The 274,234-nt window shown below is 56.0% G+C and overlaps 16 protein-coding genes across 25 annotated transcripts; 5 read left to right on the forward strand and 11 right to left on the reverse strand.

The window, feature by feature from the left end:
• Positions 1–230: 230 nt before the first annotated feature.
• TFEB (transcription factor EB) lies at positions 231–18,839 on the reverse strand. 2 transcript variants are annotated; one of them, XM_082330487.1, is made up of 9 exons: positions 18,744–18,839; positions 5,693–5,937; positions 5,361–5,615; positions 5,191–5,271; positions 4,381–4,501; positions 4,130–4,186; positions 3,587–3,662; positions 3,270–3,417; positions 231–2,930 (listed from the first exon to the last, which is right to left on the reverse strand). In XM_082330487.1, exons 2-9 carry the CDS (start codon positions 5,885–5,887, stop codon positions 2,490–2,492), a joined length of 1,374 nt encoding a protein of 457 aa, XP_082186613.1. In that variant the 5' UTR covers positions 5,888–5,937; positions 18,744–18,839; the 3' UTR covers positions 231–2,489. The 2 variants fall into 2 exon arrangements, with proteins under 2 accessions (XP_082186613.1, XP_082186614.1); XM_082330488.1 differs by lacking the exon at positions 18,744–18,839 and adding an exon at positions 10,550–10,624.
• A 1,851-nt stretch (positions 18,840–20,690) lies between these two features.
• LOC309599182 (pepsin B-like) lies at positions 20,691–24,232 on the reverse strand (the record flags this gene model as incomplete). Its single annotated transcript, XM_082330428.1, has 9 exons — positions 20,691–20,843; positions 21,115–21,213; positions 21,542–21,686; positions 21,764–21,886; positions 22,049–22,248; positions 22,874–22,992; positions 23,256–23,373; positions 23,863–24,013; positions 24,153–24,232. 9 exons carry the CDS (start codon positions 24,230–24,232, stop codon positions 20,691–20,693), a joined length of 1,188 nt encoding a protein of 395 aa, XP_082186554.1.
• Positions 24,233–27,735: 3,503 nt separating this feature from the next.
• Positions 27,736–31,452, reverse strand: LOC309599183 (pepsin B-like; the record flags this gene model as incomplete). Its single annotated transcript, XM_082330429.1, has 9 exons — positions 27,736–27,888; positions 28,050–28,148; positions 28,403–28,547; positions 28,775–28,897; positions 29,051–29,250; positions 29,620–29,738; positions 30,385–30,502; positions 30,916–31,069; positions 31,397–31,452. 9 exons carry the CDS (start codon positions 31,450–31,452, stop codon positions 27,736–27,738), a joined length of 1,167 nt encoding a protein of 388 aa, XP_082186555.1.
• Positions 31,453–40,444: 8,992 nt separating this feature from the next.
• FRS3 (fibroblast growth factor receptor substrate 3) lies at positions 40,445–49,711 on the reverse strand. Of its 3 annotated transcripts, none has more exons than XM_082330046.1 (7): positions 49,624–49,711; positions 47,034–47,135; positions 46,739–46,827; positions 46,032–46,218; positions 43,860–44,021; positions 43,127–43,284; positions 40,445–42,318 (listed from the first exon to the last, which is right to left on the reverse strand). In XM_082330046.1, exons 3-7 carry the CDS (start codon positions 46,802–46,804, stop codon positions 41,392–41,394), a joined length of 1,500 nt encoding a protein of 499 aa, XP_082186172.1. In that variant the 5' UTR covers positions 46,805–46,827; positions 47,034–47,135; positions 49,624–49,711; the 3' UTR covers positions 40,445–41,391. The 3 variants fall into 3 exon arrangements, with proteins under 3 accessions (XP_082186172.1, XP_082186170.1, XP_082186171.1); XM_082330044.1 differs by lacking the exon at positions 49,624–49,711 and adding an exon at positions 48,556–48,632; XM_082330045.1 differs by lacking the exon at positions 49,624–49,711 and adding an exon at positions 48,556–48,601 and having other exon boundaries at positions 47,034–47,168.
• Positions 49,712–61,089: 11,378 nt separating this feature from the next.
• Positions 61,090–67,448, reverse strand: LOC309598891 (uncharacterized protein; the record flags this gene model as incomplete). The annotated part of the gene is made up of 14 exons (XM_082329918.1): positions 61,090–61,272; positions 61,346–61,453; positions 62,065–62,223; positions 62,381–62,593; positions 62,752–62,868; positions 63,149–63,274; positions 63,384–63,541; positions 63,677–63,813; positions 64,018–64,109; positions 64,330–64,491; positions 64,581–64,742; positions 64,957–65,070; positions 65,364–65,471; positions 67,434–67,448. 14 exons carry the CDS (start codon positions 67,446–67,448, stop codon positions 61,090–61,092), a joined length of 1,854 nt encoding a protein of 617 aa, XP_082186044.1.
• A 3,681-nt stretch (positions 67,449–71,129) lies between these two features.
• Positions 71,130–72,603, forward strand: TOMM6 (translocase of outer mitochondrial membrane 6; the record flags this gene model as incomplete). 2 transcript variants are annotated; one of them, XM_082330119.1, is made up of 3 exons in its annotated part: positions 71,130–71,251; positions 71,323–71,424; positions 72,206–72,603. In XM_082330119.1, the coding sequence occupies 2 exons, from the start codon at positions 71,130–71,132 to the stop codon at positions 71,417–71,419; spliced, it is 219 nt and encodes a 72-aa protein (XP_082186245.1). In that variant the 3' UTR covers positions 71,420–71,424; positions 72,206–72,603. The 2 variants fall into 2 exon arrangements, with proteins under 2 accessions (XP_082186245.1, XP_082186244.1); XM_082330118.1 differs by having other exon boundaries at positions 72,288–72,603.
• Positions 72,604–72,696: 93 nt separating this feature from the next.
• Positions 72,697–89,460, reverse strand: USP49 (ubiquitin specific peptidase 49). The gene is made up of 6 exons (XM_082330262.1): positions 89,373–89,460; positions 87,058–88,468; positions 85,040–85,244; positions 83,018–83,126; positions 82,046–82,251; positions 72,697–81,262 (listed from the first exon to the last, which is right to left on the reverse strand). The coding sequence occupies exons 2-6, from the start codon at positions 88,438–88,440 to the stop codon at positions 81,072–81,074; spliced, it is 2,094 nt and encodes a 697-aa protein (XP_082186388.1). The 5' UTR covers positions 88,441–88,468; positions 89,373–89,460; the 3' UTR covers positions 72,697–81,071.
• Positions 89,389–166,287, reverse strand: CCND3 (cyclin D3). Of its 3 annotated transcripts, none has more exons than XM_082330266.1 (5): positions 134,146–134,443; positions 132,176–132,391; positions 124,073–124,232; positions 123,318–123,460; positions 89,389–89,517 (listed from the first exon to the last, which is right to left on the reverse strand). In XM_082330266.1, exons 1-5 carry the CDS (start codon positions 134,341–134,343, stop codon positions 89,470–89,472), a joined length of 765 nt encoding a protein of 254 aa, XP_082186392.1. In that variant the 5' UTR covers positions 134,344–134,443; the 3' UTR covers positions 89,389–89,469. The 3 variants fall into 3 exon arrangements, with proteins under 3 accessions (XP_082186392.1, XP_082186393.1, XP_082186391.1); XM_082330267.1 differs by lacking the exons at positions 89,389–89,517; positions 134,146–134,443 and adding exons at positions 118,778–120,658; positions 166,117–166,287; XM_082330265.1 differs by lacking the exon at positions 89,389–89,517 and adding an exon at positions 118,778–120,658.
• On the reverse strand, positions 110,877–114,396 carry MED20 (mediator complex subunit 20). 3 transcript variants are annotated; one of them, XM_082330268.1, is made up of 4 exons: positions 114,312–114,396; positions 114,049–114,203; positions 112,195–112,448; positions 110,877–111,497 (listed from the first exon to the last, which is right to left on the reverse strand). In XM_082330268.1, the coding sequence occupies exons 1-4, from the start codon at positions 114,323–114,325 to the stop codon at positions 111,282–111,284; spliced, it is 639 nt and encodes a 212-aa protein (XP_082186394.1). In that variant the 5' UTR covers positions 114,326–114,396; the 3' UTR covers positions 110,877–111,281. The 3 variants fall into 3 exon arrangements, with proteins under 3 accessions (XP_082186394.1, XP_082186396.1, XP_082186395.1); XM_082330270.1 differs by lacking the exons at positions 114,049–114,203; positions 114,312–114,396 and adding an exon at positions 113,249–114,016; XM_082330269.1 differs by lacking the exons at positions 114,049–114,203; positions 114,312–114,396 and adding an exon at positions 112,765–114,016.
• BYSL (bystin like) lies at positions 114,429–117,472 on the forward strand. Its single transcript, XM_082330263.1, has 7 exons — positions 114,429–114,753; positions 114,836–115,013; positions 115,096–115,234; positions 115,576–115,709; positions 115,850–116,010; positions 116,539–116,641; positions 116,878–117,472. The coding sequence occupies exons 1-7, from the start codon at positions 114,477–114,479 to the stop codon at positions 117,224–117,226; spliced, it is 1,341 nt and encodes a 446-aa protein (XP_082186389.1). The 5' UTR covers positions 114,429–114,476; the 3' UTR covers positions 117,227–117,472.
• TAF8 (TATA-box binding protein associated factor 8) lies at positions 166,124–172,799 on the forward strand (the record flags this gene model as incomplete). Its single annotated transcript, XM_082330264.1, has 8 exons — positions 166,124–166,183; positions 167,369–167,525; positions 168,239–168,337; positions 168,640–168,702; positions 169,147–169,271; positions 169,592–169,739; positions 170,511–170,653; positions 171,119–172,799. 8 exons carry the CDS (start codon positions 166,124–166,126, stop codon positions 171,260–171,262), a joined length of 939 nt encoding a protein of 312 aa, XP_082186390.1. The 3' UTR covers positions 171,263–172,799.
• Positions 172,800–174,520: 1,721 nt separating this feature from the next.
• On the reverse strand, positions 174,521–177,044 carry CIMAP3 (ciliary microtubule associated protein 3; the record flags this gene model as incomplete). Its single annotated transcript, XM_082330055.1, has 6 exons — positions 174,521–174,589; positions 175,006–175,132; positions 175,410–175,543; positions 176,102–176,200; positions 176,534–176,676; positions 177,020–177,044. The coding sequence occupies 6 exons, from the start codon at positions 177,042–177,044 to the stop codon at positions 174,521–174,523; spliced, it is 597 nt and encodes a 198-aa protein (XP_082186181.1).
• Positions 177,045–178,574: 1,530 nt separating this feature from the next.
• On the reverse strand, positions 178,575–182,505 carry LOC309598955 (acidic mammalian chitinase-like; the record flags this gene model as incomplete). The annotated part of the gene is made up of 11 exons (XM_082329985.1): positions 178,575–178,834; positions 179,182–179,323; positions 179,423–179,542; positions 179,698–179,883; positions 180,008–180,131; positions 180,606–180,730; positions 180,840–181,005; positions 181,110–181,166; positions 181,566–181,767; positions 182,026–182,055; positions 182,481–182,505. 11 exons carry the CDS (start codon positions 182,503–182,505, stop codon positions 178,575–178,577), a joined length of 1,437 nt encoding a protein of 478 aa, XP_082186111.1.
• A 23,615-nt stretch (positions 182,506–206,120) lies between these two features.
• Positions 206,121–214,539, forward strand: BTG2 (BTG anti-proliferation factor 2; the record flags this gene model as incomplete). Of its 2 annotated transcripts, XR_014230184.1 has the most annotated exons (3): positions 206,121–206,421; positions 207,672–209,080; positions 214,332–214,539. XR_014230184.1 is itself a non-coding variant. In XM_082330225.1 (2 exons), the coding sequence occupies 2 exons, from the start codon at positions 206,121–206,123 to the stop codon at positions 208,010–208,012; spliced, it is 642 nt and encodes a 213-aa protein (XP_082186351.1). In that variant the 3' UTR covers positions 208,013–210,936. The 2 variants fall into 2 exon arrangements, 1 of the variants encoding a protein (XP_082186351.1); XM_082330225.1 differs by lacking the exon at positions 214,332–214,539 and having other exon boundaries at positions 207,672–210,936.
• Positions 214,540–221,423: 6,884 nt separating this feature from the next.
• FMOD (fibromodulin) lies at positions 221,424–228,211 on the reverse strand. The gene is made up of 3 exons (XM_082330135.1): positions 228,063–228,211; positions 224,700–225,710; positions 221,424–222,618 (listed from the first exon to the last, which is right to left on the reverse strand). The coding sequence occupies exons 2-3, from the start codon at positions 225,688–225,690 to the stop codon at positions 222,467–222,469; spliced, it is 1,143 nt and encodes a 380-aa protein (XP_082186261.1). The 5' UTR covers positions 225,691–225,710; positions 228,063–228,211; the 3' UTR covers positions 221,424–222,466.
• Positions 228,212–258,557: 30,346 nt separating this feature from the next.
• PRELP (proline and arginine rich end leucine rich repeat protein) lies at positions 258,558–270,345 on the forward strand. Its single transcript, XM_082330114.1, has 3 exons — positions 258,558–258,658; positions 265,228–266,179; positions 268,044–270,345. Exons 2-3 carry the CDS (start codon positions 265,243–265,245, stop codon positions 268,220–268,222), a joined length of 1,116 nt encoding a protein of 371 aa, XP_082186240.1. The 5' UTR covers positions 258,558–258,658; positions 265,228–265,242; the 3' UTR covers positions 268,223–270,345.
• The last annotated feature ends 3,889 nt before the right edge of the window (positions 270,346–274,234 follow it).

Here is a 274,234-nt window from a genome sequence, read left to right on the forward strand (position 1 = left end):
GTGCTTCCCCCCTCCGACCGAGCCAGGCTTTCCTGCAAAAGAACCCAAAAACCCAGTCCCCAAGCAGCCCCCGAATGCAGGGCAGCTCCCCGGCGAGACGGGGACGCTGCTGCAGCCCAACCTTCGTCACAGCCTTGGCATCGCCTCCGGGTGCTTCAAGCTCCAGGACCCTCCCTCCCCTGGGAAGAGAAGAAACGGCCCACGCTGCAACACTCCGGGTTGTTGTAAATAAATATATTTTAATGATTTTTCTTCCATTCCAGTTCATTCTTTTATACATTTATTTATAAAACAGTAGTAAAATTTTTTAATCAGAGCACAGTGCATTAAAAAAAGAAAAGAAAAATAAAACAAACAAAAAACCCCCAGAAGATTAAAAAAAAAATAATCCACAACAGTTTACTCATAGCCAGGGAAGACGCCACATCTTGCGCTGAGCAGGGGACGGTCCTCTGCCCGCCGGTGCCAGGAGCGGGCGCGGAGCGGGCACGCACCCCAGCCAGCCCCGCACGTGCCACGGACCACCAGCAAGAGCCCAGCAGAACCACCTTACAGCCACGATAACCCCAAGCGTCCAGGGGCTCCGTGTGCCTGCCCTGAGGCACCCACGCAGACCCCTGGATGCCCGCAGACCCGCAGATCCCCCACGCCTGTGGGTACTCGGCACGGCGTACGGGGTGCCGCCGCCCCGCCGGGGGGATTCTTCTCTTTCCAGGCACTAATGGCAGCGCACGAAGGATGCCAAGGCCTCCTGGGAACACGTGGGGTGAAGCAGCCCCAAACCCGCCAGCACACATCCCAGTGCCCGGTGTCCCCTCTGCTCCCCTCCCTGCAGCCCCGCAGGGCAGCAGCCAGCCCCTGCCCTGCCCAGCGCTCCAGGACACCCCCGACATGGCCTCCCGCCTCCTTTCCCCCTCTCCTCCCCACCTTCTGCACTTCCCCACACCCTCACGACAGGCACCTCTCCAGGGGGGCACCGGGGCCGTCCCCCACCTCGCAATCCCAAATCCAGCCACGATGGAGCAAACTTGTCCCTGCTTGGCTGCGCTTCCCCCTCGCGGTCCCAATCCCATGACATCCCCCATCCTTGGTCCAGGATGGGGTGCACCCAGTGACCCCCATCCCCGCATGGGCTCCCGTACATCCAGCCCCAGCTCCCACGGCCCGGGGGGTGACGCTGAGCTATAGTGTGGGATCACAGAGGGGTCTCCTCGCCCAAGCCTTCCCCGTGCTCCCCTTCGGGCTCTACAACAAATTCGTGCAGTATTTTCGCTGTGAAGAGCATCCCCCTCCCCTGCCCAGCTCCCTCCCCGCCACCAGCCAGGCTGAGAAGGCAGAAGATGATGCGGAGCCCAGAGCAGCTCCCCATCACCGAGCTGTCCTGGCTGGGGAACCAGCTGGCAACGCTGGGAAGAGAAATAAACCCCACAAGTCAAAGGCAGAGAGCGGCGTTTGGCAGAGGTTTGGCAATCGGTACAAACCATCCCCTGGTCCCCGGCCAGAGCCTGGGCCTCCACGCCCAGATGTGGGGCAGGACATCTGCTTTCAACAAGTATCCCCAAAAAAAAGTGTAAAAACCCTTCATCCTTCCAGCTGAAGGGCCACAGCTTGGCGTTACGGGGCAGAGGCACCTCTGCAGGGATGTCTCGAGGGAGGCTGAAGGTCGCCTGGCACCATGCAGCCCTTGTCCAGAGGCCAGCGAGGCTTTGGGGTGGTGGGTGCTGCCAGACCCCGAAGGGGGTCCCCCTGCAAGGTGGGGGTCACAGCGGAGGGTTGACCGAGCATCAAACACCCCATCCTGGCCTTTTGGGAAGCTCTCAATGTTGACCCAAATTGGTAGCCTCAGACCCAGCTCACTCGGACAACACCCGCTGCGCCCCGTGAATTAACTTGCTCCAATTAAGCACCTCTTCTCCCTCCAGCCCTGCGACCCGCAGAGGCAGCGGGTGCTCCGAGGAAGGAGGAACTGTGAAGGACGTGGCACCGGGAAGCATCTGCGGGGCTCGGAGGCCACTGCTAGGGAAGACTCGTTGGGGATGTGAGCTCCCAGAGCGGGGCGGCAAGGAGGCAGCAAGCCAGACAAAAAGCTCTGAGCATCGTCCCGCTCCTCTCCTCCCAGGGACTCGGTGGCTCCTGCCCGCCCTGGCTCTGGGCCAGCACCCTGGGGAAGGGGGACAGTCCGGGAGGGTTTCGCTGAAAGGCAAAGCAGCCGAGATCACGCTCCTGGGCTGGGGAATCTGCAGTCAGGCCAATGCCACGGCAAGCCAAGAAGGTCCGCTCCAGCTCCTGGCAAAAAAAAAAGCTTGCGAAAGACAGGGCGGTACCCGGCGAGCCTTGATCCGAGACCCCCATTGCATAGAGAAAAGGTACTCCTACGTAGACTCAAGTGCGTGGCAGGACGGGCTCCTCCTGCGAGAAGAGTGCCCTGTAACTTCACTAACCAAACTTGAAGGTCCAGTCTTCGCCCCCAGCGTCGGAGCAGCTCCTCGTCACAGCATGTCTGTATCCTCCATGCTGAAGCTGCTCCGGCGACTGCTGGCCTTGGAGGCCTCCGGGGACATGGCCGAGAACAAGGGGTCGGAGGCCAGAGGCAGCATGGTGTCCTGCATCAGCATCAAGTCCAGCTCCTTCTTGGATAGGGATGGGAAGGAAGCGCTGTGGCCAGGCTCCAGGCTGTCCGGGAAGCCCCGGGAGCCGTCGTCAAAGCTCAGGCTGTGGGTAAAGTCCAGCTGGTGGTAGGGAGACTGGGGTGGTGGAGGCAGCGCCGGCTGCGGCTGTGACTCGGGGTCTGGGGGTGGCAGCAGCGGCTCCAGCGTCCCCTCGTCCCCGCCGGCTTCTTGCTTGACCACCTGCTGAGCCAGCTCGGCCACGTTGACGCCCGAGGGCGAGGAGGTGGGCAGCCCGTGGACGCGTGCCTGCATCTCCAGCTCCTGCCAACAGAGCACAGGAGGCCTTTGGTGGGGACATCGCGCACGGAGACATGGCACAGGGGCATCCACGGAGGTGGCAGGGACAGAAGGACCGAGCTCATAGGGAAGGAGCCCGTGGAAGAGGTGAAGGGTGGAAAATGGTGACGAATGCAAAGCTCAACAACACTCGCTGTGGTGACCTGAGCCTCAGACGTCTGGTTTGTCTGAAGACTTTGTTCCTGGTGACTTGACAGCCCTAAGGGGGAGGAGAGCCCCTGCCCGTCCCCTCGGTGGGGCAGGAGTGAGCTGCTCGGGGGGCTGGAGCAGAGCGGAGGGAGGGAAGAGCACAGGGAAGCTCACCTGGATGCGGAGCAGCAGCTGCTTATTCGTCATCTCCAGACGCCGTGAGTGGTTCTCCAGGTCTCGTGACCTCTGCAAGTCCTTCTGCATCCTCTTGATGTAGTCCACAGACGCCTTCAGGATTGTCCCTTTGTTCCAGCGCACGTCTCTGCCGTGCAGGATGGAAAAAGAGATTGCCACCTGCGTGCCAGCAACGTGCCTCACCCCTGCTCCACCAAAAAGCCCCTCTGCAAGTATCGCCTGCCACGGGACCGAGCGTCGAGCAAGCCCACGAGACCCACAGTTATCCCAGCCCCGCAGAAACCACTGATACGTACAGGTCGTTGGCCTTGGGGATCAGCATCCCCAACTCTTTGATGCGGTCGTTGATGTTAAACCTTCGCCGTCTCTCGACTGCAGGGAGAGAAGAGAGGGAAGGCGGTGAGGAGGCAGCAAGAGCAGGAGAGGCTCAGTGTCCCGCAGACCCCACTGGCCATGCTGCTGCTCCCGGCTCGTGGGGCTGGGAGCCTCCGTCGTGCCCTGGCCAGGCCCTCCAGAGTCAGGGGGCTCAGGGTGAGAAACCTCTGGGGCCAACCCTTCGGCACCTTGCTCCTGTCCATCGCCCCGGCTGCTCTGACCTTCCCCCAGTGCTGACGAGAAGGACAACGGGGCGTCTCCTGCACCGGAGACATTTTGCAGAGCCAGCAGAAAGAGGGAGCCACGGCAGGGGGCTGTGGGGGTGCTTCCTGAGGGCCAGATGGGATGGGAAGGGGGACCCAGCTCGGAGAGAGGGGAACGAGGATGGAGAGCAGTGAGGAAAGGGCTGCAGGGGTGGGAGAGGGAAAGCTGTGCCACCCGCGGGCAGCCAGCGCCAAACTCACTCAGGTTGTGATTGTCTTTCTTCTGGCGCTCTTTTGCCAGGGCTCGGCTCTCAGCATCTGCAACGGAGACCCACGATGTCACCCGGAGGAGACGAGGCTGCATCTCGCCCCGCGAGCATCCCGGGCTGGCGGTGGAGCGCCCCAGCATCCCCCAGACCCTCCTCCCCACCCATGGGGACAGGGCACCCCGGCCGGCTTTGATGCTCGCCATCACCGCCGGCTCCCCGCCAGCTCTGGGGCCAGGGACGTACCTGTCAGCTCTCTCTTCTGGGTGAGGTCGGCGGGGCAGGAGCTGCTGGTGACACCTACGAGAGAGGCCGTCACCTGGGGGTCCCCGCTATAGACATTCATGTGACTGCTGGACATCGGCAGCTGAAAACCAGAGGGACAGGCGGGTTAGCTCCATCCAGGGCCATGGGACCGGGGTTCAAGCCCAGCTGCTTGGCCTCTGGGATGCGAGTGTGTAGCCCAGGAAGGTGTAATTGTAAATAACTATAATCAGAGTAGCAAAGAAAACAGGACTTCAAAGGGCACAGCTGATCCCCTCCCATGGCCGGCCTCTAAAATAGGGCAGATGAATCGCATCCGAGAAGGGCCCGGCAGGATGAATCCCACTGGGAGGCGCAAGCTGGCACACAGATCCAACCCAGGAGACGGGGCCACTCCGAGCAAGCTTCTGGCTGGGAAACCTCTCCCAGCACCAACGTCCCCCTGCGCTGCAGCGGCCGCTTGGTCCCTCCCCACACCCCTCTCCCGCCCTTCCAGCTTTGTATGGGGCTCCCAACCGTCTTTAAAGAGGAGAAGAAGCTGAAGAACTGGCTCTCGCAGTTGCAGAAGGGAGCTCTCGCTGCTTCCCTTCCCCCAGGTCCCCAGGGACACGGTCCCAGGGCTGAGGCTGGGTTGGGCTGGCACCTGGGCATCGCTGCAGGGATGTGGCAGAAGGACACGTCCCCTCTGTGCCACCTCCATCCCCAGCACGCATGGGGCTGCGGGACCCCCAGGCCACCCTCCCTCCCGCAGCCTGGGGTCTGATCTCTTCCTAACGTGCATCAGAGACTCACTGTGTTGGGCATGTGGACTTCAGGGTTGATGTAGCCCAAAACGTCATCCAGGCGCATGATGTCATCGATGACCTCATCGAACTGAAAGGGAAAGGTGTAAGGTGCCAATGGGCTTCTCTGCCCTTTCCAGCACCTTTGCCTTCCGCAGCAGCTCGGTGGCACCTCCTCACCTCCCGCTCGGGGTTGGAGCCGATGTTGAGCATGGCCATGGGGCTGTTGGGCGCACTGTTGCCCGCCGAGGAGGACATGACGTGGCTGGGTCGGATGCCAGGGGACGCGGCAGGGGGTGGCTTGGGAGAGTGGCTGACGGGGCTGACGTGGGCAGCAAACTTGTTCCCGTAGGTTTCGGAGAGATAAGCCTGAACCTTCTTGTCCCGCGACTTCTGCAGGTGGTACGTGGTGGGGTTCTCCAGGTAGGACTGGACCTGCAAGCAGACAAACCATCAGGGATCTCCCGCGCCCCCTCGGCCCCGGGGCAGGGGGGACACCCCCGGCACCGTACCTTGAGGACCTCTCCGGGCACGGGCGGTGGGGACTGGTAGGGGACGGGGGTGTTGATGGCCGGGGTGGAGGCCACCGGCATGCGCTGCTGCTGCATGTAGTTCATCATCATCTGCTGCTGCACGCGCTCCCTCTCGGCCTCCTGCTGCGCTTGCTGCTTCATCAGCTCCATCCGCAGGCCGATGCGGGACGCCATGGTGCTCCGAGGGGGTGGGACACGGGCGCCCACCGGGCACAGAGGTGACCCTGAGAGGAGGACACGGCACATCAGGAACAGCCTATTTCGCAGCAGGGAAACTGAGGCACGGGGAGGGAGCAGACATCCTGGAGCACCCGTACCAGCCGGTGACTAAGCCAGGACGATCGCCCCAGCGCCAGACGGATGGGTCTGCCCTCCTGCCACAGCTCCCCGCCGTGCCACCGCTCTCCCCGGGGACAGCCGGGACACCTTGGGGAGGACGGGGAGGGCAGGGAGCAGCCGGGACCCCGCGCCCAGCCAGCCTGGACTCACGTACCACCCGGTTCAGCTGGAGCGTGCTTTGAGCCACCAACTTCCAAAACACCGGAGCAAAGCCAGAAGGGCCGGGAAAAGCCAGAGGCCGGGAGCAGAGCGAAAGGGAAAGAGAAAGCAAGGGAAGAGCAGGAAGAAAATGCCAGCGGGTGCCAGGAGCTGGAGGCAGGGTTTAACCCTCAGCCCGGCTGCCCCGAAACCTCAGCTCCAGCGCGGGATGAACAACGCGGCTTCTGTGCGGGGCCGGCACGCGAGCACGGAGGCGGGGGGGAGGCGTGCGAGGCCCCCGCACCGCACAGACCAGCCCTTGTTCCCCCGTACAAAGGGGACGGCGGCCCGTGGAGGGGCGGGAGAGGCCGCCGGGGCGAGGGGAGCTGCCCTGGCCGGGCTCTCCGGGGCACGACGATGGCTCTCCACGGGGCTGGTTTCCCACGTGGGGCTGGGATGGGGATGCGGGAGATGCTGTGCGGGATGGGGGTCTGGACCACAGCATCCGCAGGGCAGGAGGTAAAGCAGAGCACAGAGCCCAAAGCAAACGCTGCCAGGGAACAGGCGGGAGCCAAACACCCGGGGTTTGCTCTGTGGCACCATAACCAGACAAATCTGGAGGGTTTTGCTATTTAAATATAATGCATAATTGCAGACAAAGGGGCCACAGTGGATACAACACACCGGGGTTTCGGCGAGGCATCTGATACACAGTGCCACGCGATATCCTAAGGGGGAAATTAAATCAAGCCAGCATGGACAGAAATACGATTACATGGATCAAGAGCCAGCTATTGAACAGCAAGAGGAAGGTAATTAATTAGACATGGTGGCCTGTCTAAAGGGGGATGGGAGAAGAGCAGCCTGGGACAGTTATCAATCGGAGCTTCGTTAAGACGGCTGCCGCAAACGGCCTTAGAGCAGGGAACAGGGGGATGTTTGAGACAAGCAACAGCAGAGCCCTGGGAAAGGACCCAGCGACGCCAGGGACTTATCCGTGCACAGTGGATAAAACAAGGCTGAAGGGGGATAAATCAGAGCCGAGGCACAGGAGGGATGTAATAGCCCCAAATATTGAGCTCAGGGTGAGAGGAAAAGCCTCCAAGAGCTGTGAGGAGATGGGATGAGCCATCGTGGCATGGAGGGACTGGCCGTGCTCTGCAAACCCCACTGGGGCCGCACAGCCGGGGCGCGGCCAGGGCGGGAAGGGGGAGAGGCGCTGGGGCCGCACGAGACAGACGTTTTCGGGGGGCTTCCAGCACCAGGGGAGAGTGGGAAGAGGATTTCAAGCCGCGCATGGGAAACTTTGCAGTCAGCCCCCGTGTTTGCAAGCAAGCAGCCACCCACGGCCCTACAGAGCACCGTGAGCAGGGCTGAGCGTGCCCCGTGGGTGGCTGCACGGGGACCCCGGCTCAACGGTGCGGGGTGGGGGGACAGGACGGGGAGGAGGAGGAGGAAACCGGGGTGGCCGGGATCTCCGGCACTGGGGAAACCCAGTTTCAAGGGTGAGGACGGAACTGCCTCGCTGCAGAGCCGGGGGGATCCGGGCTCTTCTCCGAAGGGCAGCCGGTACGTGGGGGCAGGACGGCGTCATGTGAGGCATGCCGAGGTGTAGCCACCCAAATCACGGCACCCACTCAGCCCCGCTGGCCCCGGTCCCACCACCCTGCCTGGCTGCAGGATCCCCCCAGCTGCCCCTTTATAAGAAACGGGGGTGGGGGAAGCCAAAAGCGCTGCCCTCTCCCCCTGGGAAACTCCCGAGAAGGGGAGCTGCCGAGGGTGAGGATGGGGAAGGGTGGCCAGAGCCGGGCCCGATAAGGGGAGGGGAGAAATCAGGTCAGGTTTAAAATAACCTGCTTGGTTCTGCTTGGCTTCCCCCCGCCCCCCGAAACACTGAGCAGCTTCTGCTTTCGCTCTGAGTCAGCCCCGGCGGGAGGGCGGTGGGCGGGAGGGCGGCAGCCGGCGGTGGGAAAGGATGGGGACCCGGCCCGTGCCACAGTGCAGGCACCCCACCCCCGGGACGCGTCCCGCCATCCCTTGGTCCAGGGGGCAGAAATAAAGCACATGGGACAGCGGCTCCATCTGGGATGCCTGGGAAGGTGAAAGATGTTAGCATCCCAGAAAAAGCACACCCAGCGGCTCGCCCGCTGAGCCGGAGCCGTCCCCATCCCAGGGGCAGCCCCAGCTTGGTCCCCGCCTGGAGGGGAGCCCAGCGAGGGTCCGTCCCAGTGCACGGGCAGCAGCTTGCCTGGCTCCAAGCAGGCAGCACGGCCGGCCAGGGCATGCCCGGGCATTGGGTTTCCTGGCGGGCGCTGCCAGGGCACCTGCTGGGGACATGTCCCCATCGGTCACGGAGAGGGAAGAGCAGAGGAGGGGAGGGAGGAAGGTGGTGGGAGGCCCAGGGTGGCTGATGGAGCAACTGGAAAGGGATGGAGAGGGAAAAGAGGGGCTGAAGGGCGGGAAGGTAGGAGGGAGCAGGGAAAGGGTGGACGGCCCCAGCAGCTCTCCACACCCCGACTCCACCTTTCCTGTCTGGAGAGCGGGGACTGGTGGCAGGGGGGACACAGGGTGGCTCTTCCATGCCTGGAGCAGCCGGTACCCAGGTGGGCCCTCGACCCCCTGCCCATACCACAGGGTGCACTGCCCAGCGCCGACCATCGGCAGGAGAAGCCGCAGAGCCGGGCTGATCCTGACCCCCGCCGCAGCCCCCAGCTCTGCGGGGCAGCCCAAAGCACCGGCCCGTCGAGCCAGGAAGACAGGGAAAAGGGAGTGATTTCCCAAAGGAAACTCTTCTTGTGCTCCAAAAACAGAGACCCTGCCCCTGCCTCCTTGGAGCGGGGGAAAAAGCTAATCCCACTTTGCTGCAGGATCGCATCCTAAGCCAGAGCCGCGGGCTCCATCAGCGCCTGGGGGCTGTCCAGGCACCAGCCGTGCTCCGCCGCTGCACACCAGACCCACCGCTGGGACAGCGCGCAGGGCCGGAGCCAGGGAATTAATCTCCCTTCAAAATATCTCTGCTGCTATTTAGCGACACGGTTATTTCTGGACCTTTCTTGCTTTTCTTCTGGGGGTGTTATTTCATCAAGAGCCCAACGCACTCCCCCCGCACCAGGGCGGCACTTGGGGGTGGCTCCAGCCGGAGAATCGCCAGTGGCACGAGAGCTGCCCTGACCCTTGCTTGTCCCCCGCAGGACTTTGCACGGCCCTGAGCTGTCCCCTGTCCCCACGGGAGCCCAGCGCCACTGCAACCCAGGCTGTGACAGCCGGCGGCGCGGGGCTGGCTGCTCAGCAACCGCCGGTACTTTCTGGAGTGACATCAGGTGCTGCTCCGCAACGCGCGGGGCCGGGCTGCTGCTGGACCCGCTGCAGAGCGCTGGCGTGGGGCACCCGGTGCCACCCCGAAGGGAGAAAACACCCGGAGCCGCAGCACCGTCCCCGCACCCACGCGGCACCCCACCGCCTCCTCCCCGAGCGCATCGCTGCGCCCAGGTGTGGGTTAGAAATAAAAGCTGCCCTGAAGAAATAAAAGCTGCCGTGAGGCAGTTTCCAGATTTAGCCCCTGCGAAATACAGGGGGATCGCGTTACCCTCCCTGGGCAGCCCGCAGGGAAGCAGCGCCCACGCTGCCCATCCTGCCTGCAACGTAGGAGCACACACACACACTCTGCAAATGCAACGCATCGCCTGCCCACCCCTCCGAAAGCTGGAGGGAGAAGAGGGGAGCGATGCCCCGCTCAGCCCCGGAGATGGAGCTGAGAAGCCCCCAACTCGTTGCACCAAGGAGCCGCCTGCCCAGCCCCGCTCCCTCGCCTGTGGTTATTTCCCGGTCGATCGTGGCCGTTTATGAGTGGAAAAATCAATCGGCAGCTTGAGCCAGGAGCGGGGACCCCTGGGGAAGGAGGGGAGCCAGGCAGGGGCCGTGCCGCCCACCCGCCCGCCGCTCTGGGCCGCTTCATTGATAACCGAGAGGGCAGCGAAAGGAAAGGGAGAAGAAAGAAGTGAAAACAGCTCCGCTTCTTGCTACTGGCAGCAAGCGTCCGCCGAGCCTTCCTTCCTCGTTTTTCATTTTCAAATACTGCGTGGGGGCAGAGCCGCAGGGGCGGCGAGCGAGGGAGCCCAGCGCACCCCAGCCCGGGCAGGGCGAAGCACCCGCTGCCGTTTCGGCGCAGGCAGCGGCTGGCTGGGTCCGGGCAGCTGGGAGCCCAGCGGTGTTTGCTCCGCACCGAGTTTTGCTCCAACAGCACTGAGCTGCCACCCCACCGGGCACCCGCAAAGCCACCCCATGGGTGCCCGCAGCCCAGGGACGGGCTCCGCTGCCACCTCGCTGCGTGGGGAAGGGGGACGACGGGGCAGGGGTTACCTGGGCGCGGGACGGCGGGGCCAGGGGGTTCTCCGGGCACCGGGGCCAGCAATTCGCAGCTCCTCCGTGCTCCTCGCTGGGGCCAGCCCGGCTCCTGCGCTGGCCCTGCGTTTCCTCATTTTCAGGACCCTGCTTTTAACGCAGCAGCAGCCACGCGGGGTGCAGGGGGGGGAAGTTGCAAAAAACCTCCAAACCTGCTTGTTTTTCTCACTGCAACACAGGAGTTAGCAATCGAGCTGAGAAAAGGCACAGCAAAAATAGATGCAGCCACTGCCGCCGGGCGATCCAGGGTGCCAGAGCCCAGGCTGGGTCTGCCCCACGGCGTCCCCTCGGGAGCTGCCGGCAGAGCGGCTGCAGTGCTGCCTCTGGTGACATCCCTGCCTGAAAATACACCGAGGGACAAAAGCTGTCCCTTGTCCCTCCAGGGGACGTGGCAGGCAGGGATCCCGCACCCTCTGCGTGCCTGGAGCGGGTGCAGAGCAAGCACCAGCATCACACATCCGGATCTGGCCCCGCAGGCTGCCAGGCAGCACGTGGGGTCCCTCCGGCACCCACAGCTGGTCCCCACCAGGTCGGCGATACCAGTGCCGGCCAGCACCAGCCAGCCTGGCGATGGCAAAGCCAGGGAACGACAAGGATGCCTGGGTGCCGCCCCATGCAGCTGGCACAGTGCCGGGGACCCCCCCATGCCCCCGTTGTGCAAAGCCGCTTTGCACCATCTCCCCTTTGCAGCCGTGCGGGGTGTGCCACCGTCCCACGAGGGCACCGCGGCACCTCCCCGTGCACCCTGAGCAGACCGAGCTCCCCTGCTCCCCCCTGGGGAAGCCCCCCTGGGCCGGGCCGGCGAGCCGCTGCCGTGCCACCCCGCCAGCAACGCGGCTGGCACCCATCCGCTCCCGCGCAGCTGGGACCAGCCCCGCAGCCTCTCCCTCAGGGCACTCGCCCTGACTTGGCAAGGCCACCACAGGGGTGATTTATGCCGTGCCAGCGTACCCGCGGTGTCAGGAGTCAGGTAACACCGGCAGCCAGTGGGAAGAAGGCCGGGGTCCTTCATCTTCATCGGCACGCAGAGGAGCGCAGTGCCGCAGCTGGCAGCCCCAGAAAGGGGTCCGACCAGGGCATTAGGAAGGGATTCCTCATCACAAGGGTGGCCAAACCCTGGCAGCGGAGCAACGTCCATCCTTGGAGACCCCGATCTAATGCCAACATTGGCCATGCTTGGGGCTGGACCAGAGGCTCCAGAGGTCCCGTCCAGCCTACGCCCCTCTGGGATGAGGATGGGGCGGCGGGAAAGGGAGGGGAGCAGCCCCGTTTCCAACCCCAGAGAGCAACAGTGCCCTCCCCATCACCCGCCCAGCAGGCAGGAGGTGGGTCAGGCAGGAGATGGGTCAGGCAGGTGGATGGCCAGAGCCACCCCAGCCCCGTCCAGAGGCGCCTTCCCCGCGCAGCGAGCACGCAGCCCTGAAAGGGAGAAGGAGAAGGCGGAGGGACTTGGCAAATAAAAGCCGGGGTCAGTTGACAACACCAGCGAGAGACTGAGTCACCAGGACTGTTTTTAGCCCCGGCATCTCAGAAACGTGGACCGTGGCGTTGTTAACAGGCGCTTGGGTCAGAGGCCAAATGTTTTCCCTTCCATGCATTAAATACCGCTCCTGGAAGCGGCCCAGGTATCCAGCACAGTAAAAACATTAACACAAGTCTTGTATGACAGCAGGACCCCAGCTAACGTGGTCCCCAAACTGCCCAGGTAAGCTCGCCTCGCGTCAGGGACCTGGTGGAGGGAAAAGCATCAGTGCCTGGGTACCAAGAGCCAGGGCTGAGTGTCCCTGGTCACGGTGTCACCCCTGGGGCAGAATAAATGGGGTCCCTAAAAAAGCCCCCTGGTTCTGGTGGTGCCAAGGGATAGCCGTGAGAGCCCACCTGTGCGTGGCAGCTGTTACGAGGCTAATAACACACAGCCCGGCTCCGACAGCTCTCCTTCACCCCAAAAAGCCCCTCTGCCCCGTGTGGCACAGCTGGGGGACGGCACGCACGCCGTCACACCGGCCAGGCACCGCGGGAGGAGGCTGGCACCCGCGGGCCAGATCCGGGTGCAGCTCCCGGCACAGGGCTGGGGGAGGCAGAAGGACCCCTGGGACCCCACCACACTGGGGCCAGACCCTGGCTCCGCGGTCGCTCCAAACTGGAGCAAAAGCCTTTCCTGCAGGCTGGCTGGTGCGGTGCAGGAGCCCTGATTGAAACATCACTGTCCAACCGACTGCCCAGGGAATTCACAGCCCGCCAGCGCAAACAGCCCGAGCCGACAAGTTCCTGCCCTCCCCTCCCGCCCCCTGCCCGACAGCGGCAATTAAAAATAAAAGTGTTAACAGGCAGAAGGACGTTCCTCGGGCGAGGACGAGCCAACGGCAGCACAGTGGCCGGGGACGCGCCGGGGCTGAGTGATTAATCAGCCCCGTATCGTGTCTGCCTTTCAGCGGGGAGGCGAGGAGAGGAGCGGGGTGACCTTGGAGGGGCCTTGGCCACGCCGGCGGGGAAGGACGCGCGGCCGCACCGCGTCCCGCTCACCTCGGCAAAGGTCGCGCGCTCCCAAGCGCACGGGAGAGGGCTGGGAGCGGGGCCCCGCGTGCAACCCCCGGCCAAAGAGCAAACCCCGTCCCGCTCCAACACGGGCTGTCTCCAAACAACTTGGGTGTTGGTGGTTTTTTTTAAATAACTGCATAAATGAGCAATAAGGGGAACCGGCAGAACAGCACCATCCCTGGCCCCCAGCCTGGTTCCAGCCGGGCAGATGCAACACACCTCAGTGCTGGGGTTTAGAGGCACCGCGTGCCCCAAAATCCTAGAAACTGCCCTGGAAAGTGGGGACACTCAGCAAAACCAGCCCTTGAGGTCCACGCGCCCCAAGTTCATGGTGCCACTTGCCACGAGCAGAAGGCGCGAGGTGACAGCGGCCGCCCCGTGTCCCCCCCCTCTGCCGGAGGCGCTCCCAGCGCCGCCCCCATCCCTCCTCCCTCCCTCCCGCCGCGGCCCCATGCTGCTGGAAGGAGGTAATATTTATAAATACGCCGCGTCCAGCCCCCAGCGCCCGGCCAGGAAGGTTCTCAGAAGGCGGATTTCATGTAACCGTACCGCGGCCAGCAGCCCCAGCGCCGTGGCCGCCCCATCCATGGGAGCCGCAGCTGTTCCCCGGCCCCAAGAATAAACAAGTTAGGGACAGCCTGTGACTTGTCCTCCCAAACAGCCCCAGGGCTCTCCCCGCCACCGTCCCGGCCCCGGCAGCACCTCTCGTGTCCAGGGGAGCACCCAGCCATCGCCGCTTACCCGCAGAGGGGAGGTTTCTCCTCTCCCCTCCTTTCCCCCAGGCTCCGTCCGGCGCTTTCCTGCTCCGTGAAGGTCAAACTCAGCTCTCGGGAGCCCCCGCTGCCAATCCAGCCCCTGCCCTGGCACCGTGCCGGTACAACCGGGTCAGGTCCTCGCTACGGGTGCTGCCGCCTCCCCGGCATGAGTTATGCCGGTTTGACCATGAAGGAGCCCAGAGGTTTTTCCCACCAGGCTGGGCTTTCTCCAGGCGAGATCTTTGCCTGCCCTGAGCCTGGAGCGGTCCCCGAGGAGCGGCGGCGGGGCCGAGAGCGGCACCCACCCTGCTGCAGATAAGGCGGGAGCTGCAGCCAGCGCCGAGCCCGCTGGCACCCAACCGCTGCTCCTCCCGTGGGGTTTGCAAGCCGGGAGCGGGGAAATGCTCCCTGTGTGCTGGGTGGCTGCAGACCCCGCTCCGCCGGCCCAACACCACTGCAGCCTCGTTTCCTCCTAAAAATTCCCCATCCCATGCAATTCCCCAAAAATCTGGGGGAAACAGCCCGGGTGAAAGCCAGATCTGCTGCCCTCGCTTGCCCCTGAGGCTCCAAAACCTTCCCTGCCCATCCCCAAGCTCAGCCACTGCCACCAAGATGTCCCAGCCCGGATCCTGCGCCGGGGAGCACCCGCAGCCCCTCCGCTGGCTCCCGATGCCGCGCGGCGGGGTCCGAAGGTGCCCAGGTCGGGTGCCCCCTCGGCCCTGCTGATTTTGGCACCTGGGCGCTACCGCAGCAGCTGCACAAACTGCGCTGGAGGTTCAGCCGCGCGCTGAAAGGAGAATTTACAACTGAAGCAGAGTCCCTGAATAACGCTGTGCCAGGCGGAGGGGAAGGGACTGAGCCGGGGCGGGGTGATGGGAAACCTTCGGCTTCGCAACTGTTTATACAAGTAAATCACTTTCATTAATAGCATGCATGTATGCGAAGGAAAAAGAGGGATGTAACCGGCAGGGAAGGATGTTGCCTGAGTGTTTCAGGTTTAGCCGGACCGAAAGTTGCACCAATTTAACTAAAGGAGGGGATTTAAGCAGATGGCAGGGTGTGGGGAGTTTGTTTGGAGTTGAATGCACTTGTAGGAAGGGTGACAAAACCCCGTAGCAATTCTTAGAAATCTTGTTAAAAATGAGATGGCACAGCCTCCTTGCAAAGACTGTAGGACCGCGGGGCCGGGGTGGGCCGTGTCACCGAAAGACTTTGAACCCTCCCCAAATGACCCCGTCCAGGAGAACCCACCCGCTGCAAATCCGCCAGGCTGCACCGCCGTGCTTGTCCCCATGCTCCCGCTCCCAGCCCCATAGCACCTACCTCCCCGAAACACCTCCTGAACTGCCCGCCGTGCCTCCGGGGACGGAGCATCCCCCCCTCCCCGGGGGGCTGCAGAGCTCTGCCTCTGTCCTACAGACCTACAGCACAACGCGAGCTGCCGGCGGCCAGGATCCGGCCCCATGCCATCCTCTGGTCCCCCCGCCGCCGCGGCACACCAGGCTGCTTCTGGCGAGGTCCTTCCAGGCAGGCACCCTGCAGCCCCGCTCGCCTCTGTCGCTCGGGGCTCAGTCCTCGTGTGCTCTTCCTCCGCCCGCAGGGAAATCGTGTGGTTTCTTTACTCTTTTTTTTGCAATTTAATATTTATAGCTTTGGTCCGCTGCCTGTTTGTTCAGCAGAAAGCAAGGGGGAAGACGTTTGGAGAAGGAGCGGCTTCTTTAAAGACGGCTGTCAGCATCAGCTGGAGAGGAGCAGGGCCGCATGGGTGCCGGGATCACGCCCGTCATTCCTGGTTTTCTCAGCAATGCGCTGCCTCCGCCTCCAGCCAAGGCGTGGGTCTCCCCTGAAGGCAAGGAGCAGGAACCGGAGCCCATCCTGGGCTCGGCCTCCTGCATCCCGGGGCTGACCATGTCGTGGGACCCTGCGTGCATGCAAATCCACACGGAAAACCCGCTCTGACCGAAACGCAAGTGCCAGGCACAAACCCTGCGGCGGCGCGCAACCTTGCAGTGAATCAGGGGGAACCATCAGCGCTCTTTCTGGACATACCCGGGGGGGGGGGGGGGGGAAGATGAGCAGATATTTCCTGTCTGCGTGTTCAAGAAGAGATCGTCCTTTTCGTCCCTCCAAGCGTTACACCACCAGCGCCTTCCCCGGCTTCAGCTGCGAGGGCGACAACGGCCGTGGCTCGCCCCGGGAATCACCGGCTGCGGGGGGGATGCACCCCGGCCATCTCCACACCGGCACCGCACGGCTCGGCAAAGCCCAAACTGCTGCATCCCCCGGGCTCGCGGTGGTGATGCTACCGCAGAAAGGCCACCATGGGACGCCCATAGCGCTGGAGTCGGGACGGCACAGCGCGGTGGCAGGCACGCGTCGCACCTCCGGGCAGCCTCTGCTCTTTTACGGGGCTGTAAAACACCCAGCACTGGCTCCTGCGGCCGCGAAGCGCCCTGCACATCTCCCACAGCAAAGCGAAGGTCGGGGAAGCCGTCACAAAACGGCTGCCACGGGTCAACGCCGGTGCGGGCTGTGGCCACGGGATGCCACGACGCTGCCCCGGGGACGTGCCAGCGACGCGGTGCCACTGCCAGGCTGCAGTGCCTGCGCCAATGACCCTGCTGCATCAAGTTGAGCCTGGCAAGTTGCTTCCCCCCGGCCCGGTTCCTCTTTGACCGGCACGCGGGACAACCCCACGCAGGGCAGTTACGAAATGGCTCCCTTGCAGTGGGTGCAGCTCGAGGTCCCCCCCCAAAAAACCAAACCACAAACTGCAGCTGTCCCCAGGGACGGCACCCGGAGGTGATGGGGACGTGCCATGCCCAGCGCCGGGAGAGCTCCGTCCCTCCCCGCCATCCACCCGCACGCCCCAGGAAAGGAGGGAGAAACGGCGATCCAGGGCTGAGAGCCCCCCGTGCCAACGCAACATCAGTACCCCCGCACCCCCCCAGCACCCCGCAGCACGGGGAGGGCCGCAGGGAGCCAGGAGGGCATTTCTCACCCCGGTACGTGTGCTTTTGGGAGGGGGCCCCCCCAGCATGGCCCCCCCAGCCCCATTCCCCTGCAGTGGCTGTTTCTCTCCCCGCAGGGCTGTGCTGCTCGGGCTCCGGGGCCACCCCACCCTCAGCACTGGAAATGTCCCCCTGCTCCGATGATTCATCACTTTGCCGCTGCGCACACAGGGCTCTTCCCTTTCCCCACAGCATCGCCGAACACCGGCAAACGGGGAAACCTCGTCACGGCAAAGGCGGTGGCAGGGCACGGGGGGGACCAGGAACACACGTGCCGTAAACTCGGCGCCGCGGAGCGTGGAAAAAGAAATAAAAGACCTGGCTGGGATCACAACCTCCATCCCAAACACCCGGATGCTGGAGTCGCCCTGTTGCCGCCAGCCCCACCCCAGAGCGGTTTCCTACTGATAAGGGCGGGAGGCAAAGCCAGCATCCCTCGGGAGGCAAGGCCAGCATCCCTCGGAAAACATGCCGGCTCCCCTCCACGCACTGCGGGGTCAGCACGTGCCGCTCGCAGCCGCCCGCCGCGGCCACCGGCGCCCACCCCTAGAGCCTAAATCTGGTGGTTTCTCATCCCCAGCAGCCCAATTCCCGAACACCCACCAGCCCCGGCACAGTTGCCCCGCCGGATCCCCCGGCAGCAGGTAAGCGCAGGCTCAGCCACCACCAGCACCCGCAGCAGGGAGAAACCAGCCCCGCTCCCTCCTCCGGCCGGAGGAGCAGCCGTGCATGAAGCCAAGCAAACATGGCAGGGGAAACTAAAGGGGGGGGGGGGGAATCCCCCAAACTCCGCACCTTCGCTGCCTACTCGACTCGCTGCTGTTACATAAAAAAAAAAAATCACAAACTTCCCCCATGCCCCAAGGGCCGGGAACGCGCAGAAGCACTGCGATTCCTGGAAACAGGCCCTGCTTGTCCCAGGGCTTGCACGGGCTTATTTATTTATCTTAGAAGAGCACAACAATAACCACCATATTTTCTCTCTTTTTCTTTTTTTTTTTTTTTAAGGAAATTTCCCCATCATCTGACTCACTGGGGCTTCAGAGGACACGGGCAGGAGGGCTGGTGTAATCCTTCCTGCTTCGCAATTAATTCATGAATATAATTAATCGGCGGCTGTAGGTTAAGTGCAGCCCCCTCCTACGCCCCTGCCGAACTCCTGCTGCCCCGCAGGAGCAAGCTGCAGGCTGGGGGGGGGGGGGCTCTTGGTGACCCCCTAAAAGCTGTGTGGGGTACCCCAACTCTTCCCCTGCCTTCTGCAGACCCCAAAAGCAGCAGGGCTGGGGGGCGGCCAGCTCGCCGGGGGGGACCCACTCTCCTGCCCCCCGGGCCGGGCGGGATTTGCACCCTGTCCCGGGGGGGGATGCACGGAAACCCCCGAGCAAAGCCAGCGCTCCGGCTGTCAGCACCGAGGGCTGGAGCATCCGTGCCTCAGTTTCCCCACGCGTGGGGTGAAGGGTGCGGGGGGGGTTACGCTGGCAAAGGCGACTCGAGCAAGTCCCCTCCGGCTGCCGGGGGGCTCGCAGCCCCGGGGACCCTCGGCCTCTCGGCGGAGACCCCCGGCCCGAGCCCGGGAGCAGCCGCAGCCCCGGCCCGGCTGGAGCCTCCTGCAAGCGGGGGCCGCTCCCGGCGGGGGGGGGGGGGGGGGGGGGGGGCGTTCTTATTTACAGCAAAAGAGAGGGGGGGGAAAAAAAAAAAAGCAACAACCCCGCGGCTGCGGGGTCAAAGCGGGATGGGGCAGCACCCCCCCACCCCCAAAGCGGGCTCCGAGCCGAGGGGACCCCGCTGCACCGCTGCCCCCCCCGGTACCCGCGGTACCCCCGGTGCCCCCCGCCCCGCTGCACTCACCCGGCGGCGGCGGGGCAGAGGGGAACGCCAAGGGGGAACGAAGCGGCGCGGCCCGGCTCGGCTCGGCTCGGCTCGGCTCGGCTCGGCTCGGCTCGGCCCGGCCCGGCTCGGCTCGGCCCGGCCCGGCTCGGCTCGGCCCGGCCCGGCCCCGCCGCTCCCGCGCCGAGGGAGGGCAGCACTGCCCGCCCTGCCCGGCCCGGCGCGGCACGGCCCGGCCCGCTCCGCCGCGCCGCACGCCGGGAGCTGTAGTCCGCAGCGGGCAGGGCTGCCCGCGCCTGCCGGGACTTGTAGTCCCCCGCCCCGGCCACGGCGGGCGTGCGGGTTAGGTGCTTTCCTCCCCAAAACCGGGGGTTGCCACACCCGGAGCGGGCCGAGAGGGCGGGTGCCGGGGGCGGGGGTGAAGGCAGGGCTGTGCCCGGGTCGTGTAGTCCCTTGCGGGGGCGGCGTGCAGCTCCTTGCACTGGGGTCATGCGGCTCCTTGCACCAGGATCATGCAGCTCCTTTCACTGGAGTTGTGCAGGTCCTTGCACCAGGATCATGCAGCTTCTTGCACTGGAGTCATGCAGGTCCTTGCACCGGCGCCGTACAGCTCCTTGCACCGGGATCATGCAGCTCCTTGCACCAGCGCCATGCGGCTCCTTGCACCAGGGTTTTACAGCTCCTTGCAGCGGGGTCGCACAGCTTGCTGCAGCCGTGGAGGGGGAGCGGTGACTGCAGACGTGCAGGGTGGCGGGGAGCAGCAGCAGCCTGTGCCCGCTCGAGGCCCGGGGGTGTCTGGGCCCCTCCAGATGGGACCCTCGGGGCCTGGCAGCTGCGGGGGGAACTGGCGGGGCGAGCGGAGCTTTCACTGCGAGGTGAACCCCCTGGGTACTGGGGGTGGCAGCGGGAGGGAGCGGGGGGGGCCCTGCCCTGCCGGAGGCAGCAAGCCCCGCTGCACCCCGAGTCCCCAGGGCACAGCATGACCCTGCCACCGGCCGCCCATGACCGCAGGACGGCATTTCCCTCTCCGTGGCTGGGAGCTCCCCGCTCCGCAGGACCCGCCGTGGCGGATTTGGCTGGAAACAGCAGATTTGATGGGTGGTCACATGCCCCGGTGGGGTGACCGTCATCTGACCGGGAGATGGGTGTCAGACAACGGGCGATGGGCCCTTCAGCGCTGCGGCCCCGTGCATCGCCCCGGGCTGGACCCCGAGGACCAGCACTGGCCCGATCCGTCCGATGCTGCATCCATCAGCTCCTCTTGGGGGGATCCAGGCACCCCAAGCCTTGGTCGCATCTGCGTCCCAGGCACGCCACCCCCTTCCTTCTCATCGCCCGTCCTTCGAGGCTGCAGCAATGAAGAGATTACCCCTCGAAAACAAAACCAGGGCGTTTTCCTCAGCCTGAGTGTCCTTGCATGACACTTTTTAATCCCTAATTTATTTGCAAATACGTGTGGGCAATTCCCCCAAACGTAATGAACTGAGAGCTGTTCACACACAGCTCCTTTCTCTGCGCATCCTGCTCTGAACTGGTTTCTGCAGCCTCCGGCTACCGCACCGGCTCAGCCCTGGGGTCCCTGAGCCGTGGCTGAGCACATGGTGCAGCCTGAATTTCTCCCAGTCATCCCAGTTTCCCAGCCAGCCGCAGCAGGGATCCGGGTCCCAATCAAAAAGGCGACCCCAAATTTGTCATCGCTGCAAATTCAAAGGCTCCGTGCACACCTGAAACTCTCAGCCCAGGCAACGACTGGAAACCTCGAGCATGAACTCAGACTTTGTTGTTTTATTAAGAAGAGCTGTGCCAGGTCCTGCTCAGCCGCAGCCGGATGAGACACGAGGCAGTTGTTAGATTTGCAGCCCTTTATTCACTACAGGGGATTTGGAGAGTACTCATCACCGTGCACGGGTCCAGGAGAGGATAAGGTGTTGCAGGAACAAATTATCCCGCGGGCGGTGCTCAGCATCCCTAGGCTGACAGGGCAAAGCCAACTCTGTTGTTGGCCATGTCGAAGATGGAGTAATACTGCCGGAGGAAGAGGTTGCCCAGGATCCAGAGCGGCTGGCCGCTGTCGGAGGGCACGTACGTGCTCTCGACCCCAACGGTGCAGATGCCATTGTTCTGTCGGGGGAAAAGGAGCAGATTTCAGTGCCAGTGAGGAGCACGGGGGGTTGTCCTGCCCATTCCTTCACGGCTGCTTTGGCTGGGAGCAGGATTAGACCCTCCCTACAGTCACGTACGGGCGTGCGAAAGCACCGTGAAATCGGCTGCTGGAAATATGGCACTCAGGCTGCTGGAAGCCTCTGTGTTTGAAAAGAAACTCTGACTTTCTCCTGGGCAAAACCGCCCTATGGTGGGAAACGCATGTTGGGCATGATAAAATCACACCTACGTTTAAGACATAGATGGAGGGAGGCAGCGGTAACTGGGTTCCACTGACGGCAAAGTAGAGGGTGGGCATGCTCGGGACGCTGCTGCAGTCGACGAGGAACTGCAAAAGAAGCAAAGAGGGGCAGAGGGGTCAGGACCCCGGGGCTGGGCACCGTCCCTCCTCCGGCCGTAACCCCGGCCGCGCTCCCTAAGGGCCAGCACAGCTCTGACTGTGGCAGGGCTGTGCTGACCCGGGTTTATCACGTTTGGAAGAATTGTTTTTGTTTTACGCCACTGCAAGGGGAGACAGACCACGGCAGCGTTGTTTCAGATGAGATGTGTTGCTCCAGAGACGCCAGGAGCCCTCCATGGCTCCGCGTTACCGCCCAGATGCATCCTCATCCCACGGCATCGGCCCCCCGTGTGTGCGGGGCATCCTTCCCACCTACCCCATAGTCATTCTCCTCCGCACCCAGCGCCTGCAGGAAGGCTGACATGAATTGTCCTGGGATGGTCAGCAGGAACGTCCCGGTGTCCATGATGCCGTGACAGCCTTGGCTGCACCAGCCGGTGGGTGACAGCCCGATGGAGAACCTGGGGAGAGCAGCAGAAAAGGCAGCAGAAAAGGCTCCCCCCCCCAGACCCACTCCGAGCCGCGGTGCAGCACTTACTCCTCAATACCGATCTTCCAGTACAATTCCTGGACCACGGGAGCCCATAAAACCTCCCCGGAGTACAGCTGGGGGTCAGCCCCTCCGAGGATGACTTCCCCGCCGTAACTATATGTCGGGTTGCTGGAAAGACAGAAAATTAAATCCCAAATCAGGCAGGCTGCTCAGCAGAAAGCGGTGTAGCATACGGGTGCTCGGGGAGAACGTGTGGATGGAGTGAATGAAGAAAAAGACGGATCCAGGCTGTGTTGATGCAAGAGAGAGACCCGCTGTCAGAGGTCCCACCGTGAGTAATAGAAGCTGAAGACGGGGTCGGTGAGCAGGCTCTGCTCCAGCATGTTCTGCACCAGCGTGTTGTAACCACCGATGCCAACGCCCGGGTAAGCCATGCCCAAAATCCCATCGAAGTCCAGGTAGTAAAAGGGTCTGCTGGGCTCCGCCAGGCTCAGGCCGAACTCCTGGCTCCTGATGACGATGTTCTGGATCTGGAGGGAGAGGAAAGATGCTGGGAGATGTCGGTGGCTCGGACATCCCCCGTGACAGCAACCTCCCAGGGAGCTTCTGGGGAGAGGCAGGGGTGGCCAGGAGGGTCAGGAAGGTAAATCTGCACTGAGAGGTGCTGAGCTCTTCCCCGTCACAGATGGGAGATGGAGTCGGAGCAGCCTGGCTTATAGTCTTTGTTCCATCACCCTTATTATTTCATAAAAATACCCACAAAAACAGTTTGCTTCAGTTAAATTAGTTTAAAATCACACTTTCACTGTGTGCAAGTCTCACAACAGAACATTTCTTATGTCCTGTAATGACAAAGCTCAGCCATCAGCGTAAAAAGCAAATACTTATGGCCAAAGGTATCCCTTAGCCCAAAGCAGTGATGAAGAGCCCAGAGGACTCAGACTGAGTTTGTTTGCAGATCCCAGTCTCCGAGTAAATTTATGCTGACACGCCATAAACTCTACACGGGAGATTCGGGCACTAATACCCAAAATAAGGGGTCACTTTAAGCTACCCCCTACATTTTTAACCAAATTGACCAGCTCACAACTGCAGTCGCTTCTTGCCCTGATTGCAGCAACGCATCGGAAGCGTGTGGCATCAGAGGTCACTTACTGTCACGGTGTCGTACCCTAACACCACCAGCAGGTCACCGAACCCGTAGCTCAGGGTGTAGTTCACTCCGATGCCCGAGAAGGTGGACGACAGGCTGGGGTTGAACCTGGCGTGATTTGCTGCACGGAGAGAAGGCCACAGCCGCCGGGTCACATCCTGCCCTCGGTTCAGCATCCCTGTCCCCACACGGGCAGAAATCCCCAGCCAGCGGCTTCACAGGGAAGGGGCCGTCCAAAACCAGCCCCGCCGGCGTCACCGAGCAGAGAGCAAACCCCATCGGCTCTCACTGATTTCCCTCTCGTAGCACCAGTGCGCAAGGGATGGCCGGGAGCGCCGATGGGGGGGATCCCCAGCACCGCTGGGTCTCCCGAGGGATGCTCACCGCAGGCTGGAGTCCGGCAGTAGGTGGAGGGCACCCACAGGTTGGCAGAGCCGGTGTCGAAGAGCACCAGGAAATTTTGCGGGGGGGTCCCGATGCTGATCTCCCCGAAGTAGAAGGACTGCGAACAAGAGCGCGGGCAGATTTCTGTTTCTGCCTGGTTTTTTGGAATGAGACTTTCCAGTTCTCTGCCCTCTGCTAGCTGTGAAACCCAAACCATTCAGGCGCTGTAGGAAGGGCTCGTAGTCCCTGCGTGCAGCCAGGGCAGCTAAAGCACAGAAAGGGGGAATGATTTGCCTACGATATAACGAAGTCAGCATCAAGGCCAGGAGTAGTAATCTGCCCTATAACCATCAAAATCTGCTTTTTCTGAGAAGGGAAATCAATTCAGGATGAGACGTGCTGCCTCCTGCCTTCGTCTCCCAACATCACCCAGCCCTGGGAGCCGGGCTACAAAGACAGCAGAACTCCTGCCCGTGCCCAGCCCAGCCCCTGGACTTGTGAGCAGGGAGGGAGCCGAGCCACCCGCTGCGGAGCTTCCAGCCAGAGGAGGGGGGCAGCCCCAAAAAGCGGAGCTGGGTGGCTCAGAAGGCAAAGCTTTAGTACTTACATCCAGGTAGTTCGTTAGTGGTTCGTAAGCCACCGCGTAACTGAGCTGGTATTTCCTACCGGGGTCCCCTCTGAGTTGCTTCAGGAACCCCTCCGGCACCCCCTTCTCTCTCATCACCTCCAGCACGGACCTGCCTTTCCTCAGGGGGATCCTGCGCGGGACGGAGGCGGCAGCGAGACGCTGCGTGGGCGGGTGGCCCCATCCACGTGTGCACCCCCATGTGCCGAGGGCGAGCCCCGCTCCGCGGCCGGACCCGACACCCTCGCACCCATCCCAGCCCCGGGGCTCACCTCACCATCCCCTCCCCGAGCCCGAGGCAGAGCAGGGCCAGCACCAGCCACCGCATGGCAGCCGGTCGTGGTGGCTCCATGGCGGCTCCTGCACCACCTCGGCCGGGGCAGGGTGTATATAGCCGGGAGCGGTGCCCAGCCCCTGCCTCTATCGCTGCACCCACCTAACGCCAACGCTTGCGGTGTGTTTATTGCTGCAGCCGCCCTGATTTTGCCTCCTTACCTGATCTTCGGGCGCTAACGCATTGGCCAGTACCTCTGATACCGAGACCAAATATGTAACATCTGATAAAAAGCAAAATTCTGTTGTTATCAAGAAGTTAAGGTATTTTCTCTTGCCTTTAGTACCGGCTTGATCTTTCCAGAGAACAAAGGCAAAACACACCCTTTACAGCAAATGGAAACTTATGATCCTGGTGTTCCTCTTTTCACCCATCCAGGCAGCCAAGGAAGTGCCCCAGGCCGGCAGTATTTCTTCCATCCAAGTCTACACACTGGGTTACGTCCAATTCCCTCAACACATCCAGCAGGAACAGCCGGGGTGGTTTTTCAGCCCATCTCCAAGCCTCCCGGGAACCAGCACGTACCCCCAAAATCTCTCTCTTTCCAGACATTTGTCCTTTTGTCATCCTGCCCCTTCTGCCCTCCAGCTCTGCTAGTGCCCCCGAAGAGGCTGAGATAGGGGCTAGAAACTGCTCGGTATAGCAGCCCTGAAAGACCTAACGGGCCTTTCCCTGCCCAGTTACAACCGCTCAGCCATCTCCAAAAGACGCTTTGATCTGCTGCTGTTTGCTCTCCGGGTCAGCGTTACGCCGAGGACGCTCGGGTCGCACGTCTGGTGCGTTAGAGGTGCTGTCCCCCGCAGGCTTTGAGTCCTGCTGGCCGTGCCCAGGCTGGAGAGGTGCAGGGCAGTGTGTGTTAGGCATTCGTTTGCAGGGGATTTTTAGTCCTGGGAGACCCTTTCCTCCCCCTGGGAGGGTGCTACCAGCCAGGCAGCCCTGCCAGTCCCTGCCCGGTCACTGAGGACCCATCCTGGCATCTGGTACCCTGAGGGTGCTGCTCAGCCTTGTAGTCCAAAGCCTGGGCACTCACCGCCTGCAGAACTTCTGCCATGTGCTGCCGGGGAAAGGCGATTGTCCCCACGTCCCCATCAGCCTGGCAGCCTCATCTGTGCTGGCCAGCGGCCTCATCTCCCGTGGAAAACCTGAGGAGACAGACATGGGGCTGTTCTTCTGTGCAAAGCCGGACCGAAAGCCCGAGGCTGCTCGGGCCCCTCAGCCTGGGGGACGCGGCGCTGGGCCACCCCACCGTAACCACGCGCTTTAAGGCGTATTGCTTCGAGCACCCGCCACACGCCGTGGTTCTGCTTCCATTTCCCCGGGACCAAAATCTTCGTCCGGATCTGAATTTGTCCCACGGGGGTCACCCGCAGAAGCACCCCAGGAGCGGGCAGAAGGGGGGTCAGCGCGGCTCTCCCCGGGTCGGGCAGGAGCAGCCCCGCTGCCCTTTGCTGTGGGGCACTTCCAGCTCCCCAGTCCCCGCTGACAGTGGGGATGGAGCCCAGCAGAGCCTTGCTGCTCCCATCCGAGCTGTCGGCGTTGGACCGGTGCTTCGAGCCTGTGGTGGCTCAGAAAACCCCCGGCACCCCCTCTTCCTCCTCCATCGCATCCTGATGGATCTCTCTTTGCTCCGATGGATTCTGCAGGGAGCAAAGGGAAGAGCAAAGACCAGCAGGGACGCGGTCAGCCATTGCCCGTCCCTTCCTGCCACCGCTGCTGCCAGAGCAGCTTCAGCTCTCAGAAACCTCCCCATTTTATAGGGGAGGAGAAATGCCCTTCCCTGCTACACGCACCTACGTAATCTCTGTCTCGCTGCGCTCAACCCATGCCAATATTTTGACACAAAGCACAGAGGAGTTTGTGTCCTTTCTCTGGTGGAATGACAGAGCTATCAATATATCTGATAATGAGCTCCCATGATAAAGAGCTTCTAAGAAACAAGTTTGGATCCCGGGAAAGAGCGGTGTTACACGAGCCTCCCCCAGCCAAGGTGCTCCCTGTCCCTTTTGGCCACAGACCGTGATTCCCCATACTCCAGCTGTGGTTTTACCTGACTGAATAGCCCCGCTTCAGGATTTAGGAGTCATTTGGATGTCATGGCTAACCTCATCTGGCCTCATATTCCCACTCTGACTTAACCACAGGACTTTGTTAAACCTTATCCAGCTGCAAGGAAGATTAGTGGCTTCCCGCGTGCACCTCTGACGAGGTTTCCCGACGCCCAGCAAGAGGGACGGAGGTGGGGACCGCCCCGCGCCACAGCTTTGTCCTGGGCTGGACGGAGCCATCGGTTCAGCCCTGCAAGTACCAGCAGCAGCGAGAGACAGGACAGCGTGTCCCGCAGCCGCTCCGAGGTCACCACAAACTGCAAGCGAAGCAATGTCCACCGCTGCCGGCTAACTCTGTATTTGCCTGAGTAGGTGCTGGTGAGCGTCCCCCTGAAGCGACTTCATGCAGCCCGGCAGCAAGCGGCGGCTGGAGGATGATGAAGCCGTCCCGCTCCGTTAGGGACTCGCACGGCGTTCCCAGACACGCCCAGCACCTGATGGCACAGAGCAGAACTGGTTTTTTGGGGAACCCCTTGGGGAACTCCTGTCCCTGGGGCTCTGGTTGGTGTTTAAGACCAAGCCCAGTGACCTTTTGCTGTCCCAGTCCCCTGCACCGCAGCCTGGTGCGTGGTGCTTCTCGCCTGCAAAGCAAAGCCCTTGCAGGACTCAGGGTCAGGACCCTTGTTCTGGGCTTGTCCCTCCCTGAGGGAAGGAGGACAAGCGGGGTGCAGGCAGGCCCAAAGGCAGTAGCTGGGATCTGGGGGACGGCAGCTGCCTGCTTTCCAACGCCCAAAGTCTGCAGCCCCCCGCTGAGTCGCACGAGCCTTGCAGAGGGGACGGGGCTGGGCTGGGGGACACCTTCACAGCAAGGGCTCGGAAGCCGGGCTGCACCGTCTGCAGGAGCTACCCCGGGCACCAGCGTGGGGAAGGACTGGTCGCTGCCGTCCCTGCACCCCTTGGGCTGTGAGCTGAGCTGCAGCTCGGAGGCTGCTGCATTCATCAGAGCCACCCCCAGCCCAATAATTCACTACAAAAGGCTGAGACTCAGTCCCACAGCCGTTAGGAGTCGACAGCATGCCATACCCCTTTGCAAGAAACATAAATACGTTGACTTTAGATTTGAAGCAGCCCAGGGACAGCTTCCCCACTGCTTTCCCCATGCTGACTCTGCGGAAATCTGCCTAGGAGTTTATCACGGCGCTTATCTTGCTGGAGAAAGAGCGGCTGAGACACACAACCCATCAGTCTGTGCTCAGTCACTCAACAAACTCAGAAGGTCAGAGATGATTTGCGATCTTGGGTTTTATTTGCAACAGGAGACTGTGAGAACACACCTCCACAGAAGTCTCGGAGGGACAGGGAGCCATGCAGGCAGTAAAGGAACATAAAGGTCCATAGGAAACCCATGGTGCTCCAGCAATGCCGGCTAAGGCGTGTTTGGCCAGGAGATGGGCTGGATTTTGCTGCTCCACTCCCCTACGCCGATGGGGCAAAGCCAATACGGTTGTTGGCCATGTCAAAGACGGTGTAATACTCCTTGAGGAAGACGTCACCCAAGATCCAGAGCGGCTGCCCGTTCTGGGAAGGCAGGTAGGTGACCTCAATCCCAAGGGTGCAGTAGCCGTTGTTCTGTAAGGGGGGGAATAACGGGAGTCAGAGCCTCAAACAAGCACCAGGACCCTGCCAGCTGGGCTGCAGGGAGGGAGAGCGTCGCTGCTTGTCAAGAAGCACCAGGTCCTTTCCTGGCCCTCAAGGACTCAGCGGGATGAAGCTGCTCAGCTAATACGTACGTTCGAGACGTAGGCAGAGGGGTAGAGTGGGAGCTGGGCTCCGTTGATGACAAAGGTGATGGGGGGCATGTTCTGGACCTGATTGCAGTCAACTGCATACTGCGGAGAGAGGGTGAAGAGGAGGTTATGGCTGGAACAGCACCGACTGTGAGAGGAGAGATACCCTGCTAAGTGGGGGTAACACACACTTTAGCCCCTGGCAGTGCCACGTCACTGCCCTGACATGCCTGCAGCACCATGTTTTCTAGATGCCACGTGAGTTTTGCAGGATCTGGTCAAGCCCATGGCTTCTGGCTGACTTGCAAGCCTCCCCGCAGCTCCACCTGCACCTCCAGAGCGTCCCCTGCACTTACACCGTAGCTGGTCTCCTGGGCACCCAGGGCCTGAAGGAAGCTGCTCAGGTACTGCTGGGGCACCGTCACCTGGAACGTCCCTGTGTCCACGATGGCCTGGCAGCCCTGGCTGCACCAGCCCGTCGCCGACTGCCCGATAGCAAACCTGAGAGGAGAATGGGGAGAAGGACGTCACTTTAAGCACCCACTGGCAACTAAACCTATCTCAGCTGGATCTATAAGGCTGGGATGCTCTGAAATGCAGTGCCTAGCCCCTGCCTGGAGCCCACGCCTGCTGCAATAGCTGCAGCTTCATCTGGAGAACAGCCGAAATGCCCTCATGCCGTGAGCTGCCCGGGAGGATCATGCCCATCAGGCACAAACGCAACTCACTCATTAAGCGTGACCTGCCAGTAAAGCTCCTGGGTCACCGGTGCCCATGCAATGTCTCCATAGAAGAACTGATTGTCAACTCCGCCGAGAATGAGCTCTCCCCCATAGTTGTAGGTGGGCTGACTGCAAAAACACAGAGTTACAGCAGCAGAAATTGGTAAATCGGTGCGAAATGCATGAGCTAGCGAGGGACAAATTCACAAGGAATCTGCATGGGGACAGGTAGAGGGACACCAGTGCACACTGGATGTGCAGAGGGCCCTGGCAGATTTTTACCGAGAGAAGTAGAAGCTGAAGACGGGCTGGGTGAGCTGGTTCTGCTGCAGCATGCCCTGCAGCACGGTGGGCGTCCCTCCCACCGCCAGCGAGGGGTAGGCCATTCCCAGGATCCCATCAAAATCAGCATAGTAGAAAGGCTGGGCTGGCTCGTTGCTGCTGAGCCCGAACTCCTGGTTTGTGACCACGATGCTCTGGATCTGGAGGGGAAGGGGACGCCAGGTCAGCCTGCGCGCTTAGGCAAACCCGAGCGGCCATCGGATGGGATGACTCCGAAAGCCCAAAGAGCACACTGCAAGGTCACAGCTGGTGAAAACGTCACCAGGCAGCTGGGAAAATTAGCAGGAATTGGGTTAAAACAAAGTAAAAACCCAGCTGGGTAACTGACAGCGGCAATAACCACTTTATATTGGTCCTGCCCGTCTCAGGCCCTGGTTTGCCCAAGTCCTGGCTACACGAGATGTGAGATCTGCCCTTAGGCTGTCCCCCAGGCTCCTTCCATCAGGGCCCCCAGCTGGTGCTGGGGACACAGCGCCCAGGCAGCCAAGGAGGGCGCAGGGGGCACTTACCGTCACCGTGTCGTAGCCCAGCACCACCGTGAGGGCCCCGCTGCCGTAGGAGATGGTGTAGGACTGGCCGTTGTAGACAAAGCTGGAGGAGTCGCTGGGATTGAACTTCGCGTGATTCACTGCGTGAGAGAGAAGAGGGCAACGCTCCTGGGCACGCGCTCGCCTGGCCCCGGTGGGATTTCACCACCGGTCGCTCTGCTGGGGTAACGCCTGGGAAAGCGGCTCCCCTGGCAGAGAGCGAGTCGCGAAGAGAGGAAGGGGCTGTTCCTCTTCCTCGCGGTTATCTCGAAGGCAGGGTTTGCATCCCAGTCTTGCCCGCATCCCTCTCACGGGAGCAGCTGTTGTGGTCACAGCCACACCAGCTACCCAGCCTGAGCAAAGCCAGCAGCAGTTAAATCCCCATCGCTCTCCCACCGGCAGCGAGTTACGTCGGGTGAGCTCTGCGGGGAGCAGGACAAGAGCTCCGCGATTCAGAGCTTTGCTCTTCCCTCCGCCTGGCCACGAAAGGTCAGGCACAGCCACTGAGATTTCTGTGCTCTGGGGACACCCACGGCAGCCGCAGTGACGTGGCCATCCTCGTTCGCCAGGCACGTAAGGGCAGAGGGCTCTGTATTTCCCAAGGAAGGCACCAGCTGGTACCGGGGAGCAGCTATCCCAGAGCAGCGTGCCGGGATCATTTTTGGTCTGGCACCGCGATTTCCCCGGCGCGATCGGACCACGCTGTGCTGCTGGGGGAGCCCCGTGCAACGCGGCCGCAGTACTCACTGCACGCCGACGTCTGGCAGTAGGTGGAGGGCACCCACAGGTTGGAGGAGCCGGTGTCGAAGAGCACCAAGAAGTTTTGCGGGGGGGTCCCGATGCTGATCTCCCCGAAGTAGGAGGACTGCAGGCGAGATGGGGTACCTCCGTTGGCCGCAGGGTCAGGGACAGACCAGGCTTTCGCCTCCCAGCCCCGCCCCGGCATCCCAGCACCTGGCAGGGTGCCGGGGAATGCCAGGCTCACTCTTGCAAATAACAAAGCAGGCAGGACCAGACCGAACTCTCACCCTGCTTTTTCTCCCCAAAGATGTAATATTAAATATTTATTTTGTTATGCCTTTTGTTACATACAGGAAAACATTGCTTTTCATTGCTGGGGGAAAGCTTTTCTAAAGTCTAAAACAGAAGCTTAAAAAAGAGTGGAAAATACCCAGTCTCCCGCTCCTGGAGGCTCGGGGGTCAAGGGATGGCTCCGGCAGAGGGGAAGGGCAGCGTGGTGCGCGGCCAGGCAGCGAGAGGGGAGCCCGGGGTACTCACATCCAGGTGGCTGGTTATCGGCTCGTTCACAACATAGTCCTCGCTGAAGCGGTATTTCTTAGCTGGGTCATATTTAATTTTCTTCAGGTAGTCCTCCAGCACTCCGGCCTCCCTCATTTTCTCCCGTATAGACTTGGTTTTCTTCAGTTTGATTCTGCACAGAGAAAAAAACAAAAAGAGAAACAGAATACAGCAGGAAATCAGGAAGATTTGGGCATTTTCAAACGATCGATTCTCCGGACTCCTTTGAGCCCTGCCACGCCGGGAGCCCTCCGCTCGCTGCCTTGCACATCCCAGGGGCTGCCCTGCCGGGAGGGATGCAGCCTGGGCCAGGACCGCGACGGTCCGTGGAGGGGCAGGAGCCACCCCGGTCCGACGCGGGCAGCATCCCCGGGGACGCGGCGCAGCCCGCGCAGTCACAGCCGCCGCCGGTCTCTTATCTGCCCTCCTCCTGCCGCAGCGGCTGCTGCAGGACACCCACCTCACCAGGCCCTCCGAGAGCTGCAGACACACCAGGGCGAGGACGAGCCACTTCATGGTTGCAGGAGTTGTCCACTGATCTGCACGCACCCTCTCGGAGACAGCAGCAGATGGGCTGAGCTGCCCGAACTCCCCGGTTTTATACTGGGAAGCAGTGACCCCCCCTTATCTGCTGACCTCCTTTTTCCATTACCACCACACACACCCCCAGCTTCAAGGGTTTCTTTGTATTTTGGGCCACAAGGATTTTGAGGAGTTTGTGTCCTTAGCGAGGCGCACAGGTGAGAATAGAGCAACACGCCTCTTCGATAGCAAGATCAAAGGGTTACCATCCGATAAGAGGGCAGCTCCTATCGCAGCAGAGACGAGTGACCCAAGCGCCCCGTGGTGGGGCGTTATCTCCGTTCGTTAAAACCTTTTCCAACCTTTTCCCAAAACAAAGGCGCTCGCAGCTCTTGGCGCAGGATGAAAACGCATCGGACTTTTGTCTGCCATTCTTCCGCCCAGCCGCCCGCCCGCGGGGACCTTCTGGCGCGGAGGAGGGATGGCTGCTGGCCTGGAAGCTTTGCCAGGGCATGGGCAAGGAGCTGGAGGCGGCTGCTCCGCTCCCCCGTCCCAGGGGCTCCCTGAGCCCACGAGGTTTCTTCTCCTGCGTCCTCGCAGGGGGTTTCCAGCGCTGCTCTGCCTTCTGCTCCGTCCTTCTCCACCTCTTCATCAGCCTCCCAGTCCTTCGCCATCCTCTCCTCCAGGTACGGCTGGTTTCCATATGTCGTACACCTCAATCCTGCTTCTGCTCTGATAGAATCTTGGACAGAAATCACATATTTTTCCTTTTTTTTTTTAATTTTGTGGAACGACTGATTCCCTTTCCATCCCGCGTTCGGGGGCGGGTGCTGTGCCTCCTGCATGGGGAGCCCTAACCCACCCGCGGAGGAAGCCCTCGGGGCCGGCCAAGCCGCAGCTCCTCACACCAGCCCAGAAAGCCGGGAAATTTCTTGTTTGCTTTTTTTTCTCTGAAAAATAGAGAACCACAAACACAGACCTCCCAAACTGCCAACAAACACCCAAACAGACCAAAATGTTTTCAGTTATAACCTAAATATTTTCTAGCAAAAGGATCAAGATGGTTTCGGTTATAACCTAAACATCTTCTAGCAAATGGACCAAAACGTTTTCAGTTAGACCCTAAATATTTTCTAGACCCCCTCTGGCCCCGCTTGCATCCCCGCTCCCAGCGGCCCGGCCCTTCCAGCGGAAACCGCGCTCTCCATCGCCCGCCGATAGCCCGGCGTCGCTATCGCCGCGCTTATCCTGTGTCAACGCTCGGCGCAGATTTCGTTCCCTCGGGAGCACCGGGGAGTGCGTGTCCTTTGCTGGATATTGAGACTATAATAAAGCAATTATCTTGTTTGCTAGCAGGATTGATAGAAAGATCAACTTATTAAGATTGGATAAAAAGCAAATTCTGGCTGAAAGCAAAGAGCAGTTATCAAAACGTCAATATACCGAGTGTTATCTGCAGGTCCCCACAGGGACTCAGCCTCGCCAAAAGACAAAGGAATAAGGTGCCCTCTACAGCACACAAAAAACGCATTCTACTTTTGGCGCTTCTTGACCCAAAGTTAGACAGCACTTGTTTGCCTCGGCATTTATTCTAATGGGAATCAAGGACTTACAGTGTCTCACATCAGAGATCCCGTCTCCCTGCGCGGAGCAGGGCTCGGCGGGCAGCACGCTCCCGTGCCGCTGCGAGGCAGGGCTTCTCCTCGGGGCCAGGCTCCGGGCATTTCTCCCCCTTCGCCTTCAGTTTCTTTTCTGCGGTGGTGCCGCGGCCCAGCCCAGGGAACCCCATCTTCTCCCAGACGAGTACGGATCCCCTTCGCATCCCACGGCCAGCTCCGCCACCTCTCCGGGGACACCGCGGCAGGGCAAAGCCAGCCCTGGCCGTCCAGAGGGCTTAAGCACTTCCAACGTGAGCCAACAAATCCTGTTAACCCCACAGCCGCTGCAGAGGTGGGCACCACCTCCCAAAAGCCGGTAGCTCTCGACGGAGCTTTTCGCAGGATTAGAAATGGGCTCTAAAGTGGGATCCAGCCTCCCCCACGACCCAGAGACCTCTCCTGCCCGCAGACCCCACTCCCAGAGCCGTCAGGGGACAGAAACCTTTTCAAAAACATTGCCAGCACCCTGAATTTCCCGGTCTGCTCGAGGCTCGGCTCTACCCGTGCCAAAAACACAGAGAAGTGACTGGTCCCAGCTCCAGGATAATTTACCACCCCGGTTCCTCCGCCTCTGCCCCAGACACAAGCTTTTGCTCTTTACCTCAACAAACGGTAGCACAGAACTTAATAAACATGAATATGGGACCGCCAGGAGCTGCCCCGGTCATTAAAGCCCGTCGCTGTCGCAAGCACCGTGTCAGCTAAAACCCTTCCTGAAGGTGCCGAATCCCATCCGAGTTAATGCCTTGATAATTTAAACAGTCTCGCTCCATGTCATTAATTTAAAATAGCTATATACACTTTGCCTGGAGCACAGTTGCTCTCTGCTTGGGTTCTCCAACCAAGGCAAGCTGTTGGTGGGGCACGGGGGTGCCCGAAGCAGCTGTGTTTATGCACGGCGCACAAGCACACGTATCCTTTACTCAGCGCTGCACGAGCTGGTTTCAGCGTTTTATTTCCAAAACAGAGATTATAGTACACAGATGAACAGCTTCCATCCAGGTTGATATAAACAGCCCTCCTTTCCTACGCAACCACGAGAACGGCTCCTGAAACAAACAGCTAGGCTGCAGGCCTAACAGTGAAATCCCCAAACCAGGGCAAGGATCAGCCACCTCGTGGTGATCTTCTCGGGCGGGCAGTTTCCGAGGAGACCTCGGTCGCCCTGCTCCGTCCCAGAGCCCAGGCTGATGCTGGAGCTCTGCATCCCCTCCTCATACACCCCAAAAGGGTCCCCACCTCCCTGCACCAGCGCCCACTCACGCACCTGAAGTTCAGAAATGCGCCCATCATGGGATTTTCCTACGATGCTACGGACTATCCTGAAAACTCCAAGTCAAATACCGGTGGCAAATGCCATGCTATTTTCAAGCTATATTCAACTTCTTTTTGATAGGGCTATCAAAGCCTCCCTAGAAAGGGAAATGAAAAATGTTTCATTGCGTTTTCCTGGGATGAGATGGAAATAACAGCATGGGTTTATCATCAGTTGTGTTATCATCTCCCCTGTTTCCTTTCCAGTTCTTACCTCCAGCATTTTAGAAAGTCAGGGAACGACCCTGAAGGAAAGAAACACACGGGTTTAGGTTGGAAAGACAGCGCACATGAAGGCACGGGTGGCCCTGTTGGCTGTTCTTAAGTCAATTCCTGCTGGGGAAGAGTTTTCAGGGGGAATTTTATAAGCCAAGGAATTAAACTGTGCACGCTACCGCACGATCAGCTCTCATTTGCTGTAGCGTTTGGAAAAACAAACAAACCAACTCCTTGCACAGAGCGATGGCAGAGAACCCGTGGGAAGGCCCGGTGCCTAGAGCAGCGCAGCACAGCCGGGAGGAGCGAAGCCACATCTCGTCCAACATTGGCAAAAGCGCCTCATTCCCACCAGACCCAAATTCCACCACTCCAGCCTATTAGCTTGAATTACCCATGGTGGAAACAGCACGTCTTAAAGGACGGGTACTCCAGAGACGACGAATATTCTTGCTGCGTCCGACCTGCATCCATAGCACATCAGTTTGCAGGGCAACTTCATGATTTCCTCCTGATGCTCAGCTCAATGGAAATCTGGTCTACACCCTCATGGCCAACTGTCGGCAACGGCTTTGCCCCAAAGAGTCACCATGAGAGAGTCGGTGGCTTCGGAGCCTCAGCTCCTGTATCACAGGGGCCAGAGAACCTCATCCAAACATTTGTGTGAGTTCAGCTTCCAGCTCAAACAAGCAGCACGCGGAATCGTCCTGCAGAGGCGTCCCCATGGGGCACCAGCCAACAGAGAGGGAAAGGCGTCTGTGTCTGCATACACGTTTCTTCATTTATTTTTAAGCCTATCGCAGTGGGACTAGCCAGCTGGAAGGCAACCATTGCTCCAGGTAGAACAGGTAAGGACACAGCCATTATTCCTTCAGGGGAGGGAGGCCTGGAAAACAAAGGTTGCAAGAAGTCCGGCTTGAATTGCGTGAGGACAACTGGTGATTGCTGGCCTGGCTTTCAATTTTAAATACAAAGTAAAGCTCACTTTGAAATGTGACAGTTGTCTCTTTGCACCAGACACAAAAGACAGGACCACCGGCTCATCATCATGTTCCATTTATTCTGTATACATTCGCAGTGCACGTTAACGTAAGACACGAGCACTCCTCGGGTCACGCAGCACTGCTGCCGTCCTTCACCTGCGAGGTTACCCCCGCAGAGGTCTAAAGCGGGACGGGATGGATATCCAGCGACGTGGCCTGAAGAAGCAATCACACAGCAAGATGCACCCCTCTGGGCAGAGCAACTGCATCCCCGGCGGCCAGAGCCCCCGAGGCACCTTTGGTTTTCTGCCACGTCAGAAGTGTTCAGTATCAAAGACACCAGAACCAGTAACAACAAGGAGAATCGCATGGGAGAGGAGCTTGAGATAACACAGATGCATCTGGGCCTTTCAACTGTAAAATCACAGTCACTTATGGAAGAAAACCAAATTAGATCCCTTCCTTACAATTAGCCTTTTCCATACCCTGGCCTGTAATTGCCAACTTCAAAGCTCTCAGGATCTCCACTAACGTATTCACCTTTGGTCCTGTTCGGTAACAGGAATCTAAACCTGTTCTGCTGCCTGCGCACGGCATTTCAAGACGAGCCAAGTTTGGGGGAAAGACAAACTTCCCAGAAGGACAGATGGCAGCCCTCCCAGAAGCTGAATTTAGGCAATGCGTTCATTAACGATCATTCCTTAATGATACTTCACAGTCAAGATGCCAGCCGGGAGGGCCGAGCAGCCTCACGTGGAGGGACAGAGGAAAGACTGGGAGAAAACGGCTGAGAGAACAGGCAGCTGTAATACCAAGCCCTGCTTTGGTTTTTGCCCCAGTGAACAGCACGGCTTAGGTAATAAAAATAACAACACTTCAGTAACAACTAACACATTCGAGTCTCTGTGCAGAAATATTGCTCCTGCAATCCTCACAATCCAGCCTCTCCTTTGCCGTCCTCTCCCTGTAAGGCAAGTACGGCTCACGGATACTCCAGCCTCCCTCCCGAGGGGGAAAAGCAGGCACGTGAAATGGGTCGCGAAGAAAAAACACATCAAAAAACCTTCCCACGCTGAAAGACAACGGAGCGCCCGGAGAAGCTATATTCCTACCAAGAGGTTCTTAGGAAAGGGAAGGGTAAAAGATCTATTTATGCATTCACCAGGGAAGAAATATCAGGGGAAGAAGTCTGATGGATTAACTCAAAACCCAAACAAGAACCACTTAAAAAGGTTAAGACAGCCAAGATCTCTCTGCCTGGCACATGGCTGCTTACCAAGTCATCCCTCGCACTTCAGTCTCACGAGCAGAGGAAGGAGACCGGCGGAGACGCGACACCGTCCCCCGCGGGGCCACGCAGACCTGCTCCGCGGCGAGGTACGGCACCGACAGCTAAGCTGGTGCTGCCGGGTCTTCGCCGTTACCCAGGATAGCTGCGCTTTGCTGCCTTTTCTTCAGAGCCAAAGAAAGTCTCAGCAAACGCAACAGCTGACTGAGCGCAGCTCCTTTGTCCAAGTTACCAACTCCCAGACAAAACATCGAGGCGAACCATCTGCCTCGCAGAAGCAAGCTTGGGGGAGCAAGGGATCTCACAGCTTCGACTCCGCTTCGGGGACCAACTCCAGCGCGGGTTTCGGATGTACACGCGCTCATTCCTTTCCTCCTGGTCAACCGCGCGGCATCGGTTGGACGCACAGAGCCCTGGGTGAATCCTTCTTAGCTCAAAACCAGATTTGTGGCTGCAGCCACAAAGGGTGAGGTATTCTGCTCCATGGAGGTGATCGCTGGGGGGGATATTCCCGGCTTGAAGGGATAGCAGGAATCGCTGGGTATCCCTAGTTTAGTTTCCCATCCAAGTAAGCATGCGCATGTGTATTAGTGTGCATCCACTGGGAAAGTCCAGCGAACTTGCACGTAAGGCTCAAAGCAAAATCTGCGAGACCCGTCTTTACAAGGTGCCGTAAAGATACAACATACCGCACAAAGATAACTTTCAGCCCAAAGAAAACCGTAACAAGGAAAGACGCCAGGGTTATCCGGAGGGATCCCTCCTGCCCGTCACCCAAAGCACAGAACTGAAGGAATGAGAAGATGCCAACCCCGATGTCCTCCTCGCCCTTCGACCCGATACTGGTTTCTCCTCCAAAACCGTTTCAGTCGTGGCCACTAGAGGAAGCTGCAACACTGGCGAGCGCCGCTCGCGCTGCAACAGGGAGAAATCCAAAATAGTGACATTGCTGCTCCCGTGCCCCAAGAGCCACCGCCTCGGCGGCCAACCACCACTCCGGTCTCTCCTCGCACTTTCACACCACCTGAAAAATTCAATATTAAGAGGTTTTGAAAGGGTCCTGGCTACTTAATGCGGACATTGCTCTTGCGGAGTTTTCCAGAAAAGCAAAAAAGCGAGAAAATCACTGGGACGTGAACCCAATGTGCACCCTGAAAGCCATAAAGGACAACCGTTTTCCTGGCTGCCTGCACGGCGTTTCCCATTTAATTGCTTAAACATTAAACAACCCACTGCAAACAATGAGCTGCGACCGGCTTTTCATTCCCGAAGCTTTCTGGGGAGCTCGCAATACCAGCCGAGCGGAGCCTGCTGAGCCAGCAGAGCTGCTCCCCGGCCCGCGGCCGCCAGCGGGGACACAACGGGACGTGAAGCAGAGGACGTGCAGGAAGGCACCCGCCGACCACTGCGCACTGAGCGCGGCAGACGCAGCCGGCATCAGCTCTACGTTTTCTCATCTTTAAGGCCAAGGAAATTCCTCTCCTCCTTCTTTGAATGGGTGCAGCATGCTCCGGTATAAACGGGACGAGGGATGCCGTTGGGGAACGGCGATAACCTATCTGCTGCGTGCGCACACACGCAGCTACGGCGCAGCGGCCTCCTTGTCACTGCCGCTTCCAGCGGCCTGGGGAGGGAGGGGAGCATCAGGTTCACCAAAGAGGTGAGGGAGGCACGAGCCGGACAACCCAGTTCGTCTGGAGGACGTGGAAGTCGGCAGTTCAAAGGCCAAAGCCAGCTTTCCCAAAGCGAAGCTAATCCAGAGCCACCTAAACGGGATTGCAGCCGGGGCTGGCTGGGAGCCCAGCCTTTCCGAGGAAGCCCCAGCAGCGGCGTGCTTTCCCCGATCCCCGGAGCTCGCGGTCTCTGCAGACCCTCGCCCCAGCCTCGTCCCACCCGTGGGGGACGCGGCCGGGCTGGCGGCCACAGGCAGCCCCCAAGCAGCAGCCCCAGGCCTCGGCTGCTTTCTCCTGCCACCCAACAGCATCTCCCCGTGCATTTAACCAACCTGCAAACCGCCCGCGCGGGTGGGAAAGGGCCCTCACCTCTTCCTCCGTGACTGTAAAACATTTCATCCTTTCTCCCCTGGCTGAGGGGAAGAGGGGAAGAAGCATTTTGCATTTCTCAGCTCAGGCAGTGGAAAGGCAGGTTCAGAGGGAGGCTCCCAGAGCACTGCCCGTGCTGCCACGTGGGAGTTACTAGTGCTGTCCCAGAGGGCGACACTTACAGCTTAGAAACTCTTTATTTAAATAGTTTATTTAAAGCTTAACGCAGTTAACTTTTATATGTGTGTGTGTGTATATATATATATATATATAAAAACAATTTCTTCTCTCACTTCCCTAAATGAAAGCTAGATTTAGGGGGCTACATTACTTGCCTTTTTTTTTTTTTCCTTCAAATAAAGTCATTTTGTATACATACAAAAATATATTACTTGAGTTTCCTTTCAGTTATAGAGCACACAAGGGTTGGGGTGGAGAAAAGAATGGAAGACAAGCACAAGGACTTCCAAAAAAAAGGAAAAAACAGTGATTTTAAGCATGTGATGCACTTTGAAATTCGAGTGCAACAGCAAGCCAAGAAATCCACGTTCTGCCGACACAAGCATGGCACTACTCACACTTTTATCACTTTTTCTGCACTGCATGGCAGATGTCCTTGCTCCCGAAAGGGTCACATTTCAATATGACATTACAGCACCAAAACCAAAAAGGCTGAAATTCAAAAATCTGGAAATGAAGTTTCTGGAGCTCCGAAGCAGGTTGCAGCTGGACGATCGGGTTCTCTCCTCTTTCACACCGGACGCTCAGCGACTTCGACATCGGAACACGTTAGGGACACGGAGAACACAGCAAGGCTCGGCAGCGTTGCTGCTGGCAGCGGGACGTGTCGCGGAGCGCTGGATCTCTCAACTCCTGTCCCAGGGAGGAAGGTGAAGGACACAGACAGCAGGAAGGTGGGACTCGAGTCACCCAGCGCTCACTGAAACAGCTTGCAACGGCAGAGAGGGAGCCAGGGAGAGATCGAGCTGCAGCGCATCACCATGCGGAGAGGGGTGGTGGAGCAGCCTGCAACGGGAGAGGAGCAGAGACCCCACACAGGACCTCACACACCGGCCTGACAGCTCAGCTTAGACTCAGCCCTGGTGTCAAGAGAAAAATCCACATCAAAGGCCACAAATTTACCCGAAAGCCGAAATTTAGCCCTTCCAAGTCCGTAGTCGTAGGAAACAAACTGCACATTCACTCAAAACACCGATCAAATATTTCTCATGGACCCAGCCAGGCCCGTGGGCGTAGGCAACGACTCCGATACAACTCCAGGCTCGGCTGCCTGGCAGCTCCGCTCATGCTCCCACGTCTCCCGTACCATTTCCCACCCACCCTGTGTCAGTCCCAGTTAAAAAACTTTTGATTCACAGCTGCTCTTTTCCCCAACCGCAGCTCAGCAAAGCCACCAGCCTCTTCCGAGATCCGTCCCCCAGACAGAAGCAGCGAGCCACAGCGAGTACGTGTATCATACTGGCACCGGTTTTGGCAATTACCGCTGGGATGCAAAAGAACATTTAATAAATAAATAAGTAAACAAATAAATAAATCAACACCACTTCTGAACAGCCACCAAAAAGAACCCTTAAAAATCAAAACAGGGTACAGTACAATTGAAGTTTTCTATACCAAACCTCAAATCTCTCTCACAGTTGCGGTCTTCCCCTCCTCTTTTAAAGCAGGGTCTCTTCAGGAAATCAGGTTTATGTGATCACAGTGTCTGTGCCCATAGCTGTCTGTCCTCCTCTATTAATTTCTAGAGTTGCCCAATTTAAATCAAATCTGAGAAAGGGACAGATGTATTAAAAGCTTCTATGAGCTTCAAGAAAATAGGAGAAAGGAGCGAGTTGAGGGGGAAAAGACCGCAGCATGAGTTCCCAAGTCATCGGGGATCAGTGAGACCCCAAGGCAAAACCTGACTTTGGAGTGGCCCGGCTGCAGAGCTCGCCTGGAGTCGCAAGGCGTGAAATCCATGGGACATGGCCTTGATTTGCAGTGGAGCTCCTAAAGCAACTCGCTTTTGGAGAGACGCCTCCACCACGCTACTGCCCTGCCCCTGCAGCCAGGCTGCTGGCACTGCTGACGGAGCTGCCAGGCAATCAGGAGAGCTAACCCCATCCGAGGCCGTATCCACGGTGCCGGTACTATTGCTGGCACCTCCTGCCCCTCTCGCCAGAAATTTAACCTTCAAACAGCACCGTCAAATATCCCACAAGGCTTTAAAAACGAACTACATGGGAGAGACGGAGAGGGGAAGACGGACAGACAGACTAGCCTTAACATCAGCTGTAGGAGCCATCCTGTAACACCAGGTAATGGGGTAAACAGGGAAGCAGAAGGCAATGGCGAATGGAAGTCACACCGGGCCATACACTGAAGGGCGGGTACCGAAGCCACGACACAGCGCTTGCGCTTGGCGTTCCCCCTTACAGAGGCAGGTCAGTGCTGTTATGTCGAGTTTTCCGCGAAGTCCCATCATCTCTCGGCAGGGCCCTTTGCAAACTGGACATGGCCGCTGTCTTTTTTAGGTCAATGACCGCGTAGGAGTCCGTCCGGCGGGCTTCGTGGCTGGCAGGAGGTGGGACACAGGGGACCGGTGGGTTCTGATGTCCCTTGCGCGGCTCAGCCTCCAGCTCCACCTGGATGTAGTTGAGTTGCCGCGGCTGCTCTGGACGGGGCCGGGGGAAGTCGAAGCTGAAGACGCTGGGCACGCAGCCGCGACGAGGCTTTGGCAGGAAGCCGCTGCGCCGCTGGCCGCTGCCCCCGTGCAGCGCGGTGTTCTCCGAGTTCATGTAGTTCTGCAGGGGATCTTCTTCACCAGCCTCGGAGTAGCCGTTGGGGGAAGGCGTCAGCACGTCCCCGGCACCCGCGTCCTCCTCGCCCCGCCGGAGGGGCTGGCACTCCCACACCGGGGGCAGCGACGGCAAGTTCTCATAGTGCAGCAACGCCGTTCTGCGATGGGAGCAGCCGGGTAAGCCCGCGTCCTCCCGGGTGAGTTTCAAGCGCCCGCCTCGACAGAGAGAGGAGGTGCTGGGGGGCAGCAAGCCGTTGACGTTCTCGTAGACGCACTGGGGTGAAGGGCACTCCTCCTCGCACTCGTTGTTGTTGTTGTTGGGGGGGCAGAAGGGCGTCCTGCACTCCCGGTGGTGCCGACAGACGCGTCTGTAGTTGGACGCGGGACCTAACACGAACTTAACCTCCCCTGGCTGCAGAAAGACCTGGGGATTGCGGTCTTCGAGGGAGCAGCTGTGGTTCCTATGGGGGAAAGGAGGGTGGACTTCAGGCAAGGAGTGCATACAATGTCGGCCCCTCAGCTCCTGATCACCATTGGCCGTGTTGACGTAGGTGTGGGACTGCAAGGAGAGAAGCAGAGGGACAGTGAAAGGAGAAGAGAAGAGAAGAGACAAGAGTAAAGCAGCTGTCAGCAGCCGAGAAACCAACAGGAATGGAAAATGCTTCAGGGCTAATGAAGCAGGGGGAAATGAAAGAATTTCAGGAGTTGAAAATACTTTGGGAAGCCAAACACAAAAGCCATTTCTGGATTTGTGGGCTGAAGGAGAGACAAAAAGGAGCCCAACTGCAGAAGATACACATCATCTGTTTCACGCCTGATGCATATGGCACAGAACAAAAAGCAAAGCGACGTGCAAAATATTTCCTTGAGTGGCTTACACTGGCAATACTGCAGCACTCACACCTACCTAGGCTTCTCCAATAACGGTTGAGACAAGCTGGATTTTGTAGGGAAAATTCTTAAATTCTAAAACTGAGAACAAAGAGCTGAACATCAAAAATAAAAATAAAAATAATCTGAACTTGGGTGTGCATCTGCACATCAGTTTAGGGGCTGCAGTAGGAGCTGACAGGTAGGGCGGTATGACTGGGACTCAGTGCTGCTGTTAAGTAATTGCCACGCAAATCCTAGTGGTTAAGGAAACCGACTCCGTCGGCTTGACAGAGTGCCTATTCTATTGACGTATCGGAGAGCAGAAGTCTCCAAGAGCAAAATGAAGCAAAAGAGGAAAAAAAAGGATGACGAGGTATGAGGATCCCCTGAGCTTTGCTAGAGTGACAGAAACCCAGAATTGCACAGGACTGCTAGCAAAGCAAGCTGCTCGTTCATTGCTTGCAAAGAGCAGAATTTAGGACCTCCAGGTTTACCTGCTCGTCAGGCCCAATAAGGGCATGAGTAGAGTCTTCACCCACAGATGAATGCCTCAGGCTGCCCACGGAGGGGTGGCGGGCTGCGGAGTATGATAGGGTTTCTCCAGGGAAGCTGTGAAATCCATTGGGAAATCCTGGGACAGTGTACCCCAGACCTGGGAGAGAATCAAGACAGACAAGCGCTAGAGCATCGGTTTGGTATAAAATAGAGTTGACTTCATTTTCGCAGTAAGCTGGCCTCTTAACTGTACCCTGTAAGTCAGAATCAGCCTGTCTGGGCAAGATCCCCACGATGAAGTACCTAGCATAAATACAAGGGCTAGGCCCTCTTGTTTAAATCGATTTAAGTCACTCCTAATGGAGACAGGAATTCAGCAAATCCAAATTCTTCCAGATGTGGTTTCCTCTAGGAACCACTTGATCCTTGTAGATGCTACTCAAAAAGGGCACTTGGCAGCGATCCAGATGAAAACCAACGGAAGGGTGACAACTCGGTTGACTATTTGAAGGGATTTTGTTGCTGTTTCCATGGAAACAAAATCCCACATCGCAGACAAGGGGGGGCCTAAAATAAACATGCTGCACGGGGCACACGTGGACATAAAGACACGGGTCAGCAGCGAGGCAGCGCATGGGAGAGACCCACAGGCAGTTTCACACAAGCGATTGCGGACATCGCCCACGTCTCTGCATTCCCCCCTCTTCTCTCTGAGCACTGAAGGAGCCTTACTGTTGGGTGCCTGGGGGGTCCGGGAGAGCTCCCGCTCCGTGGGGTGACTGTTCCTGGTGATGACAACAGGCTCTTCCACTACGTTGATACTGTTACACTGCATCAGGTCCTGAAGCAGATTAAAGATCTCCTCGGCTCTGGAACACTTGAAGGCAAAAATCCCTGCACAGTAACGAAGAGGAGGGTCAGAAAAGCGAGAACGCAATCCTGCTTTAACAAGAGTATATGTAATTCCCGGCTCCAAATGAACAGGCAATTTTGATTTCTTTTGCTGTGTTTAACACAATCAACCCCTGCAACCCACAGCCACAGGAGAACAACCAACAACTCGGTGAATTATTGCAGCAACAGAAACACAACGCCGTGACTGCCATCTGACCAAAGGGTGCGTTATTACAAGAAAAACAGCGAGCAACCCAGTTATCTTAAGACGATCAATCCCACGTGAGCAGAGGTGCGAAAGGGACAGGCTAACCGGTCTTGTTTCATCTCTAATCTTCTCTTTTAACTCACTTGGCACCCAGTCCGGTTCTCATTACCAGGGGAAAGTCCACCCAGTGACTACTGTAAGCTGAACTGGGCCCTGTGGAGTGTGCACGTGAGGGAGGGACAAGAACGTCATATTTAAAAAATGTATGGAATTAAACAGTGTCTCCCCAAACGAGCAGCCCAAACCAGAGCTGGTGCGTGCAGAGCCAACCAATCCCAAGCTGGCACGCACACACACGCACAAAAGCCATAGCAACGAGAACGGCATGGCAACAACGGCTGCTACCCCAAAGAGTACAGTTTTAAATGTTCTGGCCAAAAAAAATAGCTATATCTGCCTTATATAAGGTGGGGAGCAGCATCAGGAAGGAGTCCTCCAAATAAAATTAACTAAGCAGAAAGAAATCCTACAAGGAAGGGAGAAAACTCATCAAAACACAACGCCATCCCTCTCATTTCTGTCTGCTTTAAGACTGATGAGTAAGTATGTGTCTGCTAAAAATTTTGTAATATATGAAGAGCAAATGGCTCTGCTTTATCCCCGCTACCTGGACCTAAATAAAAAACCAAAACACACAGGGCACCCATCTAATCACTGCATCCTGCAAAAGGCAAAACAGAAACCGAAGACAAGCAGCTCCCATCGCTGGCAACTGATAAGCACATGACTCCAGGAGAGGAAAACCCCTCTTACATAAATATTAAAAAGGAGCATACGGCACTACAGATTTGCACAGTGCTTTGCACAGACACTGAACAGTCACGCGGAGTCCTTTTGGATACGAAGGAGTTTACAAACACATTAATAGAATGAGGAAACAAACTTTTTTTTCCCGGGGATGCAGATGCCAAGAAAATGTTCGGCTCTTTAAAAGCAAGAGAGACAGACTGGTAAGGAACCGACAGGCACCATTGTAAAACTGGAGTCTATTCCCAGCATTGCTGATGACTTGGCATGTACTCCCGGGTGACTCACTTCCCTTCTCTGTGCACAGCATCTCCATGCATAAAATCAGTAAAACGTAAAACTCCTTTCCCTCTACGTTACAAGGTGCTGCCAGACACAAAATGCAAGGCATTAAGTAGAACTAGCACTACCCAAGGCAGAGCGAATGCAGAGAAAATGAAACGTGCTCCAACAACTATTGCTACTGACGTGCATTCGGCAGCTCCGGGGAATAAGCAAACCCTAAAGAGGGACCTGCAAAAAGGTGCAGGCGATGCCCTTAAGCTTTATCCCTGGAGTTAAAAAATGCTTAATAAAGCTTCAGTCTTGCAAAAAGCACTTTCTAGCTCCTAAGGAAAGAAGTCCAGCAACCTCTCCTACCAGAGCTGTGCATCATTCGGTACCGAAGCTCAGAGCTGACAGTGTAACTAACATCCTCTCTGACATTAAATACGCCCCGTCCAATGCTCAAGCCTGCTTCACCAATTACCTCATGAGCGTCGCTGCACTAGCAAAATGAGACCATTAGATTTATGCCCAGGTCCTGAGCCACAACGTTGTTCTCATTAGTGTTTTAATCAGGAGTATTAACTGTATGTGCATGCACACTCCGGTATTCTGGGGGAAGAGAGGCTGCAAAAGATGTAGGAATTTGGGAGGACACAAGCATCGTCTCACTCCGGCTGCCAGGGAACAGAAACCTGAGCGTTCCTTCCTCCGGGAACCTCCACACTCACCCTGCCCCGTCTGGCAGCGACGACCGCTCTCGAAGGAGAAGAGGTTGGAGTCATAGCCGTAGCGGCGCAAGCAGAGGTAGGGCCACCTGACAGCATCTCGCTTGTGAGTGTGCAAGATGAGCTCCGTCTGTGTCAGCTCCATAATCCCAGATCCCAGCTCGTTACCTTCATCGTCCACGTTTGTTACCTGCAGAGGCCACAGAGCCCACATCAGGAAACTCAGTGCATTGGTACCAAAAAAACCCCACCCACGAAGATACTGTTATTCCCATGGATTCCCCTTTCATTTACTGAGATGCCTTTTCTCTGCTGAGAGCATGAATTCATTGCTGGCAGAAGGCGCCAAGCCGGCAGCCCTGGAGACTGTGTGCTTGGCAGTTCAGCTGATGTGTCTCAACACAGACACTGGAACACAGCCCTGAGCAATAAAAGGTTTCTCTCCAGTTCCCCATTTCCTTGCTCGGCTGAATCTCAGTGCAGAGGCAATTTCTACTGCAAATACAAACATATTTGCAGCAGAGTTGCTTATGGAAAGGAAAAAAAAAAAAAAAAACCAGCAAACCAAAACAGTAACATATTTGCAAATCTTATCAAGCAAGAGCAGAGGTTTTCTTCCCTTTCCTGCCTGGAGTCCAATCCATGCTGGGCTTTGCTAGTAGTTGGCGCTGTGACAGGCTCTCTGATGGGGATGAAGGTGCAATACTTACCTTAAATTTGGTGGGATGGCTGTCTGGGATGCTGTCTCTGCACAGACAACTGCAGCAGCTCCCCATGACGTCAGCGTAAGAGGTAATCCCTGGGGAGAGGGCACAAACCTGAGGACAATCATGTTTTCAGACCAACTCCTCCCACCCCCTCCAAACACGCAGCAGTTACAGCCCGCATCCTCCTCGATCCCCCTGCACGTGGCCCAGTGGGTTTGGATCGCAAACTCTTCAGTGTGTTCCTCGTTTACAGGACACCATACAATATAAGGCCAATTAAAAACAGCAGCTTTCTTACCATTAGGCAATTGTTGGATTTGTTCGGAGGAGTGAGAAGGAATTCCCACTACTGTCCCTCTATCTCCTTCGGGACTTCATGGTAAGCAGGTGTCAGAGGCACCTAAAACACAAGGGAAACTGTCCCATCTTCCGTCTGACAAGGAGAACATAATTAAACAAATTAAAAAAACAGAGAAGATTAAAAAGCGGGGGGGTTGTGACTGAAGTTCCCTTCAAATATCACAAGGAAGGCAGGTGCACTTTTTTTTTTAATTAACTACCTGCATTTATATGAATATAGAAAATAATTCTGCACAGACCACTCCTGCAATTTCTGAAAAAATATACAGTCTACAGCTAAAAAACCTAAAAATAAGAGATATTTTACTTCTCGGCTTTGGGATCCTACACAACAGTGGGGTTTATCAGAGCTACAGTAGTGCAAATAAAACACTTAACACTGAATGGCCAAGAGCAGTGAGGATATGAGGAATTACACGCATCGGCTGCTTAGGAATGTGAAGGCACCTTCACTCGATGGAAGGTCCTCAGGGGTCAGGGAACCAGCAGCCTTTAAAGCAAGTGAACACAACAGCTCTTCTACTTTGGGCTACGAAAAGTAACAAATACCAGAAAACATAAAGACTCGGCTATCTGACAACAGTCAGCAAGTGCAAGGAGTTGCAGGCACTAGTAGTGAGAAATCCTGCTGTCTTTGATGCGAACTTAAAGGACTCCACATCCACTCCAGGGCAGGGGATTCAGCAGCAGATAACACGAGAGGTTGCCATGTTTTCTTTGGCAAGAACAGCTAACAATCTCTCCATCTGAGGCGTGAGAGAATAAAGCCATATGGATAACCAGCCTGGCACTAGAGCAGTAAATAAAATGAAAAGGCTATTGGAAACCTCGCACTCTGCCATGCCAGTGTCTGCCTCACCGGTTGCTCCAAATTAAACAATGAATCAGAGTTGCATCTCTGTGCAAAACCACGTTGCAGAGCTGCCCTCAGGCTCCTCTGCAGCTCAGAGCGGTGCGGAGGGACGGAGAAGAGCCGGCAGTGAGCTGACCAAGGGGTCCCATTTCATTTTTTTACAGTAAAACAGAACCTAAATTACCTTCCACTGCAACCCCATGCCTTAGCTTTGGCCCCTGAAGAATCCCCTACCACTTCCTAACCCTGTGAAGTCCCCCAGAAGAGGAATGCCTCCTTTTGAGCAAGCTGGAGGAGCTCGGGCACAAACCAAGCCGGCTGCCGCCTGCCCTCTTGCCCATGCCCGTCACCCCTAACAGTAACAACACCACACGCTCCCTGTTCAACACCACAGCCTGCTCAAGCCATCCTATTTGTTCATCTAGACTCAGTATGGATTTACTCCCCACTGACCTTACAGGCTTTGATCAATAATTTAGCAACAGATCCCTCTCTGTTTCATCTGATCTGGTCACTAGGGGCCTTGTCCTCTACTGTCTCTGCTCTCCCACTCCCATCTCATCAATTCCCTCAGCAAAAAACAATCACCTTGTAGAAAACATGTTACCTTTGCTCCCTCTTTCTTCTTTATTCCTCTCTCCCTCTGGTGCTCCCTCCACCCGCGTCGGTCTAACCTGCGAGGGGGTTAGGCTGAAGTACCATTGCCTATCCTGAACAGTTATTATGGTCAGAACTGAACAAACAAGAAAAAAACCATTGTGAGATCCCTGAACACTCCCTCGGGGCTTCCCACTACTCCTCGCTGTTGAATATTTTAGTGGCATCCCTTTCACGCAGACACCGAGACTCCCAAGGCTCCCGTCTCTTGCTCGGCGCTTTCGACACGCACCTTTCCGAGGGTTGCCTGCCCGTTCATAGCTTTAACGAGCTGAACCACGCCAACAGTACGATACGCTTCCCCGTGAGCAAGAGCACGTGCCTCCTAAGGCCAGCGGCCCCATCCTCCCCTCCAGGCTCCCCACCTCCCAGGACCCAAGGCTAAATCCTCCTCGGCGCCTTCGCAGCCCTCCTCGGCCCGGTCCCCAGACCACAGCTCACCTCTCGCCGGGTCGCTCGCTCCCCTCCCAACCCCTCTGCTCCCACACAGGCTCCGTCCGTGCCCCCAGCCTGCAGCAGCCCCTTCACACTCCTCCAAGCCACTCTCCTAAACCCGGCACTGCAGACGAGGGTCCACCTCATCCCAACGGACCAGGGCACCCCGGCACCACCGGGACCCCCGCGAGGGCCCTGTGCAGGGGCACGCATGGCCCCGCACCGCCCCACCCGTGACAGGCAGCCCCGGGCCCACTGCCCCCGCCAGCGTGGGAGGGAGGAGAGGGGCTGCAGGGGGGCACCTCCAGGGCAAGTGGGGCCGCTGGCGAGGGGAAGGGGCCGGCGGGAGGAGGCAGGGGCCTGCACAGCCCGAGGGGCCGGGGGCCGTGAGGAGGGGGCGAGGCCCGGGGGTGACGGGGGGGCTGGGGAGTGCGGAGGGGGTGCGAGGGGACAGCGGGGGGCACGGCGGGGAGCGGGGAGAGGGGGCGGGAGGGAGGCGGGGGGCAACGCGGGCCGCGGGGGCAGAGGCCCGGGCCGAGGCGCGGTGCCGGTGCCGGGGGAAGGCCCGGGCGCGGGTCGGTACCTGAGGCGCTGCCCAGCTCCGCCGTCCGGGAGCTGAGGCCCGGGCCCCCGCTGCCGGCCGGCCCCCGTCCCGGCCCGTCCCCTGCCCGGCCCGCCGGGTCCGGGCTCGGGCTCGGGGACCGGGTGCGGGTCCGGCCCCGCCAGCGCCGCGTCCCCCAGCCCGGGCCGGGCCCGCCGGGAACAGCGAGTCCGCCGGCCGCCGCCTAGAGCGTCTCGGGCTGGGAGGACCCGGACAGGCAGGAGCGCGGCCGCCAGGGGGCGCGCTGGCTCCGCGCTGGCTCCGCGGGGGCGGGGCCAGGGAGGGGGCGTGGTGGCGGAGGGGGCGGGGCCAGGGCAGGGCGGGGGGGCGGGGGTCCCGGGGCAGGAGGGGGCTGGGGGGGGCAGAGGGACAGGAGGTTTTATGGGGGGGGTCAGTGGAGGGGGATTGGGGGGGTCTGGGGTGGGGGGATGCTGGGGGGGGTCAGTGAAAGGGGATTGGGGGGGTCTGGGGCAGGAGGGGGTGCTGGGGGGTCAGTGGAGGGGGATTGGGGGGTCTGGGGTGGGGGGATGCTCGGGGGGGGTCAGTGGAGGGGGATTGGGGGGGTCTGGGGTGGGGGGATGCTGGGGGGGGTCAGTGAAAGGGGATTGGGGGGGTCTGGGGCAGGAGGGGGTGCTGGGGGGTCAGTGGAGGGGGATTGGGGGGTCTGGGGTGGGGGGATGCTCGGGGGGGGTCAGTGGAGGGGGATTGGGGGGGTCTGGGGTGGGGGGATGCTGGGGGGGGTCAGTGAAAGGGGATTGGGGGGGTCTGGGGCAGGAGGGGGTGCTGGGGGGTCAGTGGAGGGGGATTGGGGGGTCTGGGGTGGGGGGATGCTCGGGGGGGGGTCAGTGGAGGGGGATTGGGGGGGTCTGGGGCAGGAGGGGGTGCTGGGGGGTCAGTGGAGGGGGATTGGGGGGTCTGGGGTGGGGGGATGCTCGGGGGGGGTCAGTGGAGGGGGATTGGGGGGGTCTGGGGCAGAAGGGGGTGCTGGGGGTGCGCTCTGCACCCAGCCGCCCCCATTCACAGCATCCCTGCGCACTGCCCGCCCCAGTTATACCAGTATCAGCGCACTAAACCAGCACGGTCGATGGCAGCTCGGTGCTGGGGTCCCGCAGGCGGCTGCACCCCCGGGCCACCTCGACGGGCGCCCGATTGCTCGCGGTTGGGCTGCGCGGGGTCCCGACGCAGCCCCGGCGCTCCTGGTGTCATGTGCTAAATAATAACGCCCGCAGCCGGCGTTTGGCCTCGGACGAGGCACGGCTTCCCGGCGGGAAGGCGGGGGGCTGCGGGAGGGCTCCGGGCCCGCGCGAGGGGCTGCCCTGCACGTGGGACGAGAGGGAGGGCACCAGGAGAGTTTGGCTGGGCTGCAGATGTTACAGTTGTCATTTTTACCCTCGCAATTTTTACAATTGCGATTTTTACAATTGCAATCTCTCTGCGATTACAATCCCGCCCGCGCTGTTACGGCGCGGAGCTGTCGGATGTCGCCCGTGGCTTCGGAGGGGCAGCGGGGGCTGCCGGCTCCTCGGCCGCAACACGTGAGCGCTCCCGGTCTGCTCCAGCGCCGAGTCGCGTGGCTGCAGCCCTGCCCGTTCCACGGGGACGCTGCCGGCCGCACGCCGGTCGCTCCGCGGTGTTTTGGCGGCAGGGAAGCCCGTCGGGCCAGCGTCCTGCCCGTCACACGTGCGGGCTCGCCTGCGCCCGTGGGGGACCTCGTGGCGTTTCCAGGGCGGTGGCTTCGGTGCAGCGGCGGCCGGTCCCACCTCAGAAAGCCCCGAGTGACCCATTTGTCGAGCCCGAGTCCCTGTGCCCGGCTGGTCTCCTAACGAGGACTTTGCCCATTAATCTTTCCGGCGTGCGGAGGGACGGCGTGCGTGGGGAGCGCAGGCAGCAGCCGCTCCGCAGCTGGGCTGGGAGCTGGCAGCGGGCAGGAGGGGGCCCACCACCGCCCGGTGGTACAAAGTCCATAGCAGCAAACCAGCCTCCCACCAAAGCCAAACAGCGGATTAACCTCCCTGGCGCAGATCCGAGACCTTAAAGGGTCCCTGGGGAATTGCAGCGCTGGCTCTGCAGCCGGCTGGGACCCCGCTGCGGGGAAGCGGAGACTCGCCTGCCCCTTCTCCTTTTCCTCCTGCTTTCCCTGCCTGGGTAATTTTGCAGAGATGTAAACCACCAGTGAGCAGTGTGACAACCCGTGCACCAACACGGCTCTGCACGGCCTCTCCCAGCAGTGCCACCGGCTTGCCGTGGAGGCCGGCCACCTCCTCTGACAAATTCCCATCACTGTACAGATTTAGACTGCGGTCCTGACCCTGGTCCCAGGGACCTACATAATGCACGAGCCGCCTGCGCCCCTTGGGGCTCCCAACGGAGCCCCCAAACAAGAGGCAGCTCCTGCGCAGCAAGGTGCTCGGACCACGCGGGGCTGCTCCAGCCCCTGCAGATGCGGGGTTTGGTGGATGCTGTGTCTGTGCCCATCCCCAGAGCCGCATCAGCAGGCAGGAAAATCTTATGGCATGCGAGAAATACACAGAAATACAACAAAGACGCTCTGCCTTGAGTCAGAGGCTCTGATAAATTTTACCCTGACTCTTGCCCGAGTGCTTGCCGAAGCCTCCAAATGGCTTTTAGGAGACTCGTCAGGTGTTCGGGACTTGGGAAAACTGGGACATCCTGACTTGCCTCTGGCTAACTCCTTTGTGAGAGCCCAGCCAAAGTTTCTCCACCTCTAAATTGGGGTGTAATGACACTTCCCCTCTTTCATGAAGCTTCGACTCTTTCTGATCTAGGTAGGAAAATAAATCACTGCGTGGATCATAAAAACCATCAAAACGGCAACCTGGGGTGAACTGAGCCGCAGATGGAGGGAAGGGCGCGGACGCTCGGAAAATGAGAGGCAGCGAGAAAAACAGATGTCATCTCCAGCTCTTTCCCCTGTAGGGTTAATATACACCCCCTCCGCCACCCTTTGCTCTTCCCCTCCCTGCCTGCCGCTGCGATTCCCTGCCATTGGCTGTCTCTGTAGGTTTAGGCTAAAAAGCCTGTAATTAGGACCCCGGCTGACACAGATCCAGTTTCCTGGGCAGGCAGATTAAAAAAAAAAAAGAGAGAGAGAGAGAGGAAAAAAAAAAAATTGTTTCCCTGACTGAGCTTGGATGTTTTCCTTTCGCTTTGCGAAGTTTTCCCTGCTCAGCCTCCACTCGCTCACCTCCCCCGGAGCCGGGCGGGACGGCGGCGGCCGGAGCGGGGCTGGAGCGGCCGGCGGAGCCCGGAGCGGCGGCCCCCGGGTGCCGGGCGGCGGGGAAGGGGCAGGTAGGTGAGGCTGGAAGGGTTTCCCGGGGCCGGTTCTCCGAGCTACGAGCTGAGCTGGAGCGGGGGGAGAAGGCGCTTGGGAGCCGGGGGGCACCGGGGAGCCCCCGTCCGGGAAGCGCTGCAAGGGGAAGGGGAGGCGAAGGACGGGAGAGGGAGGGTTTTTTGGCTGTTCTTCTCTGGGAGAAATACACGGGGGGAGCAGAATGGTATCGCTGCCCCCGCGGTCTTTGTTTTTGGGAAAACGTCCGCTGAGAGCAGGACACGGCGCCTGCTGCATCGCGCCAGGCTCTGCCACCCCGGCCACCGCCAGAGCGGGCAGGAGCCCGGGCACGGGGCCGGTGGGCTGCCCGGCTCCCGCGGCCAGCCGGGCTCTCCGGGAAGGGCTGTTGGCTCCGCCGTCCCTCCTGCGCCCAGGCTTTAGGCGGGAATGGGGTGTTTTGGGGTTGGCGATGGAGCTTTCCGCTGGAGGTGGCCGGACCCTGTCACACCCCGACGTGCCGGGATGAAATCCGGTGGCCGCAGGGGTGAGGTGGGGCGGTGGGTCTCGGTTCGTACCCGCGGATGTACGAATGGCTGCGTTACAGCAGGTTGATGGGTTACTGCTCCCCGCCGAGCCGGGGCAGCCGCCCGCGCCTGCACTCTCAGGGTGGGGGAAAACCCACTAAGAAATCCCTTTGCAGCACTGGCACATCCCCCTGTGAGCTACAGGCCACAGCATTGGCCACGGTCCCCTCCGGTGACACGGAGAACATGGTGCCATATGGCAGAGCAGGATGCTGAGACCCCCCCATCATCTGGGGGGCTGCGCTGACCCTGTCCCTCCACGCTGCGGGCCCATGGGACGGCTGTACCCAGCCAGCGGCACCCAAGCGTTGCTCCACCTCACGCCATCCCAGGTCCAAAAGCCACCGCGGGCTCCTTCACGAGACAGGCTCCAGCTCGGGCAGCACGGCAGGACTAGCTGCTCCGGCTCGCCCTGCCAGACCTCAGCTTATCTCGCCCCAGAAGAGATGCATCTTTGTTGCTCTGCATCTTTATTTCCACGTACCTTCATTGCAGCTGTGTTGACAGGAGCTCAAGCAAAAACAGGTTATCCTGTGGGTGAGGTGGCGAATACAGAGCTCTGCCTCTGAAAGCTGCCAGTGCTTTTGGGTGCTTGAAAGGGGATCTGGTCTTTTTGGTGACGGTGAGCTGCTGGGTTTCCTCGGAGTTGTGGAGCTGGGGAGCGTTTGGTGCTTCTGAAAAATAGGCTAGAGGGGTCCGAAAGTGGGTCTTCTGAGATGGAAAAGTGACTTTAGAAAACCAAAGGCTGTGGCAGAGATGCGGATCAGCCCCTGCCCATGCCAGGAACAGGGAGCCTGCGCTGAATGCGAATGGGCCGGGGTGGCTGCACTGCAAGTTAATGGGTGACCTTGGCGGGAGAGGGATGGGAGCCCGCACCCGCTCCCACAGCCAGCTGGAGACAGGGGCTGCTCCCGGGGAGCCAAAGAGGATTAATATTCCCATGAATTTTAGCCCCTTGCACCCAGGGAGCTGCGACTGCTTTGCAAAGGGCTGCAGCTACTGTGGGAAACGTGCTCGGAGCAGGAAGGGGAATCCTGCGGGGCCACTGCGCCAGGCAGTGCCAGCACCGGGACCGGAGCCTGGATGGCCGCTTGCAGCCTGGCAAACACCAAAAGGCTGTGAGCAGGCAGGGGACCATGGCAGGGAGATTGCCCATCCTTCGGGGAGCACAAGGGAGCTGAGCCATCGCAGTCTGGAGGAGCTCCCGCGGGCAGGACAAGAGGCTTTTAAAGCACAGGCAAATGACAGCCAGTGGCACGCAGCCTGCCCGACTGGTCCCTCGCACGTCCCTTCTGGGGCGACGCACCTCCAGCGCTCGGCTCTGCGCTGGCAGGGAGAGCGGCTCCCCAAAGTGCCCGCCTGCCATCTCCCCCGGTGCCTGGTCCGGGCTCTCCTGTCCCTGTTTTTGAGGGCAGGGGCAGGCAGGGAGCATCCCTGTATCCCTTTTGCAGGCCAGCAGGGAAGAGCAATAGCAGGACTGCCTGGAGGCGGCGAGGGAGGGCACGGCGAGGGAGGGCAGGAAGGAAGAGGGGACAGGGATGGGGAGCAGAGGAGCCGGACCTGTTGGGGCTGCCTGGCTCCTTAGCATGGGAGGCGCATACCACTGTCATTGTCTGGGGCTAATTACAGGGACTTGCCTACAGCCCAGACGGCTGCCAGCCGGCGTAATCACATCAAACCGGGCTGGGCTGGGCTCTCCAGCGCAGCCCCATGGATTCACAGCAGCCAGGAGCCCTGCCCTCTCCGCTTTCTCCCAGCATCACCCCACTGGGCTCCCTGCTGAGGGCCCTGGGACGAGGTGCCCTGTGCACCCTGCCGCAGTGCTGGGGCCGTGCGGGGACCACCGGCTCTGCTGAGTCCGCGGAGCATCGGAGGGGTCTAATTACAGCAAAGCCCCAACAGATTAGACAAATGCAGCTTGGAGGCTTAGTAAGCCAAGCACAGCCCGGGACCGCCATCTGCCTCCCACGGGGAGGGAAGAGCAGGGACACGTATTACCCAAACAAGGCAGCAGCAGCGCTGGGGCCGGTCACCAAGCCCACAGAGGTCCCCACTCAGCACCCCCAGGGACACGTGCGATCCTCCTGCACAGCTCTAGAGCCAAGGCTGGTTACTGGCCCAACACCAGTGGTGGGACGGTGGTCCTTCACCAAGTCAGCAAGGCCAGGGCTCTCTTTGGGCTGCAGATGATTTCACCCCTGTGCAGGTCCTAGAGCTGAGCACAGCTTTAAAAGCACCACGCAACCAGCCCTGCAGTCTTTCTGGGCTAACCCCCGGGCTGGCAGACCCCAAGCCCCAGGAAAGAGCAAGCAGCCCTTTTGTTTTCTCCCGCTGATTAGCCAAATTTGCGGTGTTAATCATTGACCCAGGTGCATGGCAGGGAAACCTGAGCTGCCTGGGCTGATCCCACCGGCTCCCAGCTGCAGAGGTGGCCACATTTGGGTGCAACATGCCGGCATCCCAAGGTGCCGCATAGGAAGGGGCTGGTGCGGTGCGGGGAGCACCCTGGGAGCAGGGGCTGAGCCGGGGGTGTGGAAGCGGTTCAGTGGGAGCAGTGGGGACGTGGCTGCTGGTGCTGGCCAGGACGGCCCTGGCAGCGTGGGCAGGGGGATAAACCAGATGTGCAGAAGTACCAGCCCAGTGCGGAGCAGTGAACTGGTCCTCATGGTGGCAGTGATGCAGGAGGACCAAGGTGCGTGGCTGGGGGGTTACCACCCCTCAACCCTCAGCCTGGGCCCGTGTCAAGCCGCTTGCTGTATAAAACACTTTCCAGAGCAGCTGATCAGTCCACGGTGGGCCAGGCACGGGGTGAATCCAGGGCTGTCCTGGGGTCGTTTGGTTGCAGCACCTGGACTTGCCCCCGGCGCAGTGGCTCAGCTCCATCCCACCCGCATCCCACCCTGGCTTCCCAAAGCGCGGGCAGAGGGCGTCGGGCTCTGGGCCGGCGTCCAGGGAGCCCCAGGAGCCACTGCATCGCCATCTCGCCTTTGTTTTGGAAAGCCAGGCCAGGAAGGAAGCGAGCGGTGAAAAGCGCCATGTGGGGAGGAGGGGACGGACCGGACGGGTTTCCACTGCGTAACCATTAGCCAGGCGAGGTGGTGGTGGCTGGGCGAGCCGGCCGCCCAGGCAGGAACAGCCGCTCAGGGCAGAACAATAGCAGCCCGAGGGGAATAAATTATTTTCCACTGAATTGGGCTAGACCTCAGTCTCCTCCCACTGCCCTGCTCAGGGACCGGCCACTAGACCGGGGATTAGCCGTGCCAGCAAAGGACTGGCGGCAGCCAGGGAAAATCTCCTGCTGTGGGTGAGTGAACGGCTGCTGCCATTTCCCAAAACCTGTTTCAGCTTGAGCACAGGCACCCGGGGTCTTCCCTGCCCAGCTTCAACCCATCACCATCCCGTCAGCGCCTACCGCTTGGAGGACAAAGCCCCAGCCCTGCCGAGCATCCGTGCCCTCAGCGTGGGTTTGCTTATAACCCCGCAGAGAAAGGGGCAGCCCCCAAAAGCCCTTGGACTTCTGCAGGGGTTCAGCCAAGGTCGAGGTCGTGGCGGTGCTGAGCATCATCCCGGCTGGACCTGCCCAGGGGTCCCTCCCCGGGACGAGGGGCTGCTCGTCCTGCCATGGCGCGGAGAAGGTCCACGCTGGGCTGGCGGGATGATACGTGTCCTGGGGCTGGGCCCCTGCTCCCTGCCTCGCCGAGGGTCTCACCAGCTCTGATCCTCTCTCCCCAGCTCATGTCCCTGCCGAGCCCTGCATGGCCCCAGCGAGAGGAGCCACCCCCCTGCGGCACCGCCACCGGCCTCCCGCCAGCCTCGTCCGACAGCGACTCCGGCTGTGCCCTGGAAGAGTACCCGGAGCCCCCCGCGGACCCCGCGCCCCCCGAGGTGGGCAGCACCCCGGCTCTCGCGGGGCTCCCTTTGCTCCCTGCTCCCCCCAGCCCTGCGGGTGCCAGCCACGGGCGGTACCCGCAGCCCAGCACACCCAGCCCTGGGATGAAATGCACATTTTAGCAACCTCAAGCAATGCAGCTTAATCCCCCTAAAAATCTGCTTGTGTTTCTCTCTCCCGCGCGCCATCCCAAGGTCCCGGCGTGCTTTGGCACCCGCTCGCCGCAGCCTGCCTCTCCCGCCGACAGGATCCGGCTCCGCACCAGAGCCCTCCTGCAGCAGCTGCCTCCTCAGGACTGCGATGTAAGACACGTATCTGTTGGGTGCTGCCCACCCTGGGCTTCACCCACTGCGCGTCCCCTCACCTCCGCCTCCCCATGCAGGAGCGGTACTGCCCCGACCTTGCGGAGGAGGAGAGGAGGCAGCTACGAGCGTTCAGCGCCCGACGGAGACGGGAGGCCCTGGGGCAGGGGCTGGCATGTCCCGTGCCAGGTCCCTGCCATGGCTGTCCCTGCAAGAAGGTGAGGTGTCCCCTCCCCTGGCACTAGGCAGCACCCATTCCCCAGGGGGGACCCGTCCCCAGAAGCCAGCCTGACCCCAAACCCCGCGTCCCTCTGCCTTGCAGTGTGGCAGGAGGCTGAACAAAGGGGACCCAGGGATTTCGGCATCTCGGCTGGGGGACCAGTTCTGGCACCCGTCCTGCTTCTCCTGCCACTTCTGCCACCAGCCCCTGGTGGACCTCATCTACTTCCAGCAGGACGGGAGGATCTACTGCGGCCGGCACCATGCCGAGCTCTTCCGACCCCGCTGTGCCTCCTGCGACCAGGTGGGTGCCGGGCAGGGGAGAGGCTTTTACCTCCCTTTTGCTGCTGTTAAAAGCTCCTGTGCTTGGCCGGGGGCTGCAAATGCAGCAAGAGCCACTGATGGGCAGGAGGAAAGGTTCCTTCCTGAGCCTTGCAGAGAGCCCCGTGCCCGTGCCAAGGCACAGGGACTCCTCCTTTCTCCTTGGCACAGCAAAGCATCCTCCAGGCTATGGGTTTTCTAGCTGGGTGCTTAGAGGATGGGTCGTTTTCCCTGCTCCAGCTGATCTTCATGGAGGAGTGCATCGAGGCGGAGGGCCGGCGCTGGCACCTGGAGCACTTCTGCTGCCTGGAGTGCAACGTGCCCCTGCGCGGGCAGCGCTACGTGATGAAGAGCGGCCGGCCCTGCTGCTGCGGCTGCTTCGAGAGCCTCTTCGCTGAGCCGTGCCAGGCCTGCGGGGACCCCATCGGTATGGCCCCCGTCTCCCCTTCCTTGGGGCAGGGCACAGCGGGGCTTCCCTGCCCGGGCAGGTGGGACGTGGGCTGGGAGGGCTGCGGAGCCAGAGCCCCGCGGCTCGCTGCGGAGGATGGGTTTTGGCACACGGCGGTGGGAAGAGCCTCCCCTTCATCCGCGGTTGCCCCTCAGGTGCCGACAGCGAGGAGGCCACCCACCAAGGGCTGCACTGGCATGCCCGAGCCGCCTGCTTCTGCTGCAGCCTCTGCCGAAAGCCGCTGCACGGGCAGCCCCTCACCTCCCGCCGCGGCCGGCTCTTCTGCTCCGAGACCTGCAGCCTGGGACGGGACGCATCCTCCACCGCCTCCGACTCCTCCGACTCAGCTTTCGCCTCGGCCCCGTCCCCCGACTCGACGCCCCTCTCCCGAGCCGGCCCCGCCGGCAGGACCGCGCCGGGGACGGGCAGCACCTCGGCACTCGGGGACTGCAGGCAGCGGGTGGAAGGGGCAGGTAGGGATCCTGCTGCTCCGCTTGCTACATGGCGGGAGGGGAGCGGGAGGAAAACCAGGCTCTGCTCAGCCCCTGGCTACTTTATGGGGAACATCGCACGGGTGCAGCCCAACCCAGGGCTGGAGCAGCGGCGACGAGCCCCCAGCCCACCTCCCGCAGGAGGGCGAGCGCTGGCAGCTGGGGTTTGGTACCACGACCAAGGCAGCCCTGGCTGCGTGAGGGGCTGTGGCAAGGCAGGCTCAGCTTTCCCCGTCCTCACTGATCCCTGCTTTCCTTCTTCCAGAGGCGTTTCTGGATCAGGCCTCCGTGCATCCAGCATTCAGGAGCCTGGAGGACTGCGGAGCAGCTGCTAAGGAGCGGAGCAGGGATGCTGCGCACGCAGGGATGCTGGGACCACCGGCCAGACACCCCTCTGGCAGCCAGCCCAGTGCAGGGGGTCCCAATGGGCCTGGAGGCCCCAACCACCCGGTTTTGGGGGGCCCTGACCCCCGAACACCCGCAGGCAATGGAAACCCACACTTTCGAGCGGGCACAGCCCCTGCCCGACACAGCGTGCAGCCGGAGGACATTGACCTGCAGGACATCACGGAGGAGGATGACTCCTGGTGTCCCACCTGCTCTTCATCTTCGGACTCGGACGAAGAGGGTTTCTTCTTCGGGAAGCCCATCCCCAAGCCGGGGATGAGTTCCCTGGGCAGGGAGCCCGTGGGGAGGGCTGGGGGCAGGACGGCGAAGCCACGGGGCAGCAGCAAGCACTGCAGCGTGTCCTAGCAGCGGGGACTGGGGGTCCTCGACCAGCACTGCTGTCCTGCCAGCCCCTGCCGGGTCCTGCCAGCCCCTGCCATGGTCTCAACACGCTCCAGGCACGTTTTGGATGCGGCCCAAGGCTGGTGGGGAGAAGCTGCTGGGATCCTTCCCCCCGGCAGCCGCTGGCAAAGCACAGCCTGCAATTCCTGCCAGCCTCTCCCACAATTAGGAACAGGTAAAGCAGGTAGGGAGCTGAGAGCCGGCAGCTCGCACCAGGGCTCCCATCTCCGACGAGGCGGCAGCGCTGGAGAGCGGCCGCGCACAGGGGAGGGCGGACGGGTGCTTAAGACAAGGGCAGCTGCCTGCATCGCCCCGCTGCGGGGCTGCTGCTGGGGACCCATGGGGACAGGAGGGGTGCTGGGCACCAGGGCTGGATCCTTCCCGGGGACACCTCCTTGAAGGATGACCGCCACTGCCAGATGCTCTCCATCCCTGGTGGCACCCTGTCCCCCTGCCACCATGGGGAGGGGACGAGGGGGGCAGCTCTGCTGCTGCCGCTGACGATGCTCCAATAAAGTTCAGCTGAAATCTGAACGCAGGAGAGCCACCACACATCTGCCCCATTCCTCCCCGCCCCAGGGTCACTGCGGCACTGACCATGCCACCAGAGCAGCGTGATCCCCAGGGGTGGCCCCTGCCCTCTGCCACAGCCGGGGGCCCCACGGTGGGTTCACTGCGGGACCCCTACCTCACCTGCCCCAGGAGAGCAGGGCCAGAGCGACGGCAGAGCAAGGGCTGCAAAGATCACAGCTGGTTTATTTTTAGATTTAAAACGAAGAACAACCCCTGGGGTTTTGGGGCACATCCCTGTGAAGCAGGAATGGAGCAAGGAGCTGGGGTGGAGGGGAGCTCCCCACAGCCACTCTCCCTCCCACCACCCTCCAGTAAAACCAGCTCCCCCTTTTACTGCACATACACGTCTGGGCAGGGCTAAAACTAAGCACCCCCCTCCTCCATCTCCAAGAGAGATGGTGGGATGGCGCCAACACATCCATACCACCTTGCCCCAAGGGCTCAGCACCATCACCAGCACCCCAATGCACTGGAACGGCCCCCCATCACTCCCCAGCCCCGGCTGGCAGTAGGGGGTGTCCAGCCGCTCCCCCCGCTCCCCCCTCAGCGGCTGAGGGTGGCCGAGTCGTAGCTGTTGATGAAGTCCTCCAGCTCCTGGAGGTGATGGATCCGGCCCTGGCGGAGGTTGGCCCTCAGCGCCAGCCCCAGCGCCGCCTCCATGGAGGGCTCCTTCTGCAGCAGCATCGTGGCCACCACCGCGATGGTCAGGCTGAACTGCTGGTACGACTGCAGGGGAGCAGCATGGGGTCAGCATGGGGCATCCCAAAACCTCCCTTGGCCAGGGGCCACCGGGACTCACCAGCTCGATCTCCTCCTTCCTGGCGAGGACGGCGGCGGAGCGGAGGTCCGTGCTGGGCGGGGAGGACATCGGGAGCATGGAGCAAAGCTGGCGCTGGCCGCCCACAGCCTGGGCAGTGGAAAAGGCGAGGAAGGGTCAGATGCTTCGAAGGGGAGAGGGACTGGGCAAGGCTGGGGCCAAACTGGGGCTGCTGGCACCAATTGCCAGCCAGGAACTGGTCACCCTCTGGGGGGACCCGCTGGGACCCTGGCTCCCCAGGGTGCTCGTTTGCCACCCTTCCCTCGGGTGCGGAAGCCCCTTGCCCCATCCCAACCCCAGCCCTGGCAGCATCGCTGCCGAGAGCCCCGCCAGCAGATTTCTCTTCCCCCTCAGGCAGTAATTAAGCCACTCTGCAACGCTCTCGTTTGCTTCGTTAAAGCTCGAGTCCCAGGGTCGTTCACGCTCCAGCACACTCTCAAGCCTCTAGTTATGTTTTTGGCCTTTCTCCCAGCTGTCCCCCGTTTATCGGCATCTCCGGTGCAGCCGGCACCGGGGCTGACACGGGCTCTGCCTCCAGACAAAGCAGCGCTTTAACCCCAGCCCGTAATCCTGCAAGCGGGGAGGCCGGAGGGATCCCACTGCTCCTGGGCTATGGCAGCATCCCGGAGCCCAGGGCACCCGCCCTGCGTGGGGACGCCTCAGGGTGAGCGCGGGGGAGCGGAGGCACCCTGACCCCGTACCGGCTCTGTCTCACCGGCCCCAGGAAGGTGCTGGGACCCTGGTGAGGTCTCTGGTGCGGTGCGGATATCGGAGCAAGCCTGGCTGGGCTGTGCGGCAGGCTCTGCGGCAGCTCCTGATGGGACCTGTGAGGTTTTGGATGGCTGAAGGACACCTAGAAGCTGTGGGAGAGAAAGTGGCTGGGGAAGGAAGGCAGCGGCCGTGCAGGAGCGGGGGAGCCAGCGCTGCCAGCACGCCCCTGCCCGCAGCAGCGGCCTCGGTGGGCTCGCCCCGGGGCGGGACGTGCCATGGAGCTGCCCACCACGCTCCTACACCCACCCCATCGCAGGCAGCTTCTGCCTCGGCTTCTCCAGCTCCACTTGGCTGATGCTGCCGTCCCTGGGAACACGGGCAGAGCTCAGCACCCACCTCTCCAGCGGAGCTGGCTGCCGTGCGGACCCTCTTGGCAGGCTCCGGAGGGGCTGCTGGACCGTGGGGACGTGACCTGCCACCTGTGCCAGCCTCAGGGACGCTTTGGCTGCACGGCTCTACCTGTGCAAAGCATTACAGATGCATTGCAGAGCCTATGGCGAGGGCTGGCAACGCCACGCGGGCAAGGGGAAAAACGAGGTTTGCAAAGAGGATTGCAAGCTCCCACCTCCCCCCGGGGACTGCTTTTAGGAGGGCAGAGGAGACGCATTAGCTCGTACCTCCAGGTGCTCCTCCGTCCTGGCAGAGCTCTCCGCCGGCGGCGCCGGCTCTGTTTCCAAAGCAGAGGGGCCCTGGCCGTGGCTGCCTGCAGGTTTCTGCCTGGCTCCTGGCTTGACCTGGGGACACGCAACGGCATGAAACCGGGCCACATCTGGCCCGGGGAGAAGAGCTGGGGGACAGGATAATGCTAAAACCCAAAGGAAACCACGGGGCTTTGCAGCCCCAGAGAAGAGTCAGGAAAATGCCTGTGCCTGGCAAAGAGGCAGCGAGGCGAAGAGCCAAAGGGCTGGATGAGAGAGAAGGGAGATGTTACACTGGCCGAAGAGACCCCCGAGCCGGGCACCCCCAGGGGTGCGAGCAGCCCTGCCTGCCCCCAGGAGAGGGGTGCTCTCCTACCGGCGTCGCTCCTGCTGCCGGCTCCGTGGCCTCTGCTGCAGCCTGGGGATCAGTGGCCGGGCTCTTCTGAGGGGTGCCGGCCGATCGGGGGGGCTCCGGGACCTTCCTGCTCACCGCCGGCGGGCTCTGGGGGAAACCATGCTGGTTGGGGGCACGGCAGCACCGTGCAGGGCTCAGACCATGCAAACTCGTGTCACTGCTGGGTGCTGGGATCAGGGGGGTAAAAACACACAACCTGAGCCGTCCGCTCCTTGCTCTGCGCACCACCTTGGAAGGACATAAGTGGCTGGGGAGGATCAGGGTGCCGCCGCTCTTTTTTGATCCGGGGGCCGCGGCCGGGCCGCTGGCTTGTCCCAGAGAGGGAAGGAGAGGACCTGGAGGATGGCTGATTCCCTGCAGAGCGAGAAACACAACGGGAGTGACTCCTCTCTCTGCCCGAGGAGACGCTGGCAAGCACCAAGGAGACGCTGGCAAGCATGGCGTGGGGCCCCTCGCAGCCCCGGCAGCCGGGACAGGGTCGGCACAAACCTCTGGAGGGCCAGGGACACGGGACGCGCTGGACCAAGGTTAACTCTCGGTGGCCACGGTGAGGGCGTCGGCAGCGTTTCCCACCCAGGCCACGATAGCCCCAGGACAGGCGGTCATCCTGGAAGCCACCTCGCTCCCTGCAGTGGCAAAGGCAGCCCCGGGGCGGGGATTTAGGCTGGAAGGGGTCTCTGGTGCAAACCCCCCACCCTGAGCAGGGCCAGCTTCAACGCTGCATCACCCCTTGGCTGTGCACCGGGGCAGAGCCCGGCCCCCGCGCCCCTGCTCGCCACCCCGCAGCTGCACGGACCCCCGCGCCCCTCGCCCTCGCCACGGGCACCCACTCTGGCAGGCTGGCGGGGGGCCGGGGTGGGTGCCGCTCCTCGTCGGGGAACTCAAGCCAGGCAAAGCAGCCGGGGCCGGGCAGCGGCGGCTCCTGCGGGGAAGGGGGTGGATTTTAGACACGGAGCAGGACAGGGGATGTTGTGACTGCAGATCAGAGAAGCTGGGCTGCCGCTGCTCCCAGCACCATGCAGGGAAACCTGTCCCCGTGCACTGTCCTTGTCACAAGGCAGCGAATGGCTCCTGCCACTTCACCCGATCCCTGCCCTCGGTCCTGCGGGTGCTGCCACCCCCCAAGCCCACCACCCCCTCACCGGGTGCCAGGCCTCCCCCAAGAAGTCCCCAGGTCCTCGGTTGTCTTCTCTGTCATCCCAAGGGTGCGGTGGGGGACAGTCGCGGGGTGCCCATCTCCTGTCCTCCTCGGTCCAGGGGAAGTCGGCAGGGCCAGGGAAGGGTCTGGGGTCCCAGAGACCGGGCTGCAATGGCAAATCACTGCCGGTGAGGATGGTGGCACGCTGCGGGTAGCCACGCAGCTGCCACCCCCCCCAGCCCACCACCCCCTCACCGAGCGCCAGCCCTCTTCGAAGCAGTCCTCCGGTCCTCGGCCGTCTCCTCCATTGTCCCAGGGGGGCGGCGGGGGACACTCGTGGGGTGCCCATCTCCTGTCCTCCTCGTTCCCATGGAAGTCAGCAGGGCCAGGGAAGGGTCTGGGGTCCCAGGGACAGGGCTGCAACAGCAAATCACTGCCGGTGAGGACGGCAGCTCGCTGGGGTGTTCCGGTTTTGCTGTGGTTCCTCTTACCTGCCACAGCCCTCGGCTCTTTCTGCTTCTCCTGCTCCCAGGGGAGCCCCGGTTTTGGCCACCCCGGATTTGTAGGTGAACCCCGACAGTGCCGCCTCCCCTCGCTGAATGGCTGCTCATCCCGGCCCCTGCCCTCTTACCGGCCGCCATCTGCCCCTGCCTCTCCCGTGCTGGTGCTCCCAGGGTGGCTCGTCCCAGACGTCCTGGGGCCCGCGAGCGTGGGGCGGTGGTGGTCCTGCCTGCCACGGACCGGGCTGTGGAGAGGGCACAGGGAGCCGAAAGCAGGATTAGACCCTCACCTTCGCCCTTGCACCAGCTGGATGCTGAGCCGGGACAGGGAGCCAGGAGCCTGTCCGCCTTCCTCTCCTGGCCAAGGTCCCAGACGATTCCCAATTCTTCCCCCTACCCCAGCGATGCTCTCCTGGCTCCTCGGCATCCCGAGCAATGGAGCAGCGGGCACCCATCCTTGCCCCATAAAGCTCCTCCGCTCCCAGCCACACCGGCAGCTCCAGCTGCGTGGCAGCAGGAGGGCTGCAAAACCACCTACCTCCCTGGGGAAGCCCCTCCTGCAGCCCAGCGGTGAGAACATCTCGCCAAAAGCTCGTCCTGGCCCTGGTCCCAGTGAGGAAAGGGCCCCTGGGAGGTCAGCACCCAGCTGCAAAGGGAGAGGCGAGGGTGAGCACGTCCCACGGGACGTCACTGCCGGCTCGAGGACGGCTGCCAGCCAGGTGCCACCTGCAGCGCTCCCGGCTCCGCTGAGCCCGAGCGTTGGGTCACCTCCAGAGCCACATGGCATCGCCGCCAGCGAGGACCTGCAGGAGATGGGTGAGCTGGGGGCCACACGGACCCGCTCCCCATCCCAGGAGGGGACACGGGTCCTGGCAATGCCGGGGCAGCTCCCTCGGCACCGGGTACCCACGCACCCTGCCCGAAGCGGCTCCCCTTGCCCGCCCGAGCCTCCGCTTGCTCGCAGCCACGTTGCAATCGCCCTGTGCAAACTGCACAGGTCACAGCACCCAGCAGCACCACCCCGCTATTGTCCCGCGGGATCCCGGCCGAGCCGCGCTCCCTCCCTGGCACCGGAGCAGGACAAGTCGCCCGCCGGGTGCCCCGGGCCAGCCCGGCACTGAGCAGGGTGCCAGCCCCACTCCAGGCTGCGTCCCTGCCCGTCGCTGCTCCCACGGGCAGCCCGGCGTGGGCACGCTTTGGGCTCCCTGGGGGGGCAAAGGGGCATTTCCCAGGCTCCCTGGGGTCACCCTCGGCGGCTGCCCCACCGCTGGGCCGGTCGGAGACCAGGGCTTATCGCGAGGGATGCAGCCCCAGCGAGCAGGGGATGCTCTGACCCCAGCCCGGCACTGGGCTCCCAGAGCCACCAGTTAACGCTCGCAGCCTCACCCAGGCTGGCAGGAGTTAATGGCAGCGCAGGCACCACCCTTTGTCTCACAGGGCAGCAGGGACCACGCTAGGGCAGCAGGGAGAGCAAAAGAACGAAAATAACACTTTTGTCCCCAAAGCGAGGTTTTACCTGGCGGGTCGGTCCCAGGCGGCCCCGGCGAGCGGCTGGCCCGCCCCGAGGGTGCAGCTCCGAGGGTGCAGCCCCGAGGGTGCAGCCCCGAGGGTGCAGCCCCGAGGGTGCCGGCCGGGGACCCCGCGCCCCAGCCCCGCTCCCGGCGGCCCCTCGCCCCCGGGGCTACCGGATCCCCCACCCCCCGCCCTGGCTGCGTGCAAACCAATAGCGAGCGGACGCTGATGGCAGCCAGGTGCTAATTCCCCCCCAGGGAGCTCCCTGGGAGCCCTCCAGAGCACTTGACTTCCCTTCCTTGAAAGCCAGGCTGCAAATACCCCCAGGAGCTTTTACTCCAGTTTGCAGAGCGTCTCCTTACGCCGATTCCAGCTGCTGAGAATAAAGACTCGCTAACAGGGGAGCACAGACGGGGCAGACCCCCCCACTCCCCGAGGGGTGCACAGACCCCAGGCAGCAGCTCTTCTCAAACCAGCCTCCGATAAGCAGGGACGGCCAAATTCCTCCGGTTATCTGAGATCCCTCAGCAAACCTGGTTTAAAGCAGAGTTTGATGCAAGACCTGCAAACTCTGCAGCACATCAGCCTCTGGGTGCAGCCCCTGTTCCTGCTCCGTCCCACCTCTGCCACTGCACCGTGCAAGGGGCGACCCCGCATCCCCAGGGCACAGAGCAGCAGTGCAAGGGGGGACCCCGCATCCCCAGGGCACAGAGCAGCCGTGCAAGGGGGGACCCCGCATCCCCAGGGCACAGAGAAGCCGTGCAAGGGGGGACCCCGCATCCCCAGGGCACAGAGCAGCCGTGCAAGGGGGGACCCCGCATCCCCAGGGCACAGAGCAGCCGTGCAAGGGGGGACCCCGCATCCCCAGGGCACAGAGCAGCCGTGCAAGGGGAGGCCCCGCATCCCCAGGGCACAGAGCAGCCGTGCAAGGGGGGACCCCGCATCCCCAGGGCACAGAGCAGCCGTGCAAGGGGGGACCTCGCATCCCCAGGGCACAGAGCAGCCGTGCAAGGGGGGACCTCGCATCCCCAGGGCACAGAGCAGCCGTGCAAGCCCACACCCCCCAGCACCTGCCTCCATCCAGCTCCAGCATCACCTGGATGAGCCACATGGTCCCCAGGATGCTCCCAGCCTTGTGCTGGGGGGTTTGGGGGAACAGGACCCCCTAGGGCCATGGCACAGGGATGTGGGGATGAGGAGGGGAAGGGGAAGGGGGAGATGAGGGTCCAAGAGAGCGCGGTGGCCCCGGCAGGACAGGCCCAGCAGGAAGGGACGCTGCCATCACACCCACCTTTGCTGACGCCGGGAGGCCGAGGAGCAGCGTGCCCAGCGCCCCGCTCGCGGGGCACGGCTGGCTCCAGCACTGGGGCAGCTGGGAGGCTGCGGCTCAGTGCCGCCGGGCTCGCCCAGAGCGGCTCCAGGCCGACGTGCCGCTGAAGTCGCCCGTGTCCGTTCACCCTCTAGCACCGCAGCTGGGTTTGAGCCCTGCTCGCAGCATCGCCACCCCCCAGCAGCCCCGGGGTCGGAGCCCGCTGCGGCTCAGAGGGTTTCCCAAGCCCGCTGCTGGTCCGACACATCTCCTCCTGCGGCAGCCAGGCACTGGGCACCTCTGCCCGGCACCTACAGCGTCTCCTCCTCCCTGCTTCCCTGCGTTCCCACGGGGAATGGCACTCCCAGGAGTTGGTTAGCAACAGCCAGATGTGTTAGTACAAGGTACAGGCATCTCGCCCGGCCCCGCGATGCGACGCATCACCTTCCCGATGCTTAATGAACATCTGCATCGTGTCAGGGTCTGACAGCAGCGGGAGGTTTTGCTGGGGGCTGGGAACGCTTTGATAACAAGCTGGTTTGAACTGGTCTGCCCAGCAATGCAAACTTCTGCATCAACACGGAGTGTGAAGACGAGTTTGCGACCTTGCAGGAACGTGGGAGGAGATAAAGGAGAACAGGGAGGCTCGGGGTGAGCTCGCTGCTGCCAAATGTTAGCAATGGAGGAGATAAAAGGGAAAGCCCAAAGTCTGAGGTGGAGTAAAATCCTTCAAAGACGGCAAACAAGCAGTGCTCTTCGCAGGGACGGGGCAGCCCGTGGCTGCCACGCTGGGAGCAACGCTGCTCCCACCGGGCAGATAACACACAGCTTCCCAGCTGGTCGGTTAATTATAGTCTCTAATAGCTATAAATCAATTAACCAACTGGGTGGATCAATTAGCTCTTTGAGATTTGGGAAAGGAATACAGCAGCAGGGACAAACGTGGCTGGAGCCAGGCTGGCCGGTGCCGCGGCACGTCCCCCTCGACCCCACGGCTGGTGCACGGCTTCTCACCAGAGCCTGGCTTGTGGCCTGGGTGTCCCCAAAGGGGAGGGTGATGGGCTCTCAGGGAGCAGGGAAACAGGAGTAATAGGAGAGCTATGCCACTTGCGAGCAATTCTGTGTAAGGATAAGCCATACTGATCTAACATCTTTGTGTAAAGCTCTAATTAAACTCCAGCCCTGTGGCCAGTTCTCATTCCACAAAGGATCCTTAAAAGAACCTGCCCGTCCCCGTGTGACGGACGCGCTCGACCCCTTCACCAGGCCGGCGCTGGTTTGGTGCCGGCTCCCACAGAGGTAAAGCCCTGAGCCGTAGCCGGGCCGCGAACAACTCGTGTTTCGATCTGGTCTCTGAAAACCCTCAAAGGAGCAGCGCGACTCATTTATCGAGGAACAAAGAAAGTCGTGGGTACAAGGAACCTCCTGCATACCTTTTCTATCGCATGCAATTTGACTGCAAGCCAACCGCTTTATCCTATAAATGACAGCCTCAGTGAGCTCTCCCTGCTCGGCAGCGTGGCGGCGACCTCCCCTGGAGCTGGGACCCCCCAAGGTTGCTCCCCGAGGCAGAGGGACCCTTTACCAACGGCAGAGCTTTGGTAAGCGACCGATATCGCGCACAACCTTGTAGTACCGTAACTCTGATTTTGCCTTGGTAACTTTGATCACACGCTGAACTGATGCTGCTGAAACATTATATAAACTTTGCATGCACAATCCCTTAGGCATAAACCCTTGTCCAAGCCTGAGACTAAGCCTGGACCTAGCCGCACCTAAGCTCCGTCAGGAGTTTAGAAAGCAAGGGGGTCTGCTCTGAACCCCGGGGCTCAGCGGGAGGGTCTTCCTCACTCTTTGCATCCCTGGTCTCTCTGTGAATCCGTCTGACTCCACGTAACTCACTTTTCCGTTGTATGATTCTTCCCTGCAGCAATTAATAGAGTGAACCTTGCCATCGAGCTTTGTGAAGTTATTAAACCCACTTTTGCCAATACTTTTGTCGGCGATTCTTTCAGCGATCCAAATCACCCACTCGTGACACCCCGCAGCATCGGCTGACGCGCAGCGCGCCCCAAAAGGCGCAAACCGCGCCGGGCTTGGGGCACCGCAGCGAACGCCAGCGTGATCGAGCAGATCTCAGTCCCAGAAGCTGCTTTTTCCAGGCACGGGAGCTCGGGCGCAGGAGAAGGCGCGGGGTGGAGGCCCCGTCTCGGTGCACCCGTCTGGTCCCAGCTCGCCCAGCGAACGCCCTGTCCGGCCGGTAACTGGCCGTCACGGTGACCCCGGCTGCTCCGTCCCGGGCCATTTGATGTGGAACCACATGGGCACGGTAATCTATCATCTGCTGCCAAAGAGGGGAAACTGAGGCAGGGACGGCGGCAGCGCCAGCGAGGCCAGCGCCAGGGCCCCGAGGAAAGGCGACGGACGCCCCGGGCAGCGGCAGGGCAGGGTGCCCGGCAGTGGGCGGGCGAAGGGCGCCGATGAAGGCAGCTCTGCTGTCGGGAAGCGCCCTCCTGCTGGAAAGCGGCACCTCCCGGGAAGGCGGCGGTGCCTGGGGCGGCAGAGAGATTTTTTTTCCCCAAAAAGCTGCACAGGCTGGGGGGGGTGGTGGTGCTGGGGGGGGGTGAGTGGTGCTGGGGGTGGTGGTGGTGCGGGGGGGGGTGGTGGTGCGGGGGGGGGTGGTGGTGCGGGGGGGGGTGGTGGTGCTGGGGGGGGGGGGAGTGGTGCTGGGGGCGGGTGGTGGTGCTGGGGGCGGGGAGTGGTGCTGGGGGGGGGGAGTGGTGCTGGGGGGGGGTGGTGGTGCTGGGGGGGGGTGGTGGTGCTGGGGGGCGGGGGGCAGGGAAAGGCCCCGCGTGCAGCAGCTCCCGGCGGGGAGGGCGGTTCGGGATCTGCAAACCGGGGCGAAGGCGGAGGACGGGGCGGCAGGGAAAGGGAGGATCCGGGAAGAAGGAGCAGAAGCAGGGCGCGGGCGCGGGCGCTGCGCGAACGCCACGGCTGCAAGAGCGCCCTGCCCTGCGGCGCGGCCGCTGCTCGGTGCTGAGCGCGGGTCCCCGGGCTGCAGCGGCGCGCGTGGCAACCGGACCCGGCGCCTGCGGCTGCCGCGCTCGGAGCCGGCCGGGGCCGCGGCCGGAGCGAGGCAGGGCCCGCGCGCCGCCCCGGGCGCTCCCGCCCGCCCCGCAGCAGCCGCCCCCCCCCGGCGCCGCGCAATCCCCGCTCCCGGGAGCCGCGGTCCCTCCGCGCGGGGCGCAGCCGGGGCGGCGGGGGGCGCGCGGGGCTCCTCGGAGCGGGCAGCACCGGTTACGCCCGGCCCGAGCAGCGCAGGGGCGCGCAAGGTGCAGACTCCCCCCCGCTCCCCGCCTCGCGCCGGCAGCCGCGGGGAGCCACGCGCTCCCTGCAAGGTTGCCCGGGGGCCGCGCGCCGCCGCCGCGCGCCGGAAGTGACGGCATCTCGCGGCGACGGAGCGGGGCGAGGCGAGGAGGCGGCATGGCGGCGGCGGCGGCGGCGGCGGCGGCGGGGCCGGGAGGGCCGGGGCCGGCGCCGCAGGGGCTGCGGGGGTGGCTGCGGAGCGCCTACCGCTTCGCCACCGACCGGAACGACTTCCGCAGGTCGGTGCCGCGGGGCGGAGGGCGGGAGCGGGCCCCGGCGCCCGAGCCAGCGCTGGCCGTTTCTCTTTCAGGAACCTGCTGGTCAACCTGGGGCTCTTCGCCGCTGGAGTCTGGGTCGCCCGGAACCTGACGGACATCGACCTGATGGCCCCGCAGCCCGGCCCGTAGCGGCGGTGAGTCCTCGGGGCCCGGCCGGGAGCCGCCGCGCTGGGCGGTAAAGCCTGGGCCCGGGATCCCCTGTGCTGGGCACTGGTGAGGCCGCCCCTCGAATGCTGTGCTCAGCGCTGGGCCCCGCACCCCACGGCGGCCATGGAGGGGCTGGAGCGTGGCCAGAGCAGGGCAGCGAGGCTGGGGCAGGGGCTGGAGCACAAGGCTGGGGAGGAGCGGCTGGGGGAGCTGGGGGGGCTCAGCCTGGAGAAGAGGAGGCTGAGGGGAGCCCTCATCGCTCTCTGCAACGGCCTGAAAGGAGGCTGGAGCCGGGGGGGTCGGTCTCTGCTCCCCAGGAACAAGCGATGGGACGAGAGGGAACGGCCTCAAGCTGCGCCAGGGCAAGGTTGGGTTGGGTATTCAGGAAAACTTCTTCACCCGAAAGGGCTGTCGGGGCCTGGCCCAGGCTGCCCAGGGCAGGGGCTGAGTCCCCGTCCCTGGGGGGATTTAAAAGCCAGGGAGATGTGGTGCTGAGGGACATGGGTTAGGGGTGGGCTTGGCAGTGCTGGGTTAACAGTGGGACTTGATGATCTTAAAGGTCTTTTCCAACCTCAATGATTCTGTATCGGTGACCCAGCTGTGGTGAGCACGGGTGTGCACCCCCCGAGGGTGTCGGGGCTCCCCCCAGCAAGGGGACATCACCGTGCGAGGTCATCAAATAAAAGATAACGAGGTACGAGAGGGACTGAACCCTGAGCGCACTCTGGCACGGGAGGACCGAAGCCTAAAGCAATCTCATTTATACAGAGAGTTGCAAAGCTGTGGTAAATTGCCGTATGCCAGCAGACTGGAGACAGCCTTGTCTAACATCGCTTAATTGCTGACCTAGGAAAGAAACGGAGCTGCAAGGGAGAGGAGCTCGCCCCCCCGCACACGAGGACCAGAAGAGATGCGTTTCGCCGTTACGCGTTCACGGGAGTACGTTCTGTTCTCCTGCTCTGCAGAGCTGCTGCTCGCACTTCAAAGCCGTCTCGCTTGAAGCGGTGACAAGGGGGGGGAAAAGCTTTTTAAGTGTGAGAGGGAGAATTTATCTTCCGTTCATTCTGCAAGGCACAACGAGAATAGTTGTCTCAAGGATGTGAAGCCATTGTGCGTGGAATTTTCTTCTGTACCCCCATCTAGATGTTTATTAAAGTATGTAGAATAATGACATAACCCACTGGAATTTCGTTTTTTTAATAAGAAACTTCAGCTTACAAAAACAAGGTGTAAAAAGAGTAAAGATTTACAAAAAAAATCATAAAAACATGATTTATATTTCACACCCGAAAGAAAGGAACAAGTCCAGTCCTGGGTTGTAAGCAGGACCCATCAGCTACGTATTCAAAGGAAAAACAAAACCGTGACAAGCCCTAGGTAAACTCCAACCCCCAGGTTTCCTGGGTAACGTCCGGGTGAGATAAAGCTGGGCCACGGACTGAACAGGAACGACGCCTGTGTGTGGGAAGAAGCCGCCGTTTGGTGTTGCATAGCATTTTAGTGCCCTGGACTGAGACCCCAGCCTGCCGTTACCAGCTCTGCAGTCCAGCTGTGGGTGGTGCGGCTGCCCGGGGACAGTGAAAGCACCGCGCGAGGCTGACGTGGGAGCCGCGGCGGGGATTTACTCCGGTCGGTTCCACGACAGCTCCCCGAAGATGCTGTCTGTAGCGCGGAATGGCTTCCCAGCCCTGAGCGTTATGGCAGTAGGACTGCAACGTGGCTTCAGATTCTTTGGACGGTTACGCACGGGTTTTTAGTTTAAGACATTCTTCTGAAGTAGCGCTGCCCCCACATTTGTGACCGAGAACTGCCCCCTTACCTGCCCCAGAGAGAAACTCATTCCGCTACCGATACAGATTCTTAAAAACGCTGTTTTCAAAGCGGGTACTTTAACATCCTGTAAAGAAATGAGGTTCTTTTGAAGTACAGATAATCCAAGTTATGCAGAAACAGTTTCTGCAGGAAAAGGGGATTAATTAGAACATTAAGCCATTTTATAGTTAATCTTAGTTTTGATTTAGAACACGCTAATCTCCTCCTGAGGCCTGGGTTCAGGCAGGGGGCAGTTCACGCAGTTAAGGACGTAAGGCTGCCCTAGGTGACTGACTGGGTGTTGTCTTAACAAACCTTGACTAAAATAAAAGCTGCCGACCCCGCGATTAGGAGCGGTGCTTCTGGTGCGCTCGCACCGAGCCGCGAGACAGCTGGACAGATCGCCAGAAACACTCAAGTCATTAATTGGATTCTCTTGTCACTTGCTGCTGCCTGGGAGCGTCCTTGAAGCAAAGGCAGTCCCGTTCACGAGCACAGCACGGCATACATCAGCTTAAGTCATTAGTGACGCAAGTACCAGAGACCTGAAGCAGAAACCGGAGGCGGGTCTGACTTAAAGCCCCCCCAGAAGTCACGGAAAAACCAGGAGACCCAGCCAAGCTCCAGCCTGGCTCCTCACCCAAGAAAGCAGCGCAATGTTTCGCTCCTGTTTCCCGAGAGCTGCCAGGGCGTTTCATAGTGAGGGAAAACTGCTCATCTATCCAGCCTCTGCCAACAGCACCCTTCCAGCAACCTTAACTTAGAGCGGGATTAACTTTTTTAAAGTGCTGAAGATTAGCTTTAATTCTGCCCTTACTCAAGTCAAGAGCGAAGCTTCCAGGCGTAAGCAGAAGCAGCCTCCCCCCGGCAGCATCCTGCCCAAGCCCATCACACCTGAAGGGGGCTTGCCCGGGCAGCATTCCTCCCGGAGAAGCTGTCTGAAGTTTCTAAGCTGTGTTTAAGTTTCTTTTATGGAAAGGCAGACTGTAAAAAAAGGTTTGACTGGAAACGAACTTATCCACTTGTTCCTTTCCTGTAAACTGCTCATTAGATGTATAGAAGGCTGTGGCTTCAAGAGTTTGTGACTGCTTAACCAAAGCTGAAGTTAAGCAGGGAAAAAATAGGACCTAATTCTCTTTTACATGGGCTTTAGGTTGCCAGTGGTAAGTTACCGTAGTTTACACATCTGATAAACTAGGTGAAAACTTGGTTTTCACATGGAAATATGTGGTTCCTCTTGTAGCAGTAGAAAATAGCCTTAAGGGCCAGGCCTGCTAACGTCATTTAATAAACATAAGGAGAGCGAAGATGACACTCGCTACGAAAACGCCATTCCTAAATCAGAGGCGTGGGGTTACGCAGCCCAAACGCTACGCTAACTGCGAAAGAGAAGGAGCCTCAGGTGTTTATCCTCATTTCCCAGCTACCGATTCCGTTCAGCGGCGCACCACGAGCCTGCGGTGACGTTACGCACGTGCGTAGCTCTAGCCCGCCCGTGCTGTCGTACATTCTCTAACCTTGTCTGACCACCAACGCGGCGCGGATTCGTACTAACGCAGCTGTAGCAGTACAAGTTATCCCCATGGTACGGATACGGTTATCTGAGGAAATAAGGCTAGCCTGAGCACTTGACACAACCCTGCCCGCGGTGAAGGGATGTGGTTATTCCTCTTTAGCAAGAGCAACATTCAGAAGCCCTGCGCTCCCATAAAGACACAGAAAGCGGCTGCAAAGCAGGAACAGAAACGAGAGGAGGCCTTTAGATGCCACCAAGTCCCAGTTTGACAAGTCAGGGTGCAGCGCTTCAGCACGGGGAAAAAACCAAATTCACCACCTGCCACCTCTATTGGAAGTACGTTATCAAGAGTAAAAATGACAAATCAAATTAGGTAAAGTCATCAACCGTATCATCTCCCTTCTCGCCTCCAGTTATGCAAAGCATTTACAGTGACGTGGGGTTTAAGTGGGCAGCTCCTTTATAAAACTTGAGAATTTGGGGTACTGTTCCTTAGGAACTGTAATATCTAATGGAGAAGCACCATTCGTTCTGCCAGTGTGAGGTTACTGATCAGAGAAAGGTTTTGCCGCGCAAGGAGTGGGAACTCGCTGCCAACGAGACTGCATCTGGATGTTGTTAACGCCTCTGCCCGCACAACACGCACTCCTCTGGCACCCAAGGTCCCCTTATCGGACGCTTCCTGTCTCTTCTAAACTTAGATCACAGCTTGTTGCTGCGGTCGGCTTGGCTTGCTTTTTACTGGCTTCGCTCATCCCAACTCCTTCCCTACCCCCAGCCTGCACAAAATCAGTAGTACGGCAGTTCAGGAAGGACCCTAAGGGTGCAGCACCTCGCTGTAACTGCAGCGCGTTCTGTGTCGCGCACAAGCTTCAGCACAATAAATAGTTAACAGTGGTTAAAGTCAGTCGTGGGCCCATTGGGCTGGTCTCCCCCGCCCCCCCCTTTGGAAATGTACATTGCAAAGCTCATTTTTAAGACTTAAGAACTCTTTTGAAAGTATTTTGGCCCACCACCCTTTAAACAAGTGGAACCCATGCACGCACGCACAAAAGAAAAATCAGTACAACAGAAGGAGCGGCCTAGAGGCGCACCCCTAAAATCAACTAAGACAAGAATCACTAGCTGGTGCAGGCAACTAACCTATGCAGCTTTTGATCATTTAAACATGTGGTTTTACCAATTTAGAAGCTTGCTAGAATGCTTCACATTCCCATCTGCAATAAAGAGGTATCAATATTAATGTAATAGACACCAAGAAACCCACTGAATTGAGGTTTTATATTCCCATAGGCAATAAATGCTCAACCGAAGTCCATCCTATCTGATCTCAAACCCGCTGAAGGGATTAGATGCACACAAAAAGGCAGTGTTCAGAGCCGGTGCTTGGGTTTTACTATTTACTTTGAGTAAGGGACACTCGGCCACCTTACGCGACTGTATCGATTGCGTATTAAATTTACGCAAGCATCGCCACAGCACGCTTTTGCTCACGCGTGGAAGTATTTGCTGGGCTGCCAAGAGGAAACCTGTGCAAACGCTGCCATGACAGTGGGAACTGCATTTTTTTCTTTTCTAAACTAGCAATTACCATTAGGTTTGTAACAGAAGGTGCTTCCCAAAGCCACTCTACCAAAAGCCCCACTGGAGTTTTTAATCCTTGCTCTGTGCCACATGCTCTGGCAGATGTCAACTTACTGACCTGACTGGAGGGGCCTGGATGACATAAGAGAATCTAAGGAGCCAAATCTAATCCACCTTTGAACAAGCTGCTATTTGAATTATTACAAATACAGAGATTTCAAACACGTAACACTAAAACGCTAGCTTCTGAGCTTGCTGGGAAGCTTCATTCGCATACAGATATGAGATGTAAAAGTGTCAGTGATACTGAGGACTTGTGAAACCACACGAATCTCTCTGCTGCTTCACTCAGGAGGGGGGAATTCACGACTTATTTCCCATCGTTTCTGTCCCATGCAAAATGTTACTGGATACAAGGCACCAAATCTAAGGAATCGCACAAAACTAGCTCGCAGGACTGTACTGGCAGGTAAAACTCATCTCCCTGTCTCTTGCTCACATAGTTCTCATTCTGCAGCACCACTGCCTTCCACGGCAGCTCGTCCCGGGGGGCTCTGGCAACGGCCAGAGGTTTCAGTAGTCTCTCTCACTGGGATGCAATTAAGCATATTCAGGCCTGAGGACGTTACAATCAATAAAAGTTTCTGAATTACCACCACGACAATATTTATGCTAGAAGCTTTGCCTTCTAAAAGCAAAAACCCCTCCTGATAGCGAATCCATAGGACACACAATGTTTTTACCATTTCCAATTTTATTCTTACACTCAAAAAACCATCTGCAAGTCCCTAAGTAAGTGGGGGTGGTACCGTCACCCAGAAAATCTGACGTCAAGCATTTAATACGCATTATTCCATTTGCTACCTCACATTAACAACTTCAAAGCCAGAGCAGAGCATTGTTCTGATCAGAACTAGTGGGGAAGAAAATTGTTTTTTCAGGGCTCTGCAGAGAAACTGTTTTTGCAGTATGCATAGTTTAACTCGGGAACACAGACAGTAAAGGGATAAAATAAAGGCAAACTTATGTAACGAACTTGCTAGTGGAATAAAGGTAGCTCAAATAAAGTGTTTTCCAACAACGACAGCAGATGCTGTATCATACCTGGCCATCAATACATTAAGATTCTTCATTCTTAAAAACATAAAATTAAGGAATGCCAATTTACTTACAAGTTGAATGGAAGAAGGATATGCTGGGAACAGTTCTGTCCCAGAGGCTTCATACTCACGAGGCGGACAGTGGCTTCCTACGCCTTCAGACAACAACCTGCAAGGTGCCAAGAACCTCACGCTTGCTCTGAGCGCCTCTCGAGGCAACTGACTCCTTGCTGCAAGACTGGAACCCCAGTACGGGAATCCCACCACGCAGAGAAACCACTTCTGCTCCCAGCTGTACCAAAATAAAGGGGTTTATGTTGCAGACACTTAGCTGGCAACTCACAGCTGTGACCACTGAACTCCACGCATGAGTTAAGCCACATCATCTGCCTGTGTATTTGCAAAAGCAGAGCCTAAACCTGGAATTATTCTAAACACACAACAGTTTATTAGCAGGATTTGAAGCCGTACCGTTAAAGGAGGGACAGAGTTTGCTTTACAGGCTGCCCTTTGTCAGGCATGTGCTTAAGTGGGCTTCACTGTAACCGCAAGTAGTATTTTCATCTTACTGATGTAGAGAGGTAACTTCTAATCAGAATTTCTGGCAAGCAGGACACTATAAAACAGTGTCCACCATGGAGGGAGCACTGGGCTATGCTTACATAAAGAAGCCTGCAGTAGACAAATATAAACCAAACAGCATAAAAAATGCTATACGCTATCGCTTCCAAATAAAAGCTAAATATTACAGAAACCTCACAGTGTTGGAAAAAGCAAGTTTATTTACTTTGAAGTATAATTCATTCCTTCCCTATCAGGGCAATCATTTTTCTGACTGCAGTACCTCCACATCTCAGCACGACGAGGCTAACACACATGGAGAGGCCACTAATGCCAAAAGATGTCACCAGCAAATGCTACAAAATCTGCTTGGGCAATCAGCCGCAGCCACAGCTACAGGTACGCTCCCAGCTCCCCTCTGCAACCTACGCGATTCACGTGACAACCGTCCTACTACCTGAATTCAAACATTAATGCAAAACACTCAGTCAAAAGATGAGCATTCACATAGCAAAGAGTCTCGGCTCACGGCAGTAACAACTAACGCAGCATTATGGTTTGCCTTTCTATCGAATTTTTATACGAACAGGGCCAGCGTGGCTAGGGGATTCAGAAAGTGAATGCACCGTAGTAAACCGTGACTGTCACTTAGGAGAATATAATCCTCTTAAAGGGCGGACGGGCCTGGAAGGACAGATGCGTGGGAAAAACACCAGTTCTCCCTTCCACCTCTTAGATTAAAAAGGCAACGTTAAGCACTATTTTTCCTTTCGTTTTCCTTTTCAGACACACAGTCTTCACAGAGCACATGTTTTGCTCCAGAAAAGAATCCATCACGTATCTGATAATCACAAGCACTTGATTTTCCTTCTTTCAGGAATGTCAACTTCTACCTGTGCCGAACCCAACTCAGCTTCCCCTGCAATCAGCAGTCACGTTTACTTTTATTGGATCTCAGCTTGGCCTACTGCATTTTTATTAATTTTATTTACTGGTAGCACAAAAAATCCCCTACCTAGTAAATACACAGATATGCAGACATTCATAAGAAATCCTTCCAGACCCTGCTACGTTTAGAGAACCAAAATGAAAACTTTTTAATCAGTTCCCATAGGACCATTTCAAACTGTCTCATCTCCAAAAAGATAACAGCATAGGATCTCAAAATTATACTTAACTGTCAAAAAGACAGGTTTTGTAGGCTCAAAAAGCAGCACGTTGCTCAGACATACAAGAAATGGGAAACTTTAAGGACAGAGGAGACCTAGCGCGACACCGTGCTCTGACAGAATAAAAGTTTCTTGTTTGCTGTGCTCAGCTCTGCGTGGCTGAAGCGATTAACAGCAGCCGAAGTAAGAGAGGCCAATTTGCCCATAGGACAGGAGCTGAAAAGTCACAGCAGTAGCAAAGAGAGGAATGGTATTTGGGGAACTCACCTCTTCACCCCTTCCAACAACAAGGTAGGGCTGTCAGCGTGTCTGATGGGCAAACGCTGACAAGAATAGAAGGAGAAGAGGGAGGAAGAGAAACAGACTTTCAGAACTTCTCTGCCTGAAAACGGAACCAATTTTTTTTTTGAAGAACCTTATATTTTAGATTACTTCACCTTTAACCACTTTAAAAAACCCCCAAACAATCAAGATCGAAAGACGTCATGTCTCTTTGCAGTTACATATTCAGATTTGATTAAAACATGAAATGTGAACAGCCAAACCCCAAATTATAAAAACACCTGAGGTGCAACAGCAGGCTGAGAAGTGACTATAAGTAGTCAACTAAGGCCCTATGTTTCTCATAGAATTCTAAAATCAAGATGATTACAGATACAGAGATTTATAGCCTTTCCAACTCAACATGGAGTTTAACTACATTCCTTCCCTTTATGTCCCAGCAGAAATAAAGACTTCACAGGCTGAATCTGCGCACTACTCCTGCGCAACCTCGCTACCTTCGGTTACTCTGGGCCTCGCGCGACAACCGCAATTCATGAATATTTCCATTACAGAAGCGGCAACAGAAGCTAGCTCTGCCTCCCGCCGTTGTGGTGTTACCACCACCCCGTTCCCCTGAGGAAAACAAGCCACACTTGTAAAAAAGTGCCAGTTTGCCAGTGTAAGATGCCTCCGCGCTCCATGCTTCTGCTGTCACAGCTGCGCGAGCCAGGGCTCAGGCTTCTTTCTAAACCTGGTCAACAAAGTTATGCCAGCAGAAGCCTGTAGCATAGGCTTTGTTTTCGCTGCCACTGTAAACAGATTGACACACAGCTACATTCCTGTTTTATCACAGGGTTTTGTTTTTAAACACACTTTCTCCAGAGCAGAACTGTTTTAAAATCACATTCCTAGTGAATTTAGCTGCCAATTCAGTTCAGCCCAGAGAATAAACCACCAAGTGTGCACGCAGCCCCAGTAACACTGAGAAAGAGCTGCCGACAAAGCTTGCCAGCCATGCGTTTGCCCTCAACTGATGGCAAAGAAATTGGTATCACAGAGATAGCCGAGGCCTGGGGGAATATTTTCTCTGGCAGAAGAACGTTGAACATTTCTCCAGCAAGAACGGCTCTCAGGGCAGTCAATTCCATTTATCCAACAACCGTTCAAATAAATACCTGGGTGACTGTGTGATTCAAACCCTGGAAATCTGAATGGCAATTGAAGGTGAGGGTACTATACCTGTTCCTTCTGGAGTTTTATCAGCACTACTAGGTTCTGATGCGTTTTGAAGCCAGTTGAACGCTTCTATTTCCTGGTTGTGCTCATTTGTTACACGCCTTATGCAATTCCTTTTTGATACGAGACGAATGATATAGAGCATCAAACTTTCTCATTTCATTTTGTGAGCGTAATTTAACAACAAGATGCTTTAAAAACAAGATTCTGACTACAATCTTACGTGTCAGAATTGCACAGGTCGATACGCTTTTCCAGACCCTGGGCGGCAAACATCGTGATCTGATCCCCTTCCTGCAGCGAGCTTTTTTTCCTACAAAGAGGAAAGATGTGAACGCCAATGGTTTAAAAAAAAAAAGCTGAGACTGTTGATTGAGTTACAGAGCTCCCCATCATGGGAATGTCAGTCTTCTGTCCTTATCACTATTTTTGGACGGCACCTGAGCTTGGAGTTGTTTTTCTGAGATTCTTGCTTTGTCCTGCACTGTTCTTTGAGTGTAAAAAAGAATGTAGGCCTGGGTTTTGCACACCTCCTCCACGCTACATACATTCAGTTTGGAGTCATTGCAGTGGACCCAAAAACCTAGGAATCGAAGTCAGAAAGAGGACATTAGTAAGGGAGGCATGATTCCTCCTGAATGCATGTTGGAACTGTTCATAGGAAACATCCACAGAGAAAAAGGGCAATGTAGGAGAAAAGGCATCTCTGTCTTTTCCTCCACAGATGCTTTGGAAAGGAGTTTAATTTGGAAAACATTCTGATCATTTCTGTGCTGTTAACAGAGTTTAGAAATACCAAATCATAAATTTACCCAATTGTGTATTACAGCCCAAAAACTCAATTAGGAAAATAAAAATTCCCTGGCGATAGCCAATTTGTACCTCTTTCTCCACAAGTCAGAAGGCAGAGTCAATACTAATTCAGCTGCAGAGAGAGACTGCTGGAAATTCACAAAAACCCTGCGGATGTTATTCATGAATAGTTCCTGTCCAGTTTCAAAACACTTTCTGTTTATCTCATCATCCCAAGGATACTGAGAAAAGACACCCAGCTGGAGCAGCTCCACGGAGTTACATCGCATGAGAAAATGAAGCATTCATGCTGTTAACAGCAAGCAATAAAAGGCATCCCGAAGGGCCGCAAAGCAAAGAGCAGCAATCTGTGGCTTTATGCAAAAAAAAAAAAAAAAAACCCACCCAAACAAAAAAAGAAAACAACTAGCAATACCTTCTGGGAAACAAACTACCGAATGTCAGGAAACTTGACTCCAAACACCTTTGATCATAAAGCTTTACAACGCGCTACGTCTATGGAATAAAGCACGAGTTTCTTGAATTTGTTTCCCCCGTAATAAGGCACACGCACCTCCCTCTGTGTTGTAGCAATATGCTGTGTAGTGTCCTGAGCCAAACCCTTTCCCGTGATGCATCACCACAGCGGAGAGGTCATAGACAAAGGTCTCTTTGTCAAGAGAGGAGAGAGAGTCCCTGCAGCAGTAAGGTTCCATGTTTAATACCTGGTCAAAGAGGACATGGACCCCAATCTTCTCACGGTGATTACGTTCAGACCACCTGCAAACACAAGGGCACGAATCAAAGACTCGGGATCCTGCTTCTCGACAGTGGTACGGGGCTGCGGGAAGATGCACACAAAAGTAGCCACTGCTAAACAACTCTGAAGGGCTTTCTGTGCTAGGGTCAAGTAGGCGTCATACAAATTTTTCCTTCTGTTTTCGCTCTAACATCTACCACAGTCACCTTCTGCATACAGCTGATTCTGTCATTGACGCCCATTTATTATAGTTAGAATATTGTTGAGACTTGCAACAGCCAAGCACAAAGCAAGCCAAACAGCACTTAAAATACTCAGGTATATAAATACAAAAACAGCACACCTCAACTGCCTGTGCTAACCATTTTAGAAATTTCGTAATATTTTGAACTTTGTCTGCTATGTTTTAGTCAACACGTAAATACGCAATATTAGCATTTAACTATCACGGGCTTCCAGCTTCAACAAATCAATCCATTAGTTCATCCATCTCTCAGCCACTGTTTCAAGTTGTCTGCAAACTCAGACAAACACCGTTGAGTACAATGCAAGGAAATCAGTATTAACATTTACAAAACATTACGTTGTGTGTATAGTAGAAAACATGGTACAAACAGGCTACCGATGGTAATGCAAGTAGTACTCTGAGAGGGTAACCCGCATCTGGTTTGGGTAAAACGTTTATACACATGTGTAGAGAGAAGTTAGGGGCCCCCACTAATCGCTGCTTTCCAAAAAGACAGAGGCAAGTGGCTCGCCGGACACCGTGCAGTGTGCCCCACTCACCTGAATCGCTTAAGGTGCAGTCGGAGGACCTGAGGTAGTCTGTAGATCATTAACTGCTTTTTAGCTTCACTCAGAACAAGAGGTTTAGGAGAAGACTTTCGCCGTTTGCCTACACAACAACAACAACAAAAAAAATCAAGGCAAAGACTGTTAGAATGTAGTTAATTTTCAGAAGGGGAAAAGAGCACATCCTGAACTCTTTTTCTTCCAGTAGCAGCAGTCCAGCTCACACGCACTCAGGACAGACACGCAGGTAAACATTTCTTACGAGTCCCTTCACAGAGCAGGAACTTCTCTAGAATCAAAACTTAGGCGTTTAAAAATACTTAAACTTTTTCACTTTCGTGATGCTCGTAATCACACAATCCGTTATCACCGTCAAGCTGCTCATGCTGACATTTTGCTCTGAGAAATACACCAGAAATATTAAGGCAGAGCTAGTGCCAAAGACATCTAGGGCTGCGGCAGCTTCAACAGGTCAACTACCAGCCTACAAATACTATTTGACACGGTATTCTGTCTACTACTTTGATCCTCTTACACCACTAGAGTAAGGCTTGTAGTGGCAAGCTTCACTAGCTCAAGGATATTAACCCAAGTCAGAGGAAAATGCTTCCAGCAAGGTTCCACCTCTTGCAGGGTTTCTGCCTGCCCAAGAACAGAAAACAACCTCTGAACCAAAACCGGAGAAGAGGGGAAAAGGGAAAAATCACTCTTCCCCGTGATTACTCTTTCCAGGACACTGAACATACGACCACACCAGGAGGAAGACAGGTGGCTTTCAGAGCTTCCAATGAGAAATGTACCTGTTAATTAGATTTCTGCACCTCACCGCACCGGTTCAGAACAGATGGGTTGCTCCTCCTCCATCACGTCTGACAAGCAGTGCCCCCAATAGTTTTTGGCACCTAGACGCAGGCTCGTTGCCTTTCCCTGACTTTTTTCAGCTGGTTAATGTTTCCTTAGCCATTTAACTCTGAAGTAACTGTTAAAATGCGGGCCTTCCCAAAGAATCAAAGAAAACAGAATTAAGATGAAGCTGTACTCATCCATATCGACGCTTTGTGAACATTATTTGTGAATCAGGATCTGTTTGAATTATATTTGGCTTTGTTTCAAGAACACCTAGTCAACGATTATTTCCTAATGCTTTGTGAAGATGTTTGGTAACAGATTTGCAAGTTGATGGAGAAGAGATCTCTACAAACACTTGCTACTTCAGCTGCTTAGTTGCAATGTAAGTCAAATTATTGGCATTTTCCTCCCAAGGGGATGAACATTTGCTATAAATACCTGCATGAAAAAAATTTCAAATCCAGCTTATCAGAGTAGCTGAGCTGCATGATTATACACAAGGCTAAAATTATTTTCAGGCATATAATGACCTTACACTCAGACCTACTACAGGAAAGCAGAAGTCATCTTCTAGCTGAGCGCAGCAAAACACGTGCATTCATATAACAGGTAATACATTAACCTGAGGCTCCCAGAATAATGTCAGTTCATTGCTTCTTGACAAAATGCCTACAGAGATGGAAACTCTAACCTGGCAGCAGACCTTGAGAACGCTGCATTTGTGACTTCTGGCCAAAGGATTCAATCAAGAACAAGCAGCATATAGATGACTTGTTATAAAAGCTTTCCTGCCACGCAGAGATGAGCAAACCATAGGTGATAAAGTTCCTTTTTTTGTCTCTAAATCCAACGCCTTTCCCCCCCCCCAAATTCTCGAAGTTGCCTTCCCCTCCCCCTCCAACACAAGCAGCAAGAGCAGTTCTGAACAGGGTCGTATTAAACCCTTAGTAAATTGTACTGCTGAACGGCAGAGGTGGGAGAAGAACGACATCTTGGTTCCAAAGCGGGGCCCAAAGGAGCAGAAGCTATGAAGAGGAGGAAACAGAACAGCATGAGCAGCGAGGAAGAACAGTTTTCATATACATATAGGCCACGATACATGTTTTCAGACACACATCAGAAACCTCACACTCGGAAAACAAGACAGATCAGTAGGATCCGACTTACTGTTGCATTGGTCGCACGCGTATATCCTCCCTTCCAGAGCTTCGGTCTCGGTGAACTTGGCCAACATTTCTGTCAGCATGCACTCTGTCTGATTAACAGGGACGATCCCTTTCTCGATAGAGTGATAGCGCTCGGGGAATTCCAGGGAAAGATCCCAAAAGGGCTCAACGGTGTTGGATTTGTAGTTGCATGTTATGCAGGTGACCTGGGAATGAAATGCGTATACACAAACGAAGTTACGTACGGGTACACCTGCAGCCTGGCATTTACGTTCACTTCTAAAGAGCAAGTTTATGCCCAAAAGGCAGTGCAGTTTCACAGACATAAAGATGATCTGTGAGTCAAGAGAAACGCTCCTTATTTCCAGTCTGCAAGCTGTCTATTTTGAGCAGATAATTTAAAATACTTTCTCAATTCTCAAAAAAATGGAGACAATTCACCTTTATGGGGTTTGCTTCCCCAGATAAACACCGTTACAGGTATAATACCAATTCACAGCTGGGTAACAAGCACCTTGGATCTGTTTTCTACTACAAAAAGTACACGTCAGCGTTTATCATGCAGTCTTCCTTCCGCATTTTCTCTACTTTCCTTGCATATTTCAAAGTGTGTAATTCCTTTAATGTTTCACCTGCTAACTAAATAAAAATTATTCATGAATGGAGCATGAAAGGACAAATTTCAGATGCATTTGCTTTCTTATGTCACCCCAGAGTATTATAAATAAGAACAGCAGAAAAGTTTTCAATTAAACTCAGAGGCAGCAAGTGAGAACAGGAGGAGGTAACAAGAGCAGAAGGCAGGTCTGGCCAGCCCGCGCACTCCTGCGAGAGCCATCCACCAGAAAGCGACTCCCAGCCTTGCAGCTTCATGCACTGAAGGCACCGGTAACTTCAAGATGGATTCGTAGCTAGCAGACAGGGAAGGAAGTCTTCTGTGCGTAGAGGGGTTTGAAATTAAATACAGTACACGTACGCAAGAGTTACATAAGTAGAATAAATAGCTCGGCAAGTTATTTATAGTGTATCATAGTAGCAGATGAGTTACGCTGATCTGTGAACAGCTTCACGCTGTTAACGGAGACCTACCGCTGAATCTAGAACATGCACCAGCTTCCAGAGTCAAGAGACAACTGAACAGCGAGCTTTTAGTTCAGAAGTCCACAAGCAGTTCACGTGCTGCAGAGATGATTCAAATGAACCATGACTTCAAGCATCCTTTCCCTGAAAAGCCAAAAGCTTTGACTTGAAAAGTACACCTTTTAATCTTTAACGTGCACGTAAGTTCTTATGAGCGGTAAGCTCAGGAAGACTGGCACTGAGAAGGACGATATAAAAGTAATGAGAACGCACACATATAATACGCTTCATGGTCTGATCTTGCAAACCCTTGAGTGTCAAGTTATGCACACGTTTCATTTCTCCTGCAAAGCAAAGGTAGTTGAGGACTTTCAAAACACACTGAGCTCTCAGGGTCTGCCTTGTGGGGAATAATACGTTTCAGACAAGGGAACGGCACAGGAATAAGAGAGCGAGCACCACGACAGGCACTTTCAGCTCCTACAGAAACGTATGCTAAGCATGCTCAGTATCTCAAGATGACTTTCATATGCCTGCCAAAAAAAAAAACCTGTCACAGAGAGCTTATTCTTTATAGCACAAGATGACTGCCTCCTCTGTCCTTCATCATATTCTTTCTAGCCACGGAAAGAAAACCAGGAAGGGACAAAACAAATTACAAAGACACTTTAAAAACATGGTAAAAACTGAAAACTAAGGGCTCAGAACTTCGGTATTGGGCAGGCTTCATTCTGAAGCGGCAAAAGTCAACTGAATTTACAATACGCGTGACAAGTATCGAAAATGCTGACGACCCGCACAGCAACCCAACAGATTTCTTTCTCGGGAGGCACTCCTAACCAATTCCTCCTCCTTATCCGGTGGTTCCTCAAGAAACAGAGCCTTTGCTCCTCGGTGTGAATGGCTCCAATGGATTTCTGTGCAAAAGTAGGTGCGTACCTGACTAAGCAACTGCCCGTGAAAAATGGTGTTCACCACCTTCAGGACCTGCTTGGTGAGCTTCCTCTGTGAGAAAGGGATAAGGATCCTGCGTTTTGTTCCTTCCGACTCCAGCTCCTGCTGTACTTTATCCAGCAACTCGCAGAGAAATTCCTGAGCGTCCTGCTGATCGTAACCTCGAAACGCCGGGATCAGGCTCCACACAGAGTGCAGCATGGCAAAGGGCGACACGAGCGCCCACTTGCCAGACCACATCACTCGGAAGAGGGTGTGCAATTCGTGACAGAGGGAGATGTGCTTTGAACTTGGTTCCTTGGGCTGTATTAGTTCTAAACTCCTGCTTATTGAGGAGCCACCATTTAAGCCAGCTGGCAAGCTCTGCGTGCCATATGATCCCACTTTGTCAGTCTTCCCTGACTCATTAGCAGCAGACCCATTTGCCAATTTGCCAGGCATCCTAGACTTCCCATTCACAGTTTTGGCTAAGAGTTCTTCTGTTTCACAGAGATCAAGTGTCAAAAAACATTCTCTAAATTTCTGGAGGTGACTTAGCACTTGCAGAATAGAGTTCATATAACATGTGTTTCCCAGGTTCCTTAGACCCGTTACCCCGGGAGTCATCAGAGGCTTACGCCGGATGGAATAAAACTGTTTGAATCTGCTGCTCTGCATCTGCCTTGAGGTAGGGGAAGCGGTCGCCACCTCCCTGAATTTCCTTGGAATCAAGTTCTCTCTGTGCACGTGAGACAACAGCCTCGCGCTCTTCCTCGGAGGAGTGTTTGCCAGCTCCTCCAGGAGTTGTCTCTTCATCTCCTGCCGCCGCTGCCTAGCTGCCTCCTTCTTTTTCTCCAGCTCCTCCATTTGTTTCTTTTGTTTTAATTTTAGCTGGCCTCTAGAGCTCTTATCAAACCAGGTCCGCAGCGCCTTCGCAAGCAAGGACTGGCGCCTGTGCCAGAGAGCTGTAAGCATCTGAGATTGTCCCTGAGGGCTCCTTTGATGGCTGCACATGTCCTCTCCCAAAGCCATTGATCGCAATGTCCTGCCACTTCTCGTTGACGGATCATGTTTTTGACTTTTAATTGCCGACAGAGAACTTCTCAGCAATTTCAAATCACCCTCCGGGTTATCATTCAAGACGTAATCTTCACAAAGGTAACAAAAGACATACAGATCATTAACTTCCATTGCCAACGGATGCCTGGTTTCTTCAAAGTGTTTAAGTGCATGCTCCTCGATGTACCTCCCGCAGGCCACGTGGGAGCACTTCAGACAAGCCCAGAGAGATTCGGTTGTCTGGCAGTCCACGCAGTGCCACTTCTGGGGGTTCAGGATAGAGTGGTCCTGGGCGAGTCGTAGCCGCCCAACATGTTTGCATCTATCCATGTCTTACAGAAGTCTTCGCTGCTTTGACCTTGGAAGGCAAAAAAACAGAAAGAAAAGAATCTTAGAGCCGCTATACGTATTTAAAATGATCTCTTTTGTAGCGGCTGTAAAGACCTATAAAAATACAGATGTCGCGTCTTGTCAATCCCAACCGCAGTTTTCCCTCAACCGACTACGTAATTTCTGCACGCGGTTTTTTTTAAACGCAGTTTTTAGTACTAGCAAAAGATATTGGATTGACAAGGTCTACAGAATAAAACTGTCTATCTGTCTGCTAAGGACAGCCCAGACAGCTGCCAGCACACCTTACCCAACCTGAATGGCTCGCTTCCAAGGAGAAAAAGATTAATTCAGTCCACACACACATTTGATCTTTAGCTGCCCTCTTGAAATTGATACATACAAAATGAATTTGGAATTGGAATGCATGTCATCAGGAACTACACTGAGGTTACCAACTTCTTGCAGAAGCCACAAAAATATCAGATAATTGTCATAACCAGAGCATTTGCAAGTCTGCAGACTTTACATTCTACCCTCGAATTCTCTGGTTTCCCACAGCCTCCCAAACGTTTTAATGTTTAAAAAAAATCAGCAGGGAAAAAAAAAATTAAATGTGTAACACCATGCTATAGTAAACCTAAAGGAACATCTGCGTGCGTACATGTTTGCATGAGCACACATAAACAGAAAAAGCAACTGATTTACTAAATTACTACATTGTAGGTGAAGAGAAATCAAAGCAGGGATACCAGAAGGCACAAAAAGCTTTCACTCCGTGTCCTGCGTCCATATGTTTTATAAAAGATACTCAGCCATACAAAGAGCACAACTAAAACACTGCGTGCCAGTGCTGTGGTTTCTTTTGTACAGCCCCTCCGACGCTGCGATCCCGCGGAAAGCGCCCGGGCCCGCTCGCACGCCCTACTCACGGAGTCATGTTTAAACATCCTTTCCTCCGCGACGCAGCATCCAGGGCCCGGAACATCCCCATTTCAGCCAAAGGAGTCTTGGCGGTTCTTCGAGAATTTAATTACTACTTAAGTCTTCATTGTAAGGCAGCACAGCTTCAAAGCCCTAGAGAGAGAATATTCTTGTGATGCACATAAACAAACTACGAACGCTGGCAGGTTGCTTTTGAACACGATTAATCCCCTCAGTGCAAGAGCTACTGCGGAGAACACATTTATTACGCAGACCGGAATTATCTGTAAGTCAAAGCATGAACGCACCTAGGAACCCAAATACTTGGATGTTAAGAAATGTCACATGGAAGAGGTACTCTGGAATTTCATTTTTCTGCTTTCATTTTCTGATAATGTATAAATCTGCTGATCACATGTAGCCTCTTCATCGTAAGTCTTTTGTAGTGGGTGACCCAACATATGGCAGAGAAAAAATGCGAGCAAAAAAACCTGAGCAAAAACGTGCACCTCCTGTGATCACTTCAATTTTGGCTGCCTCGATAACTTGGTGAAAGACGGGGGGAGGAGATGGGGAAAAATTAAAAAAAACCCAAAAACAAAACAAAACAAAAACCCTGCCCTGAATTAAATCTCATTTCTAGATGATTTTTCAAACAATAAAAACGAAGTAATGAATAGTTGCAAAGTGTGAACAGCAACAAAATAAGAACTACAGAGGAAAGAAAAATAGGAAAAACCTGCCTTTTGCCAAAGGCAGAAAAGATTGTAAAAACGTATCTGTTGTAATAATCCAAGAAAGACTAAATTAACTTGCTTACGCATCTACGACTGCAGCACTTCAATGCGATACGAAGTAGTGATAGGAGGGACAGCCGTAATATGCACACAGTGGTTACAGATGTCACGGGGAGTGTCAGGTCTGGCATACAGAATATCTAGTTAAAAAAAAATCATTTTACGAGGGGCAAAGTTTAATATAACGAAGGCCACGGCACGCTTTCCCAAAGCTTTAAGATAGGTATTGAACAGTTGCCTCGATTGCTATGCAGAAAACCTACCTGACCAGGCTAAGAAAATATATTTTTACTGGTCCCTGAATTATGCAAATTTACTTTAATTACTATCTTTTTCCAGTGACACTGCTGCTAAAGATGGAATCTGTTAACGAAAAATCAAAGCTTTTCTATTCTTTAACTCTTCTCGACTTCAGATTAAAGCACAAGTGGCCACTTCAGAATTCATCTCCACGGAATGATTCTGCAGTGTCTAACTAACCATTTTAGTCATTTGTTTAAAATAGTTCAAAAATCTGCTACACCTCTCCTTTGGGCTGCGCTCCTTCGCTCACAAATCGCAGGACCTGGAAAGACACTTTTGGAAATCCTGCCTAAACAAAGGACTGATTTGGGCTCCTCTTTCCAAGTTGGAAACATCCCTTCCCACCTTCTTCCCCGACCTTTTTCCCCCTCCCTTTCTTCTTTATTTTTCTGCTCAGGTCTTGATAGAAAATTGTGGAATAATCCTGTCTAGCCTTGGTGAGACCAAGCGGCATAGATTCCAGCTTGAAAGAGTATAGACACTATGGTAACATTGACAGCCTTCATTTACATAAAAGAATACTAATTATGTTGTATCATCAACATCTGTGATTCTGCTCACTGCCATATGCGACAGTGTTGGGAATTTAACCCTTGAGTCTCACCAGCGTATCCGAGATTTGTACCGCGTAACAAAAACCAGGCCTTATAAATACAATTTCCTAGAGACCGATTAAGCAGCCGCCAAGTGCGGTCGCTCACCAGCGCTGCAAGGTCTCAGGACACGAGATTCTCAAAGAACACTGAATTTATCCTCCATTTCCAAGGAAAAAAAACCAATGCTGATATGTTGCTAGTTTCAGCTGGGTAACAGGCTACAAGGAAATCAATCACACACCAGATACAGTGCATTAAAGAATCATGTTTAACAATGAAGTAGGCTGTCAGTATATAAATTATAAGCCTTTTGTCAACTGCTTTTGCTTTTCCTGTGTGGGCCAGCAAGATTTCCTGTTCGAAAAAGGGAAGAGATTTTAACAGCGTTGGTCAGTTAACAACGCAGCTTTGTTACACCTTAATTCAGTAATTCTCAGCACAAAAGCACCTTTGATGCCGCACGTGATATTCCCCACCTGTTTCTCTTTAGGTATCTATGGCTAGATACTTCCCTTGCAAATCTAAGCCCTGATACCATATACATTCGGCTGCTCTGCAAGTTAGAAATAAACGGTGTTTATTTAACCCAAACCACTTAAATGATACGTCTTTTCGACTTCCTCAAATAAAAGCTGCTTTTCGTCGGTGTGGTTTTCACGTCAAAGCTGAGGAGGCAGAGCAGGCTGCCGGAGCATCTGCAGCGCTGGCGACGGCGCGCAGCGGGCTCGCTTTCCGTGCACCTGGCTGCTGCCGCGCACCGCGCTTAAGGGTTTCTTCTTCACGTTAAAGATGCCTCTTACCGACTCACGTTTTTGACCCCTTCCACGAAAAAATAAAAATTTAAATTGGTTCTCTCGCAGCGTGCAACACACGTACTAAAGGCAGCTGGAGCGTCTGCAGGTTCAGCCCTGCCATCCCACACGCTAACAGACTACTGAACAAGTCACTGAAAGACACGCACACGACTAAGAACAAAATTTGTTCCTCTCTTTTACACAGGTAAACAAACAGCTTGCCGCAACCTACTAGCAAGAACAAAAAGAACACGCTAACAGGAGAAATTACAAAGCTATGATTAAAGGAAAACACAAAGATGAGTCAGAACTTGCAAACAGTTGCACAAGGGGAAAAACAAACCTTGCAAAGATTACAGAGCTGGAGCTATTTCAGATATTGCACCAACTGAACACAAATTTATGTGGTTGATGTGACAGCCTAGGACAAGCCATGAGGACCAGGACAGTTTAACGATGGAGAATTAACACCTTAAGGGCTTGCAAACAAACAAACAGAGCTCTTCTCTTTCCAATTACAGTATATCAGGTTTATTTCTTGGTTTTACAGTTTTTTTCCATCACGGTAGATCTCATTTTAAGAAATATCTATAAACTCGTCCTTTCTCACCTACTTAGACCGTTTCTTTTCCAGATAAGGGGTGGGGGAAGGAAAAGAGGGGAGGAGGAACAACCGAGTTGCTCTGCATGGAGAAGAAGTACCAGAAGACGTGTGAAGCTGCATTGCAATACAACTAAAGATGAGTTAAAACTGAAATAAAATAATAAGAAATAAAAGGAAAATAAGGACACTGGTTTAGCCAGTAATGTTTTAGAGACAATTTGAAAAATTCTCACCTTGCAAATCACTTATAATATTTAAACACTGGGTCAAACCCTACTTTCTTTTCTTGCATGGCTCATAATCCTGGAAAAACTTATGGCAAGCTTCAAGAACCAAACGCAGCAGAAACAATTTGGCTCTCGACCCTAAAAGAGTGTTAAAATAAAACACATGACTTTATTACGTTTCTTTGTACCTTTGTTACACATTTGGAAACTGATTAAAGACATCTGTACAGATCTGTTGACACTAGCTACTTTCTTTTTCTAAATAAATGGGCACGAAGCAAAAAGAAAAGTTGAGGGATCAGGAAAGGTGCTAGATATTTAGCCTTGGAAACTAGATGCATCTGTCATTTGTCCAAGAGTGGATTCCAGAAGGAATAAGAGTCTTCACTACTGACACAAACTCCTTTGGCCGCAGTCTGGAAATCGTCTCTAAGGACAGGTGGGAAGCTCAGCCTGCACGATTCCTTCCTTCCTTCATCCATCCCTCTCCCGGGAGCGGCAAAGGTGAAACCCAGCAGCGTTTCACCCGTCCGTCGGGAACTGGGACTGCATTAAATAAAACACGTTTGCCTTTTTTTTTTTCCTCCTTCTTCTCATTTTGTTTTAAAACACTGTAGGAAAAAAATACCCTTAGATATTCTTGGTTTCCATCAAAACTACATATCCTACACAAATATACTGCATTTGATCAAACAGGCTTAAAAAGCTTGGATGCAAAAAACCAAGCACCGTCCACTCTCCCCCCAATAAACAATTTTTTACGTGCGACGCTAGAGTAGAATTTCTAGCCTGCTGCCAATACTCAAAAATGCAAATAAGGAGATATCAGAGAGAATATACACCTAAAAATCGCATACAACTACTCAAAAACTTTATTCCTCCGATTATTTTAACCTACCCGTTTGCGAGGAACCAATTATTCAACCAGATGTCTAATGAAAACATGTAATCTGAGCTGCGCGGAAGATGGCGAAAAAAATTTCCTGCTCAAGACATTCATGTTCCTCTGCTAGCAAGAGGCATCCACGTACATACTCACAGCAAAATCCTGTATTTGCTTCTCAAAGCCACTCGCAATGACACTTTTTCAAACAGAAAAACTCGTGTAATTGATATTCCATTCGAGAAAAGGAATTGCTGCATGAATGTCACCGCCACATCACCTGAGCAGGTATCCTCTGTCCTTACAGAGTCACTGCACGGTCCAGAACTGCTCACGCAGTAACCAGAGCAAGGGAAACGTGCAAGGAGCTCTCCTGGATTCTCCTTCTCCAATGAGCCATCGGCTTGCCCGGGCAGGAATGGGCTTCTCCCTTTACTCCTCTAGCTCCAACCCTGCTGGTTTTAGACTTTCCAATTGCATCTCCAAGGAGTAACAACAGCCCTAGAGATTTTTTCAATTATTCTGAAAGCATATTTTCTTGAAAATTGTCGGCTTTATATCCTACAATTGCTGGATCCTCTCTATCCAGGATGACATACTATCAGGTTAGTTACAGGCAAATTAACACAGCTGACAAAGAAAAAAAAAAAAAAAAGGGAAAATACACGAGGAAGAGTTACAGATGATTCAGGATCCAGCGTTTCTTTGAAAAGACAAGCAAAGCAATGAATTAAGTAGCTGCTGTGAATGCATGAATAAACCACAACTTAAACGACAGACAGACAAGCAGACAGGAGACTTGAGCTGTGACAGCAGAAGTGGAGACTGACCCCACCTCCCTCCCGGCCAGCCCACTCCTCCAGCATCAACCTCCTCACCTACCCGGAGCCCTGAACCACAGAAATCCTCCGCCTGAACCCAAAGCTTACCAAATTCCGTAGCATCCCACCCGCGCCTGCCTGGAAGGCGGCCCCGTGCCCTACGGGAGCCAGGACGAGCTCAGAGGAGCTCAGCCGGTTTCAGTCGTACAGGCGCTGGAGGACCCCGCGCTCCCCACCACGCTGTTCAACGCTGAAGCTATAATCACAAGGGAGCTTGATGAAAATGTGACTTTCCTGCCAACTTCCACAGCGAGTTCTGTTTTATTAACTCCTTTAAGTTAATTATAACTATGTCAATGTTAAACTGTTTCTGGGAGCTCACACTGTGCTGTAAAAATTTCCTCCAGGCTCAAACCCAGAATCTGGGGAATCAGTTTTCAAAGAAATATTCAGTCATTGCAAAAAGAAAAAAACAAGCCAACCCAAAAATCCCAAAGCACTCAAAAGCACGAAGATTGAGAAAATCCTGTTTCCTGCACTGGCATCCTCGGTGCGAGTAAACACGACTTCTGCAGGATTTGCTCTCTGAATCATCTTGGGAAGCTGAAGCTGGCGGATACTGGTCCATATCTGATTTGAGAGCACCACAAAGGGCACAGACACTACGATGCATTGAGCACAATTAGCTTCACACATTTCATACTCCACAGCAAGAACAACAAAGCTTCAGGGGGCTCCAACTTGTCGCTAACACCGACCCACCTGCAAAAATTGGTCACCCTCCCTATGGAGTTCACGTAGATTTAGGGGGATAACTGACAGAAGATAAGCATTTGCTTCACGTTTTGCATCAACTGACAGATGTAAATGTCCCAAACTTTCCAAATCAGAGACATTAAGAACCCACTACCACAATACACTGCACATAAAACCTGCCAAACACCAGGCAGCTACAAGTAGTGCATATACATATATATACACACACACATATATATACACGTATATATATAAAAACCATTTACAGGTACTATCGTTTAACAATCCAACCACCAAGTTGATCAGACAAATTGCTAAAGCTGAATCCAGTGCTCAGGGAACGGAGCCCCAGGGAAGAAGCAAGGATGAATACACTTCTCTTCTTCCCAAAACTCTGGAATTTTGAGTACTTTAGAAAAAAAAGTTTTAATGTCTCTGAGACCGTTTTAAATATGACTGGCGTACATAAATCTAAGGCCTCTCGTAAACTGAAACGTGCTGTTAACCTGTCTATACTGATCAAGACTGAAAAGAAAGCAAAATGTTCCCCAGTCCCCATTCCAGGCTAGTCAGTGCCTGGAACAGATAAAATAACTTCTGCCTTTTTTGCTCTTACACTTATTGTGCTTGGTGAACTGGTTCAGCTATACCACCCAAAACAACCTTCCTGCAGATACACACTCTCTTTACCAGAGAGGATTGCTGGCAAACTCTTAAGAAATCAAAGTTAGTAAAACCACCGAAATCCTTTTGTTTGGTTAGAACAAATTTATGACTAAAACAAATGACTTCACGCTGCCTGCGTCCTAAAAGAGCAATAATTCATACTTTATAAAGGCCAACAACTAGTTGCAAATGTGCCTGTGTCTTCTACCCACATTCCTTCCTGATGAAGATCCTCTTCAACTAGAGACAGCTCAGCATTCACTAGGAACAGATCCGGCAGTTGGTTGGAAAATAATCACGGAAAGGCAAAGAGGAGGTGAATTTCTTCAGCTCACAAAGCATTTTAGTACAGCCCTCCTTAGAAACTAGCTATGCTGTTATTTACACTGCCATTCAAATTCCCCAGCCGTACAAGTTTAAACCTGAAAGTTTTTAAAATCCAAACTATTTTGAAGATGAAGTATGAATATTCTTATTAAACCAAACTCACACTGTTTCCTGTGTAGGGCAAGAGATGAATAAAAATAAGTGACTAAAACCTCAGGTAATGCCCCCAGCTACCTGTATTTTCAATTTTCACCTTTTGAACTTAGCTTTAAGAATAGCTTTTCAACGTGTAAGACAACCAATACTATTTATTCTTTAGGGTCACCGTAAAACAAACAAACAAAAAAGATACATGTCCTACAGGTCCCTGAAAATGTGGGAAGTTACTACATAATGGCCCTGGATGTTAAAAAGCATCATTAAAATGCTATATACTTCTTACCTCGTGGCTTTCTGGAAGTTAATGTTTCTTCATTTATTGCAACACATAAAATCCCCCCACCCCTTTCTTTTCATAGGTTTCTGAGGTTTTATTTTTGGTTTGGCTTTTTGAAGCGTTAATAAGCTGGGAAACACGATACGGATACACTGTATAGAAGAGGCACTCGCTTTACATTAGAACAATTCCCAGTATTTCCTCTAGTCCTAGCGAACCAGTCCAAAAGGGAAAGAGTCAATGCAGTAATTCCACTGGTACTTACAGTTGTAGAAGCCTGAAGCAATTACAGCAAATACATACAATCTGAATTACCAGAATCAAACATGAAAAAATGTTTTGCATTAGAACAGCCTGAAAGTAGATGCTAACTGCCCAATATAACGTCATAATATCACTTTACGAGCCAAGCAACCAGCTTTATAGAACCCATGAATTCCTAACAAATTCTATTTATTTCCTTAATTTTGACATCATCAGAGCGTGACATGCCATAGCATTTTAAAGTTTCCTACATGTTTGCCCCCAAACATCGCTCCTGAAAAACCTCTCTGCCAGAGCAGGCAATAACGGAGCTTTAACGGATGCAGAATCAGCGGCGCCGACTCCAAGTCAACAGAGCTACGCCAATTTTCACTATTGGGAAATTCAGTTTTTTACGCCCCGCCATCCCCAAACTGTCGGGATTCATACCAAAACTGGTGTCTCTTTGCTTCCTTCCACGCTTACCACTGCCCAGCTGGGCAAGCGTTCCCGTTCGGCGAGACTGCTCGAACGGGCAGAGTACGTGCTTACGCATCGACGGGTCAGGACCTGCGCACAAGTGAACACGGCAGCTTAAGAATAATTAACAAGGTACAAGTTAAACAAAACAGGCCATGTTATATTTCAACGTGGCCTAACAAAGCAGGAATAGAGGAGGTAAACAGGCACGTCCCCACTTTCCCTACCTCATTATTCCTTTTCATCATGGCCTACTACAATGCAGCCAAAAAGCTACATTTTTCAGAATGCAGAAAGCATTATTTCTTTTGACCGTGCTCTTTAAACATTATTTTTCACATTCCGCGTATATCTCATTTATCACCAATCGTCACGTAAACAATACATTCAGAGTTGAGGTTCACAGCAATAGTTCAGACGTTATATATTACAAATATTAAAACGCACACACTCGACCTGTGATAGGGAAAATTCTACTCAATTTCCACCCGCCTTCACAATAACATCAATAAAATTAAACGTAACTTTCCACTACTGGCAAGGCAAAGAGCTTCCTTCGCAAGGTCAGAACCGGTTACGTTTTGACCTATAGCACCTTGCTCCGTTCCCCCATCGTTTGCAAAAATGGATTACTTTTGTGTCAAAAGACAGGCAATTTTAATAAAACAAACCAAACCGAAAGCCCTTCGTTGCACAGGTACGAGGCGAAGTTTTGCAGCTCCAGCACATCAGAGGATCCTCTCGGTGCTGCTCAGGCACACAAAAGTGACGGCTGCAGCAGAGATCAATTTAACAGCCCTGGTATTCAGCAGCAGACTAACAGCCTCTTCGAGAATCTCTTTGTGATAGACACAAAGACGGATTATACCAGAGAGTGAACACTTGGTAAGTTATGGGTAGTCCTCTGCTGTTCTTCCTCCCCCATTTTAATTCATATTCATCTTGGCAAAATCTTAGACAGACTATTAACTAATCTAAAACAACATCACAGCTGATACAACACATAAAGCAATCAGTCAAATGAACATGTCAGTGCCATCTACTGAAGCAATAAAGAACAAGACAACCCCAGCAGGCTGTGGCTTATTATCTTCACAGCCATAATGAATAGGCAAATAGTATTAAATATAAGTACAGTATTCCGCAGTCACATTTCGCTACGCTTTAAGCAGAAAAGGTGCCTCCGATATGTTTGAGGAACAGAGATTACAACAAGAGGAAAATAACGAAGGGTTTCAGCACACCTCTCCATCATTTTCTGTTCCTTCCCTTGCCAATCAACTACTATTAGGTCTTTTAAAACCCCAAGCGAGTGAAACAGAACAGCATAGAAAATTTTCTATGCGCTTTAATAAATGCTGTTAACTGGTAAATGGAGTAAATCATAGTGTCCAATTTATTCAAATGCAGCAAGGCCTTCTATTTTTTTATTTGTCTAACCAATAAAAACCGGACGACAGCCCAAGACGCTCAACAGTGTTTTCTGGTGCAGCATCCGTAAGCACGCCCACGTCCCTGTACGGCAGGCTGCTGCCGCGTCCTCAGCTCCAGAAGCACCGAAGGATCTGACCCAGCCTTCACTGGGACCGCTGGGCTCGGCCAAGGTCTTCTCCGTTCTCTCGTCAACAAAGAATTAGAGAGATTTACAGGTCCTCTCGCTCTGCTCAACTGATGTGCCTGTTCTGTGCTTGGGGGAAAAAAGAAATCTATACAGCACACCCTCCTCTCGCTAGGTGTGCAAAAGGAGACCTAAAGTGGCGTTAATAAAAGTAAGTGTATTTGCAGTCTCAACCTTCCCTCCGTCCAGCCTGCCAGCTGACACACGAGGTCTGAGCCTCTGTTTTCTGGTACATAAGGAACAATTTCACTTGCTCAAATGCACTTCCCCCCCCCCCGATGGAATTATTCCTAATTTGCATACTATGAATCCTGTTCTGGCTGAAATCCTTTCCTATAAATTACAGGCAACATCCGAGTAGTGCCTTTGTCCTCACCACAAGACGTCGAGGTAACAGAACAAGGTAGGAAACGGGAACCCGATTTGCAAAATACCAGGTTGTTAATCTTCTTTAAGAATTGAAGATCAGCTGAGGCCGATTCTATAGCATCTGTTATTTTAATAAATTATCCTACTAAGAGGTTAGAGTTCATCACATCGTCTTGAGATGAAACGACAACAGGACAAGGCAAGGAAAAAGGGAGGGGAGAATCTGGGTTTGATGCCACGATCCAGTGCCTCAAAAAGCTGTTCCTAATATCCTGTTTATTATAAAACGGGAAGGTTTTATCTTCCTTATTCACTGACTCACTCATTTCCACAGTCCAAACCGGCAGGTCGGGCAGCCGTGCTACCGAACCATCCTGAAAAGTTCAGAAACAGAGCAGTGCAAATTTCAAAGCAGAATTTTTCAGCCTACCTTTGAAAAACACTATTTTCACTCTCTATCATGAATACTGCATTTTCTCAAAATAAACGGACTCTTGTGAGAAGGATCTTCATCCTTGCTCTCATTCAGGTGAATTAACTATTCTTAGTTAAATAGATTTGCTTCTAGTCTTAGTCTGATGACAGATTAACTCATGACTGGTAGGATTATAGACTTACCTCTGGAACTAAATCACTTTTGAATCTGAGTTATAGCTATTAGTTCTTTAAAGCTTAGCTGAACAGCTTTTAGTACCTCCTTTGTATTTTTGAAAGAATGATTAAACATCATTAAATCCAAGCTAAGGGCTCCTTCTCACAACTCAGTGAATAAACAGTTAGCTGATTTAACTTAAAAAACCAAACCAAAAAAACCAGCGGAGTTTTACATGGATTTTTTCAGAATAATTAATAGTATTCTAAGTCTAGAATACTTGTCCTTAAAATCAAAACATGTTTTTCATGTTTGTGTGGTTTTTAAGCACACAAAACAACTTTGTTCTCCTTGGAGAGAAACAGCTCTGCAGATCCACCTGCCCCTCCGTACCCGGCGCGGCGCTTCTGGTCCCGTACATTTCTCCAGCTGCAGAAAACACGACCGATTCTGCGGAGACGGGCAGTGAACTCTCCCGTACAGCAACCAGCCGGTGACTCCTCTCCACTGAGGACATCAAGCACACATTTAAGTCTGGCTTGTTTTTACATGAAATATTCCAAATATGACACCAAAAATTCCCATGCCATCAGCAAACGCTTTCACTATATGCCAACAAAGTAACGTAGAAGAAGGCACTAAGCAGGTATCTCGAGAGCCACCCTTTCAACGTCCTCCTCCTCCTGACATTGCCTTCGGCAGCATTAGTAAGGAAAGCCAGGAGCAGTCTTTCCCCATACTTCTGTATCTTGGCAGAGGATGGAGACATTTAGCCATCGCTCTCTCCGTTTAATTAGAAGTTGGCCAGCTTGGTCCAACGAGCTGCCTTAATTCATTGCTTTTGCCTTCTACATTTCCATGAGCGGAGGCACGGATGGGACAGCGAGGAGAGAAAAAGTTTCCCCTAAAAAGCAAAAATAAAACCACCCTGTAACTACTAAGAAAGGTCAGTAGATGGAAGAGCCAGAGGCATCGCTCCACCAAGAGCACGATGCCGAAATTGCATGGTTGAGTTGCACCCTGACAGCTACAGGCAGCAGATCTCGGGCTCCGGCCCCAGCAGCCAGCCACTGATCTACGGCCCCATCAGACAACGGGGTTTTCTTTTTAAGTAACACACAATCCGTGTTTCGGTTAACTCATCGTTAAGTATCCCTCTGGCTCATACTAAGCCAGCCGCAATCTCTGAATTAGAGCGTATCACTTTTCACTGTTTGTTAACGACTGGAAAACCCCTAAGCATCCAAAAGCGGATCGCGTTGTCCACTTCTAGCAACGCATCTACAGATACAGGCACACACACAAATACATAGACATATAGTCTGCTTAAATCGATCCTTAGATCTCCCCCTCCACCCAAAAAACCCACCAACTATTGTCAAGTATAAAAACCCCACAGTGAACAAAAATGCAAACCCCAATTAGTCCAAAAAGACATTAGCTCCTCATCTGACTGCGTTACAGAATCCTGCAGGGGCGGGAGGGGAGGCATTCGTGCTGCCCTGCATTTGCTAAAGTTTAGTGTCTGACAAAGTTATTTGTTCTGATAGACTACAGTTCAGTATTTATGCAGATAATGTTCAAGCTAGAAGTCAGCCACAAATCTCTATCATTTTCTTAATACACAAGGCACTTGTTATTCAGCTGGAACACATTTAATATACAACATAATGTGAAATCCTAAACTATCTAAAATTAGCGGGTAAAGTTAGCTTCATCACCAGGCGAGAGACGAACCGGGTCCCATCACACCAAAAGAAAGGATTTGATATAAAACACAGTTTTGCTGTTTGAATAAAGGGAAAGCACATTTGTCACAAACTTATTGGAAGAGAGTCAGGCTGAGAGACACTGATCCCTTCCAGGACAGCGGGGAACAAAGCCGCAGCAGCACAGAAACACAAGCCAGCACGGACTGCCCTTCTTAGGATCCTCTTTTGATATTTCTAGCTAAAAGCTACTTATCACTTCATCTGCATACCCACCTAGCCAGGCTGCAAAGACCCTCCTTCCGCACCGTTTTTATTTAAAGTTCAAAACCTTGAATTGTCTTCAGAGGCTTTTCATAGCATGAGAGAGAGGGACAGAATGTAATTATAGGACAGTATTTCTTAATCAAATCTAAGCCGCCCACTGAAAGTGAATGGGAAAATATGGTTGCAAGGCAATGCTTCTCAATCAAGTGGACGGATTTGCCTTTCAGAGTGAATAAGGGAATGGAGCTGTGGTCACCATTTCTTAATCAGCTCAGCTGATGTCCTATAGAAGGTCTCAATGGAGGAACACAGCTGTGGCCCATAACTCTTGACTTGATCTTCCATGGTTTGACTGAAAAGACTGAAAAGAACATAAATGCACTAAAGCTTTTCTCCATTAAATTGGTTCTTTCAAAACCGCCACTGGCTTCACCCAGAGGGGGGAAAAAAAAAAAGTTTCTTTTTCAGTATGCTTGGTTGGAGGTTGAGTGTAAAAGTTTTCGTGATGCATACTACACACCGAAGTACACTATAACAGACCAAACCATTATTTTCTTTTAAAGACCAAGATGGAGCATGTTACTTAGTAATTCCAGCCTTCCGTAGGGATGCCTGTGTCTGAGTACGTGGTTTTCGCTTTGGCTAAAGCGCCCTTCTGCACTTCAGTTAGCAAAGTTACAAAACATTGAAAAAGCATCTCCTTAGTCAGGATTTTTTTTTAAAAGAGTACATTTGTCATGACTGACACGTTACACAAGACACATTTCAAACGCACTCATACTAACTTTGAGCTGTCATATCTGCGTATTCCAGTTTTCTGTCTTCATCTGAAAATGCAGCTGAATTACGCGGCCAAGGCAGCGAGACAAGAACGCGAGTGTGCGCACCGTGGGGAGGAACCAGGGAAAAAGCTGCTGGTTTTCAGAGAGCTGCCTGTATTTTTCTTCTGCTTTCTCAGGAAAGTTCTTAAGAGGACAGACTTCTCAGGGAATTACACTACAATTACCTAATTAAAGGAACTTCTCTAGTGAGCCTTCTTTAAAAATATCTCAAGTTATGCCCCAATAAGTTTGCCGTTTTCTGAGAGATTTCACACTGATCTTTGTAATGTATTGGAGGTGTAATAGTTAATGTGCACTTGTTACCATCTTATAAGCAAAAAGCTAATTAACACTTAACACAAAGCAGACAAGTTTATTTTTTTTCTACCTATCTTACGTCCATTAAAGATACTAATTCACTTCCTAACACTGTAGCAAAAAATAAAGGTTTTTTTTCCCTTCAAAACCAAGAGAATGCAGTGTAATAGAGTGCGCATTTTAATTTGCATTTTTCTCAATGCACTACGAATTACTGCAAACATACAAATAACTCGCTTTCGACCACTTTGAAATTATTTCCCTACGACACTGGCAAGGGACAGAATCTCCACCTCCATTTTTACCTTCTCTCCCCTCACTCCCACTTTAATCTTTTTGTTTCAGTGGTGTGTTATAGCTGCTCCATAGCTCTGCTGCCAGTTACGTGATGAAGCCTGCATGCTGGGGCTGTAATTCAATGGCTCGCAAGCCACATACGACTTAACAGCCTCGCATGAGCCATCTTTGATCTAAAGTCTAATAAAAACAAAAGTGAAGAGCATTAGCGTCGGAATACATGGAGATAAGAACAAACAACCGAGACGTTCTGATCTATAAATCAGATTTTAAAACGGTAGTGGTTTCTGTTAAACAATTTGTTGAATTTGCTTGGTACACACCAAAGCAATGATTCGTTAAGGGTTTCGTGCTAACGAGGATGGTCTTCCATTCACGGACGTTGAAGGGGGGGGCTTTTTTCTATACAACCTACCCGCATCAACTCAACAGCCTGTTCATTGTGGTTAAGTGTTTAGGAAAGGTGAAGTGTTTATACATTGAGCAATTAACAACAGGCTGCTGAGACAAGAACATCTCCTAAGGTTTCATTCCCCAAAGGAAAAAAAAAAAAACCACCCAAAAACAAAACACCACCAAAACCAACCCTTGATGAAATATTCAAGATGAAAACCACAAAGGTTGTTAAGCAAAGTGAGAAACTTCCAGCGTCTCTCATCCGCTGGAGAGGATTCCTGCACGGAAAATAAAGGATCGGGGGGATCTTTCGGAGCACGTCCCACCGCGGTGCTCAGGGCACGCGGGCGCTAGAGCCACCCCATCGTCCTTTCCCCCATTCGATCTGAACGGCTGCACCCAGCTACAGGCAAAGTTTTCAAACAACTTGTCTTAGCATCTCTCCATTAGTTTCTAACGAACGATTGTAAAACAAAAACCTTAGTTTTGTTTTGACTCAGAGCTGAGGTCAACTTCAGAAACCCTTTCACACTTCCCCAAAGCAAAAAATGCGTGTGAAGGAATTCACACGTACCTTATAAGACAGAAGCTGAATTTCGTAGTATTTCCATTTGTTAGCTATTCTAAATCTATCCCCTAACATCTCCTAAGGGCTGAGAAAACACTAAATTTCACTTTATGAGTCCCAGCAGAAGTCCTAAGAAATTTCTGTATAAAAATGCTAACGAAAGAAAAAAAAAAAGGCCAATAAAAACAGGATCTTAAAAGACATATTCAGTAATTTACACCACCTTTGCCACTACAGAAAGTGCTTCTTGCCACTCGTTCTTAAGCGCCGAGATAAAACAGTAACTACTTTTCAAAAAACCCAATTAACAAGTAAGTGTGTTTTAGCACTGAAGAAAACAACCTGCAACCTCTGATGTGGACAGAGCTGCAAACAAGCAAGCACCAAGCGAAGGATTACGATCAGCCGCAAGAAATCCACTGCAGCAAGGAACGGCACTCAGGGCTTTCACACCCAGAAGCAGAGAGGCGATGCACCACGCTAAACCTGCCCTTTTTTTCCATCAGCAGCGTTCCCATGATTAACAGTACAACAGACGAGAGAGAGATCCTTTGCTCTTCCCTTCGAGTTTACCAATCCAAATACCAATCAGACCAAGCGCTGTTTCATTTTGCAAGCCGCAGCACATGAGGCTGATTCACAATTTCTCCATTCTTACAGGCCTCCAGCGCGCCTTGTCAACCGCAGGGCTTTGTACCACATGCGATCTGGATCTCCGCAGGAACTGCGGCGACAGATTCTTTACTAACGATCTTTGGACACGCAACAGCTAAATAAATCCCCAATTTTGACTCGCTAGCTGTAACACTCTATAAACCGTTGCATATGTGACTATTGTTAAGCCTTGCTCCTGAATAAGCAAAATTCTTCGTAACAAACAGAACTTGCACAAGACCGAGAACTATTCCAGACCTGAAAAGCTGCCAACTTCAAAACGCCCTTTTCACTTGAAGTCAGCTCATATTAATAGGAAGAATGATTAGGGGAAAAATACGCAAGCGTTTACCATTTGCAGCCTCGTGTTTGAAAGCACGCCTAGCTCGGAGACATCAAATGCTGCTCATGTTTGGCACATAATTTTCAAATATTTGCACCTAGAGTATTTTCAAAGCAATTAAAAACAACACCAAATGCTTTTGTTGCCCTCTCCTTTTTTTTTTTTTTTAACATCATATCAACATATCTGACAATTGTTAAACAACAGCAACCCCCAAGCGCTGCTGCCAAAGGCAGAGAAGCAGAAACTCAGCGCAAACCCCAGCACCACATTTACTGCTGGCTGCAGACAGGGTGCGGCTCCAGACGCTCCTGTTAGACCGACACTCGTTTAATCCCAGGGCAAGTTTAATCCCCAGCGTTCACACACAGTTTTTATATTCACAATTTCACCGATTTACCCGCTCTCACCCTCCCCGCTCCTGCAGCTCCTTCTCCCGTCCTCGTTCTCACGTCCCAGCCGCGCGTTTGCTTTTCTCCAGCAACGGCTCAGATCTCTTCTCCACCAACAGCCCCCTTCCTCCCCCTCCCCGACACCTTATTTTTGCCTCCAATCCCACCTCCCTCTCATCCCCTTTAATCTGGTCCCTATTTTTTGCCTTGCCTTCGCCCCAGAACGACTGACGCTCCTTCGGGAGCAGCTCCCGCCGAAGTCGGTCAGAGTTTTGCCCGGGCCGAGGACGCAGCAGCGCCTATCGCATCTTTCACCGCACGCTCCGCAGCTTCCAGCCAGCATCTCCCCTGAAGCAGCAGGACATAACAGGACCAAATTTTGCAACATTTCACACCAGACGAGCTCAGCGACTTCAAGAGCTCGCGGCACCTTTCCCTGACTAAAAGCACAAGCGTAGCTCTGGAAAGTAAAGACGCTTTTTTTCCCTCCCCTGATGTATTTCAAAATAACGGGGCGCTTTCATCACGCCTGTCGCTGTGGGCCCGCTGGCTGCACCCGGAGACGCGGGGCGGCTCCGACCCCGCACCGCGCTGCCCCTGCCCGCCTGGGAGCCGCGCCCGAGCCGCGCCGCTGCGGGACGCTGGGCAGGGACCCGGCCCCCGCTGCCCCCACCCCGGCGTCAACTTCAGCCGGGCGCCGTGGCGGCGGGCGGGCAACACACGAAACCCGCCGCTTTTTTTTTTTTTTTTTATTTCCCCTCTAAAAAATACAAATCCGCACCGATTTCCCCCATTTCTCTGCCCCCCCCCCGCGCGCAGGACGGGGGAGTTTTTACCCCCCCGCGGCGGGACGCGGCCCCCGCGCTGCCCCCCCCGGCCGGCAGGGGGCGGTAGAGCCCCCGTGAGGCCCCGCCGGGAGGGGCCGGTACCGGAGGGGGGGTTGCGGGGGGGGGGCTCTGGCGGCCCCCGCGCCTCAACAAAGGGAAAGTTGCGGAGCCGCCGAGGCCGGCGCGGGGCTCCCGCCCGCAGACAAAGGCGGCGGCCGCCGGGGCTGGGGAGGGGGGGCCGCCTCAGCACCCCCCCCCCTCCCCCCGCGCCCCCCAACCGCACCGGTGGCGGGGGGCGGCACCGGGGACCCCTCAGCACCCTCCTCACAGCGGGGTGCCCCCCCCCAGCCCCCCGCCCCTCTGCCCCCCCCCGCCCTCACGGGGGGGTCGCGGCCTCCCCCCCCCCCCGCGCCTTTATTTACCGCCATCATCAGCACGCGCGAGCTGTCACCCAGCGCGAGACACCCCAACCGCCGCCGGCCACGCCCCCTCCCCGCCCATTGGCCGCCCGCCGCGCCCCGCCCCGCCCCGCCGTTGGCTGGGGAGCACGCCACACAGCGCTCCCGCCTTCCCCATTCCGCGCCGCCGCTTACGCCAATTCCGTAGAGCGGAGCCCGGCGCTAACGGCGCGGCTGGGGCACCGACGGGCGCCGTTTGCGCAGCCTACGTCGCGGCAGAGAGAGTCCTGGCGGAGCTTACGTACTCTGCGTAGCCGTTCGGGAGAGCTCCTCAATGGCTTACGGTGGAGCAGCGGGAGGGCAGCGCCGAGGGGCGGGGACTGCCCGGGCCCGGCCCCGGACGGTGACGTACCGGGCTTTGTGAATCCCAGGCTGAAGTTTGGTTGAGTCACAGGAGGGTAAATAAGGATGTTTCGGAGACAAAGAGACTCTTAAAGGGGCAGCGCGGGAGGTGGCGCGTTCCCGCGGGGCCCCTGAGGTGGCTGTGTGGGGTGGGAGATACCCCACAGGGCCCCTGAGGTGACGGGGTGCCTGAGGCGACGGGGGGCACCCCACAGGGTCCCTGAAGTGCTGGGGGGGGCACCCCACAGGGCCCCTGAGGTGACAGGGTGCCTGAGGTGATTGGGGGGCACCCCACAGGGCCCCTGAGGTGACACGGGGCATCCCACAGGGCCCCTAAAGTGACAGGGGGACCCCTGAGGTGACAGGCACCCCACGGGGCCAGACAGCACTGATGGCACACGGACAAGGGCCCACGAGCCATACCGGCCTTTGCCAGAGGTCACTCAAGGCCCCTAGGTCGCACGCTCATTGCCGCAGTGCAGGAGCCATGAGGGGATGGACATGGGTTTTGTCAGAGACAAAGGGACGTCAGCACGGGAGAAGCCTGTCCCCAGCAAGGGACAGCCACACTCGGGAGCCACCCGCACCCACTGGGACAACTCACTTTTTTTGCAGCCTGCAGGAGGTACCGTCGGGGACCTGCCAGGGAGCGTCGAGTCCTGCTCTCTGGGCGGCACTGAGCAGAGGCAAAGCTGCAAACAAGCAGTCGTGGACCGCACAGCACTGGTGACACGAAGCACAGGTCAGCGGTGTCACAGACACGATTCCTTTCCACAGGGACAAAGTGTTCCCCGCTCATCTTCTCCCAGTAAGTTTTGAGGCAAAGCACTGCAATTTACTGCAACAGGTGGGAGCCTGCTTTCTTCTGCCACGGCGCAAGGACGCTCCACAGCCTTGTGGTCTCCTTGCGAGCTCCTTCACCAGCAGCCTTCCCACAGATTCCACTTCCTGGGAGCTTCGTCGCCCTTTCTCTACACCTTCCCTTTCTGACCAGTGTCTGCTCTGTTTTGAACCCACACCTGCACAGAAATCCACAGTCACACACCTCTCAACTCTTCATTCCAGCTCGCCACTGGAATTAGCCCTCAGTCTGTAATGTCTGCTAAGAATTAAAACTGAAGATTAACGAGGCCCTTATGTCCTCACTCTCTTTGTAAAGCTTAGCAGGGTACAGCTGCTGTGTAAGTACTTCCTCATAAAAAATGCCACAGCACAAAACGGAACAGAAGTCCACAGTATCCCCAGGGCAGCAGCAAGTCTCGGGTTCTCTCTGCCACTGAAGTGCTGGTGACTCTGGCAACATCACCCAGCCTCTACTTAGAGCAAGGAGGGGGAAAGCTGTAACGCTGCAAGGGAGAGACCCACGTCCCCGAGATCCCCAGTCCCCTCTAGGTCAGGCAAAACTCACAGAAAGCAGCAACATTGCCAGTGATTTTTGAGGTGCAGAAGCAGAAAAAAGGGCCCACAGTGGTGCAGGCCTACAGCTTGGCAGCCTCTCCCTCTAGATCTTGCATTCTCTGAGAAAACACTGGGGAGCAACAGGAAAACAACCTTCCAGACCATGCCTTGACAGGCAAAATTAGGGTGGTTTTCAATTACACTGGCTCAATCCATTAATGTAACACAACTGAAAGCCCCCTGAAGACTTGTTAAGATGCAGACTAGCATGTTCGAAGCCACGTTAACCTGCCGTACCGGTGCTGGGGGGGCAGAACGAGGGGGATTACTGCAGCTAATAAGACGGAAAAACAGTCATTTTGTCCATCATGAACGTAAAAGTCCTCAGAGTAAAAGCAGCCGCTCATGTGGGGCAGCCGATCCCCTCGTTCACAGAATGCAGTCACAGCAACAGACGTTTTTGCTGAGACATAAAGGGCTGAATCCTACCCGTCCTCACACACGTGGAAACCTCCTGACGTCAATGGCTGTAATGGTGTAATTGAAGGCAGAACGTAGCTCAAGGGGTCCCATTTTATTACTCTAGGAACAGTACAATGTATTAATAAGAGCACAGAAGTCCCCAGAGATTCCAGCACACATTTTATGTTTTTAAGACATGTGACCAGAGTTTTGACATCTCTGGTTACAGAACGCATCTTTTGGGAATTAATAAAGCATTAGCAACATTCAGCATGACTAATCTGATCATTAAAAGGTTTTTTTTTTTAACCTTAAGACTTAAAATGGGAAACAGGACAGAAATAACTACCCTTACAAAGAGTACAGTTTGTTTTCGTAAGTTTTCCCAGCCACGCTTAACTACGTGGAACGACAGCAGGTCAGATTCTCACTGAATTTTCACCGCTGAAAATTAATAGTCCCAGTGAAGTCAGTGCACATGTCATGAACTTGAGCTAAGGGTTGCAAAAATTCAGTATATCCAGCATGTTGGAATTTCTAACACACTTATGGTACATTATGCCATTTATTATGACTCATTAACCAGACCTTTCTGGACCCAGTGCTGATTAAATTTATTAAATTCCCACACTAAACAGCTCTAGGCACTCTAACAGTTAATTAGGCTTACAGGTATAAAAGATCATCACAAAGAAGTCACAGCTAAATAACTAGTTCTCCACCAGCCAGAAAATCAAGTAACAAAACAGCTTCTTTCCCCCCCACTGCTTCAGAAGGAAAAAACCTATTTACGAGAAATCTATTTCTGTTTTACTCGCTCTTCAGACTCTTCCAGGCCCACGTATTGGCAAGGAACCAACAGTATTTTCTGACAGCAAGACGCACGCTGCTTCTTCACGAGGAACCCGCTGCCCTTCTTGCAAATCTCCCCTCCTAAAAGCATCCTTAGACCCTCTCTGCACCCGCCCTTTGTGTCGGGTCACGGGCCGCGGAGCTGGCGCCCTGCTGCGCACAGCCTCCCCAGGAACCACGAAGGAAGCTGAGCGCGAAGGGTGGTGGCTGAACGAGGGTGCTGCTGCTCATTCGAAGATGGAGCAGGGAGGAAAGAAAAAAAACCTGACAGCTACGAGCCAGACAGATACTGAACATGTGAAACCAAGGGGAGGGATAGCTCAAAAGGGATCTAATTTCCCTGCTTTTCCTGCTGTAAAAATAAATCACTACTAAAAAAAAAAAATATTCAAGTGATATCATATAGTTAAGTCTTATAATAAATTTTTGCCTCTTATTCCCCAAATCCTTCCTTACTCCGTTAAATCTGCTGAAGTCAACAGGATTTCTCAAATGAGAAATGGTGTGCAGGGACAGGACGTTTATTACCCACCTTTCCAACAACGAGAGAACGCGGTTGGTATTCTCTTTGAACACATGAGAGGGCTCCTGCCGGGCTTATTTATTTATTTATCGCAAGGCTTCATCGGTATCATCTGAGAGGTAGGAGATTTTAATGCTCCCATCAGATATAAAAGATGAAGGCAAGCTAAGAACATACCCATAATAGGAATGCAAGAATTCCTGTAGATTTTGCCACAGGGAAATTAGTTTGCTTCAGGGGTATAAAGCTCTTGGACCAAATCAAAGATAAAACTCTGCTGAAGAATTGTCTCCATGCAACAGAAAATTTCAAAAGCTGTAAATAAACAATACAAACCAGCACAACGCTTGCTGTGCAGAAAGACTCCATCTCCTCACAAAATACAGCTTTTTATTTTGATGAAAAATAACAAGACTTTCACGTGGATATTAAAAAAATAACTTTTTTTAAAAAATCTCTCACGTAGCTGTTTGCAGTCAAGGAAACTCTGCCCTTGCATGCATTTGGCTGGGATTTCTCCTTGTCCCTCCTCCTGCCGACGAACAGCAATCCCCTGCGCGAAGCACTGTGCCAAGAACCATCAGAGCCACGGGCCCGATCCCAGACACGCTCAAAAACACGGAGGAGGACAACAAGAAACACGCATAACGTTCAAGAACTTTGCTTTGAAAGAGGGCAAAGAGATTGAGAAGAAAAAAAAAAACCTTGGAGTCCTGATCCAGACGGGCTGGCAGAAAAGGGGAGGCGGTGGCTCTAACCCGGGCTCCAGGGAGCCCCTTCATCGGATCCCCGCTACGGGCACCTGCTGCTGCTTGCGGATCTTGTTGAACAGCTCCATGTACTGAACCATCGTGTCCGCAGGGCTGTAGATGCTGTCGTGCTTGGTGCCGAACACGGAGGGGATTCCGGGAGCGTGGTTCCCCATGAAGCTCTGCATGAACTCCATGAGCAGGTTCCAGCAGTCGTTGGCTATCACGCAGGGACAGTACTCCACCTGGCAACAGAAACCACAGCCCTGAAGCTGGCGGCAGGGGCAATCACCACGCAGGAGGCAACGCGCCTTCCTCTCTCTGCCTTGCTAGAGCAGGAATGCTTTTCGTAAAAACATCTGAGACTATTTAGCGTATAACAAGGACGGACAGATATAAATGAACAGGAGATGCTGGGAACGTGCAAGTAACCCCTTCAAAAGGGAAGGGGAGGCAAAATGTACCCTGCAAGGGCACTGCTTTATTAAATCCCCAGTAGTGGAGGTCTTGGGACGTTGGGTCAAACGCCACATTAATGTTACCCCATCCAAAACCAAACTTCATTCCCACATGCTGGTAGGTCGATGACTCGTGTGGCTGTGACATCTCTCAGGAGTGTAACGGGAAAAGCCTTGGGACTTGAGGACTTGAAGCTACTGGTGTTGTGCATCGGGACTTTAAGCAGCTTTTTAGTTTGATGGCATCCCTTCAGGGTTTTGGTTATTGACACTTCAACGACAGGCTTTCGACAGGATTTCGAGCCCCAAAGTACCCGCCTGAATTAAACCTTGTTGTGAAAAGGAGATAAACACCCCTCCTGCTGCACACCTGAACGCACAGAGTACAACCCCCCAGCAAGGAGCAATACACTCGAGACACGGAAGGGACGGGGGATTTCCCTGTCTGTAGTTGTATTTCGTACCCTTCAGAGACGACTCTTACCTCCACAGATATCCCACGGGCACTGGGCCCCATCGTAACCGTGCCCACCTTCACCAAGAAGTCACAGTACTGGTAGCGGGTGCCCCGGCTCTCGATCTTGTTCGCCTTGGCGTTTTGGAAGAAGCCTTTCAGCTTCACCATAAGGATATCAAAGTTGGCGTCTGCTATGAGGCAGGGCCCGTTCTCAAAGAGAGCGAAGCAGCTGAGGGGATACTCGGAGTTGTGCATCACGTACATCAGCTTGCCTGTCTGCCCTGAAATAAGAGCAAGGGTATCTGGGCTGTGAACCCAACGCTCCTGCGCTTGTAGGTGCTTTACAGAAGCGTCTGGTTTTTCCTTTGCTTTAATTCCGGGGTCCTTGTACCACCCCCACATGCTTTGTGTTATCTGGCTGTTCAGTATTGTTTGGACGGTATTGTTCGGACTGCATGTCCTTCTTCGGATTTAAATTAAAGGGGAAAAAAATCTTGTGGCCTAAGGATAATACGCCAGCACGACTGAGGGACCAGCGGGTGAGCTGGACGCGAGATCCCCCGCAGACCGGGGCGGGGGCCAGCAAAGAGCACCCACCTCCCATCCCGACCGCGGGGCTGGGCACCCGCCGGCCGCCCTCTGCCCCGCGCCGCTGGAGGAAGGCTGGGCTTCGCCTCTCCTCGCCCTCACCCGCCGGCCCCGCAGGGGAAGGAGGTGCTGGGACGCGCTCTGGGAAACGGGGGGTCCCGAGAGGACGCGCCTGGCTTGCGCCACGCTTTAAAAGCTGGAAAAAATTCTCATTTATCCACATAGGTCAAAAAAGCCTTTCCATGCATGTGGCCGTGCAAGTTCCAGCTGCAGAAAAAGCAGCAAAAAGCTGCGCTGGCAGCTTCAACCGGATCGGCCCGGGCAAATGGCTGGGCAGAGCCCTGAGGCTGCAGGGGCTCCGGGCTGACCTCTGCGGCCACAGAGCCGCCGCGGCCACGGGCGCATCGCGGCCACGGGCGCATCGGCGCTTTTAAATGATGTGAAAATCCAGGCGTTCAGGAGAAAGAACGGGGCGGGAGCAGCCACGCCGCACCTTTCGGCTACCGTCTCGGGCCGTGCTATGCCAAGTGCGATGTCTGTGGAATCCGGGATCCTCCGAGCGCATCCCCTGGAAGCGGCTGGGTCATCTCGGGCCCCGGGCGCCCAGAGCCGCTCCCCACCGCAGGCAGAGCAGGCAGCTGCTGCCAGACTTGCGCCCATCCTCTCCAGAGGGAAACGCGGCCTCCGGAGCAACTCAGACAGAAGCGGCGGGTTAAAAACCTTCACGGAAAAACGCGCCGACAGCAGAGAGCCCCGGCGCGGCCGCTCGAGCGGGAGCCCTCCAGGCAGGGCAACGCCGGGGTGCGCGGGGACGGGGGAAACGGCGCCGGGGACGGGGGAAACGGCGCAGCCGGGCGTTCGCTACCGGGCGGCCCCGGCCCCAGCCCCAGCCCCGGCCCCGGCCCCGGCCCCGGCCGGCGCCTCCCGCCGCCCTCCCCCGGAGCACGGCCCGGGCCGCTCCTTCTCCCGGGGCCGAGGGTCAGGGCCCGCGGCGGCGGCGCTCCGCAGGCAGCGCGGTGCCCGCTCGTTCCCCCACGGCGGTGAAATAAAACGCTAACGATCAAACGGGCACGGCCTGCGGGAAGAGCCTCGGCCCCCCGGGGCCGGGCAAGGCCTCGCCGCAGCAGGCCGGTCCCGCGGGACACCGTGCCGTCCCCGCGGCCGGGCCTCGCCAGAGCCCCCCCGGCGCCGGGTGAAGGAGCCGGCAGCGGCACCGGGGGAAGAGGCGGCTCCGGGCCGGCCGAGCGCAGCCTCCCGCGGCCCCGCCGGCCCCGGGCCCGCCCCGGCACCGACCTTGGCTGCCGATGGCGGCGGCGGCGGTGTGGTAGGTCTCGCAGTCCACGCAGAAGGTGCCCTGCTTCTCCGCCCCCAGCGCCTCCAGCTTCCGCGTCAGGATCTCCACCGTCTGCTGCAGGCTCTTCCCCTCCGCCACCGGCACCTGCGCCACGCTGCAACCGGGACGGCGAGTCAGAGACCCGCCGGCGCCCACCGCACCGCAGCGGGCCCGGCCGGCGGCTCCCCGCGGCTCCCCCCGGGCCGCAGCCCCCCGCCGTTACCAGGTGACCCCCATGCTGCTGCCGCCGGGACGGCGCCGCCGCCGCCGGAAGGGGCGGGACCGTAAGACGCCGGAACCGGAAGGCGCCCCAACCGGAAGGGGCGGAGCCGAGGCGCACGCGCGGCCGGTGGCGGAGCGGCGGCAGCTCCCGTCAGGCCCCGCCGCCATGCCCAAGGCCCGGCGGCCGCGGGGCTCCGGCCCCGGCTCCGGCCCCGGCCCCGCGTTGCCGCTGGCCGAGCAGATCCTGCAGGAGGCGGCGCCGCGGCCCACGGCGCGGGGGAAGCGGCGCGGCGGGCAGGCGGAGGAGGGCGGCGGCGAGGGCTATGTGGACGCGCGGCTCTCCCGGCGCATCCTGCAGCAGGCGCGGCGGCAGCAGGAGGAGCTGGAGGCCGAGCACGGCCCTGGCGCGCCCGCCGCCCCCAGGCAGCGCGGCACGGCGCTGGGTGAGCCCCCGGCCCGCCCCCGCCCGGCCCCGGGCGTCGAGGGTGCGAGGCCCCGGGCTGAGCCAGCGCCGCTCCCCCGCAGGCCCGGCCGTGCGCGGCCCCGGCTCCGACTCGGAGGAGGAGGAGGATGAGGAGTGGCCCTCGCTGGAGAAGGCGGCGGCGGCGGCGGGACGGAGCGGGGAGTACTGCGGGGAGGTGGCGGTGGACCCCGAGGACGAGAAGGCCATCGAGATGTTCATGAACAAGAACCCGCCGCTGAGGTGAGGGGGCGGCGGGAGAGCGGGAGAGCGGGCCGGGGCGGCAGCGACGCCCCCCCTGACTCGCCTCCCGCCCCGGCCCCAGGCGCACGCTGGCGGACATCATCATGGAGAAGATCACGGAGAAGCAGACGGAGGTGGAGACGGCGCTGTCGGAGGTGTCGGGCTGCCCCATGCCCCAGCTCGATCCCCGCGTCCTGGAGGTCTACAGGGGCGTCAGGGAGGTAAGGCCGAAGCAGCTCTGCCACGCTGAGCCCACAGCCACCCCCTCCGTGCCCTCTCTCCCCGCTGCCTCCCTCCTCGCCCCGAGCGGGCAGCTCTGCGTGCTGACTGCACCTTGCGCAGTATCGGTCACTGGAGGGCCCAGAGGGTTTCTGAGGGACGATCTCCTGAGCGCCGTGCTTGGGCTGGTCCTGGGCCCGTCTTCTCGTGGGACCTGGGATGGTCCTTTCGTACCAGAGCTGCGAAGGGAGGGGAACGCTTTCTCGCGGTTATGAGACAAGTCCCGCAGCCCTGCTGTCCGTGCCCGTGTGTCACGGCCTGGCCCGTGTCCGTGTCTTTTAAGGTGCTGTCCAAATACAGGAGTGGGAAACTCCCCAAGGCGTTTAAAATCATCCCTGCCCTGTCCAACTGGGAGCAGATCCTCTACATCACAGAGCCAGAGGCCTGGACAGCAGCTGCCATGTACCAAGCCACCAGGTAGGCGCATCTCTGGGAGATGCCGACGTGGCATTTTTTAGCTCTTTCTTTCCATAACTGGAACCAGATTTACGAAACACCGGCCTGTCCCCGCTCGGCCTCCTTCCTCCACACCCCGCTTTGTGCTTTGCTTTCCCCAGGATATTTTCATCCAACCTGAAGGAGAGGATGGCCCAGCGGTTCTACAACCTGGTGCTGCTGCCGCGCGTCAGGGACGACATCGCCGAGTACAAGCGCCTCAACTTCCACCTCTACATGGCTTTGAAGAAGGCTCTGTTCAAGCCGGCAGCCTGGTTCAAAGGTGGGGGCTCCCTGCAGCGCTGCCGTTGGTACCCGGGAGCCTCTCCCCAGCCGGGAAGCCGAGCGGGGGCACGTTGCCCACCGCTGCCCAGCGCGGCACCACGCTGTCCCCCGCCTGGCGCGGCCCCGGGGCGCAGCGGGGCGGAGGAGATGCGAGAGAGACGCAGGGAGTCCCCTCGGGGACGAGGCGGCTTCCGAACCCCCGGGGCCCATTTGTGGCGATCAGGGCGATGAGTGCCACAGGCTTACGCAGGCGCTGCCGGCGCGTGCGGGCAGGCGTTTGGGTTCTTGTGGAGGTTGATGGCGGGTTACGAACTGTCTCGGGTCTGATCTCGGTCTCGTTGGGCAACCTGCGGGCGTTCGGGGCAACCTGCGGGGCAGGGAGGTGCTGCGAGCGCTGTAACGGCGGCCGGGGGAGGAGCTGCCATCTCCTGGGGGCAGATGTGTCCGGGGATGGGAGAAGGGGCTCAGCCCCCGGCTCTGCCTGCTGCGATTAGGGCAGGCGCTGCCTGACTCTTCCCTCCCGCAGGGATCCTCATCCCCCTGTGCGAGTCGGGGACCTGCACGCTGCGGGAGGCCATCATCATCGGCAGCATCCTCACCAAGTGCTCCATCCCCGTCCTCCACTCCAGGTAACGCGCTGGGGGCTGCGGAGGGGGGAGGTTCTCCTTCAGGGCCACCGGTGCAACGCCTCCGATCCGTCCCTCGGCCTCTCCGGCATCTCGGAGGTGGGGGCGTTCGCTCAGCTCCCTCCGGGGCCGAGATTCAGGGCTCCGCGCTGGGTTTGTCATCGTTGGGTCTGGCCGCCTGCCGCCCCGCGGCTGCCGCCTGCCCTGCCCTCACCTCGGTGCTCCCTCCGTCCCCGCAGCGCGGCCATGCTGAAGATCGCCGAGATGCAGTACAGCGGCGCCAACAGCATCTTCCTCCGGCTGCTCATCGACAAGAAGTACGCCCTGCCCTTCCGCGTGGTGGATGCCCTCGTCTTCCACTTCCTGGCCTTCCGCACGGACCAGCGGGTCCTGCCCGTGCTGTGGCACCAGAGCTTCCTGGCCTTCGCCCAGCGCTACAAGGAGGACCTCTCCTCGGAGCAGAAGGAGGCTTTGCTGGAGCTGCTCAAGTTCCACAGCCACCCGCAGATCTCGCCGGAGATCCGGAGGGAGCTGGCGAACTCCAAGACGCGGGACGTGGAGGGGCAGGAGCCCGCGGCCATGGAGTGAGCAGGGAGAGGCAGGGAAGAGCTGCAGCCCGCCCTGCTCCCGGGACGCTGCTGGATGCAGCTGGGAGCCCGGTGCGTGAGCGGAGGCGTGGGGAGCGCCCGCCCCGGATCCCGCTGCTCCGGGGGCCGGCTGGGCCCGTGGAGCTGGACCGCGCTCCCGGTCCCCGCCGGGAGCCTGCCGCCACCCGCGCCCGGGAGGGCTGGGCCCTTCCTCTGTCGGAAAATAAAACTCGAGCCGTGTCCCTCAGCCGGGGTGGTTCTGCCCCGCAGCCTGCGCGGTCCTGCCCCGTCCCCACCCCGTCCTGGCCCCAGCAGGTGGCAGAGCAAAGCCGCCAGCCCCGGGCTTCTGGCAGAGCTGGAGCCTGGCTGCGCTGCGAAGGGAGAAGGGGCCCCTCGCACCCCCTCCTCCCGCCCTGCGCGGCTGGGCAAAGGGGGGGGCAGGGCCGGGACCCCCAGGCGCTTCCCAGAGCCCAAATCTGCTCTCAGGGGGAAAAACGCTCCTGGTGGTGCACGAGGGCTCCCCGCGGGCTTGGTTGTCACCGGGCGGAGCTGCGGAGCTGCCGCTGGCCGGCAGCGGGGCCGGAGCTGGGTCGCCACGGGGAGTGGGTGCGTGGCCCACCTCCAGAATGCCCGTCCCCGCCCCAGGCATCTGCCTGCAACCCGGCTGCGCCGCTACTCGCAGGGCTGGTGAAGCCCCGGGGCCGCTGTCCTCGCCCGGCCATCGAGGCCACGTGCCCGGCCTGCTCGTGGCAACCTGCCCACGCATGCGTGCCACCTCCGCTGGAAAACCCCGTGGGGGCTTTTCCTCCCGCACCGCGCTTACCCTGGGGAGGTGCCGACGGCGCCGCTGCGATGCCGCGGGGTTTGCGCGTTGCAAATACCCGGCCTCGCCCCTGAAACCAGCGCGAAGTCCCGCTGGTGCGGCCCACGGAGAAAAGCCCCTGCGGCGGCCGGCCGCGCCGAGGACAGCTGCTTCCTGCCGCCGCTTCCCTCGAGAGCCGGCACCTTCTCCCGTGCCAGCGGCGGCGGGAGCAGAAGCCACGTGAAGCGAAGCGGCACGCCGAGCCCGGCCGCCCGCGCTGGTTGCGCACCGCAGCGCCTTTTCCTTGGCTCCCCGATTTTATCTCCTTTCCTTAAAGAAGCCAGAAGCTGATGAGCGTGAGAGATAGCCCGGGCTGGCGCAGCGCATCCAGCGCGCTCTCACCGCCCTGCAGCACCGCCCGAGCGGCTTCAAAGCTGCCGGGGGCGTGAAGCCGCTGCCTCCGCTCCCGCGGCCGCCGTGCAGGCGGGCACCGTGCCCGCAGGAAGGCGTTCGGGTTGCGCGTTCATCCGCCGCCAGCCCTGCGGCGTCTCCCCTCCGCGCCTCGGCGGGGCTGGTGGCGTCCTGCCCGCCCGCGCCCCGCTCCGCCGCGGGGCTGGGGCCTCCGGAGCAGCCGCGGGGTCCCCCAGCCGCCGGCTCCCACCCCCGCGGTTCGGGGCAGCGGCCGGAGCTCCGCGAGGGAGCAGGAGCCCAAGGCCTTCCCCGGGCGGCCCAAGGCGAGCGCGGAGCGGATCGCAAAGGGAAACCCTGAAGCCCTCGTACTCATTTAAAATACTTTATTGCAACATTATCGGTCCTTTGATTCTCCCAGCAGCGGGACTCTTGCATGTGAACACCAAACCAGTTTACTCTTAAATTAAAACTCATTTATATATAAAAAAAATTTTTTTCTTCTTGTACAGAGAGGCTCTGGGCGCCCGCGGCCCTCCCGCTAGCAGGAGGCGGCGGCAGATGGCTCTTCGTGACCAGGCAGGCTAGCGGAAGAACAGCAGCCCCCTCTTTTTCCACCTGATAAGACTTTTGTTTCTAGCGGCATCCAAAAAGGCAGATTTCTCCCTCCTTTTCCGCGTCCCCCACGGGAGGACGACAGCCACAGACCTACGCGTCCAGAGGCCACCAAGCAGCAACAGTCTCCCTCCCGTCCCTGCAGCGTCCCCCTGGCTTCTCCTGGTTAATACGATTCTACTATATAATGGTTTTCTTTTCGAAAAGCAGCATTATTTTTTTTTAAAACACTTTTTATAAAAACTAACAGACAGGATCAACAACAACAATACAAAAATGCAATAATTGCTTTTCAACTCAAGTGCGCGGCAAATTTCCCACCCGCTGAGGCGAGAGCTCGGACCCACGGGGGGATCCGTGCACCGCAGCCCCTCCCGACCGCCGTCCGGGAGCCCTGCCGCGGAGGGCAGACGCGTTTCAGACCATAGCAGCACATTCACATGTATTAAATCCTAGTCCGATGTCTAAGCTACCTAAAAACCCAACCAGCTTCCGAGTGAGAGTCTCCCATTGCCCAGGGAGCTGGGGAGGGGACGAAGGGAGAAGGCACTCTTTGGGAAGGAGAGGAGACCGGCACCCAGGCCCCACACCAAGGAGCCGCAGTCTTCCTCCCTCCCCTTTTCCCAGCAGTTAACAATAAATTAAGCAGCCTCAGTGGGGCGGCGGGAAGCCAAGGGGATCGCGCCCGCACCTCGCCCAGGAGGCCGCTCCCCGAGGCGAGGACTTCTGCTGTCCGCGCAGCCGGGGAGCGCGGCCCCCACGCAAGCCGAAAACCCGCAAATCCCAAATCTAACAGCAACAAGAAACAAGCCACACGTTTCCCCTCCAAGCAGAAGCAGCCACGCCGCCCCCGGCAGCCCCAGCAATCTGGCACGAAGCGGCTGGCACCGAGGGGCCAACGAGCACCGGCTCCCTCCTCCCGGCCACGCGCCCCTCGCGAGCCAGGCGGGCCCGCGGCACCCCGGCCCGCGGAGGGAGCGGGCGTTAGGAGGCTTTTGGTCACGCAGGCCAGGGTAAGGGCTCGCTATCCACGACCGACGGCCCGCGCGGGGCTGGAAGTCGTCACGGTAAACACCCCCGAGGAGACGGCAAACGGCGGCCAGCCAGGCTACGAGGAACACCAACCGAGAAACATTTTACAACTTCGTTTTGGGTCCTGCTCCCCCTCCCCAGCTCTTCTGCCCTGCCACCACGAAAACGGTCGCTTCACCCCGGCCACCCGCAGAAGCCGACGGGCAGCGTCGAGCTCCGCCAGCCCGGCCGCCCGCTCCGACAGACGAGCGCGGGTCCTGCTCTGCGCTCCCGGCGAGCGGAACAAATCCTCAGCGGGCGTCCGGCGGAGGGGGCCGACGGACGGACGGGTGGGTGGGATGCAGCGACCTTTCGGTGTCCAGGGCGAGGGCCTGCTGCGGCGGGGCCGGGCGGCTCTCGGGAAGGGGAGGCTGGTCACAGGTTGATGTCCGTGACGTCTGTGGGCGTGCCGGTGGGCTGGCTGGCCGGGTAAGCAGCAGTCTTGGTGGCCCGGTATTCCTGTTGGGTTTGGGACGCCTGTTTCAGGCTCTCGGCTAAGGCTGCCTCAATCTGCTCCTGACAGGCTTTCAGGCAGTCCTGCGGGAGAGGGAGCGAGACAAGAGGCCTCAGTTCGCTGCTGCTCAGCGGTGGGAGCCTTACAAATAGCTCTGAGCAGCTGCTGGGCTACGTCTCTGGCCCCTGGAGTACATAAACGCACAAGACAAAGACGCCTTTTTCCGACAAGGGGCATCTCCAGCCCGTCTGTGCTTTAGGCCCCTCCCCAGGAGAAGCCCCACGCTCTGGTTGTCTTCTCCCCACCTCCCTGCTTGGCCACGTTCTCGAGGAACAGACGTTGTGCCCATCAGAGCTTCCCAAAGCAGCCGGGCTTGCGCCTGGACGCAGCGTGCGATTTCAGCGGCGCGGCAGTCAGCTGCCGCTGACGACCAAGAGGCTGGAGCAGAGCAGCTCTGCGCTGGCCGGCATCGACCGTTCCAACCCAGACTTCCCAGATCCACGAGCGACGGCCGGCGCACAGCCGCCACGGGCGCACGCAGGGACCTCGGGGCCCCGGGTCTCCCGGAGCTCGGCGTGGTCCTGCATCTCTGCGGTCACCCACCCGCTGCAGAGACTCTGCCTCCTCCCGTCCCTGCCCACGTCCGAGCCAGGACAAGGCGAATCCCTGCTGGGTGCCGCGGCGGACGCACGCTGCATCGCTTTGGGGATCTTGAAGGCAGCCGGACCCAGCCCTCCCAGACCCCCCCAGCCACGTGTTCCCTATGCTACGCGCCATCGATGCCGAGTCGTTACAAGAACGATGCTGTGGCCACAGAGCTTCTCGCAAGGCTTTCCCCCTCCTGCTCCCCCGGGGGAGCCCCGCTGACTCACCCGCACCTCCCCGGGGCCCAGGGAGCCCAGGGCTGGGGGACGCAGCAGCCCCGCAAACAGAAAGGCGCAGGGGACTGCAAGCAGTGACACATCACTTGTAAGGAAAGCAAACCCCGCTCCGTTTTCTCCCCACACAAGCTGTAACCAGAGGAGGAAACTCCTCCACTTTGACACCAGAGCACCGTGACGCACCGAGAGCGGCGTCGCCAGCGGGCGCACCCCAGCCCGGCTCCTACACCGCGTCTCGGCTCGCACCGAGGGGTAAGAGGTGGCATTTCGCACCTCGCGGCCGGAGCCGAGCTGGACGCTGCGGGGCCGCACACGCCCGCTGGATATTGTCACACACCGAAATCTCTTACCAGGAATCCGCTGCCGGTTCTTAGAAACTGACAGAGGATGTGGGGAGCGAAAATAGCAACGCCCACCTCCCCGTCCCCAGGCCGCTTCCCGTCAGTGGCAGCGCAGCCTCCCGCCCGCCCGCAGCCCCGGGGCAAGCTCGCTGCAGGGCCTCGCACCACGGCCAGCCCGGCCCCGCGCTCTCCGCAACCAGGCTCTCTGCCGGCAATTTTGGCAGAGATGCTAAAAGCTGGCTTGGCCACAGGCAGCCAGGCTCCTTCGCCGGCTGGCCAAGCCTCGGGGGCTGCCTGGGCGACAGCTCAGCTCGCCCCAGCCAGCATGCAATGTGCTCCGCAGGGCAGCCACGCCGTGGGGCCCTGGTTCAGATGCTCAGACGCTCAGACTGGTCCTGCTCAGTGCGGGACAAGGACTGATCCAAAGCGGCTCCAAGCTGCGCCCAAAGCGCTGGCACGGCCAGCAAGGAGCCGGCCTCAGCGCAGCAGCGCAGGTCCCACCAGCCGCAGAGCCGGCACAGCCCTGCGCCGCCGGGTAGCAGAGGTGAGCTGGGCTCCGTTTCGGCTCCCCTCCCTCGCCGGTGCCCTCCCTGCTTCCCACCTGTTCCCTCCACCAGCCCCGACCCAGAGCAGGTTTCAGCCCCTGCCCCATTCACCGCAGCAGCTTGAGAGCAGCTGGCTGCACTGATTCACTCTTTAAAAAGGCTCCGGCTAACAAATAAAAAAAAAAAAAGGAAAGCTGCACAAATAGATCAGGACGGCCTCCTGCCCCGTCCCCTCCCTGCCGGGACAAAGCCTGGTCGCAGCCTCCCACCCGCCGTGGCACCGGCACCTCTTCCAATTCCCGGCGCTGCTGTCAGGGGACTGTAACTAACCCCGCGCCCGGCTGCCGGCATTAGCGCTCGGGCAGAAGAAAAGATCAAAAGGGGCCCTGGCAGGAGAAAGGCTCCCGATTGCTTCACCGCAGCAGGAGCGACCTGGAAACAGGGGGCCCGACGGGGTGCCCCTTGCCCATTCGAAGGGCAGTGGCGGGGCAGGCAGATGCCCCCCGCCACCCTGACGTCCCCAGCAAAGCCGCTGTGCCAGCGTCCTGAAACGCTTTGTGCCCCCGGCCCCCTTCCCTCCCGAGCCTGGGCACCTGCAACCAGACACCGGCGGAGGTTAGCAGATGCGGAGCCCGGCTTCTCCCTCTGCCCCATCCCACCTCGTCAACCGATCCCACCAACACCTGCCCGCGCGGGGAACAGACGCTCCCCTTTGTGCTGCTTTTCAAAGGCTCCCGAGCTCGCCCCGCTCTGCGCAGGCAGCGCTGGGGGCCAGGAGCCGACTGCAGCCACAGGACTGACCAAGGGTGCTGTGTTTAGAGATGCTCACTCATCGCTAGGCACTCCTCAAACCAAGGTCAGCATCGCTATGAACGGCCTGATTTCCTCTCCGTCGAAGAACGAGCAGCAGAAAGAGGAAGGGTTTCCACCAGATCCAGCAGCAAAACCACTTTGCTGTTCCCCCTGAACACTCACCACCTCCGTGCCAGTGATGCTGGCCAGCAGCTCGGTGATCGCCTCGCCGGTGAAATCATTCACGGAGACCGTCAGGCCGTGGATCGCCGCTCCGATACTGCCGGTCGCAATCATGGAGGGGGGGTACATGGCAAAAGTGTAGTCTAGAGCCAGGACAGGGACACAAGGGGCAAAAGGAAGCAGCCGTTAGCAAGGATGCGCATGGCAAGTTCTTGGGACTCTGGTTTCCCTGGAAGACTAGAGAGGGCCAGGCAGAGGGGTCTCTCCGGCTTAGTGGGGAGAAAGGGGGGTGAAGCGACAGGGAACAGGCTGAGCATCAGAGCAGCAAGCTTCGTGAAGCTATTTCTCTGGGCCTGTCTCACCAAAAGAAGCTCTGAAGATGAGGTTGCTCTAGTGACTTAGAGCGAGGCTGATGAAAGCTCAGATTCAACCCGGCCTTACCCCGGACGCCCTCCCGCAGTCGTAGCCTGCGCAGCAAGAGGCGGTTTGCTCTTTCCTGGCATCTTCCAGGCACCCACTAAGAGCCGCCCGCACCATTATCCCACTTTGTCAGGGATAGAAAACATGCCATGGAGCAGCCAAAGGCTCTGATTTGTATGAAGGCAGGCGTTCAGCTCCCCAGAAAGGCAGGGCGTTGGAGACCAGCCCCAGGTTGCCCAGCAAGCCTGACTCAAGCCCAGGCTACCCTGCTCGCAGTGGCCGGCCCACCCTTCCCACCCTCCCGTCGGGTGGCTCCAGCGGGAGCGGGCACCCACCTGTGGCACACAGGGCGATGAAGGTCTGTGCGTGTTTCTTCACCAGCTCCATCTTGTCCTCAGGCAGTGGGAGGTGATGGAGGATGTGAGCCAGGAAATCATTCGCTATCACTGAGACCAGGTCCCACTTTAGCTGCTCCAGGACTAGAACCTCCCAATCCTGCAGAGTCAGACAGACAGACAGCACGTTATTCAGCAGGGCAGGAACACTCACCAGATTCAAGGGCAGATAAGGCCAGTGCTTGGGGAAGGGCCAGTAAAACAGTACAATCCATGAGACAGGGAAGAAAAGAGGGAATGTCCCTGCTCTGCGACTATGGCACAAACCCAGCCTTGAGCTGTTGCAAAGCCTGGAGTAAAGATCAGAAGCAGCAGCATAAATCTGGTTTCTTCTTTCCAAGGTGCAGTTGGATTAGCCTTCGACACTCCTCTGCTTTGCAAGGTTGCTGCAACAGCCCACATAGGAAAACCAGAGCAAGGAGCGGTAGGCGCACCATTCCCATATTCCTTCTCCATTCCCTACAGGAGAGGCCGATGTCCAGGCTCCCAGGAGCAGTCCAGCCTGGGGCTAACACCATCACAGCAAAGGGAACACAGCAGCTCACCTCTCCGTGTGCCCCTTGGAGCCGGCCAGTGCACCGACTCGTGGCTCCTTGGCCACGGAGCCGCCGGCGGCAATAGCTGCTCTGCAGCCAGCCGAAGCACGGGAAGGTGGGGGGAACACGGCTGAGCTTTCCAGACAGCCCAGGCTCCTGCGTGAGATCTCCAATCCCTACGGAGCCCAGGGGCTGTCACCGGGTGCTGAGGTCTTCAGCCCAACAAACACCGGGCACGCAGCCCCACGGAGGAGGTCCCAGCCTGGGCAGCAGCAGGTTGGCAGAACCTCCCCTACTCATGACGCCTCTTCTCTGCCAAGAGAGCCTCCAGCCGCGCTCAACAGGGCATCCCCAGCAGCTTCTCGGGGGAAGAGACCCTGGACAGCCACGCTAACGCCCTGCTCTCCCACTGACATACCAGCCACGGCTCACCCGTGCTTCCCAGGCACACGCCAGGTGCCTGCTGATGTCTCCGTCCCACGTTGTGGTGCTCTAAGGATCTAACGGAGATTTCTGCAATATCTCTGTAATCCGCACGCTGGGGAGCAGATGGCGGGAAGGCCGGGTGCCCCCCGCGGATTTCAGCTGGAGCCTGGGCTGCTCCTCTCATCTGCTCAGCCTCTCGCAGGCTCTTGCAGCTCGGGGCGTTAGTCCTAATGCCAACAAGAAAACCAAAGCGCAGAGCAGCCACGAGCAAGCACTTGGCAGCGTCACCACCCAGCAAGTCCTGCAGCGGTTTGGTACCAAAGCACTCCTCCGGCAAGGTATAAGCACGGCGAGCCCCACGATCAGAGCCTCAGCACAGAATTCGGGACCCCTGCATTCAGTTCCTTGCTCTGCCATCAGTGTCAAGGTCTACGTGACTTCGCTAGAATAGCGGCTGAATCAAAGTCAGAGGCCACACACATACTGGTCTCACTGGGCTTTGATGTTACGTCTGGGTATGCCTACGCCACCGACACAGCAGCCTCGGGAGAGGCGAGAGCGGCGTCTTCCTAGGATCGTTTCCCTTCCCATCCCAGCAGGAATGTCACGGGCAGCCCACACCCAGCCGCCCCAGCTTCTCTGCCGGTCCCAATTCCCCCACGTCCCGAGCCACAATGAAAACTTCTGGCCTCCAATTTCTTTCATCCTCCGGATCAGCAGCAAATCTGGTTTTGGCAACAGGGTCCAGGTACGCCAGAAGGGCCGCAGAAGATGCCCCCTTGTCCCCGCTCCCTGCTAGTGGAGGGGGGTGACGGTGGCCCTGAAAATGCGCTGGGAAAGGAAAACACCCTGCAGGAGCTGAAGCTCCTGGTTTGGAAGGACGGAGCTGAATTGGGATTTGTATCAGATATCTCCATTTCAGGGCCTAGTCCTACCCAGCAGAATATCTATTCTTTTTCCAAGTAGTCTAGGATTACAAGGTCAGTGCTGCCCACAGACGTGCCAAAGGGCTGCCAGAACAGATGGATTTGAAGAAGTGAGATTTTTCATAAGGGCAAATCTTCATTTTCTCTCTCTCTCTTTTTTTTTTTTTTTTTTAAACCCACTCTTTCCCCTTACACAACAATACCAGTTTGGAGTTGCTTAAATGAGCAGCATTGCTCAACCTGCTCCAAATCCCCCATGAGGCCAAACACGCCGTTTGCCATTTCTCAGCCTGCACTTTTCCAACCAGAAAGCGGAGCTTTGCTAGCGCACGCTCGCTAGTCTCCCATATGGATGGCCAGCCTGCTAGCCTTCCTATATTTTTAAGCCAAATCCATGGGATAAAAGCAAGAGGAAACTTCGCAATGAGCTCCAGAGCCTGCGATCAGCCCAGGTCACCGAAGGTGCCTGGTTCAGCTGGGGGATTGGAACAGAGGGGAGAGATCAGGCTTGGGTAAAAGAAGAAAAAACGGGTAGTGCTGGCCACGGGTTAAACTGCAGGAACACAGCAAGGTGACACAAGGGAAGAGCCGCTGGAGATGGGGAACTCTGTGCCTTGTCCCTACCTGTCGCTCGTCTGGAACCCACCAAGGGCAGCAGGCTGGGAACGCCGGCTGCTTGCTCGTGCAGGAGCCCACTTTCTTGGGAAGGGGCGCAGGCCAGTGCCGACACCTTCGGCAGTCACTGCCCCGAGGGCGAGAGGCCGAGGCAGCTCCAGCCTGAGCTCTCCACCGAGCTGGGAGCACGGCCCTTTTGCAGACCCAGGGAGAAGGTCAAAAGCAGGACCCAGAGATCGCTGCTTGTGAAGCAAACCCAAAAGGGGTCACTACACCCGAGAGGGGAGCTCCTGAGCACAGGGGGGACACCAGCCCAGCATCACCAGTGGCACATGATGTCCCCGCTGGTGTGGCAGACAGCTTGTCCCTGCTGGGACACGTTTTGTCCTAAAAAGATCCAGGGTGCAAGTCAGCTCAGCTGTCAGACCTCACCTGGGACAAGCTGGCTCCTGCCACACCGGGACTGATCCAGGACAACAGCCTGTCGGTTTGCAATGCACAAAATCAGCTCTTTTCCAGCTACTACAGAGCTTCATCCTCTTCTTAAAACCCTCGTTGTTACAAAAGGCCTGATCCCGAGACCCAGCCGGCACTCGAGATGCCAGCTGAAGGCGACAGGCGCCAAGGACTGTCACCAGCTCACAGGATTTAGCTCAGGGCAGCCTCTCTCCTGCCAAACCACCCTGCTCCTCGCTTCTCTCCTGCTAACCCTGGGGACTTCCCGCTCTCAGAGCAGCATGTCAGAATCTCTGAATCACTTTATCTGTGGAAGAAGCAGAACAAAAGGCTGCAAGAGATAGGCAAGCAGGTTTGCGACAACAGCACCACTCAGTATAGCAAACATCCTTTTCCTGGCATTTTGTTTTGCACCTAATTGAATCAGTCTCTGCCTGGCTAATGAAAGAGAGGAAGAAAGTGGAAAATGTTCCTTTGTTTCTCCAGCCTGCGGAGCCCACCCTCCTCTTGGAAGGGCTGCAAGCTGCCAGCGCTGCCCACCGAGCACCCCGTCGCTGGGAATGCATCGGGTCCCCCTTCTGCAAGATCCCCCAGGGCAGAGGTCCCCATGCCTGGCCAGCGTCTCTAGGGCTGGGAAGCGCACAGGAGCTGAGCTTCCCCTCTGCAAGCTTGCTCCCTTCATCTCTCCTGGCTGCATCCCACAAGAAAGAGGGGGAGAAGGAAGGAAAGCAGCTCTGGTTTCCCATTGCCCCCCCGACCAGGTGATCGCAGAGCACAGTCCTGTTGCAGTGAAACAGCCTCCAGCCCCTGGCTGCCGCCTCTGCGCCCTCTCACTAAGACAGACCCGACTCACAAGCAGAGACTGTTTTGCTCAATTTACAGCTCTGCAAACACAGACTGGGATGTGACGGTCACACCAGCTTCTCTCCTTTTCATGCAGCGACAGTCGCTCTGCACATCAAGCTCTACCCTCAGCACCACCCACACACCCGCTGTGCCTACAAGGGGTCTGTGGAAACCTCTCTGGCCAGGCTGCACAGGGAGCAGAGCCCAGCTCCTCTCTGCAGCAGCCCTGTCTGCAGGAGAAAAGGAAGTTGCGCTCGATTTTGTCACTCAAGTTGATAAGGTACCATTTTACATTGTCACAGAGCTGATGAGACACCAGCGAAGCGGGAGTGGGCTGCGCTCCGTTGTGCTCACGAGCTGACTCAAAAAGAGGGTGGAAAGAGCTGCTGATGTTGCTGTTGGCCACCCACCCTACCCAGCAGCTGAGACACCGCTACAGAAATGAGCGGCCATGAAAGTCCATTTGCAAATAGGAAATCTGGGGCAAACGTTTGTTTCCACCCCCCGACCAGAGCGCACGAGTGGATGTCAAGGGTAAAGGTGCCAACTTCAGAAGCAGAAACGGCCCCATCTATCCGACCCATGCAACAAGCAGAAGGTAAAACAGTAACACACAGGCATGTCTTCTGGAAAGTCAATGCTCCATCACAAGTGAACATCTCTCTACTCAGCCGTTCTCTCTCTTATTTTCACTCCTCATTGCCTGCTGTCACTGCTGCTCCCTTCATTATCGACCTATGGCTTGATCCTGCTTACGCTCTTTGCTAGGAAATACCTGGCAATGGGCAAAACCGACCTTAGGTCAGGGATTGCAGAGGCAAGCCAATGGATTAGGAGGAAACCAGGCAGATGAAGGTGACCTACGACTGCTCTCCCCAGCCTTCAAGCAGCTGAATACCCTGAAGGTATTCACCCTAAAGGCCAGAAAAGCCTTTATTAAAAAAAAAAAAAAAGAAAGAAAAAAGAAAGGTAGGTTAGATAACGCCCTTGACGGAAATCCAACTTCCTCCAAATGGACAAGTCCCTTGTTGCATCATTTCCTTCTCTCTAGAATAACTTCATCAAGATTTTGTTTCCAATGTGTCCTTTCTAAACCACTGAGCTGGTGCCAAGCATCCCGGCAAGAGAAGGAAGCAAACCTACTGGGAAAGTGAGCCGGCTTCCTCCAAAAGGCCGGGGAGGACACGCTGGAAGCTGAAATGGCACCGATCCACGAGAAGAGGCCAGGATGCACCATTGTCCAAACCTTGATGGAGAAGCTCCCCTTCCCCTCCCCACCCTCTTCCACTGCAAGATTGTGAAAGAGAAGCAACATTACCACGATTAGCACAGAGGAGGAAAACAGCAGCTCGCCCTGGTTTTGTAATCAGGGTATTAACTCTTGTCAGGTCCCAAAGCGATGACAAATCCTTCACGTATCTTCAGACGTTACCTCCACTCCCCTTTTCAGCGGAGAGCAATGGGAGACTGGAGCAGGACCTGCTCCAAACAGGGTTAAACGCTGACCGAAAGCAAGCCTTGCGGTGGGCAGGGAAAGGTGATCACCAGACCACGGGCTACAGAGCATCTCCTGCCCAGGCACCTGCAAATGCCTCAGCACCTCTCCTTAAGGGCTGTGGCTGCTTTGCAATGCCTTCTGCTCAGCCCTTTGGCTAGCACTGATTACCAGGAATAAACCCCTGCACTGCTGAGGTTTAGGTGGGGTGAGAGGGGGTAAGAGGAAAGGGATCCTATTTGCCTGAAAAAGCTATCTTTGGCTATCCCAGGAAAGGACTTTTGACCCCCAAAATGAAGCCATTCTTGTCCACCTCAACTGCATATGGATTCCAGAGCACAACGATGAGGGAGATCTGTGCCAGCCATCCGGCTGTGCCTCCTGTTGCGCTGAGAGCAACCCAGGATCCTGGTGGGAAAAACGTACCGGGAAGAACCCCAGTACCGAGCCCTGCACAATCAGGAGTGAGCAACAGGCGGCAGACAGCGCTTTCCTCCTCCATCTCCACCCCAGTGCTGCCAGGAGGAGGGAGAAGGGAAGACGAACATTGTGGCGCTGCTTAGCCACAGCTTCCTGCTGACAAACCTCTGGGGGGAAGAAATAAAAAAGACTCTGAGCGAGGAGGCATTAGCATTTGAGCGCAAGAGGGAAGGAAAGCCTCCAGGGATGTTGCACATGCTCTGCCCGCGACCCACCTGCACATCTCCTAACTGTTCTCCTTTGGAAGGAGCCTGCTACAAACACAGCTCAAGATTCAACTGAAAAAAGCAAATCCTCACCAAGGTTAAATCACCAAATAAATCAGAATGAAACACAGCTGGGATCCATGGCAGATATGCACAAGGTGCCCAGCCAGACCAACTCCTTGCAGGCCAAGGTCCACGCTGCAGAAATCACCAGAATTTGCTGTGACAATCTCCCCTAGTCTGCAGGGGTGATGACAGGACCCCCTGTAAAGTCTGAGAGGGAAACGGAGGTGAAGCATGGCAGTAAGTTCACCCTCCTGCAGCCCATGCTCCTGTTGGACAGAGAGCTCATCCATCACTCCGAAAGGACACAATCCCACACTGGCCCACAACGTGCATTCTGATCAGCTTCGTGCTCCTGAGGGCATGGAGAGCACTGTCCGTGCTTTGACGCCTGCTCGCCTACAAGACGACTGTTGGGCACCTTCCGCTCGGCTTGTTGGCTCTGCAACAAACAGAGGCAACTTCTGCTGGCCCAGCAGAAAAGTGAATGCAAACCAACTCCCGTTCCCCCTGCCTTTTTTTCCAGCTAAATGTTAACCCCTCATTATCACAGGGCCAACAGGAACCCTCCCGTTACAGGCTGGGATTAGCTTCACGTGATGGATCCCAGGCCTGGGAAGATACCCATGCAGAATCCAGCACTGGATGAGAAGCTCCGCTCAAGGATGAAGCTTTACCGACAAAGCAGGAGAAAGCTTTCGCACACAGAGATTTTGTCAGCCCCCCGCAGCAGGATGCCGCAGCATGACCACAGCTCAGCATCCAGAGAAGCAACGAGCACTTGTTTCCTCTGTGCATCCCCATCCCTCACCACTATTCGTGGTGATGATCCACACGCTTTTTTCCATAAGTGCTACTTAAGGCAACAACCACCCACAAGTGACTACCGGGAGAGAGGTATGGAGGTGAGGGGATTTTCCCCAGCCTTCACTGGCACTTGGAAAAACCACGTTCATACTCGAGTTCCCCGGTTACCAGCACTGCCTTCCGATTCACACCTGAAAGTTTTGTGGGTTCACTCCCCACCCTGGGGATAAATCACACTCAGATCATCTCACCCACCCCAGCCCAAAAATATAGATATTTAATAAGGCGATGACTAACCCTGAGAAATTCTCGTAGGCAAACCGTCTCCAGGGATGTTGGTTACTCGAAGCGAGGTGGCCGTTTCCTCCCGAGAGCTCTGATCTACCAGCACGGAAGGCCCCCAAGAAAAGGGGTTCTCCAATTTCCTCCCCCATTGGCGAAGCTGAACACAGAGGTTTGGATCTTTGCTTTGAACTTTTATCAGACATGAAAATGCTTTGCCTTTCAAAGCCTCCACAGCTTCTGCCTGAGCGGACGATGGGAGAGGCAAAGCAGCCCTGCTTTAACTCAAGGGCACGGAGCAGGACCTGGGCAGCAGCACGGTCCCGCTCACTTCCATCACCTCGGCAGCTGTGTCACCCTCGACGGCACAACCCGGCCAGCTGGATGCCAGGTCAGAAAAGCTCCCACCCATTTTGCTGGTTAACTCTCCACTTAAAGCTTCATTTTTCCTACTGGTGTGGAAACGCTTCTCCCATGTCATGCCCCTTTGCAGCCGGGGCAAGTCAGAGCCACATGCCCCAGCGGGCTCGCGCCCCGCCGGCTGCGCAGACAGGAGCCTTTGTTCTTCAGAGCCGCCACTCGAGAGCGACCCAGCGCCTGGCCGCGAGCTGAGCATGGCAGCTCCGCGCTGGCAACGCGTGCTTAAGGCACAAGGAACTTTATAACCTGGAGGTGACAATTCTGCTTCCCACAACAGGGAGGATGGAAAGGACTCCGCCAACAGACATCGCACCCACCGGGGCAAGGAGGAGAGAAGGTTGGCTGGGGAACGCAGAGGCAGGCGAAGAAATGGGAGAAAGAGAACAGGAGGAGACATGGAGGCAGGTATGCTGCCAAGCAGCAGGACACAGGAGATAAGAGAGCTGGGGAGGAAGTGGAGGGCTCTTTGAGATAGGGGTGGTTACCAGGAGCTGCTGAGGCGTGATGGAGTTGTCTGTGTAAATGCAGAGTTTCTCCACGGTCAGGGGCATGGTTTCTCGCAGCTTGGAAGCCAGGAGCATGCAGACCGCCCCCAGAAGCTGCAAGTGATTTTTCCGCATGGAGACCGATGACAGGTAGCGATCCACGTAATTCATGGCCAAGGGGAAGACCTCTTCTTCGCACTTCTGCTCCTCGCACACCTGACAAAACCCAATTACAAAAACAAAAAAAATAAAAGGAAGTTTTAATCAGCACAGGACTCCCCAGATCCTGCCTGCACCGCAGCTTCAAAGCTTCTGGTCATGATGGTGCTTCACACTTATCTCCAGGGCTTTGAAGGCACCTCGGTGCTAAGGAGTAAAATAGCTGCAGGCGTTAAGCCTACGACTGCGGTGGGATTACACCAGCAACAACTCTGACCGACGCCTTAAGGCTTCATCTTCCTGTGGAAAGCTGCAGAACTTATTCGTGCACTCTTTCCACCTACATGTAAGTTAAGACCAGAATTGCTTTATCGGGCCCCTTTTTGGGGACGTCTCCAGCCAGCTGTACAGCAAAGCTGCCGTTTTCTGCTCTGTGGGGACTGGGGACCTCTGGAGAAAAGGAGCAGTTCCAGCATATCTCCAGCTGGAGACCTACTAGTGCAGGACCCACAGCCACTGCTGGCAATTCCACCTGAAGTGGTCCAGGGACACGAGAAGAATCGATGGCAGAGCCCAAATCAATGGTTGAGTCCGACAGCCTTCTTCCTCCCTCAGCCACACTCGTACCACAGCCACGAACAGAATCCAGGAGCTCTGAGTTTCAGTCCTCTCCTCTTATCTCTCAACCAGTATCAAAACACTGGTCATACTTAACTTCCTTCTTTCAACACAACCATAAAAATATTGAGGTTTCTCCTCATACAGCAGCAAACGCCACCATTCTCCTTCCAGCAGCGACTGCCTCCCCCTGCACAGGCGGCCGCAGCAGCGGGGACACCGGCGGGCACGGGCACGGCAACTGCCAAGTGTCATCCGCTGCTTGACTGCCTTTAGGGCTTCATGGGAACAGGCTCCAAAGCAGCATTTATCTAACTGCCCTTCTCAGAAAGCGAATTGCAGAAACAGAACAATAATAGCAGGGAAAAAAAAAAAAGAAAACCCCAACTTTAAAAAGCAAGACGTTCATTATTTCTTTTGACAGAAGCAGGCAGCGTCTTGCAACAGCAGCCGGGTGGAGCGCAGGCAGGCTCCATCCCAACATCATTTGTCCTTTGCAGAATCTGTTCTTTCTCTATTGAGACCGTTCACTCTGATCATCTCATGAAGAGGCCCATGAGATTTCCCCCACTGAACTGCATCCCGCAGAGGGCCGCATTCATTTTTAATTTAGGGAAGTAAATGGTAGTGATATTATTTTCCCCCTTTAACCAGGCGTTTTCAGCCCCATTCAGGAAACGCAAGCCTCCGGCCTGCCGGGTGCAGGGCTGAGCCCTCTGCCCGGGAGCTTTGGGGAGCGGGGTGCCAACGCGGGGTCCGGCGGCAGCGCACCCCCAGGGCGGGGGGAGCACAGGCTGCGGCTTCGGGGGGGTCTGCTCCTCCCGCACGGGCAATCACATCCCCTAGCACGGCCAGAGATGCCGCCCCGCTGCAGACTGCCTTCCCCCCCCGCCTCCGGACCCTCCATGCGCAGCCCCCTCCTCCCCACCGGCACAGCCCCCCCCCATACCGGAGACCCGGCGCGTACCAAGCCCCGGGGCTCCAGGGCTTTCCCGTCCCCCGCACCCCTGCACAAGGCGACCTCACCGCACCCCGCCAGCGAAGGGGGCCCGGGGGCTCCCGTCCTGCACTCCCCGCCGCCGCAGCTCCCCGCGGCGGGGCAGGAGCGGGCACGCCTGCGAGCGCGGCCGGCGGGCGAGGCGCAGCGCCGGCGGCCGGGCAGGGAGCCGGGGCGGCGGCGGGAGGTCGCGTACCTCCAGCATCCAGAAGGCCAGCATCCTGCGCATGTAGGGCTTGATCTCCCGCTGCACGCAGTGGAAGTAGGAGACGCTGGGGCTGTAGCGCTCCTCCAGCCGCAGCAGGTTCTGCAGCACCCGCCGGTCCCCCAGCAGCTGCGGGTCGCGCCCGGCGCGGGGCACGCGGGGCACGGTTTCCACGCACAGCAGCTCCATGGGCGCGGGCAGGGCGGTGCGGTGCGGGCAGGGCAGGCAAGGAGCGGGCAGGGAGCGGGCAGGGACCGGGCAGGGACCCCGGCGGCTCCGCTGCAGCCGCCGCGGGACGCCGGGAACTGGCCGCGCTCCCGGGGGCGGGGCCGCCGCCCACCCCGGCCCGTCCCGCCGAGCCCGCGCGGCCCAGGCGCGCCGAGGGGCGGGGCCGCCGCCCGCCGCCCGCCAATCCACGGGCCGAGCGGCAGCGACGCGCCGAAACCGGGCGCTGACCACGCCCCCGGGGGCGGGGCGAGAGGCGCGCCGGCGGGCTGGCAGCACGTGGGGCGGCCGCGGGGCGCCGCTGCCATGTTGGGGGGGGGGGGGGTGCACCGGGACCGGCCGCCCCCCGGTCTCGCCCCGTCCCCGGGTCTTGCCCCGTCCCCCCGCTGCGGCACCGGCGACCGCAGGTTTCCCCCGGTGCCCGCTTCGGCGCCCGGGGCCGCTCGCCGGGGCCGAGCTCCCTGCAGGCCAGCCTTGCTGCAGAGCGACAGTCCCGGCGTTTGCAGGGAGGCTTCTGTCAACCCAATCTTTGCAAATATCTAAGCGTTATTTTTTCAGCATTTAGTCCTATACCTTTGTGTGTGTGTGTGTGACCGAAGTCCTTCAAGACTATGGAAATAATCAGCTGCGTGCACGCTTGGAGCCGGTCCCCGCCGAGCCTGCTGTCCTCCAGAAGTTACCCTCCTGCTACCACTGGTGCAGCTCCATGGGAGATAGCAACCTCAGTGTCTGCCGAGATAAGGGGTTGTCAGGCTTGGCTGGTTTTTCAGAATAATTAACAATTGTCTGGAAATACCTTTGCAAATTGTACACCGAGTGGCTACTTACTCTAGGAATTTTAAAGTCTTCTGAATAAGTTTGCACTGTGCTTCCACTGCGTAGAATTTGCTCTGCACCGGTGCCTGACTCTGCTTCCAGTTCACCCAGCAGTAATTGCTTTCTGGTGTGGAAGGTTGAAGACAACGGGCTGTAATTCTGGCCACGTTGCTCTCTGATGTTCGTTACTGGCTACGAAAACTGAGATGTCTTGACCTTGCTAGTGCCCATGGGAAGGGTCAGAAAACAGTGTAAGATGTACAACACATTCTGATCGGAAGGGGAGCGGATTGCCTTCAAGCTTGCAAATTAAAAGCTCCTCACTGAGTTGAGCGAATTAGCCCAGGAGGTCCAGTTTTTTATTTTTACCCAATGCGGGTTGCGAAGGCAACGTGCCGGAATGGGATGACCTGCCTGCGTAAGCCTCTTCGCCAGCGGGATGGTGCCAATCCGTGGCGTTTGCAGCAGCCATTGCAACCAAATGATTATAATCACCAGCATGAGAGGTGGGAGATACGTTCCAGACCCCCAGCGTCCCTCGCGCTGCCAGGTTACTTCATTCCCTGCCGGTTCTGGCTGCCCTGCCCTCTGAAACGAGGCACCCCAGCCGCAGGCGCCCCCGTAACACTTCGTTGCGCAGGGCAGGATATTCCACTGTACGGTGCGGGGTTGCTGGGCTGAGAGCATGACACAGGGGCTCGGAGGGAGACGAGCCCAAATTCAACCCACAGCAATAACCCCTATCTGCAGTCCTGGGGAGAAAGCTGCTCGTGTTCAGAAGGGAACGGAGCAATGGAATTTGTAGAAATTGAGGACTTTCGGGATGCGGTATCGTACAAAGAGGGCTCAGCTGGAACACCTCTGAGCAGTTCTGCTGGAGTTTTCCTCAAAAACACACTTGTATGTATTTTTCAGCTAAGGAGCAAAGAACCAAAGGAGTTTGCGGCGGAGTGATTGGCCAAAATAGCTACTCGCCCCACACAAGTCACTTCTGTGTGTGCCGATTTGACACATTTAGTACTTTCCTTGTATTTTCAGTCATCTAAAAAGAGCCTTTTAATGAAGAACAAACATATGAAGTTAATAAGCGTAAGTAAAACAAGGCTGAAGTCTTTGTTCTCCCTGCTCAGGATTTTTTTTTGTGTTGAAAATGAAAAACATCTTTTTGATCAGAGGTTTAGAGGTTCCAAATACTACTCATGACAGTGAACACAAAGATCACATACATAACACACATTTCACACGCTGGAATCCCATTTCTGCACTTGTACAGATGGCTTTCATTTTCTGCAAGGTATACGATACATTGCAAATTTTTAATGACGCCATCAGCGTTGATTTGTTGTGCTGAATGCCCCGAGAACATCATACAGCGCGGTGATGCGGAACTGGGGAAAAGAAAGGGGGAGAGAATTGGATCAATCCCATCCCTGCCTTATAACGAAAAAGAGGAATTTTTGTAGGTGAGATGAGATTCCCAAATCCCTTTCCCAACTAACTTTCTTTCACCTTAGAAATAAATCTTCTGGTGGTGTGGGCAAGAAATATTTGAGGAATCTATGGGAGAGATTTCTGTGGACCAGTCAGCTGGTTTTAATCCGGGACGACCCCCCCCGCTCCACTCCCCCACTCGTTCATTGTGAGCAGCATCCCCCGTTTGTGCAGGGGAAGAGAAGGGCCCCATGTCCCACATTTTTAGCAAAAATAGACAGCAGCTATTTTCTTTAGTCAGGCGAAGGGAAACCACAGCACTGGGTTCTTGGTCCTTCTGGTTTCTGGGCTGTGCCTTTTGAAATTGAAAGTTTCAGGCCCTTTCCCAGACTTCATGGTCTTCCTCCTGTTTCCCAGCGTCTGCGCGGCGGTTCTGACCCAGCCCGTTCAGCGGGAGCTGGGCTCGGTGGCAACCGTGGGCCACAGGACACGGAGGGGGAAAATGAAGCCTGTTGCATAAGAAAGTGTTCCTTCCAGATGATGACTTGGCAAAACTGATGCCTCTGCAAGCCACATTATCAGGCTAGAAAGGCAAATTACAGACTGCAGGCGTCCTAAAAAGCCTATTGTGTGGGTGTGCGGAGGGAAAAGAGAAAATTCCAGGAAAACCAAATTTTGGTCACTGTTGTCCATAGATAGTCAGCTTCCTGGCTTTGGCAAGAGAGAGCACAGCAATATTAAAAAAGGAAATTCCTTCAAAGTAAAAATTAAAAAACCTGATGGCCTCCAGACTTCCAGGATCTCGAACCAGCAATGTTATTCTTTGCTGAATCATAAAGGGCGCTCATTTTTTTGGTATGTTGATGATGAATTAAAAAGAGTGACCGGCAGCTGGAGCTTTTAAAGGGGCAATGCAGAGGCAGGTCTGATTGCGATGGGCAGCTGGTGTCACGCGTGGGCTTGGAGCGAGGCTAATGCCATTTATCGGGATGGCCGTTCAGCAGGGGCATGCCCGTAAGCTCTTTGCCGCAGAAAGTTTTTATCTACGTCACTTTGCACCAGCAGTGGGCCTGGCCCCGAAGGCTGTCAACAAGCATGGTCAGAACCTTTTCTACACTGGTTTCTGTGTCTTCTATTTTATATCTACCTTCTGTCCAATTTTGATCTACCAAGAGCTAAGCCATCTTCTTCCTTGGTCATACTGCAACTACAAGTGTCATCAGTAACATCAAAATGAAACTGCTTAACATACATGAAGGACTTGAAAACCCAATCCAATGAGCAAATAACTATATAATTTGCTGTAGGAAATCCCCAAAATAAAATGAAAAACAGGTACCATTATGTGCATGTGTGAGAAAGAGTGAAGACAGTATTTCACACTTTCTGGTTTGAGGATTTCAAAGCACTTCAAACATCCTAACCTGTTATATTTCACATCCAGTTTTCCCTAAAGCGGAGAGATATTGCAACTATTCCCAGCAGGAAGGAACAAGGGCTCTGGCACGCAAGGGCTAGGAAAGCGTGCCACGGCAGTTTGGTGTCACGGTCCGTGCTTGCCAGAAGTCCCTGCTGCTTTAGAAGGAGACGGCCCAGTTTACGGTCCATCATACGCACTTAAACTGCTGATAAAGGTGACCGGTGCGAGCAGGTCAGGCCGCGGGGCGCAGCAGCCGAGCAGATCGCCGCGGGGACGCAGCACGACGGCGCGTCGCAGATGTTTGCTCTAGCGCACGTGAATCAGAGCCCGCAGGCACGGGGAGCCGAGGCATCTTCCCGCTCGTTCGGCCGTTCCCTGGTCCAGCGGGCAGGAGAGCTGAGGATTTCCTGGTCTCGGTCCCATGCTTAAACACAAGACTGCTCTCTCCCTCCCTAGCTGGCTCTCTCTCCTTTCTCACATCTTATTCATTCTTAACTTCGAAAAAATGCTTTCACTGAATTGAAGGGAAGTTTGGTTGAGTACGAGTTTAACATTTGACCCAGGGGACGTGTTTCCTAATATCTTTCCCATTACTGGCAACCACTGCATTCCCTTTCCTCTGACTTGGTCAGACTTTTGAGTACAACTAATTAGTTTGGAGTGATATCATCCGAATACTGAACCTCAGCAATGCTTAGATATATCCAGTCATAATATACATGAGAATTCTGAAGAAGAAAGCTTGCTGCTTCAAAGGTCAAAGTATAGCTTTTTCATTGACTTAAATCCCCTTATTGGAGCGGCTTTTGGTACAGTTTGGACCAATTGTCTATTTAAACAAAAATAAAAGTGTGACTGTTGGTACTGTTGGGGTTTACCCTATATCCATCACTTCTGTGTCCGAGCGTGCCTGTTCCTGGGAGATATATCAATTTAATGACAGGAGTTCCTTAACCAAGGAGACAAACGGTTGGATGTAGGGAAGCCCTTCGCTTCGGTGGCTTCCAGAACAGAACAAAGAAGTGACTGGAAAGAGGTACGAATGGATGAAGAGAGAGAAATTTGTAAACAAGCACTTAGCAAGCAATTCACTACATCTTCTGGCAAATCATTTAGGAGAAAATTTCCAGAAGTGGCTATGGCTTTGGAGTGTCTCCATTTCAGAGCAGCTGGGCCAGATTTGACTCCAGTGGAGCCAGCCCAGTTTGCCTCAGCTAACAATTTAGGCCAACAGAGATTTAAATGTAGTTTCACCTGACTTCTTATGAAAAGTATTAGAACAAGTTTGCCTTCATCTGTCATTTTAGCAGCTGTTTTCTGCCTTAGTTCCCTTTTCCTAACAAAATCTAAAATTAAGTCACATTTTCATTGACTCAAACTCACACCGTAGTGAGCCATCCCCAGGTGAATGTTCGGTTTTGCTCCCAAATCAGGCATTTTAGAAACCAGCCAAATTCAGCTGGTAATAATAGAAAGAAAGACCATAGAAAAAAATGCAAAGCTGAAACCAATCAATTTCAGAAAGCAAACTGGGCTTGGAAAGCCCCCAGTTGTGATATATTTAGTTCATTTCAGGGGATTATCTGTGGTTGCCAATTATGCAAATTGTTAAAAAATACTGCCCTGAAATTTTACATATAAAATACATCTTTTTTACAACACCCTTCCCTTGTCCATCCTTCCTGCCTTTTCCTGCCCTGCCCTGACTTGATCTTGTTGCCTACGTCTTGTGCACCCTATTCGGCAGATTAGATGCATTTGGGTTTTTCTAAGAATTTTTGGTTGCATGATATTTTTCATTTGATGTGGCAAGCCCGGTGCCTAGCGCCTGGTTGCCAACGCAAACTGGCAGTCAGCGAGTCAGAGCCAGCTCAAGGCTTCTCAGCAGTGCAGGCAGAGAGGGAATTTGCCACGGCTGTACTGCAGCAAGGATCCGTCCTGCCTGAGGAAGCGATGAGGAAGGGGGGTCTGGCCCAGCTGGAACAGGAGCAGGGAGAAAGGAAAATCCTTGAAAGCTGGGCTTAGTGCTCCTGCTGCAAGAAGTTGAGTCTGCTATGGGATGAGGCCGTTTGCAGCACCGCAAGCCTGCGTCCCTGCCGTTCGCTGCGTGGTAGCACCCAGCCACGTTTCCCAGGACCCCACAAAGCAAAGCAGGCAGCAAAATCATGGCAGTAGGGCTGGAGCCAGCCAGCACTCCTGAGGAATGGGGCGTGATAGACTGGGCACCGGACCGGCAGGCAGGATGGCTGGGTTTTAATCTTGGCTTGGCCAGGTGGTAAATAGGAATGGAGACTGGGCAGGTCTCTGCCCAAGTCTGGACTAGGAGCATCGTTCCCTTTACAGGAGCAGAGGGGATCACGTCAGGACAGGGTGGAGGGTGGGCTCGGAGCGGGGTGCTACCCTGCTGCCGGCGTTGCAGTGGAAGCACTGCGGGACCGAGCGCTGGGGTGCTGGCAATGGGCAGGCAGGAATCTCATCAGATCAGTCGAGTCTGTGCTAGATTCGGTTCCTCGGAGGGAGGGAGGGCCATGCTGTGTGCATGCGAGTGTTTTGGGGGGTAGAAAGCAAGCGATTGATACCTCACTGACTTCCCCCACTTGTGGTGCACCTGCCTTGCTGTTACCTTCCAGCACGGGCTGAGCATACGCTACAAGGGCTTTGAACTAGAGGCAGACCTTGCAGGCGAGAAGCCTTTACCATGAGCTTGCTGGCTGCACTCGCTTCACCCTGGTGTAACTGAAAGGAAACATCTTGTACCAACCCCACAGCAGCCAGAATAGGCCTACGCAGCCAGCGGGCACCGAGCTGAGCCGCTCTCACGTCCAGCCCCGCAGCTGCGTCTGTGCCTGGCAGACCCTCCGCTCTGCCGCCCCAGGGACCGTCCCCAAGCCCACCCTCTTTGCTGCTAACCTGGCTTTACCACATTAAGCCCACACACGCGTAGCATACGTGACCTCCCCCACCTAGGCAGCGAAGTCGTACGCTCATCCCTCCAGTTCAAACTGCAAAGCCAAAGAAGGAAAATTTTAAGGATCTACAAGCCACAGTGATTAAGTACCGGCGAGGAGGAACGTCACACCCTTGTGTTAATACATGGAAATAAAATACAATCCACGCAGCAGCACAGCCATCGTTCAGATAACCTGCAGCTTTGAAGACAAGTCTCCTTCTCTAAGTATTAGACTGTGCTCCCCGAACACCTTTCCCTGAAGGCACAAACGTCACTGTGTTTCTTGTGACTGTCACAGCCAGGTACCTCTGTATATCCCAACAGATGTACAGAGATCAAATTCACCGACATGCTAGCATCCGTAATAAAATACGGATGCATTTCTCCCAGCAGTTCTGGTAGCTGTATATTATCTACGTATGCTTCTGCATTCATGTCATCAATAATTACTGCCATTAACAACATGCTAATGAGATACACTCTGTGAACGCACACACATCACTGGGCAAGTAGTATTCCCACTGTATTTAGGCAGATTTTGGTGGAGCGGTTCCAGCAGTCGCCCGATATGTTAACCATTTCTTCCAACACTAGCCTACTGCTTTGCATTTGCTCTGAGCCTTACAGTGTAGGAGTTGCTGCTCCTGCCTGCCCACTCTGCCCTCTCCCAGTATCACAGCAGTGAAGAAGATGCCTTCTGAGACATCGTAAGCTGAAATCAGTAGTGGTTTATATGGCTGGCTGAGTTAGAAAAAATGGTGTTGTGTCCTATTCAGCTATTCCTACTAGAGAGCCAGGCTTCAGCCACCCCAACTAGACCTGCTGCAAAAGCAAGTCTGCAGCTTACGCTCCTGCCCTGTACGTGTGAGCAGAAACACCATCCTCCCGCTTGACTACAAGAGCCTGAGCAGAAGGGAATGAGATCTACTGCAGTGCAACACCAGAGTCAGCCTCCTACCAGGATATTGCCTGTAGCAATTAAAATATGAACTTCCTTCCCACTGCAAACTGACAAACAAAGGGGTTCCTGCAATCAGGCATGAGTGCTTCTGAGTTTATTTTTGTAGCTCTTCAGCATTATTTATAAGGTGAGCTGGCGGACCATGTCCCCAAAACAAGTCTTAACGTCTGGACAGTGAACAGCCTGCTGCGGGTGTTAGGGGCTGGGCCAGACCTATTTCAGGGGTGGAAGACCTGAAATCCAGCTGGATGTGCTCTACTCTGGGTGGCTGCTGACACAGGGATGAACAAAGAACCCTCTGTTACTACCAGTATTTTGAAAGTGCACAATATAAGCCACTAGGAAAGGAGAAAAGATGAGGGGGTGGCAGTGCTTCGTACACCTGCAAAGGAATGCAGGAGCATCCCCGCTTACCGATGAGGAAACTGGGGCACCGAAACGTTTGCTCATCACTCCCCGGCAGATGGATGCCAGGTCTAGACAGGGAGCCTGCGATTTCCAGGTCCCAGCGTGGTGTGCTGTCTGCCCAAGCCAGGGCTCAGAGCTGGCCCCGTCGCAATCGAAGAGGTCGCGTGCCCAACGTCAGCACCACGTCCCGCTCAGGCGTGCTCTGGTGTGCCTGGTGTTGGTGAGGCAGCTCTCTCCCCCAGGCACCGCTCCGCTCCCTTGCACATACTTTCCACTGCTCTGTGACGTAGGGCTGTACAGATGCTGAGCAGTCACTCCTCCCTGGGTGATTTTCCACAGCCCAGCAAACAAGGGGACCTTGCAACTGTTGGCTCCTCTTCCCCTCTTTGGTGGGGCAGACTCCCTGCTGCACGGCCACCCTGCCAGTCCCCGTCCAGGCTCAGAGCAATGATAAGTGCAGAGCTGCTGAACAGCCCCGTCGTCGCAGCCACTGATTATCTGCACAGCTCGGGTCAGGCAGTAAGGAGAGCAGGGCTTGCCAGGCCTACTAGGAACTGTCACCACCATAAAAACATCCCCTCCTTCCTAGCGTACCTGAGCCAAAGCCCATCGCAAGCAGCTGAAGGATGCTGGCCCAGCAGCTCTAGAAGCAGCTGGAGATGCTGGAACTGGAGATGCTGTTTTGGACCCGTAAGGTGTTACACGGCCAGATAAACGGCTGTCATGGGGGCACGGCAGGGGTTATCGAGCAGTGCCAGGGGATGTGACCTCTCCGGGAAGCCATGGTCCTTGCCTGCTGAAAGCTATGAGGGAATCAGGAGCATGTGACGGACGAACACATGAGGAACGTGGGGACAAGGACACGCAGGTCATCACGGCCCGGTGGGTGCAGCGGTGTTAGCTTTGCTGTTCCTTGACCTGGAATGCCCCTGCCTTTGTTCTGCAAGCGTGACTTTGGAACAGCGATCTCTGGAGTCTCTCCTTTGGATTTTCCTTCTGTGTTTTGGACCAGCCTGGTCCCCTGGCCAAGCTGAACTTGCTAACGTGGCCCTAGGGAGAGGAAAAGGAGAGATACACCTCTACCACCCAGCACCCCAGGGGAGAACTGAATGGGTGGGGAGCTGCAAACAGCAAGTGGGGGAAGCATGCAGGGAACTGGGCAAAGCAAGGAAGATGAACAGCACTGCTCTGCTCATCCCGTGACGAATGCGTGAGGCTCAGCTGGCAAGGCGACGGGAGGAGAGGGCTGGTCACATTCAGCCAAGAACTTTCATTTCCCAGGCTGAGCTCTGAGCGGTGCACACGATGGAAAGTAGAGTCACTTGTTTCTCCTCCCACCTGAGCTCCAGGGGTTTCTTGCATTCAGAAAAGGCAAACGTCAAATTGGCACGAGATTTTGACTTCTCAGCCCAGGCTGAGACAGAAACTGGGAAGATGCATGCATGCTTAGAGAGCCAGAAAGAAAAGGGAGGACAAGGAGAGAAAAATAAAAGCTAGATCAAGGGCTGAATTTTCAAAGGCACTCAGCAGACAGCAAATCTTTTTGTTCTCAAGGCAGTGGTGGAAGAAGCAGGGTCTGGATTATTCTCAGTGAAAGCTGAGCTTTTTTAGAAACCTGCCCCCTCCCCTCCCATGCCTATGATGAAGATTGCAGAGTCGAGATCGGTTTGATTTAAAGGTATGATCCTGTGATCGTGGATGTAATGCACAGTTCTGGGTGCCTGAACAGAAGCTGCAAGAGACTCATTGCCCGCCTTAAAGCGGCCATCTGGGAACGCATGCCAAGCCCAGCGGGCTCTGAAGCGACGTGGCCATCGTCTTCTGGAGGACCTGGCCTCTCAGCTACAGGCTGCACTGCATGAGCACCACTGTCTTGCCCTTTTTGGCAGCTGACAGACCTTGTAGTGCAAAATGTGAGTGTAAAGCCACAGGGGCTGGCCGAGCCAGCCTTTCGATAATGGTCTGAAAATTTGGGAGAGTCAAGCAGCACAGCAGCTAGTTCCTGGGAAACAGTGCCTGATGAGTTCAGCTCCTGTCTTGACCTCATTGAGGCTGGGGAGTAGCGTCAGCGTGCAGCTGCCTCCGAGAGTTACCAAAAGACTCCAGGTCAGCTGGGATCTTGCCTTTTCCTTGCCAGAAAAGAACAAACTCTTAATAGCTACAGAGGAGGAAAGAACAGGAGGCCCTAGAGGGATGTAAACAAGTTGGAGGTGATGGGAGATGACAGTTAGACCTCACTGCTACTTAAATTGTATGCTCTGTAATTCAAGGGCCTTAGCCAAGGAAACTGGAGTTACCACCAGTGCTGTGAGGAAACGGCTACTGAAAGAGGACTCTCCTCCCTGCCTGATGATGGGAACAGCCTCTTGGTTGATGCTGGGGTTGCGCCCTGAGGCATGAGAGAAGAGAAAGCAAGACCTTCCCTCAGGACTGGCTTGGGAAGGATCTTTCCTCCGCACTGGCTGTGCCCAGCAAATACACAAGCAATGAGGAGACCCTGGGAGTTTCCCCCAGCCCTTGCCAGCAGTGCCCCACCGAGGCCCAAGGTCCCCCCGTGAAATCTGTCGGCTCGCCTGGAGCTGCTGAAGGGCATCAGTGCATCGCTCGCTATTTTGGACGGAGCCCCTTTCCCCTGGTCACGCTCCAGGGCAGAAGAGCTGTACGCACATTTGCAGTTACCACTTGGCTGCCGGGTTCAAGATGCAGCTGTTTGGTCACTCGAGGGTCTCACCAGTCCCCTGCCAGCCCCGCAGGGTTAGCAGGAGCTCCCTCGTACCTAGGCAAGGATCAGGCGATGTGTTACTGCATAGAGCACCGCCGAATACGGAAGGGCTTAATTTTTGAACAAAAGCTGTGACCAGCTTCAGTGGAGCCAGGAGCAGATTCCACTTGGAAAAAAAACCCCTTTCTGCTGGCAACTGTAGTGAAAGGAATGAGATCTGGGTCTTCTTAGCAAACTGCTGGGCCTGGGAGTGCTTGAAAGGTTTCCTAGAGACAACAGTGCAGTGCATGGAAATGTTTTCCATTTGCAACAGCAGTCCTACGTCGTTCTTCTCAGCGCACCAACCTAAGCATGACCTTTTGGGCTCTGACAGCTAACAACCAGTCCTGGCTCCTGCCACTTCCTTTTGAGCCTACAATGCCAACTTCTTGTGATTCCTAAGCAAGATTACAAGCCAGAAAGGGCTTGGATATTCTCCGGGTATCAAGACTATCTTGTGTTCTAAAATGCATGAGAGGAGATGCTAAACTACATGCTTCAGAGTCAACACCAATAACGGTTCTTGCAAATTATCCCTAGTCTACTTGTGCAGGGTTCTTCTGCCTTCCTCTGAGTCAGCTAATACTGGCTAGAGAGGAGACGGTTAAATGAGCCTTAGGTTTCATCAGCACAGCAATTTCTATTTTCTAGTATCTTAACAAGTTTCCCAGAGAATGAGGAGCATTATTCCCTTCACCCAGATAATATGATGTACAATAAAACCCCATGTAATAAATGTTCACAGTGAAAAGAAAAAGTACGTATTGGAAAGAGCCGGGAAGTGTCAGGCTTGGGGGTTAATTTCCTAGCTCTTTTCTGCCTTGCTCGGTAGCCTGGGCAGACCACTTAGCTGCTCCATGCCTCAGTTTCCCTCCAGCCCAATGAGATAACGGAGGCACATAAGTCTCCATTGAATTCAGTGGAACTGCTGCCAGACGCTCCAGAGCGCAGACGTGCAAGTGGAACTCCGGCAAATGCATTTATTCTGCACTTACCTGGCACTAAGCCTACTCCATTCGTATTTAGGTGATTAATCATTAATGATGTTCATTTATTAATGGTGTTGAAGGCCTTCAAGATGGTAGAAAATGCCCAGGTGAAAGATGCTACAAGATTATGTCTTTAACTCTATAAACATGTAAGCAAAGGATTTAATTCTCCCTGAAAATGACACTGTGCAATGGAATGGCTGGATTGGACCCTTGGAAAGGGACCTAGTAATTAACCTGGTGTAAATTAATCAGCTTCAGTTAGGATTTAGAGACTTTAATAGCCGAGTGCTAGCTTTTATAGCGACGACTCCCAGAACGTACTTTGAAGTGGCCTGCCTGCTTGAAGTGGTACAAGCTCCAGGACTCGGGAACCAACAGCTATTATTTGCCTTACGAGGGGTACAAAAGCACCCCTCACCCCGAGATCTGGGCCTTCTGGGCCCCGAGGCACACAAGGAGACACCGAGGAGGTGCCAGCCTCGCTAGATAAGGTGGGCAAAGGAGCGGCATGAGAACCCGACTGCGTAGGGAGAGCAAGGAGAGCCTGGGATCTGGTTTCCTGGGTGAAACCGCTGAAGCCCGGGCTGCTGCCGAAGGGGCTGTCCCGCTCTCGCCCCCGCCCGATGCCAGTCCTCCTGCCTTCCTTGCACGGAGGCTGGTCTTTGTGCTCGCTGCCCTGTTCTGACCGGGTTAACTTCTGCCAGATCAGGGACAAGACCTGGCTGGCTGCAAAGCTGCGGTACCGAATGGGCAAGCACAGACAGGAAAGCCGTGCCCAGGAGAGACTGAGAGATTTAGGTCGGCTTTGTCTCAGAATCAGGTGGGCTTCTCCATTTGCTCCATCCAGATACAAGCTTTACTCTTTTCACCACGCAAAGGATATTGTGGTGGCAAAACCATTTAAGTATATTTAAATTAGTACATATGTAAATAAACCATGTTAATGTAAAGTATGACCATATTTGTATAAGAGCATCTACTGCTCTAAATATGCTGGCAAATCAACCTCCCACAGCTCAGGAACCATTTACCCTGGGGAAGCACGGACTAGACCTACATCTTCTGGGCCCCAGTGGTTACCAGGGCAGGCAGCCATTCTGGGGAGCAGACAGATATGCTGCATAAGTGACACCTGTAATAAAGGAAATGCTCATTACTACGTGAAACACACAAACCAAGACTACTGCAATTAATTAAAAAAAGAAATCAGAGCTGGGTCACTACAGCCTAAATATAAAAGAGGGGGAAAAAAAAAAACAAACAACAATCTGGGGAAAAAATAATAATATTCTCAAGGCCCCACAAAGATAACCATCACAGGCTACACCCCAGCTGACCCCAAGTCACCCTGGTACATGGCTACTGAAAGTGCAACTCCTCAGCTGGCAGGGTGGGGCTGCCAGCATCTGCACCGGGCATCCATCCCTCCGCCCGCCACCGCGGCAGCTGGAAACAGCTCGAGAGAAAGAGAAGCCTCAGCAAAACAAGAAACTTTAGAGGATGTTTTTCTCTAAAGAGGCTGGGAAAGTGTTTGATTTTTCTACCTGAAAATAAATATATACATACGTTATATTCTGCCCAGTTAACCTCTCTTCTTGTTTACCTCGAGGTCATGCTGTACTGCCTGTCCTTTGTGGAGTGGAAGAAGCAGGATTTGGCTGTGATACCATAAAGGGGAATTTTTACTGAAGCTGCTGGACATAAACACACCCTGTGGTCCTCTCTGTCTGTCCAGGCCCCATCGCTGCAGCCCAGGCTTACCGCAATGGGTCTCCCTACGCTGCGGCACGGACTGGAGCTGGGCAGGAAACATTTTTCCCATCCCACAAAAATCTTCCTGTTCTGCATCAGGATGAACCCAAGACCTTTCAGCACTTCTAGCCTTGTTTTCTAAAGAAACAAGCCATACACAATCCTGCTGCATGTGTCTGTCCTCCCTTTCCCATAAATTCTTAATTCTTTGGCCAATTTCAACCAAGTCTGACTGATTTGATCAGGTAAAGGTACCAACACTGTTACATTCCCACAAGTCTCATATAAGCAGGCAGCTCAGGAGAAGAGACACCCAAATCACATTTCCACTGACAAATAGAGTCAGTCCTTCACAGACACCAGATAACACACACAAGAGCTTCAGTTTTGCTGGAAACCAGCCGTGCCTGGCCTTGCTGCTCACGGTAATAGTGTCTGGAAAGCTCTTAGACCCTGTGGCATGACCTGGGAGGACAAAGCTCAAGTCCAAGACTTGCTTCCTCCTGGCCACGATTCTCAGTCTGTGCCCAAAGGGGCGGCTACAGCCAGGGCAGCGGGGCCAGCCTTTCTCTCATCCTGATATCCTTCCAAGCACATAAAGAAAATCAGCATTTTCTTCCAAATGTTTGCACTGGGGAGTTTCAGCCAGCTGCAGTCCAGGTACAGCGAGCAGAGGGGTGGGCTGCTCACCACCGCCCGCGGCTGGCGGAGCAGGGCTGGGTTTTGCACAGAGCGGGGCACTGATCGTCGTCGGCTCTTCTCCGGCATCCACCCTTCAGCAGCAAGACACTCGCAAAGGCTACAAACACTCCCTTGACCCTTTGGCAAAGCCCCTCCTGCTCCCCAGACCAGGGCACTGCCCCACAACATCACACGCGGCCTGCCATTTCACCACGCTTTGCAGAGGAGACTTCCCTTATTTATTTTTTCTGTCTTCACTGCCACCTCGCAGGTCATTACCAGATCTTTGCAGATGGTGCCTCAATGCCTAATCATGCATCCCAGCTTTGCATGGGATGGAGGCCACCTGGAGGGTGGCCCTGGAGGCCACCCTGCAACACACATCCATGCCAGAAAGGTCAGAGATAAGCAAAAGGTCCTTTTGTGCTCCCCTCTCCCTGCCTGGGTTTCTTAGAATCTAGCTGCCCTCAAAAAGAGAAAGACGACAAAAAACTGCACGGGTACAGTGACTGATAGCGCCTCAGTAAGCCCCTGGCACTGGCTTTTCATGCCCAGGCAAGAGGGAGAGGTTGCCCTAAGGTGTTGGCAGGCTCATATCCCTACGCACAGAGAAGACTAAGGGCAGCAAGGTCGGGGAAAGAGCTGATTGCACTTTGAGAGGTAGCCGCACAATCAAAATTGCAGGCCAAGCAGGCGATCAGCTTGCATAGGAAGATATGTACAGAGACACGAGAATCCACTTGTGGCCTCCAAGAGGTAGAGATGCGTTGCACTAGTGCGCTTCAACTGCTGCAACCTGCAGGCTGGCAGGCAAGTCTACGAACGAAAGGAGCATTTAAAGAGGGCGGGATTCATGCAGGCGCTGAGAGCAAGCACAAAGCCTCAGACTTACCTCCACAGCCCAAGCTGAGGTTGGTGATGGGTAACAGGGATGGGCACTGAGCACTGAGCTAGTGTCTAGGCTAAGGCAGAGGAAAATCCATGGTGATTATCAGCTCTGAGCTGGGGAGGGGCGGTCATCAGGGAGCCAGCACTGGAAGGGTCTGCAAACTGATTGCTGAACTGAGCGAAAATAACCTCCTGCTTTTAATCAGTGATAAGTTAGTAGGTACTTTGATGGTGGATGGAGAAGTAAGATCATACGTACTGAATCACATCTCCCTAGGCCTGCGTATTTTAAAGTGTGCTTAACTTTATTTCCATCACAGCTGCTGCGATTTTTGCTCCCAGCTTAGGCCAATAATGACAGCTTTGGAAAATCCCATCACTGCGGTTTAACAATGATGAATTAGTTAATACCTGCAAAGTGCTTTGATGGTGTGGATTTCTCAAGCAGGCAGTGCAAATACTGCTGCTGCTTCTGGATGAAGAAAACACATGGGATACAGGTTTAGCTTACAACTGGAACAAAACAGAGGTCCCTGCCAGTTGTACCGCCCGACCCCTTCCCCTCTCACTAAGAGTGGAGGTGAGGAGCACGGATGTTTGTGCTCATCCCTGCAGGGCTGAGGTTCTGCGTGACCCTCAGCAAAGGGACCCCAGGCACCGTGCCTCAGTTTCCCCTTCTGTAGTACTTTGAGGCTGATGGAAGGAGACATTCACAGAACTCAGCATTTCTTTTTTACAATTCTTGCATTTTGTGGCCTTTTTTTTTTTTTTTAAAAATTCTTGACTGGTCATATAAATACCAGCTGCCCAAGGCTATAGTGCAGAAAGTCAAAGGCGTATGTCTTTGATTTATGAGGCCTCCATTCAGCTCAGTTTGCCTCCCCCTGTAGTTCCCATGGGAAAAGTTGCTCTTCACTTCCTATCCAAAATCTCTTGTATGGTATGGCTGGGAGCTGTAAGACAACCACCTCTTTCTGCCCTTGCTACAATTTTCTCAGAAAAGTGAGCTGGACATGCTGCTTCTCCCTTCTGCTGTGCTGAATTTGTTGAAGAAACAAAGGTACCAGCTTAACAAGAAATGCAGGCAGTATGGTTTTGCTTAATAAGGGGGTGACCAGGTTAAAAATCTTGGTTATCCAACCTAACGCACAATGCGGAGGAGGAAATCAGCATGTATAAACACCGATGGAGAACATCCTACCTGCACAGAGCACCCCACCGCTGTATACAACCGCTATGCCACAACCTACCGAAACACGGAAATATCCAGCCCCCTTCTGCTCCCAGGAGAAAGGCTGGTGCCAAAGCCAAAGGCTGGGATAGGACTCAGGAGAGCTCATTCAGGCCCAAAAGCACATGTGACAAGTCTCTGCCCTAGTCTTTTTGCTTTAAAATGGACACAATACCTGTTGCTTTGGCCCCCTACACTCCCCCAGTAAATCCCTCCTGCCTTGTTGCCTGTATGCACAGTGCTTTGCAGAGCCATGCTGCTGGGGCCTGGGGCTATTGCAGCAAGGGAATTTCATTAACCTCCAATACTAATATTTGCACTTTTTTGTCTCCACAGGGAAAAGCCTTTTTTTTGTAGAGACTCCTCAGTCTCCTGCCAGGGCAGCTCCCTTCTCCTACAGCTGTGCTCTCCCCTGTGTCACTGTCCCCTGCTACTGGGTAGTTCTGAAGTGATGCCAAGTGTCTGCACGAATTGCTTCAGGACAGAGATTAGGATCTATCTGAAAGAGGGGAGACACATTCATCTAAAAGTGTCAGCTATTACTGTGAACACATCAACCAGAGACACCAGAAACACTAACTACACGCCCTGGAAACTCCTACTTGGGTCAGTAGATTTACTCAGCTCGGTATAACAATTTGATGTCCATGGAAGCTGTAGATCTTTCATTTTCAGGCATACCCTGCTTGAGCTTACTGTTGGTCTTAATTAGCTAATAAACTGTAAACCAGGAACCAGCACATCTGTCCTGAACCTGACAGGGCTCTCCTCCTAGATGGGCTTAGGAGATGCTGTAAGACAAAGACCAGACTCCTATATTCCACAGTTAGAGCCATCAAAATCCGGGATGATTCCTTCCCTGATGCGAGCAAGAGAGCGCTCAGCCCCCGCACACCCAAGAGCGGGAAGGTTAGCCTATGATTAATGATGGCAGGGCTGCAGGGTGCCATTCCCATGTGCCAGCAGCTGAGACAGCAAGACACAAAAGGCTTAAAGACAGGGCCAATGTTTGCCATGGCTTATACCCTTGAGACCCCACTGATTTCAGTGGGCTCCCATGTGCAACATGAGGCAGCTCTCAGCCCATTCAGCCCAACAATATGCAAACTTATTTTTACCACCATTACCTGACAAATATGTTAAAAGTATGCGTAAGTGTTTGTTTACTTCCTGCACAGTAAAAGTTAAGAAGGAGAAAATAGATGCTCAGCAACGATCTCTGCTCACCTGCAGAGATTGATGGTTGGATGCACAGCTGAAAACGACAGTGGTGCCCTAAAGACAGACTAGTTTCCACTCCCCATCTCTTGCCACTTCTTGCACCTGCAGATCTGGCTCAGCCAAGCCCTTGCAGGCACAGCAAGGTGCCTAAGGAAGATGTGTCTGGTTGCACACGTGGATGATGCTTTGAGCTAAACCTGCAAACCACTGCTTTGGAGCAGAGAGAGCATTGAGAGCAGCGACTATGCTGGCGGTCCTCAGCCACCAAAGAGGTTTGCTGTATTTAGGACCACTCTGCGTCCTGTGTTTAACCCTTCGGCTTTGCAAGTTGACACTTTCAAAGAGCTTTAACAGTTGCATCAGAGTTGAAAAACAACTGCAAGTGAGGCAGAAAATAAATGTGGCACAAGACCTTTGAAGAGAGACAGTAGCATGCACATTACACAACGTATCTCAGCAGTAGCTTCCCTGCACAGCTACCAGCACCTAAGATTTTTCCAGTTCTGGTGCTCCATTAGCTGTTTGCGTGTCAGCGGCACCGCGATGCCGGGCAGGGCTGAGGCTCCCCTCTGCTGAACTCCCCGCTCGCTCGGACGCCGTGCGTGATTTGGGGCAATATTGGGATTGCATCCTTCCCTGCACTGATGACGCCGTGCGACGCAGGGCGAGCGACCCATGCATCTGTACCCCAGCAGGCTAAGGCTAGAGAGGTGGCCTGAGCAGCCACCGCCGGCTCTCTCCTGTGCAAGATAACAGAAAAACGCTGAGATAGTTTCTGGGTAAAGATGAGAAGCGTCACCTCCCCAGCTGAAGAATTTGGGGAAATCTCTGCAAAATCTGAGACTTTCTGGGGTATTTCCAATGGAGAGGCTGACCCAGGCTCTGCTTGTCAATGCAACTAAATACATCAGACAAAAAAAAAAAAAAAGGGCAGACCTCCCATCTTTATTTATTTATTTATTTTCTGGCTCAGGCTAGAAATCTAAACAGGGCTGGTTTGAAAGGTACTTTCCATAAGCCTCGAGTCCATCTGTGCTTGCCTGGGCCCAGCTCCCCCGTAAAACATGTGTGTGTAGAAACCCAAGCTGTCCTGAAGAGTGCAAGTCCCTGAATATTTGAGTTTAGGACAGACTGATTTCAAGTGAAAAGCCCTTGCAAGAGAAAGCCCCGGCCGCATATGGAAAGGAACAACACGAATTGTGCAAATGACTCCTGGGTTAGAGCAAGCACATTTACGTACGTCCGCGTGAAGTGGGGGACCTGCTCCACTCTGCCAGCAAAATGCCTCCCAGAGGCAAGGCTGCTGTGGCTGCAAGAAGTGCAGGATGGAGCGCTCTGCACAGGGCTACGTTGCTCCTCACCTCTCATGATGGTGATACAGGTGGTATTAGGCTACAGGCCCACAACAGAGCGGATTTGGCCTCGTCCGACTTTGGAGTTCAGGCACCAGCGCAGGTCTCAGCGCCTGGGCATTACAGGCAGAGGCACAAACAGTTATTTTGCTGCATTGCACAAGGAGTTTGACACAGGCCGCTAGCCATGGAGAGCTGAACCCTGCGCACAGGCGAGATCAGACCAACGACGCTGCAGCGAGCAACCAGGAGCAGGTTGCACATGCAGCGTGGCTGGCCTGTGGTCTGATGCAAAGAATAAAACAGGACCCTTTATCTCGCTGAACTCTGGGGCTGTTCCCTACCCTTAATCTCCCATTTGCCCAAGCTGTGGTTCTTGCATTGCCAGCGCACTGGTTACCGCAAATAAATGCAAGGGCACGGGACAGAAGGACAAGGCAGCACTCCTGCACCAGCCTTCCTGCACCAGCTCCGACTTCTGCTCTCAAATAGGAAGTTGATAAAAACCTCACTTGGTTGCAGAAAGAAAATCAGATTTCAAAACCACTGTCAAAAGGGCTCCAAAGCCTAGCAGGAGTCCTGGCATTAACCCTTCCCAGAAGGCAGGCCTCTTCCCAGCTGCACCTGGGGCCGTGGAGCGGCTGGGGCTGACACCAGATACCCTGGTCGTGCCTTGCTCAGCTCTTTGGGGGCTTTTTTTTTTTCCCAAGCTGTTGCTTACATTCTCTTGTAACGTTGCTTTTATCTTGGGACCTATCACATGTCAAATCTGCTTTCATCAATAATCAGATTGAGGCGTGGAGGGGAGGGAGGAAAGGGGGGCGGTTAGGAAAAACTGCTGTCTCAGTTAACGTGCTCACCCACTGCAAAAGATGAGCAGAGGGGGAAAAAGAAACGCAGTGCTAGGCTGGATGGCAAAACCCGTCACCCTCTCAGCAAAACACCTGGCTCCTGGTGGGAAGACCAGCTCCTCGCTGACTGCATGGCCTTCCCCAATTCGGGGTTCCCGCCCCAAAATCCTGATTCCGAGGGGCTCCTCACAGAAGAGCCAAGTTTAACCTCCCTTTTGGGCCTTGTGTATTTTCCACCCAGCTGGGACATTTCTGCTTGCCAGCCTAGCTGAGAATCACTTCTGCAGCTGGGAACAGACACAGTGACCTACATGGCTGTACCCTGCCAGCCGAGGGCTAGAGAGGTGCAGTTCAGCAGGGGAGCCACTGATCCAGGCTCAAGAAACCACCCAGCACACAGGACATCCCAGAGAACTGACACCTTGCCTTTGCCTAGAGGATTAACACCGCCATGGCTCTTTGCAGACTGTATGAAAAAGATCTGGCCTGGGAGCTTCAGTTTGGGAAGTCGCAATTTTAGCATCCTTCCCACTAGATATGGAAAATGCCACTAGAAGAGGGCAGTTTTCAACTTTTTTTTTTTCCCCCACTCCTTTGCTGCCTTGGACTAGAAAGATGGTGCTCACCCTGATGCTGAGGGGCAGAGCAAAAAGGACTGCAGCAGCCAGAACACGAGGACCACCAGATCAGCTGGCTGTTCTCCACACACAAGCCGCTCCTGCTGCTTAAGCAGGCAATCTTTAATACACAATTAGAGAGCAACCTTCTCTCAGAGGGAAGAGATTTCCTTTTTTCTGGGAGGCAGATGAGACATCAATTTGTCTCACCTCTCCACACACATCATGCTGCTGCAAAAGCCCCTTTGGAAGCCTCCTGCTGTGCAATGAATCCCCACGAGCCCTCCCTGCCAGCCCTGGCCCCTTTGCAATATGCCCGTCATGCTTTCACTCCACCCAGATGTAGGTTGCAGAAAACCTTTGCAAAAGGTCCCAGCCATCTGACTTTCCACCCAGGCAGGATCTGGGCAACTCGCTTCCCCCTGCGCCCTCACCGCCGGCCGTGGATTTCCTGGCCCTGCCGCATGCGCAGCCTGGCCCAGACCGGGGCACGCTGGCGGGGGGGAAGCAGGTGCTCTGTGTTTCTCACCTCTTTCCCCTCCTTTCTCTCTGCGTCCTATATCAGTCTGTGATTAAATCGAGCCTGTTTAACCGCCACAGCCAGATGTGGGGACCCCCTTCATTTGTTATAGCAAAAAGTAAGAAAAAAAGAAAAGAAACAAAATCACATGTGGTGACAGTTGTCTGCACGTGAAACGTGGCCTGTACACCTCTGTATACCCTGAAGCTGCAGGATCTTTGCTTGGGCCGTGGGAACTCAATTTATCAGGCCTTCAGAGACCCAGTCTTAAATATTTACCCCAAAATAGACCCTGCTGTCGGTGAGGCTGAGGAAATGCCTGCTCTACCAGACTCCGCATGCCCTCCCATACAACCCTCCCTCTGAAGTCAGTGCAGGTCTCAGTCCTCTTTGCCCAAGGAGCCTTCTCCAGCACAGACCCGTTCTTCCCCATCTCCATGGACCAATATAAGTCTTGCTGCCCTCAGTCTCAGAGATCTCCTTCCCTCCAGCCAAACTAGGCAGTTTCACAGCCACAGCAAACTTGTTCTACATCTGCCCCTGGAGCAGCTTCCCTTGCTCCCAGCCCAAGGACCTTCTCTGCCACACAAGCGTGTCACCCTGAGCTCCAGCAAATACCCTCTCCGTTACGCTTCAGTAGGTGTCCATTGCCACCATCCCTGGGAAGATCAGTTCTTGGGGTGACACCAGCATCCTCTCGGCTTGATGGAGGTCCTCACAGACAGACCCAAGTGACACACAGTCATGCTCTGAGGAAAACTTTGTCCAGGGAGTATGGTCCAGGGTCAACAGTTTCTAGCCACAAACATTTTTTTTTCACTCTATTTTTTTGCCTCTTCAAAATTGCATTTCCTAGGACAGAGAATCCTCTGGGATTTCCCAGCCCACCATCACTAGGTGGGACCCTCAAGGGGACCAAGGCTACAAGTCCCTAGGGCGTTGCACAACGGAGGGTCAGCGAGCAGAGCCAAACCAGAAACTCTGCCAGGGCAAGTTAACAGAGGTTACAGAGAAAACTTCAGACTTAGGGAGGAAGAGACAGAGACACGAGGGAGGAAGGGAGGGAGGAGGAAGGAAGGGAGATGATATCCGTCCCCATACCCAGAGCAGGGAGGTGAACAGACAGAATAAGCAGCGAAGCCTATCATTGCCTCCCAGCTGGTGTGGATCCCCGGAGACGGGCTGCGGGTCACAGCCCGTTGGGGATAGGGCTGTCGTCCATGTGAAGCTTTATCAGTGGCTGTTTCTTCATTCTTTCTGTCTTGCTCCAAACTCTCGATTTCCAAAAAGGGTGGGAGATGTCACAGAATCAGCAGCACATCCTGAACAGCTGCTGCCACCCTCTATCTCTGCCTCACCCCTTGTGTCGCACCGCTGCTTCTGAAGGCCCCAGAGAAACAAAGTGCTCTGCCCGGCTAACCGGGAGGGCCTGAGGAGTGACACTGCACCGCAAGCCCGGAGGACTGCGGGTGTCTGGTGGGATTCGGTTTCGGGTTCCCATTAGGTCTGACCGATTCAAGGCTTCCATAGACTAACAGCCTTTGGGTCAGGCTCCCGGGGAAAGAGCCATGTGGAGAAAACTGAAGTTTTCCCAGCTCAGGTTTATCCCATGACATGATCTAGAGCCCCCTTTTCCTCCCAAGGCAGGGAGAACAGGTGAGAGAGGGCAGAGAGTTTTTCCAACACCCAAGGCTTCTCATGGAGCAACTAGCGTGAAGACGGCCTGGCTACACCTCCTGCCTGGGCAACGGGATTCTTCCATGGCCGCGGGTAGGAGGAGGAGGTGTGTACAGACACGGCTGGCCAGGTCTCTCCACCCATTTGCCCAAAGACACTTAAGCATCTAATTCCAGTTTGAATATGCCTCCGTGCTGGCAAAGGAAGCACTTTTTGATGGGTGTATGATTTTTAGAGACACTAAGCAACACAGCTCCTTCTGAAATCAAGAAAGGCCATAAAAGAGCCAGCTTCTTCGGGGTGCGGGGCAGTCCTTGAAAGAAAAGTAATGCTATTCAAGTAATTTAACAAACCTTCCTCTCCTCATCCTCCCAACAGCCTATTTCAGGATTTCTTCCCAAGAAGCCTCCCTTTTCCCTGAAGATCCTTTTTTGAGCACAGATGAATAAACTTCGGGCTTTGTTCTTAGGAAGAATCTTTTATCAGGTTCTTGCCCTGATAGCGGCAATTTTCATTTCATCTGAAAATGGGGACGGGGAGCTGGATTTGATCAAACAAGAATCAGTCCAAACCCAAGCTCTAAACTCAGCTTGAACTTGTTGAGAAGGTCCAATAAGTTCACAGAAGTTTCTACATTTAATCCATTGCTACTGCTTCTGTATTTCCAGGATCCCACTGGGAAGAAAAAAGTGACTTTCATCAAACTCCAAGCTCAAATTTACAGATACAGGCATTTGCTCAAAGTGCTTTGCTAAGAAACACCAGTATTCTTGAAATGACAGATTCAATGGGCAAGTAAAGGTGACAGCAGTCCCTCTCAAGCCCATTATTTTCACCCACTCTTGTAACAGTAAGCAGCTGCCTAACTTTGCAGCTCTTCCAGTCAAGTCTGATGGTTCTTAAGCTATTTCCCCCCACTTGATTTTAAAGATGGGGAAAAAACAAGCACAGAAAGGGAAGCGTCTTGTTATATACAAAGACCAACAGCAGAGCCAGAAGCAGGCCCTCTAAGGCTGGTGTTCTGGTCATTGCACCCCAGCAGCAGACAAAAGTTTGCAACACGTCACCCATCACCGTGGGAAGCATCTCCAAAAGCTAGTAAACCCCCTCAGTCCAACCTGGGAGAATTTTAGCAAGCCACGTCCATGCAAAAGACCCAGCTGAGGCACATGGGCTCTACAGAATCCATCCAAACAGCTTCCCCGTCCTTTGGAAATAGGTAGAGCTCAAAAAAGGACCTCAAGCCCAGCTGGGATAAGCAACATCACACAACCACAGCTCAGAAGAATTTTCCAAACTTTCGTATGCTTCTGCTCTGAAGCAGAGCCAGTTCAGCCCACTCACAGCACAGCCCATGATCTGCTGCAGGAATTACTCATGCTGGCCCTGGATGCTCCCTGCCAGGGGAAACATGGGCAGCTTTGCCCTGCTCCGATAGAGGAGCTACCCACAGCCCATCCTGGGGAGCTGAGGTGTCCCACCACCCCAGCCCAATCCCTGGGCCCGCGCATGGAGGGGCAGGATTCCTTCCCCCACCCCTGCCCTGAAAAGACAACACCCACCGTGTGGTTTCCTGAAACGATAGCGATATTTGTCAAAGACAGCAGTAAGAAACCCAAATGTGGTAAGTGGCCTCTTCTGAGTTGAGAGCTGCTGGTGCTCGTGCTCCAGGGTAAGGCTGTCACCCTGCGGGGCCAGCAGCAACACCTTACTCTTTGCAAAATATCAAAGGCACACGCAATGCAGCTCTGGCTCGGAGCAGAGATGGTTTCATCTGGCAAGCTGTTAGCCACAGGGGGAAGTGTGCAAAAAACATGCAGGAGACAGACCTTGTCCTGGCCTAGCTTTAATGCTGACATCTGCTTTACAAGAAAGATGGTGCCCACCTTGCTGTGCAGTGCTTCCTCTGACAGCCTGAAGGCCTGATCCTCTGAAGACAACATTTAAAAGTCAGGCAGACACTTGAGGTGGGGAATGGGCTCATGACCCAAGGCAAAATATGCCAAATGGGGATACAGGGGTCAGCAAATGGATAATTCTGGTTTTGCTGCACTTACACATTGCATTTGCCTCTTCTTGGTCAAGGATGAATGAGGAGGACTCAAGATTTGAGAAAGTTTGGGGTCAGAGATACGGCTCTGACTCTGATCGATCCATGCTAGAGACGAGGCAGAGACAATGTGCCTCTTCTCCCAGAGACCTTCTAGATGGTTTTAAGGGTCCCCAATACCCAGACCATCATCATCCCTTGACAAGGCAGGAGAGAAGCTGGGCCAGGCAAGTACTGGCTCTCTGCTGAACATGCCATTGACTCTCCCTGACACCAGTGGGGGTATTTTGATTTACAGCATCCCTGATACCAAAGGACTGCATCAGCAGCTGTTACATCCAGCATCTGGTGCGTCCAAAGCAGCTGCAAACAGTTTGCCCAAAGCAAGGATGGGAAGCCAGAATGACAGCTTGCAGATAAGACTGGGCAGAGAACTTGTTATCCTCTCCAGTGCCAGAGGGAAGGTGAGGACCATTCGCACTGTCTGTAAGAATCTGCACCAGGAAGCGTCCCCTAAACCCGCAGTGTTCCTCTGCCTGTTCTCTCAGCAAACCCCAACATCTGCCATTCCTCAGAAAATAAAGTTCACTTCTAACTGGTGGCACAAAAGCAGACTTAATCCAACTCCTCATCACCTTTGGACCCTAAAGCTTCAGGCAAACAGAGGGAACAGAATGGAGAAGAACATCCACTGAGTCACCGATGAGGCAGAACGAGCTGACCAGAGATCTGCAATAGTTCTTGGCAGCAGAGGCTCTGGACAGCCTGGAGGTGTGGGTTTACATGCTTGGTGGATTAGACATGGCACTGACTCAGAAACATAGCTATGAGCTGGTGGAATGGTAAGGAACAGTTTTTACATCAGCTGAATAGTGTTGAAATAAAAGGCCCAGCAAATATCAATCACCCCAGGCCTGCTTTAGGCAGCGAAGATGCTCTGACATTCCAGTTTGGCCAAACAGAGCTCCTGGGACCTCCCTGATGTTGCAAGTTCATCCTTAAGGAGCAAAACTTGCAAAAGGAGACATTGGGTGGGGAAAGCCTGCCTGAGTGACAGGGGAGGAGAGCCAGGGACCCTTCGGGGTCCAATTCCAGCATGGACGCTGCTATATAGTGTAACCTCGGAAGGGATACTAGCTCTGACTGCCTGCTCAGGAGCTGGCTATAAACACCTCATTTCTGTGTCTAGCTCAGCAGCCTGCAGACGAACTACAGCATTATCATCTGGAAAGACAGTCAGTCTCGATTTGGAGCCGTGACATGTCTGGGAGCGTACTGCACCCTTGAGGAGCCCAATTACCTCCCCTAAGAAGAGATGCATCTTATTTCCTGTTCCAGCTGTGCTGACCTGCGCTTCCAGCACCTGGATCTTGTTATGACTCTGTAGATCAAAGAGCCCTCTACCACCAGACACCTTCTCCCCTTGTGGTTATTTATAGGTTTGACTAAACAGCTTCAAGCTTTGCTCTGAAAAACTCCACGGCTGGAATGCCTAACTCGCATATTGAGACTCGCATTTTGCATTCTGGAAACTCTTCTCCACCCTCTGTGCACGTTACGTCTTTTTGAAAGGTGAATGTAAATTCCAGATGTGACCCCTCATCACTCTCCAGAGAGCTCACCCCCATCCCCACACCTCGCTACGAGCCCAGGCAGGGCAGTCCTTTCTGCCAAGGCACCAGCCTCCGCTACCAAATAACAAAACCAGCAAGAAATCGGCAAGGGTTGCACTTCAAGAGGCTTTAATTAACACACATGTATATTGCCAACAATAACACCACCGCTGTTTCAGAGAGGAGGATAACAACACTAACAAACAAACAATATTTCTCAAAATAGTAAATAAAATAATAAAAAACACTAGCAGCAACATGGCTTTAAGCAGTCTGCATCTGAGTTTTTATTTCTGCAAGGCATAAGCCAATGTCATTAGGAAAAACCCCCGCATTCTCAGATGCGCAGTTTATTCCCTCCAGCAGCAGCTTCCTCCGCATATCAAGCGTTTGTCACTGTTAAACTGCATGACAAAACCCCTCAGATCTGGTCAGTCAGGAATTTGGGGGGTTCATAGGAGCTTTTCAGCAGCAAATGGGTGGAGGGAGGATTTTGGTGACATCCTGACACCTAAGGGGTGTAAGGGTCTGAATTAATTCACCGTTGGCTATTTTGGCTTCTGAATTAAGTTGCTCAGAAGTAAGGACACGTTGGTCACGACATGCCCTCTGGTGGCAGCGGGGCCGGGGTGGCTTGGGGCAGACCCAGGGACAGCAGCACCATGCAGGTGGCAGCTGCCTCCTTTCGGGGCTGGGTGCTGCAAGGAACCCGCAGCAGCTCCATCCTTTGCTCTGGGCCTGTCCAAGGCACGTCTCTCCGGCAAGCCAGAGGCACAATCACATTTAAGAGCACAAAGGGACATTAGATCACTTGGCCTGGCTTCTTAACACGTGCTGCAGAATTTCACCCCTACGTTGAGCTCAGTAATTTCCATCTGACTAAGCACCTCTCTCAAAGTTATGATTTGAAAACATCAAGGTCAGCCAGCCAGCCTTCTGCAGGCTCTTCTGCTACACTGAGCACCTCCCAGGCTCAAAAAAATTACAAAGCCTTGGGCTTTCCCTACCCAAAGAGCCCAGAGTCGTCAGTTCCCATTATTCTTCTCAAATACGAATTTCAACAAGCTTTACAGCTTCCCCTCCGGGATTGTACACATCAGGGTAACTATTCAGCTGTATCTCAACAAGGTTAATATTCTTCTTGTCTGGGGTCACACAACTATTTAGCGTCAACAGACCTGGGAATCCTAACTCCTACCGCTTGTTTCAAATAATCTGCATGCAATTCAGAGTAAAAACACATGAACCTTTTTCCTTTCTCAGTTTGACACCAATGTGAAAGTGGTTTTTGTTGTTGCTAAAAATGGGAAACAAGAGGAAATGTTCCAATCTTTGGGAAAACACAACATGCCCAGGAAGGCACACAGACTATCGCCATCCTGCATTTTTTCGTTTTGCTGCCAGATGACCGATTTCACAGCACTCCAGAGGAAACTGGCACATTAAACTGGCAAATTCTTCCAGTGGCAGTGTCATTTCCCCACTTCACACGGGCTCCGAAATAAAGATGCCGCGCTCCACCTATGGACACAAACTGCCAGCACGGGTCTGCTTCCAAATGCCATCCCTTTCAAACTGGAACCCTGGCAACATCTTTTAGCATGGCACTGAAGCGCTCCTTTTTCGCTAGTCCCCTCTTGTCTCGGCTGGCTAGTCTCCTCTAGTGGCTGCTAGCAGCTACTTCAGAGCAGCCGGTACTTCAGAGACATGCCAGGAACTCTTAAATCACTGAGTAACTGAGCCTTTATGGAAGTTTTTTATTCCCACCCCCCCAGTCAGAGGGGAGCTATGCCTAAGGGAAGAATTACGTACCCACACCACAAAGAGGGATGTTGTACCCATAGTTTTAGGACTGTCTGCAAATCTGTGGACTAGTGGATTTCTGCCAGGCTCTGGATACTCTGCTCGCGATGAGTCCAACGTGGACTGCACTGCTCTGGGAAGAGCTTTCCAAGGGTACTGCACCACCACCAAGAATATTTTAATGTCAGATGCTGCTTTTTATCAGCTCTGAAAGCATCTCGCAAGGAATGCCAGTACTTACAGATGGGAAAATGAAGTGCAGAGGAGCAGAGACTTGCCTATGGTTACTCAGCAGGCTGGCTGCAGAGCCAGGACCAAAGCCCAGAATAATACAATGCATTGCCCCACTAACCACAGCACCCAGCCTGCCCTAGCATCCCCCACTGCAGGACTTCCCCCGCCACCCCCTTCCCAAACCAAAGCCCCTGGAGTGCTAAGAGCTAGAGACTTCAACAGCTTTATTTTCTGAAATTTGTCTCTGAAGTTCTGGGAAGGAGGAAAGAAGAATATTCCCAAGAGAGTAAAGAACAGGCAGCACAGGGCTGTGAAGTACTCTTATTTACACAATAGCTCCCACACACGAATAAATCCGGTAATGCAGTACACACAAGGAAAGAATCAGCAAAAGGCATCAAATGCAGAGGGGCATGCACAAGCCAGGCCAAACAGCTCAGCCAGAGCAGGAAATAAATTCTTATGCTGGAATTTCAGCAGCCTCATTTGCAGCAACCCATCTCTGTGGAGGGAGCTCACAGCAGGAGGCAGCGGGTGCCAGGGGAGCACTGAAGAGTTGTGGCTGCTGGCCTGGAGGAGCAGACACCCCAAGGAAGGAGGCAGCACACACACACGAGTGGTGGACCCTGCCTGGGTGCAGATGCTTGTGTGACACTGATGGAAGGCACTGCACTGGCCTTGCCTCTGTCCTGGCAGGCAGATTCTTCAGCTGCAGAAGGAGCTTGTGCCTGGGGGAAACTCCTTGAAGCCCGCCTGGGCTAGGAGAGCTGGTGCACAGCCCAGCTACTGGTGTCCTTTTGCTCTTGACCACTGTGGGGACAGTTATTTCCAGCCTGAATTGTCCTGTTGGGCATCCGATCGCTGATGGGAATACGGGCTACCTTAGGCAAGGCTCCCTCAGCAATGCTCAGGTGGGAGCTGGGCATTTCAGAAAGACTTGAAATAACTAGCTGGGAATTACTGATGGATGTGTGGGGTCTGAAATCTTGCCTCTGCAGGGCTCCTTCTTTCCTACAAAAACTGGAGGAAGAAAGGCTGTGCTCATGTTCTCACTACCTGCTCAGCCTCTCCATTTTCCGACTCCCAGAAAGATGCTCCAGGTCTGCTCAGGAAGACACTGGATGCCCTCCATCCATATGGACAGAAACAAGCATTGCACAGAAAAAAATTTAAGTCAACTGGGGCAGAGAGAAGCTGTGTGGCTGTACAGATCAGCGGTTAATTCTCCAGAGCAGGAGAAGGGTGCTGGGTCTCAGTCTGTATTCTTCAGGATTGTCTGTGTTTTACATGAAGCAGTTACATACATAAACACTCCTGAAGGCAAGTGCTGTAAATAACAGGCTGAAAAGTGACATTACAAAGTACCGGAGACAAGAGACAAAGACAACTGTCCTCATGCAATAAACCAACCAGGAGTTATGGATCAATTATGTGCTGCTTTTGTATTGCAGCCCTCACAATCTCAGTAAGATAACTCAGCTAAATAACACCCTCATCCTCCTCACTGCACAGATGAGGGAGTGAAAGAGAGACTTAGTAGCAGAGATAAGAGCAGACTGAGTCCTGACCTGCACGCATCTCAAACACGTGCATGCTACGCCCTCACTCTGCACTGGGCCCCTGCCCAATCTCTCTTCTGCCTGAAAGATTTCAGGATCTAGCGCCACACCACTAATCACCATTTATTTTTCTTTTTTCCCTTGCTGAGTGTGATGGCTGGCATATTATACTATGAAGAGGAAATGCTGCCTTACTTAGTACTCTGATGCACACAACATTCATCAGCAAAAGCACCTGTCCGCACTTGCTTCCCCATTTACTCATCCCCTACGTTGGCTACAAGATCAACTTGTAAATTGGTTAAATTAACTTGATGGCAAGCTGAGACCGAGGGGCACAACACTTCCCGTGGTACCATGCGTAGTACCAACCAGTCTGAAACTCCCCCGGCGCTCCTACAGACATTTCTGGCTCAACTCAAGCCTGTCTTTGCAGCACCAGCACTACACCGATGTTTTCAGTCCAGACCTGCCAGCATTCACTCCCCTTCTCGTCTGAACAATTGGGGTCTGACACTTCTCGAGAGTCACCCAGCAAATTGCAATCGATCAACGTTAAGCGCTCACATTTCCCCTCTTTTAGCTTCATCTGCGATGTCAGCTTACTCACTAGCGTGTAGACCTCCACAAGTTCCTCAGCTGAAACAACAAGGCTTCAGCATCTCTCTCTTTTCATAACATGCTAGGGGGCCGAGAGCCTGCCCCACCTCCACTGCAAAGCCCTGGCAGAGACAGACATCCCTGCCGAGGGACGGCAAAGCGGCTGCCTCGCAGACTGGCAGAACGCTGACACCCTGGGAATTCACAGACAAACTGCAGCAAGATCCCCCAGCACCGACCCCCTCACTCACAGCCATTTCAAGGTACTTTTAATATCTTCGGCACAATTATACTCCACCAGCCCTCTGCCAACTGCTTTGCTTGTCCCTGACCACATAAGGCATAAGATTGCCCTCTCTATCACGTTTTCAGTCTCTGAAACGATGTTGCCTCCTACCTTTGATGATCAAGAAACTTGCTTCTGCAGGCGTGTTTGCTTTGAACAATCCAGCCTCCACCTTCCTCTGCCTCCTCGCTTTCCCTATCTGTTAACAGATTTTGCTGCTGTTGTTGTTGAAAAGCCAGCAGCGTGTGGAAGCTGGGTTGCCATCCAAACCAAATGCGACCAGGACCTTTAATTTCCAGCGTGGCAGCTGTTGTTTACATCACTTTTTTTTCCCCTCTCACATGCAGTAATTGGTTCTCACAATGTTCTTGCTCTCCCACACATGTACTTCAACAGGAAGCGAGGGGTGGGAGTTGTAGTGTGGGGGTTTCCTGTTCTGTCTTTCTGAAACACTTAACCGACAGCAAAGCTTTGATCAAAAGATCTAAGCGCACACGCTGGTACACCGAGTTTCAGCTAAGAGTACGTATTTCTTACAACAGGAAAACCCTAAGGGCTCCCATGGTTACAGGGTTGCTGGCACACCGCCGGTACTTTGCGAGCCGTTTTGGTAAATCGTTTCCTGACGGGAAGGCCGGCCGTTCTGCGAGCGCCAGCCTCTCCGCGGGGCTTCGCCGTCCCGGTTGCCCTGCGGGGGCAGGGTGAGGGCTCTGCCCCAGGGGCCCGGACAAGACGTGGAAAGCCACAAGCTTCAGCACTCCTCGGGAGGGGAAGGAGCCGCTGCTTCGGGCCTCGGAACCGGCCGGGCCGCACCTCAGCGCCCCGCCCCGCTGCCTCACGGCTGCAGCCGGCGCTCGGAGCCCGCGTACCAGACCGGCACCCGCCTCCCGCCGGCGGGCAGGGGAGCGCCCGGGGGACCCCCCCCCTGCCGCGGGCACGCCGCTGGGGGCGGGCAGCGGTGCGGTGCGGGCAGCGGTGCGGGCAGCGGCAGCCCCCGCCCCCCCCAAATCCCAGAATGCCCCGCGCGCGCCGCAACGCGCGCACACGCCCCCCGCCGCCGCACCTGGCGCATGCGCACAGCTCCCTATGGCTCCAAGATGGCCGACACAGCGTCCGGCGGCTCCGGCACGGTAACGGCGGCTCTTCCCCGGGACGCGGGGCTGTTGTGGGGGGCGTCTCCCGCGGGGGCCGGGCGGAACGGCGGCGGCCTAGTCCTCCCATGGCGCTGAGGCGCCTGCGGCCTGCCCGGGGGGCTTGGAGGCGGAGGCTGAAAGGAAGGAGGCGCTGATTGGCCGAATGGCCGGAGGGAGGCGGGGCTGGGCAGCGGGGCTTGATTGGCTCAAGTCCTTCCGCTCGGATTGGCCGGCGGAGGGGGCAGGGAGGCGGGGCTGCCCGCGGGGCGGGTTTTTTAAAGGGGCCGCGCCCCAAAGGGCGCGTTGGGTGGTGCCTGCAGCACCGTGTCTATGTGTATGTATGTATGTATGTATGCATGTATGTATGTGTGTGTGTGTGTGTGTAGATGTATATGTATAGATCAGTGTGTATGTATGTGGGTATGTATGTATATGTATGTGGGTGTAGATGTATATGTATAGATCTGTGTGTATGTGCATAGATGTATATGTATAGGTCTGTGTGTGTATATGTATATGTATGAGTGTGTGGATGTATATGTATAGATCTGTGTGTGTATGTGTGTGCAGATGTATGTGTATAGATCTCTGTGCGTGTGTATGTATGTATGTGTGTGTAGATGTATATAGATCTGTGTATGCATAGATGTATATGTATAGATTTGTGTGTGTATGTATATGTGTGTGTATATGTATATGTATATGTAGAGATCTGTGTGTATGTATATATGTGTGTGTAGATGTATATAGATCTGTGTGTGTGTGCGTAGATGTATATGTATAGATCTGTGTGTGTAGATGTATATAGATCTCTGTGTATGTGTGTAGATGTATATGTATAGATCTGTGTGCGTGTATGTATATGTGTGTGTGTGTAGATGTATATAGATCTGTGTGTGCGTGTGTAGATGTACGTGTATAGGTCTGCGTGTGTGTATGTATGTGTGTATGCATATGCACATGTGTACGTACGTGTGCGTGCGGGCAGTGGGGGACTGCCTGCAGCCCGCCGGCCCGTCACGGAGCCCCTCCAGGGCAGCGCCCGCAGCCCGGGGGCCCGGGGCCGGGTCCGTGCCCTCGCCCTTCCCGGTCCCCGCTCCCGGGGCCGGCGGGGCTCTGGCCTCGCCGCACCCCCGCGCTCTGCCGGTGGCTTCATGTCGGGACGGGGGTCTGTGTCCGCAGAGGTCGGGCAGCAAGCACGCAAGCACGCCGGCGGATAACTACTACCTGGCTCGGAGGAGGACTCTGCAGGTGGTGGTCAGCTCCTTGCTCACCGAAGCCGGCTTCGAGAGCGCTGAAAAGGCGGCGGTGGAGACGCTGACGGAGATGTTACAGAGCTGTGAGTGTCCGGCTTTGTGAGCGTCCAGCAAAGGCACAGCGATCCCCTGAAGTTTCTCGTTTCTCTGTTTTCAGATTGGCCTTCCCTCTTTCTTTTTTTTTTCCCATTTTTGTTATTTTGTGTTAATGATGTTAGCAAAAGGGGAAGGCTAGGCGGTGGCTAGAGCACAGCCCTGCAGTCGCTTCCTTCTGTGAGCGCGAGCTGTTTGTCCAAACTCAGAAGTACTTACTTATCTCACTCAGTGAGTACTCGTTAGATACTCATTAGGTAACCTAATAAGCTCCACATACTGAGATACTGCCAGGCTAAATAGAGAAATAACAAAGTTCCAGACATCTGGTTAGTTAAGGCTGTAGAAGCTCCTGTGTTTGGCAGCTCTCCTCCTGCTCTTCTGGGGGATGTGCCTAGGATGTCAGCTTACATATTTTTCTGAAATCAAGAGGTGATTAGGTTTTGTATTTTTTCATGCCTGTGATGCAGATTTGCCTTTTGCATTTGTGGAAGACATCTGACTCTCTGATCTTTAGCGTCTCCATACTTTGCACATGCTTTAATTTTAAATATGCAGGCTGTAAGAGACTGGATTCCAGGAGGTATTTTCCATTCCTTGCTAAATTTGCTAAAAATTCAGGTCTCTGAAGCCAGGGTTGGGCTGATACACGTGTGGTCACTATCTGAATTGAATATGTGGTGCTGGGTTTTTTTCCCTCCAGATATTTCTGAAATTGGAAGGAGCGCAAAGTCCTACTGTGAACATACAGCCAGAACCCAGCCTACGCTCTCCGATATCATGGTTACTCTAGTAGAAATGGGTGAGTAGTTGACCGGTCCCACTAATTCCAGCTGCCTGCATTGCAGAGGATTTGGGTGTGCTGCGTTGGTAGGAAAATCTGTCCCCGATGTTTCTGGTGTTTGTGTGACGCCCACTGTTCTGGGCCTCGTGCAGGCACTCGGATATCACTGCTGTGGATGCAGTATGAATATGCACAGAGTGTGTGATTTTCTTCCTCATGTAATTTGGAGCCCTTGGAAAAAATCTGAAGAAGCCTAAGAGAAGGGATTTTTGACAGGAAAAACTCTTGGTGTGATTTCTGTTTCCTCTTTTCTGTTTCAGGGTTCAATGTTGAAACGCTTCCTGCGTATGCCAAGCGGTCCCAGCGGATGGTCATCACTGCCCGTATGTGGGAAATCCTTTCTCTTCTTATGCAGGAATTCTTATTCGGCATTCCTCTCTGCTGGCATCCAGAGAGCTCCTGCTTTTCTGGTGGATGATGCAGTCCAGTGCTCCTGGAAGCGCAGTTTGTGTTAAGGATTCCTGTAATGACTGTGTAAGAGGTGAAGGAGGGCACCCTCTGCCCAAGTTGCCTTTGCTTCAGCATCCTCGTTACACATGAGAATCCTCAAGATGGTTTTGTTCTCCTTGCGTAGGAGAGAGGCGTCGAGTAACCCTTGTTCCCTTTTGGGATGCCAAACGCAATCGGAAATTATTGCTCGTGGGATGTGCTCTGTCCCTTTTATAGGACCTGGAGACATGGGTCACAGCTCCGTGTAAGCTAGCACCTTATCCCTAACGCTTGGCAGAATGTAGCTGGCTGATTTGTGTGTGTTTTTTTAACTGTAGCGCCTGTGACAAACCAGCCCGTGACTCCCAAAGCCCTGACAGCTGGACAGAACAAGCCACATCCATCCCACATTCCTGGCCATTTCCCTGAGTTTCCAGATCCTCACACTTACATCAAGACACCAGTGAGTGAAAAAAGACGTCTGTGCCATTTGGGGTCTGTCTGAAGTCAATGACACCAGGAGTGGTGTATAAATATTTTTACTGCAGTGCTGGTACTGTTTATCCAAAACATTGTTTCTCCTGGCTTAATATGTCGCTTGTTGTTTGCGAGTTGCCCTTGCTATAGATTTTGGGCTGATTGACATCTGTAGCTGCCTGAAAATCTGTGCATGTTGAAGGTCCGTGCCTGCCTGTAGCCTCTGCATCCTAGTAGTGCTTTGCACTTCAGCTGTCCGCATTGCATCCACTAACGGTGGTGGTTTTTTTCCTCCTTGCTCCACAGACATACCGGGAGCCTGTATCTGATTATCAGGTCCTACGGGAAAAGGCAGCATCTCAACGGCGCGATGTAGAAAGAGCTCTCACACGTTTCATGGCTAAGACGGGAGAAACGCAGAGCCTCTTCAAAGATGACGTTAGCACGTTCCCATGTGAGTTACCTAGGTCACTTCGTGCTGTAAATGACGGCTGTCTAACTGAGCATGCACTCCGTTAGAGTTCTTGCTACTGCAGGAGGTGAGCACTGAAGGATCACATTGTGTTTGCCCTTCCAAGGCACTGGAAGGCCGGGAAATGAGGGATTTTCTATTTAAAATGGGGACGAAAAACAGAATCAAAGCCAAATGGTAGGCTTCCACCCTCACCAAAGGCTCCCTTTCTTCTGCTGGTAGGGAAGGCCTTGGCTGATAGGCGCTAAATTCAAAGCTCATCCCAATCCTGTCTCCACCCCTCTGTAACTTTTGAACAAGTAATTTCTTCTCTCTTATATTTTTGTGGTAGGCAGTGGAGGTTTTCCTGTTTCTCTGTCTGCAAAGAAGTGATGAGAATTCCTCCCTTCCCAAGGCTCACTGACAGCACAGATCTCAGCGTTACCTTAAGGGGGACTAGGTGATGCTTCAGCCTGTGAGATAATTGAACTTTTATGGAGGTCTGGAAGGATTTTTTGTGTTAGTATAATGCTGTGTCCTTGGCTGGAAACATAAAGGGGCCTCAGAAAATAGGAAATTAGAGACTGCCACCTTTTAGGGACAGCAGATTTCATTCCTGATTCCTGGGAGCAGCAGGAAAAGAGTGCATGTGTTTAAAACCAGGACCAGTGAAAGTGTTTGGTCTCTAAGTAATTGGTTAGCTTGTGCTTCGTAATCTCCGAGTTGAGGAGTCTTTTCCCAGCTGGCTGACTGTGTCCTTCTCCTTGACCCTAGTGATTGCTGCCAGGCCTTTCACCGTACCCTACCTGACAGCTCTTCTCCCCTCTGAGCTGGAAATGCAGCAAATGGAAGAAACAGATTCATCGGAGCAAGACGACCAGACAGACACCGAGAACCTCCCCCTGCACATGAGCACGGTACGCCCAGCCTGAGAGATCAAGGTCTCTTGGGCCCGACTTTCTTAAACTTACGAAACCTGGTTCTTCGCCTGTCTTCCTTGCAGCTGGGCGGAGTGGGTGGGAAATGGCAGTGGGTTACGTTTTACCCAGTGTAAATGACTAAACATTGTCATGGTTCTCTAACTTTCTGCAGGGTGCAATGCAAAATGAGGTTGGATCACGAGCTTTCAGCACAACCTTCATTTCAGTGTTAGGGGAGAGAGGATTGTCCTAGAATCCTGCTGTTCCCAAAGGGGATCTTCTTGTGTTAGAAATCAGGAGTCCTCCCCTCCAATGCCGCCCCTTGTGTGCTGCTGTTTATCTTGGCCGTTGATTGTCTGTTTTGCCCATAGGTTATGTGGTTTGAACTTCTAAGCCTTGTTTAGCCTAACTTCGGTTGTTTATGCTTTTTTTTTTTTTTTTTTTTTTTTTTTAATGTGGCAGGATGATTCAGGACCTGAAAAGGAGAATGCTTCAGTGTTACAGCAGAACACCTCCCTGTCAGGCAGTCGGAACGGGGAGGAAAATGTGATAGACAATCCCTACCTCCGCCCAGTGAAAAAGCCCAAGATCCGCAGAAAGAAGTGAGGTGTAGCCAGCTGGCTGCTCAGAGGAAGAGAAACCCGGGGGTTCACCTCCGCTGCTGTGGGTGAGAGGCATGGAGCACGACAGGAGAGGCAATCCGGCTGAGTGGCAGCAGCAGAAGAATGGTCTCTCTCTGCCTAGCAAACTACACTCTCATCCTGGTTTGTGATGCTCCCTCTTTGCCCTCTGCTCTCCTGCTGACTTGGAACGGTCAATGGTCAGTTGCCTTAAAAGCGTTGAAGGCCACCGGGTTACAGATGGGAATTGTCTCCTTTACTTTGGTTTGTTCTCATGTCGGCAGGATTTAGTCTCTGAAGAGACGGGGGACACAAAGGTTCTTGCTGCTCGGTGCTTCCCAGCAGGGTCTACAGAATACAAAGGCATAATTCGTTTGTGGCTCTCTGGCAGGCTAGAAAAGAAACTTCTGCAATCAACCTTGCCTGGCCTTATGATCTAAGGAGCATGTATTAACAGAGACAGAAGAATCCCAGAGAGGTTTCTTTCTTTGTATTCTTGTCAGGTAAAAGCAAACAGACTTTTCTTTTATAAACTAAAGGCATCTGATGTGTTGGTAAGAGAGTGAAGTGTAAATACAGAGCTCAGATGGCATTTTATTCTCACTTTTCTGACTGCAGCTGCACTTCTAACTTAAAAGCGCTAAGTGTGGTGTTTACCCTGTTCTGCTTTGAGATTATTTTTTAGCAGTATGAGTGGCAAGATTTCACAGCTGCTGCAGGCTATTTTTCAGTTCTATTGTTAGTTTCAACACAGCACAACTCCTTTGAGAGTTCACGCCTTCACCAGCTGTTTTGAAAGATGCTGTGCTGAAAAACATGGATTAAGGAATAAAGCTGTATTGATTGCCATCCGCAAGGCCATGCTATTGATCGCACTTTTTTATTTTGTCCATTCTCAAATACGGGCTTTTATCAACAGAAGTTGCTCTTTTTTTCCCCCCTTTATTTCCCCAGAGCAGAAGACTTTATTTCAGCGGTGAAAATGACTGGTGATGGAAGTATTGTAGCTGCTAGCTGGTTCTGGAGGGCTTTGCTTTAATCTGCATTCGGCCTTTACTTAGGCAAAATATGGGTTAAATTTCTTTGAGAAAAGACTCCTGTAGTTTGGTCCGGTCTCCCAAGCATCTCTTCTGGGTAAAAATGTGGTGCTGGGAGAGGCAGCAAAGACTGCCTGCTGCAGACTGCCAGGCAGGCATGGCTTCCTAGAGTAGTAGCCAAGTGCAAGAAATCTGTTGCAGTCACTGGGCAGATCAGAGTTATGTGTGTACACGTTCACCTCTGCTTAGTTAAGGCATCCTCCTCGGCCTCCCTCTTCCCCTGTCACCCAGGGAGGAGGAAGATAAAAAGGAGCAATTGTTTCAGTGAGAACGGAGGTGAATTTGAACAAATTCACAACAATTTGACATGACATCTCTAGCAAAAAAGTCTTGCATGTGCCATTGTCACTTCAGCTGGTGCCTTGGTTGTACAGAGTAACAAATGTACAGAGACATTGTGTATGTATGTATATATAAAAATTTATATCTTTTTTTACTTGGATTAAGCATTTTTCGCAATGAGAAAATCCCTCGCTGGATAGGGGAAAAATGTAGAATGAAAATAGTCATTTTTATGTTCATAATAAAAGAAATTTTATGTCCTGCAAGCAAAACTGGCTGAGTCCTTAAAGTTTCAGGAGTGGAAAAGCACCTGAATGGAGCCTGAGTGTGTGCTCAGTGGGGTCTACAAGCGGTGGGAAGTCTTGTCCTTCCCTCTGCATCTCTGCCTTTCTCTGCAGCAACACTCGATAACTGAGAACATTGGGAATTTCCCAACAAAAACTTTGGTTCATTAGAAATGTGTTCAGTGACGACAAAGTGCTTTTTGAAATACCATCGGTTTTGCAAAAACTTTAGTAGAAGGTTTCTGCAATCACAGGTGGAACATGTGGTTGAGGACTCCAGAAGTCATAGGTACTGCTTACTTTCTTTTACATCTTCTTTTCCACGTGTATTTTTCCCCTGATTAGAAAACCAAGACAGGTGGAGGTGAAGTACGCAGTATCAGCCATGAATACAAAGGTGAAGCCTTAAACAGCCATAAACCCCAGGTCTTGGGAGAGTACAATTTCCAGTGAGTCATGGCCCCTCCTTCAAAAGATTGCACCAAAAGGGGCAACGGCGGATTGGCAAGTAACATCCCTCTTTGGCAGCTGCAACTGCAAAGCAGGCTCTTGCGGTCGGAAGGGAAGGGGCCGGCGTGCCTAGAAAAGACAGGTTGTGAGCAGCTGTCGTGCCTATCTGAGAGCACTCGAAGACCGAAAGTTGGAAACTGGAGGAATGCGTTTTGGGTTTGTCGCTGAAATTGGGCTACAGGTGAAATTTGCTACGGAAACAGCTAAACTGACCCAGAAAATTTGAAAGCCTGCATTGTGAGTAGTAGCTATACCGAGAATAAATGCTGCCTGCTCTTAGTTTTCCCCTGAGATTGAATCAAGCTTGCGATCAGACAGAGAAGTTGTAAACATTTATAGAAATCCCTAGGGTCTGAGTTGTACATTACAGAAATAACTGATGATGAATACCAGCACCTTTCTGTTTCAGCCTGAATTTATTTTTGTGGCCAGATTCTTAATTAGCAGCATGTTGCTTGCTTCTTGCTTCAGAAGATCTTCCTCATGTCAGTAGGGAAAAAGCTCGTAATGCAAATGTTCGTCTTGGAGGCCACCTGCACCGTACCTGAGGGCAGCGCAGCGCGGGTGGCTGTGCTGCGTACACCCCCGTGTTTCTCAGCTCTCCTCAGGCTGTGGGTGAAGCCCTGGGCCCGGCCTGGAGCATCTGCTGGAGATGAGGAGATGGTGGCCCTCTAGCTGCATTCATTTGGCTCCTCTCTGGTGCCAGCAAGGGCTGGATTTTGGGGAGAAAAGTCCCCCGCGGCCATGTCGGGGAGGATGAGGTGAAGTGTTACCATGGCGACCCCGAGAAAGTGGCCGCCAGCCCTGCCTGGGCCAAGGGGCTGAGGGAAGCAGGGCTGAGGGGTGCTGTGCGCGGGACTCAGCGGCACCCCAACACCCGCAGAGGCAGCAGACACCTGGCACGATACCAGGTAAGCACAACGAGCGGCAAGAAATGCCTCTTTTTGAAATGGTTTTATTTGGAAAGGCTGGGTAGCGCAGATGAATGTCTCCACGCGTGGGCGGGAAGCGGAGGCGAGGCCTGAGCTGCCCGGCTGGGAGGGGAGGACGTGTGGCGGCGGCCCTGGCTCCTCAGCTGTAGTATAAACTCAGGTAGGCCACTCGGTCCCGGTGCTTCCTGAATTCTCTGTCTATGGTCAGCTAAAAGACAACCATTATCCGTTAGATATTAGCAATGACAATTGCTTCAGAAAAGCGCGGGAATATGTGATGGCGTCGAGAACCTCAACCTATGTTTTAAATCAGAAAGGTCTTCTTTTCAGCAGAGCTACACAGGGAAGTCTCTGCTCTGGTACTCTCGCTTTGTGGATGGAAACTTCCACAGCAGATTTCTTAACAGAAGTTTGTTTTGAAGGACTGTAACTGTTTTTGCAAACCAGCATTTTCTGATAGAAAATCGCTTTGTATCTTGTGCCCCAGGCTAGTAGAGCCACGTACCCAGCAGGCCAGTGAGGAAAGGATGACAAAACATAGTGCAAATGCGTTGAAGTAATCATACGATTTCCTTTGTCAGAAGCATTAAGCCAGCAATAACATCCCCTTAGCCCTGTCCTTACCTTCTGTACCTCCATTTTTAGCATCCTCTTTGCTGGCATTGGCACTAAAGACCAGTCTGGAGACCCAAACTTCATTGGCCAAGTGATTTTTTTGTGCAATGGTTTGTCTGCTTCGTAAGTTCCGGGTCTAAAGAAAACAAGCGCAAAAGATCTCATTTCTGGAGCTGGTGTATGGTGTTTGTAATACCAGAATTTACCAGCCCTACCTCGATCCGTGGGAGAAATGCATGTTGTGGTATTCTAGTCATCATGCTAAGTTAAAGACTAAAGCAGGGGAGCTTTGTGAAGATCAAAAATCGTTACTGGGAACTCAGTTACCTATCTCCCATTTGTGTCTTGGTATTTCTCTCTGCTAGTCCTCCTGCTTATTGTTAAAAGCGTAAGAAAATGAGTTACATCATTACCCAGGGAAAAATTCTTTGTCTGAAGGCTTATCTGGAAATCGTGGTGTCTTAATGGAAAATGGAGCATAGGCAGGCTGGCATTTTCTCTCTTCCTTCCAGAATGACTGGTACGTTGCTGGGCCAGGAGTCGCAGTCTGCAAAAGATAAAATTTCTGTACAGAAGATTTTGTTCTGCAAACCGTTCCTACATGCTCTGATCAGCAGCCAGCTGGGCGTTACAGACCTGCTGTTCGATCGCATGCTTTGGCTACTCTGATAGTGTAAAAAAATCAGAACAAGTCAATTATGCACTCCCTACTCCTTACCCAGTGTGTCCTGTGATGTCTCTCCTAATGTAATGTTACCCTAGAGAAGTTGGGCCAGAAAACAATAACGTGTTTGTTCAGGTAGTCTAGCTGAGCTCCCTCCTTCATTTTGCCTCAATGTGTACGTTTACGTGTGTGTGTGTGATACAAAGGAATGTGTATATACAAATGCATGTGTTGATGTTGCCAGAGCTCAGATGATCAGTCATCGGTCTCCAGGCTCAACACCTCCCACTAGACGATGTGTAAGGAGATCTGTAGCTACCGTATATATTAAGTTGGAGGCAGCCCCAGCAAATGTGATCAAAACTGATAGTCTATGTTCGGAACAGCCTACAAATTCTTGCAAAGCTGCAGCTCTGATGCTTTGAAGTGTGCTTTTCTTACCTGTGGCTCTGGTATGAAACGCTGGGCTGTTCTCGCTCCTATCACATAGCCTTTCTTGCTCAGCGGCTTGTTTTCCAAAGAGTATCTGAGGCTGCTTCTCTGCGATTCAAAAGCAGAAGTGTCTTACTGACATTTTTAAGACACCATTTGCATCAGGGGAGGGGCAGAAGTAGATGAGCAGCAGACGTTATTCCTATTAATTCCTCTAATTTCTCAGTAATGTAGAGCACTAGGGCAGCTGGAGCTTTGAGGGCTGGTGCGTTTGGAAGGGAAGGGGAATTTCTTTTTCTAGGTATATGTGGAGACCTTGTACAATGGGTTTGCAGGGCAGGAGTGGGGGACTCTGTGTCTGGCTGGCCATGGTCCCATTGCTCTTGTACTGTGTGTCTTCTGTGAAGGAAAAGCTCTGAGCATGAAAACTGGACACCTTACCTCTTGACTCAGGTAATAGCCTGGCCCAAGCGAAGGGTCTCCCCTGATGGCTATCAGCTGGATTCCCAGCCTGTCTGGGGCGTGGTGGAGAGGGAACATTTTCCGCTCTTGACGTGACCCAAATGAGATCTGCTTCTGAACATCTGTGAGACCAGGAGAAAGAAATGCCACCAGTGTGACAAACCCACACGGAGGTCACCACTTGCTGCTTTTTTTCCTTAAGTGTCTGCTGCTCCCTGCCTGAGGCCAACCATCCCTTTATCTCCCAGGAATTTCCCCTGACCCTGCATATTTGTGCGGGGTCGGCCCTTTGGATGCCTGTTCCCTCCTGCCACAAAAGCTTCTTTTTCCCCAGCCTGAGCAAAGAGCAGCCTAACAGCCCGGTTGTGGGGAAGGTTGCTGGGGAAGCCCGACGCCAGCGAGGAGCTGCGAAGGAAAGCCCTTGTGCCCGCAGCCCCCCGGGTGCACGCACCTCGCACGGCTCACCTCTCGGCTCCCACTCGGCTGCCATGCTGCCCTGCCAGGCGTCAGGACGCGTGTGTACTCCAGTTGCTATAGCCACGGAGCAGGGGGTGCTGGAGGGAATGCTGGCGATGGCAGCGTCTGAAGGGTGGAGGGAAAAGACAAGGATTAATATCGTCCCTGTGGATTGCGCTGTGCTGGCTCCTACTCCAAGGAACTGCTGTTTACACAGTTTAATTCTTTAATTCCTGTTGAGGTGATGTGAAGGTGAATTTCGAGTAGGTCACCCAGACTTGGTTGAATGGGAGCCTGGAAAACACCCTCAAAGTTGCCCATGTCACAGACTGGCACTGAAGCCACTGACCTGCTTGTTCCAGAGAGGTTGTTTTGTTCTCGCTGCCCTTGCTCTGGAGGTTAGGCAGGTCACTGTGGAAGGCTGGACTGGGGAGAAAGGTAAAGGTCAATGCAATGGCGCCGCGTGTTTTGGCGAGCCCTACCCTAGCCCTTATCTGGATGCAGAGGCACGGGTATCGGTCTCCTGGTACAGGGAGATTGGAGCCGACAGCCGATAGAGGCATTTGTGCTGCTGGCAGCGTTACGCCAGCCAGCGTCCACGTTAGCGATGCAGAGACGTGTATCAGGTGGATGGGCCCTTGGCTGGGTCTATGTATATGAAAGATCCGGCTTTGGATTTCCATGTGAAGCGAGGCTGCAAAGATGCTGTTGAGCTAGCTGAAACGCATTCCGGGTTTATTTTTGGATGTGAGAAGCTGTGTGATTTTGCCAGAAATCACCTGGGGAGAGCTATGCCTGTTCTGGGCTGCTGATCTGATGTTCCTCACTGCAGGCAGGCAACTTAGTACGGCCAGGGAGACGTGTTGCAGGATTTACCTGCTGTTAGGCTCTGTGTATGGAGATCCATGATGACCCTACGTTCTGAGAGGGGTCTGTGTTTGCCTGTGTACTACAGCCACAAGCACCTAAAAGCTTACTGGTTTTCCAGCTCCCTCTCTGCTTCTCAAAGAGAGACTGCTTCTGAAAAAATTATTCGTGGCCAATGAAGGTAAGGGAAAAGAGTCTGCCAACAGTCTGCAGATTCTTGCAAAGCAGTGGCTTTGCTTCTTTGAGACTTGCTTTTCGTACCTGTGGGTCTGGTAAGAAACACTGGGCTGCTGTTGCGAGGAGCTGCTGCTCACACACTGTAAGTCAGTAGGGGAGAGGGAAGCAGCGTAGAGGCTGTGCTGTCAGGACCCTTCTCTGTGACCTCTGGTGTGGCACGGCCTGATGTGCCCTGGGGTCTGCTCTCGGTCTTTTTCCCTGTGCCTGGCTGTCCAGGTAGGGCAGTGAGAAACCCCTGGAAAGTGCCATGCCGGAATTACGTCCAGCTTGTGCCTTCAGGCCCTTCCCTGAGCACGCGTGTGAGTATCGTGAGAGCATCAGGGAGCCTCAAAATACGAAGAGCGAGATGAGTTGAAACAGTGAGGATTGTTACTTTTGCAGAACGCTTTATTTAATCATTCTTATTTCATGCAGTTAGATCAGAGGGGTCTGTTAGATGTAATTAATAGCATTGGTATCTTCATGGCCAGTTGCAGCAGGAGCAGCTGGTATCAAAGACGAGGCCGGCCTGGCAGCTCTGCATGAAGGTTTCACCATTAACGCAGTTGTAGAAGCTGCTCTTGCTGGTTGGATCTGCATAGACGCCGTTGGCCTTGCCAGCACAGAAACCGCTCCCACCAGAGCCACCAGTATTGCTACCTGAGGCCCCGCTCCCACTTCCACTTCCTTGGTTAGGAGCTTCAGTGACTGGAGGATTGGGCTGAGCCGGAGGCACACAGTCTGAAAGAAAAGCAGGAAAGGGCTTGGGTTTGTGTTGTCTCTCAGCCCTCCCCTCCCTCCACAGGCCCTTTAGTGGCGGGGTCAGCTATTAAAGTGTGCTGCCCCACAGGCTGGCCGGGTTCACAGCAGGCCTTCGAAACATCTGGACCCAGGTCCAAGTTACAATCTCCCTCTTTTGTCCCAGTGGCTGTAGAGTGCAGGGATCTTTCCTGGGCAATCTCTAGTTGTGGCTTCCACAGAAGGTCTTTACCCACCAAGGCTCCAGAGTCCACGGGTCTCTGAAGCCCTGCATCAGCAGCGAGCTAGGGAGTCACCTTCAAGAAGCAAATGATCCTCGAGCTACTCACCGCCATTTTGCAGACCGAGACCGTTCTTCAGGGTGGTGATCAGGGGATATTTGCCTTCCTTGCAGAAAGTGCCAGTGAAGTCATCCATATCAAGGGCCCAAACCATAGCACCTCCATAATTGTTCTTCTTCAGCCAGTCAAGCTGTTCAGTGCCAGGGCAGAAATCCCAATGAGTTCAGGGACCTGCTACCGTGGAAGGCCTCCTGCCTTACTATTGGCACAGCCACACATCCCACCATACCTTGATGTTGAAGCTCTTGATATTGTCATAGCCAACCCATTCGTTGCCTTTGTAGGCGTAGGGCACGTCCTGGGGGGCATCCCAAGCCTGGGTGGCTCCAGAGCCCAGGAACGTGCAGATCTAGGAAAAAAGGGGAGAGAGGGAGAAGTTAGCAAGTGTCCTACAAAAAAGGGCAGCTGGCATCTTCCACGGGTGCGTGGGTTAAAACTTCCTTGCTGGGTAGTTTGAAGGGTGTTTGTGTTCTTGGTGGCCTGGCTGTGTAGGAGCACACATACCTCGTAGTAAGCCAAGAATCCAGCCTGCTTTGTGTAAGGTCCAGCTGGCCCAGGTCCTGATGTTGGTGCCCCAACAGCAGTGTCAGATGGGTTTTGGAGGTTGAAGCTGTGTCCATAGGTTGGGAATCCAACAAGGAGCTTCTCAGCTGGGGCACCATTGTTCTTCCAATAGTTCATAGCATAGTCCTGTAAAAAAAACACCACCACACAGCCTGTGCCAGGATCTGTAGGCAGGAGGATGACTCCTTAAACTTCTGATCACTGGTGTCACAATAATCATGTGTGACACGGTCTCAGAAAATATACTTACGACATTGAAGTAGACGAGGTCCCCAGTGTCAGCTGCGCCTTTGTACAGAGGGCTGTTCTCCCCAGTGTGTCCATCCCAGGAGCCGTGGAAGTCGTACGTCATCACATGGAAGTAGTCCAAGTACCTGTGGAGAACATTGCTTGCGTCTGTCTCCTGGCCTGCTCAGTCACCCCGACCCCATTGTCCCTTTAGTGCTGGCCGTTTACCCCACCACCTCCCTGGCCATGTCCCCACCGTCTGCAAGTCTGGGTTCTTCAAGGCTTGTTTTGAGCTGGCCTTGTAAGTGTGGGAGCCAATTCTCTCCTCCAGCGGAGGGAGGCAGAGGTCAAGGCAGAGTGGCAATTGCACCGGTATTCTGGGAACGGAGACATGCTCTGCGATGACTTTGAGCAGCCCGTTGCTACACTTTGCTTTCCCAAAGTGTCCCCTTTCCCACCAAACAAGCACCACTCCCATAGTGTTCTTGCCTGATGCCAAAGAGTAGGGCCCCCACATGCGATGCGCTTGGTTTCTGGCAGATAATGGCAGAGTTTCCCTTGACCGCTTGAAGGAAGAGCACTTAGGTCACAGAAACGCTACCTGCGGGTTTGGTACTCACCTTCCGAGCTCAGCAATCTGGTAGCCAGCCTGGATGTTGGAAAGTCCTGCAGCAACAGCCGCGGTGAGCATGAGACGGGGCTTGTTGACCTGCTTGGCTTCCTGCTCAAAGGCTGCCAGCATTTCCTGAGGGATGCCAAGAAACAGCTCTCACCGTGGACTCTCTGGGCTGAGGCTTCGCAGGCAGAGCCGTGCAGAGCAGAGGGCTTGCCCAAAACCTTTTCTTGGAGCCTACCTTAACGAGGACAGTAAAGAGGGTCTTGTCCTGGGATGGGCTGCCCCTGGACCCAGGGTATTCCCAGTCAATGTCCAGCCCGTCAAATTGATACTGGCGCAGGAATTTGATGACGGACCTGATGAAGGTCTGGCGGTTCTCGGGCGTGGAAACCATTGTGGAGAACCTAGGAAGCGGAGCAGGACAGAGTTGGGGTTTGGTTGGTGCCTCTTCCCCCCTCCCTCTCCCCTTCCAGGGTGCCGTTAGGGGAAGGAGATGGTTTGAACTTACTTGGCTGTCCCGAAATTCCATCCTCCGATCGCCAGGAGGGTCTTCAGGTTTCCATTCCTGCAAAGGGAGGAACAGGAGCGTATTTCACTACAAGCAACGGCTTGGTCTTGCCAATTTCTACCATTATTACACAACAGACCAACATAAAGCACAGTGCTCTTGCTCTTCTTGAAAGCACCTGGTGCAGCTGCCTTTGCGGGCCCTGATCCCTTGGTGTGAAACCCGAAGAGCAAGTCCGGAGCGCACCGAGTCGCTGTCACCATCCTCAGAGCACCGGTGCTGGCAGCCTGCCCTGCCCTGCCCTGCCCTCCCTTTCCCTCCCCGTCACCGTCTGCCTCTTCTCCTTGGCGTCCCTCAACGGGGGATTGCGCTGCTGTTGTGCAGAGAACAGATGCTGAATAACGGGGTAGGACTTGAGAGGGAGAACAAGTGATGCCCTTTGCTCTCGGTACGTACTGGTTCTTCAAGCCGTTGAAGGATTTGTAAAGGGTCTCGTCGTTCCATTCGTAAGTTGTGATCTCATTGTTGGACATCCCAGCAAAGGCGTAGATCAGATGGTCGCACAGGCATGGGTCGATGTTGTCTGGCATGAATTTTCCCAGGCCAGGCCTATACTGGGCCCAGTTGGTGAAGTAACATGACAGCACATAGGCGGTGCCTGCAGAGAAGCAGAGGAGAGGCGGTCAGGAGAGAAAAGAGCAGAGAGCCAGCCATTCAGGCATCTGCACTTTAGCTTGAGCCTGCCATGCTTCGCCAAGCTTTTGTCTTCCGAGACCCCATCGCTGTGTGCCTGCCTGCCTCTCCTTCCTCCCCCACGGCTAGTAAGAGAATTAGCTAGTAAGTCTGTTGCAGTTGCCTGTATGGGCCAACACTGAGAAGGCTTTGGTGGAGTTGTTTTGGGGCAGAAAGCACATACCTATCTGGGCGTTCAGCAGGAGGGCCAGACCTTTAAAGAAAAAAGTGTGGGATTAGTCTTCATTCTGAGGGAAGCGGAGACTGAGACAAAGAAGTCGCGTTTCGTCAAAAGCCGGATCTGAACTCGCTTGAGATTGTTGTGTTGTCTTGAAGAAACGCACAAGAATCTGGTTCCTCAAGCACAGGGCAGCTGAGCGTTGGTATGGAAGTTCACAAAGCACTTTTCAATTTCAATGAGCAACGAATTCTATCAATTTTTAAAGCCTAAAATATCCACACAAGCAGTACTGAAAAATATAACTATGCCTCCTGAAAGTCATTGCTGTATCTTTTCTCTTCACAGGAGAGTGAAACGTCTTTAACTCCAAAAACCTCTTGTGTAACCACCCGGTATAGCGAAACATCCACAAATACTCATCGTAAAGGCGGAGGAAGAAGGTATGAAGCAGGACTTACCGGTAAGCAGAACGAGCTTGGCCATCTTTGTGCTGGAGGAACTGCGTGCAGCCTCTTTCTTGCTTATATACGCTTCTCCCGTTTCATGCAAATCTTGTATCAACAAAGATGCACAAACGTTATGAAACTTGGTAGAGGTCAGGCTCACAAAAACTGATACCAGTACCATGGGCCTTAGCACTCCAACCGGAGCCACCGCTGTTATCAGGCTGTGCCATGTCACGGTGCCGCAAGAACGGTGGAAGAACAAATGTAGATGGCTTTTCTTCTTTGGGATTTTGTTTGCTGGTGATTACGCAGTGATAGACAGCGGAAGCGCTCACCTTGCGCTGTCATTGGGTCTGCCCGGCGGTGGTAGGCACTGCCAAACCACAGGTGGATTACAAGGGTTTTGCCTCCTTGGCTGGGGCAGCCAGCGAGGCAGGGCTGAGTCGGGCTTAGGCTCACAGCAATGGGCTTTGCGGAGGGCACAGGAGCCGGGCTCGCTTGCCGTAGGCAAGCTGTCTGTCGGGATGCGGGGGGCTTTGTGCTCTGGGCTGTCTCTTGCCCACACCAGGGGAGTGTGTTGTGACTGCAGGGAAGTGGAGAGAGTTTCCTGGTGTCCCGTGAGTAGAGGAAAACCAACTCGGCTTCTGCCAAGCCCTTCTCCCACTTGCAAAGGTAATTTCCTTCAGGGAGCAGCATTATTTCTTGGAGGTCAAGCTCAAGGAGAGGGAGCCCAGGGACAGAGCATCAGGCAGATTGCATTTCCTCCCACACTTATTCCCTCCTCTTTCTGATCAGCTCTTTCCCAAACGGAGAGACCTCTGTGTTGCCAAGCATTCATGTCGTGCCTTAGCTTTCTGTGACGCTCCATAGGGAGAAATTACCCGCATCGCTTTTCTTCTAACAAGCTTGCCTCATGTGGTTGGTGCCAGGATGCAGTGTCTTTCTTCTAAGCATATCTGAATGGAATTTTTTCCATTCAATACCTGCTGTTTTCCCCAAAGACCTTAGCCATCCTGGCCTTGCTAACCTGGGTGTACGCGAGCCATTGCTTCAGAGAGGTTGTTTTGTTCTCGCTGCCCTTGCTCTGGAGGTTAGGCAGGTCACTGTGGAAGGCTGGACTGGGGAGAAAGGTAAAGGTCAATGCAATGGCGCCGCGTGTTTTGGCGAGCCCTACCCTAGCCCTTATCTGGATGCAGAGGCACGGGTATCGGTCTCCTGGTACAGGGAGACTGGAGCCGACAGCCAATAGAGGAGGAGGAGGTAATGTCCTTTTCTGAAGAGGAAAAGGGTAATGTTTGGAGGGAAGGCATAGAGGTAAGCTCTTTGTGCCAGCTTGCTAAATTTTTCCTTCTGCACTTGGGAGAGTCATTTCATCCTCTGCTTAAATTCTCTTTAATGGGCTGGAAAAAAAACAGCTGTGCATGAAAGAAATCACGACGATTAAATTTTTAGTGTAAAGCCCTTTAAGGGTGTTAAATATGATCTGGCACTATGGTAAAACCTGATAAACTCATTCAAACCCATGCTCTACACTTGGCTGCGCAGTGCTTTCTGATATGCTCTGAGAGGTCTGTATGAGCTAGAAGGGTTAACCTCCTCAGAAATCAGCATGCTCTCTCACTTAGCACACAGTACAGCCTTGTCTGATACTAGCAGCATTAGTTTTCATCTCTTTCATTTTTATCAGCTAGCCTCATAAAAAATTCTCACTCGCAAAGATTCATCTAATTCCATGAATTAAACGAAGGAAGAAATTGAGTTAAAGGAAGAAGTTTCCCTGCACATGCAGCTTCTTGTTTTGCAATTAAGTGCACCTTGAAAGCACTGCAGGAGGCAAAATGAAAGCAAAATAAAAATATGAGCAGGTAATTTAACTAAGGAGATCATCTTCCTCCTGCTTTACAAGAGTCTTGTGGCTGGGTACTATCAGCAATTAAAATACCCAACAGTAGGTGTCAATGTTGCTTGCTCTTCCCAACCGTGCAGATGGAGTGCTTTTCCAGCAGTTTTCTGACAACGCTTCAAGAAGAAATGTGGCTGCAGGCCAGAAAGCTTAGGTGCTGCTCCTCTTTGTTTAATCACAAATAGAGATCTGAGATTAGCAGCACGTTTTTTGCACTTTCAAATAGAAATGGAGTGCTTCATTCTTGCTGTAGAAAAATAACCAGGATAAAGGCTAAACTTTGTTCAGTTCATTTCTCCAGAGCTGTATAACCTACATAAGACATGACCACCTTAGAGTGAAAGAGGAGCTATTAAACACATCTGTCCAAAAACTAGCCTAACCTTGCAACCTGTCAGGACGCCTATTAAGACATTAGTCATTTTGTTGATATGCCCAGGAATCGCATCCCTATAGAAGGGCATCCCTGTGCCTTGGCAGGGTACTGATAAATCTATGCTTTTTGGCTCTCTCAAACGTTTACGTCACCTGTTTATATCTCTAACAAAGAATTTAGGCTCACTTTCTGTTTCTTCCGCCTTTCCTTACCAGCGTAGTAAGTATTTATTGCAGGGGAAAATGGGCTTGGGTAGTCAGTTCAAAGATAGAAACTTAATTTCCCTGGGTCGATGTTATGTGTGTGCAGTCTTTGTAACATGCCCGGTTTTATTCAAGTGGCTTTGGGTGAAGCAGGCCTAAGTTGTGTGTGGCCTTGGCATATGTCCCTTATTAATCTGCTAGGAAAAGGAGATTTCGAACCATCTCTGATGTGTTTGTGGTTCCCAAACCTTTCCTTTCTATTGGGCACTGTTTTGGTGTGGAGCAAACCCTTCTTTTCACACTGGCAAAACATGAGACAAAGCAGTCACACGAGATTGTTCACTCCAGTGATAAATGTTACATCCTGACAGCAGTTCAGCAGGTTCTCCTAATAACTGCCTGGTTTTGCTCAAAGCTCTATATACTTGATAAGCATTTTATCATGAAGATCAGAGCAATCTTATCTACTCCTTCCTGGCAAACTACATCTAAATGCAGCCATCTCCTTCCTGGACACAGTAAGCAGCTTCAGACTCCTACCCAACGCTTGATCCTTTTGGAGTTCAGCTCTGCTCCAGGGCCTGTGAAGCAGAAGGCACCTCTGCCAGCACCTGTCAGTGGGCTATACCACAGCCCTGCCCAAAGTGGGCTGTGTCAAATATCAAACCTTTGGGAGCAGCAAAAAGCAAGCAGAACAAAATCAACAATCCCTTTGTACATAAATGCCTGCAGCAAGAAGTAACCCTTTATTTTCGCTTTGCTAAAAGTGAGAGAGCTTTTGTGCCATGATCAGGACAGCTTGACTCAATGGTGGTTTTATTTCTTAGCTTTTACCTTGCCATCTTGGGAAAAGTTTCCCTGCCTGACTTGGCTTAAAATCTAAGGGAGGAGTATTAACAGATCACTGACTACTACTTTGAGTTGTGTTGCTTCCAATGCCCAGTCTGGGAGGTGTTAGGAGATAACCCGTTCTCCTCCTCTTGCTTTGGTTTCTGCTTTAGAGAGGAATGGTGGAGTTTCTTCCTTTCAAAAATGGGCTGAAAGATATCAGGAGTCTGGTCGTCCTGGACCTAAGGGAATGACTGGGAACATCTTTACCTCAGCTTTAATGTTCTGCATATCCTGAGGTTGGAGTTGAGCTGGAGGCAGGGGAAGGAATAGACTCTGCAAGCTGAAACTCGATTAGGCATGCATGGAGCAGGTTTGAAGAGACCTATCTGGGTCTCCTAGCAAGAGCGTTGGTGATATTGCTGGTCTCTCAATGGCTTAACAACTTTTAATAGCTGAGCTCTATTTGGGTGCTGCTGACCTTGGAAAACTGTCCCACTCTCTTCAGGAGTCTAACAGAGAATTAAGAAAATATGGCCACAGTGTCAGTGGCCAAATGTGTCAAAATCTGGCTCCACATCCAGTTGGGTATGTATACGCTTGCTTAAGTTACTGCCACTATAATCTGATGCCTGTAAATGGAGTCCTGAAATAGGATAGGAGTAGGATCTCTCCTACCTTCCAGTCACGTAACCCTTAGACGTGTCCCTCACTGTGCAGCACACCGAGCTGATGGTGGCTGGTGTAACAGTATCTGCGCAAAGAGGAGATGGCTGGAACACCTACGGGGCTGGCATCTGCTCAGCTGCCTGACCGAGAGCTTTGAGAGTCGTTTGGGAGCTGTCCTGGTCTGAATCCCTTTCTGTTCTTCTAAACAGTTCATTTGGTGTAGCTGAAAGACTCAAGTTGCTGCTGCCATGAGAACCCCCCTGTGGGAAGCCCAGGCTGAAGAGCCATCACTGCTACCTGCAGTGTAATGTGGTCTATCCAGGAGCACATGATGCGCAGGAAATGTCTGGCATCTGTTCTTGTTCGGATTCACAGCAAGAAATTAGTAGCTTTAAAGCTCCTCAGATTCCCTCCTCCAAAAGGTAATCGCACCATGGAGGTCTTGGGCAGGGACTTCGTGAAGACAGGCGTTCAGGGCACTTTGCCTATATAGAACAGCCAGGAGAGACTCATACCTCTTTGATTCTTAAGACACCGGTTCATTTGCCTAAAGGCCTCTATTTTTAAGCCTGCTTTCCCCAGTACTAACTCCTTGTTACAAAGGCTGGATCTGTTCTGCTTCATGCCATCTTCCTCTGGCGTTTGATTTCCCTTCTCTCCATAGCTCATTGAGTGGAACTAAAGAACTGCTGATTTTCAGATACCAACCATTCCCTGCCTCCCGGGGGAAATTCTTGCCTTCTGCATGTACATTCCCAGAAATATCATCTCTGACTCACTCTGATTACGAAATGCTGCAGCCATTTCCCCAGCTGCTTCTACAGAGTGTCATCGTTTATTCACCTTTTGTCCCCAGGTATATGTTATAAGGACTTAGAAGAGTTCTTTTCATGAGGAATTTGATGCAGTACTGCAATCGCCCATTGCATATTCTTTCCTTGCAGCACATCTTTCATCTTTCCTTACTCTCTGTTGGCACTAAACTGCTATAATTAGGTGCTGTAAACAAATCTCAAGCTTCTCTGATGTTGTGAAACACTCAAACCTGATTTCTGACCATCCTGTTCCTCAAATAAACCTTGACTCTGCACTGCAGGCATCTTACTAACATTCCCCGGTGATCAGGATTGGGGCAATGCGTTCACCAGCTCTCTGTGGTGGTGGTGAACCCCAGTGAACGGGGTGCTCTCTGCGCCTAGGAATGGGCTGCAGATCCTTCCACCTTGTATCCAAGCGTTAGCCCCAAGAATTATTTCCTGGTCTGTCAGCAAGTGAGAACAGGCCTTCGAAAGGGGGCATGCGTGCATAGGATACAGCTTCACAAATTGCTCGCTTGCACATAAATAGCTGTGCCCAAATGCAGGTGTGTGCAGGTGGGCAAAACATACTGCAAAAAGGTTATACATGCATGAACGAACATGCACATGGGTGTTATTTTAGCTGAGAATGAAGAATGCTTTGTTTCAGCTGCTCTGGATTTTTCTTTCCATTCTCTATTTTTATGCACCTTATGTCACATGCAAATTTTTTATAGTCTGATCTTTTAAAAATTGGATTTATTAAAGCGTATAATCTTCAAAAATCCACTTAAGATTGATAATGCATATTAGAACCTAAACTATAATAATCTATTATTTAGAAAAATATCAGCACCAAGCATGCAGATCTTGAACTTCTTACAGTCGGGATTCAAAGTGGCGGGTTCAATCAGGCTGCTCCATGTAACAGGACCGGTTTTCCCCATCCATCTCACCCCAACAATCCCCATTATCTGCGAGGGAAGAGCCAGACGCCCTGGATTGCGAGCTGAGACTAGCTGAGAGTACTGGGTGCTAATCCATCACTGAGGGCTGCAGCCGTCACCCAGCCGGGCACTGACGTACGGCCATCGTCTTCCAGTTGCATCCACTGTTCATGAGGCCTCGTCGTTCCCAGACAGCAGGGCTACCGGAACTTCCTTTTGGGCTTGTCCTTTTTCCTCTGAACCCTTCAGAGGAGGCTCTGCCCCCACAACAGCATCCCAGCTCATCTAATTACTTACTAAGCTCTTTTTCTGGTTAGCCGACATCTGCCCATTTCCAATTAATCCTCGTTCCCAAGCTCAATAACCTGAGCCATCTGTATAGGTAAGAGAGATAAGCTTCCCATTAAACATTTACAGGACATAACAAGAGGGCATTGAAGCGCGGGTTGCTGAGACAACCCAGGCGGGCGGGAGGAGCTGACCCCGCGCTCCAGCTGCCACGCTGGAATCGAACGAGAAAAATATATGGGCCTAAAAACGTATGTGGACCATCACGCACCCCAAAAGGGTACGCACTCCTCTCGCTCGCCGCCGTGAACGTTCTTGCTACATTAGCATGATAAAGGCTTTTAAAATAATTCAATAGGTTTGGGCCCTAGAAGTTCTAGCGACCAAATAGCCTTTAAATAAAACATTCATTACTTCGGCAGCAGCTCTAGGTGCCCATTAACCTCAAATGCTTAAAACAGCTCAGAAGTCAGCCTGTTCCCCCCGTTCAGCTTTCCTGAACGGCGTGAAACTTGTCTGTAATTCTGGGTAGAGACATTGGCTTTGTCCCCATACTTCATCGTGTCCTGCCCTTGTTTTGAACGAACACTTTTGTTTCAAAATCCTGCTAGGATGGGGTTTTATCTCGCGGAGCCCCTCCGTCCTTTTCCCCGTTCAAGGTTTCCACCTCTGGGGCAGCACAGAGAACAAGATCCTTTGCCACTATATCCCATTCCCTCACCAGCCATGAGTGCCAACAGAGGGGGGAAGTCTTGCCTAAAAACCTTCATGAAAACCAAGGAGTCTCAGGAATGAAGCCAGGGCATTGACAACTTTTGAAGCGTGTCTCAAGATCGGGGGTGAGGGTTGGCAGATAATCGCTTTCAAGGGTGTAAAGAGTTTAAGGGGCCGCAAAGAGGGAGACGGTGACTCCTCTGCTCCCTCGGCGCCAAGGCCGAGCAGAAGCAACCGGGGCAGAGCGCTTCTGAGCTGTCAGTGAGCTTCTCCAAGGCGCGGGGGCCGGGGGGCCTCGGGGGACCTGGGGGCCTCGGGGGACCAGGGGGCCTCGGTGGCACAGGCACCGGGCTGGCCCCGGCGCGGTAATTCCCCTGCGGAGCCACGGCGGGGCGCCACCGGCCCCGCCACGGCCCCGGCCCCGCCACCGGCCCCGCCACGGCCCCGGCCCCCGCCGCCCCCGGGCGTGCGGCCCCGCCGGGCCTGCAATCGGATCCGCGCACTGCAAACTGATCCTGGCTGCCAGCTGGCCTGACGCGAAATCCAGGGCAGGCACATCCAGGGTAGGAACGCTGAGGGTGTACACACATGGAGGGTGTAGGTACATCGAGGGTTACACATGGAGGGTGTACACACATGGAGGGTGTACGTACATCGAGGGTGTACACATGGAGGGGGTACACACATCGGGGGTGTACACATGGAGGGGGTACACACATCATCGAGAGCGTACACACGTGGAGGGTGTACACACATGGAGGGTGTACATACATGGAGAGTGTACGCATGGAGGGCGTACACACATCGGGGGTGTACACACATGGAGGGCGTACACACGTGGAGGGGGTACACATCAAGGGAATGCACGTTGTGGTCTTAAGCCTGGGTCCGAACCGGCAGCACGGGTACCTCTGTGCTGGCTGGCAAGTTGCTGCTTGTGTAAAGTTAGTCTGGAGCTGGCTTGGGGGGGGAGATGATCCTCCTCCACGTGGGGTCCGAGCTGCTGGTGTACTGAACACACAGGCCTACGCCAGCACCCTTGAAAAAGCACCTACTTCTGTTAAGCTAATGGCTACAGGAGGCTCCTGTCCCCAGTACTGGCCAGTCAAGACCACACATCTGCATTAGTAACTTCTTCCCTCCGATGGTGTAGGCTCTCACCCTGATTATCTCAACCGCTCGGAGCCTGAGCTTCAATTGCAAGGGGATGTGCTGATCTGCGAGCTGTGCTGTGCGAAGCTGCTTGCTTTGTGCAGGTGCTCTGCTGTTTGGAGTGGGGTGCTGAGAAGCAGAGACCTGGTGAGGTTTGTAGTGCTGTCAGCAGGCCGTGGGCGAGCCGGTGTGTCCTGGGGACAGGAGGCTGGGTGCCTCGTCAGGGTAGGTTGCTTCCAGCTTGGTGTGCTCTCGACTTTTGCTTGCAATGTAGGAGTTGTACTTCAGTCCAGGAACTGAAACACCGAGTGCAGCCTGCTGTCTGCCTGGTCGTATCTAAAGACAGACTGAATTTCACAAGCCCCAGTCTGTGCTGGCTGGTGTCACTCAGAGCAGATTCAGCAAATAATTCTGAATATTGCAGACATGAGAGAAAACCCGGGTAGGCTGAGGATTGTGGCTAACTTGAAAGCAGTAAAAGTGAAATCCATCAAAGAGACTACCAATTACTTACTTCACTCAGGGACACGCTGCAGGGAGGGAAGCACTGGGTTTCTAGCGTGTGAATACATTTCTGCTCAGCGCCCGCATGCTGGCCAGCCTGTTCAGTGGGGCGTGGGAGTGGGGAAGCTGGAGTAAGGGCATTGTCCTGAGCTTAATCTTGTATTCATACCTTTCAGTATGGGGACTCTCCTGGGGCTGATCTAGGGCAAAGGGAGCCTTGAAAGGCTGCCGGGGTTGTTTGGGAGCTGGAAGAGGGAGTGGAAGTAGAAGCATCTGTATAATCATCTCTTGAAACAGCAGTCATTTCTCCTCATTGATCAGACACGGTGAGGGGGCGTGTGAAGGGGCTTCCCTTCAATTTGCTGACCCTTTATTTCACCCGCAGGGAAGGGAACACACCCTTGTCCCGTCCCTGGCTGGGACACAGGCACCTCTCTGCGCACACCCGAGATGCTCTCTGTGCCTCTCTTCCTCTCCTCCCTAAGTTACAGGCGGGATGTGGTCACCCTTTCAAGCACCCAGGCACCCTAAACATGCTTCTCACCGGGAGCCCTTTGTTGTCACGCCAATCTCTATAAAAACTTTAAAATCTGCCGGTGCCCACCGCAATACCGCAAGCCCTGGCACTCCGGGCAGCGACGCAGTAGGCTCCGGGGACTGTTACCCTGCTTTGTTCCCAGGGGAAGCAGCATGCGGGCTTTCCTTCTTTGGAAGCGTGGCTCTGCTCCACGTCCCCGCTTGGCTCTGCCCTCGGTGCGGAGGGTTTAACTGTGCTGCGTGCCTGTCTCCTACGTCACATGTTTTTAAGAAGCTCTTGCCAGCTTCCCGCTGCGGAGCTGATCCTGCTGACGTCTGCAGAGCAGGCCACGTCAGGCACGGCCGGGAAGGGAAACGCAGTCCTTTTTTGGGTGCAGACTAAAGCAAAGTCTATTGGCCTGAGCAGAGAGGAGGGCTGAGATTCAGGAGCAGCTGGGCTCTGTTAGTAATTTAGCACTAAGAGCTTAAACAATACCCAGGATAAACACACTCCAGGACTGGCAGACCTCCCTCTTTTTCTCAGCTCAGCACAATATTTTCCTTTCTCTTTTAAAAATGTCACTGCTGATAATTAATTTGAGTGGAATGCTTTTCCAGAGTTATATTTAGATTTTCTTCCCCGACAGCACTCCCCCATTCCAGCTTCTCTGATGCAGCTGTATCGCTGTGTGTTTTGAAATGGAAACGGTCATTTGCCTTCCACAAAACTTAGCAGTTTCACGTCCCAAGGCAGCACCTGAACTGGGGCACTTTCAGGGGTTCAAAAACGCCGTGTTTGTGGAGAAAGAGAACTGGGGAGCAAAGCAGAACTGCTCCGTTCCTCCAGCTTCACTCTGGGGGCTTTCAAGTGCCTGGAAAAGGGGGGACAAAACAGCCCTGGATGAGAGCACGCTCAAAGCGGCGTGTTGTTCAGAGTAGGTTATATATATGCGCACATATTTGGAAATTTGGACAGTTTACAACAAGTCTTTAAGGTAGGCTTAAGTCAAATCCCCACCTGACTGGTCCAGCTTCTGGGAAAACCCCAAGCTAGACGCAAAATCCATAGCAGGCACCTTTCCGCAGCGCACACGTCCTACCTGCCTGGCAAGGCTTTGCTTTCTCTGCCTTCCCTGCAGCTCTGGCATGGCTGCACGCTGCGAAGTTCCTCCTTTCATGTGGGTGGTTGTGAGATAAGACGGCTCTGTTCTGCGCCTACGTGGCGTAGTTTAAAAAAAAAAATCAGGCTACCAAGGTTACAGAGCTGTGAGGAGGAGATAGTTAATCTGAGAACAGCTTTCTACCCTTGCATAAACACTCCAGAATTAAGGACAATTACAGCGCTGCCACTGTGGGATACGCTGCTCAGCTGGAAAGTCCCTGTACCCCCCCAGCCCAGCCTGACCCCGGGGCTTCCCAGCGCTCCCTGGCTCAGGAGCGTGTTGCCATAAGCGAGGGTCACACCCCAGGTCTCTCATCTTATCAGAGCGGCGGTGGAAACCTGTTCAGCGGGGTCACAGAGCGAGACTCGAAGTGGGTCCATCAGGAATACTTCTGTTTTTCTCATGTTGGTCAAGACGTGGTCAGAATCTCTTCTGTCCCGTGTGTGATGCCTTTCTTTGCATAGTTAAAGCTGCATAAAGTGTAATTAGGCAGCCCCATATAATTAAGGCAATTATGTAAGGTAAGCACCCCACAGAGTAATTGTGGCCAATTTTTAGCATACCCAGGGGCACTTATAGGGCCCAAGGTGGCCCTTCAAATGATTTACCTGCTCACATGTCTCTAAAGCACTCATCTTAGGTGTGTCTTAAGTGACATCTTTGAAGTGGACATTATTGTTCTGCTCCTGCTGAGACACAGCTGGCTGGAGAAGTGCTCTTTTTTTCTTCCTTCTCGCAAAAAAAGAGGAGTTTCATATCTTGTTTCTGTTCTGAAGCAGACTGAAACGGAGACTCTGGATGTGAGTGACCCAGATTCAGATGTGACCTGCCAGAAGAAGGGCTTGACTTCCAGAGCCGTCACTCCACAGAGGGAGCGTGGGTTGCTCTGGGCAGAGGCTCGCTTGCTTGGTATCTTCCTCTCTTGCTTTTTGATGAGAAATTCCAGCCTGGTTCTGAGAAATCTTCTCAACAAAATGGTGCTGACATGAAAAAAATTCCTTGAAGTGTTTTGTTTGTAGTGGAAGGATACGTCAGGTCTCCTGCAAATGAGGTTCATCCTTTAGATCCTGTTCTCTTGAGACAAAAGGCAGCTCTCTGCTTTCTTCTACCCTTTTGCTGGGTTCCTAAAAGCCATCTTGTCTCTTCCCTGCCTGAAGATTGACCTCTGCTCAAGCAGCAAAATGCCTGAAGCAAGCCAGATCCTAATCTGCATCTCAGCTCTAAATCTGGAGTCATTCCGTCCTCATCCAGAGAAATAAGAGCCAGTTTCTGGCTACGATAACTGAGCATCAGCACCAATCCTGATACAGAAGGCAGAGAGTCACCTGAGCACTAGGAAGGGCAGTCTTAAGATCCAGAGGCTGTGGGAAGTGGTAGGTTGGACAAAATCGCGTCATTGCCCACCCCCGCTAGCCAGGAAGGGCCCTTCGTGCCCTGTGCTGTCTGTGCTTGGAGGAGGGGGCATCATCAGCACAAAGGATCTTGTCTTGGAGTCAGCAGAGCTGCCCACAGGGCACCTGTGCTCTTTGGCTGGACCAGATCCTCCTCTAGCTTGCCAGCAGCACGTAGGTGTACATCTGGGACGTTCCCTAACGCCTATGTTCCAGTCTGCGCAGAGCTCAGGCCTTCCCTTTCTGACAGTAAAGCTGGGAGAGCTCTGTGAACCAGTGCTGGGATGCGGCGGGGGGCGAGGAAAGGCTGAGTATCAGCCTGCGGTGCTACAGCACCCCGCTCCCTCCGGCTCGCCAGGCCTGGCGTTCTGCTGTGCTGGTGTCCGTCCAAGGGAGCTCCAGGAAAGTCACTGCATGTAAGGATTTTGGTAGCTGCTAAGATGTTTAAAATCACAGTGGGTCTTCCACCCTCTCCCCACCCCAAAACACACATCAACATCCAAAACCGAAATTCGATCTTATTCTTTATTCTTTTTCTCTGCTTCTTTTGGCTGACTCCTTTGTTTCAGACCTTAACATGGATTTGCAGAGCCAGTTAATGTTTTCCGTTTTCTTCTTAGCAATAACCTTTTTTTAATTAAAAGCTCACCCTTTGCAGGAAGGAAAGAAAAGCTTCAAACCTGAGAAGACTTGTGATGAGATCTCAAGGGTTGGCAACTTTGAGCTGGAATTTGTAATGGTGGAACAGTTTGAGCACAATGTGGCCTTGCTAGAAAGAGGGAAAACAGCCATTTATGGCAGACAAATGTGTACAGTTGCCAAGCAAGGGCCCTCCTAGGCTCTGGAGCAGGCAGGGTGAAGGCGCATGAGTTATTATTAGCTGCTTTGTACGGTCAAGAGGGCCTTCAGTTGCCTGGTCCCTGCAAAAGCTGCTTCACTCAGGAGTACTCTTGAGAATGAAGGAGTGGAAGGCAGGAATTTGAGACCCTTTTAAGGTCTGTTTACTCTTCCAGCCTCCGCAGATTTCAAGGGCATGTATATGAGGCAAATCTGAAATGGTTATCGTGGTGAGAGCTGCAGGCACAGGAGGGAGCGGAGATCCCTGGAGCCCCGTCAGTGGGGACTAATGGGTCACATGGGAATGTCTTCCTGCTCCACCGGGCCATTTCCATACCAAGTGTCCGTGTTCCGGGTTGAGAACGGCCCCTCTGCAGGGACCATAAGAAAACAGTCCTGGGTCTTGTGTTTTCATATGGCTGGTTGCTACAGGGAAACTGGAAGGCGATTTTCCCCTCCCTTCCCCTCTTGCGCAGTGTTTTCCGTGGGCAGACCTTCACGGCAGCATTCATCCTCTTTCTAGCAGGGGGTTGCCTCACAGCTACATTCCCAGCTCCTTCCACTCATTAGAGATGCACCTTTTCAGGTTCGTAAGTCCCCAGGTGCTTTTATAATGGGAAGTGAGCCTCCATGCGCATCAGGAAACTGAGGCACATACTGAGAAAAAGCAAGTTGCTTTTGCAAATACAGAGCAGGCGGGTGCCAGCAGCAGGATCAACCCCATCTGTTTGTTGAGCTGCTTTTCAGGCCAGCGGGGAGGAACGCGATCCTAAGCACACACAGCAGAGCTGGATAGTAAGGGGTTTCAACCTGACTTCATGCCTTGAGATGGGTAGAAGGGATGTAGTTGGCTTTTGGACTCTGGGAGCTTCTAACAGGCTGCATCAGGGTGGAAAACCTTGATAGATGTCCACAGAGTCCCGTACTGGAGGTCGCAGGAGCATGGAGCTATAACTTCTTGTTTTACACTGCCATAACATCTCCAATGCTGAGATCCAGATTTCCTAAATGCTGGTGATCTCAGACACTGTTTTGGGCAGCTCTTAAACCATGAATGTTAACTTTCAAATCTTGGGTTACCCAACAAGATTTTGCATCCAGAGCTGAGTTGGTCAGGGTGAGCAGACAGCTAGAACCGTAGGCAGAAGACCTTCACCGCAGAGCTGCTGTGCCTCTGCGTGGCTCTGACACAGCCCATTGGGCTCATCGGGTACCGGAGCTGCTGGGGACGCTGCGAACAAAAGATGGATGACCTGGTGGTTAGGAATCTGAGTTTTGGGGGACATCCCAGTTCAATTCCTGGCTCCATCACAAACCGCTGGCCTGCCCCAGGCATGCCATTCTGCTTTCCCATGACTCAGTTTTCCTTCTGGGACGGAAGAAAAGGAAAAAGTAGCACCCTACTTTGTGGGCTAACTTTGGGGGATAGCTATATTAAAGACACTTCAGTCTTGCAGACCTTGGGACACCCCGTGCAGGTGGGGGTGAGTTGCGGAGTTGAGGGGCCCACGCTGCCCAGGCAGGATGGTGCTGGCTGTGATGGGAAGCAGCAGGATGGTGCTGGCTGTGACGGGAAGCAGCAGGATGCATCCTGCTCTAACAGAGGGGCTCTGATCCCTGCCTGGCACCTCTGTCCCCTTCCCCAGCCTGTGCCGATGCCTCGGCTGCTGGCAGATTGGGTCGCGCTTTCCCAGCTGGGAGGAAGGTTTCCTGGCAGCGCCCCGTGTGTAATTCACTCGGCGTGGCCGCAGCCAAGGCTCCGCACAGGAAGGGGAAAGTGGGTTATTGTTGCTATTGTTTTTCCCAACCTCCTTTTGTTTTCTAAGGAATGTGGCTGCAAAGCCCTGCTGCAAAGGCTGTCCTGAGCGTCCTGCTCTGACGGCAGGTCTTCCTTGGGGCTGCTGCGCCCAACGGGGGAATTATGCCAGCAAGAGAGCTGCACGTTGTTTCTTCTACAACCGAGTAGCTATTCCCCTTGTGACCCAGCTCACCCCACTCTCCATCCTCCCATGCACTGTGGCTATCGCAGATCTTCAGCGTCTCCTTTGCACAGCCTTTTCCTCCGTCACCTCATGGGGAGCAGTGTCCATGCGCTGGATCTCCAGTCGTTGTTCTTGGCATGTCTTAGCCACCGTGTTTGTGTTTTTGGTGCCTGCTCAAATTCCAGAGGGGCTGAGAGATCCCAGACGGCTTCACTGACCTCCCTGTGGGAGACAGGGACATAGCTGTCTGGGGTGGGAGTGGGACCGTCCCTGCCATTACTGGTGGGTGGGGTGGAGCAGGGCTGGGGTATAACTGGGCTCCCAAAAGCATTAATTATAGTGTGAGCTGGTGATGAGCGTGTGGAGGGCGATCACTCTAAGGAGCTCTGGGGAATGCTGGTCAGCAGGGATGGACTGAAGCAGCCTGGCCAGGGTGGCTGGTCTCTCGGGACCATCTGTGCTGCTGTCTTCGCTCTAGCAGAGTCCTTGGGGCCAGGTCTTTGGCCATCACGTCCCTGGTGTACCTCAGGGCAGCCTCCTAGAGACTATTTCCAGGATATTGATGTTATGTTTAGCTTAAGCAGGTTTAAATGTGCCTGTTTCCTTCCAAACCTAGCTTCTACATGAGGCTCCTGGGTTTTTGTAAAGCGAGACCAAAGTCCTGAGCAGAAATTGAGCAATAGATCAAGGCCTTGGACGGGCACCAAGGTCTGACCTGAAAATGGCTCAGGAATCCAGCCCCCACCTTGTCTCCTCAAATGTACACAGATAAAATCATGACTCTCTTAATTCCTCTAAATACAAGTGGAAAAATGCCCCCAGAGACTCTGCTAAAGCCTTGGTTGTTGCTGAATTGCAGAAATATGAAGAGAGAGGTTATGTGCTGCTTCTGTGAGTAATAGATGTGGCTCTAACCTGAAATTTGGGACCCAAACCCAGATGAACTCTGTGTGCAATCCAAAGCCATGCCTAAACCCAGATTTTGGAGTAAATGACCCCTACTTAACTAACTAACCAACTCCCTCCCTGGTTGCACACACCCTGGCAGCGCAGGGCGAGTTCCAGCTCTGAAGCCAGATATCTGTTTGGCTCTGGCCTCCCTGACTTTCTTGAATAACAAAAGTTTCTGTGGGACTTCTGCAACAGACAGAGTGAAGAAAACCACATCTGCTTCCTCTGCTGGAGCCTGCAAGCCAGCAAGCAAACGTGTGAATGCTGGTACTCAGTCTGTCTTTGATGCCCAACTGGCCTTTGGTGTCAGCTACAAAGGAGCTGTGTTCTGGCTGGGGAGAGCAGCTGGTCGCATGTGAAACTGCGGATAGCGGGGAGGTTTGCAAAGCACTGGAGGGTGGATGTGTGTGGTAGACCCCGCGCCTGCCTCCCCCTGCCCAGGTGCAGCACCCCACCAAAACCCAATTAGCCGGCTTTGCCAGGGAGGGCGAGGAAGCCTTGGGAACAGCCTAGAGCAGTCCTGCAGAGTCCAGCTGCTACCCAGGAGGTATCTCTCCAAGCAGGGATCAGCCTGCCTCTTGGGAAAGGGCACCACCCAGATCTTGTAGGGTGTTGCCCCGCTTTATCTGGGCCGCCTTTGTGCACTAATTGATGTTTGCAGCGGTTGGGAGGTTCGCTGGGCTCTGGGAAGCTCTGGGTTCTTTCATATTTGTGGGTGTAGCCTGAGAAGAACCCCAAGGACCTTCTCCCAGTGTCCCTTCTCTCCCACGCTGGAGCCTGGACCATCCGCACGCTGCAGCTCTCGCTGGCTGAAGACAAAAGTCCCCCCGTGGATTTGCAGTCTGGGCATATAGAGGCCATGGGGGGAGGGATGGATTGGGCAGAGCTTTGTCAGTATGGCAACTATAGATTATGCGTGACATAATCTGTGCTGTGGAGTTGAGCTGGGGACCAAGAAGAGGGCTGGTGGGGAGGGAGAGGAGGCGAAGCCGGGTCCATCTGGCCAGACCCATAGCCTGTGATGGTAATGAGATTCTGGAGTTAGCCTTAACCAGGTCAGCTTGCCATAAACGAGACTGACTGGTGTAACCGTGCTGGAGTAGGCCAAAATCTGGAAGTCCTAGAGCTACTTGTCTTCTCTTTTGCTAAGCAGCACCTGCTACACTAGGGCTTTGAAGTCTGTATGGGACTGGCTTCATCTCTTCGCTCTTGTGGGAAAACACAGAACTTCCCAGAAAGATCCCATTTTCTGTTTGACACTGTATGTCCTCTAAAACCCTCAAGCAAAGGACACTGTGGTGGCAGCTCAGGTCTCTGATGCTGTAATAGGAATTGCTTTAATCTGTAACTCTCTCCTGCTCTTCTCCTCCAAAGTGTGGGTAACTCAGCTGCTCTTCACAGGCTTTCAAAAAACGCCTTCAAGCCCAGCAGAGATCCCCACTCAGTGCTGAGATGTCAGGCGGCTCTGAACAGGGTCAGTAAATTCACTTACCAGCTGCCACAGCAACAGTGCTTTTGGTGCTCTTGCCCTTATTTTTTGCCAGGGATTGGGGTTGCTATGGCGCTGCAACACGTTACCCTGCAGTAATGCTTTAGAAGCAATAAACGCCGATTTCGGCAATGTGCGGCTTTGGCAGCTCGTCACAGCGTTGCTCCCTGGCTGAGCTGGAGTTTGCAGACGAGTCACATTCTCACCACCTAAAAAATCCTGTCTTGTGGTTTCAGCCAGAGGTTTGGTTTTGTTTTTTTTTTTAAACTTCTCATTTCTGAGAAAAGAAAAATCCCTTTTTCGTAGCATGGCTGCATGTCAGCGAAGTGTGAAATCCCTACATATAACCCTCCAGCCTCCCTTAGAAGGAAAGGTGTGAGATAGACCCCAGGAGGGAGGTTTGCCCGGGAAGCGCTGGCGGGGGGGGGAGCGCTGGCCCCTCGCCCCCCCAGGCCGCAGCACCCGGGCAGCGCAGCTCGCGGGAGGGCCCTGTACTTTGCCTCTGCTCTGTGGCTTGGAACAAGACACAGCATCTCTCAGGCCTCCCTTTCCTGCTGTCCTGGTTGTCTGTCTGCCCCACGTTAGACCGTAACTCCTCAGCTGATGGGGTTGTTGACGTGTGTCTTTGTGGTGCTGAGGATTTGGCTCCGGTGTCCTGTGTTGTCGGTGGGTTTGTCACCAGCGTGAGCGGTGGGTTTACCTGTTCCCAGTTGTGGGGAGGGAAATCATGTTCTGACTGGAGCCGGTATTTATTTGGGGACTTTCTAGAGGGGAAAAGAGCAGAGCCCGGGTAGGCAGACCCACCCCGGGGTGCTGCGATAAGGGAGAATTACCGAGGGGCGATTGGCCTCTGTGCACATCTGTGCCTCACCCGTGCTGTTCCCCTGGCGCTGGAGGCGAGGACGGGGGGAAGGTGTCATCGCCAAGGGCTGCCGAGGGGGTGGAGCAGGACAAGGGGCTGTCCAGGGGCACGTCTCACTGCAGTGCCTTACTCCCGGAGTCCTGCTGCTCCTCGCTCCGTTTCTGAGACAGAGACGGGGCTCTGGACTCTCTTTATCTCATAAACTAACAAGCCTGTTCCAGGCTTTGCAGCTGACAACTTTCTCTGGACCTGACTGTGCAAACACCTCCATCCCCACACTGCTCTGGGGCTGCTGCCTCGGTGAGCACGGCGCTGGGCCTTTCCCGTTCTCCCCTTTCTACCCTCTCAAGCTTTGTTCGACAGGAACAGAGGTAGGCGGAGGCAGTGGCATCCTGCAAAGGGGATGTGGAAAAAAACAATAACCAAATGCAAAGAACAGGAAACCATCTCTGAAATCAGCGTGAGGTCATCTACACACCTTCCCCAACGAGGCAGCTTGATGAGGAACTGTAGGCTGAGGCTGCGTCTCTAGCTGATAATTCTGAGCTTTGAACAAATGTCTTCTTACACAAGACGCTGGTCAACATGGGTTCAGCAAGAAGCTAGTAAGGCCAAGGAGAAAACCCCAGACTGCACTGAAGGCAGCTGGAGCCAGCGGGTGCTCAGCACCGTTGGAAAACTAGGTCTAAAGTCCTAAGGAGTCTGAAGAAAAAGCAATGCTTTCTGCTTGTGGCTCCCTTGAGTACAGCAATGTTTGCTTCCTAAAATACTTCTGAGCAGATGTGACATTCGCAGTGGGTCAGATAGGTTGTTTTCCATGAGGAAACACGGCGTGCCGTAAGGAAAGTGGATCAGAGGGAGGTTGTTCTGTGAAAGACGGCTTCTAGGAACTACGTGGTCCCTCGCTGAAGCCCTGGGCTTGGGCTACAAAAGCTGCCATGTTCACACGCTGTGGGGAAAAGCATCCAGCTCTCAGTCCACATACAAATCTGCTCAGAAGCGGAGGGGAATATCTAAAGGTTCCTGATAGTCCGCAGCTGAAACTGCCCGGACGTGCCCAAGCTGCGTCCTGACACGTCCTGTCCACAAACGCCAAGGCGGTGGGAGCTGGCGTGGGGAGTCAGGCTACGGCGACCCGGACCGAACAAAGGGCCAAGCTGACAAAAGACATTCAGGCACCAAAGCGGGCGGCGAGGTGCTTAGCAAAGCCCCGCACCATGGAGTCATGCGGGACGATAAGCTTCCAGGAGCTTGGCCCGCCTAGGAGATGCTACGTGCTTGTTCTGAGCGTGGCCTAGACTGCCGGGGATCGATACGTGCTGTGGAACATGGTCTGATCTAGCAGCTAACAGGCTAAAGAGCCTTTGTTTTCCGTCCATGGGCTCCCTCTCCCCCCCAGTTGCATTTCACACGGTTCAGTCACAGTCTTATTTCACAACTGTGTGTTTTGAAAGGACTTATTAGCTCTAAGTGTAGGCTGGGCTTAAAACTCTTGCTTTATTGTTTACCCTGCCTGCTAGGCCTGTTTCTGGGGTCAGACCCAGGTTACCAATTACAGCTGTGATTAAACGTACTAGCCCAGCTTACCCCGGGCTTTTTTCCCCTTAAATTCCCAGTGATTGTGCTTAACTGGTGTTAGCAACCAGGTGGCTGCTGGCACTGCCGTCACGATTGTCTGTGCCTTCTCCGGCAGAGCCAGATAATGAGATTTGAACCGGGCCAAATGTCTATTCTTTTTCCAGTTCAGAACTGTTCCCAGAGATTTTTTTCAAGTTTTTTTTTCTTAATGTAAAGAAAGCCAGCACTTGGCTTCCCAAATCTACATAGAGAACCTTAAAATCCTTCTCAAATACTAGGGTAAGGGGGAGGGACCCACGCGGGCAAAGTGACAGCTGATTTAGCGATCTGTGGGACGTCTAATAAGGAGGATTTGAATGTTAATTCTGTGTAACTATTTCGCCGCTGATAACAGGGGGTGTGAATTCACACTGTGGCTGTTTGACTGGCAGCTGACTCCAATGGTATTCGAGGACAGCTTGAAATTGTTTTGTGTGTCTCGTGCCTTACGAACTTCAGCCCAGCAGACTAAAAAAGGTGTCATCACCCCCAAAAAACGTAACAAGTCACAGTGTAGCGTGGGAACAGTTGCCTTTGAGGTATACATAAAACACCGCGAGCTGCTGATTCTTGAAAAGCGTAACTGTGTGAGCAGCTTGGTCTGCCCATGCTGAGTTTTAACCCTTGATTGAAAGCCAAATGTTCCCCTTTTATTGTAAAATTGCCAGCTCAACTGGTTTTGAACCTCATTTGGATAAACAGGGCCAGAGTGTTTGAAAGCCTATCTGAACTTCTAATTCCTGTCAAACCAGTTACAAATCTAGTCTGGCCGATTGCTATGGAGAGGTTTGTTGGGTTGGTTTTTTTTTTTTTATAATTGAAATCTAAATGCTCTCAGCCATTTCCAGCTAAACACAGGGCGGAAACTAATCTAGCCAGAACAGCATTAAAACCAGCTTTAACTCCTCTTTTTCAAATGAATTTTATTTTCTAATTGTTTGTTTACTCTGTAACTCCTCAAAGCAATTTGAAAGCATGTATTAAGTCTTATACCCTGTCTTTAAGACTGCAGTCTTCTTGTAACAGGGCCAGAAATTATGGGCCCATAACCCGCTTAGAGGTCCTTGAGCTCCACAGGAAATCTCTTATTGGAAGGGCTTAACGAAGACAATCTGATTTTGGAGCCCAGGGCCTGTGTCAGACCATATGAACATACACAGGACAAAGGCCCTAAGCTGTGCGAAGGGAGCCTTTAGAATCACGATGATTAAGAATAAATGGAGGATCTGAATGTGCAGAATGGTGCCACGGCTTACTTCATCCACTTGCGGAGCAGGGGGGACCAGGGGAACCTGCTTGCCAAGGTTAGGTCATCAGCGGCACTTAACGAACACTGTTAGCCCTAATGGCAAATAAACCTGCACTTGCTATTAGTGCTATTCTTGGCAGGCCGGAGGACAGGAGACCTCTTGTTACAATTATTGTCCAGTGACTCAGGACGGGATGATACCATCCAAGTACTTTTTAATGTGATCCTTCTGTTGGATGGGGGGAACGAGCCCTTTTCCCCGCTCTCAGCTTGTCTGGTTAGATTGCAAGCTCTGCTCAAGCCTCCTGTGCTTTCCTACAGTAGAGAAGTTGAGGGTTTATTTTTGCTTTGGCTTTGACTGAGATATATCTAGAAAAGTATCTTCTGCCAGGATGGTTTTGCTTGCTTCCTAATTTCCCGCTGCTTATGCCTGCACCCACGCGCCGCGAGCGCGTCTGCGGGCTGACAGCGCAGGTGTGTTTGAAGTGCCGACGCTGTGCGTGGACAGGCTCGCGCTCCGTGTTTATGCAGCCTCTTCCAGGGGCCTCTGGCTGCTGCTGCAGGAGAAATAACCTCCCCCGGCATGGTGCTGTGCTCTGCCTTTCGCATGCACCCGTGTGCTTTCATGTGTGTTGCTGACTTAAAAAAAAAAAAAAAAGTCCTTAGACTTTAATCCTCGGGTTTATTTCAAAGCTTACAAAGGCAAATCTGGTTTATAGCAAGAGATTTGCTTGATTCCTGCGGATGAATGGAGTGGCAGATGGAGCGGGGAGGGGAGGACTCGGGGACCCCTTGGCTCCATCTTCCTGCTTGACCCTCCTCCTGTGCCTGCTGCCCAAAGCGCTTTCTTTTACGCTGTGCAGAACACAAAATGGGGATGGTACAGACCTCTGCTTTGCGCAGTATCTGTTATATCCACCTCTTCGATGATTTCAAGAGCTATTTTCTTACTCTTTGCTCTGGCTTGCCGGTTACACATTGCTACATAGCCATCGTCTCGTGCTTCGGAAGGCGTGAAATCCCATGTATAGTGTGCGCACGTAGGAATGACAGAGGTGCGAATAAAATGAGCTGCAGACTCTGGAAGCAAAAGGCCTCAAAAAATCCTATTACACCCATGAGTCACGGGAAATAATTGGAGTTTTGAGACCTGCCATCTAAAGAGGTGCTGGAAAGCCTCCCCCCGACCTGCCGCACACAATCCCCTCTTTGAGGGGCCGGGAGGGGGGTGCCCTCGCCACCCCTTGCCACGAGCAGCGCCCGAGCGGGACAGGACCCCGAGCGGTTCGATAAGAGCCGCGATAAGGTGGAGCCGCGCTGGCGGGCTGCGTGCCGGCAGGCGCACGCTCCTCCTTATCGCGGAGCGCCGCGGCGAAAGCGCTGTGCCAGCGACGGGAGCGGCACTGTGGGAACCGGCGATGGCTCGGCCTCCGCGGGGCTGCTCCTCGGGCAGAGGCAAACCCAGATGATCTAATTCCCTGCCTCGGTTTTCTCCAGCTGCACCCACTGCTTGTGGAGATGCCAAATGAGGCCCCGGCCATAGCAGGAGAAGGCGTTTTCGCTGGGGATCCCATCAGAGCTGTGGCTTCAGATCCTCCCCCGGTGCACGCCAAGGGAGGCATCTGGGGCTGCGAGACAATGGCTCGAAACAATCCTGGTTCTCTGCCAGGGAATATTCATTCAGAAATCCCATCCTGTTTTGATACTAACTCTCTCATGGTTGATCAAAGCAAAGGCAAGAAAAGAGCTTGGCCTCCTACTGCTGCTTTAGCTTCGGGCCAGTTTCAGCAGAAGCTGGGCGAGTGCCTTCATCCTGGGCAGCGTGGCTGGCAGCCGGGCCAGCTGGTGCAGCTCCCTGTTTTGTGGTGGCTTTAAGGTGCTGCTTGCATCTTACAAAGCATCAGGGCCGTGCACCGCTTGCACCGGTTCTCCTCTCCCCTGCTGCTGGGCTGGACGGAGGCAACCGAGGACGCTTGGTTCTGCTCCATGCTTGCCTTGGCTTGCTCTCCCTGCTCCGTGATCGAACACGTCCTCTGCGCTGCAGCCACCTCCTCCTGGATCCCGCTCTTCCTCCAGCCAAAAGCCAGGCTGGGGGGAGGCACCGAGCCCTGGGGCGTCTGCCCTTGCTCCGCACCGCAAACGCTCCTCAGGCGGCGAGATGAAAGCGGTTATTGTCGCGTTCCCCCCCCCCCCGGCTCCCTCACCTGTCCGGGACAGGGCAGGTGATGGCAAGTTCTTCCTGCACGCTTCAGGGATCTCTGGAAAGGATTTGGCCTTGTCCAGGGAACAAGGGTCTGTGATGTGTCTGGGGGAAGGAAATTTGGTGATGGAAACTGGCTGGGGAGAGGAGACCAGACCCCCCCGTGTAGGGGGCCAGACCCCATCCCGTACCGAAGCCAGGAGGGCAGGAAGGGCCAGGCATCGGGGCTGGGTGATGGTCGGTGACTGATCCCTGCCATTCCAGGTCAGCAGAAACGCTGCTCCACCGCCGCCGCCGCGGCCCCGCCGCCGATCCAGCGCCCAACGCCCGTGCTGGGCCCATGCCCCGGCAGGGGCGCGCAGGACCCCGGGGCCAGCGGCTGTCGGGAGCCCCTTCCCCCCGCACCAGCTCCCGTCGGCGCCGTGCCTCCAGGCCGTTGCGGGTTCGGTGAGTGCCTTGCCTTCGCTTCACCCCCCCGAGGCGTCGTGGTCGTTGGTGGAAGCGGCCATGAACCCACCCGCTGGGGGGGGCTGGAACCCCGACCCTGGCGGTACCGGTGCTCCCCGGAGACCCGCCCCAGGAACCCGGGAGCAGCCGGGGGGCCCCGGCACCGGCTTCCCCCGGGGCGGCGCAGGGCAGCCGGGCCGATCCGGGATCCGCGGCGGGTTTCCACACCCGGGGAGCCCTTGCCCTGCCCCGCCCCGCTGCCCCCGCGACCGCCACCTCCCGTGGGTCCCCTCGAGCACCGGCAGCTGCCGGGGACCCCCGATCCCCCCCCCTCCCCCCGACACCCGGAGCCCGCGGGGGCCGCGGCCCGGAGCAGGGGGGTGCGGAGGCTGGGGTGGGCCGCGCCCCGGCCCCCGCCTCCTCCTCCTCCTCCCCCCCCAGGTCAGCCCCAAAAATAGCCCTCCGGTAACTCCCCCCCCGCGCCCCATTGTCATCGCGGCGGCGGCGACGTCACTCCTTCCACCGCGCTGAGGTCAGGCGCTATTAGCATACCGCGCCGCTCGGCCAATGGGCGCCGCCGCGCCGATGACGCCTCCCCGGGCCGCGCTACTTAAGGGCGGCGCGGAGCCGGCGGCGCAGACGGAGCCGAGCCGGTGGCGGTGCCGCAGCCAGCGCCGTTCCCCCGCCGCCGCCCGGGAGCCCAGCATGAGCCAGCGCCAGAGCCAGCGCCGCGGCGGCCCGCGGGCCGAGATGGCGCCCGAGATCGCCGCCGCCGTGGGCTTCGTCTCCAGCCTGTTGCGGACGCGGGGCTGCGTCAGCGAGCAGCAGCTGCAGGTCTTCAGCGGGGCGCTGCGGGAGGCGCTCGCAGGTGAGGCGCGGCCCGGGGAAGAGGTCAGCTTCGCGGGGAGGAAGGTCCCGCGTGAAAGCCCGCTCGTGTCCGTCCTCTTCCTCTCCCCCTCGGGGCCGGGCGGCCGCTGGTGTCCTTCCCGGGTGCCCCCTGTGTTGCTCCCAGGACCTGGTGTCCTTCCCGGGTGCCCCCTGTGTTGCTCCCAGGACCTGGTGTCCTTCCCGGGTGCCCCCTGTGTTGCTCCCAGGACCTGGTGTCCTTCCCGGGTGCCCCCTGTGTTGCTCCCAGGACCTGGTGTCCTTCCCGGGTGCCCCCTGTGTTGCTCCCAGGACCTGGTGTCCTTCCCGGGTGCCCCCTGTGTTGCTCCCAGGACCTGGTGTCCCTCTATGGGTGCCCACCCGTGTACTCTTGGGCTGGGCACCCATCTGTGTCCTTCCCTGACACCCAGCTGTGTCCTCCTTGATGCCAGATTCCTATTTGTTGCCCTTGCCTGGGTGCCCACCCGTGTCCCTGTGGTGACAGGCAGGCATCTGTGCCTCCCTAGGCACCCACCTGTGTCCCTGTGGCACAGGCAAACAGCTGCCTCAACCCGGAAAGGCAGCAGATCCCCTGCCTAGTCTCTGTTGAGGGCTTTGTGCAGCCCATCTGCTTGAAGCCCTCCCTGCTGGGGCTTGATACAGATGATCCAAAGCTAGTCTGTGTGCCCCGTCCCCTGGCAAGAAGTGCTCAGCCCTGTGTTGGGGGGTTTGGTGCTCCCCTCCCTGTGAGGAAGGCTGGGGCTTAGTCCTAACTGGGTGGTTCAAGGGTCTCCTCCCAGCCTAACGCAGCCTTGTCTTATCAGCTCTAAGAAAGGATGGTTTGTTTGCTGCTGTGCTGCGATAAAGGGTAGCGACATGCCCCGTACTTAGAGAATGACCTGGATGTTACTCCCTGACTGTGGAGTTTTGTTGTTGGCGATACGGTATCTGCCTTGACCACCCCGGCGGTCGGGATGAGAAGGTGTTGGGTGCCGTCACTGCAGCCCCTGTGGCACTGTCCTGCCTGGGCTTTCTGGGACCCGAAGAGCTGCGCTCCTGTGCCTTGGAGCAAGCAGCGGCTGAGTAGTCGAGCGCTCGGCTCTGGAGCCTCCGTCTGATGGAGGCAGCCGAAGGAGGACTCGGTTTCCTCCGCCTACAGCGAGGTGTGGGACCCCCTCGGGACTGCAGCAGGACGCAGACCTCACAGCTGCTGCACGCCTGCTCACCGCTCTTCCCTTCTCGCTTCCCTTGCAGAGCACTACAAACACCACTGGTTTCCTGAGAAACCATTCAAAGGCTCTGGGTATCGCTGCATCCGGATCAATCACAAAATGGACCCCATTATCAGCAAAGCAGCTAGCCAGATCGGACTCAGCGTACCGCAGCTCTACCAGCTCCTGCCCAGCGAGCTCACGCTCTGGGTGGATCCCTACGAGGTCTCGTACCGCATCGGTGAGGACGGCTCCATCTGTGTCTTATACGAAGCGACTGCAACGAAACCTGTGAGCTCCTATGGGATGCTTACCTGTAAGAACCAGATGATGTTAGGTCGCACCAGCCCTTCCAAAAACTACATCATGACTGTCTCCAGCTAAATACTCCTCTTGTCCGTACACTGCCAAGACACAGGCTACTGTATACCTCACCTGAGGATCTATTTTTAAGATGAAGAGCTATTTATATTTTTTAAAAAAATCCAAGAAAATCCAAAATTAAAATATTGGGCACCGCTTTGAACAGAAGCGGTGTTCTAGGTGCCTTTTTTAAAGCTGTTGCAAGCTTATGAGTTTTTATTATGAAGCCGATATCTACCTAATTAGTGTTGGATGGCAATTTTGGGCTGGCTTGCTCACTTGGGCAGCTTGGAATGCAGGAAGAGGGGGAAGAGCCGGGCTGGGAAGCGTGGCTTGGTGGTGGGAGATGTCTGTGTCACCTTCTTGCCATCCTGGTACCCAGCAGTATTGCTGTATTGCCAAGTATGGCAATACTGTCGGAGAAGGGATGAAGGAGTTGCTGTCATTCCTCCACTACTTTCTTCGCTCCCCAGCTGATCTGATCTCTCTGGGGCCTGGATACAGCGTTTGGGGGAACCTTGCCTCAGGGCTGGGTGATGCTGGGGACACTGGGATCTTGCACATCTCCTCTGGACCCACTTGCTCTGAGTGTTGCAGCTCTGCTCTGCCCCATGCCCAGCACAAAGCGAGGGGGAGCCTGGCCTTTCTCCAACCCCTCCATCTCTCCCATCTGCTGCTGGACTGAAGGGGCCACATAGGTATTGGTGCCCTGCGAATGGAGCAAGACAGAGGTGTGCTGGGGGTCAGGCTGGGCAGAGAAGGTCCCCGAGGTGAATATTGCAGCTACTGTGGTGGCACTGGAGTCCTGTTTGTTCCTGGTGCTCCCCAGTACCTGGCTATCGCCCGCTGCTTGCTGCACGCTGAGCAGGGTGCTCCGGACCCTGAAACCAGCACTGAAGAGCTGTGAATTACAAAAGCCTTTCTGCTATGTGTGGCTTAGACATCAGCCCATGACCTGCTCTTGTGGCCTCTCTGTGCTCCAAGAGTGGAGCCTGGCCTCTTCCTTGCAAAAGTTGCCTAATCCAGTGCTGATGCCTTGCCGTGTCACTTCTCCGGAAGAGCTGAAGCAACTCGCCTTGTGCCATAGAGGTTGGTGTGTGGGAACCCTCTTTGCCCTGTCTCTTAAAATCAGAAGTAGTGGGGGGGGTCTCTTCCCCCTGTGTGTGGGATGCTCAGATGCTTTGGTGTCCTAACGTTGCTTTTAAAGTCCCAGCACTTCTTCCCTCTCTTCCTCCTCTGGGTGACCAGCACGTGGCTGTCCCTGGGAGCTGTCTCCACTGATACCTTGGTAAGGGGCATCGCTTGGTTCTGATCTCTTGGTACATAACTGTTTTGCACAATTAATGCCTCATCCTGTGCTCTGTCTATTCAAGCAAAACTGCTCTTGGAGTCCCAGTGGTACTTGTATTCAGGGAGACTTTGCCCAAGCGTTGTTCAGGATTTGGCCCTTAAACTGCTCTGGCTAACTACAAATGGGGTGGGAGCTGAAAGTGCTGCCCCGAGAACTTTACCTGCCTGTCGGGAATGAGCCTTTAGCAGGATGTTGTATGGCCGATGCCTCTTTACTCACCAGCTGGTGCTCCCCCAGGGATCCTGGGAGAAGCGATTGAAAAAGCAGGGCATTGACATGGCTGTTTGTAATGAACCTTCCCAGATCTGTGTCTCAGCACACTTTTTTTACCTTCTTTTCTGACCTGGCAGCTGACTGGCATAACCAGAGTTGTTCTTGCCCGGCCTTTGATGAATCAAGTTCTCAGACATTTGTGCAATATATTTCCAAATCTTGGGTGCTCTGGGAGAGGAAGGAAACCTCCCATCTACCACAGTTTTTAGCTTGCTTTTTTTATATATCTAAAAAAAAAAAATCAGCAGAGCTCCCCAACTCTGACTACTAATGTGGAAAAGTAAGTTCAGATTTTTGTAAGCTTCAAATCATGAGTTCCAGAACTGGAAAACCAGCCTCAATTCTTAGATCCTTTTAAAATGTCAAGTGGTGAGTTATTTGTCCTTGAACAGTAATAGCAGACTGCGGCTCTGAAGTTGCATCACTTCCCTCTGCATTTTCTCATGTCAGCAAAGCGGAAGCTGAAATGAAGCACTGGGGCTTTTCCCTCGGTGAACTTGTGCAATAGGTGACCTCACCGAGAGGGGAGTACTTGGGAACTTCCAAAAAGCAAATTCCCTTTTCGAGGAAAAGGGATCTCGGTGCTTTTCGGAGTCCTCACTTCACCTGCTTACGTGGAAAGCCCATGATGAGAACTGCATCCGGGCTGAGCAGCGTTAGCTTTGCTGGGCTCCTTGGCTGGATGTGGAGTCTCCTGAAGGCTGGTACTTCCTCGGGTTGTAATTTGTCAAGATCAAAGCAGTCCTAAGATCTACCCCCGCTTTTACTTCGTTCCCTCCCTCTTACCAGAAAAGTTTTTCAGGAACAACAGCCCACACCAAAGGAATACGCTATAATTGCTGTTAACGTGCCCCCACTTCCAGAACCAAAATAGCCAAGTCTCATTCTTTTTGTCCCTGCTGTGGAGGAGTCCAATGTTAAAGGTGTCTGGTTTTAGCTTCAAAACCAAGCAAACTTGGGTATAATCCATTTCTCTTTTGTAGCTGGTTACACGTAAAAGCTGTGAATTAGCGTGCTCTGTTGCCTTCTGCCTACAAGCCTGATAGTCGACTGCAGAGCGGAATGGTGTGTTAAGACAGTGTATTTGAGGGGTTTCTTGTCTTTTTTTTTTTTAACAAGCTGGACTGTTGAACGGGACCTGCTTTTTGTATTTGGTGAAAATGGTAGAAAGTTTGTAAGCTACACTTGGAGGAGGGAGTGGATGGTTACTAATTGTATAGTAGTGTTTTTATATACGGAATGTACAGATCCTTTGACAGATGTATGCTTTTGTTACTTTAATAAAAATGTAGCAGTATAAATGAGCCTCATTTTCTTCCTGGGAACTGTTGGATGCTTGCAAAGAGGGTGAGGGTTGGGATTGCAGCCGAAATCCCACACTGCAAATGCTGTGGGCTTGGTTAAAGTCTGGATGACTGCTAATATCCAGCTGTGTCAAGGAGGAGGTTTAGAAAAAAGCTGCTTAGTCAACATGCTGACTCAAACCCTGCCCCTCTGAACCTGAGGAATTAAGGCTGGGAATTGGCCTGGTGACTCACGCGGGGCTGTGGGCGTCCTGCCCTCCTCCCCCAGGGCTTCTGGCTTGGGCAGCGCGGGATTTACTCGGTGCAGGGTTGTGGAAGTCCTGTGTTCTGCCAGGGCATGAAGGTGTTACGTCGTCGACTGCCCCATCTCTTACCCCACCCTAGGAATGGCATAAACAAAGTCTTGGAGAGAAGCGATTAACGATGGGAGCCAGGCACGGGGCAGTTCCCGGTTCTGCCTCCGCTGGCCTTCCTGGGGTGACCGAGCCCGCGGAGGAGGAAGGGTGAGAGATCACGGGGCTGAAACGTTCAGGTATGCGGAGGATGCTCTGGGCCTCTCATGATAAAGGCAGGCCTCTCGTGATAAATGCAGACCTGTCATGATAAAGGTTGATTGACTGGATATCCTGTTGTGGCTCTGTCAAGAGACCGGTGACTGCCGCAGGGAGCCGTAACCCTGCTCCCTGGGCTGGGGGCGTCCCGCTCGTGTTTAACCCCCATCTGCACCCACCTTCAAGCTGACCTGATTCAAGGACCTCAGCTACACCGGCCCGTGCTAGTTTCAGGCCAAAACTCTATTTTTATGGAGTTGAGGAGGGCTTGGGTCGCAGCCTGCGGGGTCCTCACGACCCACCCCAACCTGCTCCCTCCTGGAGCGGAGATGCCAAGGGGGGGCACAGGCCCGGTCCCCCCGCTCTCCCCGACGGGGCCGAGCTGCTTCCTCCCCTCCTGCTTTTATCGTAACGTGCCACCTCCCAGAGGAAAGCAATTTGCGGGCCGATTTTCATGCTCTGTCAAAGCCACTCCTTTTTGAACTCATCCCTTCATTAGTTTCCATAAACACACTCAAATTGCTGCTGCTTGTGAAACAGGGCTGTCGGGGAGGAATGGGTGTCCCGTCCAGCTGCTGATTAGCTCGGGAGTCATCCCGGTTCAAAGGCTTGGTGAAGTCAGATGATGGCAGCCTTCCTCCCTCTGGCTTGTCCGGATCCGTGTGGTCCGTCTGGACCTGCGTGCCGTGCTCCGTGGCCCATTTTCAGGCTGGCACAGTCCGTGCCACGACCAGCCTGGCGTGGTCCTGCGTGCTGTGGCCTGTGGCTGGCGTTTGGGCCAGCAGGCAGAGCCAAGATCAGCTAAAATTGGAGTTGCTCGTAGCCCAGATAAAAATACGGCTCTTACGCCATGGAGTGTCCAGTGAGGAGTCAACGCTACCTGCGCCGCAACCAGATCCCCGCCAGCCTTTTAATAGGTGACTCATCTGCTATTTTTATTTTGCTTGTCACTTTTCTTCTGGTAGGATCGGGCTACCTGGCGTGCAGGCTGGGTTAGCTTGGGGGTGCATCTTTATCTGCCCCCCCAAGCCCTTTCTCGGCCTTTTGATGCTGAGCCGCAGCTCTCAGCACCTTTTCTCATTGCGAGACCCCAGGGCACAGGATCAGCTCGGGCACAGGAGGGAGTGCGGAGGCACAGGCTGGGCAGGGAAGTGCCCGATTCAAGGAGCCTGGGTCAAATCTTGTCCTCTGTAATCAGAGATCGGAGTGTTGCGTAAACGAGCATTTGCCTTTGACACGTCCTCGGTGAGAGCCCGGCCCTTTGCCCGGCAGACCTGCCTGCACGCCTGCCTGCATCCCGGCACCCCGCCGGAGAGGTCAGCTCTGCCGGCAGAGCGGGGTCCAGGACCGAAACCCAGAGTGTCCCGATGTGTGCGACACCCGCCGAGAAACGAGTTACCCCCCGCAAAAACCCCGCTGCCGGGAGGGAGGGCAGCACGGGTGATGCTGGCGCTCAGGGGAAAACGCTTTCCTCCCGTCCCAGCAGCCTGGAAGGGCGTTTAATGCCTATTTAGGGTAAAAAGGTGCGTGGGCTTTCATGTCCCGTCCCCCGCTATCCGCGCAAGGCTTCCCAGCTGCAGGCGTGCTGTAGCAGTGCTGTCAGTCCTTCCTCACGGGAGCTGGGCCGGTTTTGGGGGCTGCTCTGTTGGGGAAACGCAGTTGTGCAAAGCCCAAATCAGCCACGAGGAACGTCCTGACCCAGCAGCCACAACCAGGCCCCCCCCGGTCCGCGAGGATGTTTTGGGTGACTCACGGCAAAACGTTTGTTAGATTTTTTTGTGTGTTTGTGTGCTCCTCTTTCCTGGGGTCCCTTTAGCAGAAATTGGGTGTTTCTCGGTTCTAAGTTATCAGAAAAGCAACATCAGCAGTTAGGATGCGAAACTGCTCGTTGGGGTTATTTCTGCCCTTCCCACAGCAGCCAGACCTCATCCCCCGCCAGTCCCGCTATTACCGTCCCTGTCTTGAAGCGCTTTTGCCCCTGCCCACCCCGAAGCTGGGAAGAGAGCTGGGCCCCTTCGAAACGTGGCAAATGGGACGGGTTGCTCAGACGGGAAAAAGGTGACGGGGGCCGGGGTGGCAGCCGGGGCTCTGGGCTCTCCCTTGTTTGCCTCTGCAGCTGGAGGAAGGACAGAAGCGAAACCGGCTGCCGCCGAGCCTCCTCCCCGCACCAGCACGTTTGTGCAGGGCTCGGCCGCCGCCAGGTGCTTCCTGCCCTCTCTATTTGCCGACGGGGCGATGGGAAGCGACCGGCTACTTCGGCTCAGCCGAGGCCAATCAGGCACTCGCAGGGGCGCAGCCGCGCACGCCTGTATCTGGGGAGACGCAGCCGGCAGCGCCCAGCCCCAGCCCCGGGAAGAGGGGGAGGCGCGGGCCCCGGGGTGCTCCGTCGCCCCGATGATCTTCCCAGGATCTGCCGGAGCCGTAGAAACTCTGCAATCACATGGCCCGGCAACGGGAAGATGGTTTGCGGGGTTTGGAGGGGTTGGTGCTGCGCCAAGCTCATGGCGCTTTGGGCCGCAGCCCTCCGGCAGGCTCCGGCATCACCACTGCTTGCACCGGCAATCTCCGGCATCGCCACTGTTCACACCGGCAATCTCCGGCATTGCCAGCGTTTGCTGCCGTGGTGGAGCCCCCACACAAGCCCTGCCTCCAGCTGCGCACACCGCAGGGCTGAGCCAAGCCCTTCCCCGAGCCCCCGGGGCATGGGCAGACATCGGGTCCGGGGTCCGGGTTGGCTCGTGGGCTCCTGTTGGTTTGGGCCCCTTGGCCGGGGTGGCAGAGGGATTCCTGGCTGGGGACCGTGCTCCCTGCCTGCCCTTCCTCCTGGCAGACCTTCCTCTCCCTCCTCTTCCCTCCTCCAGCTCTCTGGCCTCCCTTCGCATCTGCCCAGCGGCCCCAGCCGGACCCTGAGCTCTCCCTGGCCAGACATCGAGCCCTCCGCAGCCACGACCCATCCTGGCTCAGCTTGTGCATCCCCGAGCACCCCGACAGCCTTGCACACAGCCGGGCCCCCAAACCAGCGTGAAGGGGAACGCACCGCTCTGCCTTTCCAATCCCTGCTAAAAACTGAACCACCCGGTGGAAAAAAAAAAACAACCTTCCTTCCTCCAAAAAGGTCACGGGCAGATGCGAGCGCGTGTGCCGCAGCCGCCGCTCGCCCACTCGCCGCCCCCCCGCGCGGCGCAGTAACCGCCTCGGCGCTCGCGGCTTGCTGTGCTTGGAGGGGCTCCAGCAGCAGATGGGGCAGGCTGCGGCACTGCTTAATGCTAACTTGTAATGAAAAAAATTCCCCCCAAAGAACCGCAAAACCTGCCGGCAGGCTCAGCCCCAGCCCTGTCTCCGCTCCCTGCCTGCTCGCTTCCTCCCGTGCCAGCTTTCGGGCGGGAGCGCGCACAGAGCGGGTCCGGCGCAGACCTCTGCTTCATTAAAAATTACAGCGGGGAGGGAGAGGGGAAGGGGGTCCCCAATGGGGAGCGGGGGGCTGCTGCTGGTGCCCCGAGAGCAGGCACGGCCCTCGGCCCTGGAAGGGGTCACCCCCACCGAGGGGAGCAGCTCGAATGGGACAAAAGTGGGGTCTGGGCAGGGACAGCCTGCGCTGGCCCTGCAGTGGGTCCCCACGTCTCCCTGCTCCTGGGGCATCACCGAGGGGCTCGGGGGTCCTGGGGGCCGGCCCACCCCGTGTCCCCCCCTGCAAGCGCCTGGGCGAGCGGCTACGAGGCTGGGGCAGATGGGGAGGGGAGAGGAGCCCCTTTCAGCTGCTTTTTTATTTTCCAGCAAGCATCCCAAGGGGAGAGCCGTCCCCATCGCCATCCCCATCCCCACCCCGGCCCCTCCGCAGCGGCTGCTCCCCGGCGCGGGGGCCAGCTCCGACGCTCTCATTTACGACCTGTTGGGGGATAAAAGGGGTTTGTTGGCGGCAGCGAGCAACTGGTGCGCGGGGACAACTGCTGCCATCTGTCTGGTGGGGCGGTGGGGGGGCCGTGGCGGGGCCGGGGCCAAGCCGGGGCCGGGGTTTTGTTTCTCCTTTCATGCACCACTAAACTTTGCACCTTTTGTTTCCCAGAGAAGGGCTGAGAGTCGGGAAGAAAAGAGGCCTCTGCGCCGCACGGGTCGGGGCAGAGCTCGCTCGGCTTGCCAGCGGGCTTGCGTACGATTCTTATTAAATATTATAATAGTAATTATTGTTATTTGAGGAGTCTGTTGGTGTTGGGCAACCCGGTGCTGAACCCCCTCCGTCCTCCCCCCGCCGTGCCGTCCCCACGCCGCACCCTGCCAGCTCGCCGGGCAGAGCGAGGTGCCCCAACATGCTCCGTGCTGGCGGGGTGCGTCCCTCCAGGACCCGAGGCTGCCTCGCCACGCAGCAACGGCATGCCCTGCCATCTCCGAGGGATGCCGTGCCCCCGTCCCCAAGGGGTGCCATGCCCCCGTCCCCAAGGGGTGCCATGCCCCTGTCCCCAAGGGGTGCTGTGCCCCCGTCCCCAAGGGGTGCTGTGCCCCTGTCCCCAAGGGGTGCCATGCCCCCGTCCCCAAGGGGTGCTGTGCCCCCGTCCCCAAGGGGTGCTGTGCCCCTGTCCCCAAGGGGTGCTGTGCCCCCGTCCCCAAGTGGTGCTGTGCCCCTGTCCCCAAGGGGTGCCGTGCCCCCGTCCCCAAGGGGTGCTGTGCCCCCGTCCCCAAGTGGTGCTGTGCCCCTGTCCCCAAGGGGTGCTGTGGCCCCATCCCTGAGGGACACCATGCCCCTTGTCCCCAGGTGATGCCATGCCCCGTCCCTGGGCAGTTGCCGTGCCCTGGCAGTAGCAGCAAGGCGAGGGCAGGGCCCAGGCAGCCGGGGCGGTGGGAGCAGCCGGAGGCTGCGGTCGCTGCCCCGGGGCAGTTTGTGCTTCCTGGTGGAGCCCTGTCTGTCTCTGGGACGGGAGCGCAGAGCCCGGGGCAGGCTGTAGCCGGGCGGGCGGGCGAGTCTCACCAGCTGCCTGGGTTTTGTTCAGGGCTGGGAGCCGCTTGCTTTGCTCATCATCTGCTTTCCGCTGAGCCGCGTCTCCGGGCCCAGCCTGGAGCTGGCAGCGGGGATGAGCCCTGCGTGCCCCGGGGAGCGCGTCTCCCAGCTCCGGGGAGTGCCGCAGGAGGGAGGGGGGCTCGTGGGGCTCCCTGCTCCACCACATCTCCGCACCGGTGGCACCGACCCAGGAGTGTCTTGTGGGCCAAGCTTTGCCTGTGGCTGCTACCGCTACGGAGCAGTCCCTGCCAGCCTCACGTAGCAAGGCAGAAGGAGAAGGATTTACGGGTGATGCTGGGGTCTGCGCCCCAGGACCCGCCAGCTCGTGTTGGGATGCGTCAGGGCATCCCTCCGGGGTCAGTACCTGCCCCGGCCCCTCTGCAAAGGCCGCTCGTCCTGCGGGCGTCCCTGCGCCTGGCACAGCGGTGCCCGGCCCCGCGGGGAAGGGGCAGCTCTGGGTGTTGCTGCTGCGGGGACACAACACCACCTGCGTGAATGCAACACCCGTGTGAATGCAACACCCGCTCCTTTGGGGAACCGCTGGGAAATGTCTTACTGGGAACCAGCTGCAGGCAACAATATCCCTAAGCCCTGCGCGTCCCCGGCGTTCCCAGCTGCCAGGCAAAGGGCGAGGCCCATTTTCCCTCTGACAATGCCCTTTTACCGGGGACTTTATTTCTATTATAGCACCGGATAAAACAGAAAAGGGGAAGGACGGGTCTGGAGCGGAGCAGCTGCCCTTGCTGATGCATTCGCTGCTTTGTTGCGAGTTTCAGGTCTGGATGGGGCTGAGACGCCGGCCGCGGTGCTCCCGCAAAGCGCGAGGGCTCGTCGCCCCGCTCCCGGCCCCGCGGGGGGCTGCGGAGGGACCGGCTGGGATCTGCCCCGGAAAATTCCCCTCTGTTCGCTCAGCACAGGCTGTGGCACCGCTTCGGGGCTCAGCCCAGGGATGCAGAGGCTGCCGGGGGTCTCTGCTGAGCTCTGCCCGCGTGCAGGGCGCTGAGCTTTCCTCTTTCTTCCTTTTCCCCTTTGCAGTGACTTTGGTGATGGGGTTCAGCTCCAGCCCCAAGGCCGCGCTCCTGGATCCGACCGATGGCTGTGGTGTCAGAGCAGCGCAGCCCCTCTCAGCGCTGACCCAAAAACCCGCTGGGGTGGGAGGATGGAGGGGAGCAATGCTGAGCCTGTCCCCTCCAAACGCAGACCCCCGAGAGCGAGCCAGCCGGCACGGAGAGCCCCCATGGCCGTGCCAGCCCCCAGCAGCTTTAAGGCTGGCAGCAGGCACTGCTGGGGGGGCTGGGGGCCGCGGCAGGGCCGGGGCGCGGGGTCCACGCTGCCTTTGGAAGCAGAGACAAAGCCCGTCTTGATATTTACGGCACGTGCAGCGGGAGCGCGGGGCGCGCGGGCTGCGGGACAGATGGCGAGTGAAACAAAAGGGAGGCAAGAATGGGAGCTGAACAGATTGGGAATTTCCTGCCCGTCCCTCTCCCCCGTGCCCAAACACTGCTGGGGGCGTGCGGGGAGCGGGACCGCCTTTCCCCAGTGGTCCCCCCCCAAAACGTTTGGTCCCCTGGGGGGGGACTGACCCTCACAAGCTGCTCTAGCCCCCAAGCCACGCATCCTGCTGGAGCCGGGTGGAGAGACCCAAAATCCCAAGCACCGAAATCCCATCTCCATTTTACTCCTGACGTGGAGCTGCGAGAGCAGGACCCCTGCCCCGTTCCTCCAAGCCTCAGTCTGCTCCTCTGTGAAATGGGACCCTGGCGCGTCCCCGAGCGATGCCGGGGAGGCGAGGGGTCCCGGCGATCTCCACCGGCGCCATGCCGGGCCCCTCCCCAGCGTCTTTTCCTGCTGCCTCTGCAGTTTTCTTATCTCTTCCCAGCAACGTCGCAGCTGCCGCAGGCCAGATCCAAACAGCTTATTAATAATCAACTTTTATTGCTCGTCACATTGCGAGCACGTCTGCAGATGGCCAGGCGTGGCGGTGGCAGCCGTGACCTGGCCACCCATCCTTTTGTCCTCGCAGCTCCTCCGCTCAATAAACGTTTTAGGTTAAGTCCGAGAAGAATTGAGCAAAGGGAAGCGCCGAAGGACGTGACGCCGGGTTACGCTTCCCCGAGCCGTGACTCACGCCGGCTCTGCGAACGCTCGCACGCCGAATTTGAAGCACAGGGACGGCGCCGTGCCCGGAGCTGACGTCCCTTGGCGGGGGTGGCTCTGCCCACCCCGGGCTCCTCCAGCCACGTTCGGGTCAGATGCGGTGCCTGCTGCCTCGTTGCTTTCTTGTGTACTTTGCCAAAGGAAAATATTTTGAGGGATTGTTTTTAAACACAAATCTTGCGCTTCCTGGGGAAACATCCTCCTAAGGGATGTTTGCAAACAGCCCGGGAAGCGTTTGTGTTGATGGATGTGGGGAAAAAAAAGCGAGGAGGGGAAGAGAATCTGGGGCAGAGGCTGGAAAGAAGCGGAGATGAAATCCGGGGGTTTTCAGGGGAGCTCTGGGGAAATCCTGCCTGGCCCCGCGGCGCACCCCGCGGGAGCTGCTGGGGTTTGGGGTCTCGCGGAGGGCCAGCCCCACGGCGGGTGCCCAGGTCCAACGCCCGTGGCCTGAGCCCCTCTGCGGCCATGGGGTGACGGCGGGGGGCAGCGGGCCTGGCAGGAGCAGCGGGGTGTCTCTGAGTCCCACCCAAGGAGCGTCCCCGGGGGGAGCCCCCAGTCCGGCTGTGGCTCTGGGGGGCTGCAGCCGCTGGTGCCTCCTGCAGCAGCCCCGCAAAGCCCCTGCGCTCAGAGCCCACCTCCGGGGGCTGGGGAGCTATTCCTGGCTTGGTTTGGGGGTCCCCCTCCTTTAGGCTTCTCTGTGGACCTGGACAAAGCCCTGCACTCCCCCCCCCCCCCCCCCCCCCGGTGGGATACGGGCAGCGGGGGCCCCCGGCCCGGCACCTCCGCCCAACAACAGGAGGAGGAGGAGGATGGGGATGAGGCCAAGCCCCCATCCCTGCTACCCCCACCACAGCAACAAGGCGGTGATTGGGCGCCCCTGGGCTCGCCCAGGGCCAATGGGGTCTCCCCTTTTTTTTTTGGGGAGGGGGGCAAGAAGGGCAGCGCGTTGCCCCCCCCCCGCGGGATGCAGGGGCGCTGCCCCAGCTGCTGTGAATCAGCGATCGCGGGCGCCCTGCGCGGATAAAGCAGCTGCGGGCAGCGGGGGCGGGCGGCTGCTTCTCCTGGGTTTTGCCCTCCCGCCGGTCCCCCCGGAGGGGAGGGGAGGGGCTGGGGCCTCCCTCCGGGCGCCCCCTGCACCCCCAGCCCCCCCGGCCCTTTGGATCCCGCAGGCTGGTGCTGATTTGGGACGGGGCGCGGGTGCTCCGAGGCAAAGCCCTGACCCGGGAGCACGGAGCGGGGTGCGCGGGGAGCAGCGCGGTGCTCGGCCCGGTTGTGGGGGGATCCTGCAAACGTCCCCCCTGCTGCTTTTGAAGAGCATGGAGACATGGCGTGGGCTCCGGGGCTCGTAGTCCCGTCCCTGTCCCCCTCCGGCCTGGCCTGCGGGATGCTGCTGCAGGGAGGAGGAGGATGAGGATGAGGATGAGCCGTGGCACTTGGCCTGGGGGCTGATGGCAGAAAGATCCGAGCCGGTCCCAGATGCCAACAGGCACCTGTGTTGGAGCCGACCGGCTGCGTCTCCACCGAGGTTTGGGGCATCCTCCCTCTCCGCAGACCCCGCTGCCCCCGCTGCCAGCCTTTGAGGGAGCCCAGCATGAGCATCACTCGCCTCTCGCGCTCTCAGAAGGGGCAGGTTTGCCTCCCTCCGAGCCCCCTTTTCCCTGCGTGGCGCTGGGTTTCACCCTGTGCCTCAGCCCAGCCTTGCCTAAGAAAGTACTGGCTGTGGTGGGCCCCACTGGGCGCAGGGCAGCTCCCCAACCTGGGTGCTGCTCTCTGGGGCGGTGGCCTTGGGGAAGGAAAGCCAGGGCCACCCTTCCAGCCTGGACAGGACCCCGTGTGACGGGCAACGCCGACAGCTGGTGACAGCCCTGGGGTCCTCGGCCAGCTGGGCGTGCAGTGGGGTCCCCGGGGTTCGGGGTCCGGGTGCCTCCAGGAGGATTTGCATCTCCGTGGGGAGCGGGGCTTGGCTGGGGGGGGTCACGGTGAGGATGCCCACGTCCCTTTGCTGCCCTGGGGTGTAGGAGGGGATGGGGAAGGGGGTGAAGCGGGGTCATCTTGCCTCTCCTCCCGCCCGGCTTCTGCAAGAGCCTTGGCTGGAGCGGGGGGGCTGCCCCTGGCCAGGGCTGGGGACCAGGGCTGTTTGGGGAAGGCCAGGGGGGGCACTCACCTCCTGCCCCCCACGCAGCGCCCGCAGGCTCTGCCTCCCCAGCTGGCACCAGCCTAGAGCCAAGCGAGCCCCCAGTGTGCTGGGGAGAGGCCCGCAGGCTGGGAATGGCGCTTTCTGTCCAGCTCCTGATCTGTAAAAATCCAGCCCATGTGAAATTCTTTTTAAGCATCCTCCAGCCTAGCTGTTAAAAATAAGCAAGGCTGAAGACTGGAGAATATGAAAGCTTCCGGAAAATACCGCCTGGAAGTGCTGTGCCGGTGGCACCGCCATCCCTTCCCTTCCCTCTCTCAGCTGTCACTTTCCCGTGTGTATTTTTTTCGTTCTATAAATGTCCTTGCACGGACCCCAGCTGGGCTGTGCTGGAGCGGCAGCTCCTCGGTGCGGGGAAGGCGGCGTATGCACGTCGTGTCCGGTACAGCCGCTAGACGGCAAATCCAGCCCGGGTTATGGCTGCAGAAAGCTGCTCTGCAAGAGGGGAGGCTGCAGCGCGCAGAGCAGCCCAGGCCCTGGGCTCTGCCTTTGGGAGTCCTCAGACACCTCTCGTGCAGTTACAGAAAGGGCTTTATTCGTCGGTATGATATCTACAGTTCATGCGTTGGTGATAGCACAGGTTTTTTTGGGTTTTTGTTTCTATAGTGTTAGCATGCAGTTTAAATGCGGAGGGTCTGGATGACCTCTTCAGCTTTGCAGGTCATCTCCAAAGCTCAGCTGCCCCTTTGGTTCTCAAACTAAACCGTCCAAGCAACCAAGTTGGGTGGTTTTGGCTTTTGGCAAATTCAAACGTGCTGCAGATGCACGGGGCACTGCGATTTTTTTTTTTTTTTTTTCTTTTTTAAATAGGAGACCCCGGTCGCCCGGGCAGGGCGGGCGCTCGGAGCCCGGTGGGTGGGTGGGATGGAGCTGGGCGTGCAGGGGCTCCCCGGGCAGCCGGGAGCTGCCCCATCCCTCGCTCCTGCCCTGAGCCACTGGTCTGGGAGGCAGATGTGAGGCTCCCTTGGCCACGGCCGTGAGCAGGCTGTTTCCCAGGGTGTTTCTCTCTAACCTAAGCAGCTGACAGCCGCTCGGCAGTGGCAGGAAAGGTTTCTCTCCCATTAGCTCTATCTCTGGAGCAGGAGGCTGATGGAAGGGGGAAAAATTGGAGGGGCAAGAGTGAGTTTGCTCTTCCCCCATCCCAGACTGAGGGATGCTGGCAGCCAGGAAATCTTTAACCCTTTACTCGTGTAGCTCCCAGCCTCCCGGCGCCCGCTGGCACCTGGCCCCGGGGGAGTCGCCTGAGATCTGCCGGTTCTGCAGGACCCACACCTGAAACCCCCCCGCTGGGGTCAGGAGCTCAGTGCTGTGCTTCGGAGGTGGGATGAGCTCTGCCCCGTCCCCGCTGCATCCCACCCAAAACCAGGGGAGAAGGTGAATGGGGGTGCAGCGCTCTGGGGGTGGCTGTGGTGGGGTCAGAGGGGGAACCTTGCTGGGACCTGTCCCACCCTGCGTGGCCGGAGAGCCGGGAAGAGGGAGCGTTTGGGGACGAATGGATCCTGCCCGCCCGTGTGGGCTGGTGTCGGAGCACCCTTATTGCACTATTGCGGAAGCCAAGTCAAACTGTCAAGCTGCGTTAAGACGGGGGCGAGTGTCTCCCCGGGAACGGGGGAGCCAAGTCCTGAGGCTGGGGAGGGGGCCGGGCGGGCGCCGGGCTAGATCTCGATGATGGTGGCACGCCGCAGGCACAGCGGGGCGTCGGGGGGCACCGCGTTTCGCTTGATCTCGTTCCCATCGAGCCGCAGGACCTGGAGCCTGGAGTAGTTCATGACGTCCACCACGGTGCAGAAGCTGCTGATGGAGAACTCTGCGGGGGGAGAGGAGAGAGCTGAGCCCCGGCTCGATCTAGCGTGCGTGATGTGAGTGCTCTTGGGGAGCCATGTGGGAATGTCACGGGGGGCTGCTCTGGAGATGGGTCTGTGGGTACTGACCTCTGAGAGCTGGTTTATGCTAAGATGGGCAGGAAAATAATGACTCCCCCTCCCAAATCGCCAATTATTCCTGCAAATTTGGAGTTGATACCCTCTGCTCTTAAGCTAAAAGAGGAACTGATGCAGTCCTAAGGAGCCTGTGAGTTTGTGCCTGTTCCAGGGTTTGGAAGCGGCGGCAGCGCCCGCCCTCGGCTGCCTTTGCCCAGCCTGGCTGGAGCGCTCGTAGGGAAAAAGCCAGGTGGAGTTAGGTGAAACATTGCTTTTTATGGGGAATTGCCTTTGCAGCCTCCTTTGTGAGGCTTCATACGCTGCAGCCCCCGGCTCCCCCGGCCACCGCGGGACTGCCCCGGCAGCGTGTCCGGGAGGGAGGACATCCCTGTCCCTGTCCCCATCCCACGCCTGCGGACACCCCCTTCCCCTTCCTCTGCCACCCGCCGCTGCCAGCACCAGGCAGGGCAACTCCGGGCCAGCCCGGGCTGGGCTTGGAGAGAGGAGATGGAACAGACTCCAAACATTTTGTGCAGAATTTGGGGGAGAAGCGAGCGACTAGAGGGCAGCAAAGCTCCAGGCCGGGACGCTGCCGGGGAAGGCAGCGGGGTGCTGGGGGACCCCCGCGCCCACAGGCCGGGGGCTTGGGGGGCTGCCAGCCCTGCGGTGTGCGGGGAGGCAAGCGGGGGCCTCCCGGGGTGGCTGGAGCGGCGCGACCCCGGCCCTGGTGCCCCATGGGTGGGACGTGCCCCCCAGAGAGGTTGGTGCTGGGTGCCCGGACCCGCAGCCCCTCGCTCCTGGGGAGGCTTTAAAGGTCAGCGGCAAAACCTGCAGCTGGAGGAAAAACTGCTGCGAAGCCTGAACGGCTCCGCGGTGGTTTCATGGCATTTGTGGGCAGACGTTAACAGCTACCAATTTTGAAAGCAAACATTTGGGAATCTGTTCTTGTTTTTGTGTTTCTGTCGGTTCCCCGGCGCGGGGTTGTGTGTTTTCTCTGCAACAGCTGATGCCTGCGCTGCCACAGCCCCGGCCCCATCCCAGCCTTGCGCAGGGGCTCCAGCTCCGCTCCGGGAGGGTCCTGCCCCCAGGGCCTGGCAGGTGAGAGGAGCACGCCTGGATTTTTCCAGGAGATTGCTTGGTTTGTTTTTTTTTCTGGCTTATTTTTATAAATAGCAGCCTCAGAACAATCTGTTCCTTTTATTTATTTGCGTATTAAGTGGAGTGAATTTTAGTCCTGGCAGAAGATGCTGCATTGATGGCTCTAATAACTAAGGGCTCCCGTCTGTCCCAGCCCCAGCAGGGATGTGCCCCGCGGCTGCAGACCACGACCCTTGGGGGGCTTTGGGGGCGCGGGCTGTGCCGGTGCCCTGTGCCGGTGCCCTGCGAGGCAGGCAGGGAGGGAGGGAGGTGGGCAGAAGGGGCTGGAGAAGGGGGCTGCGCTGGCCCGGAGCGCCGCAGACCCCTGGGCACCGCGGGGTACGTCCCTGTCCCCTGCCTTAGCGCTGGCCAGGGTGATGCGTGTTCCCACGTGCGGTGACCGTGGCTGTGGGGACCCTCACCTCTGTCCACTCCGTGGGTGATCTGTGTGCAATGCCGGACTAAAGCTGCAGTCCCCTCCCCAGGTTGTGCATCAGCTTCTACCGAGAGCTGGTTCCTGGCATCTCTAACCAGAAGATGCTCAGGCTTCTGGTAAATGCTCAGTAAAACCAGTGCAATCGCACCGTGGATCACACAGGAGCATTCAGAGCGGGGACCTTCTCGGCTCCAGATGTGCTGGGACACAACGAGCCCTATTCCTGACTTGCTCAGGGCCACCTAGAAGTCTCCCAGATTCCAGCTTCCTGCTCAAACCATTACCCCAGGTGCTCTCCCACAGGGAGGCACGGGTTCTGCGTCCCCATCTCCCCATCCCGCTATTGCACCACCATCCCCTGTACCACTGCACTTTGGTTGACGCGTTTCTGCTCACCGTTGATTTGGTTCCCTTGCAGGTAGAGGTTCTCGAGGTTGGTGTTGACCCGGGGGATCTTCTGGAGCCTGTTGTAAGAGAGGTCCAGCTCGAGGATGCTGCTGCTGTTGAAAGTGTTGGTAGAGAGACCCTGATTTGTCAGGCTGTTGTGGGACATCCGTACATAGAGCAGCTTGGGAGAGACCTTGAAGTAGTCATCAGGGATGGTGTTGATGTAGTTGTACTCTAGGTAGAGCTGTTCCAAAGCCATTGGGAGCCCATCAGGGACTTTCCTGAGGTGGTTGTAGCTCAGATCAGCAAGGATCAAGGACTTGAGCCCTTTGAGGGATGCTCCCATCTCAAAAATGTAATTGTGGCTGAGGTACAGGGCTGTGAGGTTCTCCAGACCCTCCAGGGCGTTGGAGGGGACCTTGGAGATCTGATTGTAAGACAAGTGGAGCTCTCTCAGGGACCGGGGCAAGGGGCTGGGCATCTTGGTTAGGTTGTTGTTGTTCATGTACAACCTCTCCAGGCTTTTGAGCTTGGCAAAGACCCTCTTGCCCATCTTCTCACTGCTGATCTGGTTGTTGTGCAGTGCGAGCCATTCCAGATCCGTGGCATTGTCAAAAGCTCCCTCTTGGATGGCGGCGATCTGGTTGTTCTGGAAGTAGACGTATTTCATCCGGGAAGGCACGAAGGGCAGGTACCTCAGGTTACGGGTGTCACAGTACATGGCTGATGAGAAGTTAGGGGGGCAATCACACTCTTGGGGACATTGCCAGGAAGGGGCTTGCTGAGGTTCGGGGCCGGGCTCTGCCTCCGTGTCTGGAGCTGGGAGGTAAGAGTACACGTAAGGGGTGTTCTCATCCTCATAGTAGGGCATGTAGTTATAGGAGGACATACGGGACTGCCGCATGTAGTACTGTAACCAAGCCATGTCTTCTTCTTCATTGTACTGGCCCAGGGAAGCTCCACAGAGCCCAGCGATGATCAGGACGGTGGCCCAACGCATGGTGCTGATGCTGGAGGGACCTGGTGGGGGAAGAGATGGGGGGAAACCATCAGCAGTGGCAGGTCTGATGAAAGGGCTAGAGGCAGGCGAGCTGCGCCCCGTGGCCTGGGAATCCAGCGGGGCTGGATGTGGTTGCAGCCCTGCCTGGGGCTGGTGGCACTTGGCAGCAGAGCTGGAGAAGCCAGGGACGTGAGTGAATCCTACCCAAAAAAATGCGACTGCAGACGTGTCCCCTGTTCACAGCTACCTGATCTTCCCCCTTTTCACCTCAGGCCTGCTAGAAACCTCCATCCCAGTGGATATTTGCTTGCAAAATCTTTACTTATGGGTATTTCTGTTACTACTGAGTAGCGGATGGAGATACGGGCACATGGTCTGAATTTGCATGAGGACACGCAGCTCTGTCCCGAGGCTCCCGGGATTCGCCTGCGCTGGCTCTGCCCGGGAGGGAGGAGAAGGGACTCGGCTGCTCTCCGGCCAAGCGGAGGAGAGCGGTAGCTGCGAGAACAGGTTGATGGAGCTCAAGGCAATTTTCGAGGGAGCTATATTTATGCTATACTCGCTGCCGACATGATTCGCTGTGGGTTTCATCCAGCTCTCCCTTCCCCCACAGAAACGCAGGATGCTGCTGCTGCTCGGGGCTGATGTAAATCCTGGTAAACAAGTTCTGGCTTATTTTTGAAATGAAACGGCTTTCAAGCTTAGATTTCCTGAGCTCACCCCCGAAAAGGGGTAGCATCCGCCAGCCCCTGGAGGCCAGCGTGACCAGCGAGAGAAGGAGCCATCACCAGACCTAGCGCTTGGACTCTGCTTGTGAAATTCAGCCTGCGGAGGGCTGACATCCAGAAGAGAGCAGGGCAGAGGGCTCAGAGCAAGGCAAACCTGTCCCCAGCCCCTTGGCTTGGCATGGGCTTCGCAGCCACCCCGCGCCCAGGGCAGCGTGCTGGCACGCCCCGGTGCTGGCGGCAGGAGGACTCCAGCTACGGCCGCTCATCCTGACTCCTCGTCTCGGTGCTAAAGGAGCAGGCAGAGCGGCCTGGAGCGAGGCAGCTTGAAATGCCTCCAGGAAATACACGGGGCCGCGCTGTTCGGAGAGGGAGCGGAGTCGCTCCTGCCTGCTGGCTCCTATAGACGTGGCTGGGAGCGCAGAGCTGTGGGGCTGCTGGTGCATCGCTGCCAGCTCCGCTCCGGCAGCCGTGGCGTGGGCAATGCGCAAGCACGGGCCAGTGTCCCTCCTTGCCGTGCCAGGGGTGGCCGTGGGGTCACCAGATGAAAGCTCGCCGTGTCTACAGCGAGAAGGGGGTGCCTCGCCTGGCAGACAAAGAGGGCACAGTTTGCTCCGAGGCAGCGGCTGCCCTGCCACCGAGGCACCCTGGCAGGCTGCTCGCGCTGGAAGAAAAGAGGGATTGAGATGGTGGCAGGCGGGCATGGCTCCCTCGCTTTCTCCTTCTCTCCCTCCTTCCCCCTCCGCGTGCTCGTGCAGCCGAGGGGCAGATGCGACGTGGTCCTCCGGGATGCTGTGTGCAACGGGGGAGCTTGGCAGTCGCAGAGGAGTTTCTTCTCCTCCTCCCGCCTGCTCCCGGGCACTCTGCCTGCTGAAATACCAGAGCCGCCCTGCTCTGCGCAGGGGCTTCTCCACCCATGCCGAGCTGCTTGGCAGCCCCTTCCCAGGGGGCCCCTCTGTGCAGGGCAGGACCGGTCCGTGGGCTCCCTCCACCTTTTCTAGTGCCCCCCTTCAACACACTGGTAACCCCGGAGCCTGTCCTCAGCAGACACCGCTGCCCCCCGCTTTGTTCGAAGGTTGCTTCTCCCCTCCCCAGTGGGCTTCAGCCCTGGCTTTGGGGTGGGATCTGAGCTGAGTGTGCCGGCCACGAGATCCGTGTCATCTGCTGGGGCCCGTGCTCCTGTGCCAGAGGCTGCCGGGCTGTGGGGTCAGCTCCTCGCCCCGAGAGGGAGCAGGTTTTGGAGCGAGGGGCTTCACGGTCTGTGGCCATCCATGGACTTGGCCCATCGCTGCTGTGCCGGGCGTGAAACCAGCTCCCCCTTCCCCTGCACCCCGGCCGATGGGACGGGCAGAGCTGGGATGGGCAGGGGGGCAGCGAGCAGGCACTGCCCGCACCTGGGTGTCGGTGGCTGTAGGTGGCCAGCTCTGGCCAAGTGGGCAAGGAGCTGCCAGAGGGGCAAGAGACGGGGGTAGCAGGAGATGGCTTCCCCACCGCAGCGGCTTGGGAGCGCTGGCTTTCAAGCTGTGCCACCCGTGTCGCTGGCATGTGCTTTGCGTGGCAGCCGCCCGTCTGCCGAGGCAAGGGTATGGAAATCAGGTTTTAAAAAAAAAAAAAAAAAAATCATAATAAATATAGAGATGGACTTACCAAGCTAAGAGCCTTCTTTCCAAAGCCTCGCTGCTCTTCTCTGGGATCTCCCGTGTGTCAAGCAGCATGTGAGTGTGTCTCCCGATTTGCAAAGGTTGGTGCCCGCCCTAGATCCCAGATCAAATATTGTGCTTGCAGGTCACGGGCTCGGCAGGTTTTTTTGGGGAGTGACCTCCCAGCAGCAGCCAGTTTGCAGGAGAGACTGAAGAGACCCTAATGCTGCCTGGCGTTATAAATAACCTGCTTTTTCTGTCCTCCCTCTCTCTCTCTCTCTCTCTCCCGTCTTTTCTCATAGGAGTGTTGGCACTTTTCAGGCTCTCTCTGTTTAACGAGTTAGTGGAATCGGGGATGTTGTTTTTAAAAGGGCTGTTGTTAGGTCTCCTGCGTTTCTCATCAGGAAGCGATGAGGAGGCCTCTGGCCAGATTAAAAAATATCTGATTTTGAGGCGCTGAGGATGCGATCCTTGGGGAGAAGCGAGAAAGTATCTTTAACTTTTGCAGTACCAGGGGAAGAGACGTTAGTGCCTGCTCCGACTGCAGCCTGGGCTTCTTCCCCAGGAAGCCTCAGTTTATGCAGTCCTGCTATTAAATATTTGGGATAAACATTTCCATGAACGATAAGGCTGCAGCATCCAAGGTAAATAAATTGCCTACCAAAGGGCCACTGTGACAGCAGGAATTTGTCTTCAGCTTGGCAGGAGAGAGATGCCAAGCTGGCGTTTCTGCAGGCTGTGTCCATCCACCCAGGACGGGGGTGTCCCCCCGCGGCTGCCCTGGGGTGGGAGCGGGGGGACGGGGCAGGGGAGCCTGTGCCCAGGGTGACCCGCGGGCGGGCAGAGACCCGGGGGCTCGCAGCTCTCCCTGCCACGAGGCTCAGCGCCTCCCGCTGCCAGCCTTGCCCTGGGGGGCCCTGCAAAGCGGGGGAGCGGCGGGTGCTGTCAGAGCCCCCCCAGTCCCCATCCTGGCTCTCTGTGCACTTCAACTTTGGAGACAGCTCTTCCAGGGCTGTCGAAGCATTTCCTCCATCAAGGAAAGGAAAGGAGGAGCCCCGACCGCCCATCGCCGTCCCAGCAGCACGCCCAGGTCCTCCCAGGAGCCTGGAATTACTTAGTGAAGCTCAGCAGGTGCCAGACTCCCTCCAGGCTTGCTTTTTCCTTGCTTTCCATCGAAATTTCCCAGCCAAAACATTCTCTTCCCCTGGGGAGCCTTGCAAAGATCCTTATCGCTCCGGGGTCCTTGTTGTAAGGAGGAGGAATGTGCGGGGTGGTTGGCAGCCGGGGTTGCGAGGGACACGCTGTACAGTGGGGACTTTGCCAGAAAGCCGGTCTATTTGGGAAGGAAGAGTGTGCCTGGAAAGCACAGCTCGCTGTACCGCAGCATGGGGCTGGGATTTGCAAGGAGAGAGAGGATTCAGAGAAAGCCTTGCCTTTGAGTGGGAAAAGAGGATGGGGGGGGATAGCGCTGCCTAAAAGGAGGCAAAGCCCTAGTAAAGCGGGGTGCAGGCTTTCATTCGGCTGGTAGCATCTCTTCTTCCCCGTTGAGCACTGCTGTGGCAGCTTGCAGCGGCGCGGGGCAGCTGGAGAAGGGCTCTCACCACGGGCAGGGAGGTGGTTCGAGGCTCTGGGCTGATGCGGAGAATGACCCCGCTTGGAGGGATTTGTTCCCACTGCCAGGGAGCTCAGTTCCAGGGAAAATGGTGGGGAGGGTGGTGGCAGCCAGTAACATCTGCTGCTCGGCTGGTGTCAACCAGCATCACATCTCTGGCAGCTCGAGGTGTCCTGGTGGCCAGCAGCTCGGAGGCTTTCGCAGGGCTTGGATGTTGTTCTGGAAAAGCAGATTGTCCCCAGCTAGGTTAGATAAGGAGCGTGGTCTCTCCGCCTTCTGAAGGTAAGGATATTCATGACTCGGGAGCTGCAGCCGCTGGGGTCGGGCGCCCACTGTGGGTGCCGGGGCTGGTGGTGCCCCGGGGATGCTGAGGAGCCCCCGCCGCGTGAGCTGGCTCCGCATGGTGCCATTCCCCATGGCCACATCCCACTTTCCCAGCCTAAACCAGAAAATAACGACATGCTTAAACTCTGTTCGTATGCTCCCCACAGCCACCAGGACTTTCTGCTGAATCTCATGCTGACCAGTTTAGGAGTATCGCAGGGAGGTGAAAATTTACCGTCTAAAGAAGCACATATGTCTTTTTTTTCTCCACCCAACCTTGAAATCTCGTGCTCCAGGTGGCCAGCATCTCCCGCGCCCCTAGCAGGCCTCTCTGGCTTGGTCTGTTTGCCTGGCGTGAGGCGGGCACTGATAAGAGCTCGGTGCTACTGCTCATTTCAGGCCAATGCAAAACAGCTCCTCTCGGTTCCCAAGTGACTTCCATGAAACTTTGTCAACATCTCCTCCTATAAACACCTCTTCCCTATTGCTGACGGTTCAAAGCAAGCCCTGAACTGGTGACAGGAGCTGGGAACAAGCTGTCCTGCTTGCTCGAAGCCAATGGTCCCTATCGCTGCATAATCTCATCCGGAGCAGTCGCTCCAACGGTTGCAGTCTGCATCTCATCAGGGCCAGACAGATAGCTGCGTTGGTTTGCTTTGGTTTTCTAAACCAAACTGATGTGAACAGTGTCTGTTTTGGTTGGGTTTGTTCCAGTTGTTTTGATCAAATGCTTTTGAGCTTTGTATCTGAAACCACCGAATCTGGCGCGGAGTTTGCCTTTAATTTGCAAAACCTGCCCTCGGAGCCGGGAGCGCTGTCTTCTCTGCAGATGGATGCAAGTTTGTCAGGGTGCTTTTGGCACGGGGACCGAATGCTTCACAGCATAACAAAGAAACAAAACTCTCTGATGCTTGTGCTAAGGCTAAAGCTCGTTCTGCCTGGATGAAGGGGAACTGTTAAACGTACCGCGGGCATCCAAAAACAGCGCCTGTCAGAAGCACGGCTACTTCTGAGCAGCTTCCCTTTTTACTCATGGAAATGTTATTTCTGCCTCTTCCACATTTCCAAGAAGTTTCAGCTCTGCTGGAGCTGTTGGCTGCTCTGTCCTCCCACTCATGCTATTTTTCTTTAATTTCCATGGCCCTCCTTGTCCCGCTGGGCTCAGGGTGCTCGAAGACAGGGCTGCTTGTGTAGCAGTCGCACCATGCCCTGCCCTGGCTGCCTGGCAGGTCCTGCACGTCCCTGCCTAGACCTTGCCTTTAAAGGCAGATCCCTGAAGGGTGAAGGCCCCAGCTGCTCTTTTAAGGGACTCCAGTGACAAGAGTCCAAGTAGGAGCCGAGGAGACCTTGTCCCTCGGCATCTCCAACCTTGCTCAGGCAGGGTGGGTGGAAACGTGTGGGGCATCGCTGCAGAGCCTGCGTGGTGGAGGGACCTGTGAAGCCACGATCCAGAGCCCCTTCTTTGCATCAGGCCTCCTGACCAGGCTCGTGCTGCAAACACCTGAGCAGAACGGCTCTGGAGCCAGACCTTGGAGGTCCGTGGCTCCCAGGTTTGCATGGTCTTTCTGGATATTTGCAACCAAATCTCCTCTTCCTCGCTAGTCCTGGCTCTTTCCAGCCGCTGTAAAACCCAGGGAGCTCTCATGCGGGCACTGGCAGCGAGTGCCCTTCTCCAGGTATCTCTGCATCTCTCCATCCCTCCGTGCCGTGCAGGGAACCCTCCCCTTTCTCTAACAGTGCTCCGGAGCGAGAGCGCTGGTGTCTGCGGGGCTGCTTGGGCTCCCCTGGGCCTGGGGGAGCAGCCCCATGGCTTTCGGAGCGGTTATCGTCTCCGACGGCCCCCCCAGGACTGTGCTGCTCCTTGTCAAAGGGCTCTGCCAAAACCAACCTCACCTGGAAGCCCCCACCCACTTTCCGAGGAGGGCTGCAGTACGAGCGGGCAGGGGAAAGGCAGGCAGGGAAATGGAGTAGCTGCGGTGCGGGGAGGTCCTGGGGGTGCAGGCAGTGGGTTTGGGGGGAGCAGGGAGCGGCGGGTCCCTTTGGGCTCAGCCTCGGCCGAGCCAAGTGGAGGGAACATGTTCAACATCTGGCAAATGCCTGCACCGGGCGGCTGCAGCCTCCTCTCCAAAAACGCAAAGGTCAGCGTGGAAGGGCAAGGCGAATCCTCCCTCGACCTCCCTTCTCACCCCGGCCTCCTTTTTCCCTTTTTTCTTTTTTAGTGATACATTCTTCAGCCCAAACAACATTCTTGAATCGAGATTTGAGGCAATCTGGAGGGAGTCGGTCACTTGGAGACGGCGCGACTGCCGAGCGAGCCCCAGGGCTCTGCTGGAAACTCTGACTCGGGCGCGGGCTGTCGGGGCGATGCTCTCGCCGTGGCTCCCATCTGTCAGCGTGGTCCGATGCTCCCGGGGCTCCTGGGGTCACCCTGTTTCCATGGGAGGTGCTTCAAAGCTTCCCTTGCGTGCAGCGAGCTGCAAGGGCTCAGCCCAGGCTTTCCCTGGCTGGAAATGGGATGACAAGCAGCCCTCGGCTGGGAATCCTTGCCCGCTGTCTGCTCCCCTCCTCTCCCTCCCGCGGGATACTCGGCGTTGTGAAATCGGTGGCCGGCTGCAGCCCCGCTCGCTCGCTCGCGTCCCACGCCCCAGCCCCAGCTGCTCCGCGCCATGGGGCTCCGAAAAAGAGCCTTCACCGGTGAGGTGCCTTGGCACCAACAATAAGGGGGGTGCTGCTCCCAGCCCCCACCCACGTCCCCTTGCCGCTGCTCTGTCCCCCGCCCTGGACACGCTACCTGGACCCGGTGCCACCCCCGAGTGACGCCCACCTTTGCACTGTGCAGAGCAGCCCCGCAGCCCCCGTCCTCCTCGTCCATCCCATCGATGGAGCGGGGCCGGGCTGTGCAGTAGCCACAAGCAGCTCCTGTTTGCCTCCAGGTCTCTTCGGGGAGCACAGGGGAGGGAGAGCAAACCCCAAATTGCCCGTTACCCTCCCCAGCTGCTGACTTGGCGCGGCCACCAGCGCTGGGAAATGCTAGTTTGGCTGGGGAAGGCTTTGCCCCGTCGCACCGTAATTACAGGCTGCCTTTGGGGCTCTGGAGCCTCATGTAATAACTCCCTGGTCTCTTGGGGTCTGCGGGTTGTTATGGGGTGGACTCAACCCTCCCAGCACCCGGACCCAGACATGTCCCTGCAGCCCATCCCACAGCTCCCAGCCCCACAGATGTGGCTCTGGGTACCCAATGGTCTCAGCGTGTGTGCTCTCTTCCCCCTCCCTGCAAACGCAAGACGCTGGATTTCTTAAATCACCGTCTACAGGCTCCGGTGCCTCTCCCCTTGCAGCGTGGCTGGTGCCCTGGGCTGCACTGGGAGACAAGGAGGGTCAGAGCTTGTTACAAGCACTGTAAAATCTGTTTGAAAAAGTTAAGTGCTTAATTTGGAACAGAGCTGGAAATTATGAAGCATTTCCTCATCCCGTCACTCCCTCGCCTGTCCCTGGATGTATGTTTTTCACTGCTAACATCTCCGTGGCTAACGGAGGCTGGTTATGAGCATGCAGTGAAATACCTTTGAGAGCCTCCGGGTTTTGCAGAGGAGCCAGGAGAGCAGTTTGCACAAGATGAGCCAAGTGCAAATCCACTCGGGAGGACAGCGAGGGAGCCGCCAGCTGCAGAGATCACAAAGTCCCATCAGGTGTCACAGGCTCTGCTGCCGCCGCCGTGACTTATTGCCTGTGCCCAGGCTTGTGATGCAGATGTTCGCCCACAGCTGTGTGGGTATCGCTCGGTTCTGCCTGTGGGTATCACATGGTGCCGGGACCAAACCTGGCAGGATGCTGACATCTTCCCAGCCCCGTTTGTGGCACTGCCATACCCCAATCTGCAGCAGCCTGGCACAGAACCTGCCCCTGCTCCCCAGGGTGATGGGTGTCCAAACCCAGAGCCCCTGCGCTCGGCCATCGCAGGGCAGAGCAGCTCCACTGGGATGGGGCAGCAGCTCCCAGCCCCTTGCCAGACCTTAGGAGGAGACAGGGGCTTGGGAAGCCCCAGGACATTTGCCGGTGGTGATTGCTCTGTGCTTTGAGGCTGAGCAAGGTGCCCCGCTGGGACCCGGCTGCCTCTCCCCTTCTCTCCCCACCGTAGCATCAAGGTAGCTCCAAAGGCTGCCAGGCGCTGGCTGCAGCTGTCCAAGGAGCAGAAGGAAAAAACGCAGCATTTCCTTGCTCAGAGCCTTCAATTCATGTTTTCAAAGGCCCTTTGAACGCTTGGCTCCTCTCCGAAGCCTCCCAGCTCTCCTGAACAAACAGCAGGAGGGAACAGGTTCATTCCAGCCCATTGACTGAGGCTCCTGGATGGGGAAAATCTCACGTCATGTTTCCTACGAGCAGGGAGCCTCGGAGCCCTCTTGCAAAGCGCTGAACCCAAGGGCCCCATCCCTGCCTGTCCCCAAAGCTGCTCCCAGCCCTGTCCCCCAGCCCCAGGTCTCTCCTCTCCAGCTTTGAGGGCTTGGTGCGGATCTCCCCCCCTTCCTCCTCCTCCTCCTCCTCCGCGGTAAACTTGGTACCCAAACCTCTCTGCAAACAGGGTTGCAGACACACCAGGAGCCAAATATAAACCCATGTAGAGATTAATAAATTATAACCAGCAGTCTGAGCTGCATCAGGCAGCAAACAAGGAGAGGGTCCTGGTGCACAGAGCCCTGCTGCTGGGGGTCCCTCCCGGCTCAGGGGGACCACTGGAGAGGAGCAGGGCGAACGTCCCCTGTCCCGGGGTGCCTTTAAAACCGCACATCTGTCACTGCTGTCAAACGATGCTCACAGTCTTAAAGCACAGCCTCCCAAATCTACTGCCCTGTGAGTGAAATGCAGCCAGCTCTGGGGTGGGGGTGGCAGTGCTGGGGGGGGAAGGCAGGGCCTGATCCTGTCCCCCCGTGCCCTCTGCAGCTGGGTGCAGCCCCGCAGCCCCGTGGTGGGCGCCCGAGCCCGGCTGTCGCGTGGTGTGATCAGCCCTTCCCCAGGGCCTCGTGGTTCCCCCCAGCTTCCCAGATCCCCCCTGCTCTGGGAAGGTCACGGCACCGAACTCCCCTCCCAAATGGTGCATGGGCTGTTTTTCTCTCTAAAGCATCTGAAATATGAAAAAAATAAAAAGAATAGTGAAACATCAGCTGCCTGGGAAACCCATTAGCGCTCCTGCCTGCTCCTGCCACCTGGCTTCCCGCGCTAGCAAACAAATCAAAACGTCCCACTGCCTGGAGCCTCTTCGCCTTGGCATCGTTTCGGCCGAAGCAGAGCTAAGCCCTGCCAGGGGCCACTGCAGCGAACCTCTGCCCTCCTCTGCCCTGGCTCCCGTCGCCACGCTCAGGCCTTCTTCCGAGCTGCAAACACTCCTCCAGATTAAAGGCAGGCATGGTTTTCTTTTTTAAGAAAAAAAAGGCTTTGGAGATAAACAGGAGCAAGAAGCAGGGCGTGGGCGTTCTCTGCTTTCGCTGCTGTTCAGCTGAATTGAGCTGTTTGGGGGAAACTTGGGGTCCTGGCAGCGCCTTCGCAATTTAGGGAGATAAAAAGAGCATCTAGAAGGAGGCGGCGTTGGAGGGACAGGACCATCCTCTTGGGTTCGAGGTGGTGATGCCCCTCCCTGCCATGCCCGGGGCTCTGGGGTGCATCCCTGGAGCCCTCTCCGCCTTTCCCCCCGGAGGGTGGGCGCTGGGATGTGCATAATCCCCTGGACACGATGCTGCGGCCCCGTGGAGCGGGGACAGGCAGGGGCCGGGGCTGCCGAGGGTCCGTGGGCAGACGCAGCAGAGCTGGGGGTGGGCTGGGTGCTGCAGAGCTCACGCGGGTGCTGTCAGCCCGTGAGCAATAATTAGCGATGATCAAAGCGGCTTCTTCCCGACAGCCCCCAACACGGGTGCCTGGAAATCTCAGCGAGTGTTGCGCCTACCGGCAGGGAGAAAACAACACCCGCTCCTGCCTGCGGGCAAGTGCCTTGTGCAGGCAGATGTCTGCTGGGGTTGAGCTGCTCCCAGGACCCCCAGCACCAGTGGGGTGAATTTTGGGGGGCTGGGGGTGAGCGTCCCTGTGGGCAGAGCTGTGTGTGCGTCGCTGGTGTGCAGGGCACGGGGGCTCCGCTCCCAGCCTGGCAGCGACCAGGTCTCCGTTGCTGCATCTCTGCAAGTCAAGAAGAGAGAGTTAAGGTGAATAAGGAGGAGTCTGGCAGCTCCTCGGGGACTGGAACAGGCTGGGAAATGTGATGGTGCAGCTGCTGAGCTACCCCTGCCTGGGATTCGGCCCCTCCTGCACGGAGCTGGGGTTGTCCCACAGCCAGGGCACCCTGCCGCCGGCTCCCTCCCGGGTTATCGCAGCAGAGCGTGTCGCTGCCCAGCGCTGGCTCTAACCCCTGCACTGGAGCCAGAGGCTGGCAGACCTCTGCTCCGTGCCCCGGCCTGCCTTTCCCTCCTCCTCGGAGCCCGCAGCGGGAGGGCTGGATGAGCCGTGCCTCGGCCACGCTACATGTGGTTTGATAAATTCTTGCTTTGTTTTTGTTCGATTTCCGCTGGCGCTCTCCGAGGACAGTGTGTGCGGGCTGATCGGAGCGGGGACGGCTGCCAGCTGCCTCCTCTCCATCATCCCCAGCCGAGGCACCAGTGGCTTCTCCTCCTGCCCTCGGGGTGCCCGTTCGCGCTGGGAGAAGCTGTTGACAGGACTCAGCTCCTCTCCCCGATGCCGCTGGCTGCAGCGGCTCCGTGGGTGTGCGAGATGCCCCCACGCTCTGCTCCGCAGAAACAAGCAGGAATCCATGGCAAACCCTGCCCAGCGCTCCCGGCCTCCTCCCAGCCCCAGCCTGCCGAGAGGGGCATCTGGAAAAGCCCTGTTCTCCCCCAAACTGGTCCCAGCAATTTCCCCGCTCACCCCCGACCCCCTCCACTTGCTCAGGGCTTGCACCTCGGCTGCATCCCCACCTGCATGGCTCCCCCAGCCCCCTGGGTGGTTTTCTCCCCCCTTCTCCTCTCGGTCCTTCCCTCTGGAATTGCACAACAGAGCACATTGTGTCTGCAGAGCGCCGGGACCTCTCCCTGGCTCTCGGGCTCAGTTTTGTCTCTGCCTTCAGAGAGGGAAGCTGCTGCCATGCTGAGCCCGATGGCCGGCCCTGGCTGCTGCGGGACCGTGGGGACCGTGCAGCAGGAGTGGGGAAAAGGGGGACATTTGGTACCTCCAGCCCGGAGGGGAAGGGATGAACCTGAGCCACGGGTCTGGTTTTGGGGGTGCTCTCCGTGCTCCCACCGCGTGCCCCCTTGGCTGTCTGCAGGCACCCGTCCTCCTGGCCGTCAGGCACAAGCAAGCGGGGCGAGCATCCCGCCGTGTCAGGGACGCAGGGCAGCCCCGGGGGCGGGAAAGCGCGGGGGTGCTCCTGTATTTCCCTGGGAAGAGCCGGGCTGGTTGCGGCTCAGCCCCAAGCGTGGCCTTTGCTGCCCACTTCGAGGGAGGGGTGGGGAGGAAAGGGGGTGCCTGAAGCGGGGCCAAGCTAAATACGGGGCTGGGAGGTAGGTGGGCTGTTAGTCCCCAAGAGTAACCTCAGGGAAAACAGCTCCTGCTATAAGGATTTCCTTCCTTTATTATTTTTTTTTGGAGATTGCTCCAGCTCCTGCTCTCCCTGCCGACAGCCAGCTCCCTCCCGGCCGGCACCGCGCTGGAGGGAGGGGTTGGCTGCCTGCGGCTTTCTCCCTTTTCCCTGCAAGACCGAGATGCTGATGTGTAAGCTCTGGGTCTCTTTGGCTCCCCAGGTCCTCCATGGCTGAAGCAGCGGCCGCGGGGAGGAGGCAGCCAGGAAGCCGCCCCTATAGACGCCGCTCTACTCCTCCAGGCTCCTGCACATACATTTCCACTGCTGTCTGCCTGCGCTGGAGCGGGAACGTGCGACTCCGAAGCAGCGCGGGGATTAATGGGCTGTAAGGAACAGGGTGGCTCTCGCCGTGCCGTCCCTGTCCTGGCCGGCAGCGGGTGCAGCCCCGGCACAGCCGAGCCCCCGCTGCCCCGAGCCAGCTCCGCTCCAGCAGCGCCTCCGAAATATCCCGGCTCAAAGCAATTTTACAACAAGCCTTCACTTCCAGGGAGTCTGACCTTTCCATTAATAAATCAGCTGTGTTATTGAACGTATGAATAATACATGATCACACCCAGCCCTGCGCTAAGCTCTGTGTGTAAAATTTAATTAATCCTCTCACGTAACGCCCCCGAGGGCTGGTGATGAATGGTTACGCACAGCTCTGGCTGCCAGTGGTACCCGGCGATGGCTCCGGGGCATCCCGGCCGCAGCAGCCGCATCCCGGTCACCCCAGAGGGGTTTCCCTCCAGCAATTTTTTTGGATGTTTCTTTCTCTGGGTGTTTTAAAGGGGAAAATTCCCCTTTGCTATGGAGCTGCTGGAGGAAACCCCGGCAGCATCCTCTCACCGAGCATTTCCTCTGGGAAATAACATCAGCTTTTTCTTTCCCCGACCTTTTCCTGCTGTGGCTGTTAATAATGTGAAATCCTAAGTAAATGTCTCCATTCAGGTGTGTTTAACAGCAAACCATGAGCAAATACTGTCACCGCCGGTGCAATCTCCAGGAGACCCCCGGGTATTTAAAAGGGGACCAGCCCCAAAGACGGCCTTGATCCCAGCAGGGTCCTTCCCTCCAGCTGCGGCGTGGGAGGGGTGGGAACGTGTTTGCTTGTTTTTAAACTCAACAAAAGCGTTGACCCCATGGACGGTGCCAGGGAGGGTGTTGCTTTGCCTGCGGGGGCCACGCTGGTTGCTCCCAGGCTTTGCCGCTGCCCACCGCTCCTCACTCCCCTGTTTAACCTCGCAAGCGCTGGGGGTACGGAGGCGGCTTCTGCAGCGGCTGCCTTGGCTCTGCCCCCGAGTCAACGGGCCGGGGGTCTTGCAGGGGAAACCGCAGCAGCCCAGGGTTAATTAGCAAGCAGCGCAACGAGGTCTGGTAGTGATTACACGCACCCTTCGCCAGGAAGCAGCTGCAGACTGACGTGGCCGGTGCATGGGGGGGCTGAGCCCCTCCTGCCCTCCAGCAGACCCCCGGCTCAGCGCCCTGCCTGGCGCCCTGCAGCCCAAGCGGGACGGCACCCGCTGCCCCACGCCGCGGGGCTGCCCGGGGCCACGGGTGCCAGCGGGAGGGTCTGGGTGGGCAGCGCGTGCGTGGCCGGAGCCGGGGGGGCTTCGTGTGGGGGGAGCCCGGGTCCTGGGGGCTGCAGGGGCACCCAGCCCCAGCTGCGCCCCGCGGCTCTGCCGGCTCTGCCAAGGGTGCTGCGCGGTGCCGGAGATGGCAGCCAGCTGCCGCGCTCTCCCTCTAGCGGACACGGCCCGTGGGTGGGCGGGGGAGTGGGGCCCCACTCAGCTCCCTGCGCCTGGTGCTCCCCGGGGGGGGATGTGCCGTGGGCTCTTGGGCACATCGGCGTGGGCGCTGGGGATGCGGCCGCTGTCCCTGCTGCCGGCTGGCTTTGGATGCGACGGCGTGGCTGTGAGAGGATGGAGCGCTTCCCGGGCGGCCGTCGCTGCCGGGAGAAGGGATGTGGTGTCACGGGGAAGAGGACGGGATCACGCAGGGACTCCGGGGTGGGTTTCAGAGCTGGCGTAAGCTGGCACCAGTCCCTCCGACATGGGGAAAGCTCTGCCTGCTCCCACCAGCAGAGGAGCCGGCCCCTGGTCGCTACCTCTCCCCACCTGAGCACGCAATATTTCAGCGAATGTGCCGAAAAATAAACACGTTTCCTTATAGCTCCATATGCACAAATGTTACCCTTGGCTGCATGCGAGGGGCCGGCCGCTCCGGGACTGAAGGGGCTTTTGTTGGGGAAATGTCTGCAAGAATAATTTGAAAACTCCATCTAGGTTTCTCTTCCTGCCTCCTTCTCCCAACCTCTCCCTGGCTGGCAAAGATGATCCTGGGGGATTCACAGCTCTGCCCCACGGCTGCAGCCTGCACGGCTCAGGGAGCATCCACCTTCGCTGGGGCAACCACCGGGGCCCGAGCCCCTGTGCTGCAAGCTCCTTCCCAGCTTTTCTCCCTGCTCCCTGTGGGCTGTGTACGCCCTGGGCTTCCTCCTCTCTCCCTCCCAGCCCTCCCAATTAAATGTTTCCGAGGGAGGTTGTCTTGAAGTGTCTGCAGCTTCAGAAATCCCCGGCAGGTTGCCTCTGAGGAGCGGTTTCAAAGGCTTTAACCGCTCTCTGATATTGGCTCCGCGCCGCTGCCGGGAGCTGCTGTAGCTCCGGGGTGGCTGCACGCAGCAAGCGGGACCTGGGGATGGGGACGACATGGCCCGAGGCACCGCTGTCCCCAGGTTTATACAAAATGTCGGGGTCAGGGTCACCAAAGCTCCCAGCCCTTCGTGCATGGCTTGAGCCCTGGGTGCGGCTTTCTGCAGACAACCAGGACAGGGCTGGAGGCAGCCCAGTATGGAAACATCGCTTGTTTGCATCCGTAGCTACGGCTATTTTCTTCAATAGCCAACAGCTACGTAAGGAGGAGTTTGATTTCATACGTCAGGATGGTGTCTGATGGAAAGAAACCGGGCGGTAGCTGGGCGGGTGTGTGAGCGATGCCGGAGCGATGGGGAACGTTCAGCCTTGAATTTGGGAGCTCTGACTTGGTGTGTGAGGCTCATGGTTTGCTGGGCCAGCGGCTGCCTGCTCAGACAGGAGTTAAAAGAAATGCAGGCTGTGAAGCTGCTGCTCAGGATGGTCCCTCCTGGGCCCTGGGGACAATTTCCAGCCGCCGAGCAAAAGGATGGTGCCAGCCCAGCAGCGGCTCAGCAGATGGTCCAAGGAGCCACCGGGCTGGGATGTCCTGCCGCCCATCCCGGCCGTGGTGGGACAGCTCTGGCGCGGGGTCCGAGGGACGCAGGGCTGCCTGATGCCGCCGGGACAAGGCCCCAGGCTCCCGGACGGAGGGGACAGGCACTTCCCGGCGCGGCCACCAGATGTGCATTTCATTCCGATTTAAACAGATATTCACTGTGAGACCATAAAGCCGTGAACTGCCCTGGGACGCGTTTCCAGGGCTATTCCCCAGCCTCTTCCCCTGCACTGCCACCATCTCCAGCCACCAAGCCCTTCCCTTGCTGTTTAATTGCCTCGCTTAGTCAATGCAAATGAGTTATGAGCCATGAATGGTCTCTGATCCCGGTGCAAATCCCTGTAAAACATGCAGCTGGAAAAACTCTTCCCCAGCCTTTGGCTGGTTTTCCTCGCGTGTTTGCAGAAGCACGTGCTGCTCACCTCCCGGAGGCAGGCTGTACCTGCCGGGGGTGGTGTCCGTTTGTCCGCAGGGCGCCGGCAATCCCACCCACAACATGTCCTGCACTGGGGTGGCTGGCTCAGCTCCCCGGGAGCGTCGGAGGGCACGACTCAGGGCACCAGGTGCCCCCATCAGCTAGAAAATCATCAGGGCTTTTCCTTTGGTGCTGTCCTCAGAGCAGCATGGCTCTGCCCTGATCTGCCTCCCCGCCGATGTCCTCGCCTTCCACGCCTGCCCTGAGCCGCGGGTGCTGCACGGTCCGGTCCCTGCACTCCTCCCTGGGCATGTTTTTAATAACCCCGTTTTTGTATTTGTTTTTTTGTGTATTGCCTCTGTCCTGCACGCAGCCCCGGCTCACGTTTGGCAGGTTGGCTGGGCTTGAACACCCCCAACTGTCAACGCTGAGCTGTATCAATATTAATTTCCAGTCCCACACGAAACCTACTGAGCCCTGGTGGCACATTTGCAAGACTTAACCCTTTGGGGGTTTATTGAATGGTTCCTCGTTGCAAATGTCAGGGAGGTTGGTTGTGAAACATGAACAATTTCCTCGGAGGACAACAGCTGGATCTATTGATGTGGCCATCCACCCATCCATCCGTCTGTCCATCCATGCACCCATCCATCTGTCCATCCACCCAGCCGTCCATCCACCCATCCATCCCTCCATCCATCCATCCATGCACCCATCCATCTGTCCATCCACCCAGCCGTCCATCCACCCATCCATCCCTCCATCCATCCACCCATGCACCCATCCATCTGTCCATCCACCCAGCCATCCATCCACCCATCCATCCCTCCATCCATCCACCCGTGCACCCATCCATCTGTCCATCCACGCACCCGTCCATCCACCCACCCACCCATCCATCCATCCACCCATCCACCCATCCATCTACCCACCCATCCACACATGCACCCATCCATCCGTCCATCCACCCATCCATCCGCCCCCCCCCCAAGCATCCCCGCTGCCCCCCAAGTGCAGCAGGAAGGTAAGGGGTGAGGAGGGAGGTGGGGCCACACGGAGGTGATGGCGAGCTGCGGGATGCGCCTGTCGGGTGCTGGGGATGGGCGAGGGGAGCGAGGGGCCGGGGGGGCGAGCACGGCGGGGCCGCGGCCGTGCTGCGTGTGCCAGTGCAGCCGCCGGGGTTGCTGGCAGGGGCCGGGCTGCTGGCGAGACGCAGCTGGATGGCTGCACTTTTTTCCAGGCCTGTGTCTCAGTTTCTCTTTATTTTATGTGTTTTTATTTCCTATTAAAAGCACGCTGTCTCATTTCCTCCGTGAAAAACAAGGCTCTTTCAGCGAGATGAATTCCTCCAGCTCCAGCAATGCCCCAGCCTGCACTGAAAAATAAACAGGCTGTGCGGGACGCAGCCACCTTCTCCCCACATCCCTTGCTGCCCCACGTCCCCCGCTGCCGGTGCTGGGGTCGGCTCAGGGCAGAGATGCCGAATCCCCTCCCCAGGGGCAGACGGACGGCGCTGCTGCAGGCATCCATCGGGCCAGCGCCGTTTGCTGCCCCGTGCCTCCCCTTCCCTCCCAGGAACCTTCCTTGTTTCGGGCAGGGTTTGGTGGCGGCTAGACGAGGAGGAATAAGTGACACTTTTCCAGGCTGCTGTGTCCCCTTGCCATGTTGGGAAGATGCTGGGGGCTGCAGGAAAGAGCCTGGAGCCCTCTCAGCCCCCCGGCATCTGCAACCCTCTACCCGCAGGAGGGACCCCGGAGGCTGCAGGAGCAGCTACCAGAGCATCTGCCTCAGCTGGAAGCAGCGGCGCAGATGCCTTCGAGATGAAAACACTTCCTCTGCCGCTCCACCTCCACCTGACATTTGGGAAAGCAGAGCTGCGGCTCCCTGGAGCTTTCCGGCTCTCTTAATTGGAGCCATTACACACGCTGCTCATCGTGCCGAAAGGCGTCAAGCGGTGGCGTGGGGCAGCGCTGGCTCCGGGAGGGAGCCTGGAGAGGAGCCGTCCCGGGCTGTTGTCCGGGGAACCGGGTGTTTATCCCAGCCGCAGCGCGGACCAGACCCGGGCGGGTTGTCTGCAGCCCAGGACACGGCTGGCCTGCTGGGGGACCGGCTCCGTGGGTGCACTGAGTTGGTGGGTCCTCGGTGCCCGTTTCTGATGGGTACCACGGGCTGCGTCACCCGAGCGAGAGGCCTCTGGGCGAGGGGTGAGCGCTTTGTGCAGTTGACCTCTTGCAACAAGCCAGCCCTTGCAGGGCAGAGCTGAGCTGCCTGGCGCTGGAGCACAGCCCGGCCGCCTTCCCCGAGCCCGAACACCCCGGGGTGGTGCCTCTGCGGGGGCAGCCCTGCCTGCCCTGCCGGTCCCCGCATCGGCTGCAGCTCAGCTCCAACAGAGACCCCCCAGCTGCAGATTTCCACCATTTTGAGGTTAATCTTTTTTTTTTTGGCTGTGCTGCAATTTAGCATCCACCCTTGTGAGCAGAAGGCAGTCTTTCGATGGTGCTGTTACAGTGGGAAGATGTTGGGGCAGCGATGCCCCCCGGGGCAGCGGCTCTGCCCTCCAGAGCTGCCTGTGCTTTGCTCTGGCTCAGCTCCAGCCCGTCCCTCCATGGCAAACACGGCGGTGGGCACGGCTGGAGGACGGCAGCTTCTGGGAAGGCTCCTGACAGCTGATTTTACAGCGTTGGCAGCTCGGTTCGGCCTTCCATCCGCTTCTGCTTCAATCAAAATAAATGTGCAATATTAAAGTATCAGAGCCGAACTCCCCAGGCAGAGAGAAACAGAAAGCCGTTTATTTTCCAGCCCTGAGCTATGTATTTATTATGAAATGTTGGTGCTTGTCGGGGTGGAAGGCCTGGCAGGGCTCTGCAGCCGCAGCTCGCCAGCCACGGTGCACGCCGGGACAGGGCGAGCACCTCCGGCCAGATCCTGCCCATGCCCGGCTCCTCGGGGACAGGCTGCAGGCTGAGGTGGCCACCGCAGGGACTGTCCCTTAAGAAGGAAAATAAGAAAGGGAAGAAATGAGATGAGGCTGAGGCGCGTTGCTTTGACAACTTCCCAAGGTTTCCTTTGGAGGCTGAGGGCCATGGGAACAAACTCTCCCTGGGGACGGGGCTTCCTGGCACAAGGCGTGATGCTGGGGGAGGGCAGGGGGCCAGGGAGGGTAGCAAGGGGCTGGGAAAAGCGATGTGAGCTGCCAGCACGTCAGGCTGAGGTCTGACCCATCAAAGGAAAGGCGCAGCGATACCCGGAGCTGGCATTGCCTGCGAACACCCGACCTCCGAGCAATGTCTCGGGTCTTCCCAGGTGCAGGGTGAGAAGCAGCTGTAATTACTGAGTGCAAGCGATTGCATTAGCTGGGGAGTTATTAAATGCCCTGAGCTGTGAGCAGCAGCTCGGTTACTTCTGGATGGAGGTATGAATGTTTGCACCTTCAGCCAGCAATTCCAGCCAGTTTTCAAGCCTGGGGGAACTGCAGAGGCATCGGGAGGTGAGCCAGCAAAGGTCACGCTTTCCACGCCACGCTGGTGCTGTGTTGGGAGCTGAGGACACGCGGGCCTGTGGTGAACGGCATCAGGTGGGGTTTGGTGTTGTGCACAGAGGTTTTTAGCCGTGGCCGGCAGATGTTCGGGGTTCATGGACTTGAATTTGCTGTGGAAATGTTTGTGTCTTCATCTGAGGATTTTCAGGACTCTGCAAGTCAGAGAAGATTGAAAGTGCAGGTCCGGTGGTGGTCCACGGGGACCGGCTGTGTTTACTGGGCTCGGGGAGCTCTCTGGATGAGGGAGGAAATAACACATGCACAAAATCCTCCGAGGATGCAGAACTGGGAGGATTTGCAAATACCAGAGCGGACAGAGAGGTTAGAAAAATCTGCAGGAAACACAAAGGCCCAATTCGGAAAATGCAAAGCAAATCCATCTGGAGGGGACCGGGGAATGGCAGCGGCACGTTGCGGGTGCTGTGAGCTCCTCGGGGCCGCGGCTCTGGGAAAGGCATTCAGGAGGTGCCTGCTCAAGTGCCCCTCTCTTTTAGGAAGAGGCTAGAGGGGCTCTGTCAGCTTTAATCCCTGCTAGCCCGACTGTCCACACAGCTTGGCTTCTGGCTGAGCAAGCAGCCAGGTTTTTGGCAACGCCAAGCTCTCCGTAAGACCCGCGAGCGGCGGCTGGCAGGAGCCCTTCGAGCTGACCCGGGTCTCTGGCCGCAGCCTCGTGCTTTTGCAGCCGCTTTATCCCACGGGCGCCAGCTGGGGTTGCAATCCCCAGGCTGAAAATGCTCCCTTCGGCTGCGGGGTGCCGTCCCCAGGCTCCCAGCCCAGCCCCAGGGCCGCAAAGGCACCTCGCTGGCACCGCAGGGGTGCAGCGATTGCTGCCCGTCGGTCGCTGTCTCTTTGCTAAATTGCTGTTGCTGTCCTGAAGCGCAAAGGCAGCGCGAGGGGCAGGGAGTATGAATAACGATCGTGCAGCGAAGTGCTGCAGGGAAATAATTTCAGCTCTTGGCGGTGGGGTCTAGCGGGGGGGACCTGCTCTCGCGCTGACACCCCCGGGAAAAATCCTGATTAACTTTGGATGTGCTGTGTGAGGCGCCGCACGGCTCCGCTCCTGCGCTTTCTGATGTGTCACCCCTTCCACTGCCCCACGAAGCCAGCGGGGCTCAGCGCTGGTCCCCGGCCCCCTGCGGAGTCCCCGGTTCATCCCTGGTTCATGTGCAGAGACCCCTGTCCCTGCTGCTGCTCTGCCAGCGCCGGGGTGGTGCCGGCGGTCAGGGTGGTTTCATGGTGTGCCTGGACCAGCTCCATCCCGTTGGGCAGCCCCCGGGGAAGCGTCCCCGCGCGTGGGGCGGCCCGAACATCACCCGGGGCAGTGGGAGTGGGGAAGCTTTATGCAGCGTGGAGGCTGCGGGAGGATTAAAGGCAGATTGATTGGGCCTTAATAGCTCTGCCATAAATTCCTTCTCCAAATGCTGTTTGAGAGCAGCGAAACCCCGGTGTTCCCAGAGCTCCCTTGCTTATTAAACAACCTAATGAAGTGATTTGATTAAATGCAGGGAAGTCTTTCTGGCTGCCCTGGTGCTTTGTAGCAACCTGAGATTATTGAAACTGTTACTTGGGAGATGCCATGCTTTAAGATGCGCCGCCTTGACTATAGATCATTTCTGATTTTGCAGTGGCTAATTGCTGTGGTTGCTGCTTGTTACGGCTCGTGGGAGCGCGGGAGAGCCCCAGGCGTGTGCCCCAATGCCCAGCCAAGGCACCGGGCTCGAAACCAGCGATGCAAACGGCTGTGCCCCTCTGCCTCGCGAGGCTCGCAGCTCAGGGGTTAAGCGACTTTGTGGAAAATAAGATCCAGAGCCGTCAGCAGGGTTTCTCCTATAGAAATGCTGCCATTCAGGCCTGAGCTGCAACCGCAGAGCGGAGAGTGATGGATATCCCGGGAGGAGCGAGGGAGATGAAAGGGAGCGGGGCGAGCACCGACTGCGGAGGCTCTGGCACCGGCCACCGCTCTGCGTTCAACAGGAACCGGCACCAAGTGGGATGGGCAGCTGCTGCCAGGGGCTCCTCTAATACCAGTAATTAATAGCAACGGTAGTAAAAAGAGCTGGTGAGTTTAAGAGGGAGAAGAGGGGAGTCCAGGCTGCGGAGGGAGAGTGGGAAGGAGCAGCATGAGTAACAGACATAAAAAGAGAGGAGGCAATGTGACCTCTGCAGATACACAAATTACTCAGCTCCTTCTGGCTGCATCAAAGATTTTCTGACTCACCAGCCTGGGGATTTAACCCCTGGATCTCGGGCTGCGCTGGCAGGCGGCTGGTGGGATGCAGGGAGGAGGCTGCTCCGGCTCCTCGACCGTGCGGGAGCGTGGCAGGGGGCTGCCAGGAGCCCCCCATCCTCTTCGAGGTGAGGAAGGCTCCAAGTGCTGCCCAGACTTTGGGGGGCACAGTGGGTTTGCACGGGGACCCCAGGACTGAAGAGGTGGAGGGATGAGGTCCATCCCTTCCAGCCGCCTGCAGTGCCAGCTCCCAAATCCTGCAAACGTGCCTCGCTCGCTCCCTCTCCTCCCTCCCCAGAGCCTTGGGAGCTACCTTGGGTTCAGGGAGCAACCGAGAATCTGCCCTCACAGATCCTGCATGCAAAGCTCCAGAAAATCCCCTGTTTTAGCCCAGCCCCAGCTTTGCCTTCCACATCCTCGGCCCCGCTGGTGGGCAGAGGACCAGCCTGGGAGCTGGGGATGGGGGGGCTCAGGTGCAGCTCTCCCTCCTTGAAGGGGTTAAACTCTCCCAGGCTCGGGGTTGTTGTTCCCTTACACCCGTCTGGGGGAATAATTAGAACCAGGCTGCTGCTGAGCAGAGCTACTTGGTTGGAGAGTGACTGAACTGCTTCACCCCTCGCTGAACCTGGCCTGAAAAGATGGGGAAGAGCCCGAGATGCCGATGGGCATCGGCGCCTGTCGCCCTGTTCCGAGGGCAGGTCTGGAGGGGCACCAGCGCAGGAAAGTTTCTGCTCCCTCTCACCCCAGATCACCTGAAAAAACAGGAAAGGAAAGAGGAGAAAGATATTCCAGCAAAGGAGGGAAAACAGCTGCAGGAGGCAACGTAAAGGCTGTGCCCATGGAGCTGTGCCAGGGACGGGCTGGGAGCGAGTGGGGAGAGACGGGGCGATAAGGGATGGAGCTCGGCTAGGTGGAAAATACAGGAGGAGCTTGATTTATTTGCTGTTTCCCTTCATCTCCTTTGCTTCCAATTTTCATCATAGTTTGTGAAGAGTTTATCTTGAAGCTTGTGCAATGACTGGACCGGCTCCATGCAGAAACAGACTCGGAGCAAAACCACCGCCAGCAAAACAAACCTGGAGCCCGACCTGGGCTGTGATTGATAATCTTGACTATCGGGGCCTCTGGAGTTTGTTTAAACCAAGCTGGGATTTTCACCAAGACAACTTTCATTATGAGATTTCCTGTGCTGCCAGGAGAGGCAGAAAACTCGTCACAGCAGCCTCTCCCCGTGTGTTGCCTTTTCCATTTCTGGGCCTTGGTTGATCTCTGTTTAAAAGAAGAGTGAGAGCAGTGGCTGGAGCTGGACAGGAATGGGGGTTTCAGTTTTGCTGGAAAGGCCCCATGTTCTGCTTTTTTTTTTTTCTCACTCCAAAATAATACACAAACAAAAATAAGATGTTTCCCGTAAAACAGAACTGTTGGAAAAATCTCCCTTGGAGTTGAAGGAAACTTTTTTTTTCAATACAATCAAAATATTTCACTCCTATTTTTACCTGCAGTAAAGCCCTTAATGGGAAATTGAGACTGTTTTTAGGGATGTGATTTTACCCGCACTTGATAGTTTTTGCAGTGCTCGGCTCCCTGGAGCGATGCGTGCCGGGAGCTGCGGGGTCTCGGGGTGCTCGGCCAACCTCTGTCCCCTGGAAGCTGCCCCGTTTCGAGGCGGAGGCCGGGGCTGAAGGAGGGGAACCGAGGGCTGTTACCCAGCGCCTCTTCCCGCTTTCCCCCTTTGCTGCCGGGGCGCTGCCAGCTCGTGCCCCCGAAACGGGAGCGGTGAGCCCCAGGGTCCCAGAGCTCCTGGTGCTGCTGCCTCTACGTGGGAGATGCTGAACCCCCCATCCAGGGTGGAGTTAGGTGCCCACCTCCCCTTGCGAATGGCTGAACCGATTTCTGCTCCATCCCTTAGCACAACGAGCTCTTTGCACAACGGAGCCTCAAATATCTGGGTGATGAGTGGCCAGGCGAAGCCAGGGGAAGGGCTGGGTGATGAGTCCATGTTCTGGATGATTCCCAGCTCTACCAAGCTTGGGGATGATCCCGGGTTAATTACAGCCCTGCTCTTCCCGGGGCTGGAAGGCAAGTGTTTATGGGGAGAGGGGTGTGAGGATACAGCCCTTGGAGGACCGCTCCTGGAATGGTTTTGGAAATCTGATGCTGCCTCCGATGCTTTCCTGCCCAAAGGCTGACCCATGTGCAGCGACCGCGAGCAAGAGTTAACTCTTCCCTGCAAGTGCTGTGCGTCCCGCTGCAGGGCACGGGAGGGGGCTGGATTCGCCCCCTGCTCCTGGCTGGACATGCAGGGTGCTTGGGCATGGCCAAATGTCAGAATGAAACAACCCGGCTCAGGGAAGGGGGAAAACCCCACCAGGCATTTCTTGGGGAGGGAAGAGACCTGTTTCCCGTGGGATCTTTATTCCTTGAAAGAAGCTGAGAGGAGAAAATGGAGCATCTGCTTGCAAAGGGGAAAGCAGGAGAAAGGATGCTGGGTAGAGCAATGGTTTTTGGTTTCATGATGAGAGCAAGGGAGGCAGAAAGGGTCAGGGACTGGCCACTGCAGCCTGAGCGTGTCTGAGCAGCCCCAACGCCGCTGCAAATGTGGCCGTGGGTCTGGAGGGAGGGGGTAGCTCAGCAGGAGGGGCGAGGGCAGACCCTGGGGGCTGAGGGTGTCCGGGTGTGGGACAGCACGGATGGAGGCTCGGTGGGGTGGGATGCGGTGCTGCCCGGGGCAGGGGCAGGCAGCTCTGCCAGCCGGGCGGGACCTGGGCAGCCAGGCTTGTGACGCAGGACCCGGGCGAGGAGCTGCGGAGGGACGGGTGCCTGCAGGGCTCTGGCGCAAAGGTTAGGCACAGATGGATTAAGTCAAAGCCCCTGGCAGCTCCTAGCAGTTAGAAAAATGAGCTGAATTTATAGCTGTAATATTTGGAGCAGTTTCTGAACATCTCTGGGGTTTTCACAGAGGCCTGTTTTCTGCTCACACGCTGCCAAGCCATATAGGCAAATCTGCACCGGCTGTAACATGCTATAATGTAATGGGGCCACAGAGTTTACTCCCCAGATCAGGCCTGTGCGTCCATCGCCCCTGGTCCCCCCAGCCCATCTGTGCTCTCTGGTTTCGCCTCCCCATCACGCACGGAGGAGGACACTAGCGCGGGGACCTTGGGGACCGCCGCCACCCCGTGCTGCTGGGAGCAGCTCACACACCCCGTGCTCGGTGCGGTCTCCATGTAGGAGATCTCCCCACCGAAGGCGTACGGCTCCGTCTCCAGCTCGGGACATCTCAAGTGCTTTTTGTGGCTGTGGCTGAAGTGCTTTTGGAGGTGACGGTCCCTTGGGCTGGGGTTTCCCTGGGGACAGCTGAGTGGGCTGCTGCAGGAGCTCCCATAGCTGAAGGGACAGCGTTGTTTCCACCAGGGTGATGCACTGTTATAGCAGCTTGCTGTAGAAGTTTCTCCATGGTGTTTCACTTTTGCATAGGAGGAGAATATTTATTAATAAAAAAAGAGCAATTACGAGGCTCTCCCCAACCATCCCTTCTCCAGTGGGGGCTGCTGGCCAGGACGAGGATGGCTTTACCATAGAGGTCCATTAGCCCTAAATAGCAGCACCCCAATTAATTTCTGGGATGGAGCAGCCCCTGGGGTGTGCCCTGTCCCTGGTGGGGCAGGGGGAGCAGTCGGGCTCCCGAGGCAGTTGATGTCATGCGAGGAAAGCGCCCGGCTGGCTCCTGCCTTTGCAGAGGAAAAATACTGGACCAGGAGGAGGAGGGAAGGTTGAAGGCCAAACCCAAGGGAGGACCAGACACGACCTAGGTGTTTCCATTGCAAACAGCAGCTCGGCGGCGAAGCCCAGACGGTGCGAGGGAGGTGATGGAGGCCATCGGCTTGGGGCTCCGCTGCGCAGCCGCAGGGCTCAGGGGCACCTGCGTGGGGGGCACCCCCTGCTTCCACCCCCGCAGGGGCTGCCCAGGGGCACAGCCAGCCCCGGCCAGCAGCGACGGCCGTGTGGCACCCAGGAAGGCAGGGCAGATGTCCGTGGCAGCCTGGTGGCTCCTTCTGCGTTCCCAAGGCCTTTTGGATTGTCCAAGTCTTTGTCTTCATCGACTCCTGCCACGCCAATGCCCCCATCTCCCTATGTGTGGGTAGTCCTTTATGTATTTTATTATGTATTTATTTAAAACCATACTAAACCCTTGGCCTGAGCGGCATCTTGTGGTGATGGGTCCCACTGGCTAATTGTGCGTTCGGCTCAAAATATTTGCTTTCATGGTTTCCAGTCGCTTCATTTGGAGTTTCATTGAATCACCCCCTTGTTCTTGTTTTAACCAACACTGGCAGCTGACACAAGAAGCCTTCCACCATTGAAAGTGCTGTCGTGGCTGGAGGAAGCCTCTCCAGCGCAGTACCCCCCATCCCTGCTGCCAGCGTGGTCTGAAGCGTGCTGTGCCTGGCTGAGCCCGTGGGAGACATGCCGAGGGGCTGCAGCTACCTCGTGTCCCATGTGAACAGTGAGAAGGAGGGGGGAAAGCTGTCCTCTCTTTTACTAAAAGCTAAATAAAGTGTGGCTGCTGGTGGGCAGCCAGCTGCAGAGCTTGGGGTGCCAGCGCGGGGCCATCTGCAAAGCGCTGCAAGAGAGCAAGAAGCGAGCGAAGCATCGCAGGGAGCGCGCGGGGCCGCGGTACGGCGTGTGCTCCCGTGGGGCAGGCCGGGCTGTGCGTGGGGCTCGGGGTGCAGGTGGTCCCCTCCCTGTGTTGGGGGGCACCGGGGAGCTCCCATGCGGGGCAGGATGGGGGGGTCACCCTTGGTGTCTTGTCCTCTTGCCATGGGAAGGGCAGAGTGGGTGCAAAGTGGGTCCCCGGATCGGCACCGTTTATCCCTGGGGGTAAATTGCTCCCCTGAGGATTTAAGGGGTCTGTAGGTGGAACAAATGGGGTGGCAGGGAGGTGGCAAAGGCCATCCCAGCCCTGCTCCAGCTGCAGCCCCTGGCTGGGAGGTGATGGATGTGCAGGGTCCCCTCCCCAGGGGCTTGGGGGGGCTGGCAGGGGCTCCCCCGCTGCCGGCCGTGCTGGGGACGGGGCAGCGGCTCTTCGTGCTGGGGCGAGGGAAACCACCAGCCAGGAAACCTCCTTCACTCAGCTCCAAAATGTTTTGTTCCCAGCGTGATGTTCTGCTAAACCCGGCACCGATAGGAACTGGTTCAGTGACAGGGCAAACTGCTGGAGCTAATAAGGAGCAGGGAGAGGACCTCCTCGCTTTCCAAGGGCTGCAGCAAAGCGGCCAGCACTGGGAGAGCTCAACGTGCTGGAGCCTTGCAGGGTTTCTTGCAGACCCCGGGGGAGGGTGGGTGCAGGGGGCCGCCTTCTTGCTCCCAGATTGGTTCCCTGGGCATGTGCCTCAGTTTCCCTTCTGCAAAGCAGGCAGCAGAGCGCTGGAGGCAGCTTTGGGATCAGCAGTGGGATGTGGCCCCTGAGATGGAGCAGCGTTACTGGGGGAGGCTGCAAGTAACCGCTTCCTAGAGAACAGCCCCACGGCGACACACAAGGCCTGGGAGCCTCCCTGGGGAGCTTGGAATCACTTTTGTCTTTGCTTATTTAAAATGTCAGCCCTGATATTGCAGGAGCAGAGAGACAGGATTTTTCATAGCTGTACCGTGCCTGGAGCTGCCCAGCTGGGGAATAACAGGGGGGCTGTTTTCCCTGGGGGTCCCAGTGGCAAGAAGCCAGTCTGGGTGTCACCGGGCTCTGCTGCCTCCAAGCCCGGGGGCTGCAGCCCAGCAGAGAGGGCAGGGGCTGTGCTGGGGGGACCCCAGGGGAAGGAGGGGCCCCCCGGTTCCCGCACCGCTGCCCTGCGCAGGCACGGTTCCCAGGGCCCGCGGTGATGCTCGGCCCCCGGTGCTGCGGCTGCGAGCTGATGTGCTCAGCAGCCCTCGGCCCCGCTGCCAAGAGCTAATAAGCGCCTGCTCAGCCTTGCCGGGGAAAAAAAAAAAAAAAAGGGGGGGTTTTGGACTTCTCTCCCTCAGAGAAATGAGTTGGATGATTTAATCCCTGAGAAATGTGAGGTTTGATGAATTCTGTATCCCCTCCCTGCACTTAAAGCAGCCACAAGAACAGCACAGGAGATGGGAGGTGGGGTAGGAAGGGGCTGGGGGGATGCAGGGAGGGTGGGGGGCTCAGGGGCCGTGGCACAGGGAGTGGAGCCGGTAGCCACGCTACAGCCACTGCTGGGGCCAGGGCCTGTCCTGCTGTCACCCCGTCTGTGACAGGCAGCGGGGACGGGGTCCCCACGTGCCACGATGCCAGTTGCCACTGCGGGGCTGCTCCCTGTTGCAGAGAGCTTGCACTCCCTCCCTCCACTTTGTCTTTTGCTGCGCAGGGACCAAGGCTCCTCCAGGCTGTCCCAGCAATGAGTTTGCTGAGTCTCAGCCCTTCTTGGAAGGACTGCTCCTTCCCTATGGGGGGGACCATTCCTTCCAGTTTGGCCTCTTTCCTGGGAGGATGGGGATGATGGAGTGGGTGCCATCAGGCTGGGGAGGGGGTGGGCGAGGGCGGTGTGCTCTGTGCCAGGGATGCAGACAAGCCTCGGGGCTGGGATGTGAGCGCTCTCAGACTGGTGTGCGTGTGTCGGCCCCTCTGTGCCAAGGCTGAAAAGGAATAAAAATAAAAGCTTTGCATGACTTTGGAAATGCTATGGGTTGTCTAAACAGAAAGGGCAGCTGGCTCCATGGCCCTGCAAGCGCAGAGCTCCCTGCTGCCTCAGTTTCCCCTGCGGATGATGGGGATGCGGATCCCCCTTTCTCCCCTCCCCACATCCTCTGCTCAGACTGTGATGGGGGGCAGGACCGGCCGCCGGCCGTGCCTGGCTCCGGGCAGGAGCCGCTGGGACCATCCTGATTTAAGCTGTCTTGTGGCACTTGCTGGCTCCTCACGCAGTGTCACGTCTCTGGCAAGACCCGAGCGGAAAGGGGTTTATGGCTGCGGGCGGGCAGCTGAGGCGCTGCGGTGGGGTTCGTGTTCCTCTGCTGCGTCTGCACCAGGAGCCAGCGCTGAGGGCGAGCGGCTCACGGGTGTTTTCCATTCCCTAACCCTTCCCTGGCTGCCGCAGCGCCTGGGCTCGGGCACCCAACGCATGAGGCTTTCCTCCAGGGGAGATTTGCCCATAGGTTTAATGACCAAAGCAGCAGCTGTGCTCAAAACAGGGTTTATTTCTTGTTTTTCCTCTCTTTTCTCTTAAACACCTGGCTGGGGCAGAGGTCAGCTGCCTTTTCAGCTGCATTTCTTACTTGGGAGCGAGTGCAGCTTGTTCTGTCCAGCCTGGGCCCGTCTGTCCATCTGTGCTGGTGAAGCTGCGTGTCCTGGTCCACGGGGGTTTTGCTCCCCAGTTCAAGCAGTGTGAGATGCTCAGGGATGGATGGAGAGGCCAGGCCGCACCCGGGAAGAAGGGGCAGGTATTTGGGATGAGCATATCTGCACGGGAGGGATGCAGGCCACCTCCTCCTCTCCCCTCCCTCCCTCGCTGTGTGCTGGGGTGACCAAAGTGACACAAACACCCTCCCCGGGCAAGCACCGAGCTGCACCCACACGTCCTCGTGCCTCTGGAGTGCTTTGGGCTGGGGGCTGCTTTGTTCAGGGAGGGCTTCGAGCACCTTCCATGCATCCCCTCAGCAGCTGCCACGCTCACAGAGCACGTTCCCAGGTGTTCCCAGATGTTTGCTGGAGATGGAAGCGTGGGCATGGAGCCGGCACGCTCTGCCCCTGCCCCACGTGCAGCCGGGGGGAGGAAGCACACCACGCAGCATCTCAGCAACGTGAGAGCGGGATCCATGCATTACAAAGCAACATACTTTTCCCCTTCGCTCACTTCCCCCTCCAGAGCTTTGCTCGGAGCCAAGCGTTTCTCCCAGGCTCACGGTGACGCTCTCTGGCTCTTGTGTGCGGAGGCTGCTGGGAGCTCCCCCCGGGGCGGAGGGGGCTGCAGCCCGGGGCTGGGACGGGCAGGAGCCTGTGCCCGGCTCCCGGTGAGGTTTGGGGGAAAGCGAGTGTAATTTTCCAGGCCGGTGGCCACCCATTGCCAGTGGCAACACCCTGCGGAGGGGGCGGCACGCAGAGCCCCCGGAGAGCCGTGGCTCCCCCGAAGGGCAGCGCAGCACCCTCCCATCACAGTCCCAGGGGAATGGGTCCATCCCAAACCGCTAGCCATCATTTTGGGGGCACCTCTGGGCTCCCCTTCTCCCTGCTCAGTGGCTCCTTCCCACGACACCGGTGGCTGCTGATGGAGAGCACGGCTGGCTTGCGAGGCTTCGCTGCCAAACGCCTGAGATGTGGTGTTTTGCACAGAGCACACGCTGCTCTGACCAAGTGGCCGTGGGGACATCTCAGCTTTCCTGCTCCTTTTTTTTTTCCCCCCTTTTCTGAAATTGAATTTTTTAGCTCTCCGAAGGGAGTTTTAAGATCTGGCTGTCAGAAAGCACCGCTGTGCCGTAAATCATCTGTGTTTTTACAGCACCGAGCAGTGGAGGCTCGGCTTGGGACGGGGTGGCTGATGCTGGGATAACATAAAGAATAAGCATCTCCCTCTGGCCAAAAAACCATTTTAAGCTGCTACTCCTGAGGAGGCCAGGCTGTGGTGTGGGGAAGGTGAGCCTGCTTTGAGGACAGCCCTTTGCTCGGCTGCGTTTGAGAAGCCTCCTGTGCTGCCTTGCTCTGCAAAATTCCCCTTCTTGAAACCCCTGGGGCTGTGACATCCCCTGGGGCTGTCCCCTCCGTGTCGGGCCGGGGGAACGGAGATGCTGCGGTAGCTCGAGCTGCAGATGGCCGGGGAAGTCGGTGTGATGAGGCTCAGGGAGGGACCTCCTGCCAGGGGAAGGGGCTGCTTCCTTCAACCGCGCCTGATGCGAGCCGCTCGCACGCACGAGCCCCCCGACGCGGTGCACGAGGGGTCTGACTGGGATGGATGGGGAGGACGAGGGATGCGGGTGCTCGCTGTGTCTACTAACATTTCCCAGCTGGAGACGATGGAGCCACTGGTTATAATGGGGTTTTTTTGCTCATGTCCTCCCCTTAAACCCTCTGCTGCCCTTGTCCGTGTTTCCTCATTTGGGGTGTCTGCACGGCTGCAGTCGACTCCCTGCCGGGATGGCCGGAGTGACCGGGGCATGGCCGGGTGCCGAAACCTCGCTGTGCCTGATGAGCTGGTGGGACGCAGCCTCCGGGCTCGCTGGGGACCACATTCCTCTGTGTTTACCCGCTCGATGGCCGTCCCTCGTGTTGCCCTTGGTCGAGACAGGCCGTTTCTCGCAGCCCTGGCTCTGTCTCCCGGTGCTTTCACGCTCAAACATTTCCTCTCCTACCTCCGCCAGACCAAAGCGGTATTTCTGTTACAGAACAAATGGGCCATGGCCGGGAAAGGGGAGAAACCAAAGGGACGTGGCATCAGGGGACCGGGATGACCGGGATGCTGCTAGCCCACAGCAGGGGCACTGAAAGCGGGATCTCCCCAAGCCCACAAGAGCTGTGAGAACAGGTTTGCTCCATGGCCACCCTCCATCATCCCCTTTGCCTGCAAGAGCGGGGCCAGATTCTGCTCCAGACGTAGAATAAACCGAGCGCTTGGTGCCCAGAGCCACGTTCAAGGCTGCAGCCTGTTGCGTCTTAAAAATTTAAAAGGACGTCTTTGAAGGTTGATTCGAAACTTGGACACTGAAAGAAATTCCTGCAGGAAGAAAATTCAACAAACAAAGTCCCTTGGCTGAGAGCAAAATTTATACTCACCAGATTTGCTGAAGGTTTTCGTGCTTCCCAGCAATGGGAGCCGTGTCAGCAGCTCCGCAGGTCGGACAGCGTGGTGGACGAGGTCTGGGATATGAAAGCTTTCCATGCCTGGTACTGCAGGGTGGCTTTTGTGCAATTGCCCCATTCGGTGCCTCAGTTTCCCCCTTTCAGTGCCCAGCTGAGTATCTGTTAAAAAATATCTGTTTTCATGGTGAAAAAACCATGAAACATGTCCCCGTGGATTTAGGCACTTTTGATTAGTTTTTAAAGCAATTGGCCTGAATCTCCAAACGGCGTATTCTTTCCCTATTGATTCTGATCCTTCTCCAGCTGGCAAACACATATCTCCATCTTCAGCCTTTGTTTAAACAACGTGAAATACCGATGTGGTTTCTCTCCGTTCCTTTTCCTGGCTTGCACTCGAGCTACCTGCTGGTTCTTAGGCACCCGAGTGCCCTGGCTCGCTGCAGGGCGAGGGCCGTGCCCCTGGACCGTCCTGCTCCCGGCAGGCAGCGAGCAGCGCTCAGCGGCAGTACGCCGGTTTGGGGGGAAGGGGAAGGGCGTTGTGTTGGGAACAAATATATTTAAGGATTGTGGGGAGCCCGGGGCAAAATGGGGGAGTTCAGCGGGTGGGAACTTTGGGGGAGGCTCTGATTTTGGCTGTTTGAACCTGCTGTTGGTAGCCACCATCAGGGGAGGGTGGGGGTGCAGGATTGGACCCTCCTGGAGGGCTGCCAGGCTCCGGTAAGGTTTGGACTGGGTTTTCAGTGGGCCAAAGCAGCTCAGGTTTCCTGGCCCCTGCTGCAGATCAGCTTGGCTGGAGAGGACCCCTGAATCCCATGTCTCAGGGATGCCCGGGACGGGGATGCTTGCAGGAGGGAGATCCTCGTGGCCGCTGTGCCCCCCTGGGACTCCTCGCTCACGCCTGGGCTGTGTCTGAGAGCTGTGAACATGCAACAGGTCCCAGGCCGCCTCTGAGCTCCTCGGAGCAGAGATGTCCACCCTGAGCATCCCCGAACGCGCAGGGACATCCCCTGCCCCAGCAGGGACCCGGGAGCCCCGGGGGTCCCTGGGCCGCGTCCCCTCGGTGCACAGCAGTTTGCCAGCCCGGGACCCAGCTGAGGCTCCATGCAAAACCCAGTGGCCCCACGCCCGTGGCCCGCTCAGCTGCACAGCACCGCCGCGGCTCCCCTCCTTTCTCGTTATTAAGTGCCATCAGGATTTAAATTAAAGCTTATCACCAGCTGGGAGCGAATGAACCCTGCATCATGTTTTATGGTGCCATCTGCCAGGCAGGAGCAGAGACCCCAGCACAGGGCTGGCTGCCTTCAGCGGGGATGGGGGGCAGCCGGCAGTGACTCTGTCGGTGGGGGCCCCGGGTGGGACAGCCCTGGGGACAGGCTGCCGGTGACACTGCTCTGCACCCTCGTTGCGATTCAGCCGTGTCGCTGGAAAGCGCCGTCCCAAACGCGCGCTGCTGGAACAGGGGCCGTGGCAAGGGAAGGGCTTATTGAAATTATTAATTAGCTTTGTTTTTAAACACAGGCTCCGAGCAGCCTCCGCAGCAGAAGGAATTGTTATTAAACGCCAGCCCTCCGGCAGGCAGGCCATGTGTGCGCAGCAGAGCCCGCAGCGCTTGGCTGCCAGATAAAGACGTTATTGTTGTCATCGTGCCTCCGTCCCAGCCCTCCGCCTCCCGCACTCCCACCCACCCTCGGCCAGCGGCTCCCAGGAACAAAACCCCCGCGCTCGGCCGAGGCTCACTCCTGGCCGTGCCGAGAGGAGGAGGAGGAGGAGGCGGAGGAGGGAGACAGACAGCCAGAGAGAAACTTGTCTTGGGGATTAATAAGAGGCAGGAGGAGGGAGAGGTGCACACAGGTAAGCTGTGGGCAGGTGCTTTCCCCCAGGCTCTTCTCGCCTCCCTCCGACCCAGGACGCTGCACTGGTCCACGATGCTCCTGCCCTCGCCAGCCTCCCTTACATGCAAAGCAGCATCTGCTCTTCCTTTTTGTTTCTCTCCTCTTGTTGGTTTTTCTGTTCTTCAGCAGCTGGAGTCTTTGTTCCTTCCTTTTTCTCTCTTTGCAAGAGTTTTTCTCAGCGTGGGGCTGGGGTGGAGGGGGGGTACTTGGGGCTGCAAAGTCAGAGGGAAGTCCCGTGTGTGATAGCGTTGCAGCTGCTGCCAGTCGCTTTCTGCGGGGGTGGGCGAGGACCCCCTTGTGCCCCCCCGCCCCGACCCGTGCCCTCGCACCCTCGCAACCCCACGCCCGCTCGGCTCTGGCTCTGCAGCCGGGGAGGCAGAGCTGGGGGGGCCGGGGGGCTGCACAGCCCCAGCCGTGCCCAGGGCCGTCCCCTGCCTCGGGAAGCAGCAGGGAAAGCAAGGATGGGGAGAGGCTGAGAGGGGCGCAGACACCTCAGGAGCCAGGACCCTCCGGTAGCACCGGGTCACCGTGCCGTCCCCGCGCTCAGCACGGGCTCCTTGTTTCCAGCCGGATCTGCAGAAGGGCTGGGGAAACGGCCGGGGCTGGGGGTCTGCGGGGGGCTGCTCCCATGGGAGGGGGGCTGGGCGAGCCCCCCGCCCCTGCACCGGAGCGGGGAGTTTCCCTGCCCTGCGGAGGGGACCAGCATCGCGCCGCTTTGAGAGCGAGGTGGGAGAGAGCGGCTGAACAGCACCTCAGCCGCAATTTTCAGCAAGCTGGTTTTCTGCCCGAAATTTAGGTGGTAAAACCCAGCTCTCCTGCCCGTGCCTGGATCATGTAGCCCATTCCCAGGGCGTGTAACACCACTTTTGCTGCCTCGGTCACCGAGATTCGAGCCAGCTCTGCTCCAGGCAGCGGAGAGGGGCAGCCCCCTCCCTGCACCCCACCGTGGGGCGAGCTGCCGTGGGGGTCCCGTGGGGAGCCGGCTCTTTGTCTCTGCTCCGGCAGAGGCAGGAGGTGATGGGAGGCAGCGACAGGGCAGCGATGTTTGCTGAAGTCCTGCGGAAAGGATTTCGTTGTGTGGAAGAGACTCATCCCAAACCTGCCCTTCCCTGCCTGTTTGAGAGTTTTAGGAAAAGCATCTACAGGGCAGAAAGGGGAAATTCGTCCCCTTGGCAGCTGAACGCAAAGCATGTCGCACATGAGGGCTTGGAAACTTTCCCGGGAGCCTGCGATCGTGGGCCTTCCTTATGTGGTGCTCGGCCGATGGCATCCCGCAAGCTGCCGGAGCTGCCTCCCGGGAAGCACCCTTTCCTCGGCCAGCCCGGGACAGGCGGCGCGGAGCAGAAATGCAGGGTGCTGGGTGTCCCTGCTTCCCTGGGGAAAGGGGGGGGGAGCGGCTGAGTGTTTTCACCTGGGAAGAGAAAAAAGTGCAGCGGTGGGAGGTTTCCTCTGCCGTCGGGAAGAGGCTGGAGGGGAGGGATGAGGCAGCAGCAGCTGATAAGGCATCAGAGCAGTTTCCCACCCTTAGAGAAAGCAGAGCCCGGGCGAGGTATCTGCTTGGAGGGGAGCAGGGCGTGTGTGGGGAGCGGGGCCGGGCTGCGATCCCTCTGGCAACACTTTCTCCCACGATTTGCTTTTGTCTGTGTCCAGCCAGTTCCTCCGTGTGTGGCAGAGATCTGCGGGAGGGCTGAGCCGGGAGCAGCCCCGGGAAGGGTCCGGACACGCAGCGAGGGAGGCGGAGGAGGGAGGAATTGCTGACACGGAGAAGGCAGCGGAAAGGTGTTTTCTGCCAGGGCTGCCTTCCCACGGGCCCTGCTGTGGGAGGAGGCTGCCGGAGGGAGCAGCGAACGCGACAAGCCTTTCGCAACGAGTCTGGTGACTGTGGGACAGTGAGGAAATGCTGCTGGCATGCAGAGGGATGCAGGAGCCGTGCATTGCCGTCCCTGCGTCTTGCAGTCCTAGGGCTGAGCCCAAAAGTGTTGTTCAAGAGCCTGGGAGCGTGTCCAGGCTGCTCTCCGGCAGGGTCTCCTGGGACACCCGTCCCCTGCATGGCCGCAGCGCCATCCCTGCGAGAAGAAACGCAGCGGGGCCGAGCCCCTGCGGCTGCCTCGGCCCTGTGCTGGCCCCGGCCCCGGCCAAGCGGCTGCCTGCGGCTCCGCTTCTCGCTGGGAAAGTGCTGGGAAAGGGCGAGGGAAGAGCGAGTTGTCGCATCAGGGCTCTGCTCCCCGGGGGAGCCTGCGGGCGCCTGGGTGACAGCGTGTCTGCCCTCCCCTCCGAGCACAGGCTTGCACTGTATTTAGCCCTTTTCCACCATTCCCAGCTCTCCAGCGCCGCTGGATAAAGAGCTCCCTGTTTCGGTTACAGTTGATCAGACCCAGGCTCTTGCAGAGACACGAATGGGCTGCTGCAGTGGTTGGACACGAGGGAAGCTAATGGGAGCTTTGCTGGCTCCTTTCGGTTATTTTTAGCTTGCCCTCCTTGTTCTGCTCCAACACGCAGGTTCCCAGGCTGGGCGGGGGCATTTTTCCAGCCTGGGGGCTGCAGGGATGATGGGAATTGGGGGTCCCAGTGGAAAAGCTGTGAAGGGAGCTAGCAGGGTTACGGGCAACAGGCTGGAAAGGATCCCTGGCCCAGCCATCTAGTCTTTCCCCTCTCCTCCCAAAGTTAAAAGCTCCCTTTATCCCTCCCAGCCCCTCCAGGGGAGCAGGGATCCCCGATGCATCGGTGATAACTATGCAGGGCCAGCTGCTGCTCTCTGCATGTCTAACTGCTGCAAGGGGAGGCAGGGAGGGCAGGAGGCACCCAAGGGAGAGCAGCAGGACCCCTGCCCGTGGCAAATCCTCCCCTGACCTTTACATAGCTCGCTCTTGCCCCAGAGGTTGTGATTTTTGCCTGCCCTTGGCACCAGTCGCGGGGCTGGCAGTGAGCACTGCTTGGGCACTGCGGGTTAGGGAGATGCAGCGGAGATAAACTATTTGGAAAGCAAACACCAGTGGCATTTGGGGCTGGAATTTCCAGCTGTTGTGCTGAATTTTTGTCAATTGTAATGGGATGACTGAGGGAGCAGCTGCCTCTTTCTGGGAAAAACCCCGGGCTGGCATCTGTTGGGTGCCTTGGTCTTGTACCCAGGCCAAGCTGCTCAGCCCAGCCCGCAGCTCAGGAGGTGTCAGAACTGTTTTTGTCCATGAATCGAGCCTTTTCTCCAGACCAGGCGGTTGGTTTCCTGAATGCATTCATTGCTTCACGATTTAACTTTATTCCAGTTGCATGGATTCCTTGTGGGTGCCCAGGATCCGAGCTGTCCTGCGCGCCAGGGCGAGGTGGGAAAGGTCGAGAGGAGGCATTTGCAGAGCAGGCGCTGTGCCGTGGCTCTGGCCGCGGATTCGGCAGCCAGTGCTCGTGCAGAATCAGGGTGTGGGATTTTGAAATCTGGCTTCTTGCATTTACGCCAGTAAATTCAACTGCATGAAACTGGATGGAGAACAGACTGCCGACTGTGCTGGGTCCAGGGAGAGCTGGCTTTGAACCTTCCAGCGTGTTGGAGGCAATTGTAAAGCTTGTGGTGGCCTCAGGCTTGTTGCAAAAAGCCCGGCTGCGGCCCTGTTGAGGATGTTATTCTGGATGCAGGGCTGTTGCGGGGACTGCTGGCTGTGAGCTGGTTTCTGGCAGATTGCTTGGCAGTGGGTCCTGCTTTCCCCGAGAGGGCTGGGGAGCGGCGGGCAGAGCCTCCGCGGGGAGCTGCAGCTTTGCAGGGAGAGGCTGGTGGGGACCGATGGCAGAGAAAGGCCACGGCAGCGCTGGCTCTGCCTGGCTGCGATGGCAGAGGGGCTGTGGCAGTCCCCATGGGGACGTGGCAGCGGGTTGCAGGCAGCACAGCGTATAAAAGGGGCTGCATCTACCTCCTGACACTTTCCTTCTGTGCTGACAAATGCCACATGATGCTGCCGCGCTCCAGCCTGAATTTCTGGCTTGATATTTCTGCTATATGCCGAGTTCCTAAACATCTGCAGCGTTAAAGCCTCATGCGGAGGGGATGGCACAGGCTGTGTGGGGCCAGGGTGTTCCTGGAAGGGCTGAGAGCTCAGGCAGCTCCCGAGACCCACGGGGCAACAGCTCTGCCCTGTCCCCCACCCTCCCTGTGACGCTGCCCGGGGTGGCCCGAGCTGAGCATCGCTCCGTGAGGAGGGAGCCGAACGCCTGGATCGCAGCATGTACTGGCTGGAATATCGTGTCCCGGCTGCCTCCTCGCTCTGCAACGGGCCAAACGCAGACCTCAGCCCCCGCCGCTCCCCCGAGCGTTGTGGGTGTTAAAATCCAGGTCTGAGTTTTGGAGCTGAGGCAAAATCCCATGGAAAGGTCTGGGACAAGGTGGGGGGGAGAGCCACGTGCAGGGAGGGACGTGGCTGGGAAAGGAGCGGGGTGCTGCGGAGCCAGGGAGGGGACTGCACGTAGAGCAGCTCTCTGTCACGAATTTGTCCATTCTCTGCAGCCCGCCGTTGAATCTGAACTCTCACAACACAGAAGCACGCACGTACATCCCCAAAGGGGACTCGCTGCAGCGCTGCTGAGCTGAATGTCTGGCAGCATTCGGCCCCGCTGCTCTTCCCCTGTTCCTCCCTTCCCCCAGCGAGATGCCAGAGCTCTGATTGAAAACAGCAGGCATGTGAGGCTTGTAGGGTTAAACAGAGCCAGATGGGAGTGGAGTGCGGCAAAAAGGAAAGTAACAGGCTGGGCCTGGAGGGGGGGTGAGAACAGGATCTTTTCTTGGAGAAAGAGCCATTACTTGGAAAGAATCAATTACTTGGAGCCCCAGGAATGCGTGGGATCGCTTCAAAGGGAGCCGGGCTGGCAAAGCTCTGGGACCAGTGGCCCATGGAGGGGCCCTAGGGGCATCCCTGGGTGGGATGTGGACCCGGTGGGAAGCTGTAAGCAAAAGGGGCTACCCCAGCAGCATTGGCCTGTGCCGCTTGCTCGTCAGATGAGGGCTGGGCACATTTCCCTGCTGCTGCCCGAAGGCACATGCGATGTTTGCAGCTCCCACCGGGCGCGATGGGCTGAGCGGGGCTGGCTGCGCCCGCGGTGCCACTGACCCCAGGCGTGACGGCGGCGTGCGCACCGGCAAGCTGCAAGCTCAACTCCGTCGTGTTGCATGGGAGAGCGCGATGAGCCGGGAGAGCCTGATTTCTCTCCAGCATCAGCATCACCAGCTTCAGCATCACCAAGGCTTCTGCCTCCACGCTCCCATCCGGCAGCACTGGCTCCCACGGCAGATGCTCTGTTTCCCCAGGAGATCCATCTTCCTCTGAGTCTCCTCATCTTCCTCCCCGTCTTCCTCCCTGTCTCATCTCACTTGATTCTTTTTTCCCACCCTGCTTCTGCCGAGCTCCTCCATCTGCCTCGCCGTGCATCCAGCTCGGCTCTGTTCCTGCTGGGGTGACAAATGCCGCTGGGAAAAGCCTGGCGAACACCCCGAGGTATCTGCCCAGGAAGCCCACAGCCTGGCCTGCTCCAGCTGGCCCCGGCAAGTGTCGGAGCATCCAAAGCACCTTCTGCATGGGGCTTTCTGGGGAGCTTGTCTGCAACAAGCTGGATCCCTCCATCCTCCAAGCATCGGCTGGAGAGCTACCAGCAAGAGTCTTGCAGGGATGATTGCTGCTGTTCCAGGCAGCAGCAGGGAGGGCAGAGATGGGACAGGCAGCCTTCACGGGCTTGGTAACGACCCAGAGGGAGAGGGGGTTTGTACAGGGTGTTGGGCTGGTGTCCAGGAGAGGCCCTCTGGCTAGGGGCAAGCAGAGACCTCGCCTGATCCCTCCAGACCTCCCACTTCTACTGGGACTCTCCCCAAATAACAATCCCAGCCCAGCACCCTGCAGTGGGACGAGAGGTGATGGATCGGTTATTTGGGCAGCACAGGGAGCTGTACAGCTAAACACCTTTGGTATCGCCCATGCGTAATCTTGCAAATGGCCTTTTTATCACACAGCCTTGAAAATGGGCTGTCCTGCATTAAATCCTTGTCCCTGAAGCACAGGACCATCCATCTTTGCTGCTCCACTGGCTGCTGCTGGCCTCCCGATACTGTTGCTCAGCCAATTTCCTACTGAATCATTGATTTTTTGGCTCAAGTGCAAAATTAAGCCTAATCCATCAAGGCCTCTGAAGGGGCAATCCATCCTTCGGCGAGAGGGCACAGCGGTGTTGGGACTCCCGGGGCGGTCCAGGCTCTGCGAGGCAGCGCTGGGGGTGATGTGCGAAAAAAGCCCAAACCAAATGTAAAAAACCCGACACCCCCCCCCCCCCGAATGGCATAAAGCTGAGCCAGAGAGGGGATCTCAGTGACTCACGCTCTAGAGAGGGGTTGGATTTAAAGATAACTTCCAAGGGGAAGGAGAGAAAATAGCAGGTTATTGGCAGGGATGTGGGGTAAATTCCCGCCTGTCAGAGACTGCAGTGATGGGGGAGATGGGAGATGATGCGGTACCTAAATCGGGTGCTTCCTAACCCACCTCTTCTTGGTGCCTCCCTCAGGGAAACATCTGGACCATGAAGGTGGCCTTCAGATTGCTTCTCCCGCTTGTTCTTGTGCTGATCTCGGAGGTGAGCGGGCAGCGGAGGAAGCCTCCCCGGAAACCCACCCGCCCACCTCCCGAGCTCGTCGAGCCCGTCGAGCCCACAGAGCTGCCTCCGCCCCTGCCGCCGGGCCCCCCCTCCATCTTCCCCGACTGCCCCCGAGAATGCTACTGCCCCCCAGACTTCCCCTCCGCCCTCTACTGTGACAGCCGCAACCTGCGGAAGGTCCCCATCATCCCGTCCCGCATCCACTACCTCTACCTCCAGAACAACTTCATCGATGACCTCCCGGAGGAGTCCTTCAGGAACGCCACGGGCCTGAAATGGGTCAACCTAGACAACAATCGCATCCGGAAGGTGGACAGGCGGGTCCTGGAGAAGCTGGAAAACCTCATCTTCCTCTACATGGAGAAGAACCAGCTCAAGGAGGTGCCTGCCTTCCTGCCACCCAACCTGGAGCAGCTGCGTCTGAGCAGGAACCAGATCTCCAAGATCCCTGCTGGTGTCTTCAACAAGCTGGAGAACCTGGTGCTCTTGGACCTGCACCACAACAAGCTAAGCGATGGGGTCTTCAACAAAAACACCTTCAAGGGACTCAAGAACCTCATGCAACTCAACCTCGCCCACAACATCCTGAGGAAAATGCCCCCCGGGGTGCCCAGTGCCATCCACCAGCTCTTCCTGGACAGGAACAACATTGAAGACATCCCCAGTGACTACTTCAAGGAGTTCCCCAACCTGGCGTTCATCCGGCTCAACTACAACCAGATCTCTGACAAGGGGCTGCCCAAGAACTCCTTCAACCTCACCAACTTGCTGGTGTTGCACCTGGCCCACAACAAGCTCACCAACGTCCCTTTCATCAGCCCCAAGCTGGAGCACCTCTACCTGAATAACAACTCCATTGAAAGTGAGTTGCGCTGGCCGGTCGGGAGGCCACGGCGAGGTCTGGGGGGGAACGGGCGGGCTTGGGGATGGCACGTGTTTCGTTGAAAAAGGGCATTTTTCACCCAGTGGGATGTGAACTCTTCAAAGGGGGATGCAGTGGTGAGATGAGCTGGGGGCTCTTTGTAGGTGAACAAGGCCCTAAGAGGGATGGATTCGCAGGTGGGGAAGGATGGCCTGAGGATTAGGGTGGTAGCTGAGGAGCAGGGCTAAATTCCCCCCAGTGCTGCAGGGCTTTTCTTGTTCATTGTCATGGGCAGCTCTTCTTTGGGGCCACCTGCCATCTAAATAGTTACTTCCCCAGCAGGGCTCAGAAATAGGGATATTTAAAAAGGAGAGTCTGTGCACATATTTCAAGAACAGATGCCAAATACGCAGTCAAGATGGTTAGAAATAACCCAGCTTAGCTCTCGAGCTGAGCCTTGAAGAGGAAGGAACAGGGAGAACAAGGCTGTGATGGAGGTTGCCTTGGCAAACCAGCCGGGGCAGTTTCACACCGTTGCAGGCAAAGCACTGCAGTTTCATGGGAGAGGTGCTGGCCTGTGAAATGTGTAAACATAGCTAGCACATTTGAGAAGAAGACAGAGACCCATTCCTGGTCACCCCAGATGTTTCTGCTATTAGAGGTCCAGCAACCTGCTGTCCTTGCTATCCGCGGGGAAGCAAGAATGCGGCGCTCCTGCCAGAAACCCTCCACGTGCACCGGGAAAAGCGTGCTGGGCTCTTCTGTTTCTGGCTGCAGTGGGGTGCATGGGGGCTGCAGGACCCACCCAGGGCATTACTGGCCTGCGAAGCAGCCGCCGAGCAGGACGCTGGTCCCCACAAGTGGTGTGACACAAGCACTTCCCTGCCGCGGTGTTTATTGTGCAGTGGTGGTGCGTGGCTTTGCATGTGAGGGTGGTCCACTGCCAAAGAGGGGCTGTAAAATCACAGAGCAGCGTTAGCGGGCCAGCTCCTGCCCAAACAGGGCACTGAAATGAGCCAGGCAGGGACGAGCAAGAAAGCTGCTCTTTGCAGGCAAGCCCTAATAGCGTTATGGGATGTGATGCCAAGGAGAGGGACAAAACCCTCACAAAGCCACATCCCTTCTCTCAGGGGGTCACCGGAGTTGGTTGCCAGGACATAATGACGCAGTGATGAGCGTCTGGTTCAAATGCCAGTTAATCTGTATTTTATTTAAACACCACCAAGCTGGAGCCAAGGGGGACCTTGGGGCAAAGGTGGGGACCGCTGCTGGCTCCAGACACACCGGTACCCAGGTCGTGCCAGGGCTTTCCATGGAGAGACGCCCGCGTGGCCGTGCACATCACGTCCCAGCTCTTTTTTTGCCTATTTTACCCAGCTTTTATAAGGTTTCAGTCCCTGAAGTTGGGTAACAACATAAGGATCGCCCAGTTTATTTTCCATAACGCAGGCCCCAGGGTGGGGAGAAACACGTGGAAATCCAGAAGCGAGCAACGAGCCGGTTATTGACGTTATCTTCAGCGTAACGGTGCTGCAGCATGTTTCCTTGATGTTTTCTTTGAAGGCTTAGGGCTGGCTCGGCAGGTTTCATGTTTGAAATAATCCCTTTTCTCTCTCAAATGACACTGCATCCGTTACTGTGCTTTGGCTGAACGTGACCTACTTCATTTCTGAACAAAAGCAAGATTTTCCTCTCGCTGGGGCCGCGCCGTCTTCTGGGGGAGGCTGGGGATTCTCCCCCTCAGTAGCAAAGCAACCCCATTCTGGGGTTCGACAGGCAGGCAGGCAGGGAGGGGGGTCTCTAGCATCCCTCTCTGTCTCCCTTTCCTCTAACCTGCAGCCCGCTTTTCCTCTTGTCCCTGCAGAAATCAACGGGACGCAGATCTGCCCCACCTCGCTGATGTCCATCCAGGACTTCTCCCCCTCCGACCTGGACAGCGTACCGCGGCTCCGGTACCTGCGGCTGGACGGGAACCTCCTGAAGCCCCCCATCCCCTTGGACCTGATGATGTGTTTCCGCCTCCTGCAGTCCGTGGTTTTCTAGCCCTGCCCAGCAGCACACCTCTCCCAGGACTTGGCTTTGCACAGAGACTCGACCCCCATCGGTGTTTGACACGTGGGACCCTCTTTGCCTCCCTCTCCCCCTGCTCACACCCCATCTCCATCCCTCTTGCCTTTCCCCCTTTCCTCCCCGCAGCGGCCGTGGACACGTGCAGCATGTGCATCCTTGGGTACCGCTGTCTGCAGGACAGCACCGTGTCGCAGCAGCCGTCCCAGGTCACAGCATCAGCCCGGGGTGGCTGCCACGCTCACCCCAGCTCCCTGCCTGTGGGCTCTGCCTTCTCTGCCCTCTCCCCAGGCCAGCCCTGGAGCTGGCTCTGTCTCTGCCCTTCCACCCGGCAGAGTTTCAGGAGGTTGGATTCGGTTCTAGCCAAAAGCATCTCCGGATGGAGCTGACGAGGGAGCCCAGGGGCCACCTCGCTGCAGGACTTGGGCCATATCATTGCTCTGGGTGGCTGCACCCGGAGAGCCTGCGATGTCCCTGGGGAAAAATCCCCAGTGACAGAGGTGGAGCAGGGATGCCCTGGGCTGGTGCGCTGAGGGTGCAGATGGCCACCCCAGAGCCTGGGGGCTCAGGGTGATGCCAGCCTGGCGAATGGGTGTTGGGTGGCTGGGGAGCAGGATGCGTGCAGGAGGAGGGCGGCTGGGTCTGGCGCTGGCCGGCAGGACCGGCAACGACACCTCGTGGCCAGAGCCACGTCCCAGGGCCCCGGGCGAGGGACACGCTCCTCTCGCCTGGGCCCTCCTGGGGGGCTTCGGCCTTGGCTCCGCATCGCTCTCCAGGCCAAGGGGCTTACTCCCTCATGGTGGTGTGAATCTGGCAGGAGGGAGTAGGGAGGGCATCCAGCCCCTGCAGCCGGAGCTGGGCTCTCCTGCTCCCTGTGTGTGTTGCACCCTCCCCACAGCAAAACACCGTGCACCCTCCTTTGCAACACCAGCCCCCTCCCCAGCTTTCATCCCCCCCCGGCAGCATCAGTCCCCGGTGCCGCAGCCCCCTCCCAGCATCCTGCATCCCGCCGCCCCGTGCCGCGGAGATGCAGAGCTCGGCGCGTCGGCCGCCCTCCGCTGCTTCCAGCCAAACCCTGCCCTCCCCGGCGCAGGCAGGACCCAAAGCCTGCGGGACCCCGATGCCAACAACCTGCCCTGGGCACGGGAGCCCCCGGGGCAGAGCAGAGCCAGCTGCTCTGCGGCGATGCCAGCAGGACGCTTGTCCCCGTATTTAGGCACCTGGGGCCAGCTGCTGACGTGGGTGTAAACCCGGGCTCTGCCAGGGCCGGGTTGACCCGTGAGATCTCTGCTCTGCTCTCACGGTCCCTCTGCCCTCCTGCCTTGGCTCCCACCTCCTGGAAGTTTTACTCTCAGTTGCTTTCTTGAACCAAACACACATGACTGGTTTTGCCTTATTTTTTTATAGAAAAAAGGAAAGAAAAAGAAAAGGGGAGAATTACTCTTTCGGATAAAGCTATTTTTTATTCCTCCTCCCTGTTTTGACATGTATCGCTTCCCTCTTTGATAGCTGTACCTGCATATATAGGGTGTCTGGGTTTAGGGGGTATTATTCTCTTTTTTTTCTTCCTGATTCTCAGGATTTAGATTTAAGGCCGAGCATTAGAGGAAAAAAAAATCCAATTGAAATAAGCATTAAAGCAATAGACTAAAGAAACCAGCCGTTACCTCCTTTGTGTTCAGCCACCAAAGCTGACGCTCCTCCGAGACGGGCACGGACGGGCACCGTGTCCGCTCCCTGGGAATGGGCCAGGGATGCTCCCCGCAGCCGGGGCACGCACCAGCGACCCTGCGAGCTGGGTGCTCCCCCTTCCCAGCCCTGGAAGGTTCATTAACCCCCCGCGCTAATTCAAGCTTGTTTTTTCATGAGAAAAGTCTCTTCTCCAAATCTTCCTCCAGTGGGCTTTATTGGGTTTGACAGGTTTCAACCTTAAACCCGGAGACCCTATGTATATATTTATATATAATGTGTATATATACTGGTAGACTGTACAGATATATCTAGAGACATATGTAGTTCTCGACTGATTTCAACTTAATGGTATTTTCACTCCTACTCTCCGCAGCAGTGAAAATAAAATGATTCACAAGGGACCCAGAGCCGCGGTCGGACCTGCCTCTCTCTCATCCATCCTCATCTTCCTCACTGCACGGGAGCTGCCGCTTCATTCAGGAGCAGATTTCCTCTGTTGCGGTCAACTTTTGCAACAGTGGGAGCTCGGGAGACCCCGGGGGGTTGCTTGTGCTGTGCCCTGCTGGAACCGATGCTGGGCTGGACCCCCAAGCAGCGCCAGCACGCCTGCAGAGCGGCAGTGGGCAGGCTGTGGAGCATGTGCCTGTCTTAACGAGCACCTCTGCTAATTAAGAGAGCCTGACCTCGGCTGCGGGTCCCAGGGCCGTGGCTGCAGCTGATGGGTGTTATTGTCCCCGCAAGCCGGCTGGGAGAAGCCGATAGCTGCACGCACTGCGTGTCAGGGCAGGTTGCGCGAACTCGGGCTGAGCTGCGCTCACGTCACCTTCGTGCTCCCAGGGAAGCTGGACGAACGTCCCCAGGGTGAGTTTGCCCCGGGGGGCAGCACGGAGGGGCCCCAGGGCGTGCGTGGGGGCAGCCGGCAGGGAGGCGTCTCTCCCACCCACAGCAATGAGCCCGGATCCATCCCCAGGGCTGCGGTCGTGCGGGGTGCGCGCGTGTTTTCACACGAGCAGAACGGGTGTAGGCAGCGACTCATCCTTCTGCCCATCGCTGCAGCTTCAAAAATCTCCTCTTGCTGCTGCTCTCCCCACGTGAATCATGAGCGGAGAGGGAGGACGGCTGTGGGCGCGGGTGCGAACGCATGGGCTGCGGCGTGGGGCTGCTCACGGGAGCGTGCACGCTGGCGGGAGGGGGATGCGTGTGTGTGTGCAGAGCAGGCGCAGGCAGCCAGCTCCCTGTATGTTTTTGTGCTGGAGAATAAAATCTCCGTATTTTGTGATCGGGGCATGAATCATGCACCCCCGGGTGTGCATTCACTCCCTGCCTCCCCAGGCATGTCAGCTCTGGCTCCCGGGGGAGCTGAGCACTGCAAAAGCAGGGGGCTCATTTCTTCTCTCTGCAAACAGCCGCCGTGCTGCCCTGGGACTGGGACCTGGGCCGGCGGCGTGGGAAGCTCTCCCCTCGCCGCGCGTGTCGTGGGGTCACGGGGAAGGCTGGAAACCCCTCGTTGGTGGAGGCTGAGTGGGGCTGCTGGGGTGGGCACGGCAGGGCTCCCCAGCACGATCTGTGCTGATCTTCCCAGTGCTGGGGAGGGAGCCGTGGGCCCACTGGGCAGCAGCTGGATATGGCGAGAGGCAGTTTGGAGCGGGATGAGTTACTGCTCAAATCAAGCCCCCTTGCCGCTGGGGACCCCCCACCCCACTTGTAGGTGCCTGAGCAGGGACCCCTCCTGCTGGGAGGGTTTGCACCGACCCTTCAGGCGATGCCATCCATGCAGGCGTTCGCTGCGGCTGCTGAGCTGCCGCTGCCTCTGGGGACAAGGGAAGAAGTGGGCACCAGGATGGACACCGGCTCCTTCTCTAAGGCAGCAAAACAGCCGCCCCGGGGCCCCCACTGCCCCAGGGACCCCACTGTCCCGGGGCCCCCTGCCAGCCCCAGCCCAGCCCAGGCTTTTGCTTTGCAGCAGTTTCTACCATGCTGGGCTGCCGGGCAGGACCTGCCCCCTCATCATCCCCACAGCTGGAGCAGAAGGTGCCATCCGAAGGCCAGGTCCCCCGCAGCCGCGCTGGACCAAAGCCCCCGCTCCCTGGGGCGGGACGGACTCAGCCGCTGACCCTGGGCAAGCGCCTGCAGCCCCTCCAAGGAGCGGAGGCACCGGGTCAGCTGTAACGCCCTCCCCAGCTGCCACATCGCCTCCGTCACGGTGGCTGCCGAGCCGCCTAATGAGGGGCTTAACGAAGCTTAGCGGCGGCCCTTTGCTCCGCTCCGTGCGGAGCGGGGCTGGGGCTGCCCTGGCAGGGGGACGCTGGGGGCGAGGGGGCTGCGGGTGCGTGGACAAGGCCCATGCCCGCTGGTGGGGGGCTGCCAGGGTGTCCCTGCCTGCCCAGCGAGCACCGGCAGATGGGTGCGCCGTCTCGGGTGGGTGAGCGCGTGGGCTGCGATCTGCCTGCGAGAAAGAAGAACATTTTTACGGCAGTGGGTGGCTGTGTGTGCACAAGGCTGCCCAGCGCCGCGAGGAGCCCGTCGGGCTGTCCTGCGCACTCTGCCCGTCCTGGGGTGTCCCAACCCCACAGGACACGTCCCTGGCAATGACATCCCCCCTCCAGAGGATGAAGCAGGGCCACAGCCCCCCCGAGCTGAGCCCTGGGGGGGGGGGGTATCAAGCAGCCCCCTGCCCCAGGGCACATGGGTGCACATAGGGGGAGATGGGGGATGTCCCCCATCCTACCCCAGTGGGGGGAGCAGCGCTGTCCCCCCCCCATCCACGTCAGCTCCCCCTCCCCACCCACCCCCCACGTTTCCAAAGCAACAGTGTGCAGAGGGGCGAGCGGCGCTGAGCCTCGCAGGAGGCGAGGGGGGCGGGCGAGCCGAATCTCACCAGCCATCTGGCTGCTGGGGTGGGCCTGTGCAGACCCCCGAAACCCTGGGGAGCAGCAGGTCCCCCCACACCCTCCCCAGGGCTGGGATGCTCACTGCACCCCGGGGTCCCACCCAATCGAAACCCGGATCAGCAAGGGGGGCTGCGCCTGGTGCTTTGCCATTCCTGCATCCCTGGGGACCGCCACAGCTGGAAATCGCTCTGTGGCTTGGCAGGACCTGGGCTTGTTGGGGCAGGGACGGAGCTGGCTCTGCCCAGAGCTGTGTCCCCCCATCATCCATGGGGACAGCAGGGCAGGGAGCACAGCATGCTCCCCGTCCCGTCCCATCCCGTCCCCCAGCCCCAGACACAAGCCTGGGCTGTTGGAGGACAGCCACCGCTGGGGCTGGCTCACCCCCGAGGACAATATAATGTCCCAGTGGGGGGCTGCCAGCTTGACTGGCCGCATCCTGCCTCTCCCCTCGGCAGCAGCCGTGCCAGGCCCCTCTCTGCAGCCCCCCCTCCTCTCCATGCATTAAAAGCCCAGCAGCCCTTCCTCAGCCAGTGCACCCGCCCCCGGCAGGAGAACAGGGCTCTCCCACGCCGACGAGGAGGGGAAAGGGGGTACGTCCATGCCATCTTCTTTCTGCTCCTCCAGCACCGAGCAGAGCCCTGCGGGGCTGGGGAGAGCTGCAGGGCTGGGAGGGTCGGGAGCCGGCAGCTTATGCGGGGTCTCCCTGCACTCGTAAAGGTTTGGTCTGTGGGAAACGGGCAGAAATCGGGGAGCAGCATCCTCAGCCTGGGGTGCAAAAACTCTGGGCTGGGTCATTGCTTTTGCATTTGGTTTGGGAGAGATGTGTGGGAGGCTGCCGGGTGCTGGGCCCCTCCGCCTGCTCTGCTGTGGGTGCACAGGTGGGCGAGCAGCCCGTTGGGTGGGTGATGCTGCAGCACAGGGTGCACGGTGGGTGCTGGGGACCCATGCGCAGGAGCTGGCTTCGGGTGGGAGCAAGCTCCCTTTAGGAATGGACCCTGGTGGGTTTGGGTGGGGGGCTGCCAGGCGCACCCTGCCCGGGCTGCAGAGCCAGGGGGTCCCCATGCAGGCAGCCCCTGTGCTCAGGGTCGAGTCACAGGTACCCTGTGGCCACCGGTCCCCCCGGCGCTGGCTTGCCCGGGATGCTGGAGGCTGAGAAACATCTCAGACCTGGGTGCAGGAGCAAGGGGGACTGAAGGGGAGAGCAGCGGAGTGCCAGGACTCCTGCGGTCATTTCTGCTTGGCTGCTGGGTTTATTGGGCCAGCAACAGCTTCACCCACTGCTTTGAGGGGCCGGAGCAGGACCCCAACCCCCTCATCTGCTCCTGACCCCCTCACCGCCTCCTCGGGGCTGGGAAAGCCGGGAAGCGAGGGCAGCCCGGCACGGGCACGGGGCCTCTCCTGCACA

Source organism: Platalea leucorodia (genome assembly GCF_965183815.1).
Source record: "Platalea leucorodia genome assembly, chromosome: 19".
In the NCBI taxonomy this organism is placed as follows: domain Eukaryota; kingdom Metazoa; phylum Chordata; class Aves; order Pelecaniformes; family Threskiornithidae; genus Platalea; species Platalea leucorodia.

Coding starts and splice junctions, on each gene's coding strand:
- TFEB (XM_082330487.1), bottom strand. CDS start 5,887: ATGGCGTCCCGCATCGGCCTGCGGATGGAGCTGATGAAGCAGCAAGCG. Junction 5,616..5,692: donor TGCCCGGAGAGGTCCTCAAG/GTACGGTGCCGG, acceptor GTCTGCTTGCAG/GTCCAGTCCTACCTGGAGAA. Junction 3,418..3,586: donor ATCCCCAAGGCCAACGACCT/GTACGTATCAGT, acceptor CCTGCACGGCAG/AGACGTGCGCTGGAACAAAG.
- FRS3 (XM_082330046.1), bottom strand. CDS start 46,804: ATGGGGAGCTGCTGCAGTTGTCTGTGCAGAGACAGCATCCCAGACAGC. Junction 46,219..46,738: donor GCCATCCCACCAAATTTAAG/GTAAGTATTGCA, acceptor TGGCCTCTGCAG/GTAACAAACGTGGACGATGA. Junction 43,285..43,859: donor GACCCCCCAGGCACCCAACA/GTAAGGCTCCTT, acceptor ATTCTCTCCCAG/GTCTGGGGTACACTGTCCCA.
- USP49 (XM_082330262.1), bottom strand. CDS start 88,440: ATGGATAGATGCAAACATGTTGGGCGGCTACGACTCGCCCAGGACCAC. Junction 85,245..87,057: donor ACGGGCAGTTGCTTAGTCAG/GTACGCACCTAC, acceptor TTTCATTCCCAG/GTCACCTGCATAACATGCAA. Junction 81,263..82,045: donor TTGCTACAACACAGAGGGAG/GTGCGTGTGCCT, acceptor TTCGATTCCTAG/GTTTTTGGGTCCACTGCAAT.
- MED20 (XM_082330269.1), bottom strand. CDS start 112,978: ATGTGGATAAATGAGAATTTTTTCCAGCTTTTAAAGCGTGGCGCAAGC. Junction 112,449..112,764: donor CCCCGCGGTCGGGATGGGAG/GTGGGTGCTCTT, acceptor CTCTTATTTCAG/GGCAGACAGGCAAGCTGATG. Junction 111,498..112,194: donor CCCGTGGGATATCTGTGGAG/GTAAGAGTCGTC, acceptor TTCTGTTGCCAG/GTGGAGTACTGTCCCTGCGT.
- BYSL (XM_082330263.1), top strand. CDS start 114,477: ATGCCCAAGGCCCGGCGGCCGCGGGGCTCCGGCCCCGGCTCCGGCCCC. Junction 116,011..116,538: donor GCCGGCAGCCTGGTTCAAAG/GTGGGGGCTCCC, acceptor TCCCTCCCGCAG/GGATCCTCATCCCCCTGTGC. Junction 116,642..116,877: donor ATCCCCGTCCTCCACTCCAG/GTAACGCGCTGG, acceptor CCGTCCCCGCAG/CGCGGCCATGCTGAAGATCG.
- CCND3 (XM_082330265.1), bottom strand. CDS start 134,343: ATGGAGCTGCTGTGCGTGGAAACCGTGCCCCGCGTGCCCCGCGCCGGG. Junction 132,392..134,145: donor TGGCCTTCTGGATGCTGGAG/GTACGCGACCTC, acceptor GGGTTTTGTCAG/GTGTGCGAGGAGCAGAAGTG. Junction 123,461..124,072: donor CATCGCCCTGTGTGCCACAG/GTGGGTGCCCGC, acceptor TCCTGGCTCTAG/ACTACACTTTTGCCATGTAC.
- FMOD (XM_082330135.1), bottom strand. CDS start 225,690: ATGCGTTGGGCCACCGTCCTGATCATCGCTGGGCTCTGTGGAGCTTCC. Junction 222,619..224,699: donor GCAAGGGAACCAAATCAACG/GTGAGCAGAAAC, acceptor CTCCCCCCGCAG/AGTTCTCCATCAGCAGCTTC.
- PRELP (XM_082330114.1), top strand. CDS start 265,243: ATGAAGGTGGCCTTCAGATTGCTTCTCCCGCTTGTTCTTGTGCTGATC. Junction 266,180..268,043: donor GAATAACAACTCCATTGAAA/GTGAGTTGCGCT, acceptor TTGTCCCTGCAG/AAATCAACGGGACGCAGATC.